This window comes from Odocoileus virginianus, chromosome 15 (genome assembly GCF_023699985.2).
Source record: "Odocoileus virginianus isolate 20LAN1187 ecotype Illinois chromosome 15, Ovbor_1.2, whole genome shotgun sequence".
NCBI classification, from domain to species: domain Eukaryota; kingdom Metazoa; phylum Chordata; class Mammalia; order Artiodactyla; family Cervidae; genus Odocoileus; species Odocoileus virginianus.
Window position 1 is genome coordinate 65,131,623 of NC_069688.1, and position 204,577 is coordinate 65,336,199.

General features: G+C 45.5%; 1 protein-coding gene and 1 long non-coding RNA gene across 18 annotated transcripts; one reads left to right on the forward strand and one right to left on the reverse strand.

Annotated features, from left to right (window-relative positions):
• Positions 1 to 41,082: 41,082 nt before the first annotated feature.
• On the reverse strand, positions 41,083 to 172,694 carry ENPP2 (ectonucleotide pyrophosphatase/phosphodiesterase 2). 10 transcript variants are annotated; one of them, XM_020872104.2, is made up of 27 exons: positions 172,614 to 172,694; positions 134,682 to 134,784; positions 120,563 to 120,718; positions 113,543 to 113,668; positions 110,337 to 110,397; positions 107,864 to 107,961; positions 107,577 to 107,656; positions 106,691 to 106,810; positions 98,357 to 98,412; positions 93,288 to 93,353; positions 92,245 to 92,317; positions 87,591 to 87,746; positions 85,279 to 85,387; positions 82,021 to 82,146; positions 78,461 to 78,492; positions 77,162 to 77,289; positions 75,482 to 75,569; positions 75,233 to 75,320; positions 73,949 to 74,133; positions 70,357 to 70,408; positions 57,443 to 57,517; positions 56,010 to 56,146; positions 54,719 to 54,854; positions 53,985 to 54,062; positions 50,399 to 50,531; positions 48,857 to 49,013; positions 41,083 to 41,685 (listed from the first exon to the last, which is right to left on the reverse strand). In XM_020872104.2, exons 1-27 carry the CDS (start codon positions 172,686 to 172,688, stop codon positions 41,515 to 41,517), a joined length of 2,865 nt encoding a protein of 954 aa, XP_020727763.1. In that variant the 5' UTR covers positions 172,689 to 172,694; the 3' UTR covers positions 41,083 to 41,514. The 10 variants fall into 10 exon arrangements, with proteins under 10 accessions (XP_020727763.1, XP_020727765.1, XP_020727764.1 ...); XM_020872106.2 differs by lacking the exon at positions 172,614 to 172,694 and adding an exon at positions 171,690 to 171,777; XM_020872105.2 differs by lacking the exon at positions 172,614 to 172,694 and adding an exon at positions 135,004 to 135,215.
• On the forward strand, positions 168,959 to 185,688 carry LOC110123864 (uncharacterized). Of its 8 annotated transcripts, none has more exons than XR_011491553.1 (5): positions 168,959 to 170,721; positions 174,256 to 176,367; positions 177,539 to 177,982; positions 180,756 to 180,937; positions 184,472 to 185,688. It is a non-coding gene; the product is annotated as an uncharacterized lncRNA (long non-coding RNA). The 8 variants fall into 8 exon arrangements; XR_011491557.1 differs by having other exon boundaries at positions 168,959 to 170,680; XR_011491560.1 differs by having other exon boundaries at positions 168,959 to 170,437.
• The last annotated feature ends 18,889 nt before the right edge of the window (positions 185,689 to 204,577 follow it).

Here is a 204,577-nt window from a genome sequence, read left to right on the forward strand (position 1 = left end):
GCATTTATGTAGTGAATGTGGTGTGAGCATTTTTTGTAGGTATTTTTGGTATGTCTGTAATTTTACAGAGAAATTTAGCAGGAAAATGTTAAGAGGAAAAACAAGACTCATCCCTACATCTACAGCTGCTCCTGAATTTTTTGACCAGTAAATAGTGACTCTGACAGCTTACATCACCTGTCTCGATGCTATGTGGAACATGAGTGAAAAACTTCGAATCTATTATGGTGAAATAGGGGCAGCAACAGTGTTGGTCCTTTAATGGACCAGAACCTGGTGGTCCAGAGTCGACGATAAGAAAGTAAGAGAGAGAGAGAGGCCGATATCCCCTGGTTTACGCGGAACGCCAATAAAGCCCTGTTCTTGGCGCTCGCGCTGCTGCACGTGGGCACCAGGCGCCCTCTCGAGTGGGTGAAGGCACAGGGCGCCTTCTCGAGAGGGGCTTAGAAGCCTGGGCAAGAAAGTGAGCTCAGCGGGCCTCCGCACTCCAAGGAATTAGCCAGAAAGAGAGAGAGAGAGACAGAAAGACACGGGGACCCAAGCTCTGATAAGCAAAGGTGTTTTAATCAACATGGTGTAAGCATATATACTGTCTTATAAGGTGGTTATTCTCAGCAAAGATAAAGATTAAAAGTCCAGGTATACAAAACATAAGACGATCCCTATCAAAGAGAGAGAGTTGCAAACAATCGCTTTTTACCTATGGTTCATAAAAAGGAAAAGGGCACTTGTCGCTGCAATGAGAAATGCCTGGATTCCTCAAGCCGGGAAAGGCATGCCTCTCCTCTTAATTCCTGAATATTCAGGACTTAATAAGGACCAAAGGATTCCTGACAGATACAAAACAGCACACAGGAAGCCTCCTGTTAAATGCTTCCTGACACAACTGCAGGTAAATGGAATTCAATTTGTTTAAAAGAGCATAATCAATTTTCTCATGTATTAACATTTCTCTCAATGATCAAAAAATTGAATAGCACTGACTGGATGGCTGTATTTTGATCTTGCCTCCTCCTGAAATGGAAGGTGTAGCTGCATGTCCACCACCCACTGAACCAGTCCTCATCCATCATGAAACAAGCACTATTGCCAAGGATATCCATCGCCAGCTTGGTTTGGATACCAACTGCACGTCCAATCCTGAACCAATCACTACAGGAGGCTGAAGCGGAAGCTCCAATACTTTGGCCACCTGATGAGAAGAGCTGACTCATTTGAAAAGACCCTGATGCTGAGGGCAGGAGGAGGGGACAACAGAGGATGAGATGGTTGGATGGCATCACTGACTCAGTGGACGTGAGTTTGAGCAAGCTCCAGGAGACAGTGATGGACAGGGAAGCCAGGTTTCCCTGTCCATCAGTATCTTCCCTGACTGTGTCCACGGGGTCGCAAAGGGTCAGAGACAACCTCGAGACTGAACGGCAACAGGAAGGGAGGTGGAATCCTGCTGCCTGATGAAACCTATTTGAAGCCACGAGCAACAGGAGATTGTTGGTAGAGTCAACAGTCTCTTTTTTTTTTTCCCAACAGTCTCTTCTAACTCACGTGGCAACAGTGGTTAATTCAAGGATGGATTCATGCCTAAGTTGGTCATAAGCAGGCAAAGGACTTCGGTTTCATAGCAGAAAGATTTTCTCTCTCTCTCCGGGATGTAAACAAGAAGACATTGGCCTGAGTTGCTGCCAGCAAGTATCTTAAACTGTGTGGGGACTTTATAATGACATTAAGCCCTTGGAAGGCAAAGCAGAACAATAAAAAGAAACGAACACCTTGATTCCGCTGTTGAGTCACTGGCTCATATATAGCCTCAAGTGATACTCACACTGGATTTTATAGTAATGGAAATCAATACATTTTTTAAGTGAATACATCTGTTTATTTTTATTATTTTTCTGCTCACGCAACCAAAACATCCTAAAAAGTATTACCCCCACACACCATCTGCATAGTCCAGATTGCTAAAAAAAAAAAAAAAAAACAGTTGAAGTTGTATTTCCCTCTACATGTTTTTACTGAGAAAACTCTGGCATTTTTAAAGCACCTTAACGAACACACCCCACTAAGGGAAGTGGAAAAGAAGCAAAACCCAGACCATGAAAAGAGCATGGTGGTTTTTCTCGGTGATGACACCCACCAGAGCTGGGACGTGCTCGCCGCCCGATCTCACATTTTATTCACTCATATCCTGTCGCCTGGCATTTGCTTTTCTCAGAAGTGAGCCACAGGCACAGTCTTTGTATGTCGTAAAACTCCTCGGCAAAGCAGATCCTTGTCTGCACTGCTAATAAACAGAGCGGCCTTCGGCCAGCCTCGCCGTCCGCGGCGGGGGAGTCTGGCTTTGTCAAAGCCATCTTCTTTTTGGCTCCCCGTTCACCGAGCTTCACCTGTGCTTGGCCTGCAAAGAAGAGGGAAGCCTACTCAGCTCTCCTGAGAGGCGTGGAGGACACGGCCGCATGGCTGGAGTCTGGAGGTCATTTGGAAAGTCCTGCTCAGAAGCAAGCATCTTCAGCGGCTTCTTGGTGGAGGCAGCTTGGTTGAATGGTTAGAAGAAGTGCAACTTCTGGAGTCGGACACTCCTGGGTTTGAATAAAACCTTGGCGCCTCAGTAGTTCTGGGCCATTGGACACATTTCTTACCCCAGACAAACTTCTGTATTCTCCTCTGGGTGGTGGAGACGGTAATTAGGGCCCACCTCTCCGGCTTGGTTTAGCAAGGTTTAGCACAGAGATCTGCATAAATCGTTGAACAAGGCGCCCAGCAGGCCGTGAGCACTCAGGACATATCAGCAGGAAGGAGGGAGGGTGTGCGACAGTAACAGCCTCAGCGGCTGCACGCGAGTGCCCAAAGGTCCGGGTCAGGGAGATTTTCAGAGGGACGCGGATGTCTGAGAAGTATCACCAGGGCCTCCGCAGAAAGGGTCTACACTGACTACTGCCTTGTCTTCTGAACACTTCGCCGATTCTTCCACATTATCAGTAACGGGTCTGCCTATCCCATCTGTGAATACTCAGACAGGGCAAGACCTTTCAGGCACTTTGCTCCCCCGTCAATAAGGTGAAATTGCTTTTCCAGTCCCCAAACACCACACACACACACACACACACGTGCGCACACGTACACACAGGCACTCTAGACAGCTTATTGAGGTGTATTTTATGCATGACAGTGGGCAAAAGGAAAAAAAAAGAAAGAAAGCTATTCCTTAAGATCAAACATTGTTTTCAAGTCTAGGTTAGCCTTCCTGGAAAATCCATCCACAGTATTTTTAAGCAGGTTAAAATGTCTGAGCTGTGATCAAACGGTGTGCCAAGAACATGGTTAGACAGAGAGGCCTGGAAAATTGGAAAGGAAGGTTTGTTTCCAAATGAAAGTATAGCAGAGTCGCAGCTGGCACTCCAGCATGGGGCTCTGTGGGTACCAGGCTCTGGAGAGAGAGAGATGCTCTGAGCCTGGGGCCAGATCGCTATCAGGGTGCAACTGGGTTCTTCCAGACCGACTCTTCTGCCTTCCTCTGCTTTAAAGAAACAGCTTCATAACAGGACTTGCGCAATCACAGAAGCCGGTTACCTTTCCTAATCTGAATCAGTAGCAGTCACACGTAAAAGCTTTGTCTTACTTGGTTTTGCAATCTCTCCCTTAGTTGACTGCTGGATTCTCAAGACAAATGTTGTCCCTGGAGCCCATGAACTGGATATACCCTCCAAACAAATATAGGCTTCTCTCTCATCCAGGAGTTCTTTCAGAAAAGACTGACAGCTAGACAGCGGGGCTTCTCTTCTAAGAGTCATCACAGAAAGGAACGAGGGTTTAGCTTTCATAAATAAGTCAGGTGGCACAGTTGGTAAAGAATCCACCTGCCAATTCAAGAGACGCACATTCAGTTCCTGGGTCGGGAAGATCCCCTGAAAGAGTGCATGGCAACATGCTCCAGTACTTTTGCCTGGAGGATCCCACAGAGGAGCCTGGTGGGCTGCAGTCCACGGGGCTGCAGAGAGCTGGACACGACTGAGTGCATCCAAACACATGGATCCTCCCGACAAGTTGCATAAGGTAGAATCTGACCAAACCGCCCCTACCTGGCAAACCAAAGAAGCCTGAAATTCCAGGTTTAGCTTCAATAGCATCAAATAAAACATAAAGCATGCAATTTACAATTAAACGACTGTAAGTGGTTTAAATAATCCTCCATTTCCCAGCTGTGTAATTCGGGGTAGGAAGGTTACATTCCCTGACTTTCAGTTTGAACCATTATAAAATGGAAAGAATAAGAAATGGCCTCATAGATTGTATATAACAAATGAGATCATGTAAGTGGTTCCCCTTTGCAAAGCCAAACAAAATAAGCATAGCTAACATGAAAATGTTTAAAATTATTATTCATTACACATTTATCTTGTATTACTGGTATCTGTTAAAATACCTTTTCCCTTTGAGAAAAGCACTTCAGTCACACCAATTATTTGCAGTTGAATGTGAATAAAAACAAAAGAAAGAGGCCTTGCCTCGCTTGATGACTGAGGAAAGGCTCTAAGAAATAATAATGTTAGACTAACTATAAAAGCGAACATAGGTCTTCCAAGAGGCTTAGAATAAACTTTCTCCTCTTCAAAACATCTTCTAAGTTGCTACTGGGTTAACTTTCTTTTCCCCAACAGAGAAATGTAGAAGTTACCACTTTTCAGTCAATAAATGAAGTATGTATTGAGTGCTTGCTAAGTGCCAAGCATGTGACAGGTGCTGGGATGTAACAGACACACAGACAGTCAACGGCCCCTGGGCCCCGCCAGCCGTGTCGGTGACTGACTCCTCCGAGAGAAGAAAGCCGAGACAAAGCCTCGAGACCCTCTCGTGTCTGAGGGTCAGGAGTACGTGAGAAAGAGGGTGAAGACAGGTCTGTAGAGACGCAAAGGGGGGAAAGAGGTGGATTCAGAGTGGATATGGAGAGAAGGGTGGTCTTCTGTTCTCTAAAAGGAATCAGTTATTCGGCAGATACGTTTTCTTACTGCACTGGGGCCCCAACAATTGACTTATCAAAATCTCCCACATACTGTGTTTCCCAGGAAGTAGACTCTGTGATGCAGGCCAGCATGCAGGGGGTTTTATAGGAGTTTCTGAAGATCAGCCCCGGATGTGCAGGGAGCGGACGGACGCACACTTGGGCAGAGAGGGGTCGAGCTCCAACCTCAGCAAAGCTCCCGGGGGCTCCAGGCCGGGGGCTGGCCCTTCAGGGTGGCTCCCAGCGGGCGGACGACCCTCTCCCCGGCGCTGAGTGGGCCTGCTGGGTGTGGCCTCGGGCCGGGCGAGCGCTGCGGGTCAGCCCCCGGGCAGCGGGCACCGCCGTCCGCCCAGCACTCCAGCCTCTGGGAACAAGTCCTTCATGGCGGGGGACGTGGGGGCACACCCACGCTGCTCCCTGCAGGTCACCTCACGCGTTTACAGACGCCCACCCAGCAGCGGGCAGCAGTATGATTCGGTCGGTGGGGCTGGGCTGAAGGTTGTTGAGTCAGGGTTCTTGAACGCAAGTAATCAAAACTCCAGCTAACTGAAGGACACCAGGATTTCTGGAAGGGCAGGGATTGGCTCAGGAAACTGATGAGAAGGCAAAGGAAACGAGCTTCAGTGTGGAAGGAAGAGCGAAGAGAGGGTGAGGGCCCAGGGTCCCCACCGAGGCCCTCTCCTCCGAGCAGCTTGCCCTGGATGCCTCTCCTGAGGCATGCACACGGCGCCATCCCTGCCTCTGGGACGAACTCGGACGTGCTCCCCGCTACTCGGCATCACCGGCTCCAGGCTCAGGGTCGCAGGTCGAAGCCTCTGCTTGTCTGAGTCCAGGCCGCCGCTCACTCGCCAGCTGCCAGGACTGAGCGTGAGGCAGGCTGTGTCCTGTCGGCATCCTTAGTCAGAGGGGAGGACCTGGCTTCCCCCTCGACTGGTGAAAAACGTGTCCTCGGGCCCGAACATCACAGGGGTTTCAGACCCTGGACCGATCTTTTAAATCCTAGAGATAGATGATAGATGGATGGATGGATCGATAGATAAACAGATTGACAGATCATGCAAAGACCCGCCCAGCGACTTGGCCCTGCGCTCACGAGAAAGGGTGAACGGGGCTTACGCAGGGCTTCCCCTGGGGGCTCAGCGACATAAAATCCGCCTACAACGCGGGAGACACAGTTTCGATCCCTGAGCCGGGAAGACCCCGCGGACCTCGGGGCGATACAGCCCGAGCTTCACGGCCACTGAGCCCACACGCCGCAATGACAGAGTCCCCGGCCTCGAGCCTGGCCCTGCGACAGGGGGGCCACTGCGATGAGCCGCCCGCGACCGCGCTGGGGGCCGCCCCCCGCCTGCCGCCCCAGCGAGAGCCTGCAGGGCCAGACCCAGGGCGGCCAACACAAAGGAAGACGCTGTTTCAACAAGGGTGACGCAGAGGTTAGGCCCCCGAACGTACACGGGGCAGACGGGGGCTGGTGAGACCGCGGACACCGACCGCTCCATCACCCGCTCGGCCCGGTGGGCAGGGCTATGAGCGCTGGGGTTGGTGCGGGGCCCCGCCGGACAGACCGGGGCTGCCCGTCGGCCTCGGCCTCAGCAGAAGGAGAACGCACTCGGGAGACAGGCGCAGACCGGTCAGAGACGGAGAGCAGAGAGAAATGAGGCCGCTGCCAGCCCGCCCAGCGCAGTGCTGCCCCGAGGCCCCAGCCCGGTTCTTCCCGGAGGGTGGAGGAGGACCTTCCACATGCGGTCACACGCGGCCCCAAGGAGGCGCGGGGAACTTTCTGTTCCAGCAAGTCAGCGCGGCCCAAGAGGGCGATGTCGGGAAGAGAGAGGACCCAGAGAGAGGATCGGAGAGCTCTTATCTCCTGGTCTTCTCCTCCAGACGAAGGAAGGGCCAGTCACCTTTATTCACTGCCTGCAGGACTCAGGCTGAGTGTCTCACAAATACCTTCTCTTTAAAACCGCACACAGGCTGCGATCCTCAGTCTTACCAGGGCAGAAGCGGGTGTCAGACTCCGAAAACACGAAGACGCTCAGAGTTCAGGAAGGGCGGGGGTCTTAGCTCCCTGACCGGGACTGAACCCGCGGCCCCAGGAGTGGAAGCATGGATTTCTAACCACTGGAGTGAGTGAGTGAAAGTTGCTCAGTCGTGTCTGACACTTTGCAACCCCATAGACTGCAGCCTGCCTGGCTCCTCTGTCCACGGAGTTCTCCAGGCAAGAACACTGGGGTGGGTTGCCATTTCCTTCTCCAGGAACCACTGGGCCGCCATGGAATTTCCTCCTATGATGACAATTTTACTTGAGGATTCTGCAGGACTAGGGTTGCAGGTAGGAGAGTTTGCAAAGTGGAATATTTTCATTGGATTGTGTTCAAAACATTCTTTTTTTCATTAAAGAAAGCACAGATACCTTTCACATGTGAAAATGTAAGACCAAATACACCATGTTGAAGAAATCGCAAGCTACTTTGGGTGGAGCCCTCTGAGATATGCATTCACTTGACTCTGCCATTAAGGATGTACTAATGGCAATGTTTGAGAAATACTAGCTGTGAGGAGAAGACCTAGGGAAACTTGGCTAAGCTCTCCACCACCTCCCAAAGCCACTCATGTGCAAAGCATCTCTGGGCTTCATGCCTGAGCTTCCTGATCTTGGGAAAGCGTGACTTGCTGATGGGTACTGGGAGAAGTCAGGCGCTAGGGGAACACCCTGAGCGTGGCATGCCAGCCTCTGTGAAGAATGGAAACTGCCAGAGACAAAAGGATGAGTCAGAGGCCTGTGAGTATACTGGACGAACAATGAGATGAAGGGTAGCAAAGGAAAGCTTTGGCTTGGGGTTGGGAACATCTCCAAGCAGTAAGAACAGTTAGGTGGCCAACTCACAGGGGAAGCAAACGAGGTTCCCCCAGCACTGAGCTCATCAAAACCAAGAGCCCTCACTCGGCCTCGGCCACAGAGAACCATCTGTACTGACTCCGGAAGGACAGGGTGGCCAGGCAGGTCATTTTCAGCTCCTATTTCTGTTACTCCATGAAACGAGGGTGATTCGAACCGTATGTCTTTAAAACCACTCTGCATGTTGGTGGTTTGGTTGTTTGGGTTCTTTGAAAGTGCCACGTGACCCTGGTCCTTGTGACAAAACACAGGCGTTCTCACAAACAAAGTTTGTTTCCATCCCACCTCCCTTGTCCTCTCTTCCCCCAGCGCTTCGAGTAATGTGCTTTCTTTTAGAACTTGTTCCAGACTAAACTGGATTGATGTTGTGCTTTAGGTAAATCGTGAGGTCAAAGAACAGGAGAATATGAAAGATCTCACACTGGGGAGATCAAGTTTCAGGGCAGCCTGGGGTTCTGAATCTGACAATGGTACCCAGGGACATGTGGTTAAAAAAAAGCACACTGGTTTTTGTTAACCTCAAAAAGACAGGGATGAGCCGTGAGCAGACTAACATGCCTATCTTGTGGGCAGATGTTTTATGAATGTCTTATTCCAACTCTAGTCAAAATAGTAAAAACAGCCTGACCTTCAAAACCAGACAAAGCCGGGTTCTGGCATTCTGGCACACAGAAAAAGACTTTGAAGAGTGCCTTTATCTTCTCTGAGCCTCATCTGTAAAATGGACACAATAAAAGCTTCCACAGAGCACAGCTGAGAGGATGAATTGAGAAAATGTCTGTGTGGGCGAAGAGCCGGTAATCAATAACTCCTAACAAGTAATGTGGTAGAGGTTCTGTCTGAAGCTCTCTTCAGACGATGTGCTTTCTCAGTGTCTAGTGCGTTAGTTCAGTTGTATATGAGATACAAGCCACTGCTATAATTATAAGCCTTTGATGAATGATTTCCTAATTCATCAAGAGACACCAGCTGCCTTTCTATTTGGAAATTGTCTTACTCTTCATTTGATCAGGCTGCTGCAACTGGATAACACAGACTGGGCGGTGTAATCAGCAAACCTTTATCCCTTACAGTGCTAGAGGCTATGAAATCCAAGAGCAGAGTGCTGCTAATCTGGTTCCCTGTAAAAACCCTGCTCCTGGCTTGCAGATGACCGTCTTCGGCCGTCTCCTCACACGGCAAAGAGAGACCAAGCTCCATCAAGTCTCTCTCTCCTTTATGTTTTGGCTCTACTGTGGAGCATGTAGGGTCTTAGTTCCCTGAGCAGGGATCCAAGCTATGCCCCTGCCGCGGAAGCACAGAGTCTTAGCCACTGGACCGCCGGGGAAGCCTCCACATCTTTTTTTAAAAGGGCACGAATCTCATTTGTGAGGGCTCCACGCTCATAACCGTATTCCCTCCCACATTTCCCACCTCCAAATACCATCACCTAGGGGATGAGGGCTTCAACATGTCAGTTTGGAAAGGGAGGCGAAGGGGGTACAAGCATTTAGTCCATCACAGAAGGGAATGTTGGTGTTTTACTAACAGTGCCCCAACTTCAGACTACAAGGGGGGCTCTGCTCTGTTAATTCTTGGTCCCTAGGGTGGTCTTTGCTTCCCAGACTTCCTTCCTCAATCCCTTCCTGAATCTGAAGGGATTAACCTATAGCCTACTTTCCAGATGCTGTGAGTTAACTTTGCCCTTTTATAGGTTTACCTTAACAAATATAACACTCTCTAACATCTGCCATTTAAATAACAGGAGATTTACAACTTACCTGTTGCAATGAGAATGTCAAGAAGTGGATAACTGCGTGTGCTTGCCTTGGCAGCCTGTCTGGGTTTACCAGTAACCTCTTTTCTTGCCATTGCTGTGACAGTCACAGGTGAAGTGCACAGCTTTGAGAGTGCATCCGAGTGAATAAACTAGAGGACTGCTCTGACGGAGATGGCCCATGCTCCAGAGTTTCTAACTGTGGGATCCAACAGGCTTCTCCGTTCCTGCCGGTGTTTTAGCTGCTGTGGAACGCGGGGCCTTTGAGATGGCTCCGCGCCTCTCGCTCAGACACCAGTCCAAGCCCCTGAGGCAGCTGCTCTCCACTGTGCTGGAAATCACTTGTAAATAAAGTCAGGGTGTGTTCACGTCTAGGCAGCGGGGCTATCTGGGATGTGTCCCTGCCAACACAAAACGTGCCGGGGTCATAGGTAAATAAGGAAAGCAGAGAGCAGAGACCACGGAGCAGAGTCCAGGCCGGAGGCGGACAGAAGGTCCCTCGTGTTCTACTGCGGGGCCACCCCAGGGTCGTCTCCTTCACTGGACAGACCCAGGCTGCTCAGAGCGGAGGCCAGGAAAGCTGGTCCGTCCGAGCGTGTCGGTGGTGGAGTAGCGCTCGCCTTGCCCTCTTTCCATCTACCTTGCACCGACCTGCCCTGAAGTTCAAGTGCCTGAGCTCCTCAACCCCACTAAGGACCTGTGCCCAGGACTCAGGAGTGCCCCGGGGTTCAGATCCCAGCGACAGCATGGGATGCAAATGACAGACGGATTCTGACCAACTGACCAGGAAAGGGAACCAGCATGGCAGGGACCTAGAGAAACAGCCTGGAGACGGTCCGCTTCTAACATCACTACTTTACACAGAAGATCCCTCAGCCACCAGGTTCCTGCTATAACAACCCTGGACTCGTGAATCTGCCAGCTTGTGCAGAAATAATTGTTAAGTGACCATGCTAAGTGTTTGCAGAGTTTCCTCAACATTCAGAGTTGGATGCTGGAGAATCTGATTGGCTACACATCAGTTGCATAATAATGTTCAGCTACTAGAGCAAAGCTGAAAAGAGAATAGCCCACTGCTTCCAGTTCTGTAGTGAGACTAACCTCCCACCTCTCTCAGGACTTTCTCCAAAATGCAAAGGACATTTTTAGGTTCTGGGAAGTCAGACTGACTAACATTCATGACATCCTCCATTCTGGCTAAGGTCTCCCCAGATCCTTCTTTGCTTCTTAATGTTTTAAAAGCATTGCTCCTGTAAACACAGTGAAACGCTTCTCAAGACAACCAGCCTCTCAGAGTCATCTGATGGGAGCGAAACAATGTCTTGTTGGGTCCTGTAGCCAGCCCCGGGTTCCAGATCTTACTCCTCCCTGATATTCTTCCACTTTGACTAGACGAGACATCATTACCCAGGACTTCCCTGGTGGTCCAGTGGCTAAGACTCCAGGCTCTCAGTGCAGGGCTCCAGGTTCCACCCCTGGTCAGGGAACTCAATTCCACATGCTGCAACTAAGAGTCAGCACAGCCAGATAAATAAAAGTCATTATCTGACAATACATGATATGCACACACATATGAAAATGAGATAGCGAAAGCAGATAATGAAGTATACATACACGCCTGTGTGCACACACACACACATTGCAAGATAAGAAATATGGGTTGATGTTATATTCCTCATTTTTGTAATTGAGATGAGGCTACAGCTGATGTTGGGCTTCCCAGGTGGCACTAGTAAAGAACCTGCCTGCCAGTGCAAGAGACATAAGAAACACGGGTTCAATCCCCGGGTCGGGAAGATCCCCTGAGAGAGGGCATGGCATCCAACTCCAGTCTTCTTGCCTGGAGAATCCCATGGACAGAGGCGCCTGGTGGGCTACAGCTACAGTCCGTAGGGTTGCCCAGAGTCAGACACGACTGAGTGACTTAGCGCACGCACATAGCTGATGTTATAGGTTGGGTTCTTTGAGAAGTAAACTCTGAGACGGCATTTAAATTTCAGTATACTTATTTAAGAGAGCCCTTGGGATCAGCACCTGTGGAAAGGTGGGGAAGGAAGCAGTGCAGACAAAGGGCAGAGTCAAGCTGCAGTGCAGGCCTTTGGGGACCTTGGTTAAGCAACGAGTAGGTGAGTCATACATAATTCATCCATCTCAACCCTCCCATCTTAAAAGTCTTTAGATTCCATCTCCACAGTGAAACTGGCATCTTTTTCATGTAGGTCCAGATTTCAGTCAACCAAGTGAAAAAAAATTAGAACCACTCCCAGATGTTTAAACATGCACAATGAACCCAACATAAACTGAAAATAGACCAATTTCCAAAAACTCAGCCTGAAATAAAATGATCTTCTTCCATTTTTAACTCAACACCCTCAGAATCCATTCCTGCACACATATCTTAGATTTTTGTCCACATAAATTAGTAAATTCTTGTAATACTTTTGGAGTATAAAATTCTTTTCTCAGATTTAATTTTTTAAATGTCCCCAACTCAGATATACTCTGGAGAAGGAAATGGCAACCAACTCTGGTATTCTTGCCTGGAGAATTCCATGGACAGAAGAGCCTGGTGGGCTACAGTCCATGATGTTGCAAAGAGTCGTTCACGACCAAGCACGCACATATGAGGCTCAAAGATGTCAAGACAGCACATGAAGTATTAGGCCTTGCTACTCACTCTGTCAATTTAGAAAGAAGGCATAGATTTAGGAAAGAGTTATAATGTCTATCTGTGTCCTCAAGTTCTACTCTTTATTCGTAGGTCCTCTTTTTTTCCCTTTTCCTCTTTGAATCCCGGTGCTACACACCCCTTCCCCAGATCACCTCTAGGGAACAATCCCATAAATACCTTTGCCCCCAGCCTCATAGTTTTACTTGATCCCGTGTTGGTCGTGGGATTGAAGAGACATCAAATAGCAGCATTTGCAATGCTTCTCCTCCATTTCTCAAACTTTATGCTGAAAGTGAGCAGCTGTCTCCAGCTCAGCTCCCTCACTGTCCACTGCGATCCTCTGGATGCTTCTGTCCTCATTACACTTTAGTTTACTTTTTCAACCTTTGGAATCAACAGTCTAAAAAGCATTGGTGTTGTCTTCTATTTTGACTTTGAATGAAATATACTTTTCACTATTAGAAGAATTTGAGAAACTAGAAAGTTTGTAAGATATAAAGCATATAAAAGTGGGGTATTTCACTATACTCATATGTTCATGAGGACAATAAAAATAAATGGGCTTTCCCGGTGGCACAGTGGTAAAGAATCCGCTTGCCAATGCAGGAGATGCAGGTTTGATCCCTGAGTGGGAAAGATCCCCTGGAGTAGGAAATGGCAACCTGCTCCAGCATTCTTGAAGGGGAAATCCCATGGATAGAGGAGCCTGGCGGGCTACAGTCCATGGGGTCAAAAAGACTCGTACATGACTGAGCACACACACACAACCCAGATATTCTAGGAGCAAGTGTTTAACAGACAGCTAGTCAGGTTGGTAGAGAGGACAGAGGAAGAAATGACTTCTCCTGCAAGAGTCAGACTTGGTCACAAAGTTCTACAGCAGTCTTGGAAAGGGGTAAGCTATTTCAGCTGGCCGTGAAGGCTCACTGCAGTTGCGAGTGTAGACACTTAATTCTTTCACAGGGTCCCATTCTGTTTCATGGAGGTCCCATCCTATTTCACTGTCGTAACTTTAGAAGAAGTCTAACAAACTTTGAATTAAGCTGATTCTGTGATATGTCAAATCTTGGAACAAAACTGTTTGGTTTGGGGCCATCCCTGTCCTAAGACTCTGAGAGATAAGATATTCTTTTCCATGGTCATAGAAAATACTTTTCTTTCAGGGTGTTCCTTGAGCCAAGAATGTAGGAATTTGAGTTGGCTAATCTCTTGAAAGCTCTCTCTAGCGCCATTAGAAGTAGCCGCCCCGTGAAGAACAGCCTCTGTTTGCCCACCCTGATCTACACTCCATTCTTCACTTCCTTGCTCTTTGCCCCCAAAAGCCATCTCCAGGTTCTGCATCAACCAGGTGACCTCAGCCTTGCAGCTTCAGTTGCCTGCAGCCCTTGGGATGCCTGAGGGGGAGAATCAGATTGAGAAAGATAAGGGAGGATTTACCTCCTGGCCTGCAGCCTGCCAGGAGAGGAGAAGGCAGCGGCTGGATCCTCTTACCAAAGTCCACAGTTGCTCTGTTATAAGCCTGCGGCGGCACCAACAGCTATCTCGGAGCCCTGGTAACTGCTCCTGCCTCTCGCTTTCAGGCGTGGGGGCTGTAGGGACCTTGCAGTTCAAATCCCTACGCTGCTGCACCGTCTCTTGATTTCCCTTAGCCCTGCTCACAATGCTCTAATAAGCCCTTTGTTAGACTTTCCTCAGCTGCCCTATTTAAGTGTACCATCTCCTTTCTACTGAGACACCATGTGATACACACCTCAGCCAATAGTTCTCAAATTCTAGGAGTCTTCATTGCACCCCAGGCATATCCACCAAACTTTGCTTTTGATATGTGTTTTATCCCAGACTGACAAGCTTCATTAGCAGATTTCTCAACTGTGCACCACGAGCTCTGGATGCTCAAGACTGACTTTGAGCTGAACTTTCATTGCTCATCATTCTAATCTATTCAACGAGCCCCACAGTTCTCACATTTTCCTAAAATACACCTGCGTATACTACTGGTTCCAGGACCTGCACTTGTCAAGCTTCTTGTTTACAAAGGACAGAAAGTACCACTGAATAACTTAAGCAAAAGCAGTGATTTCTTGGGAGAAAACTGGTAGCCCACAGGTTAACAGGAAAGTTGAAAAACGATGCTCCGAATGGAATAAAAGGTCACAAACATAATCAGAACCCCCCCCCCAGGGCCACCTCTCAGGTCAGGGCCACCTCTCAGGTCAGCGCCACAGAGCATGCACGGCCCCTGCGATGCAGGGTGCAGTGATGATCAAGGCTCTAGGCCCCAGAGCCACTGAACTTGAACGCCCTGCCACTGAGTGCTCAGCCCACTGCAGCTGTCCTGATAACCCCTAATTCACGGCGGTTCTTTCTTTAGTCCATTGAGTCCAGCATTTTCACATCAGCCGCAGACCAACCCTGAAATTAGTGTCAACATGTAGTTCAGCCTTTTTATCCTTCTTGGACTCAGAGCCCTGCTGTCTCTCCTGCCACCTCATCTTTGTCCTTTTCCCCCTTATTAGACATTCTAACAGAAGACATTTTTCTCCCTTTTTCTCACAACAGAGTGAGGTATAGCTTGAGCAGAGATTTACAAGTCAAACGTTCATAAATTCTGTATTTCTATATAATTTCTTAGACTTCTTTCTTAGACACATTTAGCATTTAAATGTCAGGACAAAGTTCTACTTCTGTATAGAAGGCTTACCTAAATATTTAAGTCACACTAAGGCTTTCAACTTTTTCAGTAGTCTGGGACACTGTTATATCAAGTTGCCTTGATAGGAAATCATGAATTTGTTCCTAGTTTTGTTAGGTAAAATAATGTAGAGGACATATCCTCTTGACTTCTTGGTTCCACAAAGAATCACCCAAAATACCTCTCTTAGATATATAAAGATAAGGCAAGAGTTAATGGGAATCATCTGGAGGTATTTGCCAAAAGCCCCCCCAGATGTTCTTTGTTGTGCCAAAGACACGGCACATCTGTGATTAGATGGCAAGGTTTGCGCGGAGGTTAACGGACTTTTGGATACGTATATGGTGTGTGTGCTCAGTCACTCAGTCGTGTCCGGCTCTTTGCAACCCTATAGACTGTAGCCCGCCAGGCTCCTCTATCCATGGAATTTTTCAGGTAAGGCTTCTGGAGCAGGTTGACATTTCCTTCTCCAGGGGATCTTCCTGACCCAGGGATGGAACCTGGGTCTCCTGCATTGGCAGGTGAGTTCTTGACCACTAGCACCACCTAGGAAGCCCACTTAGGTGGTAGATGCTTCAACAACTTCCAGTGTGATAGTCAACATTAAACTCTCTCTGATAGATTGGAATGATGTCAACTGAAGTCCAACAAAGGCCTTTGAAAAGGGCTCAAAAAGATGGAGCATAGACAAGTCTAGGTTTAAGGCCAAGGCCTGCTGCTTACAGAGGAGAGCTGATTCTAGTGGGCCCTGCTGCTGACGTCCAAGCTTGTCCCGATCAACAACCACTGTGAGCCCTTTGAGAATAACACCTTTGCATGAGAAGAAACCAAAGCACTGTAACAATGGTAAGCTCTCTGGCAGCAGATAACAAGGGGGGGCGTCAGACTGCTCCCTTGAAGAATCACTGTGGCGGGTACAGAAACCTGGGCCAGCAGTGTCTTCTACCAAAGCAACTTGAGATGCAATTAATGTGAATATCAAAAAAGTTCAAGAATAATCTTCCTTCGTACTGTGAAGTGGGTGAGGCAAATTGTCTTAATGAAATGGAACTTCCATGAAAGATTCCTGATACGGTCATTCTGTCTTCTTTGTAGAGTACTCTTTGTACACCTCAGGAGGAGATACTTGGTATATGCATGATGTGTGCACACGTGGTAAGTCGCTTCAGTCATGTCTGACACTTTGCAATCCCATGAACTATAGCCCGCCAGCCTCCTCTGTCCATGGGATTCTCCAAGCAAGAATACTGGAGTGCGTTGCCATGCCCTCCTCCAGAGGATCTCCCCAACTCAGGGATCGAACCCGTGTCTTGGCAGGCAGATTCTTCACCAATAGTGCCACCTGGGGATCCCAAATGTATGATGAGTCGGGCTAATGAATCAGTAAAGCCATCACTGTGCTAGACACAAAGATGCATGAAGTCCAAGCCTTGAAGAGCAAATCATGGTCTTTAGTACCTTTTCCATCTTCATTATACCTGCCTGCTTAAACCTGTGGTATGGACATTATCTGCTGCAAAGACTGTATTGTCATTCATTCAATGAATAAATTTAAAAGTCTTACCAAGTAAAACCACCTGGTTAAGTATAATAAGCCCTAGACTGGGAACGAACTGACCAAGTTGATTCCCAGACCTCATAAACATTTACGAACAAACAAGTTACTCTCTTTCAACCCAGTCCTCATCTGTAAAATCCATAAAATGGAAAAAATAAGACCGTTCTTGACTACAACCTGGAGTGACTATGAAGATCCAATGGGATAATGTATGTGACATAACATTGCAAATTGGATTAAACAATGCATAAATGTGAGAGATGACCTAATTCATCTTCCAGTTTTAACTGGTAAGTTTGGAATTGGCAAGCACTCATTTGAAACAACATTTCTCAGAGGAGCTCAGGGCCTCTTGATCATCAATTCCCCAAGGCTTTTAAAGAGAGTCACAGGACTGAGTCTCCACGGCCATATTCAGAGTATGAAAAGCCCATTTAGCTGTCATCCCCTGCTCTTGGCAGACTCTCAGGGAATGCCAGCAAAAGGTCTGAAATTGGAACGGCAACCCACCAAGTACATCCAAATCTTTCATCAAACTGTGCCGAGTTTAGAAGCAATATTATGTTAACACTACCCCCACCGTGGATTATTTCTAATGAAACCAATCTGCCAAGGTGAAATGAGAGTATGTGTCACAGAGAAGCATAATTGGATTGACCTGAAAACTGGCTTGAAAAGTAAATATCCTTTCAATTAAAGATGAGCAAAAAGACTCCAGAAAATATCAAGACTTCTGACTCTTTTAAATCTGTGGCCTGTCCCTTGGACCAAAATATAATTGTATTTTAAAGCTTCTGAATGTAATTAGAATAAAAATTTTAATTCTGTTTATTGAATTGTATTCTCCTGATGGCTGAACTCTCTTAATTGTAGGCTGGCAAACTTCAAAGGCAGAATCAGCTCCTTCAAGCTGTCATGGTACGATTCAGGATGTGGAAAACACCACATGGTCTCTAAGTTCAGCCTCTGAGTGGTCATCGTTTCCTTCCTCTCTTTCATTGCTTTGTCATCTTCCACCTCCCTTTGTAGCCATCTTCTGCTAGACCCCAGAATTGTATGGTAATTCTATTTTCTGCACACTACAAAATGGGCTCTAGGAATATAAAAATGAATAAGACTTGAGCCTTGGTCTTGAATATTCTTCTTCTACCCCAATCACCTCCTTAGTTCATTCTTTCAATCTTTGATCAAATACCTCCTCTATGATGTTTATTCTTATTCACCCAGAAAGACATAAAACTTCTTTATGATTTAACTGTCCCTTGAACATGTGCCCATTCTGACTTGTACCATATTCTTTGTAATTATTAATTAACATATTTCCTGGAAATCAATGATCAAGTCTTTTCATCTTTGGATGCCAATACCCATATCACATCTGGCACAAAATAGGTGTTAAAAATATCTTGAATAAATGATTCTCCAACTCAATCATCCCCCAGATACCAAACACTTCTGTGTCTACCCTCTTAGTGGCTCTTCTTCTAAGGCCCTTTTCTTCACTGTGTCTTTTTTTGGCAGTGCTATGCACCATGTGGCATCTCGTTTACCTGATCAGGGATTGAACCTATGTCCCCTGCACTGGACGCTGGGAGTCTTAACTACTGGACCACCACAGTAACTACATCACTGCTTTCATTACCCACCTTGGGTCTTTTATCACCTTTTGCTCTATCTTTTTCAAATAAGTTTTTCATATACTATCCTTACACCTCTCAGATCCATTTTCTGTTCCTACCAAAGTTATCTTGAGTCTGCATCCAACCATCTTACTCCATTCATCAAATATTGTCTCCTAGATACACAGCAAAAATACCCTGTTCTGACATTCTTCAGCCTATCTTTGCCCTCATGCTCCAAGTTCCCTGTGTGCCTAAGCAATTATGCACTTTTGATATCTCTATGGCCTTGCTCATGTGTCCTTTAAGCCCGTCTACTCATGTCTGCCTACTGAAAACTCACCTATCTGTAAGGTTTTAGCTTCAAAATCACACAAAAATCGCAAAAGCCCCAGCTAATAAGAACCTAGTCCCTCAAGCTTAGTAAAGCAGCTTGCAGGAATCACGTCTAAAGGCAGAGGCAGCACCGAAACCTGAGCTCCTGACTCCGGAGCTCTTTATACAGGGTGACCGCGAGGCGGCCTCGGAACACGCAGGAGGTGACGGTGAACAGAGAGTGGGACACACACGTGTGAGACTCCGGGGATCTGCACTGGAGACTGAGGTTTAAGTCATCCCCGATTAGGCAGTCATGACAGCCGTGTACATCAAGGAGATTCTTGAGAGAAAGGACAGAAAGGAAGAGAAGAGGGTCTAAGACTAACCCTTGAGAAAATTTTCTTTCTTTTTTTGTAGCCACACTGTGTGGCATGTGGGACCTCGGTTTCCTGGCCAGCTCACACACCCGCACCCCTGCCGAGGAAGTGCAGGGTTCTGACCACTGGACCAGCAGGGAAGTCTCCCCTAAAGCCTCGAGAAACTGTGAGGGAAGGTTAGCGGGGCAAAGACGTTGCCAAGAGGACGACTCAGCCAGAGATGGAGGGAGACATCCAGGAAGGCGCGGCAACTTGGAGTCACCATGAAGAAGGCAGAGATCAGCGGTGTGCAATCCTGCCCGGAGGCGGGGAATGAAGAGTGACCTTTGGATGAGGCGGCAGCGAGGTCACTGTGATCTCAGCGAGTGCGGCGGAGGCGGGAGAGGCGGGAGCCGGTGGGGCGGAGAGGAAACGAGGCCCCGGGTGCAGACAGGCCTTCTGAGAAGCTTAGCCCTGAAAACTGGAGAGGATTAGAAGGCTGTTTGCAGGAAAAACAGAAGAAGCTGTACGAGGACACAGGTGTAACATGAGGGGAAATTTTTCCCACAGATTGGAGAGAGCCGTGTGTTTAAATATTTATGGAGAGATCCAGCCGAGGGGGCTCATTAATAATGCAAGGCCCCTGTGAAGACAGAGCAGTGTGGAGTCTGAAGCACACGGAGGACGGGCTGCCCTTAGGGGAGGGACCACCCCAGCAATGGAACGGCAGGTGGGGACGGGCTTCGCTCTGGAGACAGGCGCACACTCGCCGGCTGAGCTTCAAGAACTTCCGGCCTGCTGGCCTCAACTTCCTGTGCAGGAAGGCGGAGACCCTGAGCTGGTCAGAGGGTGGGAGCCTGAACAGAGGTCGGGACAGGGTGATGGTCCCTGGGGAGAGAGCTGAGCCGTGGGGGGGCCACGAGACCGTGCCATCACCAGCTTCCCGTGATTCCACTACGGCCTGCTGCGCGGCCTTCTCCACCGTCACCAGGCTACTCAGACAAAGACCTGGAAAGCGGAAAATACGGTTGTGTGTGTGTTGGCCGCTCCGTCGTGTCCAGCTCTTTGCCACCCCATGGCCTGTAACCTACCAGGCTCTTCTGTCCCTGGGATTCCCCCGGCAGGGATCCCGGAGTGGGTAGCCATTCCCTTCTCAGGGGGTCTTCCTGAGCGCAGGGCTGAACCCAGCTCTCCCGCGTTGCAGGGAGATTCTTTTCCATCCGGGCCATGAGGGAAGCCCTAAAATAAGGTTAGGGTTTTGCCATAACAACGTGAGGAAAAACAAGCAGCGCGGAGACAGAGTGGGCCTGGGGACTGGCACCGAGGCCCACTCCACAAGCGGTACCGGCTGGGCCGGCCCTCTGCGGGGCACCCGGCGCTGCAACGAAGGCCGAAAGCTGAGGGCCTGGCGCACGTCCACGCCGCGTTCTAGGGCCGGCCTCCGGTGCGGCTGCCGCCGAGGGCCCGCCCCGCACTTTGCCTCAGTCCCACGGCCAGGACCGGCTGAGCAGGGGCGGACGAGGCCCTCAGACCGCAGTTCACGGCGAACACCCCCTCACCGTCACCGTCTCCATCACCAAACATGCGCAAGTGTCTGTAAACACCTCGTCACCATTTTAGAAAAGAAACGAATAAGGAAACAGACTGAGGGGAGACTGTAGGCATTTGGGAGGATGCAGAAGCGGTCAGAAAGTGCGGGTCTTTGCTCCAGACCCTAAAGGAAAGGGAAGAAAGAAAGCATCCGGGTGCGTGTGCCCCGTCGGTCAGGTGGGCCTCGCACTGACCGGGCACGTGCAGGGCGGCGTGTTCACACGAGACCAGCGCCGTCTGCGGAGCCGTGGCTTCTGTTGACCCTTTCCCCTCTCGGGACCCGCGGCCCTCCGCTTCTGAGTCACTAGTTGGGCTTCACCCCCCAGGCCCGGCAGGTGGAAGGGAGAGAAGGTCCGGGGGGAGCGGTCCGGCCTCTCCGACAGCCCCTTCCCCGCGGCAGCTCGCCTTTGCCCGGATGCGCTCCTCACCTCACCTCGCCAACACCTTGGGATGGAAGGCGGCGTCTGTCTGCTCTCTGCCCTCAGGGGACCGAGGCTTCACCTCAGGGCCCGGCGCTTGGCCCCTGGAGACACAGGAGGCGTTAACGGGGGAAGGCCCGGCCTCAGTGTTTTCTGACTGCAAGGGCGCCACCCCGCCCCTGAAATCCGGGGGACATGGCCTCTCCCCAGCTCAGCAACGAGCAAGTAGTCCTGCCAACGTGTCAGTCCCACCGGGGCGGTGAGATCTTACCTTAGTGCAGAGCCGTTCGTGAGCTCCAAAGCGGGGACTTCCTCTCCCCTTCCCAAAATCAACACGCGACTGTTTCATGAGTCATTGGTTCCCTGACATTGGTAGAATATGCTTGAAACGCTCCCAGAGGGAGGAAAATGATATGGCAGCCAAGCCACTCTCTCCTCTGCCCTCTCCAGCCTCCGCAGCGAGGAGCCCACCAGTTCACAGTGGAGCCTCTGGGCTACCTCCCTTTCTCATTAACTCAGCTGAATTAGAGCAGGCTCATGGCTTTCCCGGAGAAGGCAATGGCACCCACTCCAGTACTCTTGCCTGGAGAATCCCACGGACGGAGGAGCCTGGTGGGCTGCAGTCCATGGGGTCGCGAAGAGTCAGACATGACTGAGCGACTTCACTTTCACTTTTCACTTTTATGCATTGGAGAAGGAAATGGCAACCCACTCTAGTGTTCTTGCCTGGAGAATCCCAGGGATGGGGTCGCACAGAGTCGGACACGACTGAAGTAACTTAGCAGTAGCAGCATGGCTTTCCAAAAAATAAACAAACTAGGTCTTTCCTAACCTCAGACAGGATCAGAACACTCAAATTTTTCTTTGTCACTGAGAAATAAGACAGAACCAGTCCATACGTGACTGTTGGTTAGGTATTTGTTCATTATAGCCCTGAAGAGGCGCCAGCGGCCAGCTTAGACTCTGTGGAGGACCAGCCAACATTAACAAGGGAGCCAGGCACTAGGAGGAAGCTAGTGAGGACCACGGGGACCAGCGGGGACGCAGAGGAGGTGACTTGGTGAAGGTGCTTGTGGCAAAAAAAGAAGTTGAAGACCTTTGAAACGATGAGACTGATGACAGAAGGGTTGGGAGGGGTGTGTGTGGTTACAATTGCTTTCTGAGTTTTCTATGAGTTCATAAACCCTAATTCACAGAAGGAAGAAAAGACCAACTCCTGAGTGAGTCAGCATTCCATCAATTACATATCAAATTCAAGCTCAAAACTAACTGAAGCAAAAAAGGCATTTGCTGACCCATGTTACTGAAGAGATTGGCAGAAGTGTCTACGTGCATGCTTGGCTGAGGCAAGGAACCCAGGGTGTCTCTCTACCTTGTTCTGAGTCCACTGTGACCTTCTACTTGGAGTGACAGCTTCTCATGGAAGAAAGACTATCATGGTCCAGCTTCACATCCTCCTGGGGTCCAGTTTAGTGGGAAGAAGCATTTCCTTTCAGGACATTCCAGCTAAAGGCCCACTGTGTCTTGTTGGTCCTAATGAGGTCACATGCCATTCAGAATCACTCATGAGCTCAAAGAAAAGCACATCTATAATTGATCAGATCTGAGTAATCTGCCTGTAAAACTGGAGTGGATCCTTGTCATTCAAACTGTATGAAATCAGAGAAGGATAAGAAAGTTTTCTTTTTTTTTTTTTTTTGGCAGTGCCTCTCAGCATGTGGGATCTTGGTTCCCTGACCAGGGATCGAACCCTTGACCCCTGCAGTGGAAGCGCAGTCTCTTAATCACTGGACCACAAGGGAAGTCCCAAAAGGTGATTTCTTAGAAAGAAATTGGAGTGCTGCTTTCAAAAGAGGGGTGCCGTGGATCCCAGCAGCCAAACACACTGCAAATGTCCCTCACAGTTTACTGAGACTTTGTAATGATCTCTACATTCTGATGACTTCTAAAAAGATCAAACAAAACTAAATTAAATCTGGTTTATGTATCAGTGTGAACTTTTCTGCAATAAACATAGCTAATTTTCATGCCAGGTTTATCTGAATTCTATTACAATGATTCTACAAAGTCTGTGCCTTCTTATCATATTTTACAGACAGGAAAGTGAGACTCAGCAAAGTGACTTTTGCAAGGTGTCATTGCTAATCAGTGGGCGAGTCAACAGTCACAACCAGGCAGACCTAAACCACAGAGGCTGCTTGAAAGTTTTAAAGTATCATTAAAGTCTGGCCCAGACTTTTCACTTTAGAGATGATTAAGGGAAAAAAAAGACCCTGAGGGACAAAATATCTTACCCATAGTCAGATGCGAAGACGCTTATAAGAATTTATATAGTTTAAAGCTACATGCAAGAGCTTTGGTGTCCAGCTCACTTCTGAGAAGGACTTTTATTTTCTTGCAAAGCTAAATGTTTGCAAAGACAAGATGTTATTGAGGTCTAGAGGCCAGTCCATCTTGCTGGGTTACTGAAGTCTCTTCAAACAGCCATCCAGGGAAGGAGAGATACAGTGTAGAGGTCGGGGGAAAGGTGAGGAGAGACAGGTTTAGGCCCAGCCATAGGCGATGGCCGGAGCAGCACAAAACCAAGAGCCATTTATATTCCTTCGGTTGTGAAGTTGCTCAGTCTGTCTGACTCTTTGCAACCCCATGGGCTGTAACCTGCCAGGCTCCTCCGTCCATGGGATTTTCCAGGCAAGAGCACTGGAGTGGGTTGCCACTGCCTTCTCCAGGGGATCTTCCCGACCCAGTTATTGAACCCGGGTCTCCCACTTTGTAGCCAGACGCTTTACCGTCTGAGCCAGCAGGGCAGTCTTTGGTTAAAGACGGTAATTTGACAATCCTTTCTTCCGTCTGAGGATCATTTGAAACTCCTGTCCTAACATTCATCTCTTCCTCGGACATTATCAAGTTCTTGGTAGATACCAGGAACGCACTAATGCATAACAGAGATTATGGGCCAAATATTTTCTATCCCAGCCAGAGAGGAACCAGTGGCAATCAACTAACTAAAGAATGTAGAGATAATTATTATCTCTTACTCGGTTAGACAGCAATGGGAGTACCAAGATGGGAGTAAATAATCTTGAGTTTGGAACAAACTACTGGTGAAGGGCACAGTAAGAATTCTATATCTGAATTGAGGAGATGGATTCAGAAATTAGGTGTGGAGAGGGAAGGGAAGGTTAGAAACTCAAAATTATAAGATTCCTTTTAAAAAATTAATTTATTTTTTAATTGAAGGATAATTGCTTTACAGAATTGTGTTTGTTTCTGCCAAACATGACCAACCTGGACAGCATATTAAAAAGCAGAGACATTGCTTTGCTGACAAAGGTCTTTCTAATCAAGGCTATGGTTTTTCCAGTGGTCATGTATGGATGTGAGAGTTGGACCATAAAGAAAGCTGAGTGCTGAAGGATTAATGCTTGTGAACTGTGGTGTTGGAGAAGACTCTTGAGAGTCGCTTGGACTGCAAGGAGGTCCACCCAGTCCATCCTAAAGGAGATCAGTCCTGAATATTCATTGGAAGGACTGATGCCGAAGCTGAAACTCAAAATACTTAGGCCACCTGATGTGAAGAACTGACTCACTGGAAAAGACCCTGATGCTGGGAAAGATTGAGGGCAGGAGGAGAAGGGGACCCAGAGGATGAGATGGTTGGATGGCATCACCGAGTCAGCGGACATGAGTTTGCGTGAACTCTGGGAGTTGGTGGTGGACAGGGAGGCCTGGCGTGCTGCAGTCCATGGGATCACAGTCAGACACGGCTGAGCGGCTGAAGTGAACTGAACTGCCAGATATCACATGAATCAGCCCTAGGTAACCCTTTCCCCGCCCTGTGACCCTCCCTCCCACCTCCCACCTCACCCCAGCCCTCTAGGTTGTCACAGAGCCCCGGGTGAAGTTTCCTGAGTCACACAGCAAATTCCCATTGACTGGCTAATCACATTACAAGATCTTAATCATTGGATTAATCCAGAGAGATCGTCCAACTCACTCTCATTCTACTTTCGAAAAAATTGAGGCACAAAGTGGGCAAGGCCCCTCCAAAAATTGGTGGAAGTAGAGACTAGAACCATGCTTTTCAGATTCATGATTTTACCTGGAGCTCACCTTGCTGCTTTAGGCCAATGCTACTCAGTATCAGCACCTCTCAGTATATACTGTGGATCAGACACGGTGCTGAGACCTGATGGTGGAAAAGTGTCAACTTATGGTGATATTTTTCTTTCTCTGTCTGCCTTACCTCACTTAGTATGATCATCTCTAGGTCCATCCATGTTGCTGCAAATGGCATTATTTCATTTTTTTTTATGTTTGAGTAATATTGAGTAATATTCCAGTGTATATAAGTAAATATCACAAGAAAAGATGCAAATGAACTTAATTATCAAACAGAAATAGACATGGAAAGCAAACTTACCATCACCAAAGGGGAGATGCACAGGAGAGGGAGAAATTAAGAGGATAGGATTAAAATATACATATCATTATAAACAAAGCAGATACCAACAAGGGCCTGCCATAGAGCGCAGAAAACCACACGCAATATTTTGTGATAAACTATAAGGTAAAAGGGGCTTCCCAGGTAGCTCAAATAGTAGAGTCGACTTGCAATGCAGGAGAGCTGGGTTCAGTCCCCAGTTTGGGAAGATCCCCTGAAGAAGGGAATGGCAACCCACTCCAGTATTCTTGCCTGGAGAATTTCGTGGACAGAAGAGCCTGGTGGGCTACAACTCATGGAGTCACACAGAGTCAGATACGACAGAGATTTTCATAAGGGAAAAGAATCTGAAAAAATACATATGTATATATATATGTATAATATATATTATACACACACATGTGTTATACATATTACTGAATCACTGTGCAGTAACCTGAAACTAACACATTGTAAGTCAGCTATACTTCCAATTTTTTAAAAATGTTTAGAAAAGTGTCAACTAAAGCACAGTCCACGTTCCTCAGGCGCCATTCCAGACAATGATCATTAAACACGGATGTGAAGGGATGAAGAGAGCCTGAGAAGGCAGCAGCAGTCAGCTGCCCTAGATGAGGTGCTCCCTTGCAAATTAGCCAAAAGAAGAAAAGGCAGAAGGAAGCTCCACAAAGTGATCAAAGGCACAACTTCACTGCTGCGTCCCCTGTCCCCTTTGTCCCCGGCTCCCCTCTGCTCTGCCGTGTGGTTCAGCAGGACACGGCGGACTTACCAACAAGCTCCTTCGTCTTCCAGCCTCCGACTGGGTCTGACCAAGGGGAGACCCCAGCGGGAGGGAGACAGTCCACTGTGTTTCTCTCCGGGGTCTCTCCCTGCCAGCCATGGGTCTGACACGGCTGCATCCTGCTTCTGAATATCATAGCCATTGCTCGAGAACCATCTCCACAACTACAGCTCTTCCTCCAGGTTCCAGAAACCTCTCCTTTTCTTGGCTCAAAGACCAAAGGGCAGTAGCTCCCCTTGCCAGAGTGCGTCACTACCTCTAGCTGGTTTGCCTCGACCCCTGCAAACTGCGCCTTCTCTCAGCTGTCTTCCGTCTCCCGCTGTGAGTGTGCCCTCCATGTCCTGCCGGTCCAGGCCCGTAACAGAAACGATCCCCCTCCCGAGGGGAGGTCTCAAAGGAAGACCAAGAAGACTAGAAGAGAAATGAAAAGAAGCAAACCTGGAGGCAAGCTTCTTCAACTGAACAAAAGGCTGGCTTGTGCTTCCTGTAGAGAAATCTTCCCTTTTAGGCGTAGCAGCAATTTAACATAAGGAACTTAGTATGATCTCTCAGGCAGCACAAAAGGAAAAGTCCTGAATCCTCCTCACACCGTCCTAACTACCAAGATCTCACTGGTCACTCCAAGTAAGAAGTCTACCTTGGGTGAGGCAGGAAGGAGTGCTGTTGCCCCATAATTTATGGAAACCAAGACCTAAACTAAACTAACCCAAGCCCAGAAGCTAAGCTTGTGGAAGTGAAAGGTAGGTGAAGTAGAAGCAAGATACTGCTGTCAGCACATTCTCAAACATCATTTTTAATAATATTTTAAAGGTAATATAACCAACAGGGACCCACCATATAGCACAGGGAACTATACTCAATATCTTGTAACAATCTATAAGGGAAAAGATTCTGGAAAAGAATGTGTGTGTGTGTGTGTGTGTGTGTGTGTGTGTGTGTGTATTTGACTGAATCACTCTGCTGTATACGTGAAACTAACACATTTTAAACCAACAGTGCTTCAATGCAAAGAATAACTAAAGGTAATGTATTATAACCAGTAAGGATCTACTGTGTAGCACAGTGGGGAACTATACTCAATATCTTGTGATAATTTATAAGGGAAAAGATTCCAAACAAGAATACATATATATATACACACACATATATGTGTATAGTTGTTCAGTGGCTCAGTCATGTCCGACTCTTTGCAACCCCATGGACCGCAGCTCCCCAGGCCTCCCAGTCCATCACCATCTCCCAAAGTTTGTTCAAATTCATGCCCATTGATTTGGAGTGATGCCGCCCAATCGCCTCATCCTCTGTCATCTCCTTCTCCTCCTTCCTTCAATCGTTCCCAGCATCAGGTCTTTTCCAGTGAGTCAGTTCTTTGCATCAGGTGAACAAAGTATTGGAGTTTCAGCATCAGCATCAGTCCTTCCGATGAATATTGAGGACTGATTTCCTCTAGGATGGACTGGTTGGATCTCCTTGCAGTCCAAGGGACTCTCCAGAGTCTTCTTCAATGCCACATTTCAAAAGCAGCAATTCTTTGGTGCTCAGTCTTCTTTATGATCAAACTTTCACATCCATACATGACTACTAGAAAAACCATAGCTTTGACTAGGTGGACCTTTGTTGGCAAAGCAATGTCTCTGCTTTTTAATACGTTGTTTAGGTTTGTTCTATATATATATATATACAACTGAATCATTTGGCCATACACCTGAAACTAACACTGTAAACCAACTATACTTAGGTAAAATAAAGCTAATGCATTGACATAACTATTGATAAAGACAGCAGAAGAAGCAGTGTAGAATAAGACTTGGAGACATACAGAAGATGCACTGGAAGGGAGCCTCTTTTTCATGAGAGAGTTTCCTTGATGCCAAAGCACCGGCCGCCGTCCCTTACCTGGCCGTCCTCCAGGCTGCAATCCCCAGGTGCTCTGCTTCCTGGGCCTGTAGAAAATGCCTCCTGATTCCACCTGCCCTGCTTCTCAGGATGCTGCAGCTCTTTGGCGCTCGCCCCCAAAATCACTCTTGTTTGGCCTGTCTCAGGTCCAACACACCAATGGAAGACACATTTTTATTGGGGAATCCCAGGTGTTACTCACCTATGGAGCATTCTCATTCATGGGCCTGTGACAACTACCTTTTCATTAGTATTATTGTCAATAAATATTGCTCAGGAAGGCTTCCCTGATGACTCAGCAGTAAAGAATCTGCCTGCAACACAGGAGATGCAGGAGACTCAGATTCGATCCCTGGGTCAGAAAGATCCCCTGGAGGAGGGCATGGCAACCCACTCCAGTATTCTTGCTGGAGAATGCCATGGACGGAGGAGCCTGGCGGGCTGCAGTCCACAGGGTCACAGAGTCGGACACGGTTGAAACGAGTGAACGTGCACACAAACGTTGCTCAGGAACAAAATAGTTTTTAGTTCAAGAGAGTTCATTTTGCTCTAGAATACTTGGACTTTCATCATGGTGAGGGTGGATGCCTCACCATGTGTTGTCAAAGATGAACTGACGTTTTATTATATTCAGACCGTAAACTGCTTTTATCTCTCGGGGTAAGATTTCTGACTTGTGCATGCAGAGAAACGAATGCTTTCCCCAGCTTTAGAGCAACAGGACTCCTTATAATGTCCACAGATGCATGTGGTGTGGACTTGTACAAGCCACAGAGAGATATTTACTGTGACCTCGACGGGACTGAGCTTATTTCGCACTTTTAGTGAAAGTGTAAAAGAGGAAAGAGATCAGACTTCACCTCCGCTCTCACTCCTCACCCCCAGGTTAAAATGCTTCCCCACCAGGGGAACAAGGTTTTCCTTCTGGTGTTAAAGAAGAGAACTCAAACCAGCCTTCCTTCAACCCACCCCATTCGTCCAGAAAATCCCAGGCTTCTATGAAACTTGGCCAGCTTCCTACTGAGAAGGACAGCTCTGTCCACGCTCGGTGGAGCTGGAAGAGAGGATAGAGCCTTGGGTTAGACGGAGGCCTCTGGATCGGACCTTGTGCAGCTGTGGCTGGAGATCCCAGCTCTGCCACACACGCGCGATCTTCAGCAGGTTCCTTACCTCTCTAAACTTTAGCTTCCTCGTCTATAAAATGGGTCCACTAATACACTTAACTGATGGGCTTTGGGGTGACCCGTTTGTCCTAGGGTGCTTGGGGCTGTTCCCAGTGTTAGAGCTTAAAGTCCTGAATCCTAGGAACACCTTCGTTCCCAGGACAGTGGATCGTGTTATGTTTGTGAGGATTAAATACAGTTTCACCTGTGAAGTGCTGCACTCGGCGTCTGAAACACAACACACTGACAGCGCATCGGTCGGCTTGGTGTAAAGCCCCGCTGCCACACCCTGGGGTCTCCCCGGAAGTCCCCGGGCTTCCCCGGAAGTCCCCGGGGTCTCCCCGGAAGTCCCCGGGCTTCCCCGGAAGCACCAGGTGTTCGCGAACCGGGCTCTCTGTGTGGGTGAAGGACCGCACCCGCCGTGTCAGCACCAGAGGCTGCTGTGGTTCTAAGCCAGCAGTCACTGCGGACCTCGGACCGTGCACCGGAGGAAACGCCCCGGAGAGTTTAGCTGCATGTCAAGGGAACGGCTTCAACGAGATCTTGAAGGGACTCCTTCAAGGGACTCCGGGATCTTCCTGCAGAGAAAAACGCGCCAGATTCCTCAACTCATGTCTGGTTTGCTCTGATTAACAGTAATCTTTCTATGTTCCCACTCTTTGGGTTTTGTTGCAAAACTTCCTATATGTCTTGGCTCCTCCTGTCTCTTTGGAACAGTCCCTCAGACCCGTGTTAGAGGCTGTCCTCTGGACTGGAGTCCTCAGAAAACCCGCCACATGAAACATCATTCTCAACATTGAGGTTGTGCAGTTTTTTTCAGTTGACAGTTGTCTCCAATTTTCATAAACACCCAAAGAGATACATATGAGCATCCCTATTTTACAAATGAACTGACTGCCAGGAAGGAAACACAGCCGAGGACTACTAGAGGATAGAGTGCAAACTTGAAGCTGCTTCCGGTTTCAGCGCCCTGGGGTCTTTCCTCACGTTGCAGATTCACGCTGTTTGTGTGAAAGGGGACGGCAGAGGCGCAGGGCTCCTTCGACCAAATGAGCAACTGAGTCTTCGCGAAGTGGAGAGCAGGACAGGAAGCTGTGGCTCTCCGGCTGGGGTGCTGTCACGGCCCGGAGTGAATGCCATCAACACAGAAGGAGCGTAGTTCTCACTTCAGGATGTGCTGGCCTCTGAATCACCAGTTTATCTTCATCCCAGCCTGGAGGCGTTCAGCCACGATGACATTATCTGAGAGGGTCAAGAGAGAGGAAGGCCCACCAGCCACCCACCTTTCTCTCAGTGATAATCAAATCTCTACTAGGCACTAGGCAATGTTTCTGGATGGAAAGATGAACAAGACAAGATCCACCCCTTTGAAGGGGAGGAGATAAACTTACTAAAGCAGAACCCTGGCTGGAGTTATTACTGAAAAGGCAAACAAAGCCCTAAGACAGAAAGAGATCAAAGATTACTAAGATTTTTTAACTAATTAAGGAAAATGACGGTGCATTTTCCATGGCAAAGTAGATTAGAATAGAAATGTAACATAATGCAAACATCAGGGTGGTGTGACCAGTTCATCATAGTTTACTCAAGACTTTGTGGGTTTTAACACTGAGTCCTTCAGTCCAAAGCGTCTGATGAGCCTACATGGAAGTCAAAATCAAGGGTCTAAAGACAAGCGAAGTACAATGCTCTGTGGCAGCCTGGATGGGAGGGGAGTTTGGGGGACCAGGGATACATGTCTATGTATGGCTGAGTCCCTTTGCTGTCTGCCTGAAACTATCACAGCATTGCTAATTGGCTATACACCAATATAAAATTTTTAAAAATTAATAAAAAATTTAAAAGTAAAGGCAAGCAAATTAAATTAATGCAGTAGGACGAGTATGAAAAACAAAAGTACCAGCACAATAAAAAATGGCAAGTGGTATTCCATCTGGAGCATAAAGAACAATAAGACAGGTGGGTGTATTAGAACAAAACAGAGCCCATTCGTTTATGTGCTGTCTACAGTTGATTCGAGTCTACAATGGCAGAGTTGAGCAATTAGAGGTTGAATGGCAAAGCCTTTTACAGAAAACCTTTGCCAACCCTGTTCTAGAAAATGCTTGAGAATGCTGCTAAGGGCAGACAAATAGACTTCCACTGAGGGTTGACAGGAACAATAGCCTATGAACAATGACTAAGTTAAAGATTCTCAATGTTTCAGGAGAGGTTAAAAACCTTTGGAGTCTAATCTTTAAAAAATATCCCATGGGCACAGCAAAGTAATCTGTATGCAGCCTGCAGGCCACCATTTTGCAAAGCTCGATGTATGTCATATGTTCTATGCTAACACAATTCACAAGATAATTCTATTAGTTCTTTAATTTGAAGGCAAATCCATGACAGCTGACTCTTTATTCATCCATTGCTTTCAATTTTGAATTTGTTTCTAATTCAGTTGCTTTACCCATGAGTGCCTTTCCAGGATGATCAAATCCTCTCAACAGCCTGTGAAAAGTTTTCCCATCCTAAATAGCACAAATTGCTCCCTCAGCTCTCCCCACCTGCAAATATTGTCTGTTTCTCCTGTTTCCGAACTCCAAAGGGCCAGTCTCCACTGCCTGCCTCCCACATGGTCTCCATTCTCTCCTCCTCCCAGGACAGTGCGGCAGTTTCTCAGACCCCTTCATTGAAAGTGCTTCCAGGAAGGTCTTGGATGGCCACCTTTTTGCAAAATGCAAATGGATGCTTTCAAATTCCTGTCTAACTTAACTTCCCTCTGGCATCTGGTATCACTGACCACTTCCTCCGTCCTGAAAGTGTCTCTGTCCTTGGGTTTCACAATACTCGCTCTTTCTCTATTCTTTCCCTACCTTTCCAGATACTTCTTCCGTGAACGTGTTTCTTCCTGGATCCTTTGTTTTCGTTGGAGGATAGCTGCTTTACAGTGCCGTGTTGCTTTCTGCTGTACAAGGAGGAGAATCAGCTCTGTGGACACATACACATCCCTCCCCCTCCTCCACCCCCCTGGCTGGGTGGTCTCAGAGCAGAGCTGACCTCCCTGCGTGCACGGCGGGTCCTCACCAGCTCTCTCTTTCACACGCAGTTGTGTATACATGTCAATCCCAACCTCCCAGTTCATCACACACACACCCCGCCCCCACCATGTACATAACTCCACTCTCTATGTAGGCATCTCTCTTCCTGCCCTGCAAACAAGTTCATCTGTACCCTGCTTCTAGATTCCACATGCATGCATTAAGATTTTTCCTCTTCCTGACTCTCCTTCACTGTTTATTTAGATAATTTTCTTGAACACTTGACATAGACCAAGCTGATGCTAAGCATTTTCCAAATGTAGCTAGTCTATAGTGTAGCTCACTCCCTAAATCTATTTCCCTAAAATAAATTGCATTTCTAATCTAAACTCCAGTTTACATGGCTTACACGTTTTACTTCAGTCTTTGTGGAGAGTCCCATCATTGTCTCACCCCTGATTAGTCCAGAATCTAGTAAATGGGGAATGATGGGAGAAGGGCAGCGGGCATGGGTGCCTCCACGGTGCATCCTCAAGTCCCTTGAAACCCCTTGGATATCTCCCATCTCCAGGCTGAGGTCAGGATGCTGGAATCTAGGGCTCTGCCCCCTAAAAGGAACACACAGCACGCCCTGGAGTGTACATGTTAGTCACTCAGTCCTGTCCAGTCTTTGCGACCCATGGATTCCAGCCACCAGGCTCCTCTGTCCATGGGGTTCTCAGGCAAGAACACTGGAATGGAGTGCCATTTCCTTCTCCAGGAGATCTTCCTGACCCAGGGATCGAACCCAGGTCTCCTGCACTGCAGGCGGATTCTTTACCACCTGAGCCAGCAGGGAAGCCCTCCTGGTGTGTAATCACCGCTAGGATCCGCAGCCTTCTCCCTGTCCTGAATCCCAGGAAAGGCCCCTTTCTCTCTTGGCACGCTAAAGACTATTTTTTTCCAGTTCTTCAGTGGGTTTAGGTTTTCACAAAAGACAGGAAATCCATTAATTATAGACTACTGCCGCTCCCCACACCCACTCTGCAAAAAGCCCTGAAGCCAAGAAAACAGTTTAAAAGGGGATGCCTTCCTTGCTGGGAAGTGGTGTTAAAAATGGAGGGAAAATGTATCAGTTTATATTTCAATGAGGTTTCTTGCCACAATTCTTTTGCTGACGCTGAAAAGTGTTATTGTCATCACTTTTTTCTTTTTACTTTTTTGGCTGCACCGCGAGGCATGTGGGATCATAGCTCCCAACCAGGGACCGAACCTGCGCCCCCTGCGTTGAGAGCACGGAGCCTTCACCACCGCCGAGCAGGTCCCACATCACCCTTTTACAGATGAGAAACACTAGACTTAAAGCTGCCTAAGCCTGTATACCCACAAATCTCCAGAGTGTGCCCCACCGCCTAATATGAACTTGCCGTCTCTCCCCTGCCCTGAAATGTTGGCATTCCTGCTCTCTCTTGGTTTCTCTTGCTCTGCATACTTTACAGGGGTCATGGGGCCCATGGGTATTATATTAACTGACACCTACATACCAGGGGTGTCGATTTTTCCTTACCTTGGGTCTCCTTTTCTGCCTGCTTCCTGATCACTTTCACGAAGATGGCTTGCTCACGCTTCTATTTCAGGCCTTATGAATTAATAACGTATTATCTCCTTGTTCCGCCAACATCTTTCCACCTGTTCCTTTCCTGAGAATTTTGAGGTTTCGGCCCCATCATCTCCCCAGTTGCCAGAATTAAAAGCCTCTGAATTATGCTTATTATCCCTCTTTCTGTTTCTGTACTGAATCTCCTATTTACCTGTCAGGCTTCCTTGGTGACTGGCGGCAAAGAATCTACCTGCAGTGCAGGAGACCTGGGTTCGATCCCTTGGAGAATAGAATGGCTACCCACTCCAGGATTCTTGCCTAGAGAATCCCCATAGACAGAGGAGCCTGGCGGGCTACAGTCCATGTCGTAGAAGAGTCGGACACGACTGAGCGATTAAGCACAAAGGCACACACATTTTTCTGTCAACTTCCCCCACCTTTCCACCCCCAAAGCTACTTTTATGTACTAAATATATATTTTATTTTATCTTTTAAGAAAATACTTTTTATTACATTTGTTATTAACACTATAAAACACAACTTTAACAGCCAGGAAATGTAATGTCTTTGATCATATGTTATAAATAAATTGAGTTACTGTATTTTTTCATATGTAATTCAAAATTAGGTATAGATGCAAAAATGTCTTATTGCCTGATAAAAATCTATGCATTACCATTTCATTACATTAAATTAAAATCATTCCTATAAGAGATTTTCCCTAAATTTTGTTTTGTTATTAATTAATTTTTATTGCAGGATAGTTGCTTTACAATATTGTATTAGCTTCTACTGCATGGAAAAATGAATCAGTCATGCATATACGTTAACATATATCCCCTCCCTTTTGGACCCAGAGAACGTCGTATAGAGTGAAGTAAGTCAGAAAGAGAAAAACAAATATCGTGTATTAATGCACATATGTGAAATCTAGAGAAATGGTACAAATGGCCTTACTTGCAAGCAGAAATAGAGACACAGACATGGAGAACAACCACGGCTCCCAAGGGGAGCGGGGAAGGGCGGGGTGTCCGGAGACTGGACCGACGTACATGCTCTGTTGATGGGAATAAGCTGGATGACACCGGGTGCGCGCTGTAACACAGGGACTCTACGTAACCCGTCCCCGAGACTGGGGAAATGGTCTCGACCTCCATCGTTACGTTCAGCAACAATAACGCACTATCCTGGATTCGTCTCCAAACTGTGCTATGAACTGAAAGAAGGTGGAGCTTCCTCAGTCACAGTCCTCATTGGATTTCTCTCAATGGACTCCAAGAGCCATCAGCGTGAAGCCCGAACCCTTTCAGCAAGCTCCCTTGTTGCCTGAACGCAGCCTGACCAGCCTAAATTTCCATCTCCGCATCCAGCTCCAAACCTAGCACGAGCTGCTTCATGAAACTAATTTCCACTCCCTGACAGTGTTACAGGCCCTCGGAACGCGTAGTTTTCAAGTGTTTGCTAGAACTGTCTTCTATCATTTTCTCCCTGAAAGACATTTGCCCAGTTCTTCGGGAGTCTTACTGCTTTGCATATCGCCGCTTCTCAGCGTCCTTTCCCATTTGTTCCTCTCCTCTTCCTGCCCGAAAGACACTGTGGTATGGAGACCAGCATGGCTCTTGGAACCAGAGAGGGGCTCAAATCTCGCCTTTCCTCTCTTCATCTATATGACATTGACCAACTTAGTCTAATTTTTCTCAGCTATAAAATGTGGGGTTTAGAAAGTGTGTCAGAGCTGTTACGATAGTGAAAAACATCACACAGGTAAGATCACTAGCTCATAGTCTGGTACATAGTAGCTGCTGCTGAGTCTCTTCAGTCGTGTCTGACTCTGTGCGACCCCACAGACGGCAGCCCACCAGGCCCCCCGTCCCTGGGATTCTCCAGGCAAGAACACTGGAGTGGGTTGCCGTTTCCTTCTCCAATGCAGGAAAGTGAAGTGAAAGTTAAGTCACTCAGCTGTGTCCGACTCTTCGAGACCCCATGGACTGTAGCCTACCAGGCTATAAATGCTGATTTCCATATTAAGGTAGAATTGGTCTTCATTATTGTCCTCACTGAGGTAATTTTACATTGTGACTCTATTTTAACACATATGTATGATCCAACATGGGCTTCCCAGGGGGTGCTGGTGGTAAAGAACATGCTTGCCAATACAGGAGACATGAGAGACCTGGGTTTGGCCCCGGGTCGGGAAGAGCCCCCGCAGGAGGGCACGGCATCCCCCTCCAGTGTTCTTGCCTGGAGAACCCCATGATCAGAGGAGCCTGGGGAGCTACAGTCCACGGGGTCACAGAGAGTCAGACAGCACTGAGGTCACTTACGTGCATGAGCATGACCCAATATACCAAACGACTTTTAAAGTTAAAATCCTTCTTAGGCGTTTTTGAATAAGAACACTGCCAAGTGTCTCAAGTATTCACTTGAACATTAATAGCACCTGAGTTTCCACCTAAAGGCAGGAAAAGAACCTTGTGAAGGAATTAGAGGGAGCAGAGCCCAGAGCTCACAGAGGGGTTGGAGCTTGGCCTGCTCCCAAGAGCCGGGTGGCAAAACTTCACAGGGCCGGGGCAGCAGGCCCACCTTGACATTCCATCTGAAACCAGATGCCCTGCCGGGGTGGGGACATGCAGGGGACAGGAGGGGGCAAGGACGGGCGCTTCCTAGAAGTGCAGCCCAGGAAGGAGCTCTTGCCGCTCCCGGTGAGCCTCTCGCGGCGCCCTGCTCACCCCAGCCTCCAAACTCAAACAGCTCAATCTTGTTCCTCAAGGCCCCGGACAAGCCCTCCCCTCATGGGAGAATTCCTGTCGCCTTCACCACTTCCCACCCACAAGGCAGCCCGGCCTGACTCAGCAAAGAGCTAGAGAGACACAGCTGGAGGGAGGAACGTCCTCAGTCTGCAGCAGCCCTTCCCAAAACGAGACGGGACGGCCCTGAATCTGGGCAAGCCCAGTGGACACCAAAACCTGCTTTTGTGCAGAGATTTTTTTTTTTAAGTCAGCTCTCTTCAAAACAATTCAGAATGTTTTTACCCTTGAGAAACTATGTGGCCGCTTTCCTGGTTTACTCTGTTTACAGTGAGCTCCTTTTAGAGAGGCAGTTTCTGAACCTATCTGCTAAAACAAGACCACCATGCTAGCAAGCAGTTGGCAACTAGCTCAATGAAAGCATGAATGGACCAAGGTCTCAAAATAAAAAAATTTAAAAAATACCCCCAACTTAAAATAATCTTCCAGACCTCATTTTAATAGAGTCCCTGTCCATTCAGATACTTTCATAAATAACCCCCCAATTAATGACATGTGTTTATCGGCAAAACCGCTCACCTGAAATACACAGTGGTTGGTACGCAGTTTATTTATGAGAAAGAAAGATTTGACCTAAGGATTAAAAATAGAGGAGCAGTACTCAACTAAATTTGCTAACTGCTCACCCCCAAAGCCTCAGGTATAGTCTATTTTGAGAAGAGTTCAATCTGAGGTGAAGTGCAAGTCTAGCTATGCAAGGAGCTAGCAAATGGTGCTTAAAAATGGAATGACCCTTCTATCTTGCAATGCTGCTGTTAGGAGTATTAGTGCAGAATTATTGCACCTAAGTCTGAATTTGGCAATAAGGAGTTGATGATCTGAGCCACAGTCAGCTCCCAGTCTTGTTTTTGCTGACTGTATAGAGCTTCTCCATCTTTGGCTGCAAAGAATATAATCAGTCTGATTTCAGTGTTGACCATCTGGTGATGTCCATGTGTAGAGTCTTCTCTTGTGTTGTTGGAAGAGGGTGTTTGCTTTGATCAGTGCGTTCTTTTGGTAGAACTCTATTAGCCTTTGCCCTGCTTCATTCTGTACTCCAAGGCCAAATTTGCCTGTTACTCCAGGTGTTTCTTGACTTCCTACTTTTGCATTCCAGTCCCCTATAATGAAAAGGACATCTTTTTTGAGTGTTAGTTCTAGAAGGTCTTGTAGGTCTTCATAGAACCGTTCAACTTCAGCTTCTTCAGCCTACTGGTCGGGGCATAGACTTGGATTACTGTGATATTGAATGGTTTGCCTTGGAAATGAACAGAGATCATTTTGTCATTTTTGAGACTACATCCAAGTACTGCATTTCAGACTCTCCAACCAGTCCATCCTAAAGGAGATCAGTCCTGAATATTTACTGGAAGGACTGATGTTGAAGCTGAAACTCCAGTACTTCAGTCACCTGATGCAAAGAGCTAACTCATTGGAAAAGACCCTGATGCTGGGAAAGATTGAGGGCAGGAGGAGAAGGAGATGATAGAGGATGAGGTGGTTGGATGGCATCTCCAACTCGATGGACGTAGGTTTGGGTGGACTCTGGGAGTTGGTGATGGACAGGGAGGCCTGGTGTGCTGCGGTTCATGGGGTTGCAAAGAGTCGGACACAACTGAGCAATTGAACTGACTGATGGATTGCACCTAACTGGGTGGACTCTCTAGTTGCGGAATGAGATTGAGAGGAGGCTATATAATTAGGGCATATCCAGGCCAATACACTGAAATCTTAAATGGAACCCTGTCATACGTCGGCCAGTGACTTCTCAATTATTTTCCATTGCACTTAGATGCCTCAGTGGTGCCCACAAGGATCTGCTGACCTGTTCCCTAACAACCCTGCCTCTGTGTCTGGGCACACCTATTTCCTTTCAGACCCTCACACATGCCAAAGTCTTTCTCACCCCTAGTCTTCGTGTTGCAGGAAGGGGGCCCCTCCCCCACTCCCGGGCCTGACACTGGACTCCTGTCTAACACTCAGAAGTGAATTTTCCAAGGAGACACACGTGCTGACCAAGCAAAAGATTTATTGGGAAGGGGCACCCGGGTGGAGAACAGCAGGGTGATAGGACCAGGAGAACTGCTCTGCCCTCTGTCTTGTAGGCGAGGGTTTTACGGGACTGGGGGTAGTTTCTGGTTGTCTTTGGCCAGTCATTCTGACTCAGCATCCTTCCTGGTGGCAGGCACATTGTTCATCCTTCTCATGGATTCCAGGGAGAAGGACTCGGAAGGCTGATCGACTTCTTCCTGTTTGGGCCTCTCCCAAAGTCTGTAGGCTGACTTCTCGGGGCAGGACCGTATCCCTTATCAGCCTTTCCTGTTGCGAGACCTCTCAAGCAAGAGCACTGTGCCGAGCTGTGTACTTCCGGGTCGCGAATTCCCCAGTCCCTGGGCAGGCTCTTCCTTATTTCTGTTCTTGAGGCAGCTTTTCTCATCCTCACATGTTGGCTGTGTTGTCATCAAAGCCGCCTCTCTTTCCACTCCCTTGCCCCTCAGCTCCTGTTTAATTCTCTCACTGGGCCTATCACAACGAAGCCCTGCGGTTTTTGAATGGCTCTTGTTTTCCACTAAATTCTGTGAAGGAACCATGTTTATCTTATTTAGTTTCATCCTCAACAGCAAGTATAGGTACTGGCATGTAGTAGATGATGAGTTAATCAAGACATGATACTAAATAGTGAGTGATATCCCAATTCATTTCTACCACACTTCTGTTATCAAAACCAGATTTGCTTTGCCTGATGGGCGGCAGGTTAGAACGCTGAGGCACCGACTTTTACAGCAGAGAGATTATTTATTTGAAAGGCAACCAAGTGAAGAGACACGTCAGGTCAGATCCATCTCCCAGAAGACAAGGAGCTTGGGGTGTTTATGGGATAAAAAACTGAAGAGGCAGGCTGGTCTGGGGCTTGGAGAGCGGGAAGATCACGGGAGAGGTGATGGGAGGAGGCACAGCAGTCATCGTCCTCTGTGCAGGTGTGACTAAGCGACAGGCCTCTGCACATTCAAAGCCCGGAGGCACACAGCACGACCTGCAGGCGGAAGTTCCGGCTGTGAGGTCAGAAGGTCGCTGAGAGTGGGTGTTCGCGCATGCATGCCCAGTTGGAGGGGTTGGGAGTCCTATCCAGTCTCAACCAGCTCAGCTCAAATTGGACACAGCTGACTCCAAGTTCCTGGGAAACAGTCTGGGCAAACATCTTATTGTTTAGGCTACATGCCACTTGGAGGACATGCAAGTGTTTTGGTAGATGACCTTGATTTGTCAAGGCAGGTGAAATGGATTTGACTAATGGTTACCTACGGCTTCGCTCCCACCCTATTTACCCCAAACTCCAAAGCCCAATTCCAGCCTTGTCCATCCCCACCTTCACCTCTTCCCTTTTCCATAAAATTTTCCCTGAGCGTATGAAGGGCCAGAGATGTGCATGGAACATAGCAGTTGCTGGATAAATACAGCTGTCATCAGTATTACCACAGCACTTCTTCCAGTGTATTCCTGTAGCTGTGTTTCCCAAACATCAGTTTTTCTCATACCACTTTCATGATTTTTCCCATATCCCCACTGTCCATATACCATCTGTCCTGCTTTTGTTATGTACTTTTTAACACAATGTCTTAAGAAAAAAAATGTTTTTAATATTTATTTCTTTGGCTGCCCCAGGTCTTAGCTGGCATGCACGATCTGTGACCTTCGTTGGGGCGTGTGGTATCTAATCTTTTAGTTTGGGCATGTAGGATCTAGTGCCCCGACCAGGATTGAATGCAGGCCCTCTGCATTGGGAGCACAGAATCTTAGCCACGAGGGAAGTTCCCTTAAGCAAATTTATTTTTAAAGGAGAATTTAACATGCTATTCTTTGTTTTTTGTTTTCTTTTTTAGAGAAGATTATTAACTGTTAGAAATATGGCAGTACTGAGATGGCCCTTTATCCATAACACAATCAGAAGGACAGAAAATCTCTGAATGACTTCCTCACTTTGTGCTTCATTATTATTTATGGCCACAGTTGGGTCCATCAAAAATCACCCCATCATTCAAACCCTTCCGTCATATTGCGTTATTCTAGCATTCATTATTCTCTACCTTGATTAGTTAAATACACTTTCATGCCTATATATCATCTCAGTGTCTTATTTCTCTTTATATCGTTCCTGGTTCTTAGGTTGATACTTACACAGAATATATGCTTAGTACACTCTCAGCTAAGTCCAATAAAAGCTTTGAAACAACTTGATCAAAAGAACCTGTTCCTCCAACGTTCAAAATATTTTTAAAAATAGATAGGTGAGACAGGATATTCAGGGGTTCTGGTTCCCTTCCCCCTCTGTCCTTCTGATCTCCCACAGATATGTTATCAATACATCCTCAACCTCATTCAAGCCACCATGGTGGACCGTTAAGGACGCCCCTTTGTCTATGTAAACTATACCAACTGGGAAGAGGGCCCAATACAAGATATGTATCCTTTTCATGCATGAAATACACTAGAAGCAAACCCTCTAATTTATATGAAACAAAGACCAAATAAAACCAGAAAAAAAAAACTGAATGTGTGATTTATTATATTTACGATTGGTCTATAAGGTTTAAATGTCTGTCATAATTAACAATAATAAATGAATGCAACTTTACAAAATCAGTATTTTAACACAGTACGGGACTAAATGTGGCAACTGTGCATTGGAAGACTGAGATTTCCTCAATGCAAATATGGAATATGCAGCACCATTTAGAAGCTTCCACTAAAAATGCAAGCTGCAGTAATTATTACAAGCTCTACTCAAAACACAGGACTACCTAAATCAAGCATTAGAGGAAAACAGTGGAGTCAGTCAGGCGTAAGATGTCAGATTTGGTACAGGATTAAAATACTAGCATTTTTTTTTAATGTCCTGGTTTCAAATTAATAAATACAAAAACAATATAAAAATATACACCAGTTGATAAGCCTGCGGCGCAGAGGGCCGGAAGGCTAGATCTCGCTCTCATATGTCTGCAGGTACGTCTTTAGGGTCAGAATTTCCGGGTAGCTGCGGCTGGTCTTGCGGAAGAAGTCCAGGCTGGTGAGATGCTCGATGTCTCGCACCCGCGCTGTGTGCATCTTGAGAAGCTCTTCCACCCATTTCGACTCATCCTCTGAGCTCTGCCACGGAAAGGAAAGACAGAGTCAGAATTTTCCAAAGGCGTTTCTCCAAACACTCCGTTTGGTCCCAGTCCACACACGACCTCTGAACTCCTGCACCCAAAGCCAAGGTGTTTTCTTCCCCCTTGGGTTCCCCACGGCTCCCACATCCCCGCCCACAACGCACCGCAAATACTGGCCCTCGGCTGGAAACATTTTCTTTTTTAAATTACTTTATTATTCTTTGATTTATTTTTATCATCTGGCTATCTACACAGCATATGGGATCTTAGTTCCCTGACCAGGGATTGAACCCTTGCTCCCTGCACTGGAAGCAGAGTCTTAACCACTGGACCATCAGGGAAGTCCTGGCTGGAAACATTTTCAGCGGCGATTAGCTGGGCCGAATAAAAGCGAGGTGTGGTGCAAGAGGGCATTTGACTCAGTGGGTCCTCAGAACAGAAGTCAAGATCGCGAGAGCGCAAGGCCCCGGAGCAATCAGTCATTTGTCTCTCTGCCCCGAGGTTGAACTGCAGCGAGGAGCTGAGCGCAGGAGGACGGCAGCGCCTGGCCTCCCCCGGGGGGTGCAGAGCTTGAGCGCACACGGCATGCGTGCGCCCCTGGAGCTTCTGAAGAACACGCTAGATCGATGACGTCACCTATTAGACTGCGACGGACTGACACTGGAATGAGTTTGACTCAACTTACGTCAACTGAGCCGCCCAGTGGATACACCCGGCACTTTGGGGCCCAAGAGGCCAGGGTTGGAAATGCAGCTCTTCCGCTTCCTGCCTGGGAGACCTCGCTCAAGCGCTCTGACCCTTCGCTGGTACACAGAGAAGGCTTCCTGCAGCTCCGGGGCCGGCGGAAGGGCAGGGAGGAGGAAGGAGGCGGGGGTGGAAAAGCCATGACGGGGGTTCCCAGGATGGGAAGAAAGGAAATCTCTCTGTCTTCACTGCTTCCCAAGAGTCGCCTCATTGGCCCAAACTCGAGGTGAAAGACATTTCAATGTCTCACACTGACTTATTTCACATCTAAGGAGAAATGAAAAAAAGTAGTGCCAGGACGTCCCTGGTGGTCCTGTGGCTAAGACTCTGTGCTCCCAGAGCAGGGGGCTCAGGTTCGATCCCTGGTCAGGGAACCGGATCCCACATGCCACAACTGAGACCCGGCGCAGCCAAATTAACCAATAATTAATTAGCAAAAAAAGAAGAAAGAAAAATAATGCCAACAAAGCATTATTTTAAAAATCCTTTAAAAAATATTTTTTACTTTTGAGGGAAGTTGAGAGGAAGAATGAGATCTGAGAACCTTGAAAATGTGGGGAAATGTCTACCTTTAGAGAAGAGACGGGGCAAGAGGGTCTTTGCAAATAATCTCATTCCCAAATTGCCACGGCTGCCAAGAGTCTTTCTACAAGTTGAAGGGCAGCTGCATGTCCCAGGACTGAGACAGCTCAGGCATGCCTTCGCCGGAGCCTTCCACCGCAAGCGGCCTCTGTGAGCTACACCGAAGCCCAAGAACCTGCACTGAGCTGTCTCGGAAAGCTCCAACCCACACGGGCCTGGACGGGGAGCTCTGGCAGCTCGCGCCGGTGCTAAATACGTCCAGAAGGGTGTTGGTTCAGGAAACGATGCCTGGCCATCACCGGCAGAAGGAAGAAACAGGAAGAAATTGCTTTGGAGGCTGGGGGAAATAAGGATTTTAACCCTCCACGCCCCACCCTCCTCACCCAGGCTGACCAAGATCTTTGCGATTCATAGGAAAGGACAGGCCTAAATATAACTCTGCCCACAACGGTACTGACCAGTCCTCAGTGTGACCATATATAATTAACGAAGTAGGAGGTCTCCAAATGGGTCGGGACCCCCTCAGAGTAAGCAGAGTAAGCACGAAGAGATATTTTGGGAGAATTTTCATATTCGACTCATTCATTTGATTTTTCAATGGTCAGTAAGTGTAATGTTTCCTTTGTAAATGCAGTCTTTTGAATGTGTGGACAAGGGGTGAAAAGGTTTTTCCTAATTTAAATAATGGCCAGCTGGGATTATAAGAATTTGGGGGAAAAAAAATCTGTCTTTTGCTATTTCTTTCCTAGGGAAGTGATTTGCCAATTTCATCTGAGAGGCATTCTCCTCTGGTTCTCACAGGCTAAAATCCAGCCTCCAATTAGTCAAAATACTGGGCTACGCTACAAGGAAGAAAATGACTTCTGCCTCTTGCTAGCTGGCAACCCACTGAAGTATTTGCTGCAGGAGACTCTAGTATGAAACGCAAAACTAATAAAAGTCAAATAAAAGTTCAAGTGACCCAAGAGAGAAAAAGAGAAACTTTAAAAATAAATAACTTTACACATTAATGAAAATGAAAGCACAGTCCAGGGACTGGCTTAGTGATGTTTTGTTTTTTGTTTTTGCTGTGGACATTTATCCTTCACCTGCCTGCCTCCCAAACGAGCTTGTGAATTCAAGTCCCAGCAGTTTTAAGGTGGATCTTAAAGTAAGGATGTAATTCAAAATGACACGTGTACCCAATGCTCATTGCAGCACTATTTACCAAACCCAGCTCATGGGAACAACCTAAGTGTCCATTAACAGAGGAATGGAAAAAAAAAAGATGTGGTATGTATATACAATGGGATATAACTCAGTCATAAAAAAGAATGACATTGGGTTATTTGTAGAGATGTGGATGGACCTAGAATCTGTCATACAGAGTGAAGTCAGAAAGAGAAAAACAAATACTGTCTATTAATTCATATATGTGGGATCTAGAAAAATGGTACAGATGAACCTATTTCCAGGGCAAGAATAGAGATGCAGATGTAGAGAAGGGATATGTGGACCTGGCTGGGGGCACACGGGAGGGTGGGATGAACTGGCAGGTTGGGGTTGACATATATACACTCCCATGTGTAAAGTAGGTAGCTAATGGGGACCTGCTACAAAGCCCAGGGAGCACAGCTCGGTGCTCTGGGATGACCTGAAAGGGTTGGATGGACAGGGGGTATGGTCCAAGAGGGAGAGTATATAATATGTACAGTTGGTTAATTTCACTGTACAACAGAAACTAACAGCATTGTAAAGCAATTATACTCCAATTTAAAAAATAAAGCACAGACAGCGTCTATGTGGCAGGGGGTTCTTCAGGAAGAAGCATGCTGACCATGAGCACTACAAGAAATACTGCTAAGCTCTGGGCAGAGAGGAAGACGTGAGGACATCAGTGGACATCGTCAGACAGAACACTGGGATGAATAAAAACTGCCTTTGAGCTGAGTTCAGAACAATGTTTTCAAGCTCCCCCCCATCACCAGATTCCCCAAATGACAAGAAAATGTGAACACCTTTCCCCCAAGAACTTAGGTGTCTCTTACATGGCTTAAGTCCGAAATATCTTTGTAGTCTCTGCCTTGTCTTAAACGCGTATGGCAATTTTGAATTTCACCCCATAAAATATGTGTTTACTTTTTTGCAAAAATGTTACCTCCCCACAACAAAATTTCAGTAAAACTGAAGTTCAGATCCAGAGGTATTACACCGCCACCCCACCCTGGTACACCATTAGCTACTCCTGTGGGTGTAGACGATCAGAATTGAGAAGGTCAAGCCAATCAGTTGAGGATAGCTCCTCTCTCACTTGACGCACCCTTGCTTCTCCACCTCCCATCCAGTTATTTCTAAGATCTTATTGATCCCTGCAATACAATATTGCTGCCTTCCACCTTCCTTTAGAAATTTCCAAGACCACACCCCAGTTCAAGTTCTGTTACCTCAATCCTGGGAATCCCACCAAAGCCCTTTAAGGACCATGCTTAATCTTCTCCAATTCTAATTTATCTCCCAAAACAGAGGCTAAAATATTGCTCTTATGTCTAAGCATTTTTTGTGGTCATCTTTGTGGCTCAGCTGGTAAAGAATCAGTCTGCAGTGCAGGAGACCTGGGTTGGGAAGATCCCCTGGAGAAGGGAAAGGCTACCCACTCCAGTATTCTGGCCTGGAGAATCCCATGGACTATACAGTCCATGGGTCGCAAAGAGTCGGACATGATTGAGTGACTTTCACTTCACTAATGTCAATGCAAAGAAGTGCTAAGGATGCAAGCTTCCACTATATAAATCTGGTAGATTCAAAAGAGGATGGGCTTTTGAAAACAGAAGTCTTGAATCTAAAGTTCTGTTCTTCTACCGATTAGGTAGAAGGTAACCAGATAACTTGCTACATACTTTTCCTTTATGAGCTATAGTTCCTCAAAAGTTAATAAAAGGGGAGGGGGAGGGGGGTCATACGTACCTGCCTAATAGGGTAATAAGATGATGAGAAATAATATAAGAGACAAGACTGCACAATACTGGATGGTTAACATGGACTCAATCAATGGTAACAACTACTACTATTGGCTGCTATGGCTATTTTTATTTTAATTATTATTATTTTTGGCCTCATGAAATGTGGGATCTTAGTTCCCCAACCAGGGATGAAAACCAGGCCACCTGCTTTGGAAACACAGAGTTTTAACCATTAGACCACCAGGGAAGGCCTGATGACTTTTATTTCAAATTTGATTCTATGCAACCTTTAAAACCTTATCTCCCACAATGATCTTCATTTCCAATATTCTGAGCAAACTTATAACTTCTTTTTAGCCATATTTAAAATTTCTATTTTTTCCGGCATCCATTGTTTTTTGTTTCAGATGGTCATAGCCTCAATCTTCACCTGTAATTGAAGACCTAGCCTCAAAACTGCCTTGTCCATGAAGCTGAAAATCTGTCTTGAAGCTATTCTTAAGGCTCTTTGCCTTTTAGTGAAAAGCAATTTCTGTGCTTGTTTCATTCGCTCTCACCTGGAAGGCTGCCTGGAGGAGTGACTATGTTAAACACAGCATCGTTTCTCCCAGGGTACCTTACATAAATAATTAAGGAATTTAAGCACTGCTTGTTGACTAAAAATTTTCTCCCGGAGATTTTCTCTCTGATCCTTCTATTCTATAAACAGAAGCATAGAGACTATTCTAAAATCAACCCTGAAGCATGAGGTTTCCATCACATTAAAGAGACCTGACGTGGTCCCGTGATTTGCCCCCAAGCGCAGCATTGGACCAGGGCCGGGAGCACACAGCAGGGCTCCTGTCTGCCTTCCTGGGCCTTCTGCATCCGGCCACCCTGCTTTCATGTTGGAACAAGCGAATCGGGCCATCTGTGCTCCTTAAGAATGGGGTGACCTGTTACACCTGCCCTTACAGCTAGTAGTGAATCAAAGTCTGATGTGTAGAGCATATATTCCTGTGTGTTTGTGTCTATATTTAGAATGGATAACCAACAAATTCCTACTGTGTAGCGCAGGGAACTCTGCTCAGTGTTACGTGGCAGCCTAGATGGTAGGGAAATTTTGGGGAAAATAGGGGAATATATATATCCCCAAATGAATCCCTTTGCCCATCACCTGAAACTTTCACATTTCTTAATTAGCTATTGTTGTTGTCATTTTAGTCACTAAGTTGTGTCTCTCTGCGACCCCATGCACTGTAACCCACCAGGATGCCCTGTCCATGGGATTCTCCAGGCAAGAATACTGGAGTGGGCTGCCATTTCCTTCTCCAGAGTGACTGGCTATACTCCAATATAAAAAAAAGTTTAAAAAGTTTTTATTAATGAAATTTTCAAACATCCACAAAAGTAGAGCAAATGATAAAATGAGCTCCTGGGAGCTCTTCCCTCATTTCAGTAACTACCAACATTGTGCTACTTTTCACTGTTATAAAATATATTTGTGTTGTGCAAAACTGAAGACATTTGAGCACTTTTATCATTTGTCAAGAGCGAACACTGAAACGGAACTATATTAAACGCACAATACCCTTACATTGAAAAATAAAAAGCCATTAGGACACAGAGTTCCCAAGTGTTAGGCAGTTTTGTTGGGTCCTTTCCAAAGACTCAACTTGTGTATACCCATTTGTATAGTCCAAATGTTTTATAAGTGTGTTCTAGTTCAAGGGTGGGGATATAATTTAAGACACAAAGATGAATTCTGTCAGCAAATCCCAAAGGACACTGCTTTTATAACAGTACATTTTTTTAATTTTCAAAATTAAAATATCAACATCACTAGCAACACCACATCTACTGTGTAAAGTTCAAATTTTCTTTGCTTGCTTTGTTTGTTCTTGAACTGTATCCCATTAAGGGAGTATGGTCAGAGTGCTTGTGTGCTAAGGTGCTTCGGTTGTATTTGACTCTTTGCAACCCTACGGACTGTAGCCCTCCAGGCTCTGTCGTCCATGGGATTCTCCAGGCAGGAACACTGGAGTGGGTTGCCACACCCTCCTCCAGGGGATCTTCCTAACCCAGGGATCAACTCTGCATCTCTTATGTCTCCTGCATTGGCAGGCAGGTTCTTTACCACGAGCACCATGTGGGAAGCCCTATGGTCAGAGTGCATATACATAATTTATTTGAATTCTTTTCTCTGTGCAGTTATGTTATCCACTTGATGCACAGTCATTTATCTTGTTTTATTTAACAGGTATACATATAGCTGATTTACTTCATTGTGTAGTGGAGACCAACACAACAGTGTAAAGCAACTATATTCCAATTACAAAATGATAACAGAAGGAGAAGGTGGGATGATCTGAGAGAACAGCACTGAAACATACACATCACCAAACGCAGAGCAGATCGCCAGAGGGAGTGTGACGTGTGATGCGGGACACCCAAGCCGGGGCTCTGTGACCGCCTGGAGGGGTGGGGTGGGAGGGGACACCTGTGTGCTTAGGGCCGGCTCACACTGACGCACGGAAGAAACACCACAACGTTGTAAAGCAATGGTCCTCCAACTAAAACTGAACAAGTTCCCCTTATGCCTTACAAATAGGGTGAAAATATGCCCCTCATTTAAGCATGGCTCATCCCTGCTGTCTGTAGTTGCTATTTCATAGTATCCTCCCTTCACTTCCAGAAATGTTCTGGTTTGGATAATAATAATATTGATAATAATAAATACCTATGTACTTCCTGAACAGAACCTAAAAAAATAAACAAGTAAATTTTAAAAAGAAATAATACGACAAAATAGAAAGGCTTTTAAAGCAATGAAAATGGAGCACGGTATACGGGTGAGCTAAAGGAGCGCGGGGCGGAAGCGGAAGCGGAAGCGGAAGCCTCGGGCGCCGCCATGCCTGCACTCACGTTGCAGCTCTCGTCGTTGTCGGGCCTGTGGGGCAGCACGAAGGCGGACACGGAGAGCGGCCCGTCGCAGCGGTCGGCGGGCTGCGTGAAGTCCAGGCAGCTGGTGAGGATGCTGTAGTAGTGGGTGGGCACGGGGACGGAGCTGCCCTCCACGTACCTGGCACGGGGAGGCAAGACGAGTTAGGGCTGACGGACAGCGCTTTGTTAAGTGTGGTCCCTGAACGCTGCCCCAGCGACTGCAAGGAGATTCCTCTCAGGGGAGTCTCTTTCTCACTTACAAGCATTCGCCCACTTCTCTGTCTTTGAATATAAAGTTTTCAGTGCCCGAAATCTTTCTCTCAACCTGGTAGAGCAGAAAAGATACTCGAGACAAAGAAAAACCGCCTGAGCCCAGACTCAGAGGCTGGACAGAAGGGCAGGTCAGCGGAGCAGAAATGGCGGTCGGGAAGAGCCAGTCAGCGCCGCGGTAGGAGGGCCGGTGGCTCCGGGCGCCAGAGTTGTGGAGTCTGGACAACGAGGCTCCACTGAAAGCCTCCGTGCTTGGGAGCACCACTGTGAGAGCCACATTTCAGGAGAATAACTCTCACAGATTTGTATCGAATGGGCCAGAAGCAGAAAACACAGGAGCTAGGAAAAGAATAGCCCTTTCAAGCCACCGTGAGGTCCTGAACTTGGTACAGAGAACTCATTTACTGAGGAACATTCTAAGGACTGAGTGCTAAGTGTAAATAATCTTTTCCAGTAGAGCATAGCATAGGAAGTGATAATTCCTTACTTAGTTTTCTCTTGTCTTCATTTTAATCATTTTCAAAATACTGAAATTATGATTAAGCTGATAATATAATTTGAGCTTAAAACTATAACAATAACCATTATTAAATGAGTAAGATAAAATTTCACTTATGGATGACTGGAAAGGCAGTAAGATCTATTTTATTACTTATCTATATGAAAAAATTAACATTTTTGTCTAACTATAAGTCACAATTAAACCCTCTCATATTTTGTGTTATGCTGTTTCATACATGTATAAAATTAAATGATGATTACGAATTTGTTGTATTTATCTCTTATTGCCTTCTCCATCAGACTCTAAGTTCCTCATGAATAGAGTATGCCTAATTTTTTTATAACCCTAATAGCACCAGAGAGAGGGACAGAAACAAGGTTTGATCAAAGTTTATGTGCAATTTCCTATTGAGATGAGCTGACTCAGAAAACCTAAGGAATTTTAAAAGTCCCCCTCCCACCAAAATAAGGGAAACAAGGGAAAATTATCATATTCCCAGAAGAGTTATTAAAGAATAAATGAAAAAGATTTAATCTTTTGATACATATTCTTTTATGGAGCTGAAAGTGCATTAATTTACCACAAATTCCTGTTTCTTTCAACTGCCAATGCCATGTTTAATAAAAGGTCCAAAAGAACTGAAGAATTCACCAAGAGATTCAAAGAACAGGGTTAAGAGGTATCAGCTCTTCTCTAGTACATGAATATCTGAAAAATACTCCTAAGTGAGACCTTGGAATTTAAAAGCTTACTGTTTGATTTTGTCTTGTGTGTCATGTAGGCCATCGTAGTCATAGTCAAAAATTGGTCCACTTATCACATTAACCCCATTTCTTTCTGAAGCATATTTCTTCACCAGAACCCTTTGGAAATAACTCCAGATGCCTGTGCAAAGACAAAATCAGTTCTTCGTGAACAAGACTCCTTGCTCTGGCCGAATTCTCTCTAGGGTGTGTTAAACAGGACACATATCACAAGTTGAGAGACAGTAGAGCTGTTGTGATTCTCGAGAAGAAGCCACCGCAAAGCACTAGCTGTGCGTGCGTCGTTTATGCGCCAGAAAAGACAAGGACATGGAGACACTCATTGGTAGAGGAGTTTAACCCAGGTGAACTGTCCGGGAAGGCTTTGCAGATGAAGTGGTTATTAGGCTGAGATCTGAAGGGGGGTTTTCTGAGCAAAGAGGTGAAGACAGAACATTCAAGGAAGACAGAATAGCTGTGCAGCAGAGGAAGTATAGTGTTTGTGAAAAACTGCAAAAAGGCCTTAATCTACTTTTTTTCCTTTCATGATGTCATAGACAGACTCATTCCCAAGTTTATGTCTCTAGTCCTAACCTTTCCATGCGGCTCCAGACATACTATCCAACCACCCATCTCACAGTGCATTTGAAGACCTCATAATCATATCTAACAAAAAATTATTCAAACAGAATTCTTAATTCTCCTTCTCACTCCTGTTCCAACTCTTGGCTTCTCCATCACCATCAGTGGCATTCGCTCTCGGATGTTTGGGTCAAAATCCTAGGATTCACCCTGGACTTGTCTGCTCTCCTCATGCACATGTGGCAAAGTCCTGGCAGTGAGACCCCCAAAACACAGCCCAGTCTTCTAAAGCTGACCACTCCTCACCATTCTCACTGCGTCCACGCTGATCTAAGTCACCATCTTCTCTTACAATGAGCTGCCACAAAAGACTACTTCTGGGCCCCCTGGGAGAAACTCTTACTTCCGTGTAGCTCAGGGGTCCCCAACCTCCAGATTTAATGCCCGATGATCTGATGTGGAGCTGATGTCATACCAGAAATAAAGTGCCCAATACGTGTAATGCACTTGAATCATCCCCAAACCATCCCCTTCCCATCACAGAAAAATTGTCTTCCATGAAACTGGTCCCTGGTGCCAACAAAGCTGGGAACCGCGGGCTGTATGCGGCGGTTCTCTCTGGAGCAGCCAGACAGATCCTCTCACACCATGAATCAGAGAGTGACTCACACTCCCCAGCATCCTTTTCTCATACTCCAGATGATTTCTCCCGTAATTAGAACAAAACCCCAACTGTCCACCGTGGCCCCTGCCTCCCCCCGTGACTCTCCTTCCCATTCCTCCCCCCAGCTACCGGCTTTCTTCTGCCCCTCTGCTTGCTGAACGCGCTTCAGAGTAAGGTGCTGCACATGCTCCTCCCTCTGTCTGGAAAACTCGCCCTTGATCTGTGATTCCCGGGTGTCTCCACGGTTCACTTCTCAGTTTCACGGTCACACTCTAGAGAAGACTTCCCTGTCCAGGCTAGCTCCAGTTCCATGACAGTCAATCACGGGGGAAGGACAGGGGTGGAAGGGAAAAGGCAAGAGAAGACGGGAAATGCAAACCAGAGAAGCTGGCTCCAAAATGTTAGATGTGACTTACCGCGCTCGATGCTATTGGGTTGGTCAAAGAACTCGTTCAGGTGTTTCTGTACGATGTGATTGACAAACTAAAACGAATTTTTTGGCCAACCCAATACATGGGGGTTATGAGGTTCAGGCTGTTATCATTTCTTACCTCTTCTAATTAAAAAATACTTGGGCATTTTTCCCAGGGGGTTTCAACTGCTGATGATCCTCTATTCTAAATGAGAAGGACAGAGCAGGCCACCAGAGCCAAAATACCACGGATAATTATTTGCAATAAAGGAGGGAGGACAGTGGGGGAGAAGTCCAAATGTTAACTTAAGCATAAAAATTGGAGAGGCACAGAAGGAAAGAAATAACAATGGGAACAGTCAAAAGGCCAAACCCGCAGAAATGTGGCCTGTGAAAAAACCATTCCCCGCTGAAGAACAGCGGGCCCTCTGTGAAGGGCCTTTGGCCACACCAGCCTCAGGGTGGGACGGTGTGTGTGTTTCCTTTATTGCTGCTTGGTCAAAAAGGCATCAGCAAAGAATAAAGAAATCCAGGAAACCCAGATTTGTGGAAACTCAATGAAGCTGCATTCCATGTAATATTATGACAAATGGATTTACGTGAGTTTATGAAACATTTCTCCACTGGGCCCAAGAACAAGCCAGGAAACCTCCTCTTAAAAGCATACTTTAAATTTTCACTCATATGCAACAGAGCCTACCTTTGAATAAGCCCTTATTTACTAACTGAGGACATCAAATAAACATTTTTTTTTTCTCTAAACCATGTTGGCCATTTCACCAATTTCAAGTTGAGGAGGCATGGCCCTGTAGATGACACTTCACCATCTCATGTTTCGGTTTTGACATTTTATTTTAGTCCTGAGAGTCATGTAACACAGCCCAATGCTCCTTTACTAAGTGAAATTATGTAGAAATGTTTCCTTTTCCCACCTTTCCTAGAAGCATCAAGGTCTGCTTGCTATAAATGAAATAAAGGGAGGTCAAGTCTACTCCATAATGCCTTCTCTATCTTTGAATACATGGATGGGTGATGGATGGATGGATGGATGGGTGGGTGGAAGGAAAATGAATGGATAGATGGATGGATGGAAGGGCAAATGAATAAATTCTTTGTTATCAGAAATAGAAAATGGATTATTTTGTTCACTGGACAATTAAGTTACAAATCCATATAAGCCACAGAAGTCATGCATTCAAATCTTATAATTTTACAAATGAGAGGCTAAATGGCATTTCTATGATCACATAGGCAGTGGTCATACTCCAGGGACCAGAACTCATTTTGGGAGCCAGAGCTCACCATGATTATACCATTCATTTCATCACTATCACCCACAAATATTTATATCATATAGAAAGAGATTATGAGTGTATATAATTTACTTAGCCCTAAAACCAACTGAATTTATACTCTGATGATTCAGAAGACTCATTAAGGTCTTGCTAGGTTTCAGGATCAATATTCAGAATACATCATCATCATTCCCCTAAAGGAAGGACTGTTCGTGGCTTTTACTGTAACATTCAGTAAATAAATACAGATGCTGTTAAATGTTAGGTAGCATCCAAAATACAAAAACTCTTTAACCCACTGATAGAGTGAGCACTGAAATAGGAAGAACAACAGATTAGAAGCACAAACTTGGTTTAGCTGAGCTTCTACCATTCATGACCAGAGTCACTTCTTGTAACTTTAATTTCTTCATTATAAACAAGGGATAAATAAAAATCACCAAGCTCCCTCACAGATTCATAATTTGGATTAGCAGTAGAGAATTACATTACATTAAAGGTTGTTGAAAATTATAAAGGGTAAATACATGAAAAGTATTATTATTATTATTAAAATGAATCTAGAGGTAGCAAAGGTAAGTGATAAATTTAGAAACATTTCTTTCCACAAATAATAATCTACTAGGTAAATATTGGACTTACGTTTAAAAGCAGGATACATTGGAACCATATTGGTTACAAGGAATGCATCATATTTAGCTTCTGGGGACGAGCTCAGATCTAAACATTAGGAAAACAAATAGTGTCTATTACACACTAAAATTGACATCAATAAAAAAAAGTGATCTTTAAAATGACCCAAACGGCATGCAGTGACTGGACCGACTTCCATCCCCACTTATCCCCTCTATCTGCCATTGACCACTTCTCTTCCCACTCCACCTCTCTTCTTCACTCAGTCATTCTCCTTAAATGAAATTCTTATGTTCTTTTGCTTCCAACCTAATCTTGGGTCTACTAAGTATTATGCAAAAGAGTTCCTGGACTTTACCAGTGTAATTTGGACTTTAAAAAAATGTCATCAAGGTAATGAGAGATAATTAAAGGGCTTCATGTATTCTTAGGAGATCACATCTATAGTATTATTTAAAAGATGAATGTCTCATTAATTTCCCATTTCACTTTTAGATTCTCATGTAAGGATGTCAGGAGACACAGTGAATGTTCCCTTGCACTTCAGAACTCCCTGGGAATAGGATTTGTGAAAGCTGGTCTCTTTCTGGCTGCTTTTGGAAGGCTCCCAGAGAAGTTCATCTCCTCAACCTCTTGAGCACCCCTCTAAAAACCACTGAAATCCTAAATACCAAGTTGCACACGCCAGACTCCGCAGAATAACACCCCTCTAGAATGGTTAGATCTGGTCTTCTGTAACTTACAAGGAGGAAAGAGGAATCCATAGGACATCTGTTTATCATTTTTGTAGGCCAAACAGCTCTGACTGAAACTCGGAGAAACACGGACATCAGGCCGGACACAGTTGGTCAGGTGTTCAGCGATGCCAGAGACCTCAGCCTGAATGGTGAGTCACAGTCGTCAGCAAAGCCGTGGTAGAGACAGTACCAAACCAACGGGGAAACACTGAAGCCAGACTGCTTGGTTCCAAACAGCCAAAATCAAAACCCCATCAGCTTTTACTATAGCTCATATTCTGATAGTCTCTCTTTAAAATAAACAAACAAGAGAGGACTTCCTTGGCAGTCCAGTGGCTAAGACTCCATACTTCTAACTCAGGGGGTGAGGTTCAATACCTGGTCAGGGAACTAAGAGCCCATGTGCCACTTGGCCAAAAAGAAAAATATACTCTTAAAAAAAAAAAAAAAAAACCTCACTTTTAAATGCACTAAGCTAGTAATTTTCAAACTCTTTTTTCCTACTAGCAGAACTCTCTTTATCAGTCTTGGGTAAAACAATAATACGGAAGGCAGAAATCTCACTGTTGACATAATGAATGAGATTCCACAGAAGACAGCTTAAAAAATAATATTCTGAGAAATAATATAGACATATCTCCTATTTTAAAAAAAATAACTTTATGTATTATATGTGCCCGAGTACAAATTAACAAGTAGCTGTGTTTGGGGCAGTTGAAGTAGTCCTTTGTATTCAAGAAGTCTTTTGTATTCAGAAATTAGAAACATATTTCGACTGCCTAATAAATTTTTCTAATTTCTGATATAAACTGAACTATCTCATCTTTACCAAAACTGAAACCCCAACATAAAACAAACCTTCATTAACAAAACAAAACAAAACAAAACAAGATGTTAGTGGGGGTCAGGCTGTGATGTATAGAGCCGTGGATATATGGGAAATCTCTGTCCTTTCCATTCAATTTTGCTGTGAACCTAAAACTGCTCTAAATAATAAAGTATATTAAAACACACAGCCAAATCTTGATAGCTTCTGAAACTACTGGGCCATGACAAGCAGAGTAAAAGAAACTAACAGAATTAGTATGCTATGCTATTTCACATATTACCGTGAAGTTATTAGAACATGGCAGAAAGCCTAATTCAAAATATTTTACAATAGATCCAATGTAGGATTTCTTTCATCAGGAAAAATTTAAGTCTTTTCTAAGAAAAAATTCTGTTCCGCCAGCAATCATTCTATTAAGGCATGGAGCGTAATGACATGAAGAACATGAAACCCAATTTTCTCAATGACCTGTTTGGAAACAGTGTATGATGTCCAGAGTGGCATTAGAAATATTTCACTATAACCGCTTTCAAAGTCAGTGTGATATAAGATATCATATCTAGTCCGATAGAGCACAGCAGGCCGTCCATAGAGGAGATGTCTCTCTAGGAAAGAAAAAATAATCTGTCTTAAATACAGATTAAAATGTACATCAAATGTTAAAGACTCTTTGGAAGAGAGTCAAGTTGTCCAACATTTGCTTGCTTACTTATTAATAATGTAGTTCCTTCTCCTTAATTTAATCAGGTTAGTGTTCCTAACACTTTGGTGGTTTATTTGATCACCTAGGCATGGGTCAAGGCTTCCAGTCATCAAAACTGTAATGCAAATGCCATATTTATTTTAATAATTATTTTCCAGTTGTAAAGAATTTTAATCCACATGGGAAAGAAACATAGTAAACTGTGAAATGATTCAGCTGAATGGGAAGTCAAGACAGTTGGATTTTTATAGAATTAAATCCTTTGACCCTGAAAGGCTCATCAAATTAACCAACGATTTAATTAAGAGAAAGGCACTCTTTGATCATTATTTGTAAACTGCAACTCAAATACGCATTATTTCAGCATAAAAAGTGAGCAGTAATGAGCGTTTAAAGTAAGTAGCTTTGTGACACATAGGAAAACCCTTTAGGTAAGAACTTAAAGGAACATGTATAGATAAAATAAGTGGCGTTCAAGAGGGTCCTTTGAATACAAAAGGAAGGTTGGCAGTTAGCAAAGAACTCAGTTAAGACCCCAGAATGTAGATTCCTCTTAGGAAGAAATAAAGGTTTGAAACCTTCATCTTCTAAGAAAAGAGGGGACGTGAGTGGGCAAACCTTCATTCCACACCCACAATAAATGCCTCAAGCTTGATCTGCCCATTTTAGATAGGCCAAAGTCAGAACTGCCATGGACTCTTAGAAATTGAGGTCCTACAGATCGAAATAGTTAGCGACCTAAGCTTCGGCAATTCACAGTTCCCTAAGTGATGACCAAAAAAAAAATTTGCTATGATTTCTATTAGAGAAAATAATTTCTGGCAACCACTTATTAAATTATGTATACATGTTGCTTTAATTAAAGTATTACCATTCTACGCAAGTAACAGAGAAAACTCTGTAGATTACTTTGCATGACCCTCCCAAGTAGAACTGCTGATTTGAGGCAAAACAGCCCACACTGTTACAGCACAAGCCTCTTCTGGGTAGCTGGGCTTCGTCAGCGTTGCAGTAAATATAGAAGCCTTGGTTAAACTGCCGAATTTGGGGACCCACCCCTAAGAATTAGAAAACAATAGGCTAAATATTATATAAATGAAATATATAACAAACACATAAAAAGCCTGCAAATCGTAACAGTAGTACTTGGGAGCAGTTATTAACCAGGTCAGACTGTCCTTCAAAACTCAAACCAAACCTTTTCTAGGTTCAAAATTTCCATTAACGTTTTCCTTGATTTCATTTTTGCTGCCTCTGAATTTCCTGGTTTCAGCTGGAAGCAGAAGTATCAAGATTCTTTGAGAAGCTATTCTCTTTTTATCATTCAAGTTTTCATGCTTACCCAACACATTCCTCCAAGCTCATATGCAAACCTGGTGGATTATCCAGTCTATCCCATTGAGGAGGACAGCTAAACAGCAACTGTTCCTTCACGCACCACCCCTCTTTAGAGCAGCCATCAGTCAACAGTCTTGGACAATCTGTAGACTCCACCAACGCTGGTTCCTCCTTACTTCTTGTCATCCCTCCATTCCATGAAGGCTGACTGATTTGCAGGACTGCCCGTAATCACTGTCAGCAACCCTGTGCTATGATATATGTGACGCCTTTTCTTTCCACTGGGAATAACTTTTCCACCAATCCTGTCACTTGTCTCCCTTCAAACGTGTTGTCAGTATATCCTCCCTTGTCAAACATGTGTGTCAGATCTTGGGTTATGGAATAGAGATAAATCGTGTGTGCCTGCTAAGTCATTCAGTCATGTCCAACTCTGTGACCCCATGGACTGCAGCCCACCAGGCTCCTCTGTCCATGGGATTCTCCAGACAAGACTGGAAGCCTCAAGAAGCTCACAGTTCAGTGGGAGACAGAAACCTGGTGTTAATAACTGAAATGCAGCCTGGTACCCACTCTAGCAGAAATACTGACATGATGCAGCCCGGTACCCACTCTAGCAGAGATGCTGACATGGTGCAGCCCGGTACCCACTCTAGCAGAGATGCTGACATGGTGCAGCCCGGTACCCACTCTAGCAGAGATGCTGACATGGTGCAGCCCGGTACCCACTCTAGCAGAGATGCTGACATGGTGCAGCCCGGTACCCACTCTAGCAGAGATGCTGACATGATGCAGCCCGGTACCCACTCTAGCAGAGATGCTGACATGGTGGAGTAGGAACATAGAGAGTGGTACATGCCACAGATGGGGGAGAGCGCATCAGTGCAGTCCTCACGGAACTTAGGAAGCTAAGACACAGTGAACCCTCATCCCATTTATGCCTATGCCCTGGCATAATCCCCCTTCTCACCCTCAAAAGGGGATGACAAATAAAACGGTCACATCATTCAGCTCCCACAGAAAAGACAAGGGGAGGAGGGGGAGGAAGGGGACAGGAGGGGAGAGGCGTCCAAAGAGTCCCTTTCTCCTGAAACATTTCTCTAGTTAAGCTTCACCATCTCTACTTATGCTTTTGCTCTATATGTATAGACTCGGATTTTCTTCAGAAATGTGGGCTTCCTAGCTCCCAAGACATGTACTACTGGAGTTTTTGGCACACTGAGCACAAATATATCATTATCTGACTCACTTTTCCCAGTGGTTAACTGACCATATATGATATGAAGCAAAAAAAAAAAGTAGTACTTTGGCAGTCTCCTAAGAGCCCACGAGCTCCCCAATGACTGAAAGAATCTACTTGAGTCTTCCTGAAGCATAAGAGGTGAAATCATCTTTGCAGTAAGAAACATTTTAAGGCCCAGAATCAAAATTTAGATTTCCCTTTTTGGGTTTATCAGGGCTTCCCTGGTGGTTCAGTGTTAGAGTCTGCCTGTAATGCAGGAGACTGGGGTTCGATCCCTGGGTCGTGAAGATTCCCTGGAGGAGGGCATGGCTCCCCCCTCCAGTATTCCTGCCTGCATAATTCCCTGGACAGAGGAGCCTGGAGGGTTACTGTCCATGGGGTCGCAAAGAGTCAGACATGACCGAGTGCCTGACACTCTGTGGTTCATCAGGGTGTCAAAGAGTCACAGGTTCTTGGTCACTGCCTGACTCTGCTACTCCAGCGACACCTTACACAAGCCACTCACAGCATTTCTGGGCAGCAGAAAGCCCCTTGTTGGGGGAGCCACAGAGTGGTGGAACTCAGTCTTTGTGCACACGGGGCTCTGTCCTGAGACCAGACACCCTGGAGATGAACTTCTAGTTTTGAAATACGTTCCTCATGACTTTGTGACACGGATCTAGCATAACTTTTGTCTTCCCAGGCTGGGTTCCTACTCCATGAGATTCCAGACGGAGCCTCCATTCCACACCCCAGGTCCCTGTTTACAATAGTGTCTGGAATTCTCGGGACATGCCACAGTTCCCCTCCAGATACCACATTTGGCAAGTACTGGGAGGCGAATCTTTTTAAGTGGTGTGGACTTCCCCGGCCCTCTTTTTTTGTCTTCCAACGTTTGCTTGTCCAGACTGGAGTGTGTATTTCTTTTCCCTCTTCAGCTTTCTGACCCATATTCCCATAGATTAGCTGGCTGACTTGAGAGCCACATGAAAATCTCCCCTCTTTTTCTGTTTGTGTTTTAAAACATTCACTCCCACAATAATATGCTCTTACATTTTACCACAGACTCTCTGCCCCAGGTCTCTGCTTTTCCTACCTCCTTTCTTCTCCTTTGCCTGTGAGTGTCCACTGTCATTTACTGCCGAGTCAACCGCTTCTGGGAACAGACTGGACGTCTCTGTTAGTGTCCTGTTCTTCCCTACCTCGGCCTTTAAAACACTGGTTCGTAACTTACACCAGGCTAAATCTCACAATAAGATAATCATAACTTAATGAGGACAGGGCTTTTATTGATTTAGTTTACCATTGTATCTCTACCTCCAACATTGCCAATTGTCGACCTGGATAAATAAATGACTGTTTTATTTGAAAACAAAATATTGTTCTTTACGACTTTCAAGACCTGGCTTTCTACATATGACTCGTCTAATATAACCCCAAGAGACAGACTGGGCAGCCCAGTGTCACCTTGATCTTGCTGATGTAGGAACTGAGGATTCATGATTTGTGTGAGATAATTCAGCTACACGACAGCACCCAGAATCCAGGTCTCCACCCCGGCCCAGTACTCTTCTCCCAGCTTTTTGGACGGTCTCTAGGTGGATGCCGCCTGCTGGGTTATTCTAATGGGGAGCACAGTGAGTGGAAGCCCACTTACTCTGGGCAGGAGCTCGGCCTGAGTCATGCCTTCTGAGAAGCTCATATGACCAGAAGTTTGTATCCCAGCCTCTACTGCTTCAGAAACAACTTCCAAACCCTGCTATGCCCTGAGATTCTCTCCAAACACTCTCTCTTTATTCCAACCCTTAAAATAAGAAGCATTTACAGAGGGAAGCACAGAGGCTTTAGTGTCCTATAGAACTGGAGCCAGATCTCATCTCAGCTCTTTATAGCTTTGTGATTCTCTAACTTAACCTCCCAGAGCCTCATAGCTCTCTGAGATGTTGCTTTCTTTACAAGAAAATATGTCAAGCACCTCGCTGTGTCTTGATCCAATGTAGTTGTAGTGTAGTCATTTAGTAAAGGACATTTGATAAATTCAGGCTTAAATTGAAGAAAGTAAGGAAAACTCACTAGGCCATTCTGGTATGACCTACATCAAATCCCTTATGATTATACTGTGGAGATGATGAATAGATTTAAGGGATTAGATCTGGTAGACAGAGTGCCTGAAGAACTATGGACGGAGGTTTGTAACATTGTACAGGAGGCGGTGACTAAAACCATTCCAGAGAAAAAGAAACACAGGAAGGCAAAGTGGCTGTCTTAGGGGGCTTTACAGATACCCGAGAAAAGAAGCGAAAGGCAAGGGAGAAAGGGAAAGACAGACCCAACTGAATGCAGAGTTCCAGAGAATAGCAAGGAGAGACAAGGAAGACTTCTTAAGTGAACAATGCAAAGAAACAGAGGAAAACAACAGAATGGGAAAGACTAGAGATCTCTTCAAGAAAACTTGAGAGATCAAGGGAACATTTCATGTCAGAATGGGCATGATAAAGAACAGAAATGGTAAGGACCTAACAGAAGCAGAAGAGATTAAGAAGAGGTGTCAAGAATACCCAGGAGAACTGTACAAAAAAGGTCTTAATGATCTGGATAACCATGATGGTGTGGTCACTCACCTAGAGCCAGCCCTTGTGGAGTGTGAAGCCAAGTAGGCCTTAGGAAGCATCACTACGAGCAAAGCTAGTGGAGGTAATGGAATTCCAGCTAATCTATCTCAAATCCTAAAAGATGATGCCATTAAAGTGCTGCACTCAATATGCCAGCAAATTTGGAAAGCTCAGCAGGGGTCACAGAACCGCAAAAGGTCAGTTTTCATTCCAGTCTCAAAGAAGGGCAATGCCAAAGAATGTTCAAACTACTCTACGGTTGCATTCATAGCAAGGTTGGCTGTGAAATCCTTCAAGGTGGGCTTCGGCAAGATGTGAACCAAGAACTTCCAGATGTCCAAGCTGGATTTAGAAGAGGCAGAGGAACCAGAGATCAAATTGCCAACATTTGTTAGATTATAGAAAAAGCAAGGGAATTCCAGAAAGACTTCTACTTCTGATTTACCAACTATACTAAAGCCTTTGACTGTGTGGATCACAACAAACTGGAAGATTCTTAAAGAGATAGAAATACCAGACCACCTTACCTGTCTCCTGAGAAACCTGTATTCAGGTCAAGAAGCAACAGTTAGAACCAGACATCGAACAACAGATTGGTTCAAAATTGGTAAAGGAGTATGACAAGGCTGTATACCGTCACTCTGCTTATTTAACTTATATGCAGAGTACATCATGTGAAATGCTGGCATGGATGAATTACAAGCGGGAATCAAGACTGCCAAAAGAAATATCAACAGCTTCAGATATGCAGATGACACCACATTTAAGGCAGAAAACGAAGAACTAAAGAGCCTCTTGATGAAAGTGAAACAGGAGAGTGAAAAAGTTGGCTTAAAACTGAACACTCAGAAAACTAAGATCATGGCATCCAGTCCCATCACTTCATGGTAAATAGATGGGGAAACAGTGGAAACAGAGAGACTTTATTTTGGGGGGCTCCAAAATCATTGCAGATGGTGACTGCAGCATGAAATTAAAAGATGCTTGCTCCTTGGAAGAAAAGTTATGACCAACCTAGAGAGCATATTAAAAAGCAGAGACATTACCTTGCCAACACAAGTCTCTCTAGTCAAGGCTATGGTTTTTCCAGTAGTCACGTATGGATATGAGAGTTGGACTATAAAGAAAACTGAGCACCAAAGAATTGATGCTTTTGAATTGTGGTGTTGGAGAAGACTCTTGAGAGTCCCTTGGACTGCAAGGAGATCCAACCAGTCCATCCTAAAGGAAATCAGTCCCGAATATTCATTGGAAGGACTGATGCTGAAGCTGAAGCTCCAATACTTTGGCCACCTGATGCGAAGAGCTGACTCATTGGAAAAGACCCTGATGCTGGGCAAGATTGAAGGCAGGAGAAGAAGGGGATGACAGAGGATGAGATGGTTGGATGGTATCACCAACTCAATGGACATGAGTTTGAGTAAACTCCAGGAGATGGTGATGGATAGGAAGGCCTGGCATGCTGCAGTCCATGGGGTCACAAAGAGTTGGACATGAATGAGTGAACAGACTAAAAATCACTGTGGATGGTGACTGTAGCCATGAAATCAGAAGACACTTGCTCCTTGGAAGGAGACCTATGACCAACCTAGACAGACTATTAAAATGCAGAGACATCACTTTGTTGATGAAGGTCCGTACAGTGAAAGCTATAGTTTTTCCAGTAGTCATGTACAGATGTGAGAGTTGGACCATAAAGAAGACTGAGTGACAAAGAATTAATGCTTTTGAACTGTGGTGCTGGAGAAGACTCTTGAGAGTCCCTTGGACGGCAAGGAGATCAAACCAGTACATTGTAAAGGAAATCAACCCTAAATATTCACTGGAAGGACTGATGCTGAAGCTGAAGCTCCAATACTTTGGCCACCTGATGTGAAGAGTCAACTCATTGGAAAGACCTTGATGTGGGAAAGATTGAGGGAAGGAGGAAAAGGGAGCGACAGAGAATGAGATGACTGGATAGCATTATTGACTCAATAGACATGCAAAACCTGGGAGATGGTAAGGGACAGGGAAGACTGGCGTGCTGCAGGCCATGGGATCGCAAGGAGTCAGACAGGGTTTAGCGACTGAGCAACATCAACAACAAATTTAGTAAATTTTCAACATCAGCAAGGAATATTGATAGGTAAAGGTCATTAAAATTCAGTGTTTGTACTTAGGAGTATATCTACCTAAAGAAACAAAAGACCTATACATAGAAAACTATAAAACACTGATGAAAGAAATCAAAGAGGACACAAACAGATGGAGAAACATACCGTGTTCATGGATTGGGAATCAATATTGTCAAAATGGTTATTCCACCCAAAGCAATCTATAGATTCAATGCAATCCCTATCAAGCTACCAACGGTATTTTTCACAGAACTGGAACAAATATTTTCACAATTTGTATGGAAATACAAAAAACCTCGAATAGCCAAAGTAATCTTGAGAAAGAAGAATGGAACTGGAGGAATCAACCTGCCTGACTTCAGACTATACTACAAAGCCACAGTCATCAAGATAGTATGGTACTGGCACAAAGACAGAAATATAGATCAATGGAACAGAATAGAAAGCCCAGAGATAAATCCACGAACCTATGGTCACCTTATCTTCAACAAAGGAGGCAAGAATGTACAATGGAAAAAAGACAACCTCTTTAACAAGTGGTGCTGGGAAAACTGGTCAACCACTTGTAAAAGAATGAAACTAGAACACTTTCTAACACCATACACAAAAATAAACTCAAAATGGACTAAAGATCTAAATGTAAGACCAGAAACTATAAAACTCCTAGAGGAGAACATAGGCAAAACACTCTCTGACATGAATCACAGCAGGATCCTCTATGACCCACCTCCCAGAATATTGGAAATAAAAGCAAAAATAAAGAAATGGGACCTAATGAAACTTAAAAGCTTTTGCACAACAAAGGAAACTATAAGCAAGGTAAAAAGACAGCCCTCACATTGGGAGAAATAATAGCAAATGAAGCAACAGACAAAGGATTCATCTCAAAAATATACAAGCAACTCCTGAAGCTCAATTCCAGAAAAATAAATGACCCAATCAAAAAATGTGCCAAAGAACTAAACAGACATTTCTCCAAAGAAGACATACAGATGGCTAACAAACACATGAAAAGATGCTCAACATCACTCATTATCAGAGAAATGCAAATCAAAACCACAATGGGGTACCATTACACGCCAGTCAGGATGGCTGCTATCCAAAAGTCTACAAGCAATAAATGCTGGAGAGGGTGTGGAGAAAAGGGAACCCTCTTACACTGTTGGTGGGAATGCAAACTAGTACAGCCACTATGGAAAACAGTGTGGAGATTTCTCAAAAAACTGGAAACAGAACTAACATATGACCCAGCAACCCCACTCCTGGGCATATACACCGAGGAAACCAGATCTGAAAGAGACACATGCACCCCAATGTTCATCACAGCACTGTTTATAATAGCCAGGACATGGAAGCAACCTAGATGCCCATCAGCAGAGGAATGGATAAGGAAGCTGTGGTACATATACACCATGGAATATTACTCAGCCATTAAAAAGAATTCATTTGAATCAGTTCTAATGAGATGGATGGAACTGGAGCCCATTATACAGAGTGAAGTAAGCTAGAAAGATAAAGAACATTATAGCATACTAACACATATATATGGAATTTAGAAAGATGGTAATGATAACCCTATATGCAGGACAGAAAAAGAGACACAGATGTACAGAACAGACTTTTGGACTCTGTGGGAGAAGGCAAGGGTGGGTTGTTTCGAGAGAACAGAATCAAAACATGTATATTATCTATAGTGAAACAGATCACCAGCCCAGGTTGGACGCATGAGACAAGTGCTCGGGCCTGGTGCACTGGGAAGACCCAGAGGAATCGGGTGGAGAGGGAGGTGGGAGGGGGGATCGGGATGGGGAATACATGTAAATCCATGGCTGATTCATGTCAATGTATGACAAAACCCACTACAATATTGTAAAGTAATTAGCCTCCAACTAATAAAAATAAATGAAAAAAAAAGTAGCCTCACTGGGTCATCTCAACAACGACAAAAAAATTCAGTGTTTGGAGAAGGGGAAATATCAGATGACATCCTTTATATGCAGAGTTTATAAAGAAATAATACAAATGAACTTACAAAACAGAAACAGACTTAGAGAACAAACATGGTTGCCTGGGGGAAGGATGGGGGAAGGGATAGTTAGGGAGTTTTGGATGGGCATGTAGACACTGCTTTATGTAAAATGGATAACCAACAAGGACTTAGGTATAGCACATGGAACTCTGCTCCGTCAGCCTGGATGGGAGGGGCGTTTAGAGGAGAATGGATACATGTATACACATGGCTGAGTCCCTTCCCTATTTACCTGAAACTATCACAATGCTCTTTGTTAATTGGCTATATCCCAATACAAAAGAGAAAGTTAAAAAAAAATTCAGTCTCACCCAATTCATCTTGAATTCTACTGTAAATCATCGACAATTATGCTATGTATTAAGTTCTTCTAAGTCCTCTGCAAAACACACACGAGGATACATACACAGAAACACAAGTATATTTCCTCCTTTCTTTAGCAATACTGACATCTCCAGTAAAATAACAAAAGTGAGAAGCATTTCATAATTGAAAAGAGCTACAGAGTGTCCATATCTAGTTGTTCAGGACTCTGCTTTGAATTGACAAGAATCACTAGTTGGTTAAGTCATTTTTCTAACCAAACTAATTTCTCATAGGGTGTGATAAGGAGCCAAACATGGGTGTTACAGTGATTTTTACCTTTTTCTCACAAAGGTATGTGAATGCCAATCTGACTAAGAAAATATAAAACATGGTTTAGTAATGTAAACAGAGAAAAGACTAAGGTGAAAATAAACAGTGCAGTTATTCTTACAGTGAAACTTCCACCCAGCTCCAGGGCCAGAAATGCTTGCTATGAGAAATTTAAGCATCCCCATCTCATTCATTCATCCATCCATCCATTCAACAGATTTCAAAAGGAAAATTCAGTAAGTTTGCCAAGACATTAAATATATCTGATGTAGAAATAGCAGCCATGCAACTAAGATCTAGGATTCATTACAAATGTAGAAATATTAGGGCTTTAGAAAGCAGTTTAGATCATAATTTTTGAAGATTATATTGTTCTTCCCGTCATTTTAGTAAAGGACTTGATTCTGTAAATTTAGTATTTATAATAAAACATTTATCATTGTTGTTCTGTCACTGAGTCATGTCCAACTCTTTGCAACTCCATGGACTGCAGCATGCCAGGCCTCCCTGTCCTTCGCCATCTCCTGGAGTTTGCTTAAACTCATGTCCATTGAGTCAGTGATAAAACATAGCATAACATTAATTAAATATACCATTCTTCTGTTACCTTGAATTTACCCTGAGTTGTTTCACTACTGGAATGCACAGCTTTTACAGGTGTGTTTGGTACAAATGTATGTTCAGGGCACATGATTTATTCTGAAAGAAGCAGCTACCTTCTTGTGTATTTTTTAAAAACTAGACAGGAAAATAACACAACTTTATATTTGTATAGAGCTTTAGGTCTAAAAAATGGTTGACAAGCCTCAGTACATGTTCAAAGACATGCAGAAAGGGGACATGATCACTCAGCACAGCGCGCACAGCACCTCAAACCCACGAGGCTCCAATCCAGCAGGACAGGCACGATGACTTCCAAGGGGGCCGGACTCACGAACCAGGACACACCACAGCGGCCTGAGGAGCTCAGACCAAGAGAACGTCACTCTGCAGCTGAAGCAACGAGTGGGACAGGGCCCTTACGGAGACAACACCCAGAGATAGGGAGAGAGGCAGGAGAGAGGGCACTGCGGCTTACACGCGTTCTAGAACTTAAACAGGCAGCGACATGTAGTTATTGTATTTCATGTAATGGTTTTAGCACCTCTCTTATTTCACTCCAGTTATTGGCGACTGCCAATAGCCATTAGTATACATGCACAGCAAGCAGTGCTATATAAACTCAGACAACTTTACCAAAAAAGTCTATTGATATTAAGCCATTAGTTACAATAAAAATAAACACAGACTCCCTTGCATCATCAGAGGCTGTCCCAGAGCTTTCCCAGTGGCTCAGTGGCAAAGAATTCACCTGCTAATGCTGGAGACATGGGTTCGATCCCCGGTCTGGGATTCCTACATGCTGCAAAGCAACTCAGCCCGTGTGCCACAGCTATGGATCCTGGGCTCCAGAGCTGGGAGCCACGACTGCTGATGCCCACCCACCCAGAGCCCAAGCTCTGCACCAAAGGGAGCTGCTGCAGGGAGGAGCCCAGCCCCTCAGTTCAAGAGGAGCCCCGCTCAGCACTATAGAGAAAAGCCCTGCAGCAATGAGGATGAAAAAACAAAACTAAAAAGAAAAAGAGAGCCATGAGCAAACCAAGGAGATGTGCTACCATGACCTCCCTCTAACATCTCATGTCACCGTCGTGAAGTCACGTGTTGGAACTGGCTGTGAGACGGCTGACAGAACCAGACGTCTCAGTGAAATCAACCCCCAGCTCAGGGCAGGCGCTTAACAAATACTCATGAGGGTCCATGGCCATGAAAAAGTAAAGACTTTAAGCCTCAGTGATGTGAAATCATCGGGAAATGAGACGTATTCAACAGTGAGCAGACCAAAGGAAAGATGGGGTCGCCAAGCCTAGCTCCGGCCGCCCTGAGCCAGCGATTTGCCAGAAGACGCCTCCTACTCCCATGCTCAGCAGGGTGAGGCCACTCTTTGTGCTGAGTGTGGGGCTGGTTTTGTCCCAAGAGCACACTGCCACCAGAAAACAAAGTGAAAGATTTTTTTTTTTCCCCAGCTGGAAATGTTTTAGGACCATGAAGAGCCAGAGCTTGAATCAGAAAATCATGAGCATCCCTTCAAAGCTATCATAATTAACTATTTCATTAGTGACTTTCAGAAAAGAAACAGTCGTATTTCTCCACCTTGCTGATTGAATGTTTGAAAAACTCAAATCATGAGACTCTATACTCCTTGATCGTGGTATGCGTGTGTGCGAATTCATTCAGTCATGTCTGACTCTTTGCGACCCCATGGCCTGTAACCCACCAGGCTCCTCTGTCCATGGGATTCTCCAGGCAAGAATCCTGGAGTGGGTTGTCATGCCCTCCTCCAGGGGATCTTCCTGACCCAGGGATTGAATCTGCGTCTCTTACATCTCCTGCATTGGCAGGCAGGTTCTTGATCCTGGCAGTATTGCAGTTTTTCCAAATATGACACCATTGTCCACTAGATTTGATGTCAAATATTTTGAATCACTTCTAGAGTTTGTGAAGGATTTGTGTACCTTCCATCAACCAAGTCCTGTCTCTAAAGCCATGTTCATCCAATGACATGTCAAAGAGTCTGTGTGTTCCGTCATCAAAGAGAAGCAGGAGGGTGGGTATGCAGGAAGGGGAGAGGGAAAAAGATGAAGATCCTTATAAAGAGGGAAAATAAGTCAAGGAAATAAAATCTGCTGCAGGTTTCCTCAACCTTTACTTAGTCAGACTGAAGACGGCACATGTGACAGACAGAACCATATGTCAGCTAATAACTCAAGAACACTCTCGAGAGAGTTCGACTACGTGCGTCTTGCCGCATGACCTGGGCAGCTGTGCTCGAGCTCAGCCTTCTTTCTCACACACTCTCGGTCATCCCCTTGCTGTTAGAAGATGCTGTCGCCTCTGCTGCAGTGACCTGCCTAGGAGCCTCCCCTCTTCTTCTAATTTCTCCTTACTTTCCTGGGATTTCGAAATCAGAAGGGAGAGCCTGCGTGGTAGATCACATCACTGTCCCTGATTATTTGCTGCTCTTGTGTAAAGGGTTATGTGCTTCCACCCACTGCCGAGGAACGTGGGGGACAGTGTCCTTGTGGAGAGAATGTACGTCTCTCCTCCACGGGCTTCACGTGCCCTACTGGGCCCCGTGGACTTGAGATGGAAGTGAGAAATGCCTCATCCAAGCAGAAGCTCCTCCGAACCCGGCCAGAATCCCCGGGATGGACACGTGACTCAATCCTGCACCAGGATGTCAGCAGGACGTAGGGGCACACACTCTCTGCCCTCAGCTCTGGTCCCTCTGCCCAGGATGCAGACTCAGTCCTGCAGATGGGGCAGCCGGGACGTGAGAGGTGTCAGGATGCACATTGCTATGCAGAATGACCGCGTGGAGAGAGAAGGCCATGAGATGCTCACAGCCGGCTAAGGCGCTGAACAAAGCAGAGCAGACGCAGAGCCCCACTGCCTGGCTCCACCCTGAGAAGGGCACGCTCGGATCAGGCTAGCTCCTACGCACCAGACTCTAAATGAAAGTGCCCGTGGGGCAGGGAGCACTTGGCCAACAGTCAGCATCCTGAACTAAGAAATGCACAAACCGCTGAGGCTTTCTTTACTCATCACAAACTTGCAGAAGCTGACTAAGTCAGGCAAGTTACAATGGAATGCAGAACAAGAGGAGGGTGAGTTAGGGCCCGAGACCCTCCTGGGAGAGAGTTCTAGCAGTTCCTTCTGGGCGTCCCTCCCCCTGACATACACACCACCCTCCAGGTGGGGAAGCTTCAGCAGGGTAACCAGCTGTTACCACTATGAATGGTGACTTCCATCCCCTTCATCTGAAGTCCCCTCACCCCTTAACTTATAACCCGTCAGATACACAACAGCATGTCTGTTTTTCAGAGGGTTAAAAGCTGTTGAGGGGGAAAAAAAAGGTAATAGAACTTTTCTATTACACAGCTGGCATCTTGTACACAGAGAAAAAACCAATACCCTTTGCCAGATTGCATAAAGGTTACTCTGCAATCCAAATTCAAATTTTAAGAAAACATTGTGCTTACACTATGAAGTAAATAAGTCTTCAGGTTTTGAGAACTAGAAACAAAACTGGTCTGGTTCTTCTTTCCGTCAGCTCCTTACCTTCTGTGGACTCTTTGATATGGAGGCGCTTGTTGAGTTCATCCAATTTGTTCTTCATGTGTGAAAATAAAAAACAAACAGAGAAAAGGGGAAAGAAAACAGATCAGAAATGGTCTTTCTTTCCAGCTCCCTTCTCTCTATTCAGTACCCAGCTAAATTCAAAATAGGATCCTAAGCTTCACCAATATCACACACTCTATAAAGTGTTACTACTTTATCTCAAATTGACACTGAAGCTCTACTTCTTAGCCATCCATGGCATTGAACATTCTATTTAATCTCTTCATGACTTTGCTTCCTTTTCCTAAAACCGTGGATAATCATGGGACCAGCCTCCCATGTCGATGATGAGGATTAGGGCACATATATATAAATTAACTCTAATATTGCCTCAAAAGTTTGGATTAATCTCTAGGTACACTAAAGTGATCCCCAAACAAATTTATAAAACTGCCTTTTCTAAAGTAGAAATGGAATGACCCAGCAATCCTGAAACTGTCATGACTCAACAATTCCATTTCCCACTGTAGATCCTGAAGACATTCCAGCGTGTGTACAAAGACATTTGCAGTAACGTCTACAGCAGTATTGTCTGGAGGCTGTAACAGTTGGAAATTACCAAGCATCCTCAAGTAGCAAAATGAATAAAATCATGATGCAGTAGTTGTACTATTATGCATTATCATAATTATTGATATTAGCAATAAAAATGAATGAGATAAAATTTCATGTATTAATTTGTAAAAAAATCTTAAAAATACAGTGATCAACATATAGATGCAGGATACATATGTTATAACAGTATTTACATAAAAAATATCCAACACCCAGGGGACTTCCTTGGTGGTCCAGTGGCTAAGACTCCACACTTCCAGTGTAGGGGCTGTCAGTCAATCCCTGGTGTGGGAATTGGATCCAGAATGCTTCGAGGAGCAGCTAAAAAAACACCTTTTTGATAAAAAATAAAATATTCAAAACTATACTGTGGGTTATTTTAGGGAAGTATGCTAAAGGTATCTTGATACATTCCTTGAGATCCGTGTGGAGTGAAGGTACAGAGGCCTCCGTGGCAATTACACAGCTCCCTCGGCGGCTCGGTGGTGAAGAATCCACCTGCTAATGCAGGGCACTTGGGTTGGATCCCTGGGTCAGGAAGATCCCCTGGGGAAGGGCATGGCAGCCCACTCCTGTATTCCCGCCTGGAGAGCCCATGGACAGAGGAGCCTGGAAGGCTGCAGCCCATGGGGTCACAGCCAGACCCGACTGAGCGACTGAGCGCAGCACAGGATATTAGTGAGCTTTGAGGCAGGAAGGAAGTGGGGTTGGGGCAGGGGTGTCAGTGGAGCTTCTACTCCATCTTTACCGTTTTCTTTCTCATGATGTCTGTATTGAAGTATTCATTTTATTAATCTTTATACCTTTTCTGTATGTCTTTTTTTTTTTTTTTAAGAAAAGTAATCTTTTGGAGAAAACCGTTGAGGACATAAAGATGATCTAGAATCCCTCCAAAACAGTTTAAGATAAAAGAACCAAAATATTTCTTGTTTCCCAGAGGAAAGGCAATTCAGAAAACAAAATCTAATAGATGTCTCTAAAAATATAACTGGAATTCACTTCAAAGACCATTTCCTGTTGACTTGGGCAACTGAACTCCTCCAGCTGAAGTCTCAGAATTCCCTACTTTAATTAGCGCTGTTAGTTCTCATCAGGAGCTAAAGTAGGAGGCGTTAAAGGGGATGGAGGACTCCCCTGGCAGTACAGTGGTTAAGACTTAGCCTTCTAATGCAGGGGCTGAGGGTTCAACTCCTGGTTGGGGAGTTAGGATCCTATATGCCCTGAGGCCAAAAAACCAAAACATAAAACAGAAGCAGTATTGAAACAAATTCAACAAAGACTTTAAAAATGGTCCACATTTAAAAAAAAAAAAAGAAAACTTAAGAAGATAATGAGCTCATATATAAAAAATAAGGCATGGGTGGAGGGAAATGAAGCAAACTTCCTGTCACGGTGGGCCTCCCAAACTGTGTCTCCCAGGCAACAAGGAACCCTAGAAGGTAGACAGTGGTGGGGGAGGGGGGAAGACCAGTGATAAAACTATTTTCCATTTTTCTGAGGTCTAATGGAAAGATCACAAATTTGCCTGTAATAAAACCACACATGCAAAAATCGTGGATTGCTTTGCTTTGTGTTGGAAGCCTATCAACTCAGTGTGGTAACATTGGTTGTATCTTGCTGTCAAGAGTACTGACTGGCAACTTTAAAGGTCATTGATCAACATAAAATTCAATAAGCAAATCACTACCGGCTATGCTCCAGTACAAAAGAAAAAGCTGAAAAATACCCCCTGGGGTCTGAATGAGATTGCTTTGAATCTATGGATTAATTTAGGAAGAACTGCCATCAAAATTGAGTGCTTCAGTGAATGATGAGTATCAGATCATTTACTTCAGTTCAGGCGCTCAGTCGTGTCTGACCCTTTTCGGCCCCATGGACCGCAGCACGCCAAGCCTCCCTGTCCATCACCAACTCCCGGAGTTTACTCAAACTCATGTCCATTGAGTTGGTGATGCCATCCAAGCGTCTCATCCTCTGTCATCCCCTTCTTATTTATTTAGGTCTTCTTTAATTTCTCTCAAACTGTTTTCTAGTTTTCAGCATTCCTAGATATTTTATATTTTTAACACTATTGTAAATGTTTTAAAATTTCATTATCCAATTGTCTGTTGCTATATTTAGAAATACAATTGATTTTTACATATGAGAAAAATATCATTACTGGACATGTGTTTGTTTCAATAACTAATAACTGTCCCAACCCGCTGTGTGGGGTAGTGCCTGTTTGCATGCCCACCCCCCACCCTGTTGCCCCCTTCCCTCCCCTGCCCTGTGCCTGGAAGACTGATGTCTAGGGATGCATCAAAGAGCAAGCTTGCCCTTTGGCTGGGCGCCAACAGCAAGCGGCACCAGCAGGGGTGGCGAGGATGTGTTTCCACCCCCAGCTTCCTCTCTACCAGGCTGCGGTGTATTCACTGCACCCATCAACCAAATTTCAGTCCCCTCCTACAGGCTTCTTTCTCCATGTGCTGGTAACTGTCCCTCCCCTTTCTTGTTGAAATCCAGATTGGTACCCTGGGAGCCCCAGGCGTCTTTACCATCCCTCCTCGATTTCCCTCTACCCTGCCAGCTTTGTAAATAGTCTTCTCATTAAATGTGATTGAAACAATCCCTTTAAGCCTCCTTGAAAAACCTCTTCTGCATGGGCCATCTGTTTCCTATTGGGACCATGACTGTAGACATGTGATCCAGGTTGAAAAAAAGAAAAACGTTTGGTTAGGAATTGTGACTCCACAGAATAGTATGAATTTTGTTCTTTGCTCTTCATTATCTACGCCTGTGCTGTCCAATATGGTGGCCAGAAGCCACTAAATGAAATTAAAAATTTAGTTCCAAGTGCTCAAAAGCTATGTAGCTAGTAACTACTATTTTGGACGACGCAGATAGACCACGCATATCATCAGAGAAAGTTCTATCGGACAGCACTGCTCTACACCCAACAGGCTCTTCCATGATAAACAAAAAAGATTACTTCTACCTTTGGCTCTAGCTTATCATCACAGGTACAGCCCAAGTCAAAATCAGACTGAAGGTACATAATTCCTGGGTAGTTGGGTCTAGTGACTTCCTCTGGCATAGTTGGCCTGAAGATGTTGGTACGCAGGAGATGGTTCAAACTCCCGTGGGTCCCGTTATTCGGAGCTGGCTTCAATCCCAGGAGATCTGATGAGAAGAAAGAAAAAGGCCAGGTACTTTGTAAAAATTTTTGAAGAGACAGGTGGAGAGTCAAAACCATTCACCTCCCAAGGGCTGGAAAACTTGGAACACAAATCAGAATGGGATACAACCAAATTTAGACGGTAGGCTCCCTTCTGAGTTCCTAAGTCATCCTTGCCTGATGAGGTCTTGGTAACAACTTTCTAAAACAGCATCTTCATGGCCTGATATCAAGAGAGACATTCCCAAAAAGAGTGAAGGAATAGCGCCTCGCTTCGCCACCCTTTCTGTCTGTGACAGCTACAGCCCAAGGACCATCAGCATCAGGACCACCGCCTTTCTGCTTCTCCGTGAGACTTTTATCCCGAGTTTTGAAGTGGGGCTTATGATCAATAAATAACCTCGAGCCTGCCCTCTCATGCACGGCACAGAACGGGGACAAGAGTAGGTTTTGGCCGTGTGCCCTGAAGGGCCGCTGTGAAATGAACAGGCTGATTTCACAGCGAGTGAGGCTGCCAAGCAGGCACACAGGGACTGGCCTGAGCCGAGAGGAGGGCCGGGGAGCGCCGGCAGCCCAGAGGGGAAGGGAACCCAGGAGACCCGACGTGCAGACTCCCCCTCTAACCGCCAGACTGGCACTCCCTTACTAAATAGGAAAAGCTGTCCTCATCCAGCAACTAGAGACTCCAGGAAGAAAAATAATTAGGAGCACATAAATAGCTGGCCAGGAGGTAAGCTGGCAAGCCGTGTGCTGGGCTGCGATGGGAGAGATGGAGGTGGGGGAAGGTTCTCTGCCGAGCTCCCACTTCACCCGGCCTGCGACCGGTGGTGTCAGACTGTAATGCTATGTTAGATCAGCCGGAGGCTGCCAACAGCAACACCATGAAAACTCCCCATTAGTCAACTGTTGAAGGAAGACAAAGAAGTCTTAGAAGGGGGATGATATTCTGTCCCTTGAACCAATGGGCAAATTACAGCATTTTTTTTTATGAAAAGATGAGGTGATCCCAGAAAACAGACACCTCATTTCTTTCTCCGACATCGAAAGGAGTTCATATGTTAACTCTGGATTGTTTTCCTGGTTTTGATGAAATAAGTGACTTACCACACATAACATTGTAAAGTTCAATGTTTTCAAATGGAGGTACTTTGGTCTTGTACTTAAATGTTGGGCCATAACCTACAAAAACAGTCTTCCAAAAGAAAAGAAAACAAAAACAATTAGGCATTGCTAATATCCAGGAGCAACCCTCCCTCGAGTTAGGAATGCTTTGCAAGCTTCACTCACACCTCCGTTCCCATCCTTTTTCAGAACCTCTACAATACACTTCGATTCATAGTTCTGGGAGCATACCTGCATACTGTTGACCTTGTTATCAAATCCATGGTCTCCCTGGAAAAAACATTTCCCTGATGGTTTCTTATAAACCTCCAGAGGTTTCCTAGAGCGAAACGATTGTACAGTCAATCAGGACTTCTCATAAAATCACTGATAGAAAAAAAAGATCTCTAGGAAGTGGATTTTACTGATACAAGCGTGTTCCTCTCCACTCTCACTGCATCATTCCCAGGGTGATGAAAGATGAGGCTGTCTTTTTGCCCCAGTGCTCTGCTCTGACGTTCCGCCCAGGACAGATTGGGACCTGAGGCCTGGCGCCCTCCTCCTGGCTCACGGACGCGCTGCTCACAGGTGCAGACACAGCCTGCAGGTGCTGCCCGCTCTGTCCCAGGCCAGCCCCTTAAGAGACTCTCACGACAGAGTCACACGAAGCGTTTGGTTTCCCGGTACATATAAAAGTTATATTTACACTATCCTGCATTAAGTATGCTGGAGCATTATGTCTAAGAAAACAATGCACATACCCTAATTCAAAAAGAGCACTGTTGGAGAAAGGGCACCAACAGACCTTCTCGATGCAGAGTTGCCACAAACCTTCAGCTGTCTGCCCACGTGCCCCACTGACTGAAAGATTCTCTGCTCTGGGACCAGGTCTGTCTGGCTCACTTCTAATGTGCCCGTCAGTAGGCTCCGTGCTAAGCACACACCCAGCTGGCGCTTTTAAAATGTGTGATGTTTGATCAGTGAACGGAGATCTGTATTCCACAGAAATATTTGCATACAGATTTCCCTGTCAACAAATGTATCTGGTAATACTGCTGGGAAGTGTAACCGATGGTAAGCTTAACACACGTGATAGTGGCACCGCTTAACAGGAGCCAAGCCTCACCGGGGCAGTGGCTCTGTTTAGAAACAGAAAACGGAAACCTGGCTCTCGAGACATCAAAAGCATTTGAACTTCCTTGTTGTGACAGGAAGATGCCTTTTGCTTAGAGTCATGTAGCAGTTTTCCAAAACACTTACATGTTTATTAAGACAAATATTTCCTAAGTATGTGCAGGTACATGGCACTGAGGTACAGCACTTGGGGAAAAACAAAGAAATTGAATGTTTGAGTCCTTGATCTTGGGAAAAGTACTTTCACCTTGGGGTAATATGTGTGTATACAGCTCAACAGTTCAAGTTAAATTGAGAAGATGTGCTGCTAATTAAAATGGCTGGCTTTGGTCTATGCTAATCTGCTCAACTGTCTTCATGTTTTACTCAACTTCTACTGAACTCCCAAGTTTTCTTCATCAAAACATACGTGTCCCCTGCAATGGAAGTGTGGCTTTTTAACCACTGGGTCACCAGGGGAGTCAGGAAATTTCTTTTTATAATGTCTAATGACCTTACAGCAATGCAGCTGCCTTATAGAACTACATACAGTGGGGGGTTAGTCGCTCAGTTGTATCCAACTCTTTGCGACCCCGTGGACTGTGGCCCCCCAGGCTCCTCTGTCCTTGGGATTCTCTAGGCAAGAATACCAGAGTGGGTAGACATTCCCTTCTCCAGGGGATCTTCCGACCCAGGGATCGAACCCAGGTCTCCCGCATTGCAGGCAGATTCTTTACCGTCTGAGCCTCCAGGGAAGTCCTCGGGGCCGAGGGGATGGTTATGAAGGTGAGAAACAGGGACTGCCTGTCCCCGAGGTACCTTGCAACATGCCATCTGCGCTCCACCAGTAAATGGACGTCTTCAATCCTTCTGTTGTTGGCGTAGTGCAAACGTTTGGGAAGGTGCTGTTTCATGTAAGGCTTAAAGTGCTGGTCTGGTTTTTTACACTGAAATATAAACAGATATTGAATTTTGCATGGAGAGTCTTCTGGAAAAGCCCAAGATATTCTCTCCAGAAAGCTGAAGGAGGTTTTAAGTCAAAGGAAAGGCTAATTAATAAGTAAATGGAATTTGTGACCCCCCTCCCCATCAAATAATAAAAGCGGAAAACACATAGATTCAAATGGGATTAGGTAACGTTGAAGACAAGGCTATGGTTTTTCCAACGGTCAGGTATGGATGTGAGAGTTGGACTATAAAGAAAGCTGAGCGCTGAAGAATTGATGCTTTTGAACTGTGGTATGGAGAAGACTCTTAAGTGTTCCTTGGACTGCAAGGAGATCCAACCAGTCCATCCTGGGGGAGATCAGTCCTGGGTGTTCATTGGAAGGACTGATGTTGAAGCTGAAACTCCAATACTTTGGCCACCTGATGTGAAGAACTGACTCACTTGAAAAGACCCTGATGCTGGGAAAGATTGAAGGCGGGAGGAGAAGGGGACAACAGAGGATGAGATGGTTGGATGGTATCATCGACTCCATGGACATGAATTTGGGTGGACTCTTGGAGTTGGTGATGGACAGGGAGGCCTGGCATGCTGCGGTTCATGGGGTCGTAAAGAGGTGGACACGACTGTGCAACTGAATTGAACTGAACGTTGAAGAGGACATGGAAGGGTATCACAGAGGGGAGTTAGACGTTTTTAAGATATGTCCCTGACTCGTGGGACCGTCACACAGAGCAGCTCAAACCCCAAGGCTTTTCTCAAACACTCTAAGTCCAGGGGTGGGGCAGGGGGTGGGGCAGAGAGGAGGGAGCGGTGAGGTTCACGAGGTCACCTCCTCAGGCGCTTTAAAGCTCTCTAATCTGGATGGTGGAAACGGAATGGGGCTTGCGCAGACCTGATTCAGAAAGTGCAAGGGTCTATTTAAGCAAGGATGAAGGCTTTTCAGCCCTAATGGCATGATCAAATACCCCCATTCTGGATCACTGCCAAGACCATTAGGGAGCCCGCTGCTGTCCAAGGGCCAGGGTTTCTGAAAGCTCTTAGGGAAATAAACACACTGGATGGCAGGGCGGTGAGGAAAACGCTCCTCTCATCCTACAGGGAGGTGAGCACAGGAGGTGAGTGTGCGGAAATTACTCTAAGGGCAGAGTCCCGGGATATGCAACACTTACCGTGAGATTAGCAATAATGACTTTAGGGTCATCTGTTCAAAGAGAGAAGGAGAGAGAGTTCAGAAGAGTTGACAAGAGTCACCGAGAGAAACCAATGTTGCAGCAAGAATCTCAGTCCTTTTCTTTTTCTTCTGGAAGAGTTCTTTAGATTTTGTTTCAAGTACATGCAAAACTCTGTGTGGGTATTTAATAGTTTAGTAAATGAAATACATCAAAATAAGTAGAAATTCCGATGGTAAATGTCCCCGCTAAGTCTGGGTCAACTTTCCTGAAAGGGAATTCCTCCTTTCAGAGCACCAGGATGTTGCTGGGTAAATGGCTTTTTAAAATTCTCCCAGCCGACTCACAGACTTAGAGAACTTATGATTGCCGGGGGGGAGGTTGCAGGGAAGGGATAGTTAGGAAGTTTGCAATGGACATATACACACCACTATATTTAAAGTGGACGACCAACAGGACCTGCTGTAGGGCACAGGGAACTCTGCTCGATGTTAAGTGGCAGCCTGGGCGGGAGGGGAGGAGGCTTGGGGAGAATGGATACATGCGTATGTATGGCCCAGTCTCTCTGCCGTTCACCTGAAACTATCACAACATTGTTAATCAGCTATTCTCCAATATAAAAGAAAAAGTTAAAAAAGACCCTCCTAAAGGGTCCCTCTGGAGCCTGGATTGAGTTTACCTTAAATTAAGCATCAGGAACTACACTGAGGCATTGGGGCTTTGAATGGAACTCCCTATGTAGCTGTAGATCTTTGAAACAAGTGACCGTTCACCTTTAAGATGGATCTTCTAATCCACTGAGTTATTTTTTCTAAAGGGAGTTTGGTGTCCTCAGTAATATCACAGGTCTAATGACACGAGTGGCTGCCCCTTCTCCGTCTCTCTCTCTCTCTCTCACACACGCACACACACGTATGGACAGACCTCCTTTTCACTACCAGCAAATAAAGGATATTTTCGTCAATATCCTGAACTAGCTAAAAGCAAAGCTATGCAAATAATAGCTGTGTGTAAACTGTGGACAGGATTGTATGATCTGAAGGTCCCCTTTTGGGCGTGGGGGAGTGGGGAGAAAGAGGAGATTGTAGGTTGGTTGGATTTTGTTTTGTTTTCCAAAAATTTGCTTCAGCATGTCATTATAGAATCAGCAGAAAAGGAAAGCAGCGTTCGGAAGAGATACGGACAGGCAGGGGGGAGCTGTCCCCCGAATGTAAACACCCGCGGAGCAGGTAGTGCCTGTCATTTCCTGCTGCATCCCCCAGGCCCGGGGCAGCGTCAGCGCGCAGTAACCGTGCTAGTAAACAGAAGCAAAGACTTGTGGAGGCTGGTGCAAATACACTAGTAAGCTTGCCTGGCCGCATAAATGTGCGCTCTTCAAAGACAACGTTCAGAATCTTACTTCTAAAGCTATGAAATTTGAAGATATATGTGGATTCCCTTCTACTTAAATTGGACTTAAAATTTAGCTGCATCTTTCAAAGGCAAGGAGATAGGTAACAATGGTAGCCGCAATCATTAACCCAGATCGCACCCACACCGCATGCAGCCCCTCTGTAACAAAACCGCAGGCACCGCCTCTCTGGTCACTCATGACAGCTCTGCTGGGGGCCCTCACTGAGCCAGTGGGCATTTAGAAGGTGGGGGAACGCGCCAAACGGGACCCTTTGGCAAGCCATGCTTTCAGCCTCCTCACTCGGTGACCTCGTAAACCACAGTCCTCAAAGGGACCAGAGTGAGTTCATATGCTTCAATAATGAAGAAAAATAATCATTATCTCAGAAAATCCCAGAGAACTTCTAGGAAACACCAAAGGCTTGAGCCCACGTGTGAGACACCAAGCCTTCAATCCTGAAACACTCAGCTCTCATGCCACCAGCCCCTCGAGACGAAAGGCGCCCAGAACCTCAGGACGGGGCAGCAGCTAAGAGCCAGTGAAGCATCTGGGTGTGAATCCCAGCCCCACCGCTCATTAGCTGCCCCCTTAGCCAATTACTGCATCTCTCTCTGAGCCTTGATTATCGCTGTTTATAAGAAGAGATGATAATACCTGTCACGCAGGGCTATTGGAAGGGTTCAGTAGGATGTGTATATATCTGGCTTAAAACATCATCACTGTAACTACCATTTATTTTGCTTTGACTCTGTGCCCAGCACTAATCCAAGTGATAAGTAGAGAAGCTAAGTAGAGAATCTCTCATTCACCCTTCCCAATAATCATGTTACTGGTGAGGAGACCAAGGCTCAGTGTTTAGGAAGCTTGCCCACGGTCATAGAGGCAGGCAACCAGCAGAGACTTGAACCCGGATTCGAGCCCGGACAGCCCATCACTGCTGTCTGTGCGCTCACCCGGCTTCTCTGTGGCCTCTCACAAAATGGATGGACGTGTTTTTTAAGATACAAGACAGTTAATTATTGGTAGTTACCATTTCACTGGCCCCAGGACAGTTTTTCTTCCCCTCCCCCCAAAATAAACTTCCTATTACTTTTAGAGATGTCTTGAATATCTTTAGACAAAACCTCTCTTGCATAAGCCCTAGAAAGCAAATACTAAATCAGGAGGTACCCACGGGTCCCTCTGGCGAGGGCCAGCCTATCTCCAATGAGCAGAGAAGAGAGGACGCAGAGGACCAAGAAGGCGTGAAGAGAGGGCAGACACACCCACCCTTTTGTTTATTTCTCAGCGTTGCCTGGAGCTGACCTTGGAATGCTTCCCGTTTGTGTTGACTCAGGAACATCCTTTGGGAAAAACTTTAATTTTCCAAAGCTTTCTGCTTGGTGCCAATGGTTTCTTATTCCCAAGAATAAAAATGCTAAAGGATTTTTTTTTTCTTTCCAAAATGCCGCATGTCTCTAATAAAACTACAGACTTCTCTAAAGCTAGGTGGTTGGGCAACATCTAAAATATCTTAGCCCATAAATCAAAGTTCTCCGCGGTGACTTATCATAACCCCAATGTGTAAAACAGAAGCGATAAGACTATTCCTGTTTATTTTATTTCTGATCTTCCGGAACAGCTGCCACTTTTCAAGGGCTTCATAGCTTCTCCTGCTGGTTTCTGTCAATCACCTCCCATAGGTGAGGAGATCCCCTTCATCCAGGCTCCCGGGAAACTCCAGGCTCTAGGGGCAGCTCTGCCAACCCTGTCACGGACGCCCTCACTTCAGCTAAAGAGTAAGAGCCTCCGGTTGGACGTTCTTCTCTTGTAAACAGAAGTTTATGGTTATACACATGCCTCAAAGTAAGTGTATTTTCCACATGATAAAAACAAGAGCAAATATTTATATAATGCTACCAGGGGTCAGGAACTATTCTAAGCGATACCCATAGATTTATTTTCACAACAACCCTATGAGCTAGTTGTTTGTTATCACCACTTTATTCCCCCTCAGATTAAAAAACAAAAAAACTGAGGTTTAGTTTCAATGACTTATTCAAGTTCACTCGGCTAAGAAATAGCAAAGCCAGGCTTTCCCTCAAGTAGTCCAGCTTCAGAGAACAAGCCCCTTCTCACTCCACTGTATTACCATTCTAACAACTTAGTGTTTTACGAGTCAACTTACATTTAGCATGATTGTTGAATTTGGGTCGAATTCTTCCTAGAGTTCCTGGCACTAAAATAATATCATCCACATTAGTCAGGTAATTGCTCAAGAATTCTGTTCTATCACATGTGACATCTTCCATTCCTATAGGAAGGGGGGAAAAGTATTTTCAGGCAATTATAAAATTAAAATCTCAACACAGACACTAAAGATAATATTCAGGCACAAGTGAATGTGAGGATCCCTCTCTTGAGATTTCTTAACTTGACTTTGGATTTTTTAGTGCTTCTTTATATAATCTTTTCACCAGACTTTTGATTGAGTCATATCATCTTGCAGCACTAGAAGGCTGAAAATGCATCATCTCAGTTACCATTTTAAGTCATTCAGCAAGAACAAGATAAAGGAAGCAACCATGATCTTTTAAAAAAAAAAAAGATCATTATGAAAAAGATAAATTCGTTTTTAAAAAAAATCCCAAATCGCTTTAAACTCTTTCTAGCTGGGAGTGATGCAAATCACTGGAATGTATAGTTCTGTGTCTCTTTTACAAAAATCTCATTTTCCAACTCTCTCTCTTCTCGCTCTAATACATCTCCTGACTTGAGCACATAAGCACCAGTCCTCATTCTGCCTTCACTGGTGGCCTTGGATGTTACTGACCAAACAGTACTGGAAATAAGAGAGAGAAGGAAAAAGGTCAACCCCAGTGACCACCCAAACTGAAAAACAAAACAACACTGTAAACAATGCAATCAGTTACAGCTGAAAGCTAGCAACTAGAACACAAAAAGGGTCTAGGTAGCGAATTTTTTAAGTCAACAAATACTATATCTGCCCACCAATGATTTGCTACCTGCCTCTCATCAAAAAAAAACCAAAAAATTCCTTGATCAATGATAAAAAATAACTAAATAAAAAGAAACTCAAATTTTAGAATGACAAATCATGGAGGCTGGAAGAGAACTTTATTGTCATTTCAGAATTTATGAGATGAGATGAAGTTGGAAAGGTTTAATATATTGCTTTGTACAATCCACTATCTGAATATTCTTTAAGAGGGGGAACATAAATGATTTTTTTAAGGATTCCCTAAGGTTCTGGAATAAGCAGAGTGGTCCTGATCTAGTAAAATTTAAATTATCACCTTCTGGGATCCCAGATTCAAACCCCTTCCTCTTTTTAATACAAACTGGAAGGAAGTAACCACAATCTTCAAAGAAAAATCTATTTATACAGTCCTTATAAAAAAAATTTTTAAAAAGCCCCAGATTGCTTTAAAATATAGATAGAAAAATATATCCCAACATAGCACAAGGGCTTAGATTTGCCTTTTAACATTTAAAATCTCTGGAAGAAAACTTAAAACAATAGACAGCTATATGTTCTAGTACAATGTCTACTAAGGACTTCCCAGGTGGCTCAGTGGTAAAGAGTCTGCCCATCAATGCAAGAGACGCCGGTTCAATCCCTGGAGCGGGAAGATCCTCTGGAGAAGGCAATAGCAACCCACTCCAGTATTCTTGCCTGGAAAATTCCATGGAGAGAGGAGCCTGGTGGGCTGTATAGTCCACGGGGTCCCACAGAGTCAGACGAATTAGACATGACTGAGCAACTGAGCAGGCACGCACATACAGAGTCGACTAGACGACAGCGTTCATCCAGGAAGGGCAAGTCCCTACGTACATATGAATGGGAGACTAGAAGGATCTTCCATTTTCTACCTTTCTAAGTCACTTAAGCTGCCCCAGTGGTGAAGCATCTCTCTTGCTTCAACGTGCTTCTCGAGCCTCGTCACCCTTCACCCCCCAGGCTGACTCTGGCAGTGGTGTTGGTGCTCTCATTCTGCAAATGAGGAGGCTGACTTGGAGAGCCTTTTAAGTGGCACCGTGTAATTTGAACTCCAGTGCAACCCATTCTCACTCCAAAACGCCAGACAATGTTACCTTCTAAGAAAGAGAAGCTATGCCGTCTATTCATTTCAGAAGGCTTCCCACCAGCAAGACATGAATTTTATCTAGCCAAGACTTTTACAAGGTTCCAGCAGTGACTCAATGGAACCCATCTACTTCTTAGACATCTGGCTCCACCACGTGACCAAATGTCCTTGACACCTCTGGACCACTTAAGTTGAATCAGCTGTGTCACAGGCTCCAAATTCTCTATCCAATCTGCAGCTCTCCAGCAAGTCAAACTCTTGGGGCACAGTTCTGCAGACAGTCACGTTTAGTCCCTGCAGAAGAGCAAGTTAATCCCAGGGCTCTTTTTTTTTTTTTTAATTCTCATAGATCTTCTAGAACATTCTGTAAAGAAAACTTCAGGCCCAGAGCAGCGGTTTGATTGGGGAGATTTATTTGCCCAATCTTAACAGAACCACCGGCTCAACCCATTTTCTTCTTCTAAACCCTCCTAGAAGGGAGCAGCCCATTTTCCAGAGTCACAGTCTCAAACTGTTAGTTCTGGAATGCAGGAGGCATTCTCTGGAACTCAGTCTGCATACCTGTGAAGTAAGAATGTTCTCTGATGCATCCCTCCCCCGGCTCTATCAACATACAATGTTTATGATGCTCTTGATCCATGAATTTTTCTCCTTTATACAGTGATTTGGAAAACTGCTTCCTAAACTGTTTCTTCCTCTCTTTAACAGTCATCTCTATTGAAACAGGGTCCTCTGGCTTGGGTCTAGAATTCACTCAGTGAATACAGGGAAATAATTTCCCTTATATGTCACTTCTATAGCAGAAGGCTATGTCTCCACCTTTTCATCATGTTCAAATTTATTTTTTAGCCATATGAATCATGTGAGCACCTTTTAGGGTTGTGACTAGCAGTGATATATCATATTCACAGAGGAAACTCTTACTATCACAAGGGAACTGTCTGCAACTGTTTTGTTTTTGTTTTTTTTTTTTTTTGCACTGCAAGACTTATGAAATTTAGCTCCCTGACCAGGGATTGAGTGAGCCTGGGCCCAGCAGTGAAAACGCTAAGTCCCAACCATTGGACCACCAGGGAATGTCCTGTAACTTTTTAATAAGAGACAGATTTTGTAAGAAAGGCTTTTCCTACAAAGACTAGGAAGATACAGGAAGTCCCTGGTTTTGATTGACATGAACGCAAGAGTAGTCTCAGCTCATCTCATAGTTTTGAGTCACGGTCCAATTTCTTTCCCCATCCGAAAGGAAGGGGGAAGGAAGAAAAGGAATACAACCTGGGATTTCTGGGATTCCCCAACACCACCAGAAACCTTATCTGCTTAGATAAAGAAAGTTTTACCATGGTCTCCAACGAAGATGACATTCACACAGCGATGCAGCTTCAGTTGTTTCAGTCCGTCCATTAACTGTCCCACGGTTTTGTCAATGTCCCTCAGAGGATTCGTCATCTGGAAAAAGGAGCAAATTAGTCTCTGAAGGTTTTTTTTTCCCTTTCAGTATCTCAAAGATCTAAACATGCTGGAAAAAAAACTTCAGGCCCAGAGGCAGAGCTTTGTCTAGGGAGATTTTCCTGTCATTCTAAATGGAAACCTGGTCTAAGCGCTTTTATTTGTACACTTTAAGGAAAGTTAAACCTCTCCTCATCCAATCCCTTTCAAGATTCTTTGACACAAAAATTGAAATATTAAGGGCAATTCTTTTCTTTAGAAATAAAATGGCCTTTCTAAAAGATAACAATGTCCTTTACATCCAAGAATGTTGAGAGTGAGCAGAAAATAAGACGGACAGTTTGAGCTCCTTGACCCCTGAAAGGGAAACCACTTAGGCTTTGAGCCACGGCAAGAAGATGGAGGCCAAGGGGATCAAAAGCAGCTCTGAGGTTAAATGGCAACCTTTCACTAATGATGCCAAACTGGAGCATCATTAACACGATGAGACCCATCTAGTGCTCCAAAAAAACTTAACTGTCAATTTCTGACACTAGATTCTCAAGAGAAGGGCCTCTCCTAGGAAACAAGCTACTCCTTCTCAATTTAGCCCCTTTCAGGCTGATCAGGAGTAAAATACGAATCTATAAGAGTCCAAACTTAAACAGAAGTGAGTCACTGAGCTTGTCCTAGAAAGTTTCTTATTTAGCCTAATGAAAAATGAAAACTCAGTTCTCCAGAGAACATTTCCAAAGCCTAAGAATCATAACTCATCTCTCAAGTCCTTGCTTCAGATGGCAGTTTCTAACAGCAAGAAAGTGAAAGAGTTATTCACTCAGTCGTGTCCAACTCTTTGCTACCCCATGGGCTGTAGCCCGCCAGGCTCCTCTGTCCACGGGATTTCCCAGGCAAGAATACTGGAGTGGGTTGTCATTCCCTTCTCCAGGGGGTCCTCCTGACCCAGGGATCAAACCGCGGTTTCCTGCACTGCAGGCCGAGTCTTGACTGTCTCAGCCACCAAGGAAGCCCCATGGCATGAATGTCCCCATGTATTAGAGGCACTGGGGACGTCCCGCTCAGCTCTGGGCAATAGAGAGACTTTCAAGAAACACCCCGTCAGCCAAACACCTGACAGTACTTCAGCCGACTCTGACAGCTGAGCTACAGCCACACACATCCGCTCAAGGTGCCTCCCACAAGAACGGAAGGGGTCCGCATAGCTTCTTTCCTCAGACACATGATACGATCTTCCACTGGCATCTTCTCAGAGGACTCAGGATCTTCCTTCATACAATGTCATCAGTAAAGTCAAGGTGTAAATCTGTTTTCCTCTACGACAGAAGTCAGTATTTCAAATTCTGTCCCAAGGAGTAAGTCATGAGAGAAAGCTTCAGAGCGATGTATGCAGCGTAATCTGAAGAGACTAACTGAGGGTAGACAGGGGTGTTTGCTTCTGAGGAAACCATGCTCACCTCTAAGGCCTTCATTTAGACAAAGAAATACCAAAGCACAACCTATATCAACCCCTGGCAACAGATTAATTTCCTTTGGTCAACAAGATGACTCAGGCTAAAACCCAGAACCTACTTCTCAGTGATCAGTTCAAACAATAAATTAGATAGTGCCTTGGCGGTATCTGGAGGTGTCTGGAAAAGGAACAGCCTCGAGGCTATTGTGAAGGTAATGAAGGGAACACGCTGCCCACATCTCTACAAGAAAACGCACCCGCCTCTGCCCACCCATTGTCTCCTCTCTCCTTCCATTTCACCTCTTTCCGTCTATCACCTAAGACTGCCTCTGAACTCGGCACAGACTGCTAACCTAATCCCCTACTCTACTGAGCTAATCTACACCGTCTTTGAGGATTTCCCCGACTACCTTGCTGGGTTGTTCTCAAGAACCAAGGTTACAAACTGTGACAAATTCTGTGGAAAAGTGCAAGCAAAACCAACAGCTCTCTTAACACTCGTTCACGCCTAAATGTTCACATTAGTTTGGGGGCAACTAACTCTAAAGCAAGTAGAAGGGTGTTTGTTTTTTGGCTGAGTTCAGGAACGCGTCACATGAGTGCTAACCTCTGAAGTGCTACATGTTTCTGGACTCAAAGCCAAGGGAGACACACCAAATGTTTTCTGAAATGCATTCAGCTGGTTTTCAAACCAAGGCACTGAAGGGAACCTCCGGGCTGCCCGCCACAAATCTTTGGAACAATAGATAAACTTACTTTGTCCTGACGAGCTTCCGCGGCATAATGATCCATCCTATGTACTTTTCTTCTTCTTTTCTTTGGAGGAGTAACTGGTCTTTCCTGTCTCCTCTTAGGGGTAACCTTCCTCTTAGGTCTCTTAGCCGGAGTAAAAGGTGAACCATAACTACTCTCCTGTACTGGCGGATAGAGATGTGTGGACTCAGAAGCCGTCTGTCCCTCTGGGTCAGATAATAAAGCTCACATTTTGCCATCTAGGCTCAGTGAAGTCGTAGTGAAAAAACAAAAGGCAAACTAAGACTCCTTCTGAAGTGATTAAAAAAGAATTGTTATGAGGGGTGATTTGGGGAACTCTAGAGAGAGAAGCCTCCTAAACTGAACTCGATGTTGCTGTCACAGCTTCTTCACTGAGAACAAAAATATAATTTAAGAGGACCTGGTCGTGTGATCTCTTTTGGCTGAGGAGCCTACTCGTGGATACACCTGAAGGTGACACAGAGTTCTGTATTCCACAACTCCTGCGTCATGGAGAGGCTGGTCCTTGGTTATGAGAAACTCTCCATTTATAAAGTACTCGCTGAAAAATAAATACTAATCACTCAGTCATTTCAAAGTGCAAAGGGATTCATGGATGTAGTTTCAATTCGGATTCAGACAGGTATCTATTCAGACCACCAAATATATCCATGCAACTGTCACCTTCCTTGGAAAGGATCAGGAAAAAAATTTAAACCAAGGATGAAATGAAACATAAATACCAAACAATCCTCCTTGGTCATGAATATACCGATATTTCCACAAATCAGGAGAGAGTTTCCCACTGATAATTTGGGTTTCTGGTAGAGAGGAACTCCAAGCCAAGAAATAATCATCAATAGAACGGTCATTTTAAAAAAAAATTCTCATAAAATTAGATAAAATGCAAAAAGTCATCAAGATCTTTTTGTCTTAGTATATTTATATCAAGAAAGAGTCTACTTATCCTCTTTCTGTTAGAAATTCCCCTCTTGGTAGCGGTCTGGAAGGTAGCGACTGACTAAGCATCTTGTTTTGAACTTCTCTTGGGTGGTAAAGGCTGATACGTAAACTGAGGAAAGATAACCTTTTCGGACTTCCAAATGCTGGAGAAAAACAAGCCCCTGATTTGCGGATGGTGCAAAGGTGACTTAAAGCAGCAAGGCCTGCCGTCCACCTAGCTGATTTCTCTCGGGGGACTGTTCTGAGAATCATTCAGATGCAAGAAGGGGCAAAGGAGGGGTGATGTTAGTGTGTCCCCGGGACGCGTCTGCCATGCAGTGTCGCTGTGTCCAGAGCAAGCACTGCAGAGACACTGCCGTCCCATCCTCTCTCCCACGGAGGATGGACAGACACAGCACCTCCCCAGACTCTGGTTTGGTGTGCTTGCTTGTTTTTAAATGCTTCCGGTTTAGCCAATTCCCCATGAGATGAGAAGCAAAAGGAAAAAGAGAGTTTACCATTTCATGGTCACCAAACACATTCAGCTAGTGCTCAAGTCTGCCCATCAGACACTCGGCCATTCGCAAGAGACCTCAACATTCCGGAGACTCCAGAGGCGAGCCCTTCCGATCGCGGGGTTAGAGGAGCAGCAGGGGATTTAGGCAAAACGAGTTTCCATCCAGGGGTCATACGGCACGCATTTCCTCCTTCAAATGTTAGAGGTGGACGCAAGCTAAGTTTTCACTGACCAGCCATACTTTAGTCTGACTTTAGAAGATTGAGCCTGAGGTTATTAAAAGGATGGGAAGGAGAGGGGGCAAATTTCCCTGCTTTTCAGGATACTTTGCCGTCTGAAGGTAGTAACTAGCCAGCCAAAGCTCTGCCTCCGGGCCTGAAGAGCAGCCGAACCAAGAGTCACGGAGAGAAGCACAGAAGGTCAAAGGTTACGCCAAAAACCAAAAGCAAGCATGTTTTCAGAACATTCACCATTACGCTTTGAAACCAGGAGTGATACACCACTGCCTGGAGCTACACGCCCCACGTGTGGTCATCTCATTTAATAACCTTTGCGAATCATCCTGAAAAAAGTATACTCAGATATCAGGCGAAGAAAGCGCAAACGTCGGCTGTACTGGAGCAGACGACATGCTGCCAGATTGAATCAGTCTGATTGAATTTCAGACGCAAGGTATGTTCCCAATAGACGTAAAAGACAGCATGTTACTGATTTCAACAATAATCTTTCAGCCAGCATAGTCTTTGTATGCTCAATAAAGACAAGTGAGAAATATATATTATGAGGTAGATAAACCAATTCTGTCTACCACACACACAAAATGAGGTTTTTCTGGCTTTGGCTTCATGTTTGAAAAGTATAAACTGTTTTGTGTTTCTCTCAGTAAAAAATAAGATTTCTAGAACCAAATGAGAATTAGTTGAAATCTGAAAATACCCCTTTCCTCTTAAGGGAAGAAAGTGATAAAGTTCTCAGGTTATCGTAACAGAAGGTACATTCCAACATCTCATCATAAATGTTTTACCCCGTGGATATATGAGAATATCCCAGTTATAAGAAGCATTAATACTAAAAAGAATATAGCAAGAATCCTTCTAACTCTCAATTCAGAAATACTCAGGAAAAAAAGATTTATATGTTTATGAGAATCCTAAACCTAGAACCATCATTACAGCTAATTAAAGCATCCTGTATTATGCTTTATTTATCACTGCTCAGTACTTTAAAAAAACTTTTAATTCATTTCTCAATGAAAACACACACACACTTTCAAGTAAGTAATTATAACTTAACTATGTATATGAGAAATCCAGAGATGTTTGTGGATAAAGAACATTCACTGCTGAGCCTTATAACTTTTAAGGAAATGAAAATTATAACAGTTATACCTTCTGTGTATTGTTAAAAAGTCACCTTTTGACATAAAGAAAACGTTCTGTGCGGTTTGAACATGGCTGTTAATGGATCACTTTGCTTATCTCCCGTACTACAGGAGAGTTTAATGGTTCTCTGGTCTGGGAGTCAGAAGTTACATTTCCAAGTATACTTACCAGCCAAGCAACTGGAGCAGCCCTCCTAAAGTACCAGCCTCTTGCTTTTTAAGGAATGGCTATACCCATCTCTGTTTGCCTCTGTTACAGTCTTTTAGGGATACTATTATCCAAGCAAAAGCGAACCTTTAAATAGGGCACATGGAACTGCTTAGGGCTTGGTGTGTGTTTTTTTTTAACATCTTAAAAAAATGCGGCTCCTTTTGTTCACTTCAGATTAATCTCAAAGAAAATCATCCTAAGGATAAAACGGCCATGCTTGCTCTGGCAAGAATAAGTTCTGTGTTTCATGTATGCAGATGTTTGTCTCGTTTTATCATTTGTGTTTCATAATCATGTGCAGCGGTTAAACATCAAAGGAATAGGAAAAAGAACATCGAACTTACATGACTTCAATGATTTAAGGCAAACTAAGAATGGTTTCACATAGCCGCTAGTTTCCAGAGCTTAGAGAAATCACCACTGAACTGATGCTAAAGCATTCAGAAGTATTTATGGTTCTCAGTATTTACTGCCTTTGTTTAAACATCCTGCATTTTGATCAAAAATACTTAAGCCAAGACGTACTTATCTGTATTTCCTTAGTCATTCTTATGCTGAACATGAGAAACTTAATTATAGCCAACAGTGCTGCCGTTGGCTATCTGAGAACAGGAGGTATTTTCCATCGTCGAAGAGTTTGTGAAATAATTTCTCATCCAAAATCAAGTTTTATTATGTTGATGTAGACCTCAGCACCCCAGGAAGAAAGAGTGGTGGAAAACATTTAAAATATTAAAAGATTTAGATTCGCAAATCCCAGCACATTTTTAAATGATCTATGCTGAAGTACTGGGGAAATTTCCATCACTTGATAAAAGAGCAACATAATAAAATCTCACCATGCCTTTTCCACCTCCAGAATTTGAAGTTCTCCAGCATACTACCTTACAAACTGACCTACTACGGTTCCCGAGTGTTTGCTATAAGGGTGTCACACTGCTTTACTAAACAGATTCATTCAATAGTGTTTTTCTTGCAATTAAGAATTTGTTTCACCTTAGGGGGTGAGGGATACGTTCATAGTCTTGATCCTGGTGATGCTCTCACAGGTATATACCTATGCCAAGATTCATCAAACAAAAAGTGCCCAGTGCTACAATGTGTTCCAGGTCACCTGCACCTGCGAAGGCTACTGAGCTGACCTAGCCTCTCTGACCCGCACTGCCTTTCTAAGGGAGTTGAAACTCAGTCGCACGGCCTTGCACTGCAGGTTGCATCTCTAGATTCTTTTCCACTCCTATCCCGGTGACGGCAAAGGCCAGCCCTTCCCGGTCCTTCGTCTTCTGACTGATGCCTGCAGGACTGGAACCTATGAACACCAAGTGGCTGGAATGTATGAACACCAAGCTGGAAGATAGGAACACCCTCCTATGAACACCAAGTTTAGGATATGCTTGCATAACAAATCAATCTGAAATGAAGTTCCTGTAAGAAAAACAGGTATGTTTAAGATTCTTTTAAATGTTTTCACTCTTGTAGTTCTTTGACTCTGTATCTACCGTACACACACCAACACGCTAAGAGACTTTGTGCAAATCCTGAAATCAGGTCAGTAGACGAGGCGGCCCAGGGACATAGGCTCTCAGGCAGAAGATAAGCTACTAACCTCAGGGCCAAAGGGGCCATACTTGTGTCCAGAGAAATCAGGCTGTTCGGAATAGAAGGCATATACTGAAGGCCTACGGGAAAATTGGAAGGTTCAGAATCTCCCCCAAACCACACACAACAAAGAACATCACTTATCCCTACACATCACCAAAACATCCTTGCAAATCGAGTTAACCACCCAACCACTGTTAGTCTTACCATGAAAAAAGTCTCTTTCTTTTTTTTTTTTTTTCTGTTGTTTTCTATTATTTCCACATCCACCACCCTCTACACCACCCCCACTGTGGCAACTACCCGGTTACTACCTTCAGAAATAAAAACTCACGAGGAAAATCTGAATGCAAACTCAGGTCTTTGATCCCTAAAATAATAGAACCCAGTGAGAGTTCACGGGGCCATGCAATCTGCAGCCTGAAAGAACAGCTCCACTCAAGTGAAAATAATCAGTCTTTTGGGTTGGGAGTTTGGGATTAGCGGATGCAAGCTATTATCTATTGAATGGACAAGCAATCCTTACTGCTTATATAGGACTGTTTATATGTACACCACGGGGAACTACAGTCAACATCCTGTGACAAACCATAATGGAAACGAACATGAAAAAGAATGTGTGTATATACACACACATATAAAATGTGTACCTGAGTCACTGTGTTATGCAGTAAAGCTAACACACTGTGAATCAACTACACGTCGATAAAATAAAACCTTTCCACAAGTCAGTCTTCGTGCTTTCCCAGTTCTTGGGATGCTGCTGGTTTATTCACCAAAGCCAAGAAAGAACTCGCTCGAGCTCTGCTGTGGTGACCAGGATTAGCACCTGGAGTAACCCGCGTAACTGAGCTGTCCTCAGCCACCTGCATGCACTGTGCCCTGAACCCCTCTTAGGGAGGTCGCGTTTAAGGCGTAAACTGCAGAACCAGCAACAGCGGCGGGCCTTGGCTGTGCCCCTGCTGCACCGCCCATGGCGGTGTTCGCCCAGCTCCACCCCGAAACAGAAACGCACTCACGCAGGGAGCGAGCCGGGGAGGGGGCAGATACCTTTCGTGGTCCGGCAGGGTCAGCCACTGCAGGATGGTCAGTATCCTCCGCTCGTGAGGGATCACCCTGTGGGGCAGCAACCAGCAAGCGTGAGGTCAGGAGGCACCGCTACGGACTGCAGCCTGCCGAGCGCCTGCTCCTGCACCCGGGCCAGCGGCTCTCTACTTACCACATCTGTTTCCACTTCACTGAGCAAAAGGTCCCTTTTCCAATTAGTGTTTAAATGTCCATTTCTATTTGCAACAGGTCATGTTGCTCAGCCTCGGCCGCAGAAGACAAGACTGGAAACTGATTCACAGTCAAGTGAAGAATCTGCCTTGCTCACAGAGGCCTGGCCGCAGACGAAAAGGACGCCGGCCTCGGAACCCTTGCTATCGAGGGGGTAAAGCCGTTAGCTGTGGCCGCAGAGGGGCCGGGGCTCGTATCCCGGGTCTGCCTTCGGCTAGCGTGGCCTCTCTTGACCTCCAGGCTTCTTTGACCTCTCAGCCTCAGTTTCCTCACCAGTCAAATAAAGACAGCGGTAACACATGCTGCACAGCTCGGCTGCGAGGATGGATGAGGCAGGATGGGCAAAAGGCATGCACAGTGCTCGGCACACAGTAAGCGCTAAAAATGCTCTTATTTTCATTAACAAGCAAGATTAGTCACCATGCTATCTCAAAATAGCTATATGACTTAAGAAACATTGTTGAATCTGAAACTTTAAGTTCCTCATCTATAAAATAAGGGGTTAGGAAAGGTATTCGGGAAATTCTCTTCTAGCTCTATAAAAAATCTATCAAGAATAGGCACATATAATTATGAGACTGACGAAAAGGGTATAATCTTCATCCACAATGACTTTGTGTTTAAGTCTCATGCCTCTGTTGAAATATAATTACCCTCAGTCTGGCACTCGTTTCAAGAGCCCTCGGCTAGCATGATAGCACTGTATCGTGGGCTGACTTAGTTACATTATGATGCTCACAAGCTGAGTGATGTCTTTATGGGGAATTTTGCTTATTCTTTCCTAAAAAGAAGCATAACATACTTTTCTGCTCCCTCATCCAAGATCAGACATTGGAGCGTGTTTACAATAAATTTAAACTGAAGCCCAAATTTAACTGTGGATAGTAAAAATGATTGTGGCCAAGAGTGAACCTTAATGTAAACTGGTCTCTGGGTGACAGTGATGTGTCCATGGAGGTTCCTCATTTGTGACCAGGGTACCACTCTGGTGGGGGATGTTGGTGCTGGGGGAGGCTGTGCCCGTGTGGGATGCAGATGGAGGTATTGGGTTGGACAAAAAAATTGTTCAGGTTTTCCCCTAAGATATTACGGAAAAACCCGAATGAACTTTTGGGCCAAGTCAATATATGGGAAATCTTTGCTCCCACTGTTCAGTTTTACTGTGAACTTAAAACTACTCTAAAAAATTAGCTATTAAAAATGTATCATGGGATACTGGGTGAGCCATTTCAGCTTTCAGTCTTGGTAGACACGAGCATGGGCTAGCCAGGGGAAAGACAGAACTTCAGAGTCACGGCTAGCGTTGGCAGCTCCACTCAGCAACCTCCCCCAGAATCTGCCCCCTCCCGCCTCCATCAACACCACCCTTCCCCGAGAGACGCTGGGTCTGCCATTCCACTCTCTGACCACTTCTCTGTCTAGAACTATCCTACCAGCCCAACAAAATCATGTTTGCCATAAAACAAGTTCTCATTTACACAAATTCCAATGCTACTAAATAAGCGTGATCTTGTTTATTATATCCTATAATTGAACTAGAAGTAGGCAAAGCCAAGCCGGGTTAATCGCTTGAGGTATTTAATTCCTCAGCCTTAGAAATCCCCTGTATCTGAACAAAATAATTACATATTTTGAATTCTTTCCTAACTTAAAAGAAAAGCGAGTATCGTGGTCTTTTCATTGTGCCTTACTTCACTACCTACCTACAAGCTGCTTTATTTGACGTAATTGGTGTTAAGTCACAAAGATGGATTCTGAAGGACTCAGTTGATGCTAATAGAAAAATACAGATTAACAGAATTTGTTTCAAGCTCAGACTGCTCACCCTTTACATGCCTTCTTTAGACGGGGTACTTGACAAGTAGGGGAAGAAACATCAGCTCTGAGGTTTACACTGGTGATGTGACTTTGGCAAGCTACTTAACCTGCTGTTGCTCTATAAAATGAGCTGTCTTACAAGGTGGTTGTAAGGATTAAAGCACTCGAGGCGTGTCTGGCACATTGAAAACTGTGGGCTTCTATCGTTATGGACTGGATTCGTGTGTGTGTCAGTCGCTTGGTCGTGTCCAACTCTGTGCGACCCCGTGGACTGCAGCCCGCCAGGCTCCTCTGTCCGTGGAGTTCTCCAGGCAAGAACCCTGGAGTGGGCTGCCATTTCCCTTCTCCAGGGGACCTTCCCGACCCAGGGATCGAACCCGGGTCTCCTGCACTGCAGGCGGATTCCTTACATCTGAGCCACCAGGGAAGCTCTGGATTCACGGGCCCAGAGAAATGATACGCTCACTCATGAAATATCTGTTAAAGCACATTACATTCAAGGCATTTGTGTGAATATAGTAAGGATACAAGACGTTCCTACCAAAAAAAAAACCCAATACGGAAGAGCTGCCATTCTCTGCTTGGAGAGAGAAGCAGGCGATCATCCTTCTCTGGGCGAGGGCATGCGTGTGGTAAGAGCGTGAGATGAGCAGGTGGGGGCCTGAGTATCCACTGAAACCATAACCTTAGCCACAACACTTTACCTGTCTAAGCCTTGGCATTCTGATCACAGATGTGAGGAGTCACACAGAATGGTCTCCGAGTTTCCCTGCAGATCTAAGACTGCCTTTATGAAAAAGCCTCAGAGACTAGAAAAGACACGGCCCCTAGCCATGAATGTTTAAAATCTGATGCAGACACAGTACAAACAGATCTGACAAAGGAAGAGTGTACTCCAAACAGAAAGGGATTCATGCGGTTGTCTCACCATTACCAGTTGATACAGGGTTTCTCATGCGACCAAGCACATTAGACATGTTACAAGAAGAAAAGGAAATAGGAAAAAAAAAAAAAGGAAAATGAACTAGATGAGGTATTCAGTGTTAAAGGGGAACAAATTACCTTAGGTCATACATAGATAGCCGTTGTCTGGCCATTGTTGAGACATAATGTGAATAAGAAAACAAGTACCATTTGTTGGCTATTCTCTATGTACTAAGTGCCCTCCTAAGGACTCTAAGCAAGTTAATTCATTCTATCTTCATGACTCCCTAGGGTCAAGACACTATCACTCCCATTTAAAGACGAAGACATTGATTTGTCAAGCGATTAAAACATTTGTCCAAGGTCAGCAACCTGCTGAGCACCAGAGTTGGGACTGGAATCAATCCGACTCCCATACATAAAGGGAAGCACTGCTCTGAGCATGAGTCAATGGTAAAGAACGTAACGGAGACACAGCTGAGCGTGATTCTGAAACGAAATACTATCATTTGAAAAGCAAGGCTAATTCTGGGTTGCAGAATGGAACCAGGTTAAAAAGATGACTTTCAAAGTCCAAGTCTATGGTTTGAATCTGCTTAAATTTGAAAATTTTCAGTATGGATGATATGTAGATTTCCTTGACATATATTCCAGTAAATACCTGGAAGTGTGACCTTTTTTTTAAGTTCTAAAGACTTTTTTTTTTTTAAAGAAAGAAAGAAAATGAATCCAAGTCACTTCCAGGATACAGAGATAAAGGAAGAATAGTCTGAGAAGCAAAGCAAAACTACAGACGTCTTTGGAGCACACAAAAGCTACCTTCTTGTAAGGTCTGAAATGGGTGGAGAAAGTCACCATTCAGAACCAGAACACTAAGCCTTTTCAATGAAGCGCTGCAGCAGTTTCGGGGGGTAAGGGTGAGGACTGAGTATTAATTATACTGTTGGTGCCTCTCCGTTCTGCCAGCCAAGTATGTTGTGGAGAAGAAGAAATCACTTCTAAAAGCATCAAGGACAGCCAAGGGTTAAAAAGTGTTATGCATAAGATTAAGCTGGTAAATCAACATGTCACTTCTACCATGCACATTTTCTCAGCCAAGAAGATCTCTTTTTAAAAAGGGGAGCGGGAGACTCTTAAGGGACACTGTCTGTCTTAGCTTCAAATCACCAAACCCAATTTCAATTTAGCACTTCAAATCTGAAAAAGCTACCTTTCTTCCTGAATTTTGAGAATATAGATGGTACCATTCTGGATTAATCTGAACCTGTGATTGCTCTCAGCACTCTACTATTACAGAATAGTCAGATTTTTGTTACGGCATAAGAGGCAAATATGGAAACAGCTTTAGGTGGTTTAAAAAAAAAAAACAAGATGGAAAGAACGTCTCAGTGGGAACAAAATTCCCATGAAAGTTGAAACAGATTCTTTCTCTTACTAAGGAACCTCAAACATAATCAACATGTTGACACTTTTATTAGGTAAGTTTCATCTTAAGACTGTTTCATGAACATTAACTACCAATCCGCCCCATCACCTCTGTGGGGAAGAGAAGCAGTTTCTTTTCTCTTATTAAGGAAACCCTGGAGCTCAGTAGGAAAATGAGGGGGAAACAGAGAGTTCCTCTTGGTCTCCTGTCTGAAGTGTCCAGTCTCTGGACTACTACATCAGCTGTTCAACAACACATTTGATTTTTAAAGCTGTGAACCAAAATAAATATAGAATGTTGTAATACATTTATAGAAAATGATAACTCAAATCACAGCGATAAATAGTTTGAGAAATATACATTCCCTAGGTGCCAACTTACCAAAAATCTACAAACAGGAACAGAAGACTCTAAAGGATGACTAGACGTAGAAGAGAAAAATCTTCCTTCCATTCCATTAAGAAAAGGTGAGGGGAGAGAGAGAGAGATGGGGGAGGGAAAGAGAATCGAGATGGAAAAAGAGAGAGAGGATCCGCCCCAAAATACCTGGAGGGTTATCTTGAGTTAGAAGGTACTAACATTTACATTTAAATGAAATCAAATTGAATGAGTGTGTCTTAAACTAAGTCATAACTGTAATTTTACAAACAGTGACAAAATAGAGGTAACTTACACAGGCCAGAAGAATGTCCCAGCGTTCACCCCTTGCTTCGTGGCTGTAATCCATAGCTAATGAGGAAAATATAAGAGGCTTAGAACATGTTTTGACTTTTGGTCAAAGAAGAAAAAGGTTTTAAAATATATTAGCTCAGACATCTTAAACTTTACCCATACCCTACCATAAATCTCCCAATATTTGCAACTTTTTTTTTCACATCTGGAAGTCAGAATTATTCTTTCCATAAAAGTTATTCAATACATTCTCTGCAAAAGCTTTCAAGCTCTGCTATGATTATAGTGGCTTTAAAAAAAGCAACCCTTATTTCATCTCAAGAGTCTCTTCTGTACCTGTCCCTTCTGATCATCGTTTTGAACATTTCACTTTTATGGCAGAATTCTGCTCATCAAAGGACCTCAAGTGACCGTATGTTTCCTTGACTGTTGAAAGCCTAGAGAGAACCCCAGTTTGGCACACAGATGCCCAGATTGCGGAACCCAGCTTTGCCTTATTTTATACTCAAAGAGGTGAATGAAATAGGGCTGGGGAGAAGATTATTTTTTATCCTGGATTTCTGCTTGCACCTTTTACTTAGCCTTTTAGTAAATGGAACTTTAGGAGTGAGTTCCTAGGGTAAGTTAGGTGACCCAAGCATGTCATTAAGTCTTCTAAAATATTCTTTTCAGGGACTTCCTTGGTGGTCCAGTGGTAAAGATTCTGCAACTCCGCAGCAGGGGGCGTGGGTTTGATCCCTGGTCTGGGAACTAAGATCCCACATACTCCATGGTGTGGCCAAAAATATGTAGGTACATGGATAGAGTGTATATAACACATACAAATATGTAGATAGATAGAGTATACACAATACATACAAATATGTAGATAGAGCGTATATATAATACGTACAATATGTAGATAGATAGTGTATATATAATGCATACAAATATGTAGATAGTGTACATATAATACATACAAATATGTAGATAGAGTGTATATATAATATGTACAATATGTAGATAGAGTGTATATATAATACATACAAATATGTAGACTGTATATATAATATGTACAATATGTAGATAGATAGAGTGTATATATATAATACATATGAATATGTAGATAGAGTGTATATATAATACGTACAATATGTAGATAGATAGATAGAGTGTATTTATATATAATACATATGAATATATAGATAGAGTGTATATATAATATGTACAATATGTAGATAGATAGATAGAGTGTATATATAATACATACAAATATGTATACACATACATAGTACCTGGGCTTCCCAGGCGGCACAGTGGTAAAGAACCTGTCTGCCAATGCAGGGGACACAGAGACATGGGTTCGATCTCTGCATCAGGAAGATCCCCTGGAGAGGAGGGCATGGCAACCCACTCCAGTGCTCTTGCCTGGAGAATCCCATGGACAGAGGAGCCTGGCAGGTTACCGTCCGTAGGGTTTCAAAGAGTCGGACACAACTAAGTGACTCAGCACACACGTGTACACAATATATATCTATATATGTATGTGTATATATGCTTTCTAGCTCATGCTGTGGGGGAGAGAAGTTATGGCAGTTAAGAACCTGACCGTGGGGACTAGTTACTTGGATTTTATGCTTTGCCTCTGTCACTTACCAGCCATGTGATCCTCCAGGAAGCTAAGGCCTCTACATTTCTTTAAAGTGTAGATAATATTACCTAGCACATGGGATTGTTCTAAGCTGTAATGAATTAACATGTGTAAAGTCCTTACAAACATTTGGTAAACCTGGATCAATTTTCATCTTAATTATTACACAAGAATGGATATGAATATAATCGAGTTATTTCAGGTCACTGAAAACAACTTAGGACGGCCTGTGTCCCGCTGGACAGAAGTCTGGGAGAAGAAACCCCTTCACTTGAGGAGGCAGGAAAAAGAAGTGTGGTTTGGCTTTTCACAAGACCCCAAACAAAAACGGTCCAGGAACTGCGATCCCCCTCCTTTCTGGTTTCAACGTCTCCACATTCTGACAGTGTTTTATTTACTCCAGTTAAAACTTTTGTTTTGGGGGGAAAGGGGCAATTTGGAGGTGTGGGGCATGCAGAAGTTGGGCCACAGTTTCAGGAAGGCCAGGAACGCCTGGCCGAGGAGAATCACGCGAGGACTCCCAGGCCCTGGGGGAGCACCGCAGACCCCCAGCTCCCGCAGCAGAGCAGCCGCAGCTGGCGAGCGAGGGGCAGGTAGGGGCAGACACGCGCTTAGACTCCGGGAGGCCCAAGCTGCCGGCAGGCATCGTCAGCAAGAAAGAAGGGCCGTCCTCGTCCCGCAGGGATGGACCACAAGGTCAGGACCTCAGGCCGCGCTGAGCAGCACCCAGGGGGTTGGTCCGAAGCACCCGTCGGACACACTGAAGCGACTTAGCACGCACGCATCTTCCACTCTACAGGCCAACTCCAGCTTATCCCCAGGCCAATGAGGACTCAAGGGGGTCCTCATTCACTCATTCACCATTCATCCTCGTGCCAGCGCCTCCACGAGCAGGAAGATGACCTCAAACTGAGTGCTGGACATCCTGTAGGTGCCTCAAAACTACCTCGGATTCCAGACAGGTCTGTTTCTGATATTGCGCTCAGTGGTGTCCGACTCTTTGTGACCCCACGGACTATAGCCGCCAGGCTCCACTGTCCGTGGGATCCTCCAGGCAGGAACACTGGAGTGGGCTGCTGTGCCTTGCTGCGAGGGATCTTCCTGGCCCAGGGATCAAACCCATGTCTCTTGTCTTTCCTACCTTGGTAGGCGGATTCTTTACCACGAGCACTATCTGGGAAGCCTTTTTTTCTTATAATAAGTGATCTTTTTGCATACTTATTTTCATTTCAGAGACATAAGCTTAATGCATCATAGTCAAGCAACTTCCTAAAAAATCTGGTGCCTTATTTCCAAGGAGGTTGTATTAAGCAATATTTGGTAGACATGAAGTGTAAGATAAATCTGGGGTTTTCTAATGGAATTTTTTTTTAAAATACAGTTTTGTTAAGAGATGACCCTACACTTTCAGAAGCTATCTTGTGGGATACATGCTGAGGTTGGCATTATCTGAGCAACAGAAAGCCCTATGAGTAACTTTTAGCTTCCTAACCCTCGGGGGAAAGATCACCAAAGGAGTCTTCACAATGGTATAAAAAACGGGAACTGGGAGGGATGACAGATGTGTGTTAAAATTATCCTGGTGGCAAAATCAGGATTGTTGGTTCTGTATACTTTTCTGTACTTAAAATTTTTGCAGTGACAACATCTCGGTAATTAGAGAAAAAGAAATTAACCAATTGTTAAAAAAAAAAAACAATGACAATGTGAACTACGAAGACAAATTAAAGGTAAAATTTTTTCTTTCTTTCTTCATTTCTTTCAAGAGAAGTGATTTCTCCCTGCTCCTGGTAAAAGTCATGTTGGCCATATTTTCTAAAAGAAAATTGGGAGACTGACCAGAAAAATGCAAAAAGTGAACAAATAAGAGAGAATACTTGAAATTTAGAAAAAAAGTTTTTTAAGTCTCAAAGGAAAGAATCCTAGCAGTAATGAAGCTGGTCTGTCAAAGATCTGGCCAACAGTATGAGACTGAATGCATAAAGTTTCTGAAGTTAAATCAGATCATGAACAGCTATAAAAGTTCCTTTGCAAGTTATACGTATATATTATATTTCAGAACCCTGAAGTTAAATCTAGTAATTACAGAGGAAAAAAAGTGCAGTAAAATGTTGGTCCAAAGGAAGATACATGAAAAGGAGCCTCCTGAGCTATAAAAGTGGGGGGAGAGTCACAAAACAGACATCATAAAACTAATTTCTCATTAATTCAGAGAAATGGAAATCATAATTTTTCATTTCCCACTGGGAATCTGAAAGTAATATACATTTCCTCAGAGATGAGTCAAACCACACAGCTTGAAAAAAAATTAGCTAAGAAGACACCCAGTTTGGCCTTCTGACCTTTAATCCGAGTATTTCTTCTTTTACTTTGCTTTATCTAGAGGCACAGTTTTCAACATTTGTGTCCTAGAGGCTACGTTTTGAAAAGGGAATAAATGGGAATATAAATATTGTACCTTCTTGATATGTTATTGGAATTTAAAAAAAAAACTTTCCCGCTGGGACCAGGAGCATTTAAATGCAAAATCTAACACTTTCTCAAATTCAGTAGAATATGCAGCTGTGGAAGAAGGGAAGGTGTTTTCAAAAGGAAAATAAGCAAAAAAAAATTTTTGAAAACTATGAACTGCTATTGTAGTCTTCCTAGTAGTTCTCTGCAGGGAAACAATTTTTTTTGCATTCCAAAGCACAGAAGTAGAAGAAATGGAATTCTGAGAGACCAGAGGAATGGCAGGGCCCTAGTATCAACGGGAGTAAATCAGTCACTGAGACTCAAGTGTCAGAACAGGGCTTCCCTGGTGGCCGGGTGAATAAGCATCCACCTGCCAACGCAGGAGACATAGGTTTGATCCCCAGTGCAGGAAGATTCCACGTGCCGAGGGGCAGCTAAGCCCGTGCGCCGCAACTACTGAGCCTGAGAGGCTCGCTCTGCAAGAGAGAGAGAGGCCACCACGAGGGGAAGCCGGGTGCGGCCCAGAAGCGTCCCCACGGCTCACAGCGAGAGAAAGCCGGACGCAGCAAGAAGACCCCGTGCAGCCAAAACAAATTAAGTTTTATATGAGGGCTGGGGATGCCGTGGCAGAGATCGTGAGCCAGTGCGGCACTCCCCAGGGGATGAGGGCCAGAGAAAGTGAGTGATGAGATTCAGGAAGAAGTATAGACGCCTTAGACGGAGGTGCAGAGCAAGCTCAGGCCTGGTAAACAGGATGCCTAGATGAGTCAGGCAGCGGGTTGGGTCCTGAGGATAGAGAGAAATGATCAAGTCTCTGCCCTCATGGGCTCCATAGACTAAACCAAATATCTGAGTAATTTCAAATGATGTTGTCATAATCATGATAGAAATAATACAAAAACCCAAAACAGGGTCCCTGAGCTTATTAAGAGCTGAGGAAGCTTAGTGAAAGCTTCTTGGGAATGGATATTTCAAATGAAATTTAAAAGAGAGACGAGCATAGTAGGCAAGGGGTTGGGGAGCAGGGTCTGTTCTAAGTACACTATGATACAGCAAAAAGAGAGAGAATACAGATTTATAGCATAGATGGAAAAGAAGCAACAGAATAAAGAAAAGGTAGCTTTCCTGGGGAAAAAAAAAGTCACCTGTTAGCAACATAATAAAATAGAGAGGTAAGCCAAGACTAGCGCCATCAAGGCAATCCCTTTGGCCTGGAAGTTTACGCCTATTCTAAGGTCCTTCTTTTCTTTGCTGTCTCTTTCTTGAACTTGCCATCTATCTTGCATTCTTGAAAAAAAGTGGAAGTGTTAGTTGTTCAGTCGTGTCCAACTTTTTGTGACCCTGTGGACTGTAGCCTGCCAGGCTCCTCTGTTCATGGCATTCCCCAGGCAAGGGTACTGTTGTGGGTAGCTGTGACCATCTTCAGGGGATCTTCCCGACCCAGGGACGCAATCCGCATCTCCTACACTGCAGGCAGATTCTTTACTGTCTGAGCCTCCAGAGAAACATCATTATGCTGCAGTAATTCACGAGGATGGTCTCAGGACCAACTTATTGCGTTACCAAAACTAGGCAAAAACCACTGTAGGCCCAGCAACTTGAGGAGTAATAAGAACACAACGAACTAGCAAATAAAACAAGAAAGAAGCAGACTCACAGATATAAAGAACAAACTAGAGCCTGGACACCGCTGGTGGGGGGGGGGGGGGGGGGGGGTAACGGTGGAAAACCGGAGGAAAAGAGGGATTATGGGATTATATGAAGTCATGTGTGTGAAACTTGTGAGCACTGTAAAGCGGGATTTACGGAATCTTGTTTTCAATTCAAAAATTGAAAAAAAAAGAATGCGTCCTCTCGCCTTAGAAGTGCTTCCCTCCAGAAACTGGCTTCAGGGGACTTGCACCATCGTGGGGGCCGACCTCATCTCTCAACTCTCCACACTGAGGGCCCCTTGGAGTCGCGATGACTCTCTGCCTCACTGAGTCCAGCTTTAAACCAAACAGGGAGTTTTCCCCACCAAGACATCTCAGTATTAGAAACAGCAGGATGAGAGCAGAGAGATTTTTCAAAGAAACAAACGCACTTACGGCACTCCATTAAGACTACGGAACATACTTTTGTCATGAGAAAAAAGTAAATAGCTTCAAAACAACAATATAAAAAGGAATCCCATTATAATACATGTAGGAGGAATACGGGGTTTTACAGCGAGTGGCAACTTTTAATAGTGCATTCTGAAGATTAACAAATGAAAAGCAGACTCACCTTGACGGAAGTCTCTGTATCAGAGTGTTAGTAATGAAATTAAAATGTAGAAACTGTTTTTGAAAGTCTCATGGGGTGATTCACATTTTCAGATGGACACTGCAAGCACCTCATGGCATACATTAGATTTCTTTCTTTTTTTTTTTTTTTTTTTTATACATTAGATTTCAAACTAGAAATAGAGCAGTTCTTATTTCCCATTTAATCTAATGTACACATTATTTGCCAAGTGCCTTTCATGGTTCAATCACTCAGTTAAAATAAGTTGAGTTTGATTTAACTGCCTAAGATTTTCATAAATATTTTCTCTACTCCAATTTTTTCACTGGTGAGTTCATGAAATATATAAGCCTCAGAGAGGATGGTATAAATGCTTTGCAGTATTTATTAAGGCTTCTATTTTCTTATAGTATTTTCGGTTTCTTATACTGTAGTTTCTTATAGTTCCTGTCCATATCGTCTTCTTACATGCCAGATTTCAATAAACGTGTTTTCAAGTTATATCCAGTATGCTCCTTGGAATGCTTTTGGTGGCCTCTTGTTCAAGAAGACAGACAGAAACACAAATCGGTTTCACTGCAAATCCTGGTTTGGCACTAGGGAATCACTAAACTTCGTGAAATGTGTCGACTTGGAGAGCAAGTGAGGAAACAATGGAACAGAGTTAAAACGGAGACTTCACTTCATGGAGCAGGTTCACAGCTTTCCCTCTGCTCTGTTCCTGCAGAAGCTAATGAATACTTAGCCTCATTTTCTGAGTCACACCAACCCAGAGGAAGCCTAATGTCCACACTGGATGGAAGTTGATCCAATCTGATAAAATGATTATTCATCTCTATATCCTCTGTGGTTCTTCAAGCCAAGTTTGCTTCCACGACAGAATTAATATAAAAAAACAACTAGCCACAGCTTGACAGAACTCTAACTTCAGTCATTTTATTTATACCTAAAATAGTCCTCTATTATAAACTTGGTTTGGGAAATCCATCCTGGAAACAGATTTCACTTTGCTTACAACACAGTGCATCATAGACTCCTGGGAGTCCAGCCTGAATAAGGACAGCAGAATCAGAACCCCTACGAGAAAGAAACGCTACTACCAACGTACAAGAAGCCTTCCAACCCTTTTAAAAAATAAAAACCCTATTTAACCTTGCACACTGGTTTATTATGCAATATTAAAGATCAGTCCTGGGTGTTCATTGGAAGGACTGATGTTGAAGCTAAAACTCCAATACTTCGGCCACCTCATGCAAAGAGCTGACTCATTTGAAAAGACCCTGATGCTGGGAAAGATTAAAGGCAGGAGGAGAAGGGGATGACAGAGGATGAGATGGTTGGATGGCATCACCAACTCGATAGACATGGGTTTGGGTGGACTCCGGGAGTTGGTGATGGACGGGGAGGCCTGGCGTGCTGTGGTTCATGGGGTTGCAAAGAGTCGGACACAACTGAGCGACTGAACTGAATGCATATTTTACCATAGATGACTTTTACTCAAAGACAATATTTTTTTTTCTTACTTTACATTCTCCATTTAACCCTTAGACTGCAGCAGACATCACCAGGTGGGAGCTCATTTCGGGATGGTGGGAGCTCATTTCGGGATGGTGGACTCGTGGATGTATGTGGACCCTGTCTACTCTTCCTGCCACGGCAGTCGGCACAAAAGTCTCCCAGCCTCAGTCCTGCCCAGAGTTCCCCCGTGGCCCCACACGGAGCCTGGTGGGCTACAGTCCATGGGTTCACAAAGAGTAGGACACAACTCAGCGACTAAACAGTTAACAACAATATGCATATACATATTATATGCACATATATTGTGTACACACACACACACACACACACACATATATATATACACAATACCAAAACACAGAAACATTGCCAAGTATGAAGAAATTAAATGTATCTTTTTCACAGGTAACAAATTTGGAAATGAAGCGTTTCAATGCACAGAAAAACACACATAAATGCAAAACTCACCGGTTGACCTCCCCACCACCTATGGTTAAATTTCTCTCGCCCTCGAAGATTGAAATGTGCATCAAATACAGGATCATACATGGAATTACCAACAATTCCATGTGATTCTGGATACAGCCCCTTTGTGGAAAAGCAAATTTATTGTCAAAATAATCCACATGTAATAATAGTTCTATCATAAATTTTATCATAGAAGGTTTTATAACAATATGTAATTTCCAATTTTATATGATATATATAACTTTTACATGTCTGTCAGAGGAAACATGACTATTATCTATACACTAGTTGTAAGCCATTGTGAAACTTGACATGATTATAAGAAATTTAACATTGAAGTTTTTTTTAACTGTTGCAATTTAATAAGATGACAACAATTTTTATTACAATAAATTAAACTATAGATTGAAATTTACTTATGTGTCTCCAAAGAAGCTTCTATTTCTAAATACACTATTCCTTTTTCCTTGGTTCTATTTCTACTCCAAGGCAAAAAGAAATAAACAAAATAAATAAATTATATTTTTTAAAGAAGAAACCGAGGTAGAATTTATGAGCAGCTGAAAATTAAAACATAGCAGCTCCAAAGTCAATGCTTTTATTTGAAAACTCAGAAACTAAAGAATAGATCCTGTGGTATCTGAGAGGTTGGACGAATATATTCAGACAGAATTGCACCTGGGGAAAAAAAGGGTTTTAAAGTTGCAATGAAGTTCAGTCATTGACAAAGTTGTAAAGGGCATTTACTATGACAATTGATAAAGGTAAGATGAAAAACAGAAAGATTTTCTCTTAACACTAAGGAACATGGTTTTAAAATTTCCCTTTAAGTCATTTCAGGATGAAATCAGCCCTTTGAATCTACACCATTTGAAAGAATACTTACAGTGGCCAAAGTGTATAAGTTAGGGAAAGTTTTTGTTGGGTACACAGGCCTCATGTAGGGAGAGTGAGTGCCACAAGACCCTGGAGACAGAATTCAGGTATTAGAGCAAGAAAAACAACAGGAAACCCTCCCCGGGGAGACCCATTCTACGCACAAAGACACGGGCTCTCTTCACTCTTGAATTTCAAATGGGAAGGCCGTGTGCCCAGACATCTCAGAACCGACAGCTGAGGGTTACTGGGCGGGTCGCAGATCACAGACAGGAACACAGGACAAGAATGACTTACTCAGCTTTTCAATGTTAGGCATGACCTTGCTGCCTTTCTTCATGTACGATGCGCGGAAACCGTCCACAGAGAAGATGATCAGTGGAGGGCGAACAAACCTTAAACGGTAACACGATAAACTTCAGACAGATAACGTCACAGAGTTGGCACTGTGCTTAGTCCTTCTTAGCAGAAGAACCGAGAATTTCTAAAGCAAACCTTCAGTTAGGGTATCTCTACGAGCCTGGGCTTTCAGCCACATGACATTTGTGGGAACTTCAGTGCAGAGTGAAATGACCCGGGAAGGAGCGGGACTCCAGGCTCCCCTCACTGTGCTCTCTCCACGGGCTGCCTCTGGCATTGCAAACGAGGCTTTTCACATTGTAAAAAGCTGTTATACTGAGTTGCCTCTGGTGTGAATTCTCCCATTTGCTACCTGAAAAACTATTCATTCTTTAAAATCCAGCTCAAGATCTCCTCTTTCATAGCAATGGTTGATGCTTCAGAATTCCTTTAAGATAATAATACCTCTTTCATATTAATATATATCACTTTATATATAATATAAATCCTATTAATATATATTAATAATTTATTAATCATATAATAAATACATATTGAATTAATAAATGCATATTATATTTTAATATATTACATTATATTATAATGCTATATTAACATATTTATCTTCTTCATTAGTTTCAAAGCACAGTTCGTGTCTTATTCATCTTTCTATTTTATGGACCTATTGTAGGGCTTCAATAATTTACCAAATACAGAAGGAAGGGAGGAAGGAAAATGAAATTAATAAGCAGTAGCAATCATATCACTAGACTAGACACCAAAAATTCTAAGTTTAATTACAAAATGATTGTGAAAATAATTAAAACTGTTGAAGATCTCTAAAACTTAATCAATAAAGAACTAGACTATCCATCTAACGAGGGCAGGACTGATGAACTAGGCTCTTTGTTAGAGTCTAAAGTTCCAGTTGTTCGATCAAATCTGAGAATGCTAAACTTTGTGGAAAACTGTGTTTAATGGTTTGCAGACTATTCCTCAAGCACAAGCTTGCATTTATTTGAAGACACATAACAAATGAGTCTGACTCTTGCAACCCCATGGACCATGGCCTGCCAGGCTCCTCTGTCCATGGATTCTCCCGGCAAAAACACTGTAGTGGGTTGCTGTTCCCGTCTCCAGGGGATCTTCCCAACCCAGGAGTTAAATCCTCGTCTCCTGTGTCTTCTGCATTGCAGGCAAATACTTTACTACTGAGTCATGCGGGAAGCCCATATTTAAAATGAGTCACATACTAAGTACTTAGAATAATTCTATGAGTTCATTACTATCATCACTGTTATCATTTAATGATTTTACCACTTGGACTGCTTTCTCTTCCAAAAATAACCAAACACATTTTAAACATTCAGACACTACTGTCATCCCATTCTAATAGCCCAAATAAGTTCAAGTAGCTCATGAAAGTTAAAAAGGAGACAAAAATAAAAATATCTAAACTCTTGGATCTTGTGTCCCAGGCTGTGCTACCTAAAACAAAAAGACGTTCAGTCACATACACTCATGAAAACACGTTTGTAGAACATCTTATTTTCTGCCAGGCACTTTAAGGGTCCATGGATTTGCGGCATTTCCTGGAAGGCATCATAAGCCCCCTATGCTGGTCCCACTTCAGCTGTGGGGTGTCACTAGGTCTGGCTGGACCCCAGCAAAGCAGTGCAGTGGCGGTTTGCCAACTTCCTGCAGCATCTGGTAGGAGTTACCATCTTGGATATTTTCAAGAAGCTCTGGAGTCCTCCCTCCAGCCACCCCACCACCACGGCCGCCACCAAAAAAAAAAGCCAAAGGAGCACTTCAGGAAAAAAACACAGAAAAACCAAATCGCTGCCAGAAATGTTTCTCTTCCCCTTCAGTATTATTATTATTGTCATTTCTAAAATCTTCAGCTGAGGTGAGATACAGAGGATATTGTTTCCAATATGTGCAGAGGCGATAGGAGAAAAGTTTTTAAAAAACATTTCTTTTATTTTTTAAATTTTTTATTGAGCTCTAATTCACATCTCATACAATTCATTTGTTTTACTTGTATGACTCAATGATTTTGGGTATTTTTACAGAGTTGTGTAACTATCACCACAGACATAGAGTTGATTTTTTGTTTTTTCTCGTTACACCATTTGGCATGTGAGATCTTAGTAGCCAGACCAGGGATTGGACCTGCACCCCCTATGGTGGGTGCCTGAAGGTCTTAACCACTGGACTGCCAGGGAAATCCCAGTAGAAGAAAATTTTTAAAAAAAGAAATTCTCCCTTCAAGATGTACATTCCAGCTTCTGAATGGAAAATTACACAGAAGTACTCATAAATTTGCCCATGTAAGAGGACATTGTTTTAAACCTTTTACCCATCCATAGCTTGTGATATTTTATCAACACATATATAAAATGGCATAATATTCATAAAATGCACTCACCCTGCAGGACATTCTGGGGTCTTTATTTCCTCACAGTCATCATCTACCCAATGAGACTCTCCTGTAAGGAAAAATGGGTAGACTATTGGGTGAATTGAATTATAAATGTCATCTAGAGCATTGAAGAGTATAATTGCAGAACCTGTGTCCTGTTAAATACTTGTTGTTTATGGAACGCCATCTAAAAAGACCTTCAGAAATAAAGTCTAGAGTCTGTTTTGGCTTGACTACGCTACACCCATACGTGATGCGAGAGCCTAGGTTTAATAACCCCAAGTGGTGTTTACTTGAGCGTTCCGTGTCTAAATGGCTTGTAGATAAAAACACCAGTGGCGTCAGGGAACAAAATTCTATGTTTGTTTCCCTCCAGAAATAAACTGTTTGGTCATTAGACGGAACATTTTTTCCTATGCCACCAAACATCTCAAAGCCATAGAAAACATGATACAACTTCCCTTTAGCTGGGGAAAAATGTTTGGACTCCTTGGAGATGACAGATGGAAGACGGCCATAGAGCGGTTCTTCGCCAGTGGTATACGTACAACCCTCGCACTAAGGAATCTAAACCAATGCTATCTTTCATTTTTATGTTCCAGCAAGATCTGAGAGCATAAACCTATGCCATTCTTGAGTCACTTCATCTGGAGAAGAGGGCAGGAACAGAGATGCAGAGAAAGAGAAGGAACTTGTGGACACGGGGCAGGGCGGGGCGGGGCGTGAGGAGGGGACACACGTGTACACGCAGCTGATTCACGCTGCCGCACGCAGAGATCCACACAGCATTGTAAAGCAATTACACTCCACCTGGAAACTCACTCACTCACTAAGACCCTAAAAGAGAGAGACTAAAAAAGAGCTTAGATTTAAAAATGAAGCTTACTCTGGAGAAAACGAAAATTACCAAAAAGCATGTGCTTTAAATTTTCCTAAAACAAACAAAGCATATATCTGAAATGTAAGTAACACTTGTGACCAAGACTTTGAAGAAACTGCTCCCAAGTAAAGAGCGCTGGACATCTCCCTGGTCAGGACGAATCTAACTAGTGCCCACTGTGTCACGGCCACGCCCCTTAAAACGGAGCAGCTCTATGAACATGTGATAACCCAGGGGCCACACACGAGCCACAGGCAAGTCCCACAACTAGAATTTTAAACCAGCAAAAGCCAGTGTTTCACAATTCAATAACCAATGATACCTAGAACTTTATTTTCTCTTCTAATAGCCTTTGTGGATTATTGGTAGATTTACCAGGGAAATAAAAGGGAAAAGAAAAGAAAATTCTCAACCAATTTTGTGTTTTATCAATAGCGACAACAATCATTTGGGTAGGAGAAATTTTCAAGCTCAGCATTCAGGTAGGATGTGTTGCCGTAACTAAACACTACACATATTTCAGAACTGACCTGTTCTTCCCCTAAAATATTTGAACGGAAACTCTACATAAATGTTCCATGTCACAGCTAGGAAAAGGTCTTCATTTAAACACTGAAAAGTGACCTGTAAACTTTACACAAAGGTCCTGGGATCCTTTCATTAACTTGGCTAAGCGGTTGCCAGGGTGACAAACTCCTTAAAGACAGAAACGGAATCTTTTATACATTTGGCAGTCCATTGACAAGTATTTACTATTGGAAAAAAACCATCACATTCGACAATCCACCTCACCAAGTCAGCACGCACAGATACATGGCTCTGGGGCGTAATGAGAGCTACGGTTTAGGCCCCCTCCTCTTCAGCAGCAGTGCTCCCATCCTGGGGCTCGAGTGGTGAAGAGCCCGCTGCCAATGCAGGAGGCGTAAGAGACGGAGTGTTGATCCCTGGGTGGGGAAGATCCCCTGGAGGAGGGCATGGCCACCCACGCCAGGATTCCTGCCTGGAGAATCCCATGGACGGAGGTGCCTGGGGGGCTACAGTCCAGAGGGTCGCACAGAGTCGGACACGACTGAGGGACTCAGTATGCTCACACTCCCACCCGAGGCTGGTGTTGGGCCGAGGCTCACCGCTGACAGCCGGTGGGCACAGAGCCGTGCCCCCAGCTGCAGACGTAAGAGCTCTGAGGCTCACCCTCCGGAGCCCGAGGAGGGCACAGCCAGGGGACCCGAGCCCCGAGCCACAGCCTCGCTCACCTGCCCCTCCCCACACCCCTCCTCCCTCAGGCGGTCCTGCAGAGACCTTCCCCGAGAGTTCGCTGGACAGCACTCCCATCTCAGGCTCTGCTTCTGGGAAACCTGACCAAGACAGGAACTCTTTCAGAAACCTCTTCACGATTCAGTTCCGTTCAGTTCAGTCGCTCAGTCGTGTCCGACTCTTTGCGACCTCATGAACCGCAGCACGCCAGGCCTCCCTGTCCATCATCAACTCCCGGAGTTGACTCAAACTCATGTCCATCGAGTCAGTGATGCCATCCAGCCATCTCATCCCCTGTCGTCCCCTTCTCCTCCTGCCCCCAATCCTTCCCAGCATCAGGGTCTTTTCCAAGGAGTCAACTCTTCGCATGAGGTGGCCAAAATACTGGAGTTTCAGCTTCAACATCAGTCCTTCCAATGAACACCCAGGACTGATTTCCTTAGGATGGACTGGTTGGATCTCCTTGCAGTCCAAGGGACTCTCAAGAGTCTTCTCCAGCACCACAGTTCAAAAGCATCAATTCTTCAGCGCTCAGCTTTCTTCACCGTCCAACTCTCACATCCATACATGACTGCTTCTGCTGCTGCTAATTTGCTTCAGTCGTGTCCGACTCTGTGCGACCCCATAGACGGCAGTCCACTAGGCTCCTCTGCCCCTGGGAGTCTCCAGGCAAGAACGCTGGAGTGGGTTGCCATTTCCTTCTCCAGTTCGTGAAAGTGAAAAGTGAAAGCGCAGTCCCTCAGTCATCCCCAACTCTTCCCGACCCCATGGACTGCAGCCCACCAGGCTCCTCCATCCATGGGATTTTCCAGGCAAGAGTACTGGAGTGGGGTGCTATTGCCTTCTCTGGCATACATGACTATGGGTCCCTAATTATGGAATTTGGGATAATTTCCTTGCTATTTCAGACCAGCAAAGTGCAGACTGGCCAATCTGAGAAAGAAGCCTGAGAAACGAAAAACACAGCTCACTCCCGCCAAGCCCATATCCAAGGTGTCACAGCCACAACAGCAAGGTCTCCTGGAACGTCTCCCACTTTCCCTCCTTTAAAGCTTCCGCCAGCAGAGAAAGCACGCACCTTTGCAAACCACTTGGTAGTTAGTGCAGCAGTCTCCCCTGGCCAAGCAGTCCTCTGAGCAGTGACAGGCATGGTCTTCGTTTCTTACTTCTCCGCATCTGTCCTTGGTACACTCCCAGCCGCCAGCTGAAATCGGCACAACAGAACACTTTTCACTGCAGCGCAGAAACCAAATAAAAGAGGCCACAATTGCTTACAACACTTGCCAAGAAAAAGAGCTAAAGTCCCACATCATTTAATCTGCTTGTGAAATTAGAGTTGGCCTGAGGCCTAAATGATATCTGGCATACTTACAAATAGGATGGATTTTTAGCTTTTCAAATCGGAATACAAAGTCCAATGGCATTGGGCTCCTTTGGAAAAATGGAACCCTTAACCACTTGTGAACTGTCCTAAAAGACCAATAAAATGTATGGTGTATAAAGTTTGTGAGAGTGACATTTCCCCAGGTGGTGCTAGTGGTGACAAACACGCCTGCCAATGCAGGAGATGTAAGAGAAATGGGTTTGATCCCAGGGTCAGGAAGATCCCCTGGAGGAAGGCACGGCTACCCAGTCCAGCATTCTCGCCTGGAGAATCCCAGCACAGAGGGGTCTGGCAGTTACAGTCCCTGGGTCACAGACTCAGACACAACTGAAGCGACTCAGCACACACCACTGTACAGCTAGCTGGCCAGAGCTGGGCTCTTTTGTTTTCCAAAGCAGTTTTACTTAAACCTGAATCGACTTGACTTAAATACAAAGGATAGTGCAACTAAATGGCCTCTACCTGATATAAGATGCACCAGAGGTTAAAGTTATTGGAAGAGTGTGTGTGTGTTAGTTGCTCAGTCATGTCTGATACTTTGCGACCGCATGGACTGTAGCCCACCAGGCTCCTCTGTCCATGGGATTCTCTAGGCAGGAACACTGGAGTGGGTTGCCATTCCCTTCTCCAGGGGGTCTTTCTGACTCAGGGATCGAACCTAGGTTTCCTGCATTGCAGGCAGATTCTTCACCATCTGAGCCACCAGGGAAGCCGTGAAAAGTATAAAGCCATACTAAAAACGTTCAGTTCTGAGTGTAGACCAACCTGTGGCCCTACCTACAATTACAGGTCAAAATACCTAGTTTCAAGGAGGTCAGTTGCTAGGTTACAGATTTCTATCTGAGCATACTTGATTAGAAGCTCACAACTCTTTTCCACCAAGAAAATACCTTCAGAAAAGTAATATCTTCGTTTTAAAGAGAGTGCTGGACTTCACGCGTGACTTCTCATCCACTGGACTGTAAGCTCCACGGCAGGGAAGTCCCATCTCTCCTTTCACCACTGTAACTCCAGTACCTGAGTGTGTGCCTGGCTCAAGCCAGTGTCCATGAACATCAATTAAATCTAATTCAGAATTACCGCGAAAATAAAATACAACTCTTTAAATTCACGGTTGCTGTACTGAGAAACTTCATAGCTAATTCATTGATTCAAAAATACATCTACTATGTTTTCCATGTTCTAGGTTCCGGGGAGGTAGTGAAGAACAAGGAAGACAAGGTCCTGTCTTCATGGACCTTACATTCCAGTTGGAAAAGACAGACCATAAGCAAGTCAATTAGTCAATGAGATCATTTCAGCTTGCAGTAAGTGCTGAGAAGAAAATTAACACAGACAGAGAGTGACAGGGTGGGCTGGGTCCACTTGGCTTAGAATGGTCAGGAAAGGCTTCTCTGAGCTAAAGGACAGTTCAGATCTTCATCTCTTAAAACATGTCGTAAGTGAGAAGCAAAACTTTTAGAAAGCAATGCTGCTCTTTAGTAATACTCTACCGAGAGCTACAATTGCTATGTGAATAATTGGATAAACAGATATTAGTTGCCATACTAGAGAATCATGCAACTACTGTTTAATTTCCATATTTTACAATTACTCTTGCATCCTGATTCCATTCTCTGATATTTTTTATAACCCCTGTTTCCACTGCCTTCTCTTTCCCAGCAGATTAAATGCTTGGAATTTTTCTACCCAGGATCTGCTATTCTCAGTGGTTAGCAGTTTTCCAAGGTTATGTTGATGGACAGAGGTCATGTGAGGTTTTTCTTCCTCAATTCAAAGATAATTCTTCCAACCAAAACACTTTTTAAAAATTTGTTACTTTTGCCATGTAATCTTTTAAGCTGATATGTTGTAGCTTCAGTTTTCTTTATTCAGTTCAAGAAATTTTCTTTCCTTTCCTTTCGGCCACATGGCATCTTAGTTCCCCAACCAGGGATCAGACCCAGCGCCCCCAACACTGGACCCAGAGGCACAGCCACAGGACCAGCAGGGACGTCCCCAACAAAAATATTTTTATTCCTCCCCTAGTTCCATAAAAGGGCATCCCTGGTAAAGAATCCTCCTGCTAATCCAGGAGCTGCATGCTTGATCCCTGAGTCAAGAAGATCCCCTGGAAGAGGGCATGGCAACCCATTCTATATTCTTGGCTGGGAAATCCCATGGACAGAGGCGCCTGGTGGGCTACAGTCCATGGAGTTGCAAAGAGTCAGATACAACTTAGCAACTAAACAACAAGTCCCATATGAAAATCCCTTTACTTACAAAAGAGCATCACTATTAACAAGCTAGATATAGTGAGGCACGACTAACTTGGCATAAGACTGAAATTTTTAAAAATTTAGTGAACCTCAAGCAAGGTAAGATTATGTATAATTTTAAAAGCAACTGTAAGAATAAACAAAAATATTTAACCTTATTAGATAATAATAGTTATAAATAATTGTTATAAATGAGAACATGCTGAAAGGGCCTGTACCCTTTGAGAGAAATATAAACTTTGAGATGCATAATTATGTTACATTTATTTACATTTAAGAAATGCATATATACTTTGTCTGGCCCTAGGTGAGTGTGAGTGATCACACCATTGTGATTATCTGGGTCATGAAGATCTTTTTTGCACAGTTCTTCTGTGTATTCTTGCCATCTCTTCTTAATATTTTCTGCTTCTGTTAGGTCCATACCATTTCCATCCTTTATTGTGCCTATCTTTGCATGAAACGTTCCCTTGGTATCTCTCATTTTCTTGAAGACATCTCTAGTCTTGCCCATTCTATGGTTTTTCTCTATTTCTTTGCATTGATCGCTGAGGAAGGCTTTCTTATCTCTCCTGGCTATTCTTTGGAACTCTACATTCAAATGGGAGTATCTTTCCTTTTCTCCTTTGCTTTTCGCTTCTCTTCATTTCACAACTATTTGTAAGGCGTCCTCAGACAGCCATTTTGCTTTTTTGCATTTATTTTTCTTGGGGATGGTCTGGATTCCTGTCTCCTGTACAATGTCACGAATCTCCATCCATAGTTCATCAGGCTCTCTGTCTATCAGATCTAGTCCCTTAAATCTATTTCTCACTTCCACTGTACAGTCATAAGGGATTTGATTTAGGTCATACCTGAATGGTCTAGTGGTTTTCCCCACTTTCTTCAATTTCAGTCTGAATTTGGCAATAAGGAGTCCATCATCTGAGCCACAGTCAGCTCCCAGTCTTGTTTTTGCTGACTGTATAGAGCTTCTCCATCTTTGGCTGCAAAGAATATAATCAGTCTGATTTCGGTGTTGACCATCTGGTGATGACCATGTGTAGAGTCGTCTCTTGTGTTGTTGGAAGAGGGTTTGCTATGACCAGTGTGTTCTCTTGGCAAAACTCTATTAGCCTTTGCCCGGCTTCATTCTGTACTCCAAGGCCAAATTTGCCTGTTACTCCAGGTGTTTCTTAACTTACTACTTTTGCATTCCAGTCCCCTATAATGAAAAGGACATCTTTTTGGCATGTTAGTTCTAGAAGGTCTTGTAGGTCTTCATAGAACTGTTCAACTTCAGCTTCTTCAGTGTTACTGGTTGGGGCACAGACTTGAATTGCCATGATATTGAATGGTTTGCCTTGGAAACGAACAGAGATCATTCTGTCGTTTTTGAGATTGCATCCAAGTACTGCATTTCAGACTCTTTTGTTGACTATGATGGCTACTCTATTTCTTCTAAGGGATTCCTGCTCAGAGTAGTAGATATAATGGTCATCTGAGTTAAATTGAGAGTCCCTTGGACTGCAAGGAGATCCAACCAGTTCATCCTAAAGGAGATCAGTCCTGGGTGTTCACTGGAAGGACTGATGTTGAAGCTGAAACTCCAGTACTTTGGCCACCTGATGTGAAGAGCTGACTCATTTGAAAAGACCCTGATGCTGGGAAAGATTGAGGGCAGGAGGAGAAGGGGGCAACAGAGGATGAGATGGCTGGATGGCATCACCGACTCGATGGACATGAGTTTGAGCAAGCTCCGGGAGTTGGTGATGGACAGGGAGGCCTGGTGTGCTGCATGCAATTCATGGGGTCGCAAAGAGTCAGACATGACTTAGCAACTGCACAGCAAATGCATTCTAAACACGTGACACTGTCCGAGTTCGCACTGAGACACTGATTGTGCTCGTCTCTGGGTCAGCAGAGTGGCATCTCAGAGATCCTTCAACCCTTCGTTATTATTTTACACTTGACTCTTCCACATTTGGCCTAAGGTATCTTTGTACACAGGGACGTGAACTACTTTAGAGTGTTATTCTAGTCTATGTTTATTAAACTTGGAAAGAAAGGGATGAGCTACATTCAGAGAGACCTAAGCTGGAGTCAGAAGATCCGTTCAAGTTTAGAAGAAGCTCTAAGATCAGGAATTGGGATGGCTGAGATGATGTGTCAGGGACAAGATACTCAAAGTAGAGAGGAAATATGGAACATTAGCTAGTTCTTTAGTGCCAAGTAAACACAGACCACTGGTTTGAAATAATATTTTGAAGCCAAAAACTCTGCTGGAACATCTGTTCCATCCCTATATTCAGTTTACAAGGTTCTCATCATTTCAGTTTACAAACCCACAGCTCAGAGAGCTGGGAGAAGTTCCAAATGAAAAAGGAAAGGAACAACTACAAAAAATATGGCCAAACATTGGGAAAATGGGTTATGCAAAAATAAATAAATAAATAAACAGACTAAGAGCACTCTCCTTCTCTTGAGGAGGGGGGAAAATCTGAACTAGTAAGGAGTTGACACAGGGTTTCATATAAATCAGGTGCTATTCCTTTAGTAAAAGAGAATAATATATCTGTTTCTAATGTTGTCATTAGAAAAGTCAGACTTATGTTAATGATAATATGAGCTGGATTTTTGAAATAATCATCTAACCATAAAAGTCTAAAAGCAGGTAATAATTTATCAAGAGAGCTGTGGAATCTCTGTATCTAACGGTCTTAATACGACGGATTATTATTACTCAGCCACAAAAAAGGAGGGCTCCACTGGTGGCTCAGACAGTAAAGAGTCTGACTACGACACAGGAGGCCTGGGTGCGATCCCTGGGTCAGGACAATCCCCTGGAGAAGGAAACGGCAACCCACTCCAGTGTTCTCGCCTGGAGAATCCCACGGACAGAGGAGCCTGGAGGGCCACAGTCCATCGGATCACAAAGAGTCAGACAAAGACTGAGCAACCGACACTAACACTTATGAAAAAGAATAAAACTGGGTTGTTTGTAGAGATGTGGATGGACCTAGAGACTCTCATATACAGTGAAATAAGTCAGAAAGAGAAAAACTAATATCATGTATTAACATATATATGGAATCTAGAAAAATGGTATAGACAATTTTATTTGCAAAGCAGAAATAGAGACACGGACACAGAGAAGAAAAGTATGGGCACCCAGGTGGGGGAGGTGGGGGGGTGGCACGAATCGGGAGACGGGGATGGACCTGTGTGCTGCTGGCACGGTAACAAAACAGGTGACTCGTGGGAGCCTGATGCAGAGCTCAGCGAGTCCTGCCCAGCGCTCGGAGCTGACGACCCGGGAGGGAGACGAAAGGGGAGACACAGACACACAGATAGTTGGCTCACGTTGCCGTGCAGTAGAAACTAACTCAGCTCACCAAAGCAACTACCGTCGCTGTCCTGTTGCTAAGTCGTGTCTTTGCAAGCCAATGGACTGCAGCCTGCCGCGTTCCTCGGCGCTCAGCCTTCCTTATTCAACTCTCACATCCGTACATGACCACTGTAAAAACCATAGCCTTGGCCAGACGGACCTTCGTCAGCAAAGTGATGTCTCTGCTTTTTAATATACTATCTAGGTTTTTCATAGCTTTGTTTCCAAGCAGCAAGCATCTTTTAATTTCAAGGCTGCAGTGATTTTGGAGCCCAAGAAAATAAAATCTGTCATTGCTTCCACTTTTTCCAAAAAATGATATTTTACAAAATGACCTTAAGAGCAGGGTTGCTCGTCACCTCTCCCATAGAGTCTGAACAGGATGCTGCCCAGAGGTATGGGGGCGGGGGGACAGTAATCTACAAGGTGACTGCAAAGTCTCACCTAAAGTGTTAGACTTTGGAAACAGCATGTAGAATGAGTCCCCAAAGGTGATTTTCTCAACTAATGCATGTTCAGAGACCAGTGTATTCCACTGACCCTTCTATTAGAGAAGCAATGTAACAAAGGTCAGGAACTCGTGGAGGAAGACTTTAGAGCTGCCTTGAGCGTGCAACCCCAAGAATTCCAAAATGATCTGGGACTTCCACTGAGAAGAAGTAATGACCTCAGAGTACACCCATCGTCACAATACGATAAGATGAAACAAACCAAATGTTACAAACTGAGCAGGCAAGCAAAAATAATGCAGTTAAAACAGACCCCCAAAAGGGCACAGGTATCCTAGCAGTGAGTGAGGGAACTGAGAGCAAGAGATAGAAATCATAAAGATGAAAGAAAAAATAACTTGTCATAAATATCCCAAACTGCTAAGTGACGACTGCAGCTGCGAAGAATTCTCTTTGGGCTGAGTCTTGTGTGGATACAACGGTCATGCAGAGTGTGCTCGTAACACAGCTGACAGTGACTCCAGGAACAAAACGAAACCCGTTTGGTTTGTCCGAAGCAGGGTGGCAGCGGCAGGCTGCTCAACAGCAGGGGGCCGTTACGCCAGCTAACCAAGACTAGAGCGGCTTCAAAGGTACGTACCTGTCTTCAGGCAGAGCTCGTCAAAGTCAAGGCAGCAGCTGCTGTAGCTCTTACACAGGTTGTCGCAGCGACAATCGGGGGGCCCGGCCTCTTGAAGCTCGAAGCATCTGCCCTTGCAAGAGCCGGAGATGTTGATCGAGGGGGAGTCTGATAGCACTGCGAGACACAAGAGGCAGGGCAGTGGGGTGAGGGCGTAGGCCACGTCACTGGGGGCTTCCCCTGTGGCTCAGACAGGAATAATCCACCCGCAGTGCGGGAGACCTGGGCTCCATCCCTGGTTTAGGAAGATCCCCTGGAGAAGGGAAAGGCTGCCCACTCCAGGATTCTGGCCTGGAGGGCTCCATGGACAGAGGAGCCTGGCGGGGTACGGTCCACGGGTCACAGAGAGTCGCACGACTGAGCGCCTTTCCTGTCACGTCACTCTGGCAGGGGGCCCTGGGCAGGAGACTGCCGGGACGCAGGAAGACTCAAGCTGAGCAGCCCGGCTCCATCTCCTGCTGGCTGTGAGCCACAGCAGGTCCTCTGCGCCAGCTTCCTCATCTGTACAGTGGGGAGACCAATAAAAGCAACTGGAGGCCATCATGAGAGTTAAATGAGATATTGAGCAAGGTGTCAGCCATATAGAAAGCAACAGATGTTGGCTACTGGTTTTACTACTATTTACAGTGATTGTCACTACAAATCTGTGTTGCTGTGGATGTTGTGATGCCAACAGAGAACAGTACTTTGAAGTCTACACTTAGAAGTGTTCATTCCCCTGTTCAAAAGTCCACAGCTTTTGTAAGGAACGTGCATGCATGCCCAGCTGCTCAGCCATATCCAACTGTGTGCGACCCATGGCCTGTAGCCCGCCAGTCTTCTCTGTCCATGTGATTTTCCAGGCAAGAACACTGGAATGGGTCGCCATTTCCCACTGCAGGGGATCTTCCCGACTCAGGAATCGAACCTGTGTCTCTTGCATCTCCAGCATTGGCAGGCAGGGTTCTTTACAACTGCAACCGGAGAATTGAGTCTGAATGTTCTGAGCACAGTCTGAACAGATGGGGTTGAAATAAAAGACTTTTAAGATCTCTTCCAGCTGTAAAACCTACAAACGTAACTAGAGTTATACACATGTCAACTCTACAATCTTGGAGAAAGAAAGGATTAATCAAGGCGTGAAAAAAAATTAATCAGTAAGTAGTGCTAGGGTAACAGGCTGGCTGGAAAAGTTAAGCTGGATCCTCATCCTAGCTCACAAAGCAAGTCAGATCTGCACAGGTCAGTATGGAAAGAGCTACAAAATGGATAAACATGTTTTTTGAAACAGCAAAGCATGGAAAACTATTCTGGTCGACCCAGGGATCAAACCCAGGTGTCCTGAATTGAAGGCAGATTCTTTACCATCTGAGCCACCATGGAAGCCCTGGTGGTAGCTAGTATATATCATATTTTCTGTTAGAAACAGAGAGAGAGAAAGCAAGAGAGATAAGCATAAGATAAAGTCAGAGGCCAGAGCTAGAGATGAGAGAGTGGGTGGGAACAGAAGCATTGAGACAGGTACCAAAGTGAATCTGGAGGAGGACACGGCACCCACCCCGGCATTCCTGCCTGGGAAACCCCATGGACAGAGGGGCCTGTGGGCTACGGTCCATGGGGTCACAGCGAGTCGGACATGACTGGGCACACAGCACACGCCAATTTGAATAACACTTTTCTTCACTGTAAAAAATTCTTACCAGAAATTATATTTGGAGAAATCAGAAAGACAAGAAGGAAACTTCTCACTCTTCTGCAGTTTGAAACTTGTTTTACAAATGTCTTTTTGTTTTTTGATGTTTCACTTGCTTACTTCTGCCTCTCATGCATATATATAATGTATACCTATATGTGTCTAAGTAGACATACATGTGAATCTATGTACATAAAGGATATATTATACAATATATAAATACCCTACAAATATTATTTATGTTACTTTAGTTCCTTGTTTATGTTTATGAATTTTCCATTTTTTTATAATAAGAATCCATTACTTATAAAATCAAGAAAACACCAGAGGCAGGGAGAGAACAGATATTTAATGACATTTCTAGGTTCACCAAAGCCATTTATCTGAACATCCTGTTCATCTGTTAATTCTTTGTCCTCTTTCAAGTCAGAGTCACCCAATCCTAACCTGTACGACATTAGATCAGTTCAACTAAAGCAAACAGATTCACCTGACCACGAGATGTGAAACGCTTTTGCATGGTTGATTCTGGGATCTTCAAAGACATACAAATCACCCCCGTTCAGTTGAATAATATCAGGTTTCCAAGGCAATACCTTACCTCTGGTTCACAAACCACATTTTTCTATTGACTTTGCCCAACCAATTGACATACTGAACCCCGAGAACTATGAGAGGAGGAGGGCTGAGCAGCAGAGAAAGGAAAAATAAAGTTCTATGGTGAAAAGTGAATGCAAGAAAAATGCTTATAATTGAAACATTCTTTTTAAGGATACTGCTTAGAATCATTCCATCATCCATCTATCATGATAAATTCTGAGTAGAATTTGTGCTCATGAACTGCATATATAAGCACACTTAGCTATCCTTAGAGCTGGGATAATCAGAAGAGCTTCAAAGGCACATTGTTCGCAGATGCTCACCCGTCCCGTCTCCTCTGTGGCATCCCAGCCAACACGTGACGTTTTCCTCCATTCACGCCCTTTGCTTTCCCCTCATCATAATCTCTTCCTTTTTCCTATTTTTGCTTTCAAAAGATTTGTGTGAATTTCTAATCATTTTAAACCTTTCTCCATTCATTCTATCAGTGATTTTTACTCCTTCCTTCCAACAATAGTTATTCTCTAAGTTTACCACTCACTTTGCTTTTGAAAATAATTGAATTTCACACAATAGCTTGCCCCTATCCAATTATCATCTTCCTTGCCAACCCTTAAACTGACGACAGCTTTGTTAGGAGAGAGCCGCACTTACACTCATAATGCAAAGATACAGCTCATAAAAAGTACTGCACTCAATATGGGGTTACTAACAGCTTTCAGATAAGACTGAATTTTTGGGCTGGTGCGGATTAGGGATTATTGCTGCTTCGTTGCCAAGTGTGTGCGACTCTCGAACCCCACGGACTGTAGCGCGCCAGGCTCTTCTGTCCATGGGATTCCCAGGCGAGAATACTGGACTGGGAATACTAGTTCCTTCTGCAGGGGATCTCCCTGACCCAGGAATCAAACCTGGGTCTCCGGTGTCGGCAGGAGACTCTTTACTACTGAGCCACCAGGGGAGCCCATGGATTAGGGATACATATGCCAAACTCATTCCCGGCTGAGATTCGGCTGAGAACGGCAGGAAGAGAAATAGGAAGGTGCACGACGGAGCCATTTATCAACACGTCTTCAAAGCCAGTAAGTCCAAGAGCGGAACGGCCGCACCCTTTTTTACCAAAATAAAGTGACAGAACAAAGTTCACCCGGCCTTTCCAGGGCCTGTTCCGCCCCTGCCATCTTCCTTCAGAACGACTCCCAGCCCTGATTCTCCGCAGCTCGTCCCCACGAGCCGGCTCTTTCATCCCGCCCGGGTCCCGGGCCCTCGCCCCGCCCAGGCCGAGCTCAGGTTTTAGGACTGCTCTTCTTGTACCTGATTGAGTAGTCAGAAATGGAAAGATTCTGACTTCTTACACTTGAATTCTAAAATCTGTAAAGCCCTCCTTTATCAGAACTGAAAGCCTCAGAAGTAACGAGAAAGACAACAAGGAAAACAAAGTCTGTACTGAGTGAAGTAGGGTCAGAAAGAGAAAAACAAGTACCGCATAGTAACACAGATATGGGATCTGGAAAAATGGTACCGGCACCTATTTGCAGGGCAGGAACAGAGACGCAGACATGGAGAACGGGACTGTGGACACGGCCAGGGCAGGGCAGGTGGGGCGGAGGGGCATGGGGCATAGACGTGACCACGGGAAAAACCGACTGCCCGCGCAATCGCTGCGGAACTCAGGGAGCTCAGCCGGCGCTCTGCGACCCCCCAGGGGGTGCAACGCGGAGGGGGGTGGGGGCGGAGACCGCGGTCCGCGAGGACGGGGCCTGCGGGCACTCAGGGCCGGTTCACACTGATGGGGGGGGGGGGGGTAGGTGCACGCGGGCCGCGCCTGCAGACACTCGGGGACGGTTCACACTGATGGGGGGGTGCACGCGGGCCGCGCCTGCAGACACTCGGGGACGGTTCACACTGATGGGGGGGGGGTAGGTGCACGCGGGCCGCGCCTGCAGACACTCGGGGACGGTTCACACTGATGGGGGAAGGGGGGAGGTGCCCGCGGGCCGCGCCTGCAGACACTCGGGGACGGTTCACACTGATGGGGGAAGGGGGGAGGTGCACGCGGGCCGCGCCTGCAGACACTCGGGGACGGTTCACACTGATGGGGGGGGTGCACGCGGGCCGCGCCTGCAGACACTCGGGGACGGTTCACACTGATGGGGGGGGGTAGGTGCACGCGGGCTGCGCCTGCAGACACTCAGGGAGGGTTCACACTGATGGGGGGGGGTAGGTGCACGCTGGCCGCGCCTGCAGACACTCGGGGACGGTTCACACTGATGGGGGAAGGGGGGAGGTGCACGCGGGCCGCGCCTGCGGACACTGAGGGCCGGTTCACACTGATGGGGGTGGGGGGGGTAGGTGCACGCGGGCTGCGCCTGCAGACACTCGGGGATGGTTCACACTGATGGGGGGGTGCACGCGGGCCGCGCCTGCGGACACTGAGGGCCGGTTCACACTGATGGGGGTTGGGGGGTAGGTGCACGCGGGCCGCGCCTGCAGACACTCGGGGACGGTTCACACTGATGGGGGGGGTGCACGCGGGCCGCGCCTGCAGACACTCGGGGACGGTTCACACTGATGGGGGGGGTAGGTGCACGCGGGCTGCGCCTGCAGACACTCAGGGACGGTTCACACTGATGGGGGGGGGTAGGTGCACGCGGGCTGCGCCTGCGGACACTGAGGGCCGGTTCACACTGATGGGGGGGGGGGGGGTAGGTGCACGCGGGCCGCGCCTGCAGACACTCGGGGACGGTTCACACTGATGGGGGGGTGCACGCGGGCCGCGCCTGCGGACACTGAGGGCCGGTTCACACTGATGGGGGTTGGGGGGTAGGTGCACGCGGGCCGCGCCTGCAGACACTCGGGGACGGTTCACACTGATGGGGGGGGGTAGGTGCACGCGGGCTGCGCCTGCAGACACTCGGGGACGGTTCACACTGATGGGGGGGGTAGGTGCACGCGGGCTGCGCCTGCAGACACTCAGGGACGGTTCACACTGATGGGGGGTGCGCGCGGGCCGCGCCTGCGGACACTGAGGGCCGGTTCACACTGATGGGGGTTGGGGGGTAGGTGCACGCGGGCCGCGCCTGCAGACACTCGGGGACGGTTCACACTGATGGGGGGGGTAGGTGCACGCGGGCTGCGCCTGCAGACACTCGGGGACGGTTCACACTGATGGGGGGGTAGGTGCACACGGGCTGCGCCTGCAGACACTCGGGGACGGTTCACACTGATGGGGGGTGCACGCGGGCCGCGCCTGCGGACACTGAGGGCCGGTTCACACTGATGGGGGTGGGGGGGGTCGGTGCACGCGGGCCGCGCCTGCAGACACTCGGGGACGGTTCACACTGCTGGGGGAAGTGGGGAAGGTGCACGCGGGCCGCGCCTGCAGACACTCGGGGACGGTTCACACTGATGGGGGAAGTGGGGAGGTGCACGCGGGCCGCGCCTGCAGACACTCGGGGACGGTTCACACTGATGGGGGAAGTGGGGAGGTGCACGCGGGCCGCGCCTGCAGACACTCGGGGACGGTTCACACTGATGGGGGAAGTGGGGAGGTGCACGCGGGCCGCGCCTGCAGACACTCGGGGACGGTTCACACTGATGGGAGGGGTGCACGCGGGCCGCGCCTGCAGACACTCGGGGACGGTTCACACTGATGGGGGGGTAGGTGCACGCGGGCCGCGCCTGCAGACACTCGGGGACGGTTCACACTGATGGGAGGGGTGCACGCGGGCCGCGCCTGCAGACACTCGGGGACGGTTCACACTGATGGGGGGGTAGGTGCACGCGGGCCGCGCCTGCAGACACTCGGGGACGGTTCACACTGATGGGGGGGTGCACGCGGGCAGCGCCTGCAGACACTTGGGGACGGTTCACACTGATGGGGGGGAGGTGCATGTGGGCCGCGCCTGCAGACACTGAGGGACAGTTCACACTGCTGGGGGAAGAGGGGAGGTGCACGCGGGCCGCGCCTGCAGACACTCGGGATGGTTCACACTGATGGGAAGGGGGTGCACGTGGGCCGCGCCTGCAGACACTCGGGGACGGTTCACACTGCTGTGGCGGGGGGGGGGGTTGGGGGGGGGTGGGGAGGTGCATGCGGGCGGGGCCTGTGGACACTCGGGGACGGTTCACACTGATGGGGGAAGGGGGGAGGTGCACGCAGGCAGCGCCTGCAGACACTCGTGGACGGTTCACACTGATGGGGGAATGGGGGAGGTGCACGCGGGCAGGGCCTGTGGACACTCGGGGACGGTTCACACTGATGGGGGAAGGGGGAAAATGCACGCGGGCAGGGCCTGTGGACACTCGGGGACGGTTCACACTGATGGGGGAAGGGGGAAGGTGCACGCCGGTGGGGCCTGTGGACACTCGGGGACGGTTCACACTGATGGGGGAAGGGGGAAGATGCACGCCGGTGGGGCCTGTGGACACTCGGGGACGGTTCACACTGCTGTGAGGCAGAAGGCAGCATGACACCGGAAAGCAATTATTCTCCAATTAAAAATAAATTAAAAAGAAATCTGTCCTAAGTGTGATGGGGGTTTGAAACTTCATGAGGCACTTGCCAGCACTTTTATGAGATTCAAATGCTATTCTGCCTTTTGAATTACGTATTTAAATGATATTGTTTCACTTCAAAGGAACAAGTCAGTTCCAGAATCTTATAAAATAAATGTCACAGGTCTACAAAGACAAAGTTTTCTTTAGAGACTTTAAATTTTAAAATATGTGTATATGTGATGTGCATAAAAGCAATGCTGTAAGTTCCTTACTTTTCCCAGAAACGCAATTTCATGATTTAAAAAACCCACCAATGTAAAATTGGATCTATCGCATTCAGACTCATAATTCTGAGAGAAACAAGTGAAATTTTTTTTACTTAGCTAAGTAAACCTTCTTTCTAAAACATTCCGTCTTACCATACCTACACAGAGGTAGCACTGTGGAATTCTGGTGCCATTTATGCACAGAAAAAAAAATTATTGATAGTTTAATTTGACTATTTGAAAAAACCTAATTCATGACAAGAGCTGTGACCTAAACATTATTTCATCCTGGACTCCCAATCACACTTCCCGCCAAATCTCCCTGCAGAATGGAAATTTTCAGATTTGGACGATGGCCAGTGAGGGAAGCTGTGTTTGAGTTTGAAAATGCTTAGCCCAGCCTAAAGCCGGACGCTTCTTGTAAGCTCTGTCTGGTCCTGCACTCAGAGTCTGTGCTGTGACCCGCTCTCTACGCCTCCCCTTTTCCATGTTCTCAGCCTGAGGATTCCCTGAACGTGAGAGGCAAGTCTTGAAATGAAAGAGACTGTGAGTATGCCACCTCCTTTTCAAGAGCACTGAAAGAGATCTGGTTCTCTGGCGTCTGCCTGCCTTGTCTGAAGCATAAAAGACGAGGAAAAAAGGCGGACAACGTGGATGACAATCAAGATGCCAGCCAACTCAAGAGTGAAGTCCTGTCTATGCCTCTTTTGGAGTATATGATGTGTTCTTTCTGGTCCTACTTTCTTGCACTTTAGTTGCCATTTTTCCTTGATACTCTTGACCTCGTCTCTTCGAAAGCAGCACTTAATACAGGTCTGTGTGTCAGTATCTCCGCTTCCTAAATCCATCACTTTCTATAAATACCCGTTATTTCAGCATCATATGCTCTCCTCTTCTTCACAGCTTCTGAACCAGATTTTGTAGACGATTTTTTAAATTAACAGGTCCACTTGGGAAGTCTCCAAACTCCTGTACTTTCAATATGCTTTTAAATACAACATCCTCATGTAGCAAGACCCCATCAACTACAAGAAAACAGGTTTCTAGATGATTTGAATGAAAGTTGAGTCTAATTTCACTTGTAAATCACTCAAATAACATGTATTATCATAGTCAGTAGTATAAGTCTGCTACCAAACAATGAAATGGCATTTTATATAGCAGATACTGTCAATTTGACAAGGTAAAAATGGAGACCCTGGCCTTCAAACAAATTTGGAGATAAATGAAGTGTATCACTATACACTCAACATCTCATAGTCTCCTCAGTCTTAGTATGGCACGTTTGTTTTCAAGAATCTTTTCAGGCAAAGAGGTAATGTTACCCTCATTTTCTTGGTTGGGAGATCATAACTCTGGTGAAAGAGAAAGTCGCTGAGTCGTGTCTGACTCTTTGCGACCCCATGGAAGACAGTCCACCAGGCTCCTCTGTCCCAGGGCCTCCCCAGGCACAAATCCTGGAGTGGGGTGCCATGCCTTCCTCCAGGGGATCTTCCTGACCCAGGGGTTGAACCCGGATCTCCCGCACTGCAGGTGGATTCTCCACCATCTGAGCCACCGGGGAAGCCCTCAGAACCCTGTACTTCCAGTGTGTTTTTAAATGCCACGTCCTTGTGTAGAGAGACCCCGTAAACTACAAGAAAACGGATTTCTAGATGATTTGAATAAAATTTAAGAGTTTAATTTCTCTTGTGTAGCGCTCCACTGAGCAGCACAGGGAGCCCTGCTCCGTGTTATGTGGCAGCCTGGATGGGAGGGGACTTTGGGGGAGAAGGGATACATGTACATCTTTGCCGTCCACCTGAAAGTATCACAATACTTTTACACGCCAACACAAAATTAAAAGTTGTTTTTAAAAAAAGAACCCTAGGCCTCACTTAAGCTAGCAAAGGCCTAGGTACAATTTTAGATCATCTGATCATAACTACAATATAATTTTCATTAACAAAAGATTTTTCAAATTATGCACATAAGCTCTGCATTTTAGATGTTCTTTTTAAGACATGATTTTGGAAGATATAAGCTATGTTGAACTTTATTAAAGATAGAGATTTCTGGTTAATGCAACAAGATAGAAGATTCTGTATAGTTTTTTTTTTTTTTTGGCTTGTCAATTTTAGTCTTTAATTTTTACGAAATTTGAAAATTAAAGAATAGTTAACACCCCTTTCTATAGCATGCGATTATGATAAGCAATGCATAAAAATCATTTGGAATATAAACTAAACTGATTTTTTAAAAGACAATCTGCAAAATATCCATTTTTAAGAAGTTATTTTAAAAGTTAACTATTACAGTGTGTGCTTATCATTTGGACATTTTTTTGCTTACCAGGTTTTTGCCTACTATTTACTATGCTGTTCCAGAGAAATGGAACAAGTTTTATTAGGTTCACAATAAAAGTCTAGTCTGAATTCAGTCCTTTCCCTTTTTAAAGTTAATGGCTTCCCAGATGGCTCAGCGGTAAAAAACGCACCTGCCAACGCAGGAAATGCAAGAACCGCGAGTTAGATCCCCGGGCCGGGAAGGTCCCTTGGGTAGGAAATGGCAACCTGCTCCAGTATTCTTGCCTGGACAATGCCATGGGCGGAGGAGTCTGGTGAGGCACAGTCCACGGGGTCGCAAAGAGCCAGACACGACCGGGCACGCGCACATCGCTGCTTCACAGCGCTGTGTCGAGTTTCTGCTGTCCGCAAAGCTGTTTCTTTTAAAGCGCTCTGTTAGTAGTGGGGCGCAGCCAGTTAACCGCGCTGTGATACAGGACAGCCGGGCCTGCCCCCCGAGCACGGGGCCGGCCAGGAGCCTCCGCGGGCTCCCAGGTGGGCCAGAGCCCCGCGCGCAGGCCACTGCCGAGCGTGTGAGCACGTGTGGCCCTGTGCCCCTCCACACTCCGCACGGCCCACCTTCTACACTAAGATTCAGTATGCTGCTTCGCGTTGTATATTTTGGGGAAAGTGAGAGTCGCTTAGTCGTGTCAGACTCTTTGTGGCCCCGCGGACTGTAGCCGGCCAGGCTCCTCTGTCCATGGGACTCTCCAGGCAAGAACACTGGAGTGGGTTGCCAGGCCCTCCTCCAGGGGATCTTCCAGACCCAGGGATGGAACCCGGGTCTCCTGCATTACAGGCGGATTCTTGACTGTCTGAGCCACCAGGAATTTGAGACGTTTTGGGGAAAGCTTTGGGTATAAATCAGTTTAAACTTGTAGGAGAGATTTTTCTATCATGCAGAGTAGGTATTTTTTGTAGACTGAAGATTAATCAATTTTTTAATACTTCCGAGAAAGAAAAGTATTTGTGTATAGACAGGAAATATATATATATATATGTACAACAATAAACATGGAACTCGACTCTCTGCACCCCCTCCCAAGAAAAGGTTGTGATAGTTTCCGGTGGGCAGCCAGCGGCTTCAGCCACACATGTACATGTATCCATTCTCCCCGAGGCTGCCACACTGAATCAGCTATATGTTTTCATATATCCCCTCTTTTTTGGCTTTTCTTCCCATGAAGGTCACTATAGAGCATTTGTATATAGTTCCACACGACTGAGCGACTGAACTGAAACTGAACTGAACTGAAGATAACATGAAAAATCACTGCACCTAAGTGCCATATAACAAAGAACTGAAAAATCCATGCCCTTCTTTAAACGCTAATTCAGATTATTGTGTTCCACTGACTTAAACGCTTTCTGGTCTCAACATTAGATTTAATATAAAGTCCCAGGACATGATAGTCCTTTTAATTTTCCCTGCAGAGCAATGGCTGATGACAGTCACCTGTCAGCTTTACAGTCCCTCCAAGCTATTGCCTTGTCATTTAAGTGCCTTTGGATCGTAGGATGAGACGCCCAAAGCTACCAAGTGAATGTGAACCTTCTCACTCCAGTCACCATTATCTGTTTTCTCCAGGATTCACAAAGCAAAGCTTTACTTGTAAATTGTCAGCGACACTCTTCACATTTCCCCATGAAATTTCACTTGCACTCACGTACTTTTAATCTCTCAAGCCAGAGGAGTTGGCTTGAGATGATGATGACTTGAACTAAGCTTTCAAGTCTCTGTTAGCCAGTTATTGACAAGCTTACCCATTTCCCTCTGTTTTTCACGTATGAAGTTGCTTCTCTCAAAGGATATCCCATTTCCATCCAGAGACTGGAAGAGTATCCGTCACCAACTCCAGTGAAATAGCTTCCACCATCACACAGAAACACACACATGAGCACATTACGTGTCACATACCTGTACACACATAAATTCTTTCAACTTTGGAGGTAAATCAAGCTGGCTACGTCAGATGCATAGGACAAGAATGTCAAACTGACTCACATGTATTCTTGACATTCTCTTTGCAAATTTATTCCAGCCATCTCATGTACCTGATGGTCCATGATGTTTACCCAGCAGACTTGTAATTAGTTCTGCTCATTTCATATCCTCTAATAAATCTATGATCTGAAAGAAGAAATCTTATTTTACCATGACTTCCGATAGATCACCACATCCTAACAAAAAATCCGGCTACCACATGTGCCAGCTAATTAGTTATAATAGTTTGCACGGCCACAGCCCTGAACTAACTAACACCCACCACAGTCCAGCAGCAAGAGCCGGCATGTGTGGAGAACCTTCTCAGCTACAGCTGAGGCCTCTGAGGTACGACGTTTCCTAAACAAGAAGCCGACTGCCCCGGTCAGTGTGAAGCTGGCTATTCGTCAATATCCTCTGTGTTCCTTCCACTTGGTGGGACAATCTCAAAGACTGAGCTTCTCAGGAACACTCTGGAACATGGAAGTGTCGCTGACAGCAAGCATGGCAGCCTCTCCTCCTAGCATCTTCTCTAAAATGCATGTAACAGCTCACCCAGGGTTTTCCGCTTTGCGGGCAGAATCACCAACTGTGTGTGTCATTTCAGACACACACAACATTTAGAAAGATGAAAATGCTTAAACTCTCCACACTACACTTTCACTCACTTTCCAAGTACATCATGGTCTTCCTTCAGGAGAAATCAATTACAGTGCCTCAACAGCAGTAAGCTGTATCAACAGAAATTCAAAATAAAAAGTGTCAGGCATACCAACATCCCCAAACTCAGACTTACATGAATCTCGAGACTAAGACTTCCTAGCAGTAGAATTTTCACTAATAAATTATTTTAGAAGATACCATAAGGCCAAGAATAATCAATGATTTGATTCAATAATTCAAGAAGCAAATATTCTGAAATATATTGGATTTATAGATGATAATTTAGATTATATTATTTTTCCAGAAGTAGCATCGATTCATTAATTCTTATAATTGTTTTTAATAATGCATGGAAATTATTTATTATACACAAAATATATTTGAGGATTAGTAAATCTGGTCTATATTTTTCAAGTTCTCCTGCAGAGAGTACACACATTCAAAAGGCAATGGAACAGAACAGACAGAATCATGTTTTTCTTCTTTAATCCAGAAGGAAAGCTGGAAATCACCTAGGCCTGTTCTCCATTGTACAGCCAAGGAAATGGAACTCACAGGTGACTTCCCCAAGATCACCTGGCAAGTGAGACGGATCCAGGGTGCCAATCTAGGGCTTTCATGACCATTTTCAAAAGAAAAAGTCAACTTTGAAAATAATGAGCGACTTGATTTTACAACATTCATCAGAGCAGTCGCTTTTAATATCAGTTTTAGCCAAAGTAATATATTAATACAAAGAAGGAAAAAAGTTCCTTTGAGGGTCCACTGGAAAGAGCCAGCAGTGGGCTCTCAAGCTTGCCAAACTAAAGGCCTGATCCTCCCTCTTCAGTCCGAGCAGTTATAGACAGGAGTTACACTTGTCTGGAGCAACCGTTCGTTATCAACAAAAATAGGATCCTCCAGCCCAGGGATCCACTTTCCTCCCCTTCCCCAACAGAAGACAGCTCACTTTGTCCACTGCTTCCCTGGGAGTGCAATCTTTGTGATCTATTTTCTCACTTTTCACCCCAAGCACCTTCCACTTGGATTCACTAAACCATTTCTGATATAATTCTTTTGCCCTTACTCAAAAGTCACTTGCTTGAAATAAGGAAGGTTCAGGATTCCATCAGTGCGTGGATCATAACTTGGCTAAGAAATGCTCGTGCTGACTAAAAAGAGACAGGTGACAGTCTTTTATGAGTCAGGTCAAGAAATCCAGTGCAGAGAAATACAAAATGCACAGGAAGGCCAACAAACATCCTGAGATGTCAGGAAAAGTCAAGAAAAGATTGCCCCCTAGAGTACCCGTTACTTAATATGTAATTTTTCTTTATAAAACCATCAGCAGCTCCAATTTCCAGGAAATTAACCAACTCATTACTTAAGACCTGGTCAGTTAAGCCTCCTGGATCTGCACAAGGAGCTCCTTTATAAGAATTCCCATACTGCTTATGGCAGAGTGTATATTGTAAAAGGAAACTCTTTCACTTCAGTTCTGTTAGTTAAGTCATGACACACACTGAAAACTTACCTCTCCTTGGGCCAAAAGGAAAATCAGGGAGAAGTCAATCCCATAAGCTCTTCTAAGCACCTCCTCTCATATTTTTCCTGTTTTAGGTTAAAACTTAACCTCATAGTCCTGAACTTTCATAAAAACAGTTCCCTGTCTTTTTTTTTTTTTCCTTCCATCCCTCTTTTTCTCAAGGTCAGAACTTTCTGGACACATATACTAGATCTCCTATCATATGACAACAAATTACACTCACAATATCTTTACTATCAAGTCAGCACCTGTTCTCACCACTTCTTTTTCAGGCTTGTCCGTTCATAAGAGCTTTAATGTTATCTTAGCATTTATGAATTCAGAGGACAGAGATTTAAACAGTCGGTGAAGCAGCAGGAAGAGTTCATAAAATGTTCTCTTACTAAACCACGTTCCCCCATCTGAACTGGACAGAGAGTGATTTTATTCCAGAGATGGCATGAATTAGTTACACTGCAAGATTAAAGGTGCATTTTTTAACAAGTGGACATTGGTCACTTTCAATATTTTAAAAGCATTGGAAATGGGCACAGCTGCTACACATACCTGTAGGAGGACCTTCATCCCATCCTTCTGCCCTCTTAATTCGATTTGCTGTGAATCCTAAGCAGATATTGACACCAACAGCAAAAGTGAACAAAGATATTACCTAAGAGAAGAAAGAGATCGAACTGTCAGTGCAGCCAGACAAGCCTAAATCAGATTCCACAGAGGCAGTGCAAATGACTTCAGCATCACCATCCAACCCTGCAGCTTCCCAAATGCACCCTGCAGTGCTGTCTTCATTTTAAAAGCAAAAAGAAAATTCAAAATCAGCAAGCAACTCTGAAGGTCAAGGCTTCCCCCTGTCATTCTCGCCTTCTCCTACCTGATAGAGCTGGCATGAGCTTCTCCTGGCCATGGCAGGGGGTTCTTGGAAAGCCTGTGGCAGTGCGTTCTGTTTGCCCACACTGAATGCGCTGCTTTTTGGGGCTCTGAGTCCAGTCTATTAACTACAAGTAATCCCACCTGGGAGGTTGACAGGCTCCTCTGATTTGTCCAAAGCTCGATTTCATCACAGTTTGTTCGCAAATCGCAGCCCTGAGCCTAAGAAGCTTGAAACATCACTCTCGGTCTCTCCACCCCCCGCCCCGATCGGTCCCTCCCCTGACACACAGATACTTTCATGTGGTTTCTTCTGGTAACATAAGGGTTTCTTATGTTGCTGCAGCCAATAACCCTGCATGTTCATTTTCCTTCCCTCCTGAAAACATGGTTTTTTAAAAAAAGAAACCAAATGCATTTTATCCGATAAAAATGAAACAGAGCCACAAAAGGGTTTCTACCAGCTTTAAGCTTTTAAGGTTTAACAATGTGGTTATTCAACGCAGTCAACCTCACGACTTGATGTTTTTAAAAAAACAAGGAAAGTTTTATAATTTCTAAACCTACTAACCCTCTGTCTTGCCCGTTTCTTTATTTTTCTGGCAGTATAAATGACCCTGTCCGGTCTGCCACATTCTCAGCGACTCCCGGCTCCTCAAACATTTCTCACCATGAAACCTCCCACGATTGTAACAAAACACAAGAGATAGCATTCTGCTTCCCCGTGTTGTCCTTAGAGTTCAGAGAAGTAACATTTATCAAAATCCTGGGAATGCCCATGAAGCCACACAGAGTTCTCCTGCCTTGTGAGGAGGAGTACAATGACTTCAGGTCTGCCTGCCTCTTCCTCCTGAAGAAACCATCAGCTTTGGGTATAGGTTTTTCGCTTTGTTTCAGAGGGACTGGGGAGCAGCAAGGGTGGGATGGGGGGAGGCTTGACTCATGACTGACGTGAGGAAGAACATCTCGGTGGCAGCAAGAATTCAGGTCTACAGAACTGTTTCCTTAGGTTTTTCCCCAGATAAATTATCATCTAGCTACCAAACACTGTGCCTTTGATGCTATTGTGAGGCTTAAAGTCTTTCTACTGAGCTAGCTAGCCACCAGGAGACTTCTCAAAGAAATCAAGCCCACAAAAGCTGAAAGTTCTTTAAATACTGTACACTTGCAGGATTCAAACGGGGAGGAAAGCTTATCTCTGGCTTTTCTCTGGCCAGACCCGGGGAGCACGGTGCTGCGCAGAGCATATGGGTGTATGTAAACAAACGGCGCGTTCTATGCAACGGCGACGGAGGAAGCAGGGGCTCTGCTCGAATAAAACCCCACAGCACAAAAGCCAGAGCTTGTTTACGGTGGGCCGCACAGTAGGTCTGGGTTTCATTAGACATTCCAGAATTTAGTAACAGCTAATTGAGAAGAAGAAAACACAGTGCCAAACTTTCAGCTGCCTCTCTCAAATCCTTTTCCTTCTGCACTCTTACAGAGATGGCAGGCTGATGGATCTTTCTATAGAAGTCTCTTGCTTCAGTCTGCATGCCATACTGAAATGATTTGGGGTCGGGTGTTTAGCAAGGCTTATGAAAGATGTTAACCCCACGTAAGATTTTTCTACTCTTTATGTTCAGTTTCAAGATGCAGGCTTTTACAGAGGAAGCTATCAAGCTAAAAGGGAAGTATCAAGGCAGTCCTGTGATTGCGTTGTTCGCCACAGTGGTCCAAACGTTCAACCTCCTCACCAGCCTCGCCAGCCCTCATCGGAGTTCAGCAGCTTCAGAATCCGTCTGATATTTGATGGTAGAAACCCAGCTTGAGGACAATGAAAGCTCCCCTTGGAGAATAATTAGACTCAGAAGCTGAACATTATCCATTCACTTTTTGGACAGGCAGAGTAGCTGTGCGGGGGGAGAAAGTCTTACGTGTAACAGCCAGAGAAATGAAATGTGTGTGCTAGTTGCTTAGTCGGGTCCACCTCTTTGAGACTGCATGGACTGTAACCCACCAGGCTCCTCTGTCCATGGAATTCTCCAGGCAAGAATACTGGAGTGGGTAGCTAGTCCTTTCTCCAGGGGGTCTTCCCAACCCAGCGGTCGAACCTGGGTCTTCCACATTGCAGGCAAATTCCTTACTGACTGAGCCACCAGGAAGCCCAGCTTGATCCATAATTGACTTCTGTTCAGCACTTGTTACCAACTATCTAAGAGGACTGAATTCAACCTCTATTTCTGATAACCATTCGGCCAAAGCACTTTATCTCCTATGGTCATTGTGCACAGAACACATTCACACACACACACACCACCCGACCATTGTCACAGAGTTTCACTAAAAGACATCATTACAAACTGCCTGTCAGGGGGATGACCCAAGTCCCTTCCTCGGGCATCTAATCAACCGTAAAATAAAATTAGCCCTCATTATCTAAAATTGAGAAAACTGAAAAACCTGATAATGCATACTGCATGTCTAGAAATTCAACTAAGATGACTGAAATAGAGTCTGAAACCTTTTATAACAGAACTAAGTCAAGAAAGTTCACCTGTGCTGGTATTGAAGATTTGGGCATAAGGTCACTCGTGGTTGGGTCAGTAAATAAGAAAGTGTACGAGAAAGACTAAAATTAACTTTCGGCTTGGTTTATTAATCCAGCCATACTTCAGAGAACACTGCCCCCTGGCAGAGGAAAACCCAAACAGATCTTAACAACAGTGTCAGACCTGAAAAATCATTCTGTGATTCTCAAGCTTTACTGGGCATAAGAATGACCCTGGAAACTTGTTTAAAATGTTGATACTTATGGTCTAAACCCCAAGATTCCGAACCATGAGCTCCAGGAGATGAGGAGAAGAAAGGGAAAGTTTAGAGCCAGGCAAGATCTAAGACAATAGGCTCCTCTGAGGCAATGGAAAGGCCACGTTCTGACACCAACGATGTAAGAATAGAGCATTAGAATAAGTTACTCTGATCAATTAACCGACGTCCCGAATATTGACTTGCCTGGCCTAAATAACAATGTAATCTTAATATATCACTAATATCATCCACTACTAGTTGGACGTTAAAGTTTACATCCCCAATGGCAAACCATGCTGGTTCTTCCCCACTTCTTCCAGCTCCAAACTGTAAGCAGTGAAACAGTCTTCTATTTACTTTGCTGGTGGTACGACACAGCCAGGGTGTGCACCGCTTAATTGTAATACAGTAGCTGCATTTACACAAATGCACAGCCCATCTTTTCAGGGCATGCTTCTGTGAGTCCTTGTTTCCAAGCCCTGATTACGGTAAAGGGGTTTGAGGTCAACAGTGAGATGTGAAAAAATCTGTAATTGAGGGTTGTCATTCTTGCCTCCTACTGTAATTAGGAAGCATTCATGAACGGATTCAAACTTTATCAATATCCAGCTTCTCACTGTGCAGAATCAACTACAGTTACGGTGCCTTGACGTGACTCCATTCCCACAGTACTTCTAAGACTACCAGACGGTCACTGACCACCTGATTTTCGGGGGCAACACTTAAGCAGTCACTGCAGCACAAACACCAGGAAATTAAGAAAACAGAACCACGTGCATTCTTCCTTTGAGTTAAGCCTTATTTTTCAGTTCTGCTGTGGTTGAGAACTATTAGAAAATTCAGAATAAACACCGGACAAGAGGCTCTGCAGAAGGGATTTGCTGGTCTAAATGGAGCAAAAAATCATGACAGCTAAGACAAAACCAAGCAGGCTCAATTGCTCTCACAATCCAGCACTGCCTGGGTATAAAGTGGACTCCACTTAAGAGTTTAAACCACAGGGGCAACGTTTTATGAGTAATGTATGGTCCCTGGGGGTTTCGCCAGTGAGAAGTGGCATATGCCTTTTCAAATGCCAACAGGACTTGCGTTATTAGTTATTACACAGTTGAAAGCTGAAATCAACACTGTCACCTCTTTCAGTGACTTCCATTTATATCATAAACATCTGTGCATTACATGTACTCTCAATGGGATCTAAGCATGAGCCCCTATAACGGAACACTCTCTAAGAACATGCATTCATGGCACAGATGTTCATTAGCTCCTACTGTGTGCCAAGCACTCTTCTGGGCACCAGGTCCACACAAGGAGCCAAACCAAACATAGTCCCTTGGCCTCCATATGATTCACACGGACACAGAAATAACCGGAAAATTGCAGCTGTGGCAGGCGTCGATGTATAGGTGTCAGTGATGCTATGAGAACACATGACCCGGGTTTGATGTGGTCGTGAGGGCTGCAGAAGACTTTGTGAAGTGTCGGCTGAGCTGTGATATGAGGGTAGAGGGGAGTAGAGAGGAAAGAGGAGGAAAGGCTTCTCGGGCAGAGCAAACAGGATACACAAAGGCTCTACACACCCTGGAGGCAGCATGCCTCCAGCCAAAGGCAGCCCATTCGACCAGTGCAGGGAGATAAAAGGGAGCCAGCAGTGAAACGAGAGGGGAGAGGTTGGTAGAGGTCAGTCCACGCGGGGCCTCATCAGTCATGTAGGGCGGTATCGTCTTGGTCCTAAAAGCTTTGGAAAGCCTTTAAAGGGCTTAAATCAGTGGAAGCTTAATGAGATATGAAGCCTTAACCTCTGTATAGTGTGGATATGAGTTGGAGGGAGTCAAAATGGATACAGTAGATCAGTTTGGAAACAGCGGCAGCGATCCAGACAAAAGCCAGTGAGTGAGGCGCGGTGTCGGGAAACGATGGTGCTGGTGGAGGCAGGAGACTGGGCGAGCCGGGGAGGGCCTTCTTCATGCTCCAAGTGGAGAGGCAGGGAACTGGGCGAGCCGGGGAGGCCCTTCGTGCTCCAAGTGGAGAGGCAGGGGACTGGGCGAGCCGGGGAGGGCCTTCATGCTCCAGGTGTGGAGGCTGACGGGCAGGGAGGCATTAACTGTGACTCGTGAGTGAATGAATAGCTAATGGTCCTGATGGCCAGTCAGGTCACTTCTTAGGTTTTCATTGGATTATAAGAAAGATGTAGCAATATGCATCCATTTGCTAACACTCTAGGATTAAATAGTTAAAATAAGGGATCTCACTAATAGCTTTAAAACGTGTCAGCAGTTTTAAAAATCTTCCGAGGCAGTTGATTTAAAGTAAATTTACAGTAGACTTGAAACACTTGAAAATATATTTATTCATAATTGAGGTTTAAGAAGAATTAGCCCCAGGAAATAGCTCAGCTTTGTTCCTAACTATAGCTTATAATAAAACATTGTAAAACTCAAACACAATTTAAGTCTTTTTTTTTTTTTTTTAACTACTGTGAAACGTGCATGTAAAAATCCAGGCAAATGGAAGTCGTTTGAGTCAACTTTGCCAAGTGAACTGTGAACACCTGAGCACGGATGGGTGACTATATGATTGGAGAAAATTATTTAACTAAAAGTATCAACACAAGGTTGAGAACTCTCATCCTTTATCCTCCGGTCTCACATAAGCAGGCTGAGAAGCCATCAACTCCACTTGTATTGGGTTGGCCAAAAACACCTTACGGAAAAACCCAAAAGAATTTTTTGGCCAACACAGTAGATGAAGAAATGGAAGCTCAAACAACAGAGGACAGCCCAAGGTGGAGAGATGACAGCCCGCGGTGGTGGAATAAAGGGCTGGGCCCAGCCTGGAAACTGGGCCTCCTGAGCCGGGCCGGTCCCCTCTCCACTACGGTGGGATATCTCTCCACCAGGCCACACGAGGCCTCGAGTCAACACACCCAAAGCACAGCCACCCCCCTTTCCAGCCTCCTTTCAGGGAAACCTTAAAACCACTTTTGTTCCATCACAGTCCTTTCATCTCTTACTTCGAATCAGACACCATGTCTGCAGATCCTAGGCATTAATCAGAATTATTACCATCCTTTATCAGAGACTGCTGAGTGCCGGGAATACCTAGATTATCTTCCTGCATGAATACTTTTAGATTAATCTCTTCATCTTCAGTCTTCTGAACACACGTTAGAAATAACTATTCTAGTATAAGAGACAAGGCAAGGAGCAGAATCAGATCCAGATAGGTAAATGTTGGACTGATCAGATAATGATTAAAAGCTAAGAACAAAAAAATAACTGTTCTTCCCATTTGCACTGTCTGCCCCTTCAAACACCATTCCACTGAGGTCTCTCTTATCCAATCTGTAATTCATTTTCTATTTCTTACCCAGAGAGCCGTGCATAAAATATAGGCAAATGTGATGATTTCCCCGCTAAACTGAAAATCTTCCCAGTCGAAGTGTGATCCCCAGAAGGGTCAGAATCACTTGGAAACTTGTTAGAAATGCAAATTCTTGGGTTTCAGAAACTGGAAAGTAGAGCCCAGAGTCTTTAACAAGCCCATCAGGTGATTCTGCTGCAAATTTGAGACCCACTGACCTAGAGGACAAAATCCAAACTGCTTAGCGAGGCTCACAGGGCTCCAAATCCAAAATTAAGCTCCCCAAATTCTGATCCTGGCCCTGCCACTGTCTAACAGTTAGACCTTACATGACCCTTTGGCGAGTTACTTCTCCATTCTGACTCAGTTTTCTCATCTGTATCCAGCTCACGGGACTCTTAAGAGCATTACATGAAATAATCCATGTAAACTGCCTAGCACAATGCCGGGCACAGAGGAATGCTCAATAAAAGGTAAGTTTTCTTAATGAGGGAACGAGCTGCTCTTCCCTGATGAGGCTCTGCTTTCTCACACCTTCGTCCTTTGATACACATCGTTGCTTTGGCCTAGAACACGTGTTGCTCCTGCACCTGGCCTCCCTGGCTGACTCCAGTACCATGAGGATGCAGGTCAGGGGTCACTCTTCTGTGAAGCTCCCCTGACTTCTGCCCTTCCCACGCAAAGCAAGGGCTTCCCATTGCATCTGTAATCTCTTTTTAGGCATCCCCATCCTTCAGGGTCACTTCAGATACACTGCCCACTCACCCTGCACTCCACAGAGCCTTGCATCTTTCCTGGGGTGCAATAGACAGACAATAAATGTTTGTCCAGTGAAGGACTTGGCATAAAGAAATTGGGACTTGAACTTGAATTCTTGTTCTCTTACTAACTAGCTGTGTCCCTTTAAGCCTGTGTTTATTCAACTGTAAAGCAGGATTATTGGGCTAACTCCGTGGTTTGAAACCCTTTTTTTAAGCATCAATACCTTACTTTCAAATAAAATCTCAAAATGAATACCAACGTTTAAATTTGGAGCTGTTCTAGTGGGACTGGGAAGCCAGGATCCCATCTCAGCAACCACCTCCCTTCTGCCTATGGCACTTTCTCAGAAACATGGGAGTTCAAGGAGTGCAATTTACAAAAACAAATGAAAGAAACCAATCAATAACTAAATCAATTCCACTACTTAGATACTTTTCTAAACCCCACGCTTTGTTGTAGAATTGATATACCTACCTGTGTGTGCTTAATCATTCAGTCCTATCCCACTGTTTGCAGCCTCACGGGCTGTAGCCTGCCAGGCTCCTCTGTCCACGGGATTCTCCAGGCAAGAATACTGGAGTGGCTAACCATCCCTTCTCCAGGGAATCTTCTCCAGGGATCGAACCCAGGTCTCCTGCAGTGCAGGTGGATTCTTTACTGCCTGAGCCATCAGCGAAGCCCATTCACATACCTAAACATACCCCAAAGCACAACCCAATCACCCCCAGACCAGACCTTTCACCGATGACTGACAGAAGCTCTCATTCCAGCCAGGCTCGGGCCCCAGAAAGTCCAAGCTCGTCCGCATGCTTCCCCTCATGCTGATTCTCAGCCCGGCCCCTCTCCCCCTGTGACCACTCAAGGCTTCGTCAAGCCGTGGCCTTCTCCAAGGCCCAGCACCCTCGCCGGAAGCCCCTCACAACTGCAGCACCCGTGGCCCATCCTCCAGAAGCTCAGACTCTACCCAAGACAGTCACCGCTTGTCCCTGAAGTGTCGCCTGCCTCACTTCAGAATTTCTTGCCTCGGCAATAAGAATATAAACTCCCAGAGAGCAGGGGAAAGACACAACCTGGCACAGAGACTGCAAGTCTGGATTCTGGAGTCCGGCTAACCTAGGTCTGCCACTTTCAAGCATGAGACCTTTCTTAACCGCTCTGAAACTCAGAATTCTCGTAACAAAAGTAATAATAGTTCTTATCACACAGGACTGATACAAAGATCAAATGATATAATGCATGTGAAACAGGTAGCTCAGTAGTCAAACACAGGAAATATACAAATACTAAACCTTTATTAAATACGCAGGATAAACATCATCTACTCCCATGATCACAGTAGGCAGCAAAGCCTACTAAGCACGTAGTAGGTGCTTAATAGTGGCAAAGGGTCTAGGAGAATTCGCCTCACTTGTAGAGCGATGATGTGTGGGTTTCAGCTGGAAATGTTACCAGCCACTTTCTGCACATTGGCTGCAGCCCTGAGACGAAACGGGCTGCGCGTTCTCGGCAGAGGGCTCCGGAGAGGCAGGTTTCAGCTGGGACAGCGACCTTCTATCTGAACTGGAAAGTCCCAAGAATTTGAGCTTCCACTCAAGAAAGCTGTTGAACTCAAACCAAAAGGAAGTTTGTATCTGCTCTGGGAAGGGCACCATCACATGCTCGGAGCACAATGGGACCCTCTTGGGGAGGAAACAGAACTGCTACTTCTGTGATTCCCCTTCAATCAGATGACAAATAGTGACATTTCAGCAAACTAGGAATAGAAAGAAACTTCTTCTGCCTGACAATAGATTTCTTCGAAAAACTCACAGCTAACATCATACTGAACGGTGAGAGACGGACTCTCTCCTCCTATCAGGGGCAACACAAGGCTGCCTTCCTCCACCAGTTTTGCTCAGCACTGCACTTCCAGCTGAAGCAACTAGGCAAGAAAAACAAATAAAAGACATTTGAATTGGAAAGGAACAAGTAAAACTTCCTCTATTCACAAATGGTGTGAACTTTTATATAGAAAATCCTAATTAATCTGTTTTTAAAATGTTAGAACTACAACAACAATAAATGAATTCAGGAATATGGCATGATAAAAAAATTAGTGGTATTTTTGTACACTCAGAATGGACAATCAAAAATGAAACTAAGAAAGCAATTGCCTTTATAACAGTATCAAAAAGTCTAAAATACTTAATAATTAATTTAACAGAGGAAGTGTGAGCCTTGTACACTGAAAACTAGACAGCATAATTGAAATATATTACAGAAGACCTGAATAAATGGGAAAACAATCACGCTCATGGGTTGGAAAATATTATTGTCAAGATGGCAAGAAAATGAAAAGGTGGAAAAAATATGCAAATTATATATCTTACAAGAGTCTAATATCCAAATATATAAAGAACTCCTGGAGGTGAGCAAAAGAAGACACTTAACCCTTATTCAGAGGAGTAGAATAGACATTTCTAGAAAGAAAATACATAAACGGTCAATAAGCACATGAAAAGATGCTATCGCTATTCATTTGGGAAATGCAGATTAAAACTACAATGAAATAGGTACTACTTCACACCCACCAGGATGGCTAACGGCTTCCCTCGTGGCTGAGACAGTAAAGAATCGGCCTGCAGTGTGGGAGACCTGGGTTGGGAAGATCCCCTGGAGAAGGGCATGGCAACCCCGCCAGTGTTCCTGCCTGGAGAATCCCCATGGACAGAGAAGCCTGGTGGGCTACAGACCCAGTCCATGGGGTCGTAAAGAGTTGGGACATGATGGAGTGACTAAGCAGGGCACAGCACACGAGATGGCTAAAATTAAAAAGACAAAAAATAAGCAGCATTAGGAAGGATGTGGAAAGATTGGAACCCTCATCTATTATTGAAAGGATTACAAAATGGGTGCAGCCTCTTTGGAAAACTATCCAGCAGGTCCTTAAAGCGTTAAACGTAGTGTTACCATGTGACCCAGCAATTCCACTCCTAGGGATATACCCAGGAGAAATGAAAACGTGTGTCCACACATAATCCTGTACACAAATGTCCACAGCAGAATTCTCAACTGATGAGTGAATAAACAAAACTTAGTATATCCATGCAATTAAATGTTGCATTTAATTTCAACTATGAAATGGAATGAAGTCCTAATACACGCTAAAACAGGGATGAACCTTGCAAACATCATGCTAAGTGGAAAGGTCAGATATAAAGACCCCACTCTGTACGAATCCACTTACGTGAACTACCCAGAGTGGTCAGAGCCACAGAGAAAGAAGGTAAACCCATGGTGGGCAGGTGGTGTGGAAGTGACTGCTTCTGGAGATGAGGTTTTCTTCTGGGGTGACAGAGAGGCTCTGAAGTTAGATCCTGGTAGTGTTTGCACATCTCTGTGAATGTATTAGAAACCACTGAAACCTTCAGCTTCAAAGGATGGATTTTCTGGTTTATATCTCCAAAAATGCTGTTTAAAAAGAGACAGCAAGCATGCTAGTGAGATTATTTCCGCAGTGAAGCAAATTTCAAAGCATCTGGGCCTGCAGGAAAGCAACATTAATCCTGATCACAGCTCAGGTCAATGCCTTCCAAAGCGTCTTCAGAGTCACCTCAGTTACCCTCCAAACCTGATGATTAACAGGAAAACCGAAGCGTTTGCGTTGCGGTGTGGACCTATTTTAACCAGCCTCGATGTGATGAAGCCCTCCACTTTTCTAAAAATAGGAGGACTCTTTCAGAGCACTTCAGGTTCTCTGCCATTCTGCTTTGTCAGCTTCTGCTTCATTTGACTTTCAAATAAAGTGGCTTAAGGAGAAAACCTAGGGTCCTGCAGCCGTCACTTCGCCTACAGATCTCAGGGTGGATGAGTCTCAATGGCAACAAAGTGTAACCAGAGTCTGCGGGGCTGTGGGGGGACCCAACGACTTGGAACAGCACGGATGGACCTTGAGGGCATGATGCTAAGTGACATCAAGGCAGACTAAGAAAGACTAATACCATAGGGTCTCACTGATAGGAGCCATCTCGAGAGCAGAGAGAGAGAGCGCAGAGACAGAGACCAGACTGATGGTTTCCAGGAGCTGGGCAGGCAAAGCCAGTGAAGGGGATCAAAAAGTACAAGCTTCCAGTTACACAATAAGTCGCCGGGATGTCACGGACAGCACGGTGACTGGACTTAATAATACTGCACTGCATATTTGAAAGCTGCCAAGATGGCAGATCTTAAAAGCTTTCTTTATGAGAAGAAAGATTTCTGACTCTGTGTGGTGATAGATCTCAACTAGGGCCACTGTGGTGATTATTGCTCAATATATACAAATACTGAATCATTATATTACACACCTGAAAAGACTATAATGGGATATGTTGACTGTACTTGACTGTACTTCATTTAAAAAAGAAAAAAGAACAATGTCGTGCATTTGAAGAGCATTTCTCTTTTAAAGAAAATGTTAGAAGAGTGAAGAATTATAAGTCAGAAGAATTAAGGTTCACTCACTCTCCCCACTTTGCAATCAACAAAACGGAAAGGTTTCTCCTAGTCAAGGTCACAAGAGCTAAAGTATGGACAGCTTGGTTGGGAGATTAGGGCAGTTCGGGACTGGGAGAAGGAAACGGAAAAGCAAGGCTGCAAGAGTGGCATCATATCTGGCATGGAGAAGACATTCCACAAATGGTACTAGTATTTAGTAAGTGCCTGCCCTCTGCCAGGCCACATAAGTAAAGACATTTACACATATTGCCTTATGTAACCTTCATAAAGCCCTTCAGAGTATTACCATTGTCAATATATGAGAAAATAAACTTAAATTGGGCAACCTGCCTGAGTTCAAAGGCATTTTAAGCAGAGGAGTCCTCTTTTCTCCATGATTTCCCAATGAGGATTACAAAACTGGCAAGATTTTAAAGGAATGGGAATTTCAACTATTTTCTAGAAGAAACATAAGTCTATTAAAAGCAGAGGATCTGATAAACATTTGATAAATCTTGAAAATGTTTCCTATTTCAGAACATATCAAAAGCCACAGATTAACGTCTATTCTAGACTGACCTTGCTCTGACCCAAGAAAAGAATCAGTTGGCAATGAGGAGGTGATCAGAGCCGTGGGCATCATAGCGTGTCATTTCAAAGTTCCTAAGACACCAGAGAGAGTGGAGGTCACTGTCAGACAACGGTGCCAACCGTTCGAATGGAAGAGTTATACAAATTCATCCCGTTGATTCAACACAGATTTAGCAAGCACTCACTATAATATGAGATAATGCTTAGCAAAACTTTTGTTATTCTTGTTTACTCGCTCAGTCGTGTCCGACTCTTTGTGACCCCGTGGGCTGTAGCCCACTAGGCTCCTCTGTCCATGGGATTCTCCAGGCAAGAACACTGGAGTGGGCTGATATTTCCTTCTCTAGGGAACTGAACCCGGGTCTTCTGCACTGGTAGGCAGATTCTTCACCACTGAACCTCCAGGCAATGTGCCAAGCACTAGTATCAAGGATACTGAAACAAAAAAGCATGTTTTAATTGGAAGAAATGGAAGTCTGCTGTTGCTAAACACACTCCTGTGAGTTCTACTTGTAGAGGTATGCAAAGGTTATGTGTGGGAGATACTGAGAACTGGCTCCGTCGATCTCTACTCCCCACCACTTCCAGGGAGTCCTCCTGTCTTGCAGACTTTTTGTGGGATGAATTATAGACACAGTTCATAGATCTCTGCCAGTTATGCTACTGAGATAGTTTTTATGCACATGAGATTTGGACAGCAGAATTAAGACAGGATCTCTCTTCCAACCCACCTTAGCTGTTACTCTGGGCAAACAAGATTGTGGAATGGAAGGTTTTCATAAACATTATTTCACTGTCCATTCTCCAGATTCCTAGGCCCTCTACGGGGGTGATCGAGATGATAGCTTCTTGATTCCTAAATCACGGGATATGACATATATTCTTGAATGCAATAATTCAGTGACAGCTAGCTACCACACACTATGGACCTGGACTGAACAAAATTCAAAAATATCTCGACAGGTTGAAGTCAAAAGATTAAAAAAAAATAGCTAGATCTGTCTGGGATAACACTCTCATATACTAAATACAATATTGAATACAATAGAATAAAAAATTCGGCTATATAACTTCATACTAGGAGAGACCAGAATTGAAAACGATTCTTGTTAAAAGAAAACTGGGGGACTTCTCTGGTGGCCCAGTGGTTAAGACTTCCAATGGAGGGGGTGTGGGTTTGATCCCTGGCTCGTGAACTAAGATCCTGAATGCTACACAGACAAAATGTTCTAATAAATAAAGAAAATTGAGTATTAAAAAAAAAAAATTGGGTCTTAAAAACAACCCCCAAAGCCAGGAGTTCTTGTTATCTGCAAGTTCCATAGGAGCCCCAGATTGACCACAACTCTGAATAACCTCATTTTACCTTGAAAGTGAAAGTGAGAGCCCCTCAGCCGTGTAGGACTCTTGCGACCCCACGGAATACACATGGACTTCTCCAGGCCAGAGTCCTGGAGTGGGCAGCCTTTCCCTTCTCCAGGGGATCTTCCCAACGCAGGGATGGAACCCAGGCCTCCCGCAGTGCAGGCGGGTTCTTTCCCAGCTGAGCCACCAGGGAAGCCCATTTTTCCTTAGGCTCCTCTGACAGGCAACTAGCTCAGATCCAGAGGAGAAAAGGTCAGCTGCGCAGCGCTGCTTGGACGCCATCGGGACTGTTTTCCCTCCGGACGTCTCATCTAACTCACTGCAAACAGACAGCGCGGGGAGACGCGCGCCCCAGGTGATGGGGCGGCCCTGCCACCAGTGCATGTGGTCATTCGCTCATCCGTTTATTTATTTCACAGACTTTCATGGAGCACTTAGTATGCACCTGGCACTGGAAATGCAAAGGGAACAGAACAAATCCTGGGGCTTCCTTGGTGGCTCCGCCTGCCAGTGCAGCAGACGTGGATTCGACCCCTGATCCGGGAAGACCCCACGTCCGCGGAGCAACTAAGCCCGTGGCCACAAGCACTGAGCCCGCGCCCCGCTCCAGAGCCGGGCCCCGGACAAGAGAAGCCAGCGCAGGAGAAGCCCGCGTGCCGCAACCGGAGAAAAGACTGCAGCAGCGGACACGCAACGCAGCCCAAACAAATAAATAAACTCAACAGTGACAATAAAGCAGCCCGCACGCCACAGCTAAGACCTGGTGTGGCCACACGAACAAACAAACACAAAAGTGGGGGAGAACAAAAGACAAACGCTCCGCCTCCTGGGTCTCTCATGCTAGAGGGAGAGAAACAGAACACAATGTCGGGTATCGGATTCCTGGTAAAGGAGACAGCGCAGAAGAGAGCGGGACGGGAGCAAAAGTCTCCCCGGAGAGAGGACTCCCGACAAAAGTCTGGAGGGGCAGAACCAGGCGTCTCTGGGAGAAACAGCAGGTGGGAAGGCCCTGGGGCGGGGCGGTCAGCGTGCTCAGAAAGGCCCGTGCGGCCCGGGTGGCTGGGGGACGAGGGGGCACCTGCAGACGACCGCAGAGAGCGGCTGGAGCTCCGGGTCGGGGGGAACACGCGGGCAGAGGGGCCGCGGGGCTTCCCGCGGGTGGGATGGGAAGCCGCTGCAGCGATCTCAGTCAGGCAGTGCCGGGATTCCGTGTCTCTTTCAAAAGGCTCACTCCGCCTAATGGTTGGACGAGGGCTATTTAACGGGCTCCCCTTCTGGCCCGTGGTTGAGGAGCCTGTGACCGAGCATCCTGGTGCTTTCCATGGACAAGGGGAGAAGGCGGGTGTGGCTGTCCGCAGATACCTGAAGGGCATTTCCCTGAGCAAAACTGGAAGGTACAGAGAAGCATGTTTTATCTCATAACAAAACAAACTCTCCAGCCGTCCATGCTGCCAGAGTTCTCTTACAAAAGTGAACTCATGGTGACTATTCAAGAAAAGGTTGGTCTTTTAAAGTATCTAAATTTAAAGGAATATTGACTATACAACATGTATGGTCCTTTCCAACTCCGGGCACCTATTGTTTTTCTCTCTTCTTAAAACTCTCTTAGGGAGCTGAGTTCTCTCTGCATCTAATGACCAGCAAAGAAGCTACTCAATTAATAACTAAATTTGGTTTCATTTTTTCTGAATAAATCCAAAGGAACGGTAAGGATCCTAAATACACTTTGTTCTTACTATTTCATCTCCTGAAAGAAATATACATATAGACATAGATAGGTGTAGATAGATATATAATACCTATGGCTGTGCGATTTAATTTGTATCAATTAAAGGGCTTCCCAGCCGGCTCAGTGGTAAAGAATCTGCCTGCCAATGCAGGAGACCCAGGTTCAATCCCTGGATGGGGAAGACTCCCTGGAGAAGGAAATGGCAACCCACTCCAGTGTTCTTGCCTGGAAAATCCCAAGGACAGAGGGGCCTGGAGGGCTACAGTCCACGGGGTCCCAGAGTCAGACAGGACTGAGCACACATGTAGGCACACAATTAAAGGGAACACGGTCAGGGCTAGGCTAAGAAGAGGAGAATCCCTCTCACAAAATCACTTGATGGACTGAAGCAAGAGATGAAGGAATCTATTTCCGGACGGAGCTAGAAGCGAGCCGAAGGCAGGCTGACCTGACATTGCCTCTCCCGGTGTAAGCCTGGAGGTCTTATACGAGGCCCAGCAGAAGACTGGGAGGCCTCTCACAGCCCTCTGTAAACAGAGCCACTGCGAAGCGGCGTGCAACAGCCTCGGCCTGCCACTGGAGTGTTACGCAAGAGAACTCAGGAGTTCTGGGCCTTCTGCTGACCCGCTAAGCTTCTGTTGCTCTTACGAGAGATGTTACACAACTTGTTCATTGCTAAAATCCCGGGCTCTCAGGGTTGTTTGGAGTGGTGACTGCTTGCTAGCTGTGTGGCCTCGCCTGAGTTAGAAAACCTCTCTAGACCTTGTAAAAATGGGAGAATCCCAATATCTTCCTCATGGGGTTACTGCAGGGATTAAGCAAAAGAATCCGCCTAGCGTTCACTGTTGAGAACAACAGCTACCATCTACTGAGCCCCAGGATATGCCGGACATTGTTCAGGAGTGAGCTCCGTGAATTCTCGGCCTTGCAAAGTACATAGTGGTTTCTCTTCTTGACAGAAGCCCATAGAAATTTGAGTAATTTGCCCAAGTTCACACAAGTTTATTCAAACTTAGGTCTGCCTAACCAGAGTCCAGCTTCTATTAATAAATAGTTATTGCTATAGTCCACGATACTATATTTTATTACTTTTAAAAGAAATTCCTCTAATCTCACCCTTGAAGGACAGTTGAGGGTTTTATCCCATAGGGTCTTTAACAGTTCAGATACAGAACAGATTTTGTAAAGCAGTTCCTCACTTTGGCACCAAATAACAGGTTGGGACCATTATACTAATGTACTTTTTGTGTGTTATCTGATCAAAGCAGCTGCTTCTGTATGCCTTCTAGGTTTGGAGCTGGGTAAACCTCAGTCAGAGACACAGCCTGTGGCCTCTTGTGACAAAATATTTTGCAAAAGACTCTGTTTTCTCCTTTTCCCAGGCTTTCCTCCCTTCCTGCAGCTGTTTCCCCTTCTTCCTGAGAATTGATAAAAATTCTGAAACTCCTGTTCTTACAGCTGACCTCATGTGACCTGACTATGGACAATGGCCCCGTTGTTTCACCCAGCTACAACACTGTCCATGAGATGCCAGTGCTAAGAGCAAACAGCACCCGGTGTCGGAGGCAAGAGCAGTACTTCTACAGTGCCTCCTGGCCTGGTGAGCTAGTCTATCCCTAGTAGTGACACTGCACAGTAACAGCTCCCGTGCGCGGGGAGCCCATGTGAGCTGCCCAGTCATATTCGACTCTTTGCGACCCCATGGACTGCAGCACACAAACCTCCCTGTCCTTCACCATCTCCCAGAGTTTGCTCAAACTCATGTCCATTGAGTCAGTGACGCTATCTAACCAGCTCATCCTCTGTTGCCCCTTTCTTCTCTTGCCTTCAATCTTTTCCAGCACCAGGGTCTTTTCCAATGAATTGGCTTTTCATAACAGGTGGCCAAAATCTTGGAGCTTCAGCTTCAGCATCAGTCCTTTCAATGAATATTCAGGACTGATATTCTTTGGATGGACTGGTTAGATCTCCTTACTGTTCAAGGGACTCTCAACAGTCTTCTTCAACACCACAGTTCAAAAGCATCAATTCTTTGGTGCTCAGCTTTAAGATCCAACTCTCACATCCATACATGACTACTGGAAAAAACACAGCTTTGACTATATGGACCTTTGTCAGCAAAGAGATGTCTCTGCTTTTAATACGCTGTCTAGGTTTCTCATAGCTTTCCTTCCAAGGAGCAAGTGTCTTTTAATTTCATGGTTGCAGTCACCGTTCACAGTGATTTTAGAGCCCATGAAAATAAAATCTGTCACTGTTTCTATTATTTCCCCATCTATTTGCCGTGAAGTGATGGGCCCAGATGCCATGATCTTACTTTTTTGAATGTTGAGTTTAAGCCAATTTTTTCACTCTCCTTTTTCACCCTCATCAAGAGGCTCTCTAGTTCCTCTTGCTTTCTGCTATTAGAGTGGTATCATCTGCATATCTGAGGTTGTTTATATTTCTCCCAGCAATCTTGACTCCAGCTTGTGCTTCATCCAGCCCAGCGTTTCTCATGATGTATTCTGCATATAAGTTAAATAAGCAGGGTGACAATATACAGCCTGATGTACTCTGATTTGGAACCAGTCCATTATTCCATGTCCAGTTCTAACTGTTGCTTCTTGACCTGCATACAGATTTCTCAGGAGGCAGGTAAGGTTGTCTGATATTCCCATCTCTTTAAGAATTTTCCAGTTTGCTGTGATTCACACAGTCAAAGGCTTTAGTGTAGTCAATGAAGCAGAAGTAGATGTTTTTCTGGAATTCCCTTGCTTTCTCTATGATCTGACAAATGTTTGCAATTTGATCTCTGGTTCCTCTGCCTTTTCTCAACTCAGCTTATACATTTGGAAGTTCTTGGTTCACATATTGCTGAAGCCTCGCTTGAAGGATTTTGAGCATAACCTTGCTAGCATGTGAAATGAGAGAAATTGTACAGTAGTTTGAACATTCTTTGGCATTGCCCTTCTTTGGGATTCGAATGAGATTGATCTCTTCCAACCCTGTAGCCACTGCTGAGTTATCCAAACTTGCTGGCATATTGAGTGAAATAGTTACAGCACCCTATTTCTATGAGGAAGAAAGCAAGACTCAGAAAGATGAAAGAACTTGCACAAGCCTATATGGCAATGGAGGGGAAGAGCCAGGCTGAGTGGTTTAAACCCCCTGACCTTCCGCCTCCTCGGCTGTTTGCCATGTCAGAAATTCTTCCTGCAAAACTGAAAGCTCCTTGAAGACAGGGGTCCCCCCACCAGCATCTCCTGAAAGTTCCACAACAGCTGGCACAGAAACTGTTAAACGTTTCCATCTAAACCAGCTGCATTTTCCAGACAGGCAGAACTCTAAATACCCAAGAAAGATGGCTGCCAATTCTAACATTCAAACTTGCTCAGCCTCCCCCAGGCAGGGGGCTGCACTGAGTAATTGCCACTGCAGGCAATATTACCCTGGAGCCTCACGGACCTGAATGACATTCAGAGTTCACAGTGCAATGGCCACCTGCTAGCATCAGCCTAACCTCCCCAAAATACCCACCTTCCCGAGTGGCCTTCTGACCTGGACACACTTGTCTGCCTCTTTATTAGACTTGTGTTTGCCCAGGAATGAAAGGAATAAACAAGAGGGACGCACATGCCTCGCATTCTAAGGAGGGCAGGAACCCTTTGGAGCAAAGAGGGCATTGAGACGCATCTGAAGAGCCTGTGGGTTCTGGTTGCATCAGCCCAGCTCCAGGCCAACAAAGCCTTTCTCAGCAGTCCTGGGGGCGCTGGCCACAGCTGCACTTTGCACTTGCAGGCACATCACGGCTGATCCGTGGTGAATCATCAGAATGGGTAAAGAACGAATAAATGATTTCTCTCCTTATTCTTGTCCAAGTTGCTTCACGGGAGGACAACAGAGCTAAATGTAAACATTTTGAGAGCAAGTATAATTCCTTTTTGGTTAAGATTTAATGAAAAGGGTTCTCAAAGTCAGGCAAACCTAGGTTCAAACTTCAGGGCTGCCACTGCCTTGCTGGTTGAGTTTGCATGCTAACTCATCAGACTTCTGCTTTCACTGAGCCTTCAGTTCTCGGCTCAGACAGAGGCCTTCCTGACCCCCTCCACAGATCTTTACACTTTGCCACTGTAACAGTCTACCCTAACTGTAACAGGGAGGAAACTTTATTATCATCATTATTTACATGTCTATTCCAGGAAAGAATCTTTCTCTCCCCAATATGTCTAGCTGCTTTTTGGAGCTTAGTTTTAGTCTCATCTCCCTATTAATTCTCAGGAAGAACCTTGTTCTTCTAAGTTAATCTGTGAAAAGAGGAGCCTGGCAGACTACAGTCCATGGGGTCACAAAGAATCAGACATGACTGAACACCCATGCGCACACACACACAAGTTAATTACTACAGGGATGTGGCCTATAGGCTTAAATTATACATAATGGCCCACCTCTGGAAACCCTGCTTCCCACATAATGAGCATTAAGCTAAAATACCTCTGTTTGCCTCACAGGAGCATCCGGACCAAGCCAACCTGTGCCTGACTGCAGGGAGGAAGAAATGAACACACCCCTCCAGAGGCTGATGGAAATCCAGGTTGTGTTTGACTTCACTCCCTCCCCTTCCAGTATAGAAGGAGTCCAAATTCTATGAACAATTCAGGCAAGATGTTTCTTTAGGGCACAAGCCCATCTTGTTGGCTAGCTGGCGTTCCCAATAAAATTGTTATTCCTTGCTGCAACAACTCGTGTCTCACATGCTGGCCTGAGAGCTGAGACTCAGTATGTAATTCCGGGCATGTGCGCCTCTCCCACTGGACTGTGAATGCTACAAGGTCAGGAACCAAGTCCATGCCTCTAGTCCCATCCCCGGAGCCTGGCACACAGTCACTGCTGGCTCAGCAGATTAACAAAGGAAGAAGACACTGAAGAGAGGGGAAGGGAAGCACACCCAGACCGTGGGGAACTGAGACAGAGGGGAAGAGGGTCAGGTGGCTGTCTGGCAGCTTCACTCGCCGTAAAAGGGCAGCAAGGTTGCCAGGGACTTCTCCCTCTGCCTCTACGGCCAGAGTTCTCAAGAATTTTCTAGATCCTAGAGGATGGCTAAACTCCAGCCCTAGAAAAATAATGCTACTTTCTGGTTTCTGTTCCATGAACCCAAGACACTCTGTTGTTTAGGAGCTAAGTCATGTCCAACTCTTTTGCTCCCCTGTGGACTGTAGTCTGCCAGGCTCCACCATCCATGGGATTCTCCAGGCAAGAATCCTGGAAAGGGTTGCCATTTCCTTCTCCAGGGGGTCTTCCCAGATCAAGGATCAAATTTGTGTCTCCTGAATTGGCAGGCGGATTCTTTAGCACTGAGCCACCAGGGAAGCCCATAAGACACACCAGGAAATTACAAAACCCTGTTGATAATGGCCATGCATGCTCATGCCACTTCATTTTTGCAAAGCATCATGCCACTTCATTTTTGCAAAGCAAAGTCTCCAGCAGTCCTGGCCATGTCTTTGTTGTTTTTCAGTCGCTCAGTCATGTCCGACTCCTTGTGACCCCACGAACTGCAGCACGCCAGCTTCCCTGTCCTTCACCATCTCCTGGAGCTTCCTCAAATGTATGCCCATTGAGACAGTGATGCCATCCAACCATTTCATCCTCTGTCGTCCCCTTCTCCTTCTACCTTCATTCTGTCCCAGCATCAGGGTCTTTTCCAATGAGTCGGTTCTTCATATCAAGTGGCCCAAGTGTTGGAGCTTCAGCTTCAGCATCAGTCCCTCCAATGAACACCCAGGACTGCTCTCCTTTAGGATGGACTGGTTGGATCTCCTTGCAGTCCAAGGGACTCTCAAGAGTCTTCTCCAACACCACAATTTGAAAGCATCAATTCTTCGGTACTCAGTCTTCTTTATGGTCTGATTCTCACAACCACACATGACTACTGCAAAAACCATAGCTTTAACTAGACGAACCTTTGTCAGCAAAGTAATGACTCTACTTTTTAATATGCTGTCTAGGTGTGTCAACGTTTTTCTTCCAAGGAGCAAGCATCTTTTAATTTCATGCTGCAGTCACCATCTGCAGTGATTTTGGAGCCCAAGAAAATAAAGTCTCTCACTGTTTCCATTGTTTCCCCATCTATTCACCATGAAGTGATGGGACTGAATGCCATGATCTTAGTTTTTTTAATGTTGAATTGTAAGCCAGCTCTTTCACTCTCCTCTTTCACTTTCATCAAGAGGCTCTTTAGTTCTTCACTTTCTGCCATAAGGGTGGTGTCATCTGCATATCTGAGGTTGTTTATATTTCTCCCAGCAATCTTGACTCCAGCTTGTGCTTCGTTCAGCCTGGCATTTCTCATGATGTACTCTGCATATAAGTTAAATAAGCAGGGTGACAATATACAGCCTTGACATACTCCTTTCCCGATTTGGAACCAGTCTGTTGTTCCATGTCCAATTCTGTTGCTTCTTGACCTGCATACAGATTTCTCAAGAGGCACGTAAGGTGGTCTGGTATTCCCATCTCTTTAAGAATTTTCCAGTTTGTTGTCATCCACACAGTCAAAGGCTTTACCGTAGTCAATGAAGCAGTAGATGTTTTTCTGGAACTCTCTTGCTTTCTCTATGATCCAACAGATGTTGGCAATTTGATCTCTGGTTCCTCTGCCTTTTCTAAATCCAGCTTGAACATCTGGGAGTTCTTGGTTCATGTACTGTTGAAGCCTGGCTTGGAGAATTTTGGCCATGTCTTTAGTTTCTACATATTGACTTAACCCTTCAATAATTTGTATATAATGTTGCATATTTTTCCAGTCTTTTCAAGCCTTTCCATTCCCACTACTCTCAGGGAACGACTTTATCTCCTAATCTCCTCAAAAGATCAAATCTATTCTAATATATTTAGCATGCTCTGCATAAAGATTTTATTCATAGTGACTCCATACACAAAATATACTTTGGAGGGTGAGGAATACTGGTAAAAACTGATTTTTTTCCAGCTTTTTCCTGAGATTAAATCACAGGTTGAGATGTTTCTGAGGACAATTGCCTGTCTTGTGTTATATAGGAAGGTCATTCTCTGGCAGCCTGGCTCTATTTTTAGTCAATTTGGAGCCACTGGCAGTGGATATTAGGGCTATAAATATCCAGGGTAATAGTAATAAGGGGTTTAAGGTCCAATGAGCACTGGATGAACATGCTGTAACATCTCACAGCACGCCTTCCCAAGGCAAACACAGCCAACCAAGCGCTACAAGGCGTGCTTGGAACAAAGACAGCTCTTACCAACAGACCTCAGAGATACTGTGGGTTTGGTTCCAGACCTCTGCAACAAAGCAAATATCTCAATAAAGCAAGGCATACAAACTGCTTAGTTTCCTGGCGCGAATAAAAACGGTGCTGACACTCTCCCGCAGCCTATCAAGTCTGCAGTAGTATTATATCTGAGAATCAGTCTACAGGGAATTACCTGGCGATCCAGGTGTTAGGACTCAGCGCTTTCACTGCGGGGGCCTGCTTGGGAAACTAAGATCCTGCCTGCTGTGTGGTACAGGCAAATAAGTAAAACAATAAAAGAAAAAAGATCAGTGTGCATATCTTAGTTTAAAAATACACTATGACTGGACTTCCCTGGTGGTCTAGTGGTTGAGAATCCTCCTGTCAATGCAGGGGACACGGGTTTGATCCCTGGTCTGGGGAGAGCCCAAACATCCCAGAGCAACTAAGCCCGAGGGCACAGCTCCTGAAGCCCAGGCTCTAGGGCCCGAGAGCGCAGTACTGAGCCTGCGCACCGCAGTGAAGAGGCGTCCCCACTCCACGCAACCAGGGAAAGGCCCCCAGCAGCAGCGACCCAGCGCACTCATAAACAATTACCTTAAAAAACACACGATTGCTAATGCTGCCACCTGAGCGATCCGCAAGTCATAATCTTTTTGCAACAGTAACGTCAAAGATCCCTGATCATAGATCACATAACAAATATAGTAATAACGAAAAAGCAAGCAAGACCGCATGAATTACCAAAATGAGACACAGGGACACAAACTGAGCAAATGATGTTGGAAAAATGGTGCCCATTGACTAGTTCCACACAGAGCTGCTACAAACTTTCAGCTTACAAAAAAAAAAAAAAAGACGTTATCTGTGAAGTGCCGTAAAGCAAATAAAATGAGACATGCTGACATGAAGAAGCCAGACAGCTGTCTCTCCTCACTGGGAGCTGACAAGCAGGGGCCACCGCGCTCTCCGAGCCGTCTGGCTGAGCTGCTCTGTCAACCAACCATGGCAAATGCTCCCAACTTCTCCAGACTCTTTATTTCACCCTATTTTTAAGTAATAATTTGAAATAAAAATAATAAACGCCCCGTGACCCACACGTCAAATGCTCTTCCCGTTTTTTAGACTTCGTCTCACTTGACCTCGATAACAGTTATGCATATAGGTGTTATCATCCTCTGTAATCTACAGGGACGGAAATCAAGACACAGAGAAATTAGGAGGTTGACCCGGGCTTAAGCAATGTGGCTCGAGAGCCCGGCTCCTTCACCACTGCCCCAAGCACTCTGCCTTGCCTTTGAGATGAACAGTATTCAGTAAGGCATCAGAAATCAGGTCCCATCGTTAAACCATCTAAGGGTGCACAAGACTGACCATCAGCCTTAGGGCCAGCTATAGTCAGAGCAGAAGGCGTGGGATTCGACGGAACCTGGTTTGAATTCTGAGAGTGGGGAGACCTCGCGCGCAGGTACACTCAGTTGCTCTGTCGTGTCCGACTCTTTGCGACCCCATGGGCCAGCTCCGCTGTCCCTGGGCTTCTCCAGGCAATACTGGAGCGGGAAGCCATTCTCTCCTCCAGGGGCTCTTCCCCACCCAGGGCTTTGATCCACGCCTTCTTTGTCCCCTGCACCGGCAAGCGAATTCTGTACCACTGAGCAGGGAAGCCCTGTGAGAGTTTACCCAGTTACTAACGCTGTGGGTCTCTAAGCTTTCATCCTGAAAGTGAGAACACAGCTAACTCCTTCAAACGGTGGTTCTGAACCAGTGTTGGCAAACTTTTCCTGTGAGGGGCCAAATAATGAATATCTTAGGTCTTGTGGGCCACACAATGATCTACCTCAACTACTCAGCTTGTAACATCAAAGCAGCCCCAAACTACACAGAAAACAAGGAGGTAACTGTGTCTCAACAAAATTTTATTTACAAAATAAGCAGTGATCAGATCTGCCTGCAGGCTATGGTTCTCCAGCCTCTGATTTTGAGGATGACATGAGATAATATATGTACTTCGCATGATCCCTGGAATACAAGTCATCAAAAATGGTAATATAATTATGGTTTCAGCATGAGATGACTGATGCTTTGGAGCTGGATCAAAGAATATCCCAATCAAAATCAAGGACATTTAACATTTGCAGCAAACTCTGAAGTCTCCCTTAGGTAAATGGACAGTTTTCATAGACTTTTGAAATACTGATAAATTATCAGGACTCTACCCACAGTGTAATCTTATAATCTTACAGGTAAGGTTGCCGGAGACAGTTTTTGGGTTTTTTTTAGTATTTTCAATATCGGGGACATATTTATACTAAAAAAGTAGTTCTTGTTTATTTGCAAGTGAAATTTAACTGGGGCATCCTGGGAGTGGGTTAGGAAGGGTTGCTGTTGTCTATTTTGGCTTGCTTGTCTTTTCCTGAATCTGACAGTCCAACCTACAAACCTTTATGATGCCATAATTTGGAAACTGCTGGTTTTATCCCATAACAAGAATAGCCCAACACAAGCAACATTTTGTTCTTTCAGGGAGGAGAAGAATTGCATTCTTAAGGAATTATCCCCAAGGTTCAAAACTAATAAGTCCCCTGGGTAGAAGCCACCGAAACACTAAGACAACCAGTGCTCTGCACTCACTGGTGCCAAGAACAAGCTTAGGTCACCCAAGGAAAAAGTGCAATAATCTTGCATTTGTTCCTGCTGACTAAAGTCAAGCAGCTTCCTGGAAATTGTTTGGCGCTCCTCACATCACGATGTTGAATTAATATCTGAGCAGAATTAATGATGGAAAAACTCAATTATATCCAACATGTCCAAAGTTTTGCGGTTGGATTTGTCAGTAATCAAACTGTGTCCCAAGAAAGTCCATTTTGTCAGTAAACAAAGCTTCTGAGTGGAGAAGAGATATTCTGTGCATATAAACATGGGTGCCTAAATTCCTGATAAATATCTGATAATGAAGACATGGGTGGAGTAGTGTCTTCAGCCATCAGAGGTCTTCCAACAAGTGGGATTATTAAATCATTCTCAGGGGATTTAGGAGAAGAAAGAAAGAAAAAAATAATCTGGCTCAGCATGCCACAACTCAAAGTCTTTTCAAATTTTAAACAGGGAAGATGATATTTGGCATGTCCACAAAGGTGAAAAGCATCATGTTTTCACTAAAATCATATGGTATGTAGTATCCAAAGGCCAATATTTGAGTTTCAGGTCTACCACTTCTGAGCTGTGCAGCTTCGAATAATTCACTTGGCCTCTCTGAACCTCTGTTCCTATCACTAAACCAGAGGTGGGGGAACGCTCATCTCGGGACTGCCCTGGCGGTCCAGTGGTTAAGACGCCCCGCTCCCAAGGCAGGGGTCCAGGTTCAGTCCCTGGTCGGGGAACTAAGATCCTGCAGGCCACGTGGCAAGGCCAGAGAAAGGAAAAGAATGCTCATCTGTTATGGTCAGGGTCAAAGGAGATCAGTTAGAAAATACCTTGTGACTGACACAGCGACACTCCATCTGCTGTCATGCCTAGGGACAACACCATCATCTCTGGTGACGGAAGAGCAGAACAATGTTGTGTTGCTGTTATCTGCTGAAACCACACCAGGGGAATTACGCTCTCCTGAAATCTGTGTTAATTTAAATCTGTGTTAAGCCATAACAAAGTACCACAAACCAGATGACTTAAATAACAGAAATGATTGTGTCTCAGGCCTGGAGGCTTAGATGTCCAAAACCAAGGTGTCAGAGGGTTGGGTCCCTCCAGGGTCTGTTCCCGTCCCCTCCTCTCGGGTCCAAGGATGGCCATCTCCTCTCTGTGTCTCTTCCATCACCTTCCTCCCCATTTCTGTGTCAAATTTCCCCTTTTCACAAGGACGGTGGTCACAGTGGGTGACGGCCCACTGGACCTTACTTTGATTACCTCTGTAAAGATCCTTATGATGACTAATTGATGTGATTGGGCTAAGGGACACCCCTGTAGCTGGCAGAACATTTCTCCAGGTATCTGTGAGGGTGTTCCTGGAAGAGGTGAGCGTTTGAATTGGTTGAGTAAAGATTATCCTCAACAATATTGATCTGGACCACTTCATTCACTGGGGCTTGAACAGAAAAAAAAGAGGGAGGAGGAGTGAATTTGCTCTTTTTGCTGATTTGGGGCATCCATCTCCTTCCTCAATATCAGTGCTCCTGGTTCTCAAACCTTGGAATTCAGACTGGGACTTACACCATTAGCCCTGCAATTCTTTGGACAAACAGTAAATTACACCACCACTTTCTGGTCCTTCAGCTTGCAGACAATATATGAATGATCTTCTCAGCCTCCATCCTCGGGTGAGTCAATTTTTATAATAAATCTCTCTCTCAACTATTTATATATAGTTGGCCAAGGAGTTCATTCAAGTTTTTCCATAACCTGTAATGGAAAAACGCAAATGAACTTTTGAGCAAATCCATATGCACAGAAAATTCTTAAAGAGATGGGAATACCAGACCACCTTACCTGCCTCCTGAGAAATCTGTATGAAGGTCAGGAAGCAACAGTTAGAACTGGACATGGAACAACAGACTGGTTCCAAATAGGAAAAGGAGTACATCAAGGCTGTACATTGTCACCCTGCTTATTTAACTTATATGCAGAGTACATTATGCAAAATGCTGGGTTGGATGAAGCACAAGCTGGAATCAAGATTGCCAGGAGAAATATCAATAACCTCAGATATGCAGATGACACCACCCTTATGGCAGAAAGTGAAGAAGAACTAAAGAGCCTCTTGATGAAAGTGAAAGAGGAGAGTGAAAAAGTTGGCTTAAAGCTCAACATTCAGAAAACTAAGATCATGGCATCTGGTCCCATCACATCATGGCAAATAGATGGGGAAACAATGGAAACAGTGACAGACTTTATTTTGGGGGGCTCCAAAATCATTGCAGATGGTGACTGCAGCATGAAATTAAAAGACACTTACTCCTTGGAAGAAAAGCTATGACCAACCTAGACAGAATATTAAAAAGCAGAGATATTACTTTGCCAACGAAGGCCCATCTAGTCAAAGCTATGGTTTTTCCAGTAGTCATGTATGGATGTGAGAGTTGGACTGTAAAGAAAGCTGAGCACCGAAGAATTGATGCTTTTGAACTGTGGTGTTGGAGAAGACCCTTGAGAGTCCCTTGGACTGCAAGGAGATCCAACCAGTCCATCCTAAAGGAAATCAGTCTGGAATACTCATTGGAAGAACTGATGCTGAAGCTGAAACTCCAATACTTTGGCCACCTGATGCGAAGAACTAACTCATTTGAAAAGACCCTGATGCTGGGAAAGATTGAAGGCAGGAGGAGAAGGGGACGACAGAGGATGAGATGGTTGGATGGTATCACTGACTCAATGGACATGAGTTTGAGCAAGCTCCGGGAGTTGGTGATGGACAGGGAGGCCTGGCGTGCTGCAGTCCATGGGGTCGCAAAGGGTCAGACACGACTGAGTGACTGAACTGAACTGAACAACTAATATAGAACTTACCTTCAAATAAGGTCACATTTACAAGTATTAGGGGTCAGGACTTCAAGGGGGTAGGGGACAGATACCATTTAATCCACGACAAGATCTTTCATTTATTTTGTTAAAAAGTCACCAAACTGATTCACAGTGTTTCCCAACCAAGACCTACTTCTCAGATGAAAACATTTCACTCTACAGTGGAGATATACCTGCTTGTTGAGTGTCTAAAGGAGATTGATTATTCTCTTTAGAATAAAAATCTAAGACCATGGTCACGTATCTTTTCCAGACACCAGAATATTAGGCAATGTTTCTCTTTTCAAAGAACTCTCTTTATTCTGTAACATACATGTCATCATTTTTCTTATATTTAGCTTGGAAATAAAAATGCATCATACTGATAGAGAGATGTTAAAGTTTCTAGATTTCAAACTCTAAATTCTTCATTCAAGAAATGTATTTACTGGTTATGTCTCACTTCCGCATCAAGCCTATGATTGTTGACACATTTTACAATCAGATTCCTTCATTAAGTTAGAGGACTGAGAAGTGGAGACATAGGCATACACACATAGAGTGTCATATACGACAGATTTATACAACATAGAGTAGAAATGAAGTTTTTAAGTTAAATTAGACCCTTTTTAAACTCATGTTTTCTAAGCAACTCAATATCAGTATTTGGTCATCAACTGTCTTGCAATTTTACAAAATGTAAATGTCCCTCACAGAATGGACGTGTGGGAACAAGATGTACGTCTCAGATGGTCATCAAAGCATTCCTGGCAACACTGAAGAATAGAAACGACCTGACGTCCACCGCGAGGAGTTAGTTAAGCAAAGCACAAGACAGCCACAGGATGGAACAGAACTCATCACCCATGGAAGACCACGTTTTTGAAGAACATACAATGACATGGAGTAAAACACTTGGTATGTTTTACTGCAAAGCAGGCTATAGAAGGATACTCGTGATTCCAATTTTAAGACTACGTGTGCATAAAAGAATATAGAAGGGATATCCACTTACATGTTAATATGCTGGTCTCTAGGTACCCAAGATTGTAGATAATTTTTCTCCTGTTACTCTCCTTGTTAAATTTTTTCCACAAAATACATAAATCATAAAATGAAAATATGACTTTTTTAATAAATGAGAATTTTCTTCTGAAGTTTACTGCCTTAAACATTGTATAATTCACACCACTGGGTGACTGTTTTTCACAGGTCTTTGCACTAGACTCCTAGGGGATAACAGAGGGAGGTCAAATATGTATAAAGATCCGCTTCCAGGTGTGAAACAGGCTCACTGGTGGGAAGCTGCCATGCCCCACAGGGAGCTCAGGTCGGTGCCCTGCGGCGACCCGGAGCCGCAGGCTGGGGCGGGAGGGACGTTTACCGGGGAGGGGATGGATGTATGCACACAGCTGATCACGCACTGTAAGGCAGAAGCCGGCACAACATGGTAAAGCTACAACACGTCCATTAAAAAGTAAAAAACCAAATACATATAAAAATCATTATGCCTTGACACTCAGCACTATCGGCAATCCACTCCAGTGTTCCTGCCTGGAGAATCCCATGGACAGAGGAGCCTGGCAGGCTACGGTCCATGGGGTCACAAAGAGTCAGACACGACTGAAGCGACTTAGCATGACGCAGCACTTAGCACTATAATGCAGCTTATAAAATTATCAGAAAGCTGGATGAAGGACTCGGCATTTGATTTAGGTTGTTTTTGTTGTTTAGTCGCTCAGTTGTGTCCAACTCTTTTGGGACCCTGTGGACTATAGCCCATAAGGCTCCTCTGTCCATGGGATTCTCCAGGCAAGAACACTGGAGTGGGTTGCCATTTTCTCCTCCAGGGGATCTTCCTGACCCGGGGATCGAACCCAGGCCTCCTGCTTGCAGGTGAATACTTAATTGCTGAACCACCTGGAAAGCCCATTTAAGTTAGGCCTTTATGAAAAAGTATATTCTCAGTAAGGTACTTAGAATATAAAGAGGAGGGATATTCCTGACAGAGGAAATGGCTTAAGTGAACCAACATGCAACAGAATGCTAAGTCTCCTCTAGGAGTAACAAAAGTCCAGCATGAGTAGTTCTTAGAGTGTCTAACAGGATGCCAGGGGATAAGGCAGGAATACCAAGTCAAGAGATGGATGATCATAAAAATTTATCAGACAAAGACTTTTGAGAGGGAACACTGAGTGCTCTTAATAGCTACTAGAAGGTGACAGGCATTCACTAGAAAGACACAGGGAAACAAGGGCATATGGCTGCCCTACTGACGGCGGGGTCACAGTGGGCCTTAAATGCCAAGCTAAGTAAGATATCTGAACTTCATACCCGGAATCTTAGAATCTTGGAGTTGACAAGAAATGTCAATGCCCTCCAGCTTGGCCATCCCATCCCTACCTCCGTAACTGTTCCTAGAATATCTATCAAGCCTTTGCTTAAATACCTCTGTGACAAAGAACACACGGCCTTGGATCAGCTCTGTTAGAAAGTTCTTCCTTGTACTGAGCTGAAATTCATCTCCCTGTGTCTCCCACCCACGTGGCCCATTGCTGCCATCTCGGAGAGTCGGCACAGTCTAAGCTTTCTCCCGCAGGAGAGAGGAAGACGTGGAGACGGCTAAAGAGGCTCTCTGGACTTCTCTGCGGGTTAACCGTCCTGCAGCCGTCCTTACAGCAGCACGATGTGCGTTGCTCCTTGCTTTCTAGCTCCTAATGAGCTTTGAAAATGCCCCTCTCTTGTCAGCTGCCTGCTACTATCTTGGTTGGAGCCACCATCTCTTCTTGCTTATACCACAGCGATTCCTCCTAAGCCATTTCCCACCCCTTCTTTCTCTCTCTCTCTCATTGACCATCCCTCTAACCCATTGTCTATATTGATCTTTCTAAAACTGATCGATCTTTCCAAACTATGTTGATCTTCCACAAAACTGACTGTGACACTGCCCTGCTTACAACCTTCAATAGCTCCCTACTGCTCTGAGGTCAACCAGAGCCTCGCAGCGTGAAGTTCTAGTCCCACCCACCTCTCTGCTCTCGCCTCTCTCCTCCCCATGCCGCCCCGCCCCCGGTGCACGCACCTTGCCTCGGTTCCTTGCACAGGACTTTTGCCCCACCGAAGTCACTTCACCTACACGTGGAAGCTTCTTCCCTCCCTCCACCACCTGTGCCTTGATAACCCATTCTTCGCTTCTGGGTTTCGGTATAAACATCACTGCCTCTAGAAGTCTACCCTGATTCCATTAAGTCTGAATTAAAAACCCCTTAAGTGGTTCCTCACGACCTAAGCTCCCCCTATCACCGCAAGTATAACATTGAATTAAAGTCCCCTGCTTGTTCATCTAGCACCTTGCCTATACTGTGAGCGCCCTGAGAACAAGTCTGTGTTTTCAGCACCATGATCATCAGAATCTAAGCACAGTGGTTGAAACATAGTGTGCACATATATATGTATGTGTGTGTGTATATATATATTTATTTTTACATATATTATATATATATATTTTTTTACAGTATGGATGGATTTTATGGATTTTACCATAAGATGTGATGGGAAAACTTGAACGGACTTTTTGGCCTACCCAATATATGTATACATGCATGTGTACACATGTGTATATATATATATGTATGTATATATAAACATACTCTATACACATACACATACATATACATACTACACACACACACACATACACACACACACATATATATATATATAATTTTTCTGTAACATCTTACAGAAAAATCCAAATGAACTTTTTGGCCAACCCAATATATGTGCTCAAAAAAATGTATATATATGGCAACCCACTCTGGTATTCTTACCTGGGAAATCCCATGAACAGAGGAGCCTCGAAGGCTACAGTCCATGGGGTTGCAAACAGTCGGAGACAACTTAGCAACTAAACCATCACCACATACATACATGTGCTCAAAAAATGCTAATGAGTTCATATTTAGCACCCAGAACTAGATACAATTGTTCTAAATGTGGTCTGCATAACACATATTAGAGTGACAATTGCCTTACACATTCTATATTCCACACCTCTTTTAATAAAACCTAACATTATTTTAGCAGAAAACTTCATGATTGATTTCACTGTCCATTTAAGTCCCTACACCGTAAGTATATGAAGCCACCACTTCTGACTTTAACTTTCCCTCTTCTGTGCTCAAATGCACTCCCTCTCTGTGTCACACACACAATAATGTGCAAATGACTTTGGGCACACAAAATACATTTTTCACCTATTTTTGCACACTCCTTCCAAAGATAAAATATCAAAGTGTACTACAACGCATTGCTAACTCCTGGATCCCTAATCCTTAATTAAGCCTTGTCTCTTGAGCAAACGTGAGTAGTGTGCTATGCCTTCACGGATATTAATAATATTGAATAAAGCAGGAGTGGAGATGGACCCCAGGAGCACACCTTCTAAAGAGGTCCATCTGCCGATCAGCTATGCTTTAGTGAATGTGTTCTGACGGTCATTGATCCAGCCCACACGCATGCTTCTAACACGGGAGCACGTCATGAGATCTGGGCCCTTCCTAAAATCACAGTTTTTGAGTTGACTAGGTAAACTGAGTATAATTATGTTCCAGATGTCAATCCTTTCATAAACTTTGTTTTAGTTATCCTTTTTTAATAGATAATAAAATGGTCGCTCAGAGAAAAAGTCAAGCAGCTCACAAGTGCTCGAGCAGGGACATGACCCCCAGTGATTCAACTGCAAGTTCAACGGCACCCAGTCCACTGGGACCCTCCCAAAAGAGAAAATGTGTGTTCTTGGACTGAAGTGGGCTCCTGGTGATCACCGCCTACTCTCCCAAATGCCTGCTGAATGAATAACATCTTTGATTAGAGATTCTGAACCTGAGGTTCATGACCATGCCAGGGGGCCCAAGAGAAGTCTTGGACGAACCTCCTGAAAGTTTACAAAAAGCACCATATGGTGTATATGATACATTTTTTTCTAAAAAGTAATGTATATTTGAATTTCACAGTAATGTACTGGGTCTCCAAACAGTTCAAAGTACAATTTGCAGTTTAAATAGCTCCCTTTTAGAATGTCACCGTCACTCTCTATAGAATTCTGAATGCACATATTTCTTTAGAAAATCAAACTGAAGTTTTTCATCTCTAGTCTCCAAAGCCTCCATCACTCTAGCAGGCCTCAGACATCTCCTCTGCTGGTCCCTTCAGAGCCTTGTTTCTGGTGTCAAAACATGCCAGCTTGATACTTTGATGTCAGTTTATCAAAGGGCTCTCTCAGAGGCCCACCTTGAGACTCCTCTGGCCGTTCCAGGGCTGGAACGTTGAGCTTCTAATGCAGGGGGCACAGGTTCGATCCCCGGTCAGGGAGCTAAGACCCTACAAGCTGCGCAGCTGAAACAACAAAAGAAGGTCACCTCACTTGGGTTATCTCAAACACCCTGACAGTCTACAGCTTCACTTGTTAAATACTGGAAGACTGTGCCTGGCCCTGGTCATCAGGGTTGACGTTCATTCTTCATTCTTTATGTGTTGTATTATACATTGTATCTCTGTCATCTTATTCAACGCCTGAAGATCATTGCCACTGATCAGAATCGTACAAGAATTCACATAAACGCATTGCACGTCCCCCCGGGTCCAGAGGACAGGCTCAAAGGACGCGAGGACAGACAGAGCTGATCCTGCCCTCGAAGAGCCCACGGACCAGTGGAGGACGGCCAAGCAAGCAGAGACTTGCAGCAAGAACGGTACGTGCTCTGACGGAAGAGAAGAGGAGACTCCGGGAGAGAAGGAAAGGACCACCCACCCTGCTGCAGGATAAGGAGCTGATGGCCTGGGCGGTCTCCAGGAGAGGGGCTGCCAGCCAAGTCTAAGAGAAAACGTAAGTCAGACCAGGCCCAAGAGAAGGACACGGAGGAAAGTCAGGGTGAGGAACAGCTTCACATGCCTGAATTTACACACTGCATGCATATGGTGCGCATCAAACGTGCATCACACGTGCAGAGGGAGTGGGTAACTGCCAAGAGATCACACTGAAGACAGAGGTGAAGGGCAAGTCCAGAGCTCCCGTGTACGTCAACACTGTTCTCAAAAGGAAAAACCAGGAACCCACTGCGCACTCTTCCAAAAAGCACTGCATTTTAGAAAGACCATTTGATACAGGACAGTGACAAGACAGGGCGCCTGGGGGTGGGGAGTACTGGTCTCAAATGAGACTCACAGAAAGCTGGGACCAGAGTCAACGTGGGGCAAACAGTGGGAGCTGGCCTGGAGACACCGGCAAGTGGGCAAACCCATGAAGCAGGGAGGGGGACGGGACTTGGGGCCTGACCAGCATCATCAATGAAAGGGGACGATGGCTCTGTCCGGGGTGACTGGCCTGTGTGGCTCGGACGACCAGGGACCCCATTTTAGCGGAGGACAATGGCGGAGGAGCGGGCCTAGGAGGGGAGGGGAGGAGATGCTCAGTCTGAACTAGTGGACTTGAAGGGGCTCTGTGAGACCACAGAGCGGAGAGGTGCGGTAGAGAAGCGTGGGATTTAGGAGAAAGGCCCAAACAGGCTGCAGATGTGTATGGAGCGGGGGAGGCACCAGGGTGGATGAGGTATCCCAGGGAGGCCGCGGGGAAGCCAGAGGGCAGAGGGACACACCAACGCTGCTGAAGGGAGGCAGTCAATGGGACCGCAAGGGAGGCAGGTCAGAGGGGCCAGGAGGCCGGCATCGGACTCCAGGACAGTACACGCATCAGAGCGAGGGTGAGCAACCGCTCACAGTGACACGGAGAAGGCCTGGGGAAGGCTGAAGGCCACAGACTGCACGGTGGAGCTCCCAGAGGCCTCTGGCACCCCGGCCAAGCTTCGTCCTCAGAGCAGAGCAGAGGCGCCTCCACACCGCCTGGGCCAGTGGTTCAGGAGCCCTGAGAGACACAGGTTCGAGCCCGGGGTGGGGAAGACGCCCTGGAGGAGGACACGCCACCACTCCCGTGCTCTCGCCTGGAGAATCCCTGGGCAGAAAGGCCTGGCGAGCTGCGGTCCATGGGGTCTCAAAGATGCTGACCGACTGAGCGACTTAGCACAGGAGAACATGGAGATGGTGAGCGTCACCCGCTCTTCAAGAAGTTAGGTGGGAGAGACATGGGAAAGCGGCGGAGAGCAGGCGCGGAAACGCAACTAACACCTACTGGCTGAGGAGAGGAGGCGCGGAAACGCGACAGACACCAACTGACTGAGGTGAGGAAGCGCGGAAACTCACAAACACCTAGTGACTGAGGTGAGGAAGCGCAGAAACCCGACAAACACCTAGTAGCTGAGGTGAGGAAGCGGAAACGCGACAGACACCTACTGACTGAGGTGAGGAGGCCCTGAAACTCGACATACACCTACTGACTGAGGTGAGGAGGCGCGGAAACTCGACAAACACCTAGTAGCTGAGGTGAGGAAGCGGAAACGCGACAGACACCTACTGACTGAGGTGAGAAGGCGCGGAAACTCGACAAACACCTAGTGACTGAGGTGAAGAGGCGTGGAAACTCGACAAACACCTAGTAGCTGACGTGAGGAAGCGCGGAAACGCGACAGACACCTACTGACTGAGGTGAGGAGGCGCGGAAACTCGACAAACACCTAGTAGCTGAGGTGAGGAAGCGCGGAAACGTGACAGACACCTACTGGCTGAGGTGAGGAAGCGCGGAAACTCACAAACACCTAGTAGCTGAGGTGAGGAAGCGCGGAAACGTGACAGACACCTACTGGCTGAGGTGAGGAAGCGCGGAAACTCACAAACACCTAGTAGCTGAGGTGAGGAAGCGCGGAAACGTGACAGACACCTACTGGCTGAGGTGAGGAAGCGCGGAAACTCACAAACACCTAGTAGCTGAGGTGAGGAAGCGCGGAAACGTGACAGACACCTACTGGCTGAGGTGAGGAGGACCGTCCGTCCCTGGCCCCGCCGGCCGGAGGGGAACGACCTCCACAGACGCCAGGGCGGCCTCCTCCTCTGCGTCCTGCCGGGCGCCAGCGGAGCTTTTGTTCCCTGCCCTTATCCGGGGTGAACCTTTAAACCGAAACCAGGGCGTGTGGCGGACGGCAGCCCCGACCCCCGCCGCCCTGGGCCCCCGTCCCGCCCCGCGGGGTGCCGGCTCCGAGGCGGCCCTGCCGGACTCCGCGGCCCCCGCTCCGGTCCCAGAGGAGAGGCTCCTCTCGGCCCGGGGGAGGCACAGAGGCCCGCGGCTCGGGCGCGGACCCGGCCTCCGGGGGGCGTCTCCTCCGGGGTCAGGAGGAGGACCCCCGAGAGCTTCGCCATAACCGATGGCTTAAAACAACAAGCCGGTCCTCCCCGCACAGCCCTGGTTCCGCAGGTAACGCACAAAGCGCCCGGCCGGCCCCAGGACCGAGCCCCGCGGACCCCGACCCCGCTGCGCCTGGGGCGCCCATCGCCCGGAGCCGCGGCGCCGCCGCCCCGCCGGGACCAGCGGCCGGGTCTCCAGAAACGGGGCGCGCGTTTGCAAACCCCGACGCTCCCGGGCGCCCAGGCTGGAGGCGAGCCCCGCTCCGCGTCCCGCGCGGGGAGGTGCCCGGAGGATCCCGGAGCCCGGCCCAGCCCGGCGCCCACCTACCCGCTCGGCGCGGCGGCCCATGCTGCTGCGGCCCCGCGCGGCCCCGCCGGCCCTGCCCCCGGCCGGCCGCCCGCCTCCCGGCCTCCCCGCGCGGGGCCGCCGTCCCGGGGCCCCGGCGCCCATTGGAAGCCGGCCTCCGGCAGGACGCGCGCAAGACCTTTGCCTGGAGCGGCCCCGGGGGCGCAGACGGGGCGTCCGGGGGCCGCCGCCCCCACCCCGACGCGCCGGGTTAACGTTCGTCTTTCAGGGAGACTCCATGGGGTCTGACTTGCCATTGCTCCTGCATCCGGCCCCGGCCTCTCCCCGGGGTTTCCTGCCGCGCGGTTGGTGAGTTCCCTGAATTAGCATTTCCAGGTTAAACGCGGGCAGTGCCTCCTATAAAGTCCTCTCACACTCCGGGAAATAATACCCCCAATTTCTCCCCCTGAAGCTTGCAACAGTTGACAAAGACCTTTGGACAATCAGTCTGTCATTTGACCTCCCAAACAATGCCAGGAAGGCTCTCCTACGACTACCATTCTACACAGAATGAAAAAGCAGCTCCAGAAAAATAAGATATTTACCCAATCACCCAACCAGAAAGTGAAATCTGCTGGGGTTTTTCAACCACATCCTGGGTGCACCCACAAAGCACCCACCTCCCTGCTGAGTGACCCACCCCACTAACTGAATTACAACACAGAAGCACCTACATAGTGATAATGTGTAATAACATAGAGCAAAGATAACTATTCTAATTTTTGGATTATAAAAGTGTTAGGAAGTGTTAAAAAAAAGTGTTAAAAGTTAAGGATGTCCACAGATACCTTGAGTTCATAGACTACATTGTTTTATTGTCTGATTTCTCCTCTTTGCCAACTGCTAAAAGGATGCTGCGAGAAGCAGACTGGCCACTCTGAAGTGCTGGAACAAGCCCAGGGATTCCTGAGGCTGCTCTGAGTCCATCCCTGGTCTTGGTCAGAGTCTTTTCCCCTCCTTTTTCTGGACACTTCCAGATGGTGAAATACTGAATGAAAGGGGAAAGGGCTGTGAGACTGTAAAGAGAGCCCTGAACAAGGAGTCAGTGTACCAGAATTTTAGTGCGAGGAGGACAACTGTGGTGCGGGTCTGCAGAGATGCTCTGGAGACAGCTGGTCTGGAAAGTGGCATCACTCTGATTTTTCCACTGAGACAAGGGGAGAGGGGCTGATACTCACACTCAGTCTGGAAGGACTGGAAGGTTTCGGCCAGGAGAAGAGGAAGAAGGACATCACTGACCCGGACAGCATCATGTCCAAAGGCTGTCCTGAGGCCTTTCTGAAAATAGTTCCTGCAGGCGAGAACAGAGGGCGTGGGAGGCTGTGACTGAGGGGAGGGTGTGGTTTGGACTCTGATCTTCTGTGTCTCTTGAGGGGATTTGGACTTCATCCTGCCGTGCCTGATGGGTTACTATAACTGGCTCAGGTTACCAGCTCTTAACAAGAGGGTGCAGGAGTCATAGACTATTCTACAGCAAGAAATGTGTATCTGTCTGGTGGTTGTGGGCATTGGCGTCATCAGACAGATACAGTTTCTTCCTTTTCCTAGCTATAAGCTGCAAGAAATATATTTAACCTCACTAAGCCTCAGTTTTCTCATCAGTAAAATGGGGATTATGGTATGTGCTATGAGAATTAAATGAAACTATGTAGGTCAAACCCTTTGCCTTTCTTCTGACAGTGACAAGTAGCTACTGTTATCCTTACAAGTACTTTATTGTGTATGTGCAGGGCTACCATGGAGTAACAAGGAGCTAGCTCCCTTCTGATGCCTTCCCTTTTTCCCATTATGCTTGTTTGGCTTTTGACTCTTTAGAGGCCTTCTGCTTTTTTCCTCCTTCTCGACATCACTTCCTTCCTTTATGTCCCGGTTTTATGACTTTAATACCAGTTTCATCTTAACTCACTTTCCTGTTCAGTTTGTTTGTTTGTTTCCCGGTCCAACCAGGGTCAGACCATCTCCAAAGCCCCAGCCACGGCATCATGCTCTGTGAGCGCCACACAGCAGCGCATAGCATGTCCACCGGCCCCAGCACCTGTGTGCCCCGTGGCCGTGGCGCGCTGCCCAGCCCCCCGGACGCCTTCAGCACAGCCCAGGCCAGCCCCCCACCCACTCCACAGTCCTTCCCACCCCTCAGAATCCACTCCCGGCCACCTTTCTTTCAGCAGTCTCCTCTTCGCCAGCAGAGATCACAGGAACTAGCAGGAGGGGCTCCGCTTCCTGTCCTGGCACCGGAAACTGTATGTCCAGCCTCCAGTCTGTGTGCCACAGAACCCCTCTCTTCTCAGGTCTTCTGGAACATTCTTTCATCAACCATCCCCTTAGCTTTCAGTTTGTTCTCTACTGATTGCATCAGTCTGCAAACACATTCAACTGTCTCCCACAGAGCGTGCTCCATCTTTCCTAATATCGTCTGAATACACGCCTATTCTTTTTAACAATCACACACACACACACACACCATGTGTCCACTGCATAGAACATACTTCTTGGTGGATCTTCCAAGGCCAGTTCCTCCTTTAGAACCAAGTTTTAAGTCACCTCTTCACAGAGCCTTTCCCTGACCAGCCGATCCAGGAAGCTGTCCTCTCCCTTGTTATCAGCTATCAGCCTTCTTCACTTCGGTCACATCCTTTACCCCGTGTTGTGATGAGAGATTCCCTTGTTCCCTTACCTGTCTATTTCCTGCTGCTTCCACTAGCCTGAAACTTCATGAGGGCTGGGACCCATCTTTTAGGCTTTCAAAAAACATTTGTCGATTATAACCCCCAAGTGCCTCAACCATTTTTGCCTTACTCTTTTATTCTTTGTCTCCATTAGGTAGCCTGCTGGTTTTCAACACTGACTAAGTGAGAACTCCCTGAGGAGCTCTGAAAAAAATCCTGACTCCCAGGGCACTCCCCGGGGTGAGACTCTAGTCCCAGTTTCTGTTAATTTTGCAGGCAATTGTAAAAGCCAAGCCAGAGACCACAGACCTAAAATATCTGCCTGACACATGGGTGAGGCTCGGCAAAGAAATGAATGAATGCGGACTTCCCTCAGGATCGAGTGGCTAAGACCTGGCACTCCCAGTGCAAGGGACCCAGGTTCGATCCCCAGTCAGGGAGCCGGATCCGACATGCTGCAGAGAAGATGGAAGATCCTGACTGTTGCAGAAGACCTGCACAGCCAAATAAATCCAGATAAATATTTTCTGAAAAGACATGAATGGATGAATGAACGATTCAAGGAATGGGATCATTGAGCTCCTGCTTATCTTGCAATCCGCCTCCCCTGGGTCCTCCTCACAGCGTCTCTTATTTGGGCGTGCAAGGCAGACAAGCCCTGTACTCTCGTGGCTCTAAGCTTCAGCATAATATCAGCTCTACCAAGATCACCCACAGAGCATCTCAGGTGCCTGAGGCATTCCCACTGCTGGACCCCCAGGAAGCTCACCCACAGAGCATCTCAGGTGCCTGAGGCGTTCCCCGCTGCTGGACCCCCAGGAAGCTCACCCACAGAGCATCTCAGGTGCCTGAGGCGTTCCCGCTGCTGGACCCCCAGGAAGCTCTGGTTGGGCTTAGGGCCTTTTCTCTACCAGATCCCCCCCAGTGTCCCCAGAGGGCTCACCCCGCTCCTTGCGTGCGTCCCTGTTAGAGTGGTCATGTTGCTGCCTGCAGCTGGGTCGTGACTCGTTTTGACTCGGAGATCGTTGCTGTGTTTATTTTTGTTCTGGGTTTTTTAACAGCCACATTGAGCTATAAATTACATAGCATACAATTCCTCAATTTAAATGGTACAAGTCATGGTTTTTAAGGTATTCATGGGGTTAATCATCACCACAATCAATTCTAGAACATGTTCTTCCCTCAAAAAAAAAGAACTTTGCAAGACATTGTAGCCATTAATCATCCATTAATGACTCCCCAATTTCGCAGTCCTAGATGACCCCCTAGATGACCAGTCTACTTCCTGTCTCTATAGATGGGCCTGTCTTCGACATTTCATGTAAATAGAATCATACAACACCCATTTGTGTGTGTGTGACTGTCACTTCCTTCTGCATCTGAAGACTCACTTGGCCACAGGACCCCTTTCACATTGAATCAGCGTGGCAGAACGTGGACTCTGTAGAGTGGTTTGCTCTGGAGAAGAAACCAGGGCAATATTTCTTAAACCATGTCACACAGCAACCTGGTAAATCATCTGAATTCCTGAGCTGGAGCAAGGAGACTCAGGCTTAGCTACCCCTGCCCTCACAGGAGGAAGGGGAGTGGGCAGACTCCAGGCGGGCTCCCCTGACCTCCTGTGCCATGAGGACCCGCACCGAGGACAGACTGCCTGCATCTACCTAAGCTCTGCGTGTGTTAGCTGTCACCTTCAGTCCCGGCTGTGCTCAGCTGTGTCCGACTCTTCGCAGCCCTGTGGGCTGTAGCCCGCCAGGCTCCTCCGTCCATGCAGTTCTCCAGGCAAGAACCATGGGTGGGTTGCCATCCCTCCTTCCGGGGATTTTCCCAACCCAGGAATGGAACCCTGGTCTCTTATGTCTCCTGAATTGGCAGACGGGTTCTCTACCGCTATCCCAGCTACCTCGCTTCTAAAAAGAGGATAGAAATAATCCTGGCTTATAAACAGCACATCGTAGGAACATAACAAAGATTAAATGAGAAGATATATTGCAAGTGCATAGCACAGCGCTTGGGAGATTATAAATGCCTGATAAATATTTATGATGTTGTAGTTGTTGCTGTCTGACCACAGCTGTTTTCATACTGTTTCTCTAAGTAAAATTTAATATGGAAAGAGGGTTCTGCTGCTTTACAAAAGTAATTAAAAATTTTTCTAGGAAAAATTATTCTAGGAAAGCTTCACACATCATGCGGAGATCCCCCGCCAGATGGTCATGTGCGTTCTGCTTGATGAAAGTAGGGACGGTGGGGAGCAGAAGCTACCGTGAGTGGAAAGTTGCGGGGGGACGGGTGGGTGGAGATGGATTGGGCTCGGTTGTCGCCCCGCAGCATGTGGGATCTTAGTTCCCCAACTGGGGATCGAACCTGTGTGCCCTGCACAGAAGCGTGGGTTGTTAACCTCTGGCCCACCAGGGCCGTCCCTGACTTCCCCTGCTGTGAATGGCCTTTCCTGCACATCTAGCAAACCTCTGTCCAGATGCTGCGGGCCTGTCTCTTTCTTGCCTTCCTCCCATCTGTGATGGGACAGCCCGTGTACATGCCCGTGGGCCTGTGTCCAGTCATCACCTGTGCCGATGACTGAGAACAGCTGAAACACAAGGGCCTTTTTTTTTTTTGAGTGTTTAATGGTTTTTTTAATTTTTTTTTACTTTTTAATTGAAGGATAACTGTTCTACAGAATTTTGTTGATTTCTGCCAAACATCAACATGAATCAGCCATAGGTATACATATCTGTGTCTCCCATTAACAGCTCTGGGCTTAGCATACAAGGCTCATCCCTCCAATTTTCAGATATATATTGAGAACCTACTATGAGCTGACATTTCACAATGCAAAGATTTCACAGAAGCCTGGGATTGTCACACAGAAGAATCTTCAGACAAGGAAATGAGACCCAGAGAAGGGTGTATCTCATCAAGTTTCTCTAGAACCTGAGAGGAAAACATTAGGGATTAGAGTCCAACTCTTCCTGACACCTTGCTCTTTCACAGCAGGGATTTTTCTCCCTTCGGTTAAAATAGCAGGTTTTCCAAGTGTCCATGTTGATCCCAGATTCCCTCACTGTCTCCTCCCCCATTCTTGCCCCAGCAACCATAAGTTCATTCTCTAAGTCGGGTATGTACACTTTGCTGGATTTAGCATGGATAACCAACAAGGTCCTCCACAGGGAACTCCACTCAGCTTCATGTGGCAGCCTGGGTGGGAGGGGAGTGTGGAGGGTGAATGGAAAGATGGATTTGTGTGGCCAAGTCCCTTCTCTGTCTCCTGCTGTCACAGCACTGTTAATCAGTCATACTCCAATATAAAATAAAAACTTTTCAAAAAATTAATAAAAGCCAAGAGACCTAAAAAAATAAAACAACAGATTTTTGAACATAGTTAGAAAACTAGAAAAAACATGAACGATTATTTTGTTCATTAATGGTTTTTCCAGATCAAACGCTAGCCCTCAAGCACCGCTGAGTTGGAGCCAGAGGACCGGAACACAGACCAAGGCCAATCCGCAGGGCGGCTGATCCCATCACTGTCTGACTCCCTGTCCGCCTCACACCCACCCTGCATGCTCACGTTTCACCCACGCCAGGCCAACCAAGGGCCTGTAAAAGTTTAACTTTGTGCGATTGCACAACCGTGAAAGCTCAAGCTGATTCTCAGGGTAATGAAGAGATTCTTAGTTGCCTCATGAAAAAGTTTCCAGGGAGGACAAACAGCGAAAGTTGTCGCAAACATCGGTGTCCTCGGTGTGGGTGAGGTGACGACGCCTCAAGAGGCCGAAGGGGACGCGCGTTTGGGCCGCGTGGGGCCTCGCAGGGCCTTGTGCTGTTTCCCTGTCTGCTCCTTTGCTGAGCTTCTATCATGAAGAATCCTTCTGGAGGGGGTAGATATGTTTGTCACTTTGTTGGGTTTTTTAAATTAATTTTTATTATAATTGTTTTACGATGTCGTGTTAGTCTCTGCTGATGCTGCTAAGTCGCTTCAGTCGTGTCCGACTCTGTGCGACCCCATAGACGGCAGCCCACCAGGCTCCCCCGTCCCTGGGATTCTGCAGGCAAGAACACTGGAGTGGGTTGCCATTTCCTTCTCCAATGCATGGAAGTGAAAAGTGAAAGTGAAGTTGCTCAGTTGTGTCCGGCTCTTCGCGACCCCATGGACTGCAGCCTACCAGGCTCCTCCATCCATGGGATTTTCAGGCAAGAGGACTGGAGTGGGTGCCCCTGCCTTCTCCGGTGTTAGTCTCTACTGTATACCGAAATGAATCAGCCTTACACATACGTATATGTCCTCCCTCTGTGCTTCCGTCCCCTTCAGGTCCCCACAGGGCACTGAGCAGGGTCCCCTGTGCCCTGCGGGAGGTTCCCACTGTTATCTGTTTACACATAGTATTACTCCACGCCTGCATCCATCCCAATCTCCCAAGTCCTCCCACCCTCCCATGTTTCCCCTTAGTTCATAAATTTGTTCTCTACCTCTGTGTCTCTATTTCTGCTTGGCAAATAAGATCATCTATACCATTTTTCCTGATGCATATGGCCAAACTCATCAAATTATATACATTAGATATGTACAGATTTTTAATATCAATTTTACCTCAGTAAAGGTGTTTAAAAAAAAAACTGCTTCCTCACTGAGTCAAAATCATGGTTCAGCAAATCCACTGTTCTGTCTCTGACTAATGCGGGCTCTGGGCGAGAAAGAGTAACAGGTTCCAGTTCCTGCCTGGCTCCTCTCAGCCTGTTGCTTAGCTTCTCTTTACTCACGACGGTGCTAATTCTGATGGATGCCACTCCTTAAGGCCAGGCCACCACATCCTCTCATCCTGACCTCTGAGAAAGTCCCCCAACTGTTCCCGTTGACTCCAGTTTGAAGTCTTCTAATCTCCCTTCCAAACTGCAATTGGACAAATCATCCTAAAATTCTAACCTGACCGAATGACTGCTTAGTGCCCTGCAAGCTTTTCCACTGTTGCAAAGATAAAGTGTCAACTCCTTAACCTAATTTAGTGATAATCTGGTCACAGTTGCTGGCTGTTGACGAAGGTTTCTAGCTAAGGATTCTAGTTGGCTGGATCCTGGGCCATGTCGCGCAAGCCAAGCCGCAAGCCCAGTCCTGGCCATTCTGCCTGAGAGCCAGGAAGGGCTGGAGGCGCCCGAGGACCTGCTGCCCCCTGCTGCTGCTACATGTTTACTAGCCCCTCTGCCTGCTTCCTTCTTGGCCTCAGCCTCGTAACCCCTCCTTCTTAGAATCTCGAAATTCCCCGCTGTTTCGCTTCTGACTCTTCACCCACATTCTCGTCCACCTTCTCCTCTAAACCTGGGCAGTCTTTCTTCTTTCCACTTCTTTCCACCTTCCCTGACCCTCTTGGATTAGATATGGAGTCCCCAGCATGGAGAAGACTCTTGAGAGTCCCTTGGACAGCAAGGAGATCAAACCAGTCAATCCTGAATATTCATTGGAAGGACTGATGCTGAAGCTCCAATACTTTGGCCACCTGATGAGAAGAGTTGACCCTTTGGAAAAGATCCTGATGCTGGGAAAGACTGAGGGCAGGAGAAGAGGATGACAGAGGATGAGATGGTCAGATGGCATCACCGACTCAATGGACAAACTCAGAAACCCACAGGAACATCCAGGCAAGAGATGGTGACAGTCTAGACCTGAATCATGGCAACGGAGATGAGGAAGCAAATTTTTTTTAATTGCAGAGGAAAAATCACATGGACTTGATTAAATATGGTTATAAGGGAGGGAGAAGAATCAGAAAAGGTCCCATGATTTCTAGCTGCAGCAACTGGGTCACTGGCAGTGTCATAATCTGAGCTCATAACTATGAAGATAGTGAGTTAACTTTAAGATGTATTCAGTTTAAGATATGGACTTTCCTAAGAAAAGTAGGACTTACCTCTGTATACAGTTTTGGTCATACCTCATACATAATAGGTGCTTAAAATGCTTCTTGAATGGAACCAAAGCTGTAGTACATCCTACTTGTAGAATTTTCGATATCTATTTTCAACAGTCTTTTGTCAGATTCCATACAGACTCATCCAACCATACTGCTCTCATGTCATCCATATGACAAGCTAAGAAATTTCAACCCCCTGGAAACTATGACTAAGAAATTTTACTGCAATAATAATTTTCACTAAGTGGTGGAAGGAGTCAGGGACAAGGGGTAGTTACAAGAGCAACCACAAATCAGTCCAGGCCCACACTTGGCTTTCCACTTCCCTACAAATTTCAGAGAAGCCATAAAAGACTCCAGCGCAATCTGGTTGGTTGATTAGAAACATGTGAAGGAACCGCAACCAGGCACGTGTTTCGCATTTCCTACTCCAGAGCTTGCCAAGTATTCATCATCGTCCTCTCCGTGTTATTCCAGACAGCGTCACCGCTCCAGCTGGCCTTTTGGAAGGACAGGGCTGGGGTCAGGGGCGCATCCACAACACGGGCTCCCCTGGAGAGGAGAGGACGAGCCACGGGGAGGGGGGCTGCCCTCACCCCCAGCTCCTCAGCCCTGCTCCCCTCCTGCCCCCTCAGCAGGCCCTGCTCCCCTCCGAGGCTTCCCGGGGCTCCTCTGGAGACGGAGAGGAGGAGAGGGGGGCTGCCCTCACCCCCAGCTCCTCAGCCCTGCTCCCCTCCTGTCCCCTCAGCAGGCCCTGCTCCCCTCGATGGCAGGAGAGAATGCGGAGCTTGGAGACGCGCCCCCTCGAGGGAGAACACGGCTGCTTCAGTCTCAAACTCTCCCGCCCGGAAAGCAGATTCCAGAACCCAGCAGGAACAGGGGCGACCAGACAGTCCCAAGTTTGACACCGAACTCCACCACCCGTCTCAGGTAATTTACTTAATCTCTCTGAGCCTTGAAAGTGCTAGTTGCTCAGTCGTGTCCAACTCTGTGCGCCCCCATGGAGCCCGCCAGGCTCCTCTGTCCATGGGACTTTCCAGGCAGGAATACTGGGGTGGGTTGCCAAGCCCTTCTCCAGGGGGTCTTCCCGACCCAGGGATCAAACCTGGTCTCCTGCATCGCAGGCAGATTCTTCACCATCTGAGTCTCTGAGCCTTAGATTTCTGCATTTCCAAAATGAGGATAAGATGACTTGCTTTGAAAGGTAAAGAATGAAAGAGGTAACTAGTGTAAAACACACACATGCGTGTGACATTATCACATGTGCATATGTGGAAACTCATTGCGTCCATGCGTGTGACATTACACCCCTGTCTGGTCCCTTCCTGCCCTTCCTCTGGGGGGTGACCTGCCCGAGCCAGTGTGGAGCCCAGACTGTCGTCAGCAGAGCCCCTCCCCACCCTAACCCTCTGACGTCTGGTGGGAACCGGTCTGGTGGTCAGCTGCTCTGGAGAGGGCTCAGGGCTCTAGTCCTCGTGGGGCCCACGGAGCAGATGGGATGAGGACATACCTGGCCTCCCTCAGATGAAAGTCCTACCAGAGCAAAGATGACAGAAAAGCTTATTTTGCCTGAAAGTGTCAGATCAGAGCTCATAAAAGAGGCATCCTTTGAAGTGGGCCTTAATGGATGAGGAACAATTTTCCAGGAAGGAATCAGAGACATTCATGCAAAAAACGTAAAGAAATAAAGACAGTGAAGTGATGATGTGCACAAGAAACCATAAGTATGGCTATGGTAGATATGGCTAAAGGACCAGCGATATCAGGGGAGGGTTAAGTTCAGTCGCTCAGTCGTGTCCGACTCTGTGACCCCATGGACTGCAGCATGCCAGGCCTCCCTGTCCATCACCAACTCCCGGAGTTTGCTCAAACTTATGTCCATAGAGTTGGTGATGTCATCCAACCATCTCATCCTCTGTCATCCCCTTCTCCTCCTGCCCTCAATCTTTCCCAGCATCAGGGTCTTTTCAAATGAGTCAGGTCTTCACATCAGGTGGCCAAAGTATTGGAGTTTCAGCTTCAACATCAGTCCTTCCAATAAACACCCAGGACTGATCTCCTTTAGGATGGACAGGCTGGATCTCCTTGCAGTCCAAGGGAAGTGAAGACATCTTAAAAAGACCAGCATCATTTCATTTGGAAACATCCATCAAAACTGCAAAGAAAGGGACTTCCCTGGTGGTACAGAGGATGGGAATCCGGCCGCCAACACAGGAGCCACAGGCTCCACCGCTAGTCCAGGGAGATTCCTCACGGTGAGGAGCAACTAAGCCTAGAGCCACAGCTGAGCTCCCGCGCACCTGCTGACGCGCCTCAGTCCCGTCTGAGTCTTGGCGACTCCACGGATCATGGCCTGCCAGGCTCCTCTGTCCGTGGGCTTCTCCAGGCAAGAACACGGGAGTGGGGTGCCATGCCCTCCCCCAGGGGATCTTCCCAACCCAGGGGTCAAGCCCACTTCTCATGGCTCCTGTGATCTTCACTGAGCTGCAATTACTGAAGCGGGGCACCAGGAGCCCCACTCTGCAACGAGAGAAGCCCCCGTCCCCGCAACTGGAGAAAGCCCGTGTGCGACAAGGAAGACTCAGAGCAACCAAAAGGAATAATTAAAAAACGTAAGAAGAAATGAGACGAGCTTTCCATCCTTCTCTCTCTTTTTAAAAGAAGACTACAAAGAAAGAAGTCTGGCATCTTTAGTCTGTAAAATAGGAAAGCTGGGTTTGGGAGAATCCAAGATGAGTTCCCAATTCCTAGAGCACCACCCTTTCAGAAGGATTCAATGAAGGTAAGGAAAAAATACCCTGAAGACAATTACAAGACAGCAGGTCAGAAGATCTCACAGCTCATTTAGTCAAAATGCGATGTTCATTAGAAACACCAGTGCAAGCTTTCTAAAAACATTTTTATACAGCTATCTATTTATTCACTCATTTTTTGACCAAGAGAAATGATGGGAGACAGGGTGAGCAAGGTCACCTAGGTCACTCTGCCAGGCGGTTACTGTGCCAGGTGGCGCTTCTGGACCTAATCCTGTAAGTCAGGCAGGGTCATTAAAGAGATTTGAAATTTCCCCTTTTGAATTTGATTGCATTTTGTATTTAGCTTTTTTAATTCTCATTATGAAAGCCACATACGTATTTTTTTTTAATATTCAAAAGGATATAATAAAAGATGAATTCTTCTCTTTATCCCAGACCACTGGGTTAACCCCGCTCCTGAGTTAAATCTTTATTCTCTCTTCTTCCAAAAATTTTCCATATAAACATTCTTATAAGTCCTCCTGTGGATGAATATTTATATACTGCTCTCTGTACGTGCTTCTTTCTCGATTTACAATGAATCACAGAGATCTTTCTGTTTCAGCATATGCAATTTTACCTCCTTTAAAAAAAATTAGCTGTATTGTATCCCACGCATTAGATTGTTGCATCATCTTTTATTGAAATAATTCTCAGTGTGTAAATATTTAAGTTCTCAATTGTTTATTATTACAAACAAAGTTGCAATCCGTCCTTGTACTTCTATCTATGCAAATATATGGGAGTATTCAGGTAAAATAAATGACTAAAAGCCAACTGCTGGGTCAAAGGGTATGTGCTTTTAAGCTCTGAGCGCTGTTTTCACTTTGCCCATTGGAAAGAGGGACCTCCTTAGGCTCCCACCAGAGCATGACTGGGTGTCTCCACATAGCCTTGACTTTAGTGTGGTCAGACTTCTTACTCTTGCCCGACCTGATAAGTTAACCGTTTTTTAATTTCCTTGGTTTTACTTACATTTCTTTAACTGAGTGAAGATGAGCAAGCACTCTTATGTTTATAAACCATTTGTACTTCTTTTCCTGTGACAATTTTTTATTTTCCTTGCCAAACTCTCTATTAGTTTGTGGTCTTTTCCTTGCTGCCTTATGAGACTCTTTGTATACTAAGAAAACAGGTAAGTTGACCACAATGTCACTCATGGCTCCTGGGCTCTAGCCAGTTCTTAGAAATGTCTCTTCCAATCCAATATTACTTTAAAATCCAAACACTTTCTCTTTCATACTTGTAGGGCTTCCTGTTTCATGTTCACATTTTTAATCAAGAGTTTGTCTTGCTATAAGGTGTCAGATGTAGCGGGCTTCCCTGGTGGTCAGTGGCAAAGAATCCACCTGTCAATGCAGGAGACTCATGTTTGATCCCTGAGTCGGGAAGACCCCTTGGAGCAGGAAATGGCAACCCACTCCAGGACAGTTGCCTGGAGAATCCGTTGGACAGAGGAGCCTGGTGGGCTACAGTCCACAGGGTCACAAAGAGTCAAACAAGGCTTTGTGATTGAGCATTCACGCCTATGGAAATGTGAACTTACTGTAATTTTCCTTCCTCAATCAGATTCAAGTTTTACTGTGTTTAGCAGTTATTCTTCAGAGTTTGGGGTTGTGGGTATTTCCCAAGTTCTTTGAAGATAAAATGTTTCTTCCTTTTTTTTCAGTTGGTTTGAGAACAGCGGTCCTCAGACCCCAGGCCTCAGATGAGTGCTGGTCCCTGGCCGGCATGGCGGGGCGGGGGGTGAGCGAGTGAAGCTCCATCTGTGTGGCAGCCGCCCCCCACCACTCGCATTCCGCCCTCAGCCCCTCCAGTCAGACCAGCGTCCTGCTCCCCCACTCAGGCCTGTCCGACTCTGTGACCCCACGGACTGTAGCCCACCAGGCTCCTCTGTCCGTGGGAGCCTCCAGCCAAGAATACTGGGGTGGTTGCCATGCCCTCCTGCAGGGGATCTTCCCAACCTTCATCTCCTACGTTGGCAGGCAGACTTTACCGCTGAGCCACTGGGGGAGCCCATAAATAAATAAATATTAAAACAAACAAGAATTGTAAAGGCAGGAAGAAAACAGGAGACAGTGGCATTGTGAAAACCACAGGAGAGAAAGGGTGCAGAGTCAGCAGTGTCCAGTGCTGACAAGGGTTATAAACAAACACCAAATAAAGCTGTCCGTTGAGTTTGGCAACTGCTGACGGCGATCTGGGGAGGAAGGAAGGAGAGTAGGGGGAAGATGGCAAACTAATAATGAGTGTCTGATACACCCAGGCGACAACTAGTGTTTTGCATATATCATTCCAGTTAATCTTTACAAAAATCCCCCAAAAGAGGAAACAGACGCTAACAGACATTAAGTAAATCTTGCGCCATCACGGAGAAGCCCAGGAGACAGCTAGGTTTACGCGTGAATCTGTCCTGCATCCAAAGCACCGTTCTGTTTCCACTATATTAATTTCCAGGTCAGATTAGAAGCAACTTAACAAATGCCGGTAAACTAAAAAAATGTAATATGTTTCAGATCATAGTTTCCTAGTGACTTCTCAGAAAACACGCTCGATTCCTTTTACAAACTCTGACTGTCTTGCAAAATGTGATCACTGTCCCCAGGACTGTGTCGGTGTAACATGGCTCTATCGGCTCCTCTCGTAAATCGGCCAGGCAGCATGAACCTCATTCCCGGCCTCGGTAACCGTCCTGGAAAGGGTAACAAACTAGCAGAGGTCAGAGTTAGTGCGTAAGAAAGGCGATTATGCAAATATCTTTATATGTTTTCCCTGGTCATTGTTTAAAAAAATTAATTGGACGGTAATTATTTTACAGTGTTGTATTGATTTCGGCTGTACAATAATGTGAATCAGTCATAACTACATAAATGAACTGGAGGATAACTGCTTTACCGCGTCGTGTTGATTTCTGCTATATGACAATGTGAACAAGCCCTAAGTATACCTGCGTCCCCTCCCACTCACCCCCTTCCCACCCCTTTAGGTCGTCACAAAGCCGTGGGCTGGGCTCCCTGCATTTTGTCTGTATGAGCAAGCCTTTTCAGATTCTACAAATAAGTGAATCTTATGCAGTGCTTGTTTTCCTCCGACTGATCGATTCTGCTGTTGCTGTTCAGCCACTCAGTCTAGGCCGACTCTCTGCAACCCCAGGGACTGCAGCACGCCAGGCTGCCCTGTCCATCACCAACTCCCTGAGCTTAGTCAGACTCATCCATCGAATTGGTATGCCATCCAACCATCTCATCCTCTGTCATCCCCGTCTCCTCCTGCCCTCAATCTTTCCCAGCATCAGGGTCTTTTCAAATGAGTCAGGTCTTCACATCAGGTGGCCAAAGTATTGGAGCTTCAGCTTCAGCATCAGTCCTTCCAGTTGCATAACACCCTCAAGTTTGCCATGGAATGTTATTCAGCCATGAAAAGGAAAGAAATTCTGCCATGTGCAACAACTTAGGTGTTCTTGAATAGAAACATCTCCGATCTGAGTTCTGTATGCATTCTCATTCCCAGTTAAATTGCACACAGGTGAATATGCAAACTTTCTTGATCCAAGAGCGCCTGTTATCATCGCTCCTTCTCTGTGCATCAGCTCTTGGCTTGGATTCTTCTTTCTCACAAGGCACCAGCGCTGTCCAGCGCTCCATGCAGTGCCTGCCACATAGTGAGCACTCAGTGAAGATTTGTTCCACTGAGGTGCTTTTTCCAGGCCCAGGTCCCTGCAGGTGGCTTTATAACCTATTTGCCTCTGTTAAAAAGAGCCTAAAAACACCAGAGCTGGGGTATGTAACTGGTGCTCAACTTGACTGTTCAACTCATTTGATACCAACCAAGCAACCAATGAAACTGGCTAGAACAGGTACCAGCAACTTTACAGTTTTCCTCAATATGGGAAAAAGATATGTTTAATAAACATATTTATAAGGGGAACATGGTTAAAGAATCTGGAATCCCTGTGTGCCATTTCCTGTCCGGGGCATCTGGCCGGCAAACGCAGAGAATCCTACACGTAAAGACATTTCCCGTGGGGCTACAGGACCGAGACCCATGTATGTAGAATATTCTCAGCAATGATTCCCCAGACCAACTCAATTAGAAGGAAAAATAGCCCTTGTTTGGGCACTCTGGTGACTGAAGCTTATAAGGTATGCATCCCCCAGCTGATAGATGGTATATCTTTTACTAGACATGTTTTGGGGTATATATTTTCTCAACAAGGAAAGTAGTAAGAAAAAAGTAACAATTAACACCATCATTTATTGCACATTGCACGTGCGCCAGGACTGTGGCTTACTGTGGCTTACTTCTTCCAACAATCCTATGAGTTATGCTCCTTAATCTGGCAGAGCCAGAATACAATCAGATCTGTTTATTATTGATTCTACGGTCTTAAACATAAGACTAGAGATCACTGTCTTTCTTCTAAATAGAAAAAGAAAAAAAAATACCAAAATATTGCAGTGAAACATCTCTCTTTAGAGCTCAGGTTTCTGTCATATTCTGCCAGCTTTCTCCTTGATCTTCCTTCTCCTCCAGTAATTTGAATCCCTGATATTTAATTGAATTCTTATGGTCTTCTAGAAAAAAACTACAGTTCCCATCTTCCTTTGCAGTTAGCTATGGCCATGACTAAATTTTGACTAACGCCATACAAGCAGAAATGGGGTATGCAATTTCTTGGAAGTATTCTCAAAAAGAAGGGGGCAAATCATTCTTCATCACTGCCTTCCAGTCTGCTGGCTAGAATTTATGTCATCACTATAGTTCCAGCAGCCGTTTTGGAATGGGAGCCGTAAGCAGCAGTGTGCTAAGAAAGGCATCTAGACCAGCTGCAGCGTGGAGGGCTGGCTTCCACCTACAGACCCCTTGAGTGCGGCGTGAAAACATGTCTCTACTTGTCTAAGCTACTGCCCTCTATTTCCTGTTTCCCACAGTTGGGTCTAGATGTCTCGTGCCATTTATGTATTATGAAATCTTTCCCGTACTGTTGTTACACATGTTCAATATTAAGTTCATCTAGTTAAACCGGTATTGGGCATGCTAAATACTGTAGGTAGAGATGACCAAAAGCGGACTTCCCTGGTCATCCAGGGGTTAGGACTCCACACTTCTGATATGGGGTGCAGGTTCAATCCCTGGTCAGGGAACTAGGATCCCACATGCCAGCTAGTGTGGCCAAAATTTTTTTTAAAAAAGAAAAACAAGAAATGACTAAGATTCAGTGTTACCTCAAGGACGCTTCCATTTAGAAGAGGGGAGGAGGGACTTCCCCGGTGGTCCATGGTCAAGACTCTGAGCTTCCAGGGCAGGGGTGTGGTTCAATCCCTGGTCAGGAAACTTAGACCCCACAGGCTCTGCGTGCAGCCAAAAAGGTATTCAGCAAAGACAAAGGAAGACAAGGAGAGGAGACAAGCCCCTGAGACTAAAGCAGATGGAAAACCTGGCCTGTGAGTAGAAAGGTTTTATGCATACTGTATTTTTGGGTATATTTTATAATGTTTGTATCTAGTTCCCTGCATGGATGAGGGAGAAAGCACAGAATGAGTGCTTTTTTCTGGGGCTTTTTTGCTTTTTACCCTGGCATCCCGCAGGTACTCAACAGTTTGACCAGTTGATAAATACAGTCTTCAGTTGATCCACTGCACTGAAGGAAATGTGGGACTTTGGCTGGTGTCTTATTGGATCTCTAAGCTCCATCCCTTCATCCTTCTGTGCAGAAGGAAGGCAAAGATTCCAGACGAGGAGCCCCAAGCCCCACGCTCCCTTCTCCTGGGAGAGAGAGAGGCAGGGCTCTGTTTCTCTCTGCGCACAGCACACTTACAGGCTGTCCTGAGATCGTGGTGGAGTGCTCCCAGGGGCCTGAAAATACAGATGTCGGCTCTGGATCCAGCTCCCCTCAGTTTCCCGTGCCCTCAGTTTCCTGGGCCATAAGTCCCTTAATCAACAACAATGAATTAATCAATTATAACGAGAAGATTTGATTCATATAAGATGTATTATTTTAAAATAGCCCCAATCTAATATTGCATGCAAACAATTAGAATCTTTTTTAAGTTACCATCCTGTGATAATTAAAGAATTGGCTCAGAGGCGGAATTTTGCATTATCTTTCATCCTTTTGCACAGGGTCTTATCTGTCATGCCTAAGGTCATAAATGAAAAGGACTTCTCTGAGAACAGAAGTGCCTTTAGCGAGCATGGCGGACCCTGGTGATAAGCACAGCCAACACGCTTAACGTCATGTTGTTCCCCTTGATCCCGAGTCAAATGTTTCCTTTTATCCGAGTCCAAACAATTTGTCTATGTCCACTGGAAGACAGCGATTCAGCACCATCCATCCCCTCTTTTAACATGCTTGAAATCCTCTTTATGGTAAATCTCTGCCTAAAGTCAGCAAAGTATCGTGGTTTTTCCCCTTTTAGAGCTTGAACAATGTGTACAGATTCCCAGAATAAGACATTCTATGTCAACTCTAGGCTGTAACTAAGGGCTTAGTAAACACAACAGGCTGGTTAACAGAGTTTAGTGCCCCAAAATGTAAAAATCACTGTCTTTATCAAACAATGAGACCTTGAATGAATGGAAAGTTTTAAGGTTTTGGATTCTTCAAGCTGGTTTTCATTTTGGTAGAAGAACTTGTATTTGTTTACCTATTAAAGGTAAACTTTAATAAAATAAACACCCCAAAAATAAACTTCTCCCCTTCCTGAATTGAGTCGAATGTTTGAAACGTCACATTATGGGCTGAATTTTGTCCCCTTAAAATTCACATGTTCAAGTCCTAAGCCCTCGGGCCTCAGAATGTGACTGTATTTGGAGATGGGGCCTTAAAGGAGGTGACAAAGGTCAGACGAGGACAGATGTGTGGGCCCCGATCCAACATGACTGGTGTCATGGGAAGAACAGGTCAGGACACAGGCCACACACAGAGGGAATTTCATGTGGAAAGAGAGAGAGAAGGTGGCCATCTGCAAGCCAAGGAGGAAGGCCTGCTGAGAGTCAGCCCTCTGCCACACCGATCCTGCACTTCCAGCCTCTAAAACGGTGGAAAACTAAAGTTCTGCGGTTCAAGCTACTGAGTCTTCGGTGCTTTGTTACGGCAGTGGTAATAAACTAACACACTTTGAATGTTCTGACTCAGATTTACAGGAATGGTGAGTCTCCAGAGTCTCTCAGATCTTAGCACAACGCCTTGGACATTATAAATACTCCATTTGTGTTTGTCAAATGAATGAATGAATTTAAAAATGGAACCACCACTCACCTAGACTTCCCGTGCTTAAATCTCTGTGCAGTGATACCTGGAAATGAAAAAACTGGCCTGTTCTCTTATTCTCCCCTTTTCCCCCTCATTCTCAGGCCCGCATTTCCATCTGGGTTTTATTCAGTCTGTGATGAGAACCAACGCTTTCACTGTATTGTTTTCATACATGTTCTGGATTCGTCTAGAATTAGATGGTGAAGGACAGGGAAGCCTGGCATGCTGCAGCCCATGGGGTCGCAAAGAGTCAGACACGGCTCAGTGACTGAACAAACAGCAATGATACCCACAAGTCATGACATGACCTGAGCCCCCTGCATGCAGTCTTACACGATGTTGGAATAGTGGAGGAAGCTTAAGAATCGATATCCAAGCTCCAAGGGAATGAATCCTTGGATTAGTTCCAAGGGAACTAGTTTCGGGGACTGGCAGGACAGGAAAAAATCACCTAGTTATCTGGGGCTGTATTCCGCCATCCCATTACTTCTCTTTAGACTTCACTGAGCTGAAAATTCACTGGCCTCCTTCCTTCTGGTCCAAACTGGAAGAGTCTCGCTTGCAACACTTCTCTTGAGGAACTCTTCCCTTCCCACTTTGCATTTATGAGCACATCTCCTTGGGGTTATGTAGCTACATGAGAATAGGACCAATCCGACTTTAACTTTTGCATGTAGCACCAGGCCCACAGTTTGCATGGAGCTGCTGTTCTTGTTTATATGGATGAACAGGGACTCCCCTGGGGGTCCGATGGCGAAGACTTGGCTTTCCAACATGGTGGGGAAGATTCGATCCCTGGCTGGGGAGCTATGATTCCACGTGCCTTGAGGCCAAAAAACCAAAACATAAAATAGAAGCAGGGTTGTAACAAGCTTGATAAAGACTTAAAAAAATGGTCTACACCAAAAAAAAAAAAATTATTAAAGGAAAATAAAATTGATGGATGAAGAAGCATTTATTCAAGTATAAAAATATCCATTCAACAACTTACTTGCTAAGTGCATTGTTGCTCAGGCACTGAAACAGGTGTGATGAGCTAGAAGGGTCATCCTTCTAGCTAGAATGGAGCTAGAAGAGGAACTCCAGGCCACGGGAAAGCAGTCAGGGCGAATGACAGCCACGTGATGCGACATCGGTCACAATGTATGTGACTGTTAATGAGAACACAGCCAAAGGAAAAACCAAGCTATACCAGCATAAGGACTCCCATCTTTTTCTCTACACAGCCTGGCTACCCTTCAGCTTCAGTGCTGGTGGTGGTGGTGAAGGTTTGGTCTCCAAGGCATGTCTGACTCTCCAGCCCCATGGACTGTAGCCCGCCAGCCTCTTCTGTCCATGGGATTCTCCAGGCAAGAACACTGGAGTAGGTTGCCAATTCCTTCTCCACCAACTTCAGTACTCCTGCAGTATTTGACTTATTACAAAGAACATATATTCAACGTGTAGATTTTTGTAAGTCCAGTTTGAGCGTTTTACAAGCCCAGCTTAGGTTTTATTTATCCTCCTGGGAAAATATTTTCAGATGGCTCCAGGGCTGTACTTTCTCACGCCTTCCTAAGAGTCTTCACCACACGTTCAGCAATGACTCCAAGACCGCCTGTAGCGGCACTTCAGTCTTGTACTTGAACTCCTGTTTGAATCACGCACTGCTTCTATTTTTACACCTGCCTTACAGACCACAAGCTTTTTGAAGGCAAGAACCATACATACTCACAGAATGCTAAAAATAAGGAATGTAATGGTTATTTGGTTCAGCTTCTTCTTCTACAGATGAGAAAACCCAGAGTCCAGGATGTTACCAGCCAGGCCCTTAAGAACATAGTCAGTGAAAGAACAAAACTAAAATTCAATATCAGAATGATCTGAAACACTCTCAGGAGGCTGACAGCCCTGATCTGTTTTCCTGACCTCTTCCTGGGTTCTTTCTTTTGGCTTCTAGTATCCTCTCTCTCTTGAATCTGGTCCCTATAAAATGAAATAAAGAAAAATTTTGTTCCTAAGGAAAGATCATCCTTCTGTGTGTGTTATATGTGTACGTGAGTGTGCATGCCCATGGCAAAGTTTTACAGAAACTTAGGGTTTTATTAGGCTGGGATTCCATCCACACCCTTTGGAATCAGATGGTCTGGTTTCAAGTCACAGGTCATTTTGGGGGAGGATTAATTTCAGTTGTCTTCAAATCTCAGTTTCCTTATCCGAAAAGTAAAAATTAGCAAACCTACCTCTTTTGATTTCTTACAAGGTCAGACTTTTAAAGCATTAGTACAATCCTTGGCAAAATTAAGTGCTCAAGACATTGACAACTATTATGAAATTAAGTGCTGCCTTTGCTAGGACTTTGATTTGAATATGAAAAGTAGAGGTAAAAACTGTAAGAAAGCTCAGGATGTATTGAATTATCATATAAACTACTCACAAGCACTCACACAGTTCAAACCTCAGCATTCATTTATTATTACTTTTTTAAAAAAAGTGTTGTCACAAAAATCTTTCCTTCCATACTTTTCTAAAAAAAATTTTTCTAAGATACAAAAATCCTTCCTTTCCAGTTAGAAATGAAGTCTAGCAGAGACGTGCCCTAACTTGGTTAAACTGGTTCTCTGAGAGTGCTTCAGGGCATTTATTTTTGTTTTCATGTTTGGAGGACGTGCGTCAAGGTAAAAGCACTATTCATCACGCCTCGCCCTTTCCACTTGTGCACAAAAACAGGAATCCATCAACTTCCTCCAGACCCCAGCCAGCCCGGTCCTCTGGCAGCACTGAAGGTTTCTAGGCACTTTCCTTTGTCAGCGACGTCATTTAAAGCCTTGAAAGTTTCCTTCCTTCCGCCTGTCTTTCTTAAGAGCAGAACATTCAATTTATTGCTCCTTTTCTTCCCTGCTGGATAAATAAAAATTTATGGTAAAAGTATGGAAAATAAGCCCCATGACTGTTTTCCCTCAGCTCTGCCAAAACAAAACGAAAGGTCTCCGCAGAACTTACGGAACACGCAAACCAGTCCTACAGGGTGGGGACGTGAGTTAGCGCGTGTCTGGGTTACCGCAGACGGTGACAAGGCTCACTCGCCAGAGATTCCTGTCATGGACGGATGATCTTGTAGGGAGCTGCTCAGCCCTTTTTCTCTCCTACCTGAAGCTCCAGACAATTCAGATGCGCTCACAGTGGTACTGTCCTGAGCACAATGGGAATCAGGGGCCCTGTGTGCTTCCACCTGGGGGTGGTGGCTTTGCTGGTGAGTGTAGAAGGGGAAGGCGGGCGGTTTCTCCTGCTGCTCTTCTCTCTGTCTCAGCCAGGTGGTGCGGGCAGCCTTTGCCCGGAGGGAGAGAGTTCCCGGAGGAGCTCTACAAAGACAACGAGGTACAGTAGCTGGATTTAGTCTCTGGGGGCAATTATCCACATGTGAGCTGATCTGTCACACGTTTGACTGCTTGAAGCTTCATGCAGCTCATCCTCAGGGCCCTCCACGAGAGCAGGGACTCTCAAAAATGTGGTCAAATCACTCAAATGTCTGCTGAACATACAGACTCCCAGGTCTTGCCTCTAAAAGATGGATTTGGTGGGGCTCAGAAATCTGAATTTTTGGTAAGTGATCTAGGTAAGATTTGTGATTGAGGTGCTCAGACCACGCTTAGGAAAAGGCTTCCCAGACTAGTGTGGCAGGCATCACGGCCTCCCCTCACAGAATCCACAAGCCCACGTCCTCATCCTCACCCTTGGCAGGCTGTCTCCCTGGAAACCAGCCTTCTGACACGGCAGAGCGGCTAACAGCTGGCACTCTCTCCTGGAAAGACTTTACTTTCATGGAGGACAAAGGGGTCGCTGATTTAGGAAAATGCCTTCATGTGAAAGGCAGCTGTGACCATTTCAGCAGGCGAGGGGGCCTGTGGGGGCTGAGTACGTTGTTGGGGAGTTCCGCTCGGGGGGTCGCGGCAGGCCAGCCCCCCAGGCAGACAGGCACAGAGGCCGCTCCAGGCGGTCTGTCTGTGCCCGGCCCTGGGCATGGTTGCCTGTCTGTCTGGGGATCGCAGACTTCCCTTTCTCAGGCCCCGCAGTCTCTCCGGAGAAGTCGCTTCTGCTCCACATGGAAGGTGCGTCTCAGCTCATGGTCTGCCCGCCAGAGCTGTGACTCAGGCAGGACTCGTTCGGCAGCAGCAGCTATGGACTTCCTCTGTAGCTGCTCCTTGTGTGGCTCCCCTGGGTCTCCGACCTTCCTTGTGGCTTGCGGGATGTTTAGCTGTGGCACGTGGGGTCAGTTTCCCGACCAGGGATCGAACCCCGGCCCCCTGCGCTGGCAGTGTGGCATCTCACCCCTGGACACCAGGGACGTTCCTGCAGTTTCTTTGTTGTTCTAATTGGAGGATAACTGCTTTCCAGTTCTGCGTTGGCTTCTGCCCTATGCCAGCATGAGTTGCCGCAGGCGTCCACGGTCCCCTCCCTCCGGAAACCCCATCCCCCCCTGCCCCCCAGGGGGTCACGGAGCAAATACCACTGATCCCTGGAAAGCCCAGGAAAGGGGAAAGAGATGATGTCCTCTGTTCTGTGCTTGACTTTCCCCCAGCATTTGATGTATGACAAAAAAACTTCTGAAGATGACTCCCCCTGCACTGAAGACTCCTAAACTCATGATTAGTTCATTCGGATTGTGCAGATGTGAGTCACTGTTTTTGCTCATCAAAGGCTGGTAAGATGTGCAGGGTTTCAATCTGGTGTGCAGAAGCACCCACTAATTCCCACACACCAAGCTAAGCATTCAAAACCCATTTTGCAGTTTGAACCTGCTAACAGCCCTGTCCTGAGTAGGAGATGTTATCGTGCTCATTTGAGAGACGAGGAAAGAGAAGTTCAGACAGACGTGAGCGACTTAGTGAAGGCACACACCTGGACAAGAAAGAGCTGGAGTTTGTCCTCTGACTCCAATGCCAGATTCTCACCATTACACATGCTGCCTCCTCCCTTAAGCGTGTTAAAATTTATTTAATTACGAGGGATTAACTTGCAAGTCCCCAGTCCTGAATTGACAGAGTGGACCCTCTATAAAAGCCTTTCTTTTTAAGTTCTGAAAACCTACACTGCATGGATATGTCAGAGACAACATTTCTCCAGAATTGTGAGCATAATTTAATCAAAACCACACTGTACCGAATGAGCGAACAGATATTCATAAAGTGTTTAACACTCTAGAGAAGGGTATACTGTGACAGAAAACCCATCCAAGCAACATGCTTAAAACCACATTTGCAAACATCATTCTGTATTCAACCAGAAACAGGATGAGTTTTAATTCCAGGGCATTAGTTCAAATCTGTTCTAGATTTGAGCCAATGGAAAATCGTTCCCTCCTGACAGCCACTCCGCGGCTGCGTTCACTCTGAGTAAACTGGCGCTCCCGGGGGTGGCCAGTTCTGCTGCACAGAGCCCCAGGCCCGGCCTCTGCTCAGCACAGGGCAGGGCTGGGGAAACCCAGGACAGAAATCCGCTTCCTTTCAGAACATTCCCTGAAGGGACCCCACGCTTAAGGCAAAGCAGATGCTCCCGAGAAACAGCCTCAGGCCCAGGGAAGCTCCCGGAACCCTCCCTTCGCCCAGGTCACCGCTTTCCAACCCTCGTCTGCGTCTTCGCAGCCGAGTCCGCGCCGGCGCGCGCGCGCAGAGACCAGCCGTCCGGGACAGACCTCCTGGAGGGGAAGCCTCAGAAGGACGGGCACTCTGGGCATTGGCACCGAACTGGGCGTGTGGGACCCTATCCAAGAGCTGCACAAACAGCCCCTACTGAGCACTAACCGTGCCAGGCCCTGGGCCGTGTGCTTCCTGCGGATGGGCGGGTGAGGAAACGCAGGCGCACCGAGGGCGTTATTGCCAGGTCACGCATCCAGCAGAGTGGTCCCAGGATGCAAACCAGGTCTGTCGGACTCTGAAATCCAAGCTCTAATTCCCCAAACTACACAGCCTCTCAGGACATGGCACCTCCACTAAGACTCCTCTGAAAAATGGGCAAGTTGGACCGATTTGAGATTCCAGAGAGGCTCCCCCCCCCAAAAAAAGTCCAGGAGGCACTGTGGGATGGTTCCCTGTGCTTCCTAGACTTACTGTCATTGTTTCCTGGAATTTTTAAAAATTCTGAATTCGAATGCCTTGAGCCGAGACATCCACACTTCTGGACCCATCTGCCTTCCTGCATGGTCTCCCCTCTGCCTGGCACCCTTGTCCTCCGAAGGTTTGTTCTCAGCCCCTATGCTCTGTAATGTATCTTCAGCTTGACCTTGCTTTGATCTCTGTACGGGGGCGGTCACCAGGCCAGGAGAGCAGGGTGGTGAAAAGTAGAAGCTGGTAAAGTCAGAGCAGGAGGTGTTGAAACTGACGGCCGTGTGATAAGATCGCAAGTTTGGGCTTCCATGAGGCACGACAAGTATTATCCACCTACACTGCCAGTTCTGGCCTGGTGCTCGTAGATTAGTGTCGAGGATTCTGAAGCTACACCTGACTCAGCAGAGGGCCAAGACTGATTCCCAGGCTCTTATCAGCCACAGAATGCCTTTTCTGGACAGAAGCTGTTGAAGGCTTTACTAATAAAGCAGATAACAGCGAGGCTGCTCGGGCTGAAGCAGGGCTGGGCCCCTGCAGTGCCACTCTACTGGTTTCCTAGAATTTCTGCGGTTACTGTTCATGGAGGCCCTCCTGTTCCTCAGAGGATGATGCAGAAGTCCCTGACAGATTACTGACTCCCTGGCGTTCCTTCACCCTCTGATACACTCTGATCTTCTGAGACAACAAGAGACTAGGCAGATGCCCACAGCATCACAAAGGGAGTAAAGGCTTCTGCTTAAAGCCGTTTATTTCATCAGCTTTCACGTGGTGGCAAGATGACAATAGCAAAGATAGATCTCATTTCTGTTGCTCCAGAGATGTTCATCTGGCAACCCAGACCCCCTCCATCTTGCCTCTGTGTCCAAGGCGCCGTCATCTCCCACATGGTGATTGCAGCTGCCTTCTAGCCAATGCTCTGTGTCACCCTCAACCTCCATAATCTATTCTCCATGGATGCAGAGACTGAACTGAAATGTTATACCAACTCACTTCTCCACTCAAGACCCCATGACGGCTTTATGTTTCACTCGGAGTGAGCTTTCAAGTCTGATCACAGCTCCCACGTGAAGTCTGTGGTGACATCCTCACCCATTATTTCCTGTTACTCTGCTCTAAAGCAGTGGGTCTCAAAGTTTAGACCCTGACACCCATTTTAGAGTATGGGGGCCAAGACTGCTTTTATCCTAACACCGTGATGCTGTTTTCATGTCTATGTTCTCAGAGAATAAGTATTTTGTTGATATAGTTCCAAATCCCACATTGCAACTTCCCTTTAAAAGACTATCACTTGTTGAGTTTTGATGCGGTATCAGAGAAGCATAACCACAAACATCTAAAAAGGCTATTAAAATACTCTCATGTTTTCCAACCGTGTGTCTGTGTGAAGCCAGAGTTTCTTCATATTCTAAAACCAGAACAACACAATACAACTAACTGGACGCAGAAGCCGCTGTGCGAACCCAGCTGTCCTCCTGCAAGCCAGACATCCAAGAGACTTGCAAGAAAATGCAAAACAGTATTCTCCTTCTCATTAAAATGCTCTTGTTTTGAAAAATATAGTTATTTTAAATAAAATATTCTTTATATTAATATGTGACACGTTTATTATTACAATTTTAAATGAAACAATACATACTTTTAACTGTCTTCATTTTTAACTTCTAATATGACAAATATAGCTAGAATCCATACAACCAAAAGTTCTTGGGAATCCTCAGTAGTTTTTAGGAGTGCAACAGGGTCCTGAGACTAAAATGTTTGAGAATTACTGCTCTAAACTTGTTGGCCTTCTGTTCCTCCCCATGCTCAAGAGAGATCTCCTCTAGGGAATGGGCCCACAGGATTGTGGAGACGGACAAGTGGGAGGTCTGGAGACTCAGGAGAGAAGAAGGTGGACGTTCCAGTCTGAGTCTAAAGGCACAAGGAGACTGCAGTCCCAGCTGGAAGAGGGCCAGGCCGAGAGAGATCTCGCTCTTGCTCAGCCATCTGTTCTGTGCAGTGACCGGGATGATGTGCACCATCTCAGGGCGGCGGTCTGCTGCCCTCACCCAAACTGCCCCACAGACGCTCGCGTTTAACTGGACACCTACGGAGCCTGTGGCCCAATCCAACTGACAGAAAATTAACCTTGACTCCTTCCTTTCTCAGGTCACTGCTCCCATAGTATGTGGTCAGAGCAGATTCCACCGCGTCACCCTGCATAGACTCACACCAGGTCACCGCTCCCATAGTATGTGGTCAGAGCGGATTCCCCCGCGTCACCCTGCATAGACTCACACCAGGTCACCGCTCCCATAGTATGTGGTCAGAGCGGATTCCCCCGCGTCACCCTGCATAGACTCACACCAGGTCACCGCTCCCATAGTATGTGGTCAGAGCGGATTCCCCCGCGTCACCCTGCATAGACTCACACCAGGTCACCACTACCATAGTACGTGGTCAGAGTGGATTCCCCCGCACCACCCAACATAAACTAACCCCAGCACGCACACCCCCTCGATCCTTGACCATGCTTATTTTCTTAGCATGTTAATACCATTTATAAAATGTATGTCTGTTCTTTTATTTCTTCTTCCCTGTCTAAAATTTAAACTCCATAGACTACTAACAGTTTCCTTCCCTGTTGCTCAGAACTGGTACATAGTAGATCTCAAAGAATATTTGTTAACTAAATGAATAACTACATCATACTACTTATTTAGACTTAAGACCATAATTAGGATTTGAGGAAGCAAAGTAATTAGGGAGAAATTATTGGATTGCCCTGAAGTGAACTGTGGTGTGCATGTGTCAAACACAGTCCTTGAAGCCAGACAGATGATTCTTTCCTTCACCTAAAATGTTGAAACTAGACCGAGAGTCCAGGGAGGCTGACTGCTCTGCTTTCCAAGGTCCTCAGGAACTCTGCAGTGTGGCTTCCTGAGCCAAACGTCAGGTAGAGAACCAGCTATGCATCTTCACTCCAAAAGAAAGGCAGGAAAAAAACAGTAAGAAAAGTGAGAGATGACGTAAACGGATGGAGAGATATTCCACGTTCCTGGGTAGGAAGAATCAATACTGTGAAAATGACTATACTACCAAATGTAATCTACAGATTTAATGCAATCCCTACCAAATTACCAATGGCATTTTTCACAGAACTAGAACAAAAAATTTCACAATTCATGTGAAAACACAAAAGACCCTGAGTAGCCAAAGCAATCTTGAGAAAGAAGAATGGAGCTGGAGGATCAAGCTTCCTGACTTCAGGTTATACTTCAAAGCTACAGTCATCAGCACAGTGTGGTGCTGGCACATACCAGAAATACAGACCAACGGAGCAAGACAGAAAGCCCAGAAACAAACCCATGCACCTGTGGGACCTTATTTTTGACAAAGGAGGCAACAATATACAATGGGCCAAAGCCAGGCTCTTCAATAAGTGGTGCTGGGAAAACTGGACAGCTACGTGTAAAGAGTGAAATTAGAACACTTCCTAACACCATGCACAAAGATAAACTCAAAATGAATTAAAGACCTATATGTAAGACCAGAAACTATAAAACTCTTAGAGGAAAATATAGGCAGACAATTTTATGACATAAATCAAAGCAAGATCCTCTATGACCCACCTCCTAGAGTAATAGAAAAAAAAAACAAAAGTCAACAAGTGGGACCTGATTAAACTTAAAAGCTTTTGCACAGCAAAGGAAACTATAAGCAAGATGAAAAGACAACCCTCAGAATGGGAGAAACTAATAGCAAATGAAACAATTGACAAAGGATTAATTCCCAAAATGTACAAGCAGCTCATTCAACTCAGTACTAGAAAAACAAACAACCCAATCAAAAAATGAGGAAAAGATCTAAACAGACATTTCTCCAAAGAAGACATACAGATGGCTAACAAAAACATGAAATGATGCTCAACATCACTCATTATTAGAGAAATGCACATCAAAACTACAATGAGATATCACCTCACACCAGTCAGAATGGCCCTCATCAAAAAGTCTACAAACAATAAATGCTGAAAAGGGTGTGGAGGAAAGGGAACACTCTTGCACTGTTGGTGGGAATGTAAATTGATACAGCCACTATGGAAGACAGCATGGGGATTCCTTAAAAAACTAAGAATAAAACCACCAAATGACCCAGCAATCCCGCTCCTAGGCATAGACCCTGAGGAAACCAAAATTGAGACACATGTATCCCACTGTTCACTGCAGCACTATTTACAATATAACATGGAAGCAACCTAGATGTCCATCCACAGATGAATGGATAAAGAAGTTGTGGTACAGGTACACAATGGAATATTATTTGGTCATAAAAAGGAACACATTTGAGTCCGTTGTGATGAGGTAGATGAACCTAGAACCTATTACACAGAGTGAAGTGAGTCAGAAAGAGAAAGATAAATACCATATTCTAACACATATATACAGAATCCAGAAAAATGGTACTGAAGAACTTACTTACAGGGCAGCAGTGGAGAAACAGACATAGAAAATAGACTTACGGCCATGGGGAGGGGGAGGAGAGGCTGAGGTGTATGGAAAGAATAACATGGAAACGTATTACCATATGTAAAATAGACAACCAGTGGGAACCTGCTGCGTGGCTCAGGAAACTCAAACCGGGGCTCTGTACCACCTAGAGGGTGGGATGGGGAGGGAGGTGGGAGGGAGGTTCAAAAGGGAGGGGGTGTGTGTATACCTTGGCTGATTCATGTTGAGGTTTGAGAGAAAACAGCAAAATTCTGTAAAGCGATTATCCTTCAATTAAAAAAAAATTTTTTTTAAGTGAGGGAAAGGGTACATAACAGATACTTTTGAAAAAAGATTTTCAGAAGCTGTCATATAAGAATTCTACATACATTCATTTTCCAGCTTTAGTCAGATGTCCACACCCGGTTGCGGATGAGTCTGAGAAATATGCCTTTATTCTGGGTAGACAGATCTACAGCTAAAGCACTGGGGCAAAGAGAAAGGGAAACGGGCCTCCCCTGGTGGTCTGGGGCTGAGACTTTGCGCTCCCCATACAGGGTCCTGGGTTCAGCCCCTGCTCAGGGAAGTAAACCCCACCTGCCTCAACTAAGGCCCAGCACAGCCACTCAAACGAATAAATAGAATTACTTTACAATAAGCAAACAGAAAGGGAAGAGCAGAGACTCGGGGCCGTCCGTCTCCGCCACGGGCAGCTGGTGCTTTCGTTGCTGCTCAGAGTCGGGTCCAGGCCTCTGGGGCCGCCGGACGGCAGCCCGCAGGCTCCTCTGTCCACGGGGTCTCCAGGCAAGAACTCTGGAGCGGCTTGCCATTTCCTCCTCCCAGCTATTGCCTTCGCCTGCCCTCTTCTTCCGGAAAAGGAGCTCCTCCTTTACCATGAGGAAACGTCCTCACCCTACAGCATTTCTTGCGGCCTTGGCAATTTGGACTAGATGGTGCTTCCTTCGCCAGAGGTGGAAACGTGCCCCAGGCGGGCAGAGCCCGCACAGCCTGCCTCTTCGGCCCCTGGGCTGGGCAGAGGGGAGCACCCAGCCAGGCAGGGCGTCCTCCGGGAATCACAGATGCGTGGTAGAAGAGGAAAGCTTTTGGTCCTGGGGTTGCTGAACTGGGGTTGGCGAATCCAGGGCGACCAACGCCCCTTTACCTTGGGTGTAAGCCCCGTCTGCGGCAGGCAGAACCGAGGCCGACCCGAGGCAAGCAGCCCCACAGGGTGGGGTGAGTGAGCGACAGTCGCCAAGTCGTGTCCGACTCTCTGCGACCCCAGGGGCTGCAGCCCGCCAGTCTCCTCTGTCCACGGGATTCCCCAGGCAAGAATCCTGGAGGGGGCTGCCTTTCCCTGCTCCAGGAGATCTGCCCCACCCAGGGATCGAACCCGCGTCTCCTGTGTCTCCTGCATCGCAGGCACACTCTTTCCCGTGTGAACCACCAGGGGAGCCCATAAGGTGGAGAGGTGATCGATCCAACGGTGCCTGAACCCTGACGGCTCAGGCTGCTCTTTTGCCAGAGCTGGTTCTGGTTGACTTTCCGTCCCTTGCATTTGAAAGACCTAGAGCTTGTCTCATTGAGTGAAGTAAGTCAGAGAAAGACAGATGCGTGATACCGCCTATATGTGCAATCTTAACAGAACAATGGTACAAGTGAACCTATTTACAAAACATAGGTAAGAGTCACAGGTGTGGAAACCAAGCTCGTGGTCACTGAGTGGGGAGAGGGCAGGACGGGTAAATTGGGAGGCCGGGATGTTGTAAATGGCTTCTTCCATTTAGCGTAATGTTTTCAGTGTTCACAATCCTTCGCGTTTCTGGAAGCTTGGTAGTAATATCTCTTCTTTATTTCTGATTTTACTAATTTGAGTTTCTTCCCCCTCGGTCAATCTAGATCAAGACTTGTTAACTTTGTTGACCTTTTTCAAAGAGCCAACTTTTAATTTTATTTTCTCTATTTTTTTTTTCTATTTTCCACTTTATTTATGCTCTAGTGTTTACTATTTCCTTCCTTATGCTTGATTTGGGTTTAGAAGGTGAGATACTAACCTGAGATCTTTCTTCTTTTCTATGTAGGCATTTACAGATGTAAATTATCCCATAAGTGATGGTTAGCTGTATCCTATGAGTTTTGGTGGCTGAGCCTCCATTTTCAGTTATCTCATAGTATTTTCTAATTTCCGTTATTTATGAGTCTGTTATTTAATTTCCACTTATTTATGGAAACTTCTTTGTGTTTACTGATTTCTAATTTTACTCCACTGTGTTCAGAAAACGGTATGAATTCCACCCCTATAAATTTATTGTGACTGTTTCATGGTTGACCATGTGGTCTGTACACTTGAGGAGAATATGCATTTTACTTTTAAGCGGAGTGCTCCGTGGATGGCCATCAGATCTGGAAGGTTTATAGTGCTGTTCAAGCCTTGTCTTCACTTTTCGGTCTTCTGCCTGACGGCTCTGAGTGTCACTGAGAGTGGATGCGTGCAGCCCCGGCTGTTACCACCAACTGTCCGCTTCTCCTTCACTTCTCTGGTGCTTCACGCAGCTCGGGGCTTTGCTGATAGGTACGTGTATACTTAGAACCATTGTATCTTCTGGATGGAGCGAGCCGTTTATCATTATAAAATGTCTCTATCGCTAGTAACAGAAATTTTGCTTTGAAATCTCTTTTGCCTAATATTTGTACAGCCACTCAGCTTTTTAAATTGACTCCAGCTTCCTGTTTTGCATGGTATTTTTAAAAAGATTCTTTGATACGGGCCATATTTAAAGTCTTTGTTGAATTTATTACAATATTGTTTCTGTTTCCATGTTTTGGTTCTTTGGCCCTGTGGGATCTTGGATCCCTGACCAGGAATTGAACCTACGCTTCCTGCATTGAAAGGCAAAGTCTTAACCACCGAACTGCGAGGGAAGTCCCTACCTGGTATTTTTATCCATCCTTTTACTTTCAACCTATTTCTAACTTTGAATTTAAACTGTGTCTCCTCTGGGCAGTATGTAGTCAATCTTGTTTTTTATTTTTTAATCCAGTTTGACATCTCTGCGTTTTGATTGGATTGTTTAATTCACTCACATTTGCTACTGATACAGTTTTCATTATACTTTTTGCTACTGATATAGTTAGATGTACATCTGCCATTTTAATTTTTGTTTTCTCATCCTTTTTCTTCTTCTTTATTCCTCCTTTAAGGTTTTCTTTTGCATTAAGAGTAACATTTTATTTCCTTTAACTATATTTTTATGAGTTATTTTCTTAGTGGTTTCTCTAGGGTTTATCATATATATCTTAATTTATCAAAACCTAGGATATTAACTTAATTTCAGTGAGATATAGAAACATTATTCTTAACATATCTATTTCTTATTCCCCTTTAGGGGGCTTTTATTGTTGTACCTATTACATCTACATATATATTACAACACCAACAATATAGTGTTATATATGTGCCATAATATAATTTCATGTCTATTCAAGAAACTGAGAAATGAAAGAAAGTATACTTACAGAGTGTGATATAGTCACATTCTTATATACCATTTCTGGTTCTCTTTATTTGTTCCTGTGGATTCAAATTGTGATCTAGTGTCTTTTTCTCATTTCAGTACAGCTTTATTCCCACCTGCTTTCACTGCACTGTTCTGTTAGATGGTTTACATTTCTGTACATTTTAGGCCTAACAATTGCTTTTTAAATCAATTAAGAGTAGAAAGGAGGGGAAATATGCATTTGCATTTTCTTTCATAATTACATAATTACTTTTACCAGTGTTGTTTTTTCACGAAGGGGGTTCATATTACGGCCTGCAGTCACTTGCTTTCAGCCTTAAGAACTCCCTCTATTGATTCTAGTACGGTGAGTCTGCTGGCAACACGTGGTCTCAGCTTTTACTGAAGACTGTCTTTACGTGCCTTCGTTTGTGAAGGCTTTGCGGGACGTCGGATTGCTCCTTGCTCTCCAGC

Excerpts from the sequence above, each read along its gene's own strand:
- ENPP2 (XM_020872104.2), bottom strand. The coding sequence starts at position 172,688 with ATGATGCTGTCCGGGTCAGTGATGTCCTTCTTCCTCTTCTCCTGGCCG. Across the intron at positions 75,321-75,481 it reads ACAAGGTCAACAGTATGCAG|ACTGTTTTTGTAGGTTATGG; the intron begins GTATGCTCCCAG and ends TTCTTTTGGAAG. Across the intron at positions 74,134-75,232 it reads ACTTTACAATGTTATGTGTG|ATCTCCTGGGATTGAAGCCA; the intron begins GTAAGTCACTTA and ends TCTTCTCATCAG.